Source organism: Miniopterus natalensis, chromosome 3, assembly GCF_054644295.1.
Source record: "Miniopterus natalensis isolate mMinNat1 chromosome 3, mMinNat1.hap1, whole genome shotgun sequence".
NCBI classification, from domain to species: domain Eukaryota; kingdom Metazoa; phylum Chordata; class Mammalia; order Chiroptera; family Miniopteridae; genus Miniopterus; species Miniopterus natalensis.
In genome coordinates, this window is record NC_142083.1 from 29,940,459 (window position 1) to 30,228,816 (window position 288,358).

Consider the following 288,358-nt stretch of genomic DNA (forward strand, 5'->3'; position numbering starts at 1 on the left):
AATTGAAACGTTGCACTCACAATATTGAAGAATTCCACCATCTGTCAATGTATAAACCCAGATAATGCTCTGCCCCATTTTCTTACTTCATGTATCAGGGTAAAAGCTATCTATACAGCCCATGTTTTTTTCCATATTAGCCCAGATTGCCTTTGATTATAAAAGACTTTATCTTATATATGTTTGCCACCTGGGTATGTACAGCCATAAAAGTGTATCCCCTACAAGGACACATTTGAAAAAATTAATGTATCAAAGAACATTCTGTAATCTAATGTTATGGGTATGTTTTACACTAGCAGCTTTTATTCTACAACTTTACAGTCCCTGTGAGTTAGAGACATGACTTTTTATTAAAAGTTCAGAGCCAAGTTACTAGAAGTACTTAAATATATCTATATTGTTTATTTAATAACCATATCTTATTTCCTTTTCTTTTTGTGTGGAGAAAAATGGGTGTTGCTTATTGTTTATTTCACCCTGCTGAGGGGGAGGGAGGCAACAGTGGACTGTTAGTATATGTGTTAAAGGGAGTCAGCTTCCTTCCAAAAATTCGTTTTTTAAAAAACATAACTTGATAATATAAATTGGATTAAATACACCAATGGTTTGAAGAACAAGATGCTTCACAGTAAAAATTATTTCTAGCAATTTAAAAATCTTTGCTTCTGGAGGAATAAATTCTCAAAAGGGGCAAATACTGTGCTTATCAACAAAAATGATTTCTTTCATTTTCTCATTTGGAAATGAGAAAATAAAAATTACACAAGCCAAAACCACAATGAGATATAATCTCACACCTATTAGGGTGGCTGTTATCAAGAAAACAAAAGGTAAGTGTTGGCAAGGCTGTGGAGAGAGGAGAATGCTTGTACAGTGCTGGTGGAAATGTAAATTGGTGTAGCCACTATGGAAAACAGTAAGGTGCTTCCTCAACAAATTAAAAACAGAGCTGCCATATGATCTAGCAATCCTACTTCTGGGTATATATCCAAAGGAAATGAAATCAGTATCTCAACAGTCTGCACTCCCAAGTTCATTGCAGCACTACAACTAAGACATGGAAACAACCTACGTGTCCATCGATGGGTGAACCGATAAAGAAAATGTGCTGCGTTTGTAAAATGAAATATTATTCAGCCTCAAAAAGGAAGGAAACCCTGTCATTAGTGACAACATGAGTAAAGCATGTTGGAAGGCATTATTGTAAGTGAAATAAGCCAGACACAGAAAGACAAATACTGTATGATCTCACTTACATGTGGAAACTAAAATGTCAAATTCATAGAGGCAGAGAGTAGAATGGTGGTTGCCAGAGGCCAGAGGTGGGGAGGGGCGAGAAGATGTGGAGATACTGGTCAAAGGGCACAAAGTTTCAGTTATACAAAATGAATAAATTCTGGAGATCTAATGGTGACTATGGTTAACAATGCTTTATTGTATAGATAAGTTAATTAGATTGATTGTGGTGATAATATCCCAATGTATATAAAACATCAAGTTGCACACTTGAAATAGATACAAGGCCTATTTGTCACTTATACCTCAACAAAGCCTGAAAAAAGGAGAAAAATATGTAAGCATACAACAACGAATTAGGCAAAGATAAACTGCATCACAGATCCACACCCCTGAAATGGTAGAGCCTATTAAGAAATGACAACAAAGACTCCTGTACAAAAATGACTGTGATTGTGAATCATGGATGACAAAAGATCCTAAAAGTAGTAGTTATATTTAGTTCGGAGATTTCTACGTCCCACCCTCGGGGGAAAGACCAAGAAGAGTCTGCATAATCAGTCCATGGTCGTCAGTAGCAGCTCAGAAGGAGGAAACTGGGCCGGCTACCTAAGTGGGGAAGGATATGAAAACCGACCACACATCACACCACCACCACCACCATCACCATCCAGCAGCTACAAATGCTCCCTTCCCTCCTGCCGTCAGGGACAAGAAATTCGATGCCACTCCTTTAAAGTAAGTCTTTGATGTGACTAGGACAAAACATATTGCAGTTTTACTCAAAAGTGCTCTCCAGTTAGAAGTAGTAAATAATGACAGAGGGAATGTGTTTTAAAGGAGGAATTGCCTGCCAGGCTGCTTTGCTTGTAGGTATAAAACTGATTCATATTCTTAAGATCACAGTCTTAAAGCTTCTCTCTTGGCAACTGTGATTACTCTTGTAGTAGGTAGGGGAATTGTGGAAAGCATTTATCTTGATTCACTTTGCAAAATGGTACAAGGAAGAAAGCTGGAAAGTTATACAGCACACAGGTGGGGAAGATATATGGATAGAAAGTATACCGTAATGTAAGCAATCAGTCCACACGACACCACAGGGCTATCAAGGGACAGAAGCCAGACGACACTGCATTGAGCTCTGCAGTAGTCTTAGGGTTGAATTCCAATTCAAAGGCCTCCAAGATGTGCGACCCTGGGCTGCTGATTTCACTACAATGGAGCGACGACCACCTCTCTGTGAGGATGTAATTTTATCTCTATATGTCAGGTAGAAAACTTAGTCCACAGACTCAGGACTCTAAGAAGTAGAACTTCTTCTATTTTTTAATAGTCCAGCTTAATGTCTAACCTTGACATGTATTCTTACTGGTTTGGGACTATTTATTTTTAACAGATAAAAATACACCCTCAGTTCTTTCCACAGTTTTCTCAAGGTATGGGAAGGTGGACAAGCTAGGGCATGCCTTTTGTCACCGGACATTAGAGATGGCCCTTGTGATGTCCACTGACACTCCCTCCTCCCTCCTTCCCCCCAGAATTGCCCGTCAACAGCTCCTTTCTACATTAGGACCAGCCTCAAGGCCCAGAAATCTTTACCAGGCTCTCTCTGGCCTGGTCGGACCAGACAGTATCTCCAGAGATACTATCAGAGAGGAAGTCCCCTGCTTTGGGTACCCCTCTCAGGTACCCAAAGGTATCTCTCAGCCTCTGGAGACCCATTCCCTACCAGTTCCTAGGAAATGAAAACACATCCATTCCCCTGAGAATTAAATGTGATCCACGATATTTCTGAGGGGCATATATTGTACATATATACTACCTAGCATCACAGAAGAGGCTCGGCAGCACCCGTAATCAAACATACTCATATTTCTACATTAGAATGTATGAACACTCGCCCTGCGAGGATGAATACAAAGATAAAGAGCCTTTCGGTGCCCAAGTCAGGTTTGGCTGCCAAAATAATTGTGCTGTAAACTTACGAACTTGGGCTTCCAGGACCCTTCAGGTTGTGTAAGTGCAGGGAAAGGCTGTGGACCTACGGTTGCCTTTGAGCCCGTTACATGTGGGTGTGATGTAACTCCCCTGCGGTGCAACAGAAATTCAAAAGAGGAAGATGCTGCTAAGAGATAGTAAGACCCGTAAAGATTTCATGGAGGAGGAAACACTGAACAAAGACTGGACAATATATGGAAATACGCAAAAATCAGAAAACAAAAGGCATCCCGTGTGAGGAGTAAGAATCAATGACATTAAAGATGGAAGGACCTGGAGAGTATTATGCTAAGTGAAATAAGCCAGGCCGAGAAAGACAAACACATGATTGCACTTATATGTGGAATCTAAAGAACTTAATAAACTGATGAACAGAATAGATCCTGTGACATAGAAGCATGGAACAGACTGATGAATCTCAGAGGGAAGGTGGGGGTGGGGGGTGGGGAGAGATTATCCAAAGAATTTACATGCATATATGCACAACCCAAGGACACAGACAATAGTGTGGGGAAGGCCCGGGGCAGGGAGTGAGGGGGGTGGAAGGGGTTAATGGGGAAAAAGGGGACATCTGTAATATTTTCAACAATAAAGATAAATTTTTTAAAAAATCACTTGTCACGAGGAAAATGCAAACTAAAACAATAATGATATAATATTAGACACCTCGTAGAATGTCTAAAATTCAAAAAAACTAAAAACATCAAATCGTGGTGAGAATGTGGAGCAACTGGAGTCATTGCTGGTGGGAACGCAAAATGGGACAAGCCACTTTGGAAGACATTTAGGCATTTTTCTTATGAAGTTAAACACGTCTTATGATACAATGTGGCAATTGTGCTCCCGTGTATTTACCCACCTGGCTTGAAAACCTGTATCCCCACAAAACCCAGCACGCACACGTTCACAGCAGCTTTCTCCATCATCGCCCCCAAACTGGAAGCAACCAAGATGGCCTTCAATAGGCAAATGGATAAAGAAAAACAAAATATTACTGAGCAGTAAAAAGAAATAAGCTATCAAGGTATTCAAAGACATGGGGGAATCTTAAATACATATTTACAAGTGAAACTATATCTAATCTAGAAAAGGCTACGTACTATGTGATTTCATTTATATGACATGCTGGGAAAGGCAAACCTGCAGAGACGGCAGACAGAACAGTGCATGCCAGGAGTTCAGGGCAGGGAAGGGCTGCGCCAGTGAAGAATGAAGGGTTTTTAGGGCATTGAAACTGTTCCATGTGATACTGTAACGGTGGATATATGACACCATACATTTGTCAAAACTTGAGCTTTTCAGCACAAAGAGTCAACCTTGAAGGATGCAAAACAATTTCAATCATTTAGAAGGTGACAGGGTCCCAGGGTGAAATGTAGAATGTGACAAAGACTCTAACTGTATAACAAATATATATGAAACCACCTCACTGAAGAGGATGAGGGAGAAAGGCACTAACCGAAGTAATTCTGGAAATAAGAGAAGTCTGTATAGGAAAGACAAAAGGAACTCTAGTTGACAAAGTGGAGTGTGGGTTCACAATTCCCAAGCCACTAAACATGCATACTAGGCTTGAACTATTAAGTACATAGACGGCAGATGTTGGGAGCCAGGTTTTTCAATATTGGCATTATAGACAAGAGGCAAAGGCTAGAATAATCCATGTGGTAATGGATACACTTGGAGATATCAATATGAACTCATTTATCTTAATATAGATACAAAGTTACATATAGAAATATTTATAGATATGTGTATATACTCTGGTTAGTATACAGGCATCTTCCCTGCACTGTCAGCTGAGAGGGCCCAGAAGCAATCATACTCCAGTAGAAATGAGCACACCTAGTGCCAGCTCTTGGTTTCTAATACCATTCTCCAACCAAAGGAACCAGGGCCCCTTGGAGAACTGACTGATTCTAGGAATAGGGCAGGAAATACGCAGAACGGGCCTGGAATATCTTGTAGTGCCAGAAAGTAAGGAAGTGGGGATGTCAAAGTGACACAGGAGCCACCTGGAAGACCTCCCAATGGCCAAAGAAGGAAGAATGTGAGCAATGAAATAAGAAAGGTTGTACTGGATTATAACCCGAAGTATAAAATAGATACTCATGAGTCCATACTAATATAAACATATGTGATTAAATAATGGAATAGGCAACTTACCTATGCAGAATTCTAAATAATTCATGCAGATACTTTGCCCTCAAGGGGGGGTATCCTTAAGTGTGTCTATATAGTAACTCCTTTCCAAAGAATAAAGTATAAAAGAGGGAAAAAAGAGTAACATTATCTCAACCAGGTGACCAAGGTTAATATCAACAGTGAAAGGTCGTATTGATAGAATGTACCCTTGATATGACACCCTTGATGAGAATACTTTACCTCTATTGTATTCCTTCTAAAAACTAATCTAATCATGAGAAAAACACCTGACAGATTCCAGTTGCGAGACAGTCCACTGCTGTAATATGCCAGCCATTGTTCTACGTACTGGCAGTGAGCACAACCCACAATGTCTACCCTTGAGGACAAGGGCACCCTCCTTTCTAACAAGGGAGACAGACAATAAACAATATAAAGAACAACTAAATCAACTGTTTGGCATGTTACAAGGTAATAAGTGCCGTATGGAAGAAAGAGAGCAAGGTGCAGGTTGTAATAGTAAACAGGGCCTCACTGTAAAAGTGACACCTGAGGCTAGACTGAAGGAAGGGAGGGGTGTAGCCAAGCAGTTACTGGGAAAGAGTCCCTGAGGCAGAGGCAAAAGCTAAACCAAGGGTCCTAAGATAAGAATGTGCTTAGCATGGTCCAGTGGACACAAGGAGGCCAGTGTGACTGGGCAGTGGGCGCCAAAGGGGGAGTTGTAGGAGATCAGAACAGGTGAGAGACAGATCATGGAGGGCCTTGTAGACCATTGTAAAAATTCTGGCTCTTTCTCTGGGTGAAATCAGATGCCACTGGAGGGTTCTGAGTAAGACTGTCATGATTTAATTTATGTTGTGTGTGACGGAGACTATGTGTTGTAAGGAGGTGAGAGCGTCAGTGAGTCAGATGGGAAGTTATTCCAGAAATTGAGGCATGACTTAAGGAGGGACCAGAAGTGGTCAGATTCTGGTTATACTTTAAGGTGAAGCTTTGGATGTTGAATTAGAGAAAGAGAGAAGAGTTGAGGATGACTCTGAGGGTTTTGGCTTGAACAACTAGAAAGAAGGCACTGCTCTAAAAATTTTCCTCTATTAACTCATCTAATCCCCACACTACCCTGTGATGAGGGGAGTGGTCCCATTGTTCCCATTTTCAGTGAGGATACTAAGACACAGAGAGGTTGTCACACAACTAGTAAGTGACTGAGCCGGGATTTGACCAGCAGACTGGTTCCAGAGTCTGTGTTCTCAACCGCTGCACCCAGCTTCCCTCCATGAGAGCAGCCCAGATGGATAAAAGGTTTTTATATTAGGGGAAAATGTAATAAGACCAAGGACAATTCTATAATCTAGGCAAAACTATCTGGGTCTGAAGTAGGATGTTTGGCACAAGAATAAAAAGGATAGAACAGATTCATGGGTAAGATAACACAAGGCAGGCAGAAGACACACGCAAGGATTCGTGTAGCTTTAAGGTAGAAGATAGCGGCTGTGAGCTCATAGCTTTCGCATCCAGCTAGTCAGATGCTTACATCATTCCTATTGAAGTTGTAAGTACTAGGCACAGAATGCCCCTTTGTGTAGCCTGGGAACTTTAGGCCAATACTATCTTGTAGCAAGCTTTTTCCCGTTAGCAACAAGACTGTCCCCTAAATTAACTGAATACTCCGGGCCCTAGAATATATACAAGGTACAGCAATATTTTCATAATGCTGCAGATTGAATGTAGACATGAAGGGTCTTTCGGATGTTAATAGTGTTGTAGTTTGCAGGAATTTGGGGGCTATGTGTACATGTACAGCCTGACCTGATACCAGCTGTCAATAAAAGCCATGACCATACCCAGATAGCTACATAAAAGTAGAGCCCTCTGGTCCTTTCTCTGGGTAGCCTGGTATCACAGGACATGCTGTGAGCCTGTTCCACTGCGGTTGCTTCTGCTGGAAACATCAATCCCACCCCATCCTCAATCAACACATACCGTATTCTACCTCGAGTGGAGAGAACCACACTGTTTGACCTGTCTTAAGCTAGGGACTCATTTTTATTTCCTCCCCACTCAACTCTGCCGAGTCTGTATTCTTTGTCATATCTTATTTCATATTTTCACCAATTACTACAAAGGGCTTTTACATATATTATCTCTTTTAAGCCATACAACAGTCCGGCAAAAAGAACTTGTATTAATACTCTCATTTTACAGAGGAAGAAACAAAAGCTGAGAGAGATTAACTGGCCTGCCCAAGGTTACCTGGCATCTAACATCCATGCCTCACAGCTTCGGATCCAGCCAAATGTCCACACCACCCACCGCTCCCAGAGATCCTTCCACACACTCCGTCCCTGGCGGGTCAGTCTCCAGATCCCAGGCCTCGGAAGCTCTCACGCATGGGTCCCTTCATCCCCATCACACGAGGTGGCCCTCTTCACCACCCTTACTCAGCTTACCCACCTCTGCCTTTAGTGTCCCAGGCCCCGCCCGGCCCCTCCCACCACAGGACCCTACTTAAGGAGGCGTTTCAGCCACACCTTCCCTCTCACAAGCCAAAGGCGAGGTGGCCCAGAGCTGCAGCAGCGAGTCCCCAGGTCGCCTCCCTTCCTGGTCTCGTTCTCTGGGGCGCCCACAGGAAGCCAAACTCTGATTTGGCCCATTGGCCATTCCCTCAACTTTCCCAATACCTTCCTTCCCCTGGCCCTTGCTTTGCTATTTCCGTTTGCTTGGCACACCTTGCCCATTCACCCACTGCCCATCTAGAAATTCCGTACATCTTAAACACAGAACTCAAATTCCAGTTCCTTCGTGGAGCTTCCCTGCTTGCAAGCGACAGGGTTTTCACTCATGGCAACGATCATATGCGCCCTGTGACATCATTTCCTCCCCTGCCTGCAGGCTCCCCGGGGTCCCAACGACACGCAGGCGTCTGTGTCACTCCAACGCCTAGCATGGCTCTGAACACGGCAAGTATACAACGAATGTGTAAAATGCTGTGGCTTAGTGAGTATTCAGGTCGAAAAGCACCTACCCACGCAAACGTATGCAGTTAGAGTCCAAATGAAAAATACACAGACACACACACACTTTATTATAATACACATACACACACATAATACCATAAATTTATTATAATACACACACACACACACACACACACAAAACTTGGAAAATATCCAGAGTTTTTCACATTCTTTAAAAACAAGACAGAAGTAAGGGATAATATGAGGAAATGTAACCTCATAATTTTATAATTTAGGTAATAACGTAGTCTACTCAATTAAGAATTCTACTAAATTAAGACTGTAAATGGCAATGTCCCTTATGTATTTAAAATTTTGTATTTCTATTTATTTACAATATATAAGTTTTCAAGGATTCATAGGGCCTTATTCATAAATCAGATTTTGTAACTGGGCTCTTTATTTGTTACGTAAGCAAATCCAAAGGCAATCAAGTCCTGAAAAGTGGATGAAATCCCAAAAGAAACTCTCTGTGACCCACAAAGCCCTTTAGTAAAGCATTGCCTGTGCACTCTACACTCCTTGGATGCATTTTGATCTGCTAATGTTTATATGAAGGATGTTTCTGCCAGCTGTGATTTCTTTTCATGTAACATTCTAGCTCTCCACTTCTATTTGTATAATTTAGAATGTGTTTCCATCACATGTTGCTGTTAGCTGACAGGCACGCCAAACATTTCAAAGACTACAGGGCGGTTAGGAGAGGTTGTACAGTGCAGGTCAGAAAGAGTGCAGGGAAAGAAATCAAACTCTCCTGTTTTATCTTCCTACTTTTGCTTGCTTTTGGTCTTTACCCTACTGTGGTCTTTGGCAATGTGAGTATATATAACAGCACCTACCATACCTTCTCATTTAGCACAAGTTGGATTTGAAGAGCCAAAACAAGAAAACACTTAAGGAATCCAGAGACTATCAGAGAAGTAAATTAGATCTGTTGTTTCTTTTATCTCTGCTCTCCTGTTCTTTATTCTTTATTTTTAAAAATATGAATTTCCCCCCATTTTCCAACCCTCATCTTCCCATGCTGTAAGCAAGTGAAGTCACTAAAGGTCACTTAAAGGCACATAACCTTATGAGTCTGGTAAGTGTGAAAGGCCATGGTATAGATCAAGAGATTGGGGGAAGACACGGAACTCTAGGAGTTTACAGTGAGTAAACACTCAGACTGTATAGTACGTATCACTGTGTGTTACACGAGAACTGAGGCCCATAAGTATTCATTGTATGAAGTAATACAAGCATAAGCAGTCCTTCAAAAATTGAGTGTAACAGGAAAAAAACAAGCTATAAGGAATCATTTTAAATGTCCAAATATTTGTGTCTCTTGGACAAAAATTCACTGTTCAAGAACAAGAGAATTTTAGAAAGTAGCAATTTTAAAGAAATGAAACCTATGCAAAATCAATTTTAGTCCTTAATTATGTAATTTATAAGTCTGAAAAAAGAAATCCAGGCTGTTAATTAATAATTCTGGAAAATATTTTTTCATGCATATATCCATAACAGTAACTATTATGTAGTCTCACTCTCTCTATTGAGAGAGACCCTTACAGAAGTAAATCTTCCATGGATAATCTCTGTATCACCCTTTACCTCCAACTGCCCACAAGCCACTCTAACACATCTCTGGAAACTGATGGGTGGTCTAAAATCATTTATGATGTAAGGGTACCTGCAATATGTTAACGACATCAACATTTGCACATCTAACCAATACATATTTAACCAAGATAATCTTTTAAACCGTGACTATATAAGGAAGTGACATTATAATACAACAGACAACAGACTTTTCCCAGTAAACTACACAGCACTTTTTCCATTGACAAATTCACCTCTTCCCAGAAATATACAGAGATAATTGAAAAACAGTAATAGCAAAGGGTTCATTAAGCCATCAGCATAAATCACCTGTTTTCAGCATATTCACTTAACCGTAGTGTTAAGTGCATCAATGTGTTCATGGAAAGGATAGTTACTTCTAAACACTTCATACAACAAAAGGTGGTGACACAGTCTCATCAGCAAAACTGGCGGTCGCTACTCAAGAGATTCATTAACAATTATTGATAGTGATTTTAAATAACAACTTATCCAACATCCACTTAGTGTTCACTTCATTAGTTCTTTAGAATGGGAATTTAACTCTAGAATAAACACAGTGTCTTCTGACTACAGTCAACAAGCTACAATGCCAGAGCCCACAGTTAGAGGTTTGCAGATCTGACAGAAGGAATCCACTGTACAGCATGGATCTCTGTCCGCACTCAAAATATCTAATGATATTTTTCATTTATACCGAACTTCTTTGAAAAGTACTGTACTGTTTCACATGATCCTTTTATTGTAATAAAATGTATTAAACAGAACCTTTAGATGAGGTTTAAAAGCAGCTGAAAAACTGGCTGCTTCAGGCTCTAATTATCAGGGGACTGTTATCTGGGAGTTTGGGCTCTCAAATATCAGAAACCCCAATAACTTATCATAAAAATACAAGCTCTTGCTTTTGAAAAATATACAAAATGCACTGCACATGGAAACATCTCTTGATTGTCAAGGAAGACAAGATATCAGTCTCATTCATGGATCCATGTTGTACTTGGGTTTCAGTGGTCTTTGTTTTTGCAGATTCCATTTCTCACAGTTTTGGGCAGCCTCTGACCTTTGGTGTAAGCACGGTACCAAAAGTGGAGAAAGAGCAGCAGAAAGATGCACCCATAACTCATAATGATGTACAGAAAGACTGGAAACTGGTACTTGCAATCCTCCATGAAAAAGAACTGGCCTATGTGGATGGTGACAATAATGAACTGGACCTAACAGATGAAAGAATGGAAAATATTGTTCAGATATGAAGAGTCACAATGGAGCAATTATTTAATGCATTCTTTGCCTGCTTAGGTTTAAACACTCTCCAACCACCTCCAGGCTACAGCTGGGTAGGGAATTTTATCTTTCAATCTAGCCTCCATAGGAGTGATAGTGGGTGGAAAAATGTCAAAATCCAGATGGGAATTTGGAACCACTATCCAGTCCCACCAAATGGCACAACTCCAGAGGACCTGTGCAAATGTCCCTGTTGCTGTGCAACGTAGCAGCCCTTTCACACTCAGAGAACCAACAGGGCAGGTGTTCTGCAAATCTTTGACGTTAGTCTTTGATTGACAAAATGCACATGGACCACTACCTTATGGCCTAATATTTAGGACAGTTTCAATTTCAAATAGTTTGTTGTTAGACCAGGTATTTCAATTCTGGGGAAATAAATACTTTCTAATTAGAGCTTTGCCAATTTTGTAGGAGCCTAAGCATCTCTGAGTCCTCATATCTGCCATTTGCCTTCCACTGTCATAGATAAAAATATATCCTATTTGCCAACAGCAGCAGAGGCTGCAAGGAGTAAGACAGATTTAGGGACCCTCCTTGTGATGCCCAAGGACTCTGTGTTCCAGAACATTCTACACAGTCTTAAGAGGAACACCGTAATACATTATAATACAACAGACAACAGATTTTTTGGATATATTTTTTCTCCTTATTAAAAGGCAATATGCATTCTGTGGAAATTTTAGAAAAGTAAAAATTAAACATTAAATAAAAAAAGTATACATTAAAATAAATAACAACTACCCACAATCCATCCCTTATCACCACAGTTAAGATTTTCACAGTTTCTTTTATCATCATCATCAACTTTCCTTTCATTATATTAAGGAACTTCTATGACATTTCTGTGCAGTAGCGACAATTCTTCTCAGTTTTCAGATGAAGAAATGAAACCTTAGGAGTCCTGAGCAACATCCTCAACATTCTATGCAGGTGTGATTGTGTATAACTGATATATGTGAAATAATAATGAATAAACGCCTATTCTTCTATGTAAGTATTTCCCCACATTATTAAAAAGTCTTTACAACATTTAAGAGTATGTTAAGTGAAAAAAGACTAATACAAAATATTATATGCAGTATAATACAAATCATGCAAAAACTATACACATGTATGCATAGAGGAGAAAAGCTAGATAAAAGCTAGATGAGAATAAAATAAAGTATCAGCTCTGATATCTTTGAGTGGTGAAATTATATTTAGTTTTCTTTCTCTTTGCTTAACCTGATGTTCTTATTTCTCTGCAGTGAGCATATATTATTTTAAAATCAGAAAGTATACTTAAAAAGAAAGTAGTTGAGAATAATTTTCATGACTTCATAATATTCCAAAATAAGAATTAAAATAATGTATTACACCATTTCCTTAGGGTTGGTTATTTAGGATATTGTCAATTTTAAATACAATAAACAACTCTTCAATGATATACCCTGATATTGACTTAACACCCTTACAGACTAAAATATCAGTCTCTCACCTGGGAGAATACATTATATAAATACACCAATTTTCATTTAACAAGTTGTAGGATTTTAATAGAAATTAAGCTTCAACACGCTAGCTAAGCCTAAATTCCACTTTCTCTTTAGTGTTATTGGCAGAATATAACACTAAGTTCCTATAGACTACAAATCTGAAAAAGTGAGGATCATACAATTTTTCTTTTAATAGAAGACAAAATTTAAAGCAAATCATCATCTCAACACATAGTTACTCTTCAAAAAAGTTATATGCCATATATTTTTGGGATTAATGCTTGGAGAGTATTATTAGGTCTAAATTGAGTACTTCCGCCCTTCGGAGCATTGTTTGCTTGAGGACAGTGCTCTAACTTACGTTCTCAGAAAAAAAAAAAAATCCACTTAAAAAGAAAGCGATTGTGAATAATTTTCATGACTTTTTAATATTCCAAAGTAGAAATTAAAATAAGTTATTTCACCACTTCCTTATGTTTGGTTATTTAGGGTGCTGTGACTTTTGTCATTATATGTATTATGCCACCAATGTACACTTTAACCCTCACAGTACTTTTACTAGTTGGAGGAAAAGAAACTTAGAAATGTGAGGACTATTCAGGCAAACACATAGGAAGGCTCATAATTCCCTCAAAGTTACATTCCCTCAAGGTCATTTAGATCTAGAATATGAAATTTCTAACTTCTAATTTAATATTATGCCTACTGAGGTTCACATAACTTTGAGATTATTTTAATGATAAATTTGTATTTTATATAAATGCATAAAATAGTATAAAGATGGTATAAAGATACAGATTTTGATTTAATGTCTGGGCCTCTTGGCTACCAAATGTGCTTTGTTTTCAATAAAGGTCCTGACAACAGTTTAAATAAGATAGAAATAAGATGTGATGCCACATAGAGGCCGGACACTTCATATCCCTATTGTTTTGTAAACTTCATTCTTTATTCAATTAATATCCTAATTTATTCAATTAATATCCTTATCCACAGAGAAGACAAATGACCCTAGTTTAGTTTCATATATTGTTTTAAAGAAAACTAATTACTCACAAGCTGTAACGACGTCAAATATTTTTTCCACCACAGGTATTTCTGGTAGGCTGGTCCCAACGCACACAGTCCATAGTAGGAATACATGACGACATGCACGGCTGTATTTAGAAAGGCATGGAATGTCCCCAAGCCACCTGCAAAAGATAATTACTGTAAAACGGCGGCATCTTCCTAGAATGAGACCCACGCAGCCATCACCAAATTCAAAATATAAAACATTTATGACACCAGGTAAGGTTCCCATACCCCCTTTCAAAGAATGCATCTCTCATGATGGAACCATTATTCTGATTTCTATAATGAACCATTAGTTTTACCTGCTTTTAAACTTCATATAACTAGAATTATATTGGATATATTCTTTTGTGCCTTTCTTTCAATCAACATGTTTTTAATATTCACCCATGTTGGTGTGCATATTAGTAGTTTGCTTTTTTATTGCTACGCAGTAGTACACTATATAAATACATCAGTATTTATTTATACTCCTATTGAAAGATATTTGGATTGTTTCCATTTTGGGTTGTTATGCACAAAACCACTAGGAATATTTCTGCACATGTCACTGTGTGAAATCAAACTCATTTTTTCCACTCTCAATTTTCAATAAATATTTTTAGTGCCACAAAACTGTGGCGGTCAAACCACTGACATTCATTAGTAAGCTCTGCTAAGTTTGCTTTAATCAGTTATTGTTTTTCCAAAATAAAAATAAATAAACATTTATTGTTAAACCACCTTTGTTTCCTGCTTCCATTTGATTTTTCTGAATTGTGCCGTCCTATCTTGGTTTTCATCTTCTACTTTCCCCACAGCTCCTACTTACCACGTTTAATTTAGAATAGAAGCGAAGAACGCTGGGGGGATGTAAGCAAAGATCTTTAGCTGGCCCAGTAGTACAGTGGGACGGGTGACAGGGTGCTCAGTTGGTAGGGGTCGGGGGGAGTGGGGGACAGAACTCTTTCCTAGTATCTCTTCCCAAAGTGGCACAATCGAGAAGAATCTGCATTCTTTATGTAGAGCCTGATTCAGCTTAGTAATGTTGGCCTGAAATTTAAAATTTTCTCTAAAATATTCTATCCTGTTTATTCCAGTATTCTTTAATTCCAGAAATAAAGCGAAACCTCACAAATTTGGACCGACTGTGTTAGAAGGACCAAATTCATAAACATTATGAATTTCAGAAAGTTTAAAGCAAAATAAAAATTACTGCAGAGCAGAAATGAATTACTTTTTAATAATCATTTATAATTGCAGCAATTCTAGATATTACCACTGCTAAAGTACTCCCTTAAAATAACCTGTCTTAAGTAATTCTTTTTAAGTAGCTTAAATATTCCTCCAATGTCTCGTTTATGATGTATTGTCACCTCATAAACTTTCCCTTCCTGAATAAATAAAATTTTAGCTAACCCTTTAATTATTACACATTTTAAATCAGAAGAAACTGAATTAATGAAGATTTTTAACAACCTCCCAGCTTTTATTATTTACATTTGAATTAGTCTTCTTTCCCAAAAGAAACCTAAATAAATATAGTGGTGTGGAAACACCTTTTCTAGGTGTAATTTAAAAATAGAATGGTTGTCTATTTCTGATAGTTTAGGAATCAAGCTGCTTAGCAGGAATAAGCCAAATACCTCTCAATTCTATTTATGTCTCGCGATTACAAACACACAGGAAATCTACTGTACCCTTGCTAACCAACTACATCAGAACCTGTCTCTCTAAGACACCGCTCTGACTGTTTGGTATGAGTGTCCATGTTGCCAGTCAGCAGCTTTTATCATTTAAATGTCCTAAAACAAGGATCCTATGGACAGGAATTTAACAAAGCACTAGTGTAGCTATGAGTGTTTAGTAAGGATTACTGATCAAAATAAGCTATCAAAATAAACTTGCTTATTTTCTCTAATTTATGATTATTTTCTGATGTTATTTCAATGAGTTTGTTTACAGAACAATCACATTTTACTCAGTAATGATTTTCATATCTTATTGGAAGGCTTCTCCAAAAAGTATTTCCTAAGCTTGCTCTCTCTTTGTGGTAACAGTTCTGAAAAGAAACATCTCAGAATGAATTACAGTTAGCGCCATCACCTTTTACTCCTTTGGTTGGGGAAAAATAAAGGAATCACCTGATAAATTATTATAATTCTCCATATCTCTACAAGGGGGATTGTGCATAATTAATATAAAAACTGTCACAGAAATATTTTCATCATACTCAAAAGAAAAGCTGGACGGCTATTATCCCAGAGAGTTGAACAACAGGCAAACAGGACATTAAACACTAGACAGAGATCAGTTATGCTCAAGGTTTTGAAAGAACAGTTTAAAAGGGGCGGTTTCATTCTAGGAATGGAAGCCTATGCCAAACCACATCTCTGGAAATACCCCAGCTCTCGGTGTTGTGCTTGTCACTGAGTAGACATCAGGTGTACACGTATTTACCAGAGCCTACGTGAAGGCTGAAAGAAATCCAACTCATGGAACAGGAGAGGAAACAAACTGTTATATTCTACTCCTGACGTCTCGGAAAGCAGAAGGGGGCCTAAGGTATGGCCAATGAACCCACAGCAAAGTGCCTGATGTCCACAAACATGGTAACACTGAACACTTGAGGAGTATCATAGGCTTACATTTGCATTACTGAAAGCATTGTTTGTTTTGAAATGGATTCAAAGATAGAAATTAGAAAAGTACTTAACTCTAGTCTTCATATAAAATTTGTTTTTCCTACTACAGAAGGCACAGATATTCAATATAGGAAAATTACAAAATACAGAGCAGGATAAAGACGGAGACAGAAACCACTTTGTGTGTCAATCTCTCTAAATCATTGTATTCTGAGGTATTGCTTTCCGATCTTTTTTCTGTTTTTATATACTTTCCAGTGTTGTGATAATATTCTGGTCTCATGAAAGAAATCTGAGTAAATAAATTATAAGGGTGTAAAAGAACCTTTTCTAGCACACTTTAAAAATAGAAGAGTCACCTATTTCTGATAAGTTAGGAGTCAAGCTGCTTAAAAGATGAGCTAAATGCCTCTCAATATCGTTAGCATTTCACAATTATATACACACAAGAAATAGCCATTCAATTAGTGGATGTTTAGGTATTTTTCAATATTTCACCAAGATTAAAGATGTCAATGATATCACTGTAGAAAGAACTGAGAGGCACAATATACATGTGAGAGGAAAAAAAAAAGAAAGTAAAGATAAGTAAAATAATGGAGATTAAATAATATAGCTATACTTGATTTGTGAAATGGACACAGATGAGATTCCCCTGTAACATGAGTTAAATTTTCACATTAACATACATTATAAGAAAAAAAAGCTACATTTACTTTTAAAAAATGCTCAACAGATAACTGCAAATTTGGGGCAAGGAGATACTTTACATATTGAAAAACCCAATGCCCATGGACATGGCAGGGACCAACCGCCCTCCTGGCTCCTCTAGGATCTGGCATCTCTTTTGTGCCACTGGCTTATCCATGTCTTCTCATGCTCTGAGACATGAGACATGCAGATTTCCCCCCCATGCCTAGAAGTCTAAAACTCAAACAAAAGTTCCTCAATTGTGGTTCCTCTTTATTTTTTAGTGTTGCAGAGTCAGAATGCCTAATAGAGGTGAGCCATTCACAGAAATGTTAAAACACAGTCTAATATGGGCTGCAGGCCTACTTAAAGATTTCGTAAATATAAGAAACTAGCATAAATAAATGCCCCAACCAACTTTTGCTAATAAGATAAGAATATGTCATTGGGAATATCACTTATTCAAAACTTAATGATAAGGTCACATTATTTAACCTCCTGTTTTTTCCAATTCTAGATGTTCAGAAGCATAAAATCCAAACCAAACAAGAGTCTGTCTTCTAAACTTTTGATTTAAAAGTATTTTGATTTAAGTATTCTTGACCTAAAAAACAGTATCAAAATATCCTTTAATATAGTAGGATGCTTAAAGAAGTTGGGACAACTGCAATTTGACACATCTTTAAAAAGCTGTTAGGGTTTAGCGTACATATCAGTTATTAGAAATTAAAGGCAAAGAAGACATGGAACTTGAGATACACATTCTAACTCTCTGAATACATATAAGGATTAGATATCTAACTATATTTCTATAAACCCGAGGCTTTTACCATTGCATTTACTTATTTGTTTATTTACTATTATTTATTTATTTAAAGAAATTTAATAGAACTCCATGGGAAAATCATAAAATCCAAACAAAACAATTGAAAGAATATATGTAGAAGACTGTACCCAAAAGTCAATGCATTTCTAAAGAATGGAGAGTCGGAGAAGGATCTGGCTAAGAGTCCTGCATTTCGGATTCAAGCAATAAAGAAAGTTAAAAGTTTGATCGGAGTGATTCTTTGATGTTTTGAGTTTCTCTTAAATCACATTTAAGGATAGATTTTGTGTTTATAGCATACAAAAATGTTATTATTTATAATAAATGATCCCAACTCTCCCTTGGCTACCTGCAGCAAATTTGACGCCAAACCACCAGGTCCATGGCATGATGGTATGATGGAAGACATGCAGAAAAGTCACTTGGCTATTTTTCTTACGCAGAACAAAAAAGATCTGAAATAATTTAAAGAAAATCAAGTTCATATAAAATCATGCAATAATTTATCTAGAGTTATAAAAATATTGACAAAGTGAAAACTATTTCACATCATAATTTTCTTTGAAAGGACTGACTTATAGAATGCTCACAGAGGCAGCTGTTTCTCCGAGGGGCAGTTCAAAAGCTAATTAGTATGAAGGAACTTCAGTATGATGCCTAGTCATGGGAGAATCGATAAAAAGGTGAAAAAAGAAATTGCATGCAGATTTGAAAATCAAAGATATCAAGTGAAGACTATGGCTAAAAATTATCAAAAGAAATGTTATTGGTAAAAAAAAAAATCTACGTGAATTTTAAAGTATATGGGAAGACAGGAAATCTTAATTCTTAGGCTTGGGATATTCTGCATTGATCTCTAACACATCCTCCCAATTTAGGTAAGGGATTAAGCAAACTGAAAGTAGACTTGCAACAAATCAAAAGTTAGCAAGTTATTATTAAAGAAAAATAAAGAGGGAAAAGCTTAAAGAGTTAACTGGGGACATAGGATGGAAAAGAAAGCAAAGCTGCCTTGGAAAAACAAGAAGGGCAACGAAGGAATGAATGTACTCAGTGGTATGCAGAAACTCTACAAACAAAGACAGAATAGAAACAATTTCGGGGGAAATTTTTTTCAAAAAATATTCAAGAGGAGAATTAAAAGTTTCAAAAAGATACTCAAAATTCAGGAGAGCAGCAATGAGTCAGACTTTGAAATACGGTACTAAACAGAGTAGCAGAAACAAAAGTGCTTGGAGTATTTCAGAAGTGTGGTTTAAGGAAGGACACAGAGGCAGCAACCACTTCCTTATGGAAGCTAAACCCGAGAACATGCAAAGCACAAACAATGAAGCCAAAACGCATTTGCTTGTGCACATGAGAGAAGGCGGCATCGTGCAACAGAAAAGCCATAAAAAAGCAATCTGAGATCCTAGCCCAACAGTAGCAGCATTCCTTTGGGTAAGTCACTTAACTTCTTGGCTTCATTGAATTTTCAGAGCTTTGGACTTTAATAGATCAATAGTTCTCAACCCTGGCTGCATATTACAATGTCCAAGAGGCTTTTTTAAAATAGCCACGTCCACTCTCTACTCTAGACCATCTAGCTCCAAATCTCGGGATGGGGCCCAGGCTTTTCGCTTTCTAATACAATTAAGTCGACTGCACCATGAGGGTTGAGAACCACTGGACTACAGCAAGCGTTCTCAAAGTGTGGACCTTGGACCAACTGTAATAATATCACCTGAGAACTTGCTAGAAATGCAAATTATTGAGCTCCACTCAAGACCTACTGAATCAGAAACTCCAGGGGTTGGGATATGGGCATCTGTGTTTTTAACAAGCCCTCGGGGTGATTCTAATGCCTGCTAAAGTTGAAGAACCACAGGAGTGATTCTATGCTCACTAAAGTCCTTTGCAATTCTAACATTATGCGTAGTCATCTGAAAAGGTAAAGCATGTTGAGATTTGCCACAAGAAATGTAGTGGTATATACTCTGAAGAGAGAACACACTGAGGCCCAGGACTGGTTCCAGATAACCAAGACCCACATGCCACAAAGATACAATAATTGTCCATCTTTCCTATTCTGGACACAAAGGCACATGACCTTCTCCTCTCCTTATGGACTCTAGGCTTGGAATATTCTACATTGTTCTTTGGCACTTTTCTCCCAGGGTCCAGTTGCTCAAATTCAGTTTATCCCCAGGCAGAGAGAGGGCTCACAGGGCAGCTGAAGGTAGTTTTGATATTACCAAAGTTACTGATATGCCAGGGTAACTTAATATTGTTGGATAAGTTTATGAATTTTGAAGCATTTATCCTCTTAAAGGAGTGCGGATGACACAGGGCTTTTGTAAGAAGAACCAAAGGTAAAACATTCTCTGCTCTTTGCTTTCTAAACTTGCTTCCCCAAACAACTGTCATCCATCTATAGAAAGATGCAGTTTTGTAGTGTATGTGACAGTTACCTGCTTACCTTAAACAGGTGGTAGATGCATAAAACCTTTTGGAATTTGAAAGAGACTAAAAACTAAGCTTTTCTTATCTATTCTCTAATATTACTGATAATAAAAGGTAGGTCTGCCTGAAGAGGAGATCTAACCAAAGTTATCAGACAACTGAACTCTAGCAGTTTATTGCTTTCAATGAATCATCAAACATTTACAGAATGAGGTGACTACATACTCACAGTGTCTAATAGCTCGATAAATTTGGAGAAGTAATAAAGCCAGCAGGTGCGTGCCATCTGCAGAAACACACATAAATATGAATTTATTTTATTTTTTTTACATGGAGGAAAAATTGGTGTTTTTTTTTTTAATTTTGGCAAAATACACATAACATAATTTACCATCTTTACTATTTTTACTCTACAGTTAAGTGGCATTAAGTATATTCACACTGCTGTGCAACCATCACGACAATACATCCACAGAACTCTTAATCTTGCAAAATGGAAACCCTGTACCCATTAAACAACTTCCCATCTCTCCTCCCCCCCCCATTCCTGACAAAGGCCATTTTAATTTCTGTCTCTGAATTTGACTCTAGGAACCTCACATAATAGAATCATAAGGTATTTGTCCTTTTGTGCCTGGATTATTTCACTTAGCATAATATTCTCATGGTTCATGACTGTTGGAGCACGTGTCACAACTTTTTTCCTTGTTAAGGCTGAATGCTATTCCATTGTATGTACACATCACATTTGTTTAACCGTTCATTCACCAATGGACACTTGGGTTTCCTTCACTTTTTGGCTATTGTAAATAATGCTGCTATGACTATGGGTGTACAAATATCTTTTTGAGTACCTGACTTTAGTTCTTTTAGGTATATACCCAGAAGTAGGATTTGCTGGATCATATAGTAATTCTGTGTTTAATTGTTCGAGTAACCAGATATGAATTTATTTCTAAATCCGAGAAATTCAAAAAGAAGGGCACCAATTGTCACATTACAGAAAACAACATACCTGACTGATTTTTTCTGGTTGGTACATTTTAGCTTTTTTCTTTCACTATTAATATTCTAATAATTGAGTCATTTACTCATTCTGAGTTCACATTAAGTGTTACAAATAGAGCCCCAAAAGTTTTAACATTAAGTTTGAATTACAAGTTTTTCCAAAAAGAAACTTACCCTCAACGCTGTAGGCGACCGTGAGTAGTCAACTATTTCACATCGAAACGAATAGCCTGTGCCCCAGCCAGACATCACAAACTGCAAGAGACCACATGCGCTTTAAAGAAGGAGGCCTCTGCTCAACAGCTACCGCAGACGCAGTTTTCACTGACCCTTCATCATGTGCTCAGCTGAGTCAGCAGCCGCGCAGGGGGAAAGGAGGGTGAGAACAGTTACAAACCAGGGCCGCGCTGGGCATCAGAGCAGTAAGAATTGTCAAAAGCATAAACTCATATATTATTTAGGTAAACTGCGTTTGGACTAAAATGTCCATCTCTTGGGATAATTATTCTAATGCAGTGGAGAACAAAACACTGGGAGTGTATTGCTTAAAGATCAAACACTGGGAGGTATATGCTAGGTATATCTATACAGGACTGGGCATATGTTTGTGTATTCCAATCAGAATACCTGGGTCCAAATTCAGTCTTTTCTGGTGATTTCCAATTGTCCCAATCAGTCAAAAAATAAATGGGCAAACCAAAATTCCTCAATGTACTCATAATGGCTGCAACAACTGCATTTTTCCTGTCCTTAGCTAGTGGGTGTGATGAGAAGTGGTAAACCATGGCTCTTAAAACTAAGGTTGACCAAACACAAGGCTCAGATACTAGTTTGGCTTTGGGTTCACATGACAAGTAAGAAAGGAAAATCTCAACATTAAAAATGCAATCTAGCGAACCATAATTCCAACACACCCACAAAGTGACCTTATGCTAGTGGTGAGAAGAAAAAGCCTACTGTTGATAAGTCTGAACCGTAATTCAAAGATTATATTGACATTCTTTCAGTCTGATGGTGGGAAGGTCTTGTTTTAAAACAGTATCTGAAAATGAAAAACTGAGGATTATAATTTTAAATTAATACCTATATTAAATGTTTGGCCTAATTTAGAGTTCTGAAAACACGAACACTTTTCTTCTTTGCTCCCCTATTCTCACAATTGCTAACATCTTCCCTAGAATGTCTTCTTTCTCAGTATAATGGTGATATCATTTTCTGAAATTGAAGTACATTTTATTTTTTATTTATTTATTTATTTATTTATTTATTTATTTATTTATTTATTTTAAATATATCTTTATTGATATCAGAGAAAGGAAAGGAGAGGGGGAGAGAGAGAGAAACATCAATGATGAGAGTCATTGACAGGCTGCCTCCTGCACGGTCCCAACTGGGGACCGAGCCCGCAACCCAGGCATGTGCCCTGACCAGGAATCGAACCCCGATCGCCTGGATCCTAGGTCGATGCTCAACCACTGAGCCACACCCGGCCGGGCTGAAGTACATTTTAAATTTCTATTTTTAATTACTATTACAGCTAAAATGACTTTACCATAAATTAACTTCTAAAAAACAAAGGTTTATAAGGCATCATCAGGATGCTATTTCAATGGTGAAAAGATAAGAAATGAAGGAGAAAGAACAACTATTTAGACTGCGGTTTTTAAAAACGCACCATCTTGCCCTAGCCAGTTTGGCTCAGTGGTTAAAGCATCAACCCACAGACTGAAGGGTCCCGGGTTCGATTCCAGCCAAGAGCACATACCTTGGTTGCAGGCTCTGCCCCAATTGGGGTGCGTACAGGAGTCAACCAATCGATGTGTCTCTCTCACATCGATGTTTCTCTCTCTCTCCCCCTTCCACTCTCTGAAAAAATCAATGGAAAAAATATCCTCAGGTGAGGATTAAAAATAATAAAAATTAAAAAAAAATAAAAACACACCATCTTTTTCTAAAACTAGCTTCTAGCTTGTGCTGTGAGATCACTTAATCACAATGTTAACTTGGTAAGTTATGAAATCTTGAAAATTAAGATTTGGAAAAGTATAAGACCTGTTTCATGGGTGACAAAAACTATCTTACAAGTAAATAAACTTTCTCTAAGGAACAAGGGAATGTGGTACAGAAATGACCAATTCTCCTTTATGAAATCTGTCATATAGCATCCTCCACATTCCCCTGAGCTCAGACTTAACTTCTGACTGATGAAAGGAACACTCTAAGCCCATTTACTTAAACCAGGGTGACGGATTCTCCACTTTTCCGTGCCCCAAACAAGCACTGCGCTGAACAGGAGAAGCTGAGTGACGTGGCCTTCTGTGGGGTCTTCACTGGTGTCTCTTTATTTGTGTCTGACTGATGCCAAGTAACTACCACATTCAAATCATCACTAAAAAAAGGCATGTGAGTCTAAAAAATAAGGCACATGGGTTCCTTTAGTCTGATCCAAGTCCCTTTCACCTTGTGCATATTTGCCCTAACATCCCTGGTGGAGGTGTTTACTCTGTGGAACCAATAAACCACATGTTCCGATGTGTCCTGGAGATGACAGGCTGCTCAGCTGCCAAAAGTCTTTGTTTAAACAGAGAGTGGAACTTAATGCTTTCCTGATATTAAGTTTAAGAACATTCTAAAAGTCTATTGACATGTGTGTCTATATTTCAGGCCATGAAGAAGAAAAGGTAGCCTGGCCGGGCGTGGCTCAGCGATTGAGCGTCGACCTAGGATCCAGGTGATCAGGGTTCGATTCCCGGTCAGGGCACATGTCCGGGTTGTGGGCTCGATCCCCCGTCAGGGGTGTGCAGGAGGCAGCCGATCAGTGACTCTCTCATCACTGATGTTTCTATCTCTCTCTCTCCCTCTCCTTTCCTCTCTCTGAAATCGATAAAGATATATTTTTTTTAAAAAAAGAGGAAAAGGTAATAATTTATAGTTAGCAGTTAATAAACCCCAAAATGGACATATAAGTAACTCAGTATTAGTGGTTAAAGGGACATAGAAACTCTCAAATTCAGTTATTTTCAAACCTTTTTTAATGTTGTAACTGCCATAATAGAAATCAGAACTAACGGATTGTAACTGAATTACTTCCTGAGAAATATATTAGAGGACAGCATATTCAATGACACAATCAGACACAGCATAAAGGAACGTGAGAGACAATTTGGTTCAATACTGACTATAAAATGGGATACCTGAGGCCCAGGGAGGTTAAGTGACTTCTTCAAAATCAGGTAGCTAGTTAGTAGCATAATTGGGACTAACTAGCCCCTGGTCTCCTGGCTCCCATATCTGTTCTTAACACTGACCTACAGTAGGCTATATCCTATCTATGGTAACATGTATTTTCTCTGTTACCATTTCTATTACATCTTCCCTTTCATGGTCCAGAAAAGACAGTACGGTGGCCTATGAGTTAATTTTGGAAATAAAGTAGAAGAAATGGAAGACAGCAGAGTAAGTCCAGACTCGAGGGAGGCCTGTGAGAAATGAAGCCGGAACAGATTGAGGGTGACAGGATCAGGTGGATTCACGGTGGGAATCGTGTTGGAAGGACGCATGTACAGACACCACAGTGTGAAGAGAGGCCAGGGGGCCCTGCTGGACTCTTGTGAGTCCCACTATGAGGAAGCACATCTATGCTTCAGAGGAAGCCAGCCAGTATTGGGAGAAAAAGCAAGGAATCTAGAAGAGCAGTGAGGTGGCTGAGGCATGTTAATAGCAGAGAGACAGAAAGTGAACACATGAGTCTGCTTCTGGGTCCTGAAAGAACTGCATCTCTCTTACTGACAATTACAGGACAGGCTCCCTTATCTACTGCTTTGTGTGAGCCTAAGTTCTCTGTTGCCCCAAAGCTCAAAACAGTTCACCCTCATAGCTCATCAGAGCATGCAGAAACTAAAGATTCCTGCCATGAGGACAACTCCTTAGAGTCAGAATGAGCTCTGATGTCAGATCTTGATTCAAATATTAGTCCTTCACTTACCAGCTATGCTACTTTGAGTAAGTTACTTAATTTCCCCAAGTATGTTTCCTTAAAACTAATATTTATGGATTCATCCACTCATTTATTAAGGCTAACTACATGCAAGTCCCTGGACTCAATGTTAATTTTTCTCACTACCTGTGAGTAAATTATATGTAGATCCTTCAGAGTTTAATATCTGGTCTATACATAACAATTTTGGGGCAAATCCCTGCTCTAGTGAGCTATGTTTCTAAAATTTCTTTAATCTCAAGTTTTACAGTCATAACAAAAAACATAATGACAGATAAACAGGAAGACTCAGGCAAAATTCCCCCATTAGGAATACTAAAGAACTTGCCTCATAACACATATACACAGAAAGGAGTACTATGAAAAAATTGTACGTTATCATCGCTTTCTTGAGTTCAAAGGGCTTTCGATTTTCCATGAGCTTTGGTCCCAGAGAAGTGACAAAATAGACGTAGAGTCCCAAGATGATGGTTTGTGGCAGAGGTGAGGACATGAGGAACCAGTCTTCAACCCTTGGATCTAAGAGAAAAACAAGATATGAGTGCACACACACTTAGCCAAGAGACAACTGACAGCAGCACTTCTTCAAGCGAGCACCTAGACCCTAACGTTGACAGTGGACTCTTTGGGCAGTGATCACTACCATCTTCAGGGCAAAGGGAAATCACCAGGGATAGTGACGGGGTTAGAAACAGTGAGGCTGTTAGGCCCATAGGCTTCAAAGGGCAAAGGGAGGTAGTGGTTACCACAAACCAGGAGAGTCATATGGAGAAGCCCTCTGGAGAGAAGTTGTGACATTCAGTTGATATTCCAACACCACCCTCCTCCCTTTCTCCACTTTCCTGGGGTTCTCCATTGGCTGAACCCAACCAGAAACCAGAGGACAGGGGAGCAAGCCCATGGAGATAGCCCATAATGTTCATTCTCCAGGGCCCAGTGCAGCATGTGGAGTGGATCTGGAAGACCGAAGATACCTACCAAGGTCCTACCATCCACCCAAACCACTAGTAACATTTTAGAGTTTCTCCATCCAGACATTCTTTTATACACTAAAATGTTTGTGTTTTCTGTTTCTTAACATTCTTCTTTCCCCTGGAGAACTGGGACATTTCCATATATATTGTATCATAGAATCATAAAATTGAAAGCAACCTTAGCATCTCCTAAGTATCTAAATGTGGGTTTTAACAATCCAAGCCTGATATTTTGAACAAAAGAAATGTAATAGCCTTACAACTGTGTAAAAAGAAAGTCACCTGATTACTGCTAGTTCTAGGCCAGGAGAGTTAGATGCAACTCAAGATGAAATGTGACTAATTCTATACTATTAAGTAGTTTGGGGGTAATTTTACTAAATTGCCTCATGAAACCAGAGCATTATATATATATATATATATATATAAAAGTATGGACAAGTGCATCTGACTCAAAATTGAGTATTGACTAACCTTAGGTTGCTAAAGAGAGATGGGGTAAATATAGCCCTTGCTCATTTAAACAGCTTATGATGTAGCCAATTACCGAAAAACTCTGAATACCCTTTAAGTCTGACTTCCTACTCAAACAGAAACAGAAAAAAGTTTGCTGACATTCATACAAACACAAAGTTCTCAAAATTAAGAATATTTTAAAATTAATATTGTCACAGTTTAAATCAGAAAAAGCTTTGAAATCAGCTATCCAAGAGTTTGTTGCTGATGTCTTCTGTTGCTTCTCTTAGCTTCCTTCCTCCCCTTCACAAGTTTCCCGGGACATCTGTGTACCATGTGCTATTAAAAAGGCCACGAGGACCCCTAGTCTCAGGTCTAAACCTCACCAAGGAAGTCTCAGTATATACAAGTTGTCATACAACTGGGGACCAAGGGATAGAATTAGAATTGATCAAACTTCAACGGATTTCTTCTATCAATGGCTAATCCAAACCTTATTAAATACATGAATATCATAAGCCATATTCATATGTCTAGTTTTTATCCCCAGTGAAATAAGGTCTTAAGATCAGTACCAAAGAACTTCTGCAAGGATGTTAATTAACATTATCACCTTTAGATGGTGACAGTACAAATGATTTTTATTTTTTTCTAAATGTTTCTGTTAACACACACATCACATGCATGATTGAAAATAGGTTGTTTTTTTAAAAAAATGTCAATAAAGGAATTCCTGAATTGGAAGTATGTTATTTTATTTTATTATTTTATATTTTATTTTATTCTTTCATTGACTCAGCAGGGGAAGAAAGTCAAATGATATCATCTTTCTGTTGGTAACAGTATAAACAAAACAAGTCAGGAAAAGCATGCTGGGCTGGCTCAGGAAGCAAAAGAAAATAATTTTAAAATAAATAACTTTTGCTTATAATTAACATTTTAAGCACACACCTTTTTAAAAACTCTGCGTGTGACTTTCCAGTTTTACAAATTAAAAAAAAAAAATCATATCCTTAGAGAAAAGCTAGTTAATTTTATTTCTCATTATTTGAAAGCAAATAATAAAACAAAACACTAAGCTTTTTTATCCTATTTCAACAAGGCTCTGCAGTTTTGATCCTGGCTCTCCCACTGACTCATTATGTGACTTGGGGCCATTGATTTAGTCTCTTTGCTTAGTTTCCTCATTTGTGAATCGAGCATAAAACAGCATGTATTGAGGGGAAGGGATTTGGGGGACTGGGTGAAAAAGGTGAAGGGATTAAGAAGTACAGCTTGGTAGTTACAAAATAGTCACGAGGATGCAAGTACAGCACAGGGAATATAGTCAATAATATTGTAATAACTATGTATGGTGCCAGGTAGGTAGTGGAAATATCGGGGGAACACTTTGTAAAGTACATGATTGTCTAGCCACTGTATACCTGACACTAATACAAAATAATATTGAATATAAACTATAATTGAAAAATACAATACAATAAAATAAAACAGCATATATCTCATAGAAGATTTAGTGAATTGCTGTATATAAAGAGCCCAGCACAGCCTAAATGCTTAGTAAGTGTTGCTACTACATGACAGCTGGTCTCAATTCTGTGAGCATAGCAGAATCACCTCTGGAGTGTTTAAAAGTCAAGTGGCCAAAAAAGACCCTGATGCAATTGAATCAGAATCCTAAGGTCCACATGAGTCTCAGGCATCCATATTTTGAAAACGCTGCCCAGGTGACCACGATGAACTGTCAGAACTGAGAGCCAGAGGTTTGGTGGACGTCTTTCTCCTATATTCAGGGCCTCAGAGTCCCTCACCATTGTCTCCTGCAGTAGTCATTTATGTGGTTTCCCTGCCTCCTGATCCAATCAGCTACATCTGGTCTTCTGTACAACTGCCAAATTCCTAAAAGTACAGCTCTGCTCAGATTATTCCCCTGCACACATTAGCTCTCTCTACTGAGCAGATGAAATTCAAAGTCTTTAATGTGATGTCCACGACTCTGACAACTGTTTATTTTTCATGTGAGGTAATGGGCTCCCATGATGAAAAGTTTACAAGTCAGGTGTGTATGGTGATTTGATAGGGGCGGTAGGGGGGCTGCTCGGTGACGTTTAAAGTTAATCCTGACTCAGTCTATGACTTCACAAACTACAGAAGGTTCAGGGATAAGGTGAGCTCAGCTTCCCCCAGAGACCAAAGGCTGATGATGCATCTTCTATTTGGCATCAGAGTTGGGTTTAAGTGTCATGAGTAGAGCCGAGGAGAAAAGGCAGGCTGGCCGAGAGTCCATACCGCTGTGATCACCAATGTGCTGACTTATTACTAGTCTGATCGTTCCTTTCTAAGAGTGTTCCAGAGAGAAAGCGTACAGGGGAAGTACAAGTGCCTCATATGCAGAATATTAATGAACTTGTCCATCAACTGCTTGGAAGGCAGTGTTCTCTTCTCAAGTAGCATGTACAAACTCAAAGAATACTCCCTTTAAAAGTCCAAGCACCAATAAGATGGAGAAGCTGGAACTAAAGCAAGCATGTACCTCAGTACTTGGTGAAGCACTAACGGTTGAGAATGGCAACACTCTTGCTCAGACTCCATCTTTTTACAAAAAGATCACAACGAAGTCTGAAAAGTTATTATTACCATGCAAATACAAGAAAAGGTGCCTTTTAAACATCAGAAAACATTATAGCATTATTTCAAAATCTGACACTTCATATCTAAGAATCATATTAAATCCTCTTAGAGCTTAAGCATTAAACTATTTTTAAATTCTGCAGCTGTGGAATTTTCCACATGAAATAACAACGCATGATCACAACTTCTCTAGCAATAAGAAAACCAAAGAATACCAGTAAGTTTCCTGAAGGCGACTCAGGATTAGGGCCAAAGCCAAGAATACACTTGAAATTCTTGGCCCTTGATCAGGTGCTCAGAACTTCCCAGGGTAAGCAAAGTAAAGCTGAACTAAGAGGGCCAGAAACGATTCCTAATGGCTTTCAGAGATCAATACCACACTACGCAGAAGCAATAACCCTCTCCTCTTTTACCTGGAAGTGTTCTTTTAAAGATGTAACTCTCAACACAAGACTTTTTAACCCTTCTAGAGTCCAATGACAACAAAAAACGTTATGAAACTTTTAAAAAGGTGATACACTATATTGAAAGGATTTTAAGATGAAAATGCTCTATCAGTCATCTGTAACCACTGCCCCCACTTGCACTGGGAAACTTTCCAAATGACAGAGCACTTCCATGTATATTATCTGGTAGCTAGTAGCTACCGTTCTCATCTCTGTTTTGCTAACAAAGAAACTCAGAGACAATAAATTATTGGTTCCAGATCACCCAGCTACTATACTAGCGTCAGAACTTACATTTAGGTCTTTGCATTACAAATCCCATACCTTCCCTTCTCTCTCAAGACTTCAAATTAAGCCTAACTTCAGATACGTAGCCCTGCCTGCCTCTTCCTCTCATCCTTCTTGCCCTGTTTGTGACACTGTTCCCAGGGCTCTTCTTTTCTCTCCATAACCATCCCCAGCCCTTGGTAATTCCTTTTTCTGACCTAATATTATTCAGCTTTTAAATGTAAGTATTCCTAATAAAAAGTAAAGAGTTGACCCAAGAATAAAAGTAGAAATGGAATTTAGAAGTAGTTCATTTTTAAATATTTTATACTTCTATCTAGCACTATATAGATATTTATCATCATTTAAATCAATTTGGCTCTTAAGTTAGCATATTGATTATCTGAGTCTCTTGGGTTCCTGCATTTGGAATAGTAGACAGCAAGGGCTGAATAGCAAAGGATCTGTTCTTCCAATCAGGTCTATTTCAAAAAAATGTACTCAAACCTACTTGGTTCCCAAGTTCAAATCATGAGAGTTGAGGTAGCAAAGTACACCTCTACTTTGAAAAGCAATTAAAACATTAGTATTTTCAAAATAAACAAATAAAAACAGAAACCATTAGAGAACAAAAAAATAAAATACTGTGTTTAAATACTGAATTTATGAAAACAAACTACTATAAACCTTCAGAGAAGAATGATCTCTAAAAAAACCTATATGTTCTCTGCATCATTACATAAGTTGAAAGAACTATAAAAAAAGAAGAAACTATGGAAATAATCACTCTCCATTTCCCCACCAGAGTGAAACATCTCTATTTATGGGATCTTTTTGAGATCCTTGGCATTCTTCAGGGGTAAAACTGTTGGGACCATTTTTTAGTGAAATAACATTGGTCTTTAGCAGTCTACTGGAAATGATGGCAACCACGAAACAGTGTATCATGGCTAAAATTAATATTAATTGGAATATAATTCCAATTGTGGTAGGTACCAAGAGGTGGAACTTTTTCCACCTGAATTTAGTGAGCATGTGATTTTTGGTTGACAGGTAAGAAATAATCTAAAGTGATGGCGGTGAACACGTGCAAAATAATTCAAGTGTGAAACCAGAATACTTATCAGAAAACATAGGTTCTAGTTTTTCTGCCAACAACTAACCATCTCTGGGCCTCGGTTTTTTTCAACTTGAAAATGAAGAGTTAGCTTCAATAATATCTAGGTCCATCTCAACTCTAAAATGCTCTGATTGTCTATATTTTAAAAAATTTACCTTTATTATATTTTTAGAACATTTTGTAATAGTTATAGAAGCAACACACACATAGTGGTTTAAGAAAATCTAAAAAGACACAGATAAGTAAATAAGAAGTCACTGATAATCCTACCACACAGAGATAACTGCTAATCCTCACAAAAGAAATATATGTGGTGTTTTATAACCTGCTTTTCATTTAATGTATTTTAAAACTTCTTGCTGTGGGATTAAATGTTTTTTCTATAACATTGATTTTTTTTTTTAATGGGCAAGGAGAGAAGGCAGGCATTTCAGAATTATTCAGGGATTACCCTAGGAAACACTCCCGGCCCTTTCTGATACACCCCTGCAGTTCTGGAAGCATCCTGAATAGAGTCATTGTTGGCAGTAGCTGTTATCTCCTTTAGGAGCATTAGGGCAGAATCAAGCCTAAGAGCACTGTGCCTCCAAATCACTTTCAATGGCTATTCAGTCGGAATGTACCATCATTTACTTACCAATTCTCTTCATTGGATATTAAAACTATTTTCACCATTATAAACATCATAAGGAACATCCGTGTAGGTCTATCATTGTACATATCTGTAATGAAACCCTGGACACGTCTTCTTTACTAATTAGTAATAAAAATAATATTTTGAGTGTCCTTGAGGGAGTGTTAAGCTGCAAAGTCTCTCATTCTGTTTCAGTGAAACCCTATTAAATATGGGAATATGACATAAAAAGGAAGGATAAACCTCAATTAGAAAGAAGGGTTACTTACCAGCACCCTTGATCCAATTACCATAAAGACGCACAGTCCTCGATGTAAGATCACTGAAGGCCATTTTCCACGGGATTTACTGGCTCTTATAGTGGGTTCTTCAGTAAAACAAAAAAAGAAATGCATTATGATCTATGAATGCAAATAAAGGCAAGTTTTTCATGATACAATATTAAAAATGCTACAAATTTAATAAAGATAACTGGCAAACCCACAAACTTTTGCTGAAGGTAAATGCATTAGTGAACCACATTAAAACTTGACGTGGCTGCAAACAGTTAAGGCTTTTCATCATTGTAATAACAATGCTTACTTTGGTGAAAAAGACTGACATTCTATGTACAAGACACAAAAGGAATAAATGAGTCAGAACTGTCATGGGAGCATCTCCCCTTTACGCGACAATGCAGATCAGTAATGGATTGCCCCTCCCATGGCGATGCTGAAGTAAAAACCCAGAGAAGAAAGTCGAGAAGATACATAAACTTTCGGAGCAGCTACTCTGATCCAGACTTATGGCTGATCTTCAGGCATCAGCGGGAGGTCTTCTAGGTGCAAGCTTTTACAATTTAAGTGGAACAGAGGTAGAAAGACAGAAGAAAAGAAGATTTACAAGAGTCAAGAGGAAGCTACCTAGTTTATCGGAACAGATAGACAAGGATAGTTGGAAAAAGACCAGTGAGGAAAAGCTAGCTATATTATATATTAAAATATATTCTAAATCTTCAATCATGAAAACAGTGTGATACTGACTCATGAAGAGGAAAACCAATGAAATACAACAGAATGTCCAGAAATACACCAAATAATTTGGGAATTTAGGACGGTATTTCATAAATTCTAAAGATGTATACTTTCCCACATTTTAACATCTCTGAAATCAGCACACACCTTACAAGCGGAAAGTGTATCATGGAATGAATAATATATTTGATTCCAAGTCAAATGGTGGGAAAATGAAAAAATTCTGGGGCTAGATGGTGGTGACAGTTGCACAAGAATGCAAATGTACTTAATGCCACCAAACTTTATACTTAAAAATGGGTACAAGGGTACATTTTACACTATGTATATTTTACCACAATAAAAAAGAAATTCTCTAGATCTACAACAGAAAAATTGAGTCTTTCTTCTAGCTTTCTAAAATAAAACCACACACACACACACACACACACACACACACACACACACACACACACACACACAAAGGTGGAAACTCAAACCAGTAGGCACTAAATTACCAGCAGTTATTTAATAAATGGTATGGTACAACTGGATAGCCATCTGCAAAAAACAAAAGTTGGACCCAAACATTATACTATACACCAAGATAAACACCAAATAGATAAAAAATTTAAATAAGAAAAATAGAGCCACGAAGTACTGGATGACAACCTGGGAGAACGCTTTTTTATAACCTTGGAGTGGAAAAGGCCTTTCTAACTTTGATTTGAGCTCCACTAGACATAAGAGAGGACTAACAAATTGAACCATATAAAAATCAAGAAGAAAAAAAAGCCAAATAACAAATAGGAAAAAATATGTTCAACTGATATCACAGACAATGTGTACTTTCCCTAATATATAAAGAGTTCCTAGAAATTGATAAGATATGTCTATAAGCTAAGATTTTTAAAAAATGAGCAAATATCCACAGAAAAAGAAATACAAATGGCTCTTAAAACATATGAAAAGTTGTTTAACTTTAATCATAGCAAGAAACCTACAATATTTTCTTGCACTGGATGGGTCAAAGTCCAAGCATATTTATCAATCAGATGGGCCAAAATCCAAAAATGTGTTAACTCTGTTGGCAGGACTGTAGGAAATTCATACATTGCTGGTGGGAATGCAAATTAGTACCACCCTTAGTGAGAGTAATTTAGCATTATCAGTAAAAATTACAAATGCATATTTTTAACTCAGCAATCCTACTTCTAGGAACTTATACATGCACATACACAGAATGACATATATTCAAGGTTATTCATTGCATCAGTTAGTAAGAGCAAAAGACTGGAAAAAGCCAAATGGGGACTGGTTAATAAATGATACTACATCTAAAGCCATGACACAGCATGCCATTGTAAAGAAGCAAGAGGAAGCTCTTTGGGTGCTGATATGGAAAGGTAACCAAGATAAATCTCTATGTAATAAAAGCAAAGGAAGGTACAGAATTTTTAAATGACTACCTTTTATATAGAAAAAAGAGGAAAGAAGAATATAAATTTATATTTCTTTATTTTAGCATAGAAGGAACTCTGAAAAGATATCCATGAGAAAGGGTATGGGGTACAAACTGGGCTGAAGGGGTGGAAGGAAGACCTATGTTGTTGGGTTTTTTATTCATGTGACTATGTTATTACCTACCCAAAAATAAAGAATTAAAATATTTTAAAGGAAAAAATAAAAGAACAAAACCAGCTGCCCCTTTGCTGGGACAATTCCTACTTAAATGCCCACACATAAATGTGCATATACACAAAAAAGGGGCTGTTATCTTAATTCCTCAAGGGGCCATCAGCTCCAGAACATCTCCCCAAGTCCAGGAAGGCATCTCAGCATGCCCTATGCTTTGGTGCATCCTGTGTCCTCCAGCTGAGTTCACATTCAAGATAATGGTGATGCCAGGGTCTTGCCAGAGTCGGCTTGGATTTGTTTTCCTAGGATGCTCCTGCAGTGAAGGTGTGAAGTGGGGTTGGGAGCAGGGGCTGTGGGGTCACAAAGACCTTGGTTTGAATCCCACCACTTAATAGTTGTGTGACTCTCGGTGAAACTAAAGCTCAATTTCCTTCTCTGTAAAACAGGAATTCTATACTTACCAAGATAAAATAACTAACTCATAGCATTGTTTTAAGGATCATAGGAATATATATTTGAAAAGTTTAGAGACAAAGAATGAACATTCAAAGTCACACCCTATCATTTGTAGAGACAAGTTGTACCAATTTAATTGGAAAACATCTGGTCAAATTCATTATTATACAGTTGGATGGCAGTTTATGGAACAAATCTAGAGAAAACTCTTTCATTTTAAAAGCTTCTATGTCACAGATTATACTGATTCTTCCCTTGATGTTTTCCAATTGTTTCAATGTGAATGTCCCCCTCACCTTAACCACTGAGATAACAGACCTCAAGCCATTATTTTCATAATTAAACTGGCAAAATAATGCTGTTTCAATTGCTCAGAATCAGACTGAAAGATTCTAATTCTATACGGCAGGTGATGGGGTTACATTTCAAAGTTATTCTGCTTTCTGTACAATTCCTGTCTCCTCTGTTTTTCACTCATTCCACTATTTTCCTCTCCCCAGCCCTCACTGAAGCACAAAGAACACAAAAGCTCAAAGAAACCGCATGTGAGAAATACTCACGGGCAGTAATCACAGTAGTTCATCTAATCCTAAAGACTACACAGGGCTGAGACGGAGGAGGGGAAGGTTGTCAGAGGAGCAACTCACACTGGATGGGGTGGAGGGGCAGAAACGGACGCCCTCCAGGCAGGAGGGAGATGGAGGGCTGGAGGCGTAGGGAAGGGAGCCATTAGGCCCAGCTTTCCGGGGGTGGAGACTCTCTTATTGACCCTTTGCTTGTAATAACCTTCCCTCCAACAGCCCTTAACACTTGCAGGCCCACTAGAAAAGAAGGAATGGCCATAATTGTGCAGGGGTGGGGCATCAAAGGAAAACCTGACCCATTTACCTTGTTGAAACTGAAGACAAACTGCTGAGAATTTCCTTATAAGCTTGGACAGTGATAGACTGAATACCAACAAGTACATTGCAGGGATTGGTCTAAAAAATAAGTAACTGAATTTGAGGCAACCTGGATAGTCCTGCAAATACAGTGCTACCCCCGAAAAGAGCCAGGCACACCACCACCCCGGACCCTCCACCATGGTTAAACATGGACACTTGATTGCTAGGCAATGGTACATAGAGATGGGAAGAGACTTATTCTTTGTGGTCAAGGTATAGAGCTATCTTCTAGCTGACAGCAGAGCTGTGACCTTAACAACCGATTTAAAATATTCAGTGGCATAAAAGTTCAGGCCTGGAGATGCCAGAAATGTCAGGGCTCTTGTTTAAGTGAAGCAGAAACTTAATACTCAAAAACGGTAGACAACACACTTCCATTAAGGGTGGAAGAGACAAGGGAGGTGCTACAAGGGAAGAGAAAATGTTCCCTGTCAGAGTGTCAGAGTTGTTCTGTCTCAAAAATATGTCGCAGGATTAGCGCGAACAGGAGCTTGTTGATGGGAGGCTGTGCTGGTAAGCTGATGCCTAGCCCCTGCAGGTGACCGTGAACTCTGCTCCTTGTTTTTGACAGTACCACATGGTGACTGGGCCATTTGGTAAAGAAGGGACTTAATCTGCCCAGACTAGCTTCTTCAGGTCTACATTAAAGATGTCAAGTTCGAATGTGAGAAATGCGCTTGCTGCCTACAGGGCGGCTTACCTGGAGATTATTCAAAGCTACATGCTGCTTATGTCAGCACAACATAGAGATTAACACCAGAACATAGAGTGTGCTTAAGGTACCTGGCCACTTCGTTTCTTTTGCTCCAGTCTATTTTAACAGTATTCACAGGCAGAACTCATCCGGGGGACCCTCTTGCTGGAATTAACTCAGACGGGACGGGACTTTGGAGGTGTCTGTGGTAGGAAGTGCCTAGCAGGAGCCCAGGAATCTAAAACCACGGCGAACAATTTCTAGGTGGACCCTCAAATGTAGCTTTGTTCAAATCCTGCAAAACATGTTGAGGGCACTCTCTTAAGGGAAAGGAGTGATAGAGTCAGCGAATGACTTTCCTCAGACATGTCTATGGTCCAGAAACAGGGCCATATTTTTTCCCCTTTCTCTCTTGATGTTTGGGAGGTTATGGGCTCCCTCCATTGATCACTGCACTGGAACTGTTTTCTATCTGCTGGTGATTTGAGCAGGTCCTTCATTTGCCCTAAAGGTTCTCTGACTCTTCTTTAAGTTTGCCCTGTCTCTCTAATTATAAACTAACGCACTGGGACCAGAGACTGGGCAAGAGTGCTGACTGCTCTGCTTAGCCTGGGAGGCCCTCTGTTATTAAAACAGTAATAATGACAATAAATAGCATAGATAACATTTCAATAAAGGTTCAACATGAATTGTATTTTCTAGTGGGGTCTGTGGCTAATATTGGTTTCCAGAACTCCATTTGTAACAAGTTGTCATATTAACATGTTGAGATTGTTAAATGAGCATCTAATATAAAGTTTGTACGCCTCTTGGCTCAAACTCATGAGTTACGATTGTGCTGCAGAGCTCAAACCAAACAGGAATGTAATCTGCACTAGTCTGGAGAGTGATGCATATATAGTGTTATATTTTCCAGAGGCATCTGACTTTAATAGGCACCTCTATTAAGTGAAAGCAAAGAATTGAAAATCAAGGTGAAATAACAGAATACTAAGGAATGGAGGGCATGGTAAAGATATCAGGTCTGGCTTGACATGGAAATGACAACTCTTAAAGCTGATTGAAGGGCAAGCCTGAGTCTAATCACATATAGAGAAGGTTCATATGTATGGTGATGTCATTGTTAGTGGGGGTGGGAAATATCCATTTTATTTAAACATGCTGTACACCAGTCAGGACAACGTTAAGTTTGTGGAAGTGGTATAACAATAATTACAAGTGTGAATGCAACCCTATGTGGTCTGTGTGTATGGGTTTATGGTGTATTATCGGTATCATCAAAGAGACTGTGGTACAAGATAATTCTAACTAGCAGATATATAAAAGTCACTAGAAAGTCTTCTGTGCTTCTGCACAGAGTGTTTAACTTATTAATCACATTTTGTTTTAAAAGCATTAAGATTAGTTTATTCTGTGTCCATGTCACCAGGACAAGCAGAGTGCACTTAGACAGGTGGACTCACTGTCTGAGTTTCATTTCATATCTGAAATATCACTGCAGAGTAATCTCTTCAAGTCACAGTGACAGCAGTTTCTCAAAGATCGCTTCCTTTCTTCCTTGTGGAGTGACGACTCTTCTCCCTTATTCCAGGCTCCTCCTCGCCCCGAAGCCCTGTGCTTCCCCACGTGACTGAGGGGTGCGGATAGTAAATACAGAACCTACAGAACTGATTCCCCTAAAGAAGCTGCCGGAGCCCCAACTCTTCCTTGGTGCTTGGTATGGATAGTGACACAGTTCTGGGAAGGGGAATTTGAGGTGCTTCTGAGAAGCACTGGCAAGGGCTTTGAAGCTCCTAAAAAGAGACACAGGCTCCTCTCAGTGCTCTGGCTGAAGATGCATGAGACATTTGGAATGATTGTCATCATCTTATAACAGAAATTAAACCAACTGAGAAGACATTCCCTACCTTTGGGCTGCATTTTCTGAGATAATGCATCCCCTTACTGCTGAGGCCATTTTGAGCTGAGTGTTCTGTTACTTACAGATGAAAGCATTTTCCCTGATATGATAACATTCACATTTGAAAACCAAAATGTTAGGTGTTTAGTAGCTTTATTTGATGATATCTGTGTTGACAATTTTGTTTGCCTAGAACACAAGGCTTATATTCTAATTTTCTGTAATTTACTAAGACCTGAGATGTAGCAATGATTTTCTCCTTTACAGATGCTTGAGAACATCAAGCTTATTTTATCCTCAAAACAGGAAGTTAGTTTCCCTATATCCTGAGCGGATGTGCTGATTCAAAAGTCTGCTCCCAGATTTCACATCTCTTGCCAGTTGTTTTGAATCACCAGAGAAATCTTTTCCAATATCAACTGCACCTCCTGTTCCTGTTCCCGCCCTTCTTGACCCAGATGCCTTATCATATCCAGGTGACGTTCACTAACTGAATTCTTTGTCACAATTTTTATGTTTATTCCTTATACTGTGGTGTTGTCATGTCTGAGAATAGTTTATGCTGTATTAAGAAACGTTTCCCAAACCTGGCCTATCACCAGACTCTCCCCAAACAGATTAAACTATATCCAAATCTCTCTCCAGGTAATTCTGATTATCAACAAGGTCTGGCAAGGCAACCACTGATATAAGGGACAAAGAAGAGAGAAAAATCGTACTGACCTGATCCCATACCTAAAGTAAATGGTTTCAAAGTCAACTGTGTAAGAATAAAATTTATTTCCTGATAGCTTAATATTTAATACAGGTTTCCACCTTCTTTGGGGGTGGTAGGAACTTATTTTAGTTGACTCGACATATGACCACCCCCTCAGCAAGTTAGAGAAAAAAGTTAGTTGGGAGGAGGGATCCTTTTAGTTCTCTATGTCCTCTGTCAACACTGTCATCCCCTGAGGTATTCAGGGTCCCACTTGTCCATACCGGGCATGTTGTTGCTGCATGACTTCATTTTCTACAGCTCTTCTGCGATATCTCCTTGTCAGCGGAGGGTACCCACAGGTCTCTCACTGCTCTTGTGTCACGCTAGAGCAAGAGAAATTCCCTGTGGCTGCCTAAGGCCCCATCAGCCGCCTGCCCCAGCTCTACCCGAGCAGCTGAGCCTGACCCCTTGCGCTCGCTGTTCCCGCAAGCTCCTGGCGCCTCTGCAGGGCTGTCGCCCTTCCCTCTGAGGTCTGCACTGACTGCCTTCCCTCTGCCTCCCCTCTCCCAAGCCCCAAGCACGCTCTTCTGTGCTGGGAGGCACAGAGACCTCAGAGGTTTCTTCCCAAACCTCATCTATGCCCCTGAGTTCTTCTGTATTACTAAGTGCCTAAGTTTATAGCTCAAAAGCTACAATAAAACTTTCTGTTTCCCTGCCTTCTGCTGTCTGTTTCACTCCCAAGGCAACGTGCACAACCTAGCTACTAAATAGAAACGGCCAAAGTGGGGATGTGTGAAAAAGAAAAACCCAAAGAGGAATATATATATATACATATACATGTATATACATATACATGTTCCTCTTTGGGTTTTTCTTTTTATATATATATGAAACATTAAAACAACACACAAAACCCTGTATGGTAGGTAAAACAAACATGTATTTTTGCTTCTACACTGCATGCGCGAGCACACACTCACAGTAATTAACAAAATAAAAAATCTGTCATTTAAAATAAATTTTCACTGAGTCTATTTCGCATTCTAGATTTACTGGCTTTTTTTTTTTTTTAAATAATCCTTGCCAGAAAATATGATTTATTTATTTTTTATTTTTTATTTATTTACTTTTAATCCTTACCCAAGGATATTTTTTCCATTGCTTTTCAGAGAGAGAAACACCAATGGGTAGCCTCCCATAGGCGGCCCTGCCAGGGATCGAACCCACGGCCTCTGGGCGCACGGGATGACAGTCCAGCACACTGAGCCACACGGGCCAGACCGCAGCTCTTAAGTTTTAAACTGCACGCCGTGCTGAGTAGCATCATGAAACCGCAGGCTGTCTCGCTCTGCGCCACCGGGACGTAACTCCCCTCGCCGGTGTGCTCCCCTGGCCTCGGCTCCTCACCCAGGCGCCGCATCATCACAAGCGCAGGGGCGAGTACAGTGCAGTGAGGTGTCCTGAGAGAGCGCCACAGTCACATAACTTCTATGACAGTATATTGCTATGTGCTCTTTTTTATTATTAGTTACTGTTGTTAATCTCTTGCTGCGCCTGATTTCTAAATTAAACTTTGTCACAGGTGTGTACATTTAGGAAGAAACAGTGTCTATAGGGTATGGTGCTCTCGGCAGCGTCAGGCATCCACCGAGGCTCTTAGAACTTATCCCCCGTGGAAAGGGGGGGCTACAGTAATTGTCAAAGTGTTCACTGTGAGGGAAACTACTCTTACTTGGATGAATGAATGTTAGTAATTTACTTTAAGCCAGTGGTTCTCAAGTGGGGATGACTTTGCCCCTCAGGGGACATTTGTCAACTTCTGGAAACCTTTTTGGTTGTCTCAGCCAGGGAGGGTGTGTTCCTGGCATCTAGTGGGTAGGGGCGAGGGTTAGGGCTAAACATCCTACAGTGCTCAGGACAGCTCCTCACAACTATGAACTGCCCGGCTCAAAATGTCCATACAGCTGAGGTCGAGAAACCCTATTTTAAACAAACAAGTTATTACTTTATAGTCACTTCTCACATTTTAATATACTTAGAAGTTGCTGATCCCCTTCCCCCAGCCTCAGTCTCACTAAATCATTGGGACAGAACAAACTCAAGCACCCAAATCTTTCTGTCCAGCACTCGAGCCCACAGCCCCTTCCAGGCTGTTTCTGCTTGACTACAGAGGGTGTGGGTGACGGGGGCAGCCGTTCCAGTAAGAAAACAGGCAGGAAGGGAAACACACAGGGAACACACAGATTAATATCTAGGTGGGAACTTCCCTAGCAATCTTTGAATTCTTACTGAGAAATGTATTCCTTATCTCAGGGGATTTTTCTTCCCCAGGACAGCAGGAGCAGAGACTATCTGAACTCCGGTTTTCTAGAGTCATACCCCAGAGAGAGGCTGGCTGTGACACGTCACCTGGGAAGCCCTTGCACCACCCGCTGGCTCAGCTCCTATCGATCACCTGTTCGGACGCACTGCTGAGCTGCCCTGGCCCTCCGCTGAGCCAGGGTGCGCCGCCTCTCCTCTGCTCTGTGAGGGGGCCCTGCTCTCCTCCCCTTGCCAAATCATCCTCATTTGAAGATAAGTTTCCCTTATCAGTTCTCCGATGAGCAATCATTGTTGTGGACTAGCCTGATTTGCCCTGTCTCCCTCTCCTCCCTTATTTTGAACAGAGATAAAGTTTCAAAACACCACCCAAATGTGAGGCCAGAGTTGGCTTTTCTACAGGAAGTTTCCCCAGCTCCGTCACAGACCTCCATCCCCATGCTGTAGCTCATTTCGGTGTATGTGTCCTGAGCAGCATCTGTGGCTATCCAGGTCTGTTCTTGAAGGTAATGTTCCTGATGTCTGGTTTCCAAACGATAGGGGGGTAAAGAGAGGAATTTGCCCTCAGGCAGCCTCAACATGTGCAGATTCTAGAAAATGGGGTAAATAAGTCCGAGAGGAGAAAAGCATCTGATAACCTGTCCGGATTAGATGCCTCTGAGAAAGATAACATTATATATGGATGACCCACCAGACTGACAGACTAAAGTGAACACTGGAACCAGTGGGACTTGTGTTTCTGTCAGAGGAAGTGTTAAGTACCTCAAGAGTAGTTTAGATCCTATTTGTACTCTGAGTCCTAGCACAATGTCTTGAGTAAAATAGGTGCTCCATAAAAATCTGCTGAGTGAATTTTAAAATGTAAAGTCAGAAAAACAAGGCAGGGCAAGAACATAACGCTCCATCCCTTAGGCCTTCTTTTCTACCTTTTTCCAAATGAATGCAATACTCCTCACATTCATTTTCCCTTCAAACAAAAAGTATTTTTTGTGCATCTGTTATTGTGCAGGACACAATATTATTTTTTAAATATGTCCCCTGAATCCAAACAACTTCCAATTTGTCAGGACAAATAAACACCTACACTGATATCTGAAATGCAAAGCAGGACGCAAGGCCACACAAACCATGCCCACAGAATCCTGCAGCTTCTAGAAATGAAGATTCACATCTGGCTGTGACCTGGAAGAAAGGCACATGGAGGAGAGGATACATGAGCTGAGCCTTGAGGATAAGATTTCAATAGGCAAAAATATGTGCACCTGGAAAAGAGGAGAGGGGTACATCACAAGCAGAGGGACCTCCAAGGGAAAACTCATTCATTTGTTTATTCAATGAATATTCTTGAGCATCTGTTGTGTGCTAACCACTGTTTCAGGTGCCAGTGAAATAGTAGAAAACAAAACAAGAATCCTGCCTTCATGAAATTATAGAAAAGCTCCTGGTGTGTTTCCAGGGTTTGTTAGTCCATTTTGATAATGTACAGAATTAAGGAAGAGAACACCAGAAAGATCAAGACAAAAAACAGAGATCCCAGAGATGGTACTTGACTGTGGAGGAACCAAAAGCCAGGCTAAAAAATTTTCTGGACTTAGTTCTGTTGACAGTGGAGTCATTACAGGTTTCTCAACAAGGGACTGTCTTAATCAAACTGGTGTTTGGAAAAATTAGCTGGGTGGTAGAGTCCAGGGCTGGGTGACTGAGGGTGTGGTTTTGAGGCAGAAAGAATAATTACTCAGCTATTGCATCCTACTGGGAAGGATCTAACATAAGTATCACTTCCTTTCAAATGTCATCCCTGATTCAATCAGATCAGTCAGGATCGAGTGTCCCACTAAGCTGTTCTCACAATGATTTGTCTCATCTACGATAGCACTTAGTTCATGGCATTGCAAATGCCTGTTTATTAATTATCTTTCCACTCACCAAGAGAGAAGAGCCTGAGCCTCACTGTCTTTCTGTTTCCAGTTCCTAGACTAGTGTCTGGCACGTAGCAGAAGATACCTGTGGTGTGAGTGAATAAGCTAATGTTATGGGTTGAATTCTGTCCCCTCAATATTAACATGCTGAACTAACCCCCAGTGCCTCAGAATGTGACATTATTTGAAGACAGGGCCTCTACAGAGGTAATCAAGTTAAAATGGAGTCACTGGAGACAGATGTGCAGATAAGAAGAAAGTGGTAAGAACATGAAGACCACCATCTACAAACCAAGGAGAAAGGCCTGGAACAGATCCTTTTTTCACAGCCATTGGAAGGGCCCAACCCCTTGCTTTTGAATTTCTAGCCTATAGAACTATGAGATGATAACCATGTTATTTAAACCACCCAGTTTGTGGTGCTTTGCTACAGCAGCACTAGCAAACTGATACAACAAGTGAAAATGTTCATCTAAGTTGAAAAAACATCCAGAACTACAGCTCAGGATTAAGGTCATCATTAACTATAAATAACAAGAGGTGATGACATGGGAGCAGCACAAATTTCTGTGATAAATAATATAGGCGGAAACATGGCAAAGGGCAGCGTCTCAGGGAACACCCATGTTTAGGAAACAGAAAGAGAAGCCAAGGACAGATATAAAGAAGCAACAAAGCTGCAGAATAAAGCTGCCTGATAGAACCTACCTCCAAATACTGAAAAAAGTAAAATAAATGGTCAAACAAATGCCCACAAATTTTCACAGAAGCAACCAAATAAGGAAGGGGGGCACAGACAGATGTTCAAAATCTCAAAAAGTTGTGTGGCCTAGGAAAGGCTCTGGAGCAGAGTGGCAACCATAACGTGGCAAAGCTCCTAAACCAATGTGGCTCCTCCACAGCTGTACTCTCGGTGCAAAAGAACCTGAGAATTTGGACTGCGCCTGATGGGTGCCCAAGGATAAGACTATTAAGGAATTCTGCATTCAAAATATATGGGCCACAGCCATTAGGGACATTTCCAAAGCAAGTGTCTTCATCTCCCATGTGCTCCCAAAGCTGTGAGTGAAACCAGTGCGGTGTGAGTTGCACCACTCACAGTGGGATAGTCAGGAATCGTTCTCATGAAGCCCGTAAGGACTGAACACCCCCACCCGGCTTTAGACCTGAGGGTCCTGCCCCACGACCTCCACCAAAGCCCATGTAAGGAGCTAAGTCCTTAAGAACTAAAGACAAGTTCTCTGGAAAACGTAAAATGGAAGTTATACTTAGAAAACAAAAGTTGAAAACATCCTGACTACGCGTATAGGACTAGAAAGAAGTGGTGGGGAGGGAGAGGCTGGAATCGTGCGTGTGCACGTGTCTCGGACAAGAGCCCTGATTCCACAGGAAGCCAGCGCACAGCAGGAAACTGAGGAAACCAGGGCCTCAGGTGAAGGCCCCGGACCAGGCGCGGGAGTGCCCGCCTCAGCACCTGTGACTCAGCCTGGGAGCAGCTGGGGTTCTAAAGTGCAACTACATTTCAGTTGTTTGGAAGTTCAAAGTATTTTATTAAAAAAAAGTATAACGAGCATTTAGTTTTCTAGACAAGCCACAGACACTGACTTAGCCCACGATGTGAGTAAAAACAGTTGTAACTGACGTTCCGGCTCTAAGAAATAGAGAGACGTTGGGCACAGCGGAAGGAAAGAGAACACCTTTCCTAGGATCTCAAGACAAACCTCATGTGGGTGTGTGTTATACCCAGAGATCTCATTTTGCTCTAAATCCCTGCATACAATTTCCTACACCAAGGCCTAACCCCACCAAAAATGTTTCAAGTACACAATTACCTAATCCCTCAAACATATTAAAAAAAAAAAAAAAGATTAAATTATTAAATTTCAACTCATGTGGCTAGACATTAGAAAGAAAACAATTTCAACATTACTTAAAATAAAACAGTAATTCTTAAATTTTAATGTGCATCACACTTTCCTGAGATAGTTGTTGAAAAGCCTTACTTCCAGGGCCTCCCCACAGACAATGTCATTCCAGTAGGTGGTCCTTCAGCCACATTGAGGGAAAACACTGATCTATGATGTTCTGTTTTTGTTTTAAGATAATGCTTGTTAACACAAGTGAATTCTTAAGTGAGTGTTTTTAGGTACTTAAGAAAATAAACCATTTCTCACAGTATGAAGGAAAAACATTTCGGGGCAGGAGAACTACAGAAGCTGCTTGGCCCAGCCTGGGGCAGTGGCTCTGGGATCCTCTCCCAACTGTGTATTAATACTTAACACACACCTTCATTTCACATTTGTGGGTGAAAACACTGACAGCAGAATCACATATTGAAGGGTAAGGGAGAAGGTGAGTTTATTCTTTCATTAGAGGCTTTTTACACATGGGGTTTTTCTAAGCTACTGCCTCGCTATTGTCTACTGCTTATCTAAACCTCTGCTTAAAGAGATTTAATGAAGAATTCATGATGGAGCAATGTTGTTTTGTCCAATAATGATGATAGGTTAGTCCATTACCATATATTATTATTTAGCTGAATCAATTACTAATTATGCAAATTGTATGCATTCCTACAGCACAGTAGGTCACCAATGCAGACAGTCTGCCCTCGTGCATTGGGACAGCCAAGTCAGTTTTCGTGGCTAGCATCCACTCTGATTGGCAGGACATCCATGCTACTCTGGTTGTTAATAATTTTGGTTCTCACTCTAGTTTGTACTTCTGTATTTGATAGTCACCATTCTGCTTTTTATTTTAGTTGTAGACATGTCTTGTGTCACCTAAATTCTTTAAGTTCTTGTGAGGTAGGGTGGGAAGATTGTAATATGCAAATTTATATCTTATACAGAAGTAACCCCAGGGAGGTGGGGCAAGAGATAAATGTCATGGTATCAACAATCGATCAATAAGGGAAATTACCAGAACTGATGATCACATTTTGCTGCACTGCTAGCAGAAAGGCTCAGATTTCTCAGTTTCGAATTTAAGTTAGAGGCATAAGCAAATAAGACATATTTATCTTTCAACAACTCGTGTGACAAGGTCAACTTCTCAACTTTTTGCTCTTTAACTGTATTGTGTTTGTGCTCCTGACTTTTACTGAGAGGCTGTACTTGATCTTCTCAAAAGATTTTCTTTAATGAGATTTGGTTCTGAAAAACTTGAAGAATGTTTTCATTAAGGTCAGTTGCACTTTTTTTTAACTCCAGGGCTAAGATTAGTTGCATTTTAATCATTTGCATTATTACCATTTAACCAAATCTTCATGACTTAAAGGAAGACATAATATATTTACATTAGAGTATATATCTTCTTTCTATATATATAATGAGTAGATATTTAATGAAAATGTATATGCTTAATATTATGAATAGTATAGAAGATAGTATAGTTAAATTAGCATATAATGTATAAGATAGTATGGTTAAATCAAGCATTCTAAGTAAGTTTCTCTTTACTGGCTTAAGTGTTTTTTAGTTCAGTTAAGTTGGTTCCTGGTAAGTAGCAGAACTAATCTGAGTTTTCTCTCTCTTTCCTATTATACTTTGTTAGGCAAATAATAAAATACCAAGAACAAATACCAAAAACTAAGAAACTCGGGCCTGGATAAATTACACAAAGGCAACCTTTGTCTTCATAGGAGCTTTACTTCCCAGTCTAGCTTCAACTTTCAGGTTTACTTGCCCCAGTACAAAAAGTACCAAAATTCAGTACTGCTACGGATGGAATCAACCAGAAACACACTCCGTGCTATTGCTAATATAAAGTCCTTGGAAATTTGGTGTGTTTTTCCTTGCAGACAATAAATAGAAAGATGCAGTATTGCAAAGTCCAATAAATTCATAACTAGTCAAACTGCACATAAAATTGTTTTATTACTATTTCTACTATACTATTAATTTGACCAAATATAAACCCAGTATTTATTTAAATTTTTTAAGTGAAATAAAATCTATGAAAAAAAATTTTTAGCAATTAAAAATTTAGCAATTAAAAAATTTAGCAATTATAAAACAAATAATTTACAAAATCTTCACAGCAATTAAGGCCATATAACAACTTTTCAGAATCGATTTCTACAGAATATTTATCACCTACAAATTCCCAAGTGTTTGATATCCACATAGCTACCATACTACCTTTCTGATATCTGGGACTTCTTTTTGATAGAGGTCAGCATCTCAGATGATCAATGATTATATAAAAATGCAGCCCTACCTCTTAATCACACCATTTAAACTACATAGGATTTCACCGTTACTTTTACTTCTCTTTCTACCTAAGACAGATGCTATATGGGTTGAATTCCTTCCAATCTGTTGTCTAAGTTGTGGAGTTTGTGATTCCTTTAAGTAGAATTTAGGAATATAACCTTGAACCATGTTTCTATTAAGTGTGTTGATCTTATACCTCTCGCTCACATCATTCATGGAGTTCTTAGAAGGCTGACCAATGATTTTAAGGATAGTAACAATGTGAGGTCTCATTCACTCTGCAAAACCCCTTTCCTAAGCAACTACTGCCATCCTACCCTTTTTATGACCCTAGCTCTCCTTCTGCATTCTCTACTGAGAATGCTTCTCTGTTCACCTAATCTCAATCTTAATCTAAGACGAGTCCTTGAAAAAAGCAAAAATAAGAGATACAAACAACAGAAATTTATCTTGGGGGAAAACGGAAGAGCACAACGTAACAAAGGGATCCTTGCCAATAAGTCTGACAATAGAGAGCAAAACTTATTATTTGATATATATTTTGTTTTCATCATAAAACATGTGATAGGAAAAAGTTTAACCAGTTGTGATCTGTGTTCGTGGGTCAACAGAAAAGCCCTTTGCCAGATGGAGCAGACAAGCTGCTAAACCTAACTGGAAAAAATAAGAAATAGGCCTCTGAAAATGAAATAAGGGAGAGGGATTGTTCTAGAGTAGATCTGACATATGGTGATACACATGGTGGGGATTCTGGACCCTAGTGTGACTGTGGTTACCCGTCTCACTTGGTTAAAGATGCTGTCTCTCACTGCAGCTCCACACAAAGGTTAGGAACTCCCCTCTCCCTAAAACCCAAAGGCTTTTTCCAGAGTTTTTATCTACCCTGTTTCCCTGCAGTCACACTTTGCTGACCTCACCTTCCTTCCTGAAGCCCTGGCTTTGACTGTCAGAACATACCACCCTTCTAGCTGGCCTCATGCCATTCCATTGTTCAGCCCTTAATCATTTTGTTCTGTGGGTGCTTTTTTTTCGTACTCCTGTACTGGGGGTTTCTCTCTTGAATCCTTGGCAATTTTTTTTCCTTTTTATCTACTTACTCCTAATGCTATGTTAATGACCCCAAATCTGCACTCTGAAACTTTTCACCCATGCCAGAGGCCACTATTTCCAACTGCCAGTAAACATTATAACTCGGATATTCCACTGTCACAGGAAACCTAACTAATCCCAAAGGAACTAATTTTGCCCATGTTCCACCTCTCACCAATTGGCTTCTTTATCCAACACCTCAAGGTGTTATTTTACTTAAACCTTTCTCCACCATTCTCACTGCTAACAACCATAAAGAAGCCACTGCAATTGGGCCTGACAACTCCTACCTCCACTCTTATTTCCTTTAAATTCATGCTTAGGGTAAATGTTATTACCGGGGGGGGGGGGGGGGATCCTAAAATAACACTTTCATCACCTCTCCCCCTTCTGAAGAATCTTCAATGACTCCCTATCATAAATCACATCAATCCCCAAGTTCTCAGCTTCATTGTCTGACTCTGTTCTCCCCATTCAAGTTCACTTCCCACCTCTCCCTGCTACTCTCTAATGTTAAAATCTCCTTTTATCTTTCCAGTAAGCTATTCCCACCTGTCCCCTTCTCTCCCTCCTAACCCCAAAAGTCATCAATTCTTGGGTTTTGCTCCCATCACATTTTTTCTACTAACAGAAATGAGGACATGGAAACTTCAGAGGGTGCCTGTTACAAGACCATTAGTCCAGTTGTTGGGATTTGTAAAGAGAAGCAGCAGCAACTAAAACTGGACAAGTAGATGGGAGCTGAGTAATGAAGATTCCCTAAGGGCATGTGTGTCACATTTATTTCTCTTAGAGACTTTGCTCTTAGGTAAAAACACTGAAACAGTGATGAAATCATAACAAAGCGCGAGCAAGTAAAACGAACTCCCAAGGCCTCACTTGTGACCACTACATATGAGATTTGTAGGAACACTTCCTGCCTGGGAACTTTGCCACTGTGTCCCGCAGATGAAAGCAGTTCCTCTGCTTTCATAAATTAACCAAGAGGTTCAAAAGCAAGTGGCAACAAGCTCTATGGAGCAACTTCTCTGACAGAGGTCAAAAGAGCTTTCCTCAGTCACCCAAATCAACTTGGGCCAACCTGGAATCTTCATTATTGGGGATTTTTGCAATTAGGAGTCTCATGAACAAAACAGACTGATGAACAAAATAGATCCAGAGACATGGAAGCAGGGAACCAACTGAGGGATCTCAGAGGGAAGAGGGAAGGGGGGAGGGAGGGTGGAAAGAGATTAACCAAAGAATTTATATGCATAGCCTGTGGACACAGACAATGGTGTAGTGGAGGCCTGAGGGGGTATGGGGTGAAGGGGGTCAATGGGGAAAAGGGGGACATCTGTAATACTTTCAACAATAAAGATAAATCAAATAAATAAATCGCTATCTTGATTAAAATTTTAAAAATTGATGCCCCTGAAAAGAATACCATTTTAATAATGAGCTAATAGAAGCAAGCAAATCTGTGAGATAGGTGAGTTGAAGCTTAAGGAGAAATTCATAAGGAAGCAGAACCACAGATAAGAAATCAGCTTTCTGATAAGGCCTCAGCAGTCGTCATAGGGCATTGCTCAAAAACTAGAGAGACGTGTACAGATCTTCTAAAGAAATTCACAGGCAGCTTGCTTGACGAAGGAAAGGGAGCTGACCTGAGATACTCTGGGCAGTGCAACTAGGCACATCTGAAATCAACTGTTGCCTTTTTCTTGAGGCAAGGGAATAGCTCCCCAAGTTCTCCAAGAGAATAACAACAGCGCCCACTTATCAAGGGCTCTGGGCACTGTGCTAGGTATTTCACCCATACTATGTATTTAATTCTTACAGCAACCCCAAAGAGGCATCATTATCGTTATCATTATCTTTATCTACTTATCTACTGACAGACACCTGAACGGACCTGGAGAGCGTTTGCTAGTGAAATAAGCCAGTCAGAGAAACAAGCACCATATGATTTCACTCATATGTGAAATCTAATGAGCAAAATAAACTAACAAACAAAATAGCAATAGACTCACAGATAGAGAACAGATTGACAGCTGTCAGAAGGGAAAGGGGTGCCAACTCATAGACACAGACAATAGCATGGTGATTTTCAGAGGGAAAGGTGGGTGGGTTGAGGTAGAAGGGGGTAAAGCGATGGGAGGAGACTGGACTTGGGGTGGTGAACACCATACAATATACAAATGAAGTATTATAGAAGTGTACACCTGAAACCTATATCATTTTATTAATCAATGTCACCCCAGTAAATTAAATAAAAAAGAAAAAGAAAAGAGAAATACAAAAAACGAGGTATCATTATATTTATGTCACAGATAAGGAAACTAAAACTCAGAGAAGTTAAGTAAGTTGCTTCTGATCATACAGTTATTATGTTGCAGAGCAAGTATTCAAAATTCAACAGGACTCTAGTCTACGCTTACCCACTACAGCACAGAGGCTTCCAATGTGAAGGGTGGTAAGAGGAGCAAGATGGCAGGATAGACTTAGCTTATCAACCAACAAGCATTAACACCATAGCAGGCCCTAAGCTGAGGATTCAAAAGTGGACCAACGCTTTCACACCTACTAGAATGGCCATAATAATAGTGTTGGCAAAAATGTGGGGAAGTTGGAACACTCATAAATTGCTCTTGGGATTGTAAAATGGTGCTGGCACTGTGGAAAATAGTTTGACAGTTCCTCTAAATATTAAACAGAGAGCTACCATATGACCCAGCCATTCTACTCCTAGGTATATGCCCAAGAGAACTGAAAACATGTTCACACAAAATCTTGTGCATAAATGTCCATAGCTGCATTATTTATAACAGCCAAAAAATAGAAAAAACCCCAAATGTCCATCAATTAATGAGCCAATAAATATAATGTGTATATGCATACAATAAAATATTATTGAGCAATAAAAATTAATGAAGTACTGATTCATGCTACAATATGGATGAACGTTGAAAAGATTATGCTAAGTAAATCACAAAAGATCACATATTATATGCTTTCATTTACATAAAATATCCAGAATAGGCAGATCCTTAGAGATAGTCAGTAGACTGGGACTGGGGAATGGGGGAGCTGGGAGTGGGGAGGGAGTGGGGAGTAACTGTTAATGCGTATTGGGATTCTTTGCTCCAAAGTTGCTTGTAGTGCTGGATGTACAATTCTATGAACATATTAAAAACCATTGAATTATACATTTTAAGTAGATAAATTATATGGTATGTGAAGTACATCTCAATAAAGCTGTTTTTAAAATGTGGACTCGAGCCAGGCTGGGCATGGCTCAGCAGTTGAGCATCGACCTATGATTGAGGAGATTGTGGTTCGATTCCCGGTCAGGGCACATGCCTGGGTTGTGGGCTCAATCCCAAGTGGGGGACTTGCAGGGGGCAGCCAATCAATAACTCTCTTGTTATTGATGTTTCTATCTCTCTCTCTCCCCCTCTCGCTTCCTCTCTCTGAAATCAATAAAGATATATTTTTTAAAAATAGAAAAATAAAATGTGGACTAGACAGAGTACTTGCCTTCTTGGAGTTCATATACAAGTAAACAGTTATAATATATAGTATACGCTTTAAAACAGCAATAAGCCTAGGGAGCTTTAGCAGCAAAGAGGAGAGGATACTTACTCTAGCCTGGGAGCCAGAATTATGGGCAGAGATCAATAAAGTCTTCCTGGAGAAAGTGGTATCAGAGCAGACCGGTCTATTCAAAGGGTAAATAGGAGGTAGGCTGATGAAAAAGATAGTATCCTGCAGAATATAACCTTGGAATATCTTATAACAGAAAGTTAATATAATTTATTCCAGCTCTTCCTGATTACTGACTTTTAAAACCTAAGATGGCTTGTGGTTCACGTTATTGTTAATCTCCCTAGTCCACCATGTAGAAAAGTATCAGAAGAGGTAAAGGTAGACTCAGAAATAGAAATTTCAAGTCCCCCAGTGGGATACAACTCCAAATTGAGAGATGAAATCTAAAGGGCCAACCATCCCACCTTCACAGATTGAGATTAATATAGAGTTGAAGGTCTCTGCATGAAGAGCTATGGACTGGGAATCAAAGAGAGCCAACCTACTTATAACAATTAGGTGCCACCCTTCATATGAAAAGAAATAATGTAAAATTCACATGGTGACTAAACTTTAGTTGGTTGTTACAGTTCTGTTGAAATTAAGGAAGGTGATATAAAACTGAATGCCATCTAAAAGAGAAGGGTCCCCTCGAAGTCTCAAAAACATAGTTGGTGAAGTACACACCAGGGTTTTTCAGCACTGCATAGAGAGAGGGGTGTTGTGAAGGAAGGTTTTAAAAGACAGAATAATCTTGAGAGAGGAGAATGGGAATAATCAAGCTCTTTTTGCTGTAATTTGAACAATCTTCTCACCTAGACCTAGATTTCCTGAGTGGAATTATCCACTTATATATTTGTTCAATCTTGACTTTGTCCACATATACAACCAATTTATTTTATTATTTTATTTATTTTAAAGAATATTATTTATTTATTTATTTTAAAGAATAGTTTATTGATTTTTAGAGGGAGAGGGGGAGAGAGAGAGAGAGAGAGAGAAACATTGATGTGAGAGCGCAACATCGATTGGCTGCCTACTCCATGCTCCCTACTGGGGATGGAGCCTGCAACCCCGGCATGTGCCCTTGACTAGGAATTGAACAGGCACCCTACTGGTGTATGGGATGACACCCAACCAAGGAGCCACACAGGCCAGGGATATACAACCAATTATTTTTATTTACTTACTTACTTACTTACTTATTTATGTATTTATTTATTTATTTATTTTTTATTTATTTATTTCTTTTTGTTAATCCTTACCAGAGGTTATTTTTCCATTGATTTTTTAGAGAGAGTGGAAGGGAGGGAGGGCGGAGGGAGGAGGAGAGACAAAGAGAGAGAGAGAAGCATCAATGTGAGAGAGACATATTGACTGGTTGCCTCCCACATGTGCCCCGACTGGGCTAGTATCCAAACTGCAACCCAGGTACATGCCCTTGACTGGGAACCAAACCTGAGGCCCTTTGGTGCGCACGCTGATGGTCTAATCACTTGGCCACACTGGCCAGAGCATATACAACCAATTTTAAATTAATGACCTGGGATTCTAGTTTATGAACCAGTTTCTTGGGCATGGCTGGCCTTGCATTAACTCACTAAGCCCTACAAATATACTCCTTCCCACCAAACAAATACACTAAATGACTTATGTATCTAGGTATCCAAATTGGCTATTTTGAGGGTTATCCATGGAGACCTCACATAAACATGGCTTCCAACAGAAGTGCATAAAATCACCTAGAAGACGTTACTTTGCTCTAGCGATAATTCTTAACAGTAAGTGGGAAATTCAGAGTGGAGACTCACCTGTTTTGCTTCTCCCAAAATCTCTATTCCATGAAAAGCATCACAGGGACTACATCACAGCTAACAGGAAACTGTAAGAGGACCTTATGGGGCATGTGAATTGGTAACCTTAAACTCAAAGCACATACAGAATTTAAGTGGTGGTCTTGAAATATATGCTAGCAAGCTAATGCAATGAATTGCAATTAAGTCTATTATTAACATTATACAATAACCAGCCTATATGACTTCCCCAACAGATGTTATTTTTAATTGTTTTAAAGAATTTCTAACTGTTTTCCCTTCTAAATAACCCACATGAAAATAATTGTCATTCCTTAAATGCTTTTGTTCACTCCCTCCTATACGGGAACATAAAACTATGGAAAATACTAGCAAGATAAATAAAAAAAAGCTGTATCTAGAATCACAGAGCTGGGAAAGAATTTAAGAATTATCTAAATCTAGTGCCTAAATTCAGATAATTAAATAAGTAGGTGAGTCATCTATCTTTGCTTAGTCTTTTCATTGAAAAGCAGAAACTAAAAATGGTGAAAGCCTTTAGGTTGGCTAAAGCAGAGATAGAACAGTGGAGTTACACTGCAGCTGAGACTTTATGGTGGTTTTTATCTCCTCAGATCAAAAGAGTGAAGGAACATCGAGGGCAGATCTGAGGCATGTCCTGAAATATAGGGCAGGATAATACTAATTACAAGGCCAGAGCCTGTCTGAACTCTGCTGTCTTGCTCTATGACCTGAGGTCTGGGCAATTTTAATCTTCGTGAGTATCCACTTCCTATATACAAAATGGGGATAATACAGCATGGTCCTCAGAAATGTTTGGTGAGGATTAATTGCATGGCTAATCTTGAGCACTACATAGTCTAAAGGCTTTACCTTAATAGATTGGGATCGATAAGCTAAGATGAACTTTAGGAGGCCAAGGAATGAATGTTATTCACCTGTACCCCAGCACAACCCGCAACACCACAAAGTCAATTCTAGACAAATGGGCCAAATTATACCAATATAGGACTTTGAAACAAGGCCAGCAACGGTCATCTCAACATGTAGCTCTTGAAAAAATATACACTAACAGGTTGTGATACTTTAACTATTAAAATAACCACTATATGCAGAAATTTAGCACATAATACATCTGCACTTTAAATTGCTGGGAAAAATACAGATTATTCAATAAATAATGTTAGGACAAATGGATAACAGATTGGTAAAAATAATAAATAAATTGGAATCCATATATCATCTTAACCAAAATAAATTTTAGATCCATCAAAACTTAAATGTAAAAAATGAAATTATAAAAATGAAACTGACTTAAAAGGCAGAATCTTTATACAAATTGTCCTGTAAGAACACTCTATGAATTCTTTTTAAAGTACCTACTAACATCTTTGATTACTGGTCAAGTGTAAAGCCTTATCCTGAATGTTATGCATATTCCATTGGGCACCTCTGTTCTCTTAGGGTACAGTCTTCTTTTTGCTCTCTGTAGTCAAAGTGACTTTTAGTACACCCACCTATCCCCTAAGGTGAATACAAGGCAGGGAAAAAAGAATCACTACTTTAATCTTGGCAAATTAAAAAGTACCTCGCTGAATCAATGTTTTGGGATTTGGATTAAGGTTCCAATACCTAAAACTGATAAAAACATTGCTGTTAAGTTAAAAAAAGGAAAATGAGTGAAGGGCACACACTATGTCTCTGCACTAACTTTGCAACTTCCCATGACTCTATAATTATTTCAAAATAAAAAGTTAAAAAATACTTAGTGAAAACTGAGATAATTATTTTACAATACTAAAACGAGGAAGGCCTTTCCAACCATGACACAAAGCACTGAAGTCATAGATTTAAAGATTAATTAAATATGGCCAGCTAAAATTAAAAGTGCATGTCAAAAACCTCGGTATATGAATTCAAAAGACAAATCAAACAGAAAGAAAATTACATGAATCTCATATGCCAAAGGGCTAATTTCCTTAGTATACAGGCTGCCAACAAATTAACAAGAAAAAAGCCAACAACCCAAAAGAGAAATGGCTAAAAGACATGAACAGTTTATAAAAAAGGAAACACAAATAACTCTCAAGTATATACAAAGAAGATACCCAACCTTACTCAGTAATTTGACAATGTAAATTTAAATTAGAATGAAATGTCATTTTTACTTATTGGCAAAGACCATAAAATTTGATAACATACATTGTTGGCCAAGGTGTAGAGAAACATGTAGTCATGGACTGCTGGTGGGAATGTGAGTTGATACAACCTCTGTGGGAGTGATTTGGCAACATGTGCTGCAATGAAAATGTCGTACGTGTCCACTTAACACTTGTGTAAAAGGTGCATGTACAAGATTTTTTACAACAATGTTTTAATAGCAAAAGAAATGAAAACTCTACAAATGTCTACCAATGTGAGGGAACACTGTGTAGCTATTAAGAAAACACAGTAGTTCTACCTATACTGCTACTGAATAATCACTAAAATATATAATTAATGCCAGGTACAGACAAATACTTCCTTGTGTATGCACAGGATGTCTCTGGAAAGATTAATAAGAAATTGGTAATATTTGTTATTTGAACACAGTTAAAAATTAAAACAATTAAAAATATTTATAAATGTTTCCTAAATTTTATGGCTACACATAGAAGCCTGTGAACCAAGTAGTAAGGATCACAATTACACACATTTCCTGAGTCCTTGGTGCAGGCTTTGAAGCCACAGCATGCTGAAAATAGATGCTGTACTAAGCAGGGAAGAAAACAGCATCAACACAAACCAAACTCGTCAGTAGGTAGCATGGATTTAAGAAAATTTGATCTAGACCTCAATATACAGAAGATGAGCTCACAGAAATCAGGTGTTATTTACCTTTGTAGCTCACTCTCTCCCTCTTTTCCCAACCTAGCATAGACTTTTAAAACAAAGAGGGTACTCAAATGCTTATGAATGAATAACTAATAGAATGGATAAATGGATGGGATGGATAAGTGGATGGATGGTTAGAAGAAAGAGTGTAAACAGAAGGGCTTGATCTACCTCTGCCATTTCCTTCTGACACTAGGTAAGCCTTAGTCTCCTTGTGTTTCCCTGCACAAATGGGAGGTGCTGGAATGTGTGTTTAAGACCTATGATCATAATCCTACATGACTTGGTAGATAATTACGATCATGGGTGGCAAAATAATGCCCCCCCACCAAAAAAAATGTCCATGCCTTGATCCCTGGAATCTGTGACCATATTATACATGGCAAAAGGGACTCTAAAGACGTAATTAAGATTACAGACCTTAAAATAGGAAGATTATCCTAGATTATCTAGGTGGGCCCAGTGTAATCACATGAGCCCATATAAGCAGAGAGCTGTCTGGTAGAAGAAGAGGTGTGGCAAAAGCAGAAGGCGGAGCGATTCAAAGTGTGAGGATTCAATGCACTATTGCTGGCTCTGAGAGGGGTTCAGGACTGGAGAGAAGGCCCATAGTAGCTAATGGAAGCCCCTAGCTGACATCCAACAAGGACTCAGGGATTTCAGTCCTTCAACCACAAGGAACTGGATTCTGCCAGCAACCTGAAAGAAGTTGGCAACAGATTCTTTCTAGAGGCTTCCAATAAGAGTCCAGATGGACTGCACCATGTGAAATACAGAGTAGAGCCATCACCCTTGACAACCTGGGTTTTGGCCGTATAGATCTGTGAGATAATTTGTATTGTTTTAATCCACTAAGTGTGTGATGATTATGGCAGCAATAGAAATCTAATACACGATCTTTCTGTTTGGTCTAAGAACCATTTGTTGAGCCTGTGCCACATGTTAGGCCCTGTGCCAAGTATTTAGGGTAGACAAGTGGGTACACATTCTCAAGGAGCACAGAAACCCACCGAACAATTCTGTAATAGAGGTTAGCACAACACACTACAGAAATACAAAAAGAGGAGGTACCTAACCGGTATGAGATCCTCAGATGCTTTACTTATCAATTCTCTAATCCCTCTCCCTTCTACCAACAAATTGGACCACCAACCTTATCATAAATCAGAAATTACAAGCCATCCTAAACACTATTGACCCCTCAAGACATTTAATTTATATCACCCTAATAATATTTCTCCTAAAAAGTCCCTTTCTCTATCCCTCAACCCTACTTCTTCCCCCAACCCTTAGCTCCTGCTTCTTGACCCTAATCATCTCTTACCTGGGTTATTGTAGCAACCTATCAACTAACTTTTCTGACTCAACAGTCATCATTTTCGACAGCCTGTCAGAGACATCTTTCCATTAAAATGATCATGTCATACTCTAGCTCAAAATCCAGTCTAACTCCTTGGCTACCCCTCCTAAACTATACTAGGGCAAAAACTATCTCTGCTTGGCTTCTAATCCCAGTGCCCAGGAAGGATGTGTCACATAGTTGATTCTTGGAAAGTATTTGCTGAGTGAGTAAAATCAACCCCACCTGACGCTCCTCCAGCCTCATCTCTCACCTTACAGCAGCCTCCTTTCTCCATCTTAATCTTAGCCGTCCCAGGCTGCTCCATCTGCCCTCTCTCTCTCTGCTCCAATTTCTCCCATGGCTAAAAATGCATTGTTCACCTGACTAGTAAACTGATCTCGTTTTTTAAGATTTTACCCTCCCCTAGCAGGGTTTCTTCTCCCCTATGGTTCAACAATTCAGGAAAAGTGTCTAGTCTCCTCTGGGCCCCTGATGTAAATTGTCCCCTCTCCTACCACGGCCTCTACAGAAAACCCTCTAGGGTGGTGTTAGTTATTTAAAGGTGGCCTATGGAATGATGCTGATGTTTATTACCAGTCTGGCCCAAGGCAAGTCCAGAAACCAAGTGTAAGTATTTAGAAATGTTTACGGCAATTTGACACTGCTGTGATATCCAAGTATGTGATACTTGTTAAACAAGGTATAGACCAGTTTGGGTGTTGCTGACATTGAGCGGTGAGTCACATATGGCACAAACTGCATTTTATTCATGTGCAACAGGACCACTTACTGTGCATGACAGAGCAAACCAAACAAACAAAAACCCCACTGGTCCACCAGCACAGACGTTCTGAGGAGCACTGCTCTAATGCCCTCAGGCATGTCCTCAGTGCCCACCTTTGGGGATGCTGTTGGCCGCCCGAGAGATGTCCAATAAATACCAGTGGCTAAATTCATAAAGATGTGAATGATAAAAAGCCTTCCTGAAGATGTGAGATCTGAGCTACTTCTGAGTGACTGGTAGAAACTGAGCACTTGGGGGTGACAGGATGGGCAAGTGCACCGAGGAAGGAGTATAAATGAGGTATAGTGAGAAAAGATATTTAAAGATACTACACAGGCAATGGGAAGCTTTCAAAAGGTGAAATATTATTCATGTAAGAGTTTAACCAGACAGTTCTGCTGGAGTCCTACCACTGACAACCCGAGCTTACTCAAAAGCACCCCCTCTGTGCAGTCTGCAAGCCTCAGCTACAAGCAGGGGGGGCCCCTAAAGGGTTTATGCCAGCGTTGTGGCCTAGCTGGATGAAGCATGAATGTGAGGTGGTGAACCTGAGGGAAGGGAGGCCAACGAGGCTTCAACTGCAGGCATCCCAATGAGAAGTGTTTAAAGGCCTCAGCACGAGCAGCCAAAGTTTGGGATGTGCAGTGGTGGTGAGCGCAAAGTCAAGAAGTATTTATGAGGCAATATGGGAAGGGCATGGTGATTCACTAGACGGGACAGAGGCACAGGGTAGTGTGACTGAACTGTCTGGTTTGGTGTGGGTAACTATGTGCATGGCAGTGCCACCAGATGAAATAAGGAACAAAGAAATTGGGACAATTTCTGAGAGAAACGGGAGGAACATCCAAGAAAAGTCAGGAGGAGAAACGGAGGGGAGGGGAGGGGAGGGGGGCAGAGGCTGCCAGGTGGTGCTCTGCTCCCTCTGGAGCTAGGTGACACCTCATCCTCAAGAGGGGAAAAGGGAAAGGAGGGCGGGACACAGGTGAGCTAATAAGGGGGAAGGAAGCCAGGGCCCATGCGTGGATTACACCAAACCCATCACAACATTTTCTAGAACCCAACCACTCTTCATTCTAATGGTGTCCAAGTCACTGTCCTCTCGTATCTAAATCACTGCAGGAGTCTCTCAGCTGGTCTCCCTGATTTCACTTTTGTCCCTCTTCAATGAATTCTTCACATTCAAGAAAAAGCCAAACAAAACAAAAACACCCACGTTGTGTCACTTCTGTTTCAAATGTATCAATCAGTGTCTTCCCACTTCACTCACGCGAAGAGTCAAAGTTTCCATAGTAGGTTCTCTAGGATCTGGGCCCTACCTCTCTGACCTTACCTCTTCCTCACTTACTTAGCTTCAGCCACACTGGGCATCTTGCCCATCCCTGAACACACCAAAAATGCTCTTGCCTCAAAGCATTCGAATCCACTCTTCCCACAACTTGAATTCTCTTCTTGAAGGTATCTGCCAGGGCAATTGCTTCACTTCCTTCAGATTTTTGACAAAATGTCACCTTGCCTTCCATTCCCCCACCAACATGAACTTGCCTGTCTTCATTGCTTTGTTTTTCTCTTCAGCACTTTTAATCATTATATATATTTTATATATTTCAGAAAAAGATTCTCTATTTATATTTTATTGTCAAAACCCCAACTCCCCAATTACACTAGAAATATAAGCTCCTTGGGGGCAGGGATCTTTTTCTGTTTTGTGAATTGCTGTCTCCCTAGCACCTGAGACTGTGCCTGGGACATGGCAGATGCTCAGATATTTGTTAAATGGATGAATGGACAAGCCTTCCCAAAAGCAGTGTGCGGGCACGGGGTGAGAGGTTATGTTTGGAAGGTGATGAGATTGAGGATATAAGAGTTTGAACACAACGAGCATGGGTTTCAAAAGATAAGGGACAGAGCTGAACGTGTGGTTAACAATAGAAAGAAACAACAAAATGGCTGTGATACCGAGTAAGGGGTTTCTGTTTTAGGCAGTAATCAAGAATTACAAGACTGAAAGGAGGGGTGAGAATCAACACACCTCAAAACCTTGCCCCCCAAAAGCCAGGATCTGCAGTGACAGGTTCAGTACAGACAGAAATAGGAATAGGGCATAGAGCCCCATCAGGGGAGGGACCTAGTACCTCAGTACCCAGAGGTGGATGGGTTGGCCATGTGGACGGATGAATTCTAGACAGAACACAAATCATAATGTTCTTTCCTGTTACAAATTTGAACGTGAGGAAAGTGCTATAATACACCTATATATAACAGTACATACACATAAAATATACAGATAAGCCCATAAAAAGAAAAAAAAGTCCCCAAAGAGAAGTGTGGGTAAGAAAAGTAACCAACAGTAAAATTAAATGAATTCATCCTGCTTCTTTCTATTTATGGGTATAATTCATCTATTCAGCCTCATCCAGGAGAACGGTGTTCCACAGAAGTATTTTAGATGACTGAAGTGCTTGTCGTAGGTGCAGTCACTTTAATTTCAGATTTAATTTTCTGATAGAAAAATGTAAAATATTTTTTGAAAGATTTCAATCATCTTATACACAGAACTTTTCTGGATGATTTGGAGATATTACTAAGAGCAGTGGTATCACAGCAGTGTCCTCTGGCACTGTCCATGTCTAGGACTATGGACCCTTGCCCTACAATAAAAAATTCCAAAAATAAAATTCCAAACTAGAAAATAAATAAAAACTAATAACAAGGAAAAAAATTCCGAATTGCCAGGCATTTCAAATACCTGTTTTTTTTAAAAGTAGTAGATTCTATCAGCTTCTATCTGTCTTCTTCTATCAGCTTGTTAGCCACTACACTGTCACCATCATTCCTGTTTCTACAAATCCCACTCATTCTAATTTGCTGTCTCTAATCTGATGTGGGATGGGAAATCAGATAACCAATGATGTTGGGTGTTTAAAATAACACTAAATGGGCTGTGATTAAAAACTAGAGCATATCCCTATGAGTTGAGCACAGATTTACTCAATGGACTTCGGGATACTGTTTTCTCTGTTCAGGGATGATGTTTCTGCTTTCTAAACTGGCCTCTAAGTTAGCACTCTGGTCCTGTGTCTATACCACCTTCTTCAGTTCTACTAAAATGATTGGTATGAAAGTATCTCAATCCTGTTTAACAAATTAAAAATTAACACAGATTTAGAACAGAGGATTTATATTTATTCCATTTCTACATATCCAATTGGGGCCCAAATTTATAATTTGATTATTTTAACCAAAGAAAATATTTTCCCAAGGAAAGTGCAATTACACCTCTAGGCTAGTAAACAAATTAACTTAATGCATAATGTATGTAAAATACATTTATAATGAAGTACAGTACTGCTAAATATCTTAATTTTTAATTTTGATAATTTTGAATGAAAACTTCCAGAAACAACAACATAGACAGACTAACATTTTCCACAACTGTTTCTCTGACCTATTAGTTCAATATGGTCTCAGTGCAGGCCTCTCCAGCCATGGCCCTTTCAAACAATAGTTCATTATCAACACACAGCAATTGCAGGTAATACAAGATTAAAACAACAACTGCCCTATAAAAGTGGTAAGGGCAAATATTTACAAATGGTTATTTTTACTTATCTCAGTCAACAAAGAGGAACATTTTCTTTCTAGTCATATTTTACATAAGCTACTTAAATAACTTCCACCGATTTTCCTCCTGGTGAGGGAGACGAGGCAAGGGGAAATTCTAGTTATTAGGACTTCATCTGCCATTATGAGTTTTAATCATCTGATCTTTGACTATCTCAACAATTTCTAAATCTTTAACTGCCCAACCATGAAGGGATTGCCCAGAAGAGGCCAACTTGGTGAAAAGTCTCAAATTCTGCAAAGGAGCATGTAACTTATTCACTTACCTTGCAATGATTAACCAACAACAAATAAAGCAAGTTTCAGAATCTCAACCAAAACATTCCCCTAACCCAGTTTTCCCAAGACCAACCTTGGCACCACGATCCACCCATGCCTCCAGGCTCGAAACCTCGGCCTCCTGTCCTTCCCTATCCAGGCTCCCTTCTTTACCTTCCCTTCCCTCTCTCAGCCCCTCTCATTCCTTTCCACCCACCCAGGCAGCCAGAACCTCTCCTATCTCACAGCCTAGTTTCCTGTCCACTTGACAGTGTGACAAGCCAGCAACCTGAATCAGCCAGTTCAAAGCACCCCTGACCAGGTCCTTTCTCTTTTCAGAAATCTGTAATGGAGCCAAGCTGGAATTCCTGACCGTAGGCTTCATTAACTGGACTCCTTTTACTCTCTGCCATCCGCTCACTCTCATTCCTGATAAACTAGTCTCTCAGTCAAGTAAACTTTCTTGCTGTTCCCTGAAGCCTCTCTGTTATACTCTCACAATAACTGTAATACAAATAAATTATTCAGATTTTCAGGTTTTGCTTTTTTTTCCTTTAAAAGTTAACATGTGCCTTTAATAGCATAAAAATTATTTCTACTACTGAAATAAACCCTAAGAATAAATGGATTTACTCTGCTTTATTAATTTAACAGAGCATATGCCTACCATGATCTCATTTTATTCTTCTTCAGGTAAAACATTTGTAGTTTTAGGAAAATGTATTAAATGTATCACAGCATGGGATCTATGGGAACTTTTATGTATCCAGATTCATACTTTCACTCAGTACTAGCCCCAAAAATGCATAAAAGAGTTTAAAAATTCATTTGTTATAGGTGAACACTGCATTTTAAATTAAGCACTGGGAATAAAGAAACAATAGTTATTAAATATAAATTGTCAGATTGCTTAATAACATTAATATTTATCTACATGAGACAAGCATTAAGTGAATTTCTATTGTTTTTAACATTTCCTTGTGGCTCTTTATACAATTTGTTAAATAGACGGCATATGATCTTATTAGCCAACAATTTCTATACTACCACCCTGTAGTCAGCATCTGATTTATTTATTTTTTATAATTTTCCTAATGATTGGTTATTCGGTGGCATTAATGGAGTACTTTAAACTTTTTAGGTGTAATAACAGTGTTGTGGTAATTTTTGTTAAGTCCTGATCTTTTGAAGATATCCAAAATATTTACAGATAAATAAGATTAGCCATGAGCCTGGGTCATGTTTACATCGGGTTCATTAGAATATTCGCTCTACTTTTATAAATGTTTGGAAATTTCCACAATATGAGTGTGTAAAAAGAAATAACATTTCCATGTTGAAAATACTTACAAGTTCATTTGGAGTTTGTTTTTTAGGTATACTAGGAGATGTTTTCTGATTCTTCACCTAAATAGTTTCCAACTTTTTCAAAGAAAAGCTTTGACAAACTATCAAAAAAAAAAAAAAAAAATGCCTACAAGAGACTACAAAGCAATTTACCAAAATGTTACAGTGGTAATTTCTGGTTGGTGGCGAGGACAGAAAAGGGGTTCTATGGAAAGTAACCTCACAGGATGATCTGATCATAAAATTCTAACTGGGCAGGTCACGGTGTGTAGTCAGACCCGTTATATTAACTTGCAGTGAGCGGCTTTAAGCCAGCCCTGCCCACTGTTCTCTGGCATCTAGGTTAATGCATCTTTGAAATACCGAAGTTATACCCGCTTCGCTTTCTCCCCTTTCTTATGCCCTCTCTTTAATTTCAAATGCATACAAGCAGCTGAAAAATTGTTATTCTCCAGAACATTTGAGATCAGCCTGGCTCAAAAAACTCATAAAGAATTATCTACAGGTTTGGACTTTCTTATGTCGACATTGGGATTATGGGCGATGTCTGTTTTCTTACTTACTACAGGTTTTTGGTTTTCTGTTATAAGTTTTCCACATTTCTAAAATCAGCATATATTGTTACCTTAGTCAGAAAATAATCAGATTTTCCTGATTATATGGAAGTATGATTTCCCATGTCAAGCACAGAAAATCTGTCTATTATCATAAGTCTCTATATAACTTTTCCTATATTTACCATGAAAAATATTAATAAAAAATATGCACATGAAAGTTCAGTTACCCACAAAACTACCTGCAGTATGACAGCCAGATGGAAAGGGTGAGCTTTGATTGTCATTGGGAAACTCATGCCAGAGAAGATAATTCTGAAATGACAGAGAGTTTGGTAAGATTTTGGTCTCATTTTGGCAACACAGTCTTATTGACTAATACAATTGAGTGCTCATAATGGACCCTCAAAGAGCAAATGGTCTAGAGGAGTCAGGCATTTCTGGGAATGTGATATATGATATCTCACACAATTTTCACTTTAAGCTTGGCTTGGGCAGGGTTCATGCCTGGCTACTGATATGTAGCTATATTTTTGTTTTCTCTTATTTTTCTTTTAGATGGAGAGGGATATAGAATGAGAGGAAACACTTCATGTGTTTTTGACTCTTGCCCCCAACATCATTCTCTCCTCCCCCACGTCATTTTATTTTGGGCAGAACTAGCTGCCCATTCTCTATGTGCGCCTTAGCTGAGAGGCTCTCAGAGACCTTGTTCACAGTCACAACTCAGGGCTCCTGAGACTCAGGATCAGAAACTACAAGGTCCTTCAGGGAAGGGACCATATCTCCATTCACTATTCAATACATATTTGACCACCTACTATGTGCCAAGCACCCCTGTTGCCACTAGGGATACGTACAGCAAGATCCCTGTTCTCATAGAGTTGACTTTCTTGTGGGAAGACACACAAGTAAACAAAGGTACACACAAACATAAGTAAGACAAACAGTGGCAAAAGTTATGAAGAAACGCAACATGAGAGTGAAGTGACAGCGTCACTCAGGAAAGAGGACCACAAGAGAAGAACAGTCAGAAAGACTGAGAACACTTGAGAAGATATGAGGGGCGGGTGATCCTAGAGGACATAACAGCAAGGGTACGGGCCTGGAGGCAACAAACTGTACATGAGAAGAACAGGAAGCAGAGCACAAGGAGAGTTATGCCAGATGACCTGCAGAACCACTTCTCCAAGTGTCTTTCAGATGGGGAGGGACATAGACCCAGGCAGGGTCTTGAGGCCTAAATTAAAGAGCCAGAGTTTTATTGTAGGTGCAACAGGAAGCCATCAGAGACTTTTTATTTTATTTTAGTATGACTATTTTTCTTTTTTAAAAACTACGGTAAAATACACATAACATAAAAGTTACCATCTTAACCATTTTTAAGTGTACTGTTCAGCGGTATTAAGTACATTCTCATTGTGCAATCGTCGCCACCATCCATCTCTAGGACTCTACATCTTGCAAACTGAACCTCTCATCGGAGGCTTTTAAGCAAAGCAATGACATAATCTAACTTATGTTTTTAAAAATTAATTCGGCTGCTCGATAGGGAATTGACTGAAGGAGACAGTAGGATTAGGAGTTAATTGATGCAATTTGCATACATAGCTGACATGATTGCTGTGAATTTGAATGTGGGCATGATATAAAGAAAGAAATGAGGAGAGGAGATGACTTCTAGATTTTTACATCCCCAGTGTCTATAGCCAATGTTTATTTCATAAATGAGTGAACACTGACCTAACATTTAAAAAGTAGAAATCTTTCTTCCGGAGAACAACAACAACAGACATGAACACTACCCAGGATGTGGGAGATACCTCTTTTCTAGGGTCTGGCTATCTATGCAAACTGTGTCCTTACAGCATGGATAAAGTCTACATAGTTCGTTCTTGTCAATATTATTGGCCTAATTCCAACATTAACATTAAAGGCTAATCCTTTTTATACATATAGTAAGTTAATTTTATTAAGTGTTTCACATAAATTATTTCCTGTCTTTCACAAATAAATGACCTTTAACTTTGGAGACTATGGTGCATTGCCCTGAGCTTCAGTTTTCCCACCTGTAGCATGGGGGAAGCATAATCTTTGCCCCGTTCAAATTCTACAGTAGAGTATAAGGAGTAATCAATGTTGTTACTTTTAGACAAAGATGGGAATGGGGCAATTTAGGAACATAAAGAATTCAGTAGTAAAGCACATTCAGAATAAGACTAACAAAGAAAAAATAGTAAGTTAGAAAAGCACTTGAACTCTAATCAGAACTTGCTTCTGGTCCCAGCGTACTAAATAGGCCTGTGACCTTGACCAAATGACTTGGCCTCGCTGGATTTCAGTTTTCTCATCTGTAAAAGTGGAGGTTGGCATAAATGCCCTCTAAGGTCCTTTCCAGCTAGAAACACTTTGACATGTCTTTAACAAAACAAACAAATGCAAGGACACAGATGACAGAGGCCCAAGGGGGTGAGAGGGTAATGAAGAGGAAAAGGGAGGTCAAATACCTGGTGAAGGAGGGAGACCAGGCTTTGAGTGGGGAACACAAAATGCAACATATGGATGATGTATTATAGAATGGTACTCTTGAAACATATGTTATTAACCAGTGGCGCCCAATAAATTTAACTTGAAAATATTGTGAGAAGAATGAAGGAAATTAAATGAGATAATACACAGAATTTTGTAAATTGTGAATTAAATAGGTATTGGTTACTATTAATAAAGATAAGACATACCTTTAGAAAAAATTGTCTACATATTCATAACCCAGCAAAGGTTTTGCCTTTTCGCCCCTTAGGTGGGATACCTCTGAGGCATGCTGCAGTGGGAGGGAAGCCCCTGTTCCCATAGGTGTAGTAGTAGCATCTTCATTAATATGCCCTGTACGAGCTGCCTCCCTTCCCTTTCTCTGCTGGAACTCTCTAGGATCACCTCTCATATAAACGGCTTACAGAAAAACCACCCCAATATCAGAAATTCAGATGGAAAGTACTGCATTGCTGCCTCATACACTGGTAAAAGCATGGGCATATCAGCACTGAAGTTCAGACTAAACTGGGTCTGATTCCCAGCTCCATTACTTACTTACTAACCATATGACTTTGGGCAAGTTACTTGACTTCTATATGAGTTAGTTTCTTTGTTAGTAAAATGGAAACAATACCTGTGAAGAATAAATAAGATAAGGCATATGTAGAAGTTAGCAAAGTGCCTAGCACACAGCAAGTGTCCAATAATGCTAGTATTATAAAATGTACTTTTATTTTTCTCATTTTATCAGTTCAGTCTTTTTTCACTAACTTGTAAAGCTTTAGAAAAACTACTACACTTCTGTAATTAGTTTGAATCTAGAATAAGGTTTATCTTGCCCAATTCAACCTGTCAGCTTAACAGCACTAAGAAATTTATCAAGTTTAATAGATTCTAGCTAATGCTATACTATGTATTTTTGCTTTCAATTTTTATGGAAGTCATTTAAGGGAGGTAGGAACCAGCTCTAGGTTCTACATATTGGTTCACATTATTAAAATAAACTTAAATGTTACATGGAAGTGAAAACCCTAATTTAAAATGAGAAGTATGAGTTCATTAGTATGGTATGCTTAGCAAAGAAAAAGCAATCTTCTGCTTTTTACATTCCCAATGGCAAATTTCAAGTGGTTTTTATTAATGTATGTCCTTAGAATAACTACAGGCAAAGTTTCTGACTACTTAACTATACTAGGGTATAAACTATAATAGTCAGACTAACAGCAGCAATAATTTTGACTGGTTCTGGTCGGTTAATCAAAAATATTGCTTACAGTAAAGAATCAAAAAAGTATGTATACACCATAAACATTGACTTAACCTCAAGACACATAAATATGCATTAAGTCTCCAATTTTCCAAAGCTGTTTCAACTTTTCCTTGAGGAGAAATACCTCCCTGATATTTTTCTTATATAAACCATATTCCAAGTTTATTTTCTACAATTTCCAGTTTTAATTTTCTAAGTGAATTAAAAACTAAAAAAACAACCACAAAACAAACTTGTAAAGCAAGGTTGGGTTATTACCTCCAAGTTTTTATAATTTTTTCTCCAATCTTTTAGTTTTCCTGCCCACATTTTTAGTCACTAACTTTTATGGAATCTTCCTAATTGTACTTTTGTTTCATAGATTTTCATACTTTTTAAATTATCTAATCACAGTAACAAGTGTAACTGGCACCAACAGGCTTGCAATAAATACAATAGACTATTGTTGAGTCAGTAACCTAGCAGTTGGAACAGGGAACAGGCTACTGGCAGCCTGGGCAGCAGGCAGTCTGCTTTATGGGGAAATGAAGCGCACAGGCTCCCTGGTCAACTGGTTAGATGTCAAGAGGATTGTCTTTGTATTAGGATGAACCACATGCAATTGTCAACATCCAACTGTCTTTTAGCTAGAGAAATGGCAAGCACATATATTCAATATAAGATATTTTTTATTAACTACTGTGAAATATTATATCTACTACCCATTTCCCCCCTCTTTGAACAATGAATAGTGATTCTAGCAACTTTATTTTTTAAATTCCAGTCTACGTTTACTCAGAAACTCACCTTAAGCTACTGAATAATCAGTAAGTGGACTCTGGGTTGCTAAGAATGTTATTTCTAGCTCCTTTCTTTCTTCAAGTTAAAGTCACACTTGTTAGAATTTCAGAGAGACTGAAGGGATAAGCCTGTGCCTTCTAGCTAACTGAATGATAAACAGCAGAGGGGTTAGAATGTGAGGTCAGCATTAGTTTGTCTATTGGTTTGCTTCTAAAACAAATTTTTTTGGTCCACAGATCCAACACAGCACTGCTGTCTAGAGAAGGCAGGAAAAAGACAGGTACAAAGAGGGGTGAGCAGAGAAGCCCCTGCACAGACTTAGGATAAGTCATCCTTAAATACAAGCACCTTTTACTTTTTTTCTGTCCTTGTTATGCCATTTAATTATAATAAACACAGAAATCACAAATGTGCTATTAAGACAAAACCCAGGAATGTGGGACAGAAAGGAAGGAGGAGGGTGTGTGTTTAGATAAGGAACTACTATCAAATCCTTAGAAGTTCTCACAGCTCTACTACTCACCCTAAAAGTCTAAGTCAGATTGACTGTGCTCACACAAAGCTATTGAGTGCTATCAGAACCCTGGTGTCTTTTATACCCTCTAAAACATCAACCCACAGAGTTAGTGTGCAGAGCGGGAAAAGCCTAAGCACTAATTATACTCAGATTTCAATATTGGCTGTGGACTTCTAACCATAATCCGCATGGTACACATGTGTGCAGAAAAGTAAAAAAAGTGTTCACTCTTTCTACTTTTCTTGTCTGAGCACCTTTCTTTACTTTCCTGCACCCACGTGTGCTATGAGGATTATGGTGCACACCTTGCTGGCTTCAGAGGATTCATGAGCAAGTGCATGCAGTGCCTTCCTGCAACTATTACTGATACTTAAAATGTGCCAAAACTTTTCACCTCGTGACTGTCAACAAAATGTTTAAATCTTAAATGTAGGCATGAACATTCTATAAACGTGTGACATAAAGGACACCTATGTAGTTTATTTTCTATTCCAAAATTGTTATGCACACTGAGCATAATCAAGATATTGCATGTAAACAAGGAACTTAGATCAGATAGATCAGATAGAGAACTGAGACAGGGCCTCCCGTGGGAGGAGGAACGGCTTCAAAGAGAAGATGCAAATGCCAGTGTTTTAAAATACAAATTTTTTCTTTTAATTTATCTTTATTGTTGAAAGTATTACAGATGTTCCTTTTTTCCCCATTGACCTTTTCCACCCTGCACCCACCCCCTGGCCCCAGGCCTTCACCACCAGGTCCCTCCCCTTCTTATAGGTCTCTAATGGCTCCCAATCTACTTTGGGATAAAATTCAAAATCTTTGGTAGGTCAAACCTGGCTCTCAGTACCCCAGCCCCTGCATACCTAGGCAACCTCATCTCACAGCTTCCTCTGCGGGGATTTTACAGCACTTGCAATTCTCTGATTGCACCTGCATTCTCTCAGCCTGAATTTGATTTTCTACTCTCACCCCATTTCTCTGCCGCCCTAACTTCCAATCTTCCTTCTTCCACCTCAGGAGGGCAACTTTGTCTGCCTTACTTTGCTTGGCTTCCCCAACACCATCTGTGTTAATGACTGTTTATCACACTGTACTGTTACTGTTAACCTCCCTCGAACCCACACAGACCTGAACTGGCTTTAGCATCTTGTCTGATAAAAAGCTGACACTCAATTATTTTTATATACACTTCTGAAACTCCCTAATTTGGGGTAGGTTTGGCTCTATTACCTTGTAGTAAAGGGGACAAAGAAGCTGGGCTGGCTGCTGGTGTATAGGGCCTGTGTGGCTGCTTCTCTAGATGGATAAAGACTTGTCTTTAATATGGCAGACTTGTAAGTTATATGGTAACTTATTTCACCTAGATAATATGATGGTGTGCCTACTTCTATCATTTAAAAATGATAATTTTACTTGACAATGTAATATTATATGCTTTTAACATATCTAAGTCAATTAGAAATAATTGGACATGTCAAGTTTTTTATAAGATCAATCTTATAAAGTGACAAATTTGTATTAGTTTTCAACATTTTTTTACTTTGTGGTCCAGATTAGATGAGTCAACAGAAACACATCTAAGATATATCTTTCTTTAAAAATATGTTTCTAAAAATATGTTTATTACTGAACTTCAAGGTTATCTTCCAATTTATATGCTACCATATTTACAAATGTTCCAAAATAATTTGTTTGGTAAATAGCATTCTTCCACATCCTAAAACTGATGTTTGCATAAGTAGCACCCCAAGGAGAATAGACAATTAAACAAATTAGGGAAAGTCTTATTTCTTTAATGTCAACTAGCAGTTATTTAAGATCAGAGGGCTTTCCAAATTTTTATGGACATAAAGGGAGAAATTGACAGTAATAAAATCACAAGTAGGTGATTTTAATACCCCATTGACATGAATGGATAGATCTTCCAGACAGAAAATCATCAAGAAAACAGTGGCCTTAAATGGCACACTAGATCAGGTGGATTTAATTGATATCTTCACAGCATTTTACCTCAAAGCAGCAGAATACACATTCTTTTCAAGTGCACATGGAACATTTTCTAGGATAGACCATATGTTAGGACACAAAACAAGTCTCAATAAATTGAAGAAGACTGAAATCATATCAATCTGACCATAATGATATGAAACTAGAAATCAATCACAAGAAAAAAACTAATAAACACACAAAGACATGGTGGCTGAATAACATGTTACTAAACAATGAGTTGGTTAATAACAAGATCTAAAAGAAATAAACGATAGCTTGAAACAAATGAAAGTGAGAACACAACAACCCAAAATCAATGGGACACAGTGAAAGCAGTCCTAAGAGGGAAATTCATAGTATTACAGAACTATCTCAAGAAACAAAAATCTCAAATAAACAACCTAATTTTACACTTAACAGAACTTGAAAAAGAACAACAAACAGCCCAATGTGAGTCGAAGAAAGGAAATAATAAAGATCAGAGCAGAAATAAATGAAATAGATTCTAAAACAAAAGATCAATCAAACCAAGAGCTGGTTCTTTAAAACGATTAACAAGATTGACAAACATTTAACCAGATTCCTCAAGAAAAAAAGAGAACCCAAACAAATAAAATCAGAAATGAAAGAATAGAAGTAACAACTGATACAAAGGAATACAAAGGATTGTAAGTAAATACTCCAACCACTATATGCCAACAAACTGGACAACCTGGACGAGATGAAAAAATCCCTAAAAACATATGATCTTCCAAAACTGAATCAGGAAGAATCAGAGAGTCTGAATAGACAGATTACAACTAATAAAACTGAAGCAGCAATCAAAAAACTCCCAACAGATAAACATCCTGGACTGGATGGCTTTACACATGAATTTTGCCAAATATTCAAAGAATAACTAACACCTGTCCTTCTCAAACTACTCCAAAAAATTCAAGAGATGGAAAAATTCCCAAGCTCATTTTATGAGGCCAGCATTATCCTAATTCTAAAACCAGATAAGGACATGACAAAGAAAGAAAATTATAGGTCAATGTTTCTGATGAATGTAGATGCTAAAATCCTCAACAAAATACTAGCAAACAAGATCCTGCAGTACACTGAAAAGATCATACACCATGATCAAGTGGGATTTATTCCGGGGATGCAGGGTTGGTACAATATCTGCAAATCAATAAAAACAATACACTACATAAACAAAATGTAGGATAAAAACCACATGATCATATCAATAGGTGCAGAAAAAGCATTTGATAAAATCCAGCACCTACTTATAAAAACTCTTAGCAAAATGGGAATAGAGGAAACATATCTCAATGAATAGAGGCCATATATGATGAACCTACAGCCAACAGCATACTTAATGAGCAAAAACTAAAAGTGTTTCCCTTAAGATCAGAAACAAGACAGGGAAGTCCATTTTCACCACTCTTATTCAATATAGTTCTAGCCACAGCAATCAGACAAGAAGAAATAAAAGGCATCCAAATTGGAAAGGAAGACATAAAACTGTCATTATTTGCAGATGACATGATACTGTATATAGAGAACCCTAAAGATACCACCAAAAAACTACTAAACAGATAAATGAATTCAGTAAAGTAGCAGGATACAGAATAAATATCCAGAAATCAGCTGCAGTTTTTATACACCAACAATGAACTGTTAGAAACGGAAGCTACGAAAACAATCCCTTTACAATTACATCAAAAATAAATAAATAAAATGCCTAGGAATAAATTTAACCAAGGATGTAAAAAAATCTGTATTCAGAAAGTTATAAGACACTGAAGAAAGACACTGAAGATACAAATAAGTCAAAACATAGACCATGTTCATAGACAGAAAAAATTAACATCATTATAATGTCTGTACCACCCAAAGCAATCTATAGATTCAATAGAATTCCTATCAAGATACCAATGGTGTATATCACAGAACTAGAACAAATGTTCCAAAAACTTACATGAAATCACAAAAGACCCTTAATAGCCACAGCAATCTGAAGAAAGAAGAACAAACTTGGAGGAATCACACTACCTGATATCAAAATATACTACAAGGCCATAGTAATTAAAACAGCATGGTACTAGCATAAAAACAGACATATAGATCAATGGAACAGAATAGAAAGCCCAGAAATAAAATCAAGCCTTTATGGTCAATTAATATTTGACAAAGGAGGCAAAAACATACAATGGGAATGCAGAGTGGTGCAGTCACTGTGGAAAACAGTATGAAGTTACCTCAAAAAATTAAAAATGGAATCCTGATACACCAATGTTGTAGGTTTGATTTCCTGTCAGGGCACATACAAGAAGCAACCATGCCCAGCCGGGCATGGCTCAGCGGTTGAGCATCAACCTAGGATCCAGGCAATCAGGGTTCAATTCCCAGTCAGAGCACATGCCCAGGTTGCGGGCTACAGCCGATCAATGACTCTCTCATCATTGATGTTTCTATCTCTCTCTTTCCCTCTCCCTTCCTCTCTCTGAAATCAATAAAGATATATTAAAAAAAAAAAAGAAGCAACCAATGAATGCATAAGGAGGTAGAACAACAAATTGATGCCTGTCTGTCTCCCCCTTCTTCTCTCTCTCTAAAAATCAATAAATAAAATTTTTTAAAATTAAAAATGGAACTTCCTTATGACCCATTGATTCCACTTCTGGGAATATACCCAAAGAAATCCAAAACACTAATTTGAAAGAACATATGCACCCCTATGTTCACTGCAGCATTTTACAAAAGTCAAGATTTGGAAGCATTCCAAGTGTCCATCATTGGATGAGTGGATTAAAAAAGCTGTGGTATATCTATACAATAGAATACTACATAGCCATGAACAAGAAGGGTGTCTTATCCTTTGGGACAGAATGGATAGACCTAGAGTGTATTATGTTAAGTGAAATAATCCAGTCGGAGAAAGACAAATACCATATGATTTCACTATATATGGAATCTAATGAACAAAATCGACTAATAAAGTGGAGACAGACTCATGGATACAGAGAACAGACTGACAGCTGTCAGAAGGGAGGAGTTTGGGGGGCTGGGTAAAAAAGGTAGAGAGATTAAGGGGGGAAAAACTCATAGACACAGACAATAGTATGGTGATTGCCAGAGAGAAAAGGGGGGGAGGAGGGGGAGGAGAGGGTAAAGGGGCCGTAAATGGTGATGGAAGAAGATCTGATTTGGGGTGGTGAACACACAAAACAATATACAGATGATGTGTTATAGAATTGCGCATCTGAAACCTATATAATTTTATTAACCAATGTCACCCCAATAAATTCAATAATAAAAAGAAAGACCAGAGAGCTTCCTTTTATGTATATCCCAGTGTCTACCTTAGTCCCTGTTATGGGTGAATTGTGACCCCCAGAAAGATATGTTGACATCCCAGCCCTAAGTACCTCAGAATGTGACATAATTTTGGAAGTGGCGTTTGCAGATGTAATTAGTTAAGATGAGGTCATACATTAACCCAATATGACCGATGTCCTTATAAGATAATGGCCATGTGAGGAGAGACACACAGGGAGGATGCTAGGTGAAGACTAAGTCAGATACTGGAATAGAACATCTGCGAGCCAAGGACTGCCACTGTCACCAGGAAGCTCAGAGAGAGGCGTGGAACAGATTCTCCTTCAAAGCCCTCAGAAGTAATCAACACTGTCGACACCCTGATTCAGATGTATATCTTCCAGAGCTTTGAAACAATAAGTTTCTGCTGTTTTAAGCCACCCAGTTTGTGCTGCTTTGTTACAACAGCCCTGGGAAACTGACACAGTAGAAAACATGCAAAAGTGGTTTAATAACACTGTTCATATTAAATTGAATTGCTGCTACTTAAGAGAGAAAAAAGTAGGCACAACACAATGCCTCTCGGGATTAATCCAGGCCCACACTGCCTTATACAGAGGTTTTTGGGGAAAAGATTTCTCTTTGGCCTGTCTGCAGTCTCATCCAATTATCAGAGCTATTGCCAGAATAAGAGAGTCATTCTACAGCCAAACTTGTCTGATGTGGTCATCTCTTCGCTTGTGTTGTATGCACTTCTATGTATATGTTGCATTTTTCAATAAAAATGGGTTGTAGCTTTTTGGCAACTTACTGTGGTTTCATATCTTGTTTTTCTAAGATAAGATTAGGATTCATGATTCTCTGGAGATACGGTCCTACTCCATTACACTTCTAAATTTAATGTTTATTAGCTAAGATAACTGGGTTCGTGTTCTCTTCCGATACGGTCCTCTTCATTACACTTCTGAGTGTAATGTTTAGCCAGGATAGCTGGGTTCCCATCTGTAGCAACGGAGTTGGCAGAGGCTTTTCTCTTCTACAATGCCTGCCAGTGCCCCCACATCTACCAATGCAAACTCCTTAACATCCTGTGAAACCTGGCTTAAAAATTTAAAAGTTTTCCGCCGTCAGGAAACCCACCTGATTTGTGCTACCCTAATTCACTGACGATAATATGCAAACATGTATCAAGCAACTAGTGGTTGTAAGGCCCGAAGATGTACCAAGATGTTCACAATCTTTTTGTGGACACTGAAATTTATGAAAGAAAATAACCCACAGTAGAAATGACTGTCGGAAATGACAGTAGAAAAAGCCTAAAAAGTTATAGGCTTTTGCAGTTGTAGAAACAGAGAAAGAAATGCTCTCACATTCCCTGACCAAATCTCTAGAGTCCCAGTGCCTGTGTCTTGGGGTTGGGACAATTTGCTTTGCTCGGAGAGAGGCCTTTAAATACAGAGAAATGTCAGTCACAGATCTTTTATCTTCCAGGAACGCACACTATCATCGGCAGGCACAGTGTCCTTATGAAATCTTAAAAAGAAGAACCCAAACCGGTACAAAGCGACACAAGGAGGAAAAGAGGAACCGGAGAGGAGTCTGGTGAACGATCCTGCACATGGCACAGCGCTTCAGGAAACAGGGCCCGAGAAAGGGCCAGTGGGCAGAAAGCATGCAGGGGCCCACGGCCCCCGCGCCGGACCGCAGCCGGGCTGCAGTCCCCCGATACTCCTGAGCCCTGGGCAAGCCGCTGTGCCAGTTTCTTCATCCGTAATACGAGGACATTATGATTTACCTCCCTGGATCCTTGAGAAGATTCAGAGTTAACACAAGTTCTTAGAACAGTGCCCTGCACATAAAGCCTTTGATAAATATCTGCCATTGGGGGGGGGGGCAGTCCTCAGTGACCTTGGGAGGAACAATCTCTGGCCAGTAGTAGGAGCAGAAACTACCAAGTAAGGGAATTAATAAGCAAGTGAGCAGAAGACTGAGGCAGCCACAAAGTATCGATGCCTTTCACCGCAGCTGAACAATATAAGCGAGGCATGAAATAAAGGATGACCTGCGAGTATAGGCTTAAGGGCAATGCTTTCCGAGGGGACATCTCGGCGAGAAGGAAAAGGCGTGGCTCGCCAAAACTATTCTTCCGTCAGTGTGGGACTAGCCTCCCCACCCGCACGGCCGCAGGACGCGGCAGGGACCCGACCCTCCCGTCCCCGTCTCCGGCGCGCTCCCCACGGCGCAGCCTCTGCATCCGGTAAGTTTGAATCAGCGCTGACCCACCGCGGGGAGAGGCCCATTTCCTCGCGCAGCGACCTCGGAGCAGGGAGCAGCAGGCTTTCCCGTCTCCCTCCCCAGAACGACCTGTTCCACGGCTATGTGCTCATCACTCCGCTCCTCGGCCACAGCCGCCGGGACAGGATGCAGCTCCGGGAGCTAAAGAGGCAGCGCCCCAAGTTCATTCCGGCCTCAAGGACACCAAAGCGCCCCAGAGGGGAAGGGAGCAGGAAGAAAGGGGCTCGGGGGTCCTGGGGGGAGGGGGGAGCGAGGCCAGATCCCGGAGCTGGGAACGTGACCTCGGCAGTCAAGGTCGAGCAGGTCCTCCCTCTCCCAGTCCTACCAGCGAGCACCTTTGTCTTCCCGCCCGGAACAGAAGGACCCGCGCCGCGTGGGAGCGCTTAGGGGAGGCGCAAAGCCCCGGGGAGAGCCGGTCGCCACGGTCCCTTTGGGTCGCGGGGCCGACGGGGGGCTCGCAGGCAGCGCACAGGTGAGCGCGGCGGCCCCGCCCTCCAGCGGTGAAGGGCCTTTCTCTCTCAGCACCGCAGGCCGAGGTGCGGGAACTCCCTGCCCCCCCACGCCGAGCCCAGGGAGGGCCCTGGCGGCTCCCCGGGTCTCCGGCACCCGGATCCCAATCCCCGCGCGCAGCGCCCAAGTTCCTCCATTCGGCTGCTCCCGAACCCCGGCCCTCGGGGTCTCTCTCTGTCTTCCCCCATCTGTTCTCCTCCACGCCCTGCAAAAGTTTGGCCCCAGCCCGCGGGCCCAGAGCCCCGCACTCACCCTTCGGGGAGCGGAGCCGAAGCGCCCGGCGCGCGAGAGCGGAGGGTGGCGGCGCGAGCACGGAGCTCCTCACAGCGGCCTCGCAGCCCGGGCGGCCGACTCGGCTGAGAAAGGGGAGGAGGCCGCCGCGCTGTCACCTGCCCACTCTCCCACCCCGCTGCGTGACGCCGCGCAGCGCCGCCCCCGCCCGCCTGCCAGGTACCCGCGAGGGGCGGGAGGGTGGAGCCGCCGCGGGCCCGGGGAGCGGCCGGCTGGGCGCGCGCCCCGGGGCCCCGCCCGCGCCCGGCTCGAGCCGCTAGCCCGGGGCTCGGAGCGCGGCCGGACGGCGCTGCTGGCCGCTTTGGGGGGTCCGTTCTGGCCCACGGCCTGTTCACGTTTCTTTCTGAGCGCAGTGTCATCCCCGGAGCTCATCTCGAGACTTAGCATAATCAGAGTGAAAACTGTCGTCAGGCATGATTCAGGGGTGACACTAGAAAAAATCTGAAATGGGGAAAACCTGGCCCAGGGCGAGGCTGGCGGCGGAGAGGGAGAAATACGGGTGTTCCTGCTCCTGCAAAGGCTATTCGGAGGGTTAATTCTTAATCTAAAACGGAGGCCAGATGCAGGCAGGGCGAGAGGCCTGACTTGGGCTGCATCCTCTGCTTATTAAGGGGAGTGGAGGAGCTCTTAGAGAAGGAAGAGCAAATTGTATATAATCTAACTCCTTTCCTGGTTAGTAACAGCAACTGTTGCAGGAAACAAAGTCTAGCCAACTTTCTCCTTAACTGCTACTGTTGGATTGGGTGAGGCTGCACCTTACGCGTGTGCACATGCCCTCCTTTATTTTTTTAACTTACCTGGTCTTGTTTCTGGTTAAGGTCCTCTAAACGCTGTTGTGTTTTGGAATCATGACATCCATAGCTGGAAGGTAAAACAATGGTCCCAAGACTTTAAAAGCAAAACCAAGAACTAGAACTGAGTTACTGTCCAGAACACTGAAAAATAAACTGAGGGGTTGCAGTCCTGACCCAAGCCTCGCACAAACAGGGCCTGAGGCCTGTGGTTTTGTGCCGTGAGTTTAAGCATGGGCTCAGGACATGCTTAAACTCCAATTACTGAAGAGGGTGGGTAGGATGGGCACTGGGTGGACCAGAAGCCTATTTTCCTCACAGTTTGCCTTCCATCGCCTAATCTTACTGTATTGAATATGAGGTTTTAAATGTTTTATGTAAAAGTTTGAGAGCCCACACAGTAGCCATTGAAAGGAAAGCAAACAAACAAAAAACACACACACACACACAAAGGAAAGAAAGTTGAAGTCAAGGATTTCTCCTTCCTTTTAGATAACTTTGCTTTCATAATAAAAACAGGTTGTTTAGTAGATTTGGGAGATCTTTTGGGAATTAGAGACAATTGCTTAATGATATTTGTCTCTGAGGTCTGTCACTACCTACCAATCTATATATACATATACTTATGAAATTTCAAACATGCCGAAGGTCAAATGGATTCATTAGCTTAACAGTTATTGAATGCTACTATGTTCCAGGTCCTGAAGATTCAACAGACAATAAACCACCAAAAAAAATTAAAAATGCTGTTCTCCGGGAGTGCACATTCATTCTATTGGGAACAACAGACTGTGTAGGTGAGTAGGCAATATGCAGTGTTCATGTTATGATCAGGGCTGCAAAGAACAGTGAAGAAGAGATAGGGGCTTTGGAAGTGGGGAGCTGCAGTGTTGAGGTGGTTAGGGAAGACCACAATGGAAGGAAGCATTCAGCCAAAATTTTAAAGCAGTGATGTGGCCAGCCTTTATGCCATCTGGTTTATAGCACTGCTGTCAGTGGAAAAAGCATGGCTAAAGGCCCTGGGGCATGCCTAGATGTCCATGTTCACAGCACAGCAAGGCGGCCAGAGTGGACTGAGGATAGTAATAAGTAAGGTCAAAGGGGTAAGGGAAGTATTTTGAAAAATGACGTCATCCGACTGAAATTTTAAAAAGGAGTACCCTTGCAACGTTTTTGAGAATACACTGGGGGTGGGGGTTGAGATCGCAGAGGCAGAAATGATTAGGAGGGTCTAACAAAATCTGGATGAGAGATAAAAGTGGCTTGACCAGATTAGTAGTTGTGAAGATAACCAGGTTTTTAAAATATATTCTGAGGGTACTATCAACAGGATCTCCCAAGGATCTGATGCGGGGTGTGAGGGAGGAAAAAAGAAATGAAGAATGACTTCAGGGTGTTTGCCATGAGCAGCTGGAAGGAGAGAGTCACCATGTACTAAGAGGAGGACTGAGAGCTTTTCTCCATGAGAGGTGGTGTGTGTACCTCTTGTCGTGGTCGCGAGCTCAGCCCCTGCTGCTCTCAAGGCCTTTTCACTGTGGTGGTTATCCTGTTTGAGAATCCCCCCCCCAAATCAACACATGGCTTTTATTGCATCTTTAAAATATCACAAATAAATGTGGCAAGTCATTTGACAACTTGCTGTTTCTCTAGCTGGACAACTTGGATCTTACCCACCAGCCTGCTGAGTGTTCCTTTTTCAGAAACATAGGGACTGTCCCCAACTTTTATGAAGTTTGGCTGAGTATCTTAACTGCACTGTGAGAATGAATCTTTCATGATGGACCTTGTCTTGGATGTAAACATTCAGATTTACCCTGTAGACTTAGGTGACAAGTTCCAGTTGGTCATAGCCAGTACCTTGTGTGAAGATAGAAGCCTGGATGATGCTAATAGAGGGTGTGAGAGTAGTAAGATAGAAAGTGCCTAGTTTCTTGATGATCTTGGAACCAGCATACCGGCCGAGGAATGCCTCCTTGGACTTTTATCAAAAGAAATGCATTTATGCCCTGGCAGGTGTGGCTCAGTGGTAAAGCATTGGCCCAAAGTTGTCCAGGGTTCGATTCCCAGTCAAGGGCATGTACCTGGGTTGCAGATTCGTTCCCCAGCCTGGGTTCGGGCAAGTGCAAGGCAACTAATCAATTGTGTCTCTCACATCAATGTTTCTCTCCCCCCCCACTCCCTCCCTTCCCCTCTCTCTAATCATCAGTGGAAAAAATATCCTCAGGTGAGGATTAACAAAAAAAAAAAAGGAAAGGTGAAAGAAAATGCATTTATATTTTATTTAAGTGACCTTGGGTAATCAGATAATCCTAATCCTAATTCATAAAAACTGCTCCCATTGGGCAGGTGTTTTTAGGTTTATCATAATTCCCACCACTACCTAATGTTGACTGGGAGTTGCCAGTTATCATCCTATCATAGTTTTTCTTTACATCAAAAATGAAAGACAGACATAGCCATGTGTTTCAGGAGAAGTGGAGGAGCCTATGTCATTGTGGAAGAGGCTATTCCTACATGACTAATACTGCACAGCCACTCTTAGTGCACATCGTACTAAATGTACTTGACTTAAGAAGCTATTATGAAAGTAGCCACAGTAAGAATTATGACTAGAATAGCAAAGACACATAATGATAAATTAACTAAATGAAAAACTTAATGGACTGAAAACAAGGACTGGAATTACAGCAGTGGTAATGTTGTAAAATGTGTTAAGTAAAATTTTTCTTGGCATGAAAACCTTTTGCCAATGATGGGATTACAAAAAGGTTGATTGCAGCAGATATTGTTTCCTGAACAGAGACTAACATTTTCAGATCTGAGTATCAACAGGTATAATATTCCTTAACATGCTGAAGCTAGGCCGAAGGGGCTTACAGCACAAAATTGCATGAAATGGTTAAATCATTTATATTCTCCCCTCCCCCAGCCAATGAGAGTACACATATAAAATATACAAACACCACTCAATTAACTATAGTCATCTGTAGCGTCCAAAAGGTTTTAAGTGTTTGTATAGCTTTTGGAGATCGTGCTGGTAATGGGCATATCAGGAAATTATTTGTGTGCGGAGTAAACAGGACTGCAGGAGGTGATCCAGCAAGTTGGTACTGACGCTGGACTTGTTTTACAAAACTTAAACCCATGGTTGCAGTTTGCACAAGTCACACAACATGTTTACTTCATAATTCAATCGGAATCATATTTAATTTAAAAAAGAGAACGTCATGAATGCAGTAAAATGTGAAATGGATGTACTACCATGGTTTGAACCACAGGAGACATGTCAACAGATGTGGTGCCAGGTCAAAGAGATTTTTTTGGATGGATATAGGAAATTGGTTTGTGCATATATAATATATATAAAAACACTAAAACAGTACAATTTTTGAAAGAGTTAACTCAATTCTCAAAGACCTATTAAGGACTATTATTTCCTCATTCTGGCCCAACTTCAACAGTTGGGCTAAAGTATTTTCTATATTTACATAGAAACTATACAGAGCAACACAATGGATGGGATGATGGAGTGAGGGGAAGCTAGGCAGTGGGAGCCACCTGAGAAGCAGCGCTCCAGTTGTCTGAACAGGAAGGTGTTAACGGGCTAATTTTGTGCTGTGGCCAACTCCAACCACAAACAATGAGATGAACAAAAGAGAAGCCACTTGAGCCAAACATTTTTTGTCTTCAACAGTTGACCACCAGTGAATGCCAAGGAAACAAAGCCACTGGCCAGGCCTAAGGTTGCAGCCCTATTAAATAACCATTGGCAGGATGTCAAGGAATAAAAAAAGAAAGAAAGAAAAAAGAGGAGCTTGAGGAGCTTGGTCTTAAACATTGCCTAACTTGTATTTTTAGTGACAAGTAACAAACCAGGTTAGGATTCTAACATTCATTTCTTTGCAAGCCCTGAGAAAGCACAGACTAGGAGAGCTATACTAACCCATGACCATGAAGTTTCTGAGTACCCCATGGGATAACAGGAGTGGGTTAGACAGGAGAACACAAGGCATCTGTAGATTCCCACACACAGAAAATTAAGAGAGGTCACAACAGGGTTGTTGATAAATATATTTCCTTTAGCTTTTTCTACTTTTACATTGCCCACTTAAAAAAAAATGTAAAAAATAAAAATAGAAAACAACTAGATCACAGTAAAAGAAGTGTACTTCCTGTATTTGAACTGTTTTCTTAATTAATTGTAAAGAAAAAGCTTGGTAGAAAGTATAAAAGCATCTATGATGCTATTTTCAGCCTTACTGTTAAACAGGCTTAGGGCTATGTTAATAAAACATGTGCATTTATTGTTTATATATATGTATGTTTTGTACTTCTCACCTGAGGATATTTTTTCCATTGCTTTTCAGAGTGTGGATCAGAGGGAGAGAGGGGCGAGGAGAGAGAGAATCGATGTGAGAGAGACACATCTCTCACATCAACTGGCTTGCTCCAGCACCTACTCTGACTGGAGAGGGGGAGAGGTGAGGGAGTGGGGGGGGGGCAGGGAGTGAACCCACAACCCAGGTACCTGCCCTTGACTGGGAATTGAACCAGAGACCCTTCAGTGTGCAGGCCGACGCTCTAACCACTTAGCCACTCTGGCCAGGGCTGTTTCTATATATTTTTTAAAACTATGCATTTCATGAGTGTACCATGCATGACTTCAGTTAAAACTGGGATCAACTTGAGGTAAACAACTGGCTAAGTGTCTTTTGAAATATGGCAGGACACAAGTACCCATTAGCAAAGGCACCGTGGAAGGAAAATTGTAAAATGTAAAAGGCATTGCAGAGAAGTTACAGGTGATCACTACCTTTGTAATAGGTTCATTGATATATATTGTCAGTAAGGCTAGATGAATATCAACTGAATGAAAAGGGGTGAGACAGGGTAGGTACATTTAGGGTTGGATAATTTGAATAATTTTGGTAGACTCTGGGCTATAAGGACAGTCCCTAGTTGTCTGATACGTGGCCCTGGGGTGATTTAGAGCAAAGAGGAATACTGGCTTGGAGTGTGAGAGTTTGGAGTGTGGACTCTGGATTGGTTGCTTTGTATGTCAAAGGGGAGTCCTCTAGGAATTAGCTAGTCGTGGGAGGGACAGTGTCCCCAGGATCAAGGTACCAAAGGTCCCAGAGTGTCAAGAATACGGAAAATAGAGCCAATGCACTTAGTTATACAAAAAGATACAGAGGGATTTCTATGAGGTATAACTGAAAGAAAAAAAGACAGAACTGCGTATAGGCCATTTTTGCAAAATAAAATATTTTCCCATCTATGTCTACATAGGTCCATATAGAATTATAATGTGAAAGAACACATACTTGGTTAATAGCTTGGGTTATGGCAGAAGGAGTAAGGGATGGGGAGTGAGGTGCTGATGTGGGAGGAGAGGGGTTCCCATGATAGTAACAGCATGTTGAACATCCCATTATGTATAATTAAGTGTGTCACAAAGAGAGGCTTGGAAGAATGCCACCAAAATGTTAGTAGTGGTTACCTCACGGTAGTATATTTCTACATGACCATTACATGTCTTTTGTAAGTTTCTATGTTGCTTGAATTTTTACAGTGCACATGTATACAGTTGTCCCTTGGTATCCACAGGGGATTGGTTCCAGGACCCCCCATAAATACGAAAATCTAAGGATACTCAAGACCCTTCCATAAAATGGCATAGTACACACATCCTCCCATATACTTTAAATCATCTCTAGATTACTTTTGCTATCTAATACAATGTAAGTGCTATGTAAATAATTGTTATAATGGCCCGGCCGGGCGTGGCTCAGCGGTTGAGCATCGACCTAGGATCCAGGCGATCGGGGTTCGATTCCTGGTCAGGGCACATGCCCAGGTTGCGGGCTCGATCAATGACTTTCTCATCATTGATGTTCCTATCTCTCTCTCTCCCTCTCCTTTCCTCTCTCTGAAATCAATAAAGATATATTTTAAAAAAAATAGTTGTTATAATGTATTATTTAGGGAATAATGACAATAAAAAGACCTCTGTATGTGTTCAGTACAGACACAACCATCATAGGCCTAACTAGGTAGTACATGTTAGCAACAATGTAAAGTTTTTTTGGAATATTTTTTATTCACAGTTGGTTGAATCTGCCAATGTGAAACCCACAGATATGGAGAACAGACTGCATTTATATAACTAGAAAGAAGCAATACACTCTCTTGGGTTCCGACCTAGTTTGCAGGGACATGGCTAAATGCACTAGGAAGGTTGGAATCATCAGTAAATACAGGACCTGTTATGGTGCCTCCCTCAGGAAAATGGTGAAGAAAGTTGAAATCAGCCAGCACACCAAGTACACTTGCTCCTTCTATGGTAAAACTAAGATGAAGAGACGAGCTGTGGGGTCTGGCACTACGGTTCCTACGTGAAAATGGTAGCTGGTGGTACCTGAACCCACAACCCCACTTCCACGGTCACAGTGAAGTCCACCATCAGAAGACTGAAGGAACTGAAAGACCAGTAGAAGCTCCACAATTTGAAACACTGCTAGTGTATAATAAATGGGTTAATTTAAGTTAAAAAAAAAAAAGAAGCAATATAGTTATTTGTAGTTTGGAGGAAGACTTCTTTTTTCTTAAAATTAAAAAAAAATTCCAATTTCAATAGCATTCTCAAAAGTCCTAAGCATCACAAAAGGGAGGCAGATGAGAATAAAATGGTAAGAGCTTAAGAAAATCAACGTAAAGTAAATGTATACAAAACATTTGTCCAGAAGGTGTGATATTAGGCCTAACACTTACACATTTAAAAACTCAACAACCATATACTTGGTACTCAAGCTCACAAAAACTTCTTTTACAAGTCTCCTGCTGATAAGAATCAGGAAGTATAAGATTAGATTCATGATAATAACTTATGGGTTGACACAAGAAGAGTAGACAGTAAAATAGAAATTTTATGACAACATTTCATGTTTAAGTCAGATTCCCTGTCAGGACATTTTTTGCCTTGATGAATGAAGTAGGATTTGGTCACATCTTAACAAGATTCAGAGAAAGGAAGTTCAAGTATGAGTACAAGCTGCCATCTGATGCATTAAAATAAAGTTGTGGATGTGGGGTAGGAGGGGTCAATGGGGGGGGGAAGGGGACATCTGTAATACTTTCAACAATAAAGATAAATTAAAAAATAAAAAATAAAAATAAAATAAAGAAAACAAGGGATTTTCCCCAAGTTAAAAAATTCCTGTGACGTACTTTTTGGATTGTCGGAGGAAATGAATCCAAAAATAGTTAACATAAAGATAGACAAGTCAACTAAATGAAATCACTGCAAAAACTGAATACACAAATAAGAAAGAATAAAACATTTTTTATGCTAACTTTTCAACTATTATTTTTAATATAATCATCCTCAGTAAAATTGTCCTTGAAAGTCAAAATGAACAGGCTGATGGTGTAGCCAGTTGGAGAAGGTCAGTGCTGTTCACCAGCATTACTCATCCTGAGACAGCACCTTATAGCTCACAGGCTGTTCAAAGTTCCACATGGGGCACCATGACTTGTCTGCTTGTACTACAGCAATAGGGGCTGCCCCTGGTAATAGCAACTGGGATCAAGAGGCATGTTTTGATTAAATATAATATAAAAGTCTGTTTTAGGATTTCATGCAAATATGAATCTCATTTTAAAATGTGGGGAGAAAAATCACCTAAATTCAGGGCTAATTTAACTGTTACTGAACAGTTTAAAAAGAAAAGTCTCATTTAAAATATTTCATCAAAAGAGACACAAAGGTACTTAAGCTTGACAATCATCCTTCCTCATCACTGCTGCTCCAGGCATCTTCAAATGCTGGATTTAACTGTGATCTGGTTGTAGTCTAAAAGGGGGGAAAAGAAGATTCGATTAGTCTACCTCACGATTTTAGGTTCAAAATATAGTTATGAAATATATCAGATGAAAAACAATTAGATATTTTGTAAGAAACCATATAATTGTTAATTACAAAACAAAAGTAATATAAGAAATGCCACACACACAATATAATGTAATTTCATTTTAAATAGAGTTTTAAAATTTATCCAAATTATCTGTTTCCCTCGAAGCAGTTACCTCACAACACATACATACATGTGAGCTCATGAGAGCGTGTGCGCACACAAACACACACATGCACACACCATGATGCTATTGCTTAATGCATTTCTGCAACTCTTTGGAATTACCTGGAGAAGGTAATAAATTACATCCATGTAGCTAAGACTGTACTCAGGTCTATAGTATGACTTGACAACTTTTTATTGGTTGGATGGACCTGACTTTTATAAATAAGTAAATATCCATGTATGAGGAATAAGGTATTCATCAAACTGAGTAATACCATTTTTGGTTCAAAAGTAATTTAGGTTATTAAGTCATGAGGTTTATTTATTTATTTTTAAATATGTCTTTATTGATTTCAGAGAGAGGAAGGGAGAGGGAGAGAGAGATAGAAACATCAGTGATGAGTCTGTGATTGGCTGCCTTCTGCATGCCCCCTGCTGGGGATTGAGCCCACAACCAACCCAAGCATGTGCCCTGACTGGGAATCAAACCAAGATCCCCTGGATCATAGATCGATGTGCAACCACTGAGCCATGCCGGCCGGGCTATTTATTTAAAGCAGTTCAGAAGCAATGCAAAATGTGTCAGAAATGGTAACATGTTTGTCATTAGCACACAGGTTTCCCTGGGAGATTTCTTGGAAAGATAACATACATTTGGATGATGTTTATTTAAAACAACAAAACATCACAGTATTCTTACAACTTTAGAGTTGTACCTAATAAAGACAATCAGCAACTAGAGGAATTTTCATTATGTGTGGTATTTTAAATGAATTCACTTTTCTGGGAAACATTTTAAATGGCCACCTTCGTACTCTGGCCCATGATGAAAGGGCTTTGAGGCAGTCTCGCCTGTTTGTGGGTCTAGGCATCATGAGCCAGGTTTGCTGCTCATTCTGCAGCTTTTATATTTACTACAAGACCCCAAATCCAATAACATTTTAGCACCAAGACTACTCTTAAGTTATCTTACAGATGTTGCCTTTTACAACATACAGCAATATTTTATGATAAGGGTAACCCCTACTGCATGTCTGAGAATGTTCATTTCCTTTTTGATGACCATGACAACTTATAATCTTATAATTCAAACAATGATAACGGTAGAAAAAGTAGGTATTCCAGTAAGTACCCTAAGTATTAGCCAGGAGAGCTGTAAAACAATGTATTAACTTAGGTATTCTTTATAGCTGTTAAAGCTACAGATCAGTCTATAACTAACCTAATGTTGGCTATTGTCACTATTAGTAAATCTAATGTTGACTATCATCACTTTATTGTACAAACAAAATTCCAATATACCCCAAATATCCAGATACCAAACTACTACCAAATTTCAGCTAACTATACACTTATTTCTAGCAGCAGTCCCTGGGTTTGCAAGAGTACTGAAGTCTATTCATTTATTTCTTCATTCAAATGTTTACTGAACTTCCTATCTTTCTGGGTTTATAATTTAACTACTAAGTTATTTAGTGAGAGTTTATTCAAAGATGCATTGTCCTTAAGGGCTAGGTGACTCCTCTTCCCCATTCTATCTATGAAAGCCTTTACCTCTGCTTACATATCTACCAAAAATGTCCCTGGGTGGATAAACCATACAAAGCTCATGCCTCCAACCAAATTCCACTATGGAAGCCCACTATATAACCTATTAAACATTTAAATTTCATTTGGAGATTCAGCAGAGAAGTAAAACTATATTTTACTATAAGTTATTTTTGCTATGGTGAGCAAAGAAACAAAAATAATTAAGTGAAAATCAAAATGTAGTTGTATATAAATTTTACTGTTTATAGTAGCAAAGGATAACAATATATATTCATTACAGTATTATAAGAAGTATATTTTATTGTTAAAAATCACAAGTAAAACATCATACTTATCGTTAAAAGCTGCATTAAAAATATGTATGGATGTGATAAACATATTATTGAGACCCACTGATCAAGTGTAACTACCAACAGTTTTCTCTACAACATCTCCTCCTAGTGGACATCCTTTCTATGCTTGAACATTTCTACTTTACTAAGCTGCCTGTTCTACCGACAGGTAGTTGTGAATGTCATGGAGATAGGGAAGCACGAGTTTAGAGGGGATCTAGTCCAGGTTCAAAAAATGGGAAGAAAGGAAAAAACCAAACATCTACCACATATACATCTTGATAAATTCTAAATTTCTTAATGGTAATTACTGGTAAGTCTCCATAGGTAGAATATAGGGTTGTTTATGTCAGCAAGTGATTATACACCTACACAAATGATAAATAAAACAGCTCTGTATTTTGTGACTCAAAGTAAGATTCCTGGTGAGAGGTCAGATTTAAACTGTATGTAGCTGACCTACAGATCGCAGAAAGGAAAAACTGATCAAGAGTTATATAGGCTTGCCCTGACCAAGACTATTTTAGGAAGAGGGGGCAAAAGGAAGGCAGATTCCTCAGATATAATAAAACAGCCTGCCAATTAAATAACAGGATTTATGCTTCAACACCATAAAACCTGTTCCTATTACCTAATACCCATCAGTTTCTTATGGCAGAACTAAATTCCTCCTCTATCTTGGATTTCGGAAGAAACACCCATAAGTGATTATATCTTGTTGATGAATAAGTAAATCTCACCTAAGGGTGGACCTGAAAGGGACCTAAGAACAATTTTGCTATGATGATTCTAATATTTGGAGATATAAACTTGTCCAGGCCACTAATTAATGGAAAAACTGGGATTCAAACCCAGTTACCTACCAGCTTTATTATTACTTAGTTTACCTGAAACTAAAGACTAACTGTGTGTGTGTATGTGTGTTTTGTTCTATGTTATGTCGCCTCTCTGGGAAACTGCAGGAGTCATTTATTTGATAGTTGAGATGAAAAACTTTTAAAAATGAGTTAAACAGTAAATATACATGTAACGAACAGGGTCTTGTGTAGAGGGACTTCTGTACTGGGATCTGCATCACAATCACATTCATGCTCTACCTACATTCACAGACATCTTTCAAACGAAAATTTTGTGAAAATAATGAGAATGATTGCTATCTAAAGTAAAACAGTATATTTTAAAAGATAAGGTTTTATAGCTCCAAATCTAAAACAAAAACAAAGCTAACTTGTGTATCTCTATTTGCTTTTCTACTTGTTCAGGTTAATTTCTCCTATACAAAAACTCCTCTAGATGAGTTCAAACTATCACTAACTATGTAAAAAGGAAACAAACCATCAGAATCACATGCTACCTTTATATAGAAATTAGGAATTTTAATTTTCTTCTAATATCCCTTTTCCAAACATAGTCACAGATTTACTTTTATTTTCACTTGGTAAATAATTGTTATACTTCCTAACAGGACCTATACTAGTATAACTTGGATTTAATGTAGCGATTCCCAAACAGCAGGACACAGTAATTAAATAACAATGCAAAATAAATGGCTGAACCAAACTATTTGACCACATTAATCTTTCTACAGAATATTCAGTCATTTAAAGCTGCTGTGCACTAAAACTAATCAAAGCCATAATAAACCAAATTAGACATGTGAGGAAATCTGGAAGTATTTATACAGTGTTTGGCCGGCTGCTTGAAGATTTGTCATTGTGTGTGTTTTTCTCTCTCTTTCATTTAGATTAAGGCCAAAAGAAAACAATTCACAGACTTTACACTGCAGTAACCATATCAGTTGCAAATTTAGGTATGAAATATATTTTGTCAATAGCTGCTAAATGCTATCAATTACTCCCATAAAAATTCATTTCCATGGAAACAAAGCTCTGTTTCCATAAAGGAACTAAATATATGAAAAATGTTTTTAGAATTCCAAACTTGCTCTCAATGACTTTCTTCCATCTCCATTTAAGATGTTTTACTTTAACTCTGACCTGGGTAAGATTAACTTAAGGTGTTTCTAACTACATCATTTATATTTCCAACTTTAAAAAATTACACATATAAATATTGGTTTTTTGCTGGGCTGGGCGTGGCTCAGTGGTTAAGCATCGACCTAGGATCCAGGCGATCAGGGTTTGATTCCCGGTCAGGGCACATGCCCGGGTTGCGGGCTGCAGCCGATCAATGACTCTCTCATCATTGATGTTTCTATCTCTCTCTCTCCCTCTCCTTTCCTTTCTCTGAAATCAATAAAGATATATTAAAAAATTTAAAAAAATAAATAAATAAAATAAAAATATTGGTTTTTAGACATTAGTCTTTTTATATTGCAGAAATTACAATAAATGGAGATGATTAATAGTGCTTGGTAAAACCACCTTTGGTACGAAAGATATCACCTCCAGATAGCCTGACATAAAAATTAAAAAAAATACAGTCTACTACTTAAGACCAGGGATTCATCTTTGTTTACTTGTCACATTTTTAAGGCTTTATATTCATGCTGTCATATTTATACCAATTTATGCTCTAAGACAGGAACTAGCAGACTGCTTGCTGGCAGCAACGTAAATTGGTAAAAATTTGACAGTGTGAATAAAGAGCCTTAGAAATGTCATCCATTCTATCCAAAGAAGTAATCAAAAATATAAACAACCTATGAACAGATATTTACTTGGATTTGTTAATAATGATCAAAAGAAATGTTTCCAAATTAGTAAATATTTAAGTAAATTATGGTATATAAATGACAGAATGCTATATTATTAAGAACAGTAGTTATTAACAACATGAAAGAAGTTTATTGTACAATATTAAGTGAGAAAAGTAGGATGCCAAGTTGTATCTCCAAGCATGGTATTAAGTGTGTTAAAAAACACACATATGCATAGAAAAAAAGTAGTGAATTAAAATGTAAATAGTAATTAATTCAGCTTTAAGAATTTGTTCTTCTTTTAATGTTTTTCTGGATTTTCTAAACGTCTTATAACAGGCAAATTATTTTTAAAATCAGAAAATAGAAAGAAATGTTTTAAAAGTTTCTTCCACATAAAGTAAATTAATAAACTTTTCTTTACAATTTAGAAGTCACTGTCCAATCTATACAAATAATATTTACCTCAGCATCATCAGGAACTGGTTCATATAAGGATGGTACCCAAGCAAGAATATTGCAGTCTCTGCTACCACTATAAAGTTCCTATAACAAAGAAAGTGAAGATGTGATTGTGGGTTAATTAATTTGAAGTTGGCACCAAACTGAAACAAATTACATTAATTTTTAAATGATTAATTCTGAGGTTATATCAATTAGATTAATTCTAATTCTACTCCAAAGAAACTGGACTTGTGCCCTTTTAAAACTTGTTGATGTAGTAAAGCTTTGTTTTATATTTAAAAACAGTATCATGATACCTCAGAGCTTGCTAACATGAAAAATTTACAAAACACTCAACATCCTAGTGTGTTTTTTTTTTCATTCTTATCAGTCATAGTATTCATTTATTTCAAGTATCAAAGTAGAGAAAGAAAAAAAATGGAAGTTTGTCCTTTGTCAAAAACTGAGTTTAAAAGTTAATGCCAAGGAGAGACTGAAGAACTGTTCCAGACAGAAGGAAAGTAGAGACATGAAAACTAAGGGCAGCACGAGATTTTTTAAAAATATGTTTTTATTGATTTCAGACAGAGAGGAAGGGAGAGGGATAGAGAGACAGAAACACGAATGAGAGAGACATCGATCAGTTGCCTCCTGCACGTCCCCTACTGGGAATTAAGCCCGAAGCCCGGGTGTGAGCCCTGGTCTGGAAACCAACCAGTGACCTCTTGGTTCCTGGGCCAACCCTCAATCACTGAGGAACACGGGCTAGGCAGCACGTGATTTTGAACTGGACCCTTTGACAATTTTGAAGACAGACACCAGTTATTTTGTAGCAAGTTACTTAATTTTTGTCTTACATTTCCTCATAACTAAATTCTGGTGATGTACCTTTGCCAGGAATATCACAGAAGTAATGTCCCACAATTAGGATATTAACTTGATCACTTGATTAAGGTACAGCATGCCAGGCTCTTTCAAGGTAAACTACTCATTTTACCTTTTTAATTAATATTTTGTAGTGTGGTACTTTGAGATATGTAAATATCCTATTCTTCATCAGATTTTCAATCTCTTATTTTTACTTACACCAGAATGGATTTGTGGTTCCTTATTTCAGCCAATGGGTCCATTATTATCATTATTTATTTTGATGTTGGGTATATCTTGTATTTTATACTATGATAATAATTACTCTAAATATCAGTTTTGTTTCAGATAGTGAGTTTTGCATAATATTTAATTTGGAAAAGATTTCTACTGCTAAATGGATGCAAAAGTGCTACCCTCTTTTACTTTTGAGATTTATAATTATTGTCCTTTTCCAGAAATTATAATAGATGGAATGGGATAAGAGTTGGAAGCTTTCTGATATAATTCAGGGATTCAAATTTGAGTACATAGCACATATAGAAATGGCATTTGTCAGGAGGCAATTGGCCCGAGGTTTCTGGCTGTCCCAGGCTTACCCCAACTATTCCAGGGATGGAGGGGAATCAATATCTTGGCACACTTTTAAACATTCTAGGCGCAACTGCTAGGAAGCTCTGATGCATTGGAAAGCAATAATTAATAGTCAGAGTATCTGGGTTAAAATCTTGCTGTGTCTCTAAGTGTCTCTAAACAATAAAAGAGGTGTAGTATTCTAAGAATTTCTTTGAATGAATAATCATTCTGTCAATAACTACTTGCAAATTTGAGACAAGTCATGGCAACTCTCTGGTGGCTTTAGTTTTCTTCTCCCAGAAATAACACTAAAAATATTTAACAATTAGTATACCAGCACACTGACCAATCAGAAGAGATACTGGCCATAAAGTAGAAGCAGGGTCTTGAAGGTCCCTTTTAGTTGTTGGGTTGAGGTGAGGTCTAGGAGGCCCCAGGGGAGAGGGTGAAGCTGGAGGTCACTCAGGGGGCTTGGTGCAACAATTACTTAAAAAACTGTAGGATATGTATTTGAATATTTTAATAATGGATATTGCCATACTGATGCATGCTGGCTGAAAAATCAGCCCTATATATCTTACAGCAGAGTGTCAAGCACAAATTCAGTAATCAGTATTAATAAATGAATACAGAAAAGCTTCATCAAGTGGCACTTAAAGTCACTCTTAGCTTTAATATCCATACTTTCCATTCTATCAGTATTTACCTTTCATGAGCCTCATTTTCCTTTTCTGTAAAAGTCCTGCTATTAGAGACTCATTTAAAGGCGTACATGAAATAATTTGTGCACATATTCTCTAAAAAAACAATCTGCTCCATGGTGAGATGAAATAGAAAGATTAGGATGTTAAACCAATAGCTTTAGGTATGTATTTAAGAAATTACGTAAGTTGCATTAACTCAAATGCAAACTTATTAGCCATTGGCAGAAAACAAGGAAGAGATAAACAAAAATTTACACAGACTTACACATATATAAATCAAGATACACAAAGTATTTTAAGATTATACACATAGATTCTATTTTTCCCAAAAGATTGTTTGCAAGAAATTATTTTAATGTGCCATAGGTTTTCAACAGCTAAATAAATGGAGCCCATATGCAAAAGAAAGAATTTACCTCACTTAAGTTGTTGTTGAGTATTATATATTGATTCATATATTCATCCTATACCATCTAAAAATCTATCCTGTATTATCCTTTATTAAATGAACCCTAACTCAAATGTGGATTAAAAGTATAATTCCTCAGAATGAAATTACAATTTATTCTTTTATATACAACTAGTCTGGCAAATTAGCTACCTGAATATTTTAAATTCCCTTCCATATCATTCTTACCTGGAAATTAGACTGAAATACACAGCAATCAACACTTTTATAATGTCCCTTAAGCATTATTATCTGTTCTCCTGAGTAAATTGTATAAACAGCAATGGTGCTACCATATGGTACAAAAACAAATTCTGAACTGCAGCCACAGGAGACGGTGAATTTCAATCCTTTCCTACTGTCATTATAAATTTTTCCGTAATTCACCTGTGGGAGGTAAAATCACAGTTACTTCTTAAATCGGAATTAGAAAGACAACAAAGACTAGAAGTATTTACTTAAAATATTAGAATATACTATAAAAGAGTTCTTATATATCTAAAGAAAATGACCAATGTCCTAATATAAATAATGGCCAATGACACAAATGTGCATTTCATAGAAGAGGGAAATACAAATAGTAAAAGAACCCCACAGAAGCAAATGTCCACATTTCAACCTTGATAGAAATAAAAATGGAAATTAAGGCATCCTTAAATGGTAATTTTCAACTACTTAGCAAAGATTTTAAGAAACCAGAAAACACTCAATATGGGTACAAGTGAGGTAAACATGTTGGTGGCACTTAATTTGGTCATTCCTCCTATACGGCCAAATGGTTTATTATGCAACAAAATACAAAGATAGTTTTTGGTGAGGGATAATCTTTTAATTTTAATTACAGTAAAGTAGAGATAACATAAAATTTGCCATTGTAATCATATTTAAGTGTACATACAGTTCAGTGACATTAAGTTGTGCAACCATCACCACCATCGATCTCTACAACTCTTTTCATCTTGTAAAACTGAAACTCTGTACCCATTAAACAACAATGATATTCTCATCCCCTGACCTAGTAATTACTCCTGGGAATTTGTCTTAGGGAAATAATTAAACAGCAAAAAGTTATATGTCCAGAGGAATTCAATGCAGCAATAACTCAAATAGCAAAATAACTGAGAATATTGATAAACTTCTAATAATGTTATATTAATTCTATAGTTTATATAGCAATTAAAAATGATAATTATGAAAATTACGCAGAAAATAGGGATGAAAGCTAAGAATAAAAACCATAGAACACAAATGGTGTGTATACTATAATTTCAGCTTCATATAAATAGTTATGCATTTGGTATAAAAATTAAAATTCTGCAACTGTATGCCAAAGGTACAAGCCCAACAATATCAGCATCACCTGAGCAGATAGAAATGCAGAATTCTAGGACCTATCCCAATCCTACTGACTTGGAATCTTCATTTTAACAAGGTGATCCCTAGGTGATCTGTAGGCTCATCAAAGTCTGAGAAGCTTTGGATTAAAGAACTGGACAGTCAAATTTACTTCCTGTTGATAATTTAGATAAGCAGCTTAGGGCAGGTGCCTAATAATTTGAGAACTATGAGCATGCAGATCACTAAAATTTCTCTTTACTATGGCTAATACTAGAGTTTGAAGTGATTTGCCTTTTTTCTAAAGGTTGGGTGGGATCATGTGTGTGTATGTACAAACACCAAGGCCCAAATGGGTATTTGCTAGTAATCAGGGGATACCACACTTGGCTTACCTACCCTTCAAGTTAACATGTGACAGAAATGAGCACATGCATTCAGCTATCCCACTGCCCAGTGGTAGAGTGAAACTTCAAAACATTAAACTTATAGTCAATAGATTTGGGTTTTTTAAACCCACCCTACTCCCCACCCCTTTTTTTCTTTGCCCCTTAAGAGTAATGAATTATTTAACCTCTGAGTTTCATTTTTCTAATCTGTTCAAAGGAAATCACTTACCAGTTACTGTGAAAAATCAACTAAAATAACGCGCATGAGAGCACTGAGGTTATAAAGGTATTCAGTAAGTCCCTAGATTTATTAACCCCTAGATATACTTAAGAGTATCACATTCATTCTCATTTGCATCTTGTGATCCTACCTGTGCAACAGTTTGTTGAATGGCATGGAGGGGTAGTGGTGAAAAACTGCACATCTCCTCATCTAGCGATTCTCTATTCCTCCTGGAAAAATTATGAACTGCTAGACTGTGAGGGTCTTATTCATATTTATCAGAGTACCTAGCTAAAAAACCTATATTCCTTCCAAAATGTGAACTGGAAAGTGCTGAATGAGGTATGAATACTGAACCAGCCCACTAACTTTTATCTTTGTCCTTAGACATTCTCCCTTCAATCCATCTTGTTATTTACTGTCCTATCAATCTTTGTAAATCATTGCTGTGATTAAATCACCTATGGGCTCAAAACTATCAATATATTTTCAATGCCTATTGGAATAAAGTTATAATAACAGATTAATGAAAGGAGGGATTTACCAATTACTAAGTGCTTACTATGTGTCATATACTATGCTAGATGATTATCTAAGGCTCCCATTTTATATCTATAAATGCTTACCAAAAGCAGTATGATAAATGGCATGACCTATATTATTATGAAATTACTGTGGAGGAACAGGCTACTTTTGGCTATGTCTTAAAGGTGTTATGCACAGGCTTTGAAAATATTTTGATAGAACAGGAAAATCATATACTTGGGATATGATGATGGCAAATCCAATTCCCTATCTTATGAATCCCTTTTATTGTCCCAGCAAATATATACATCTAGTCACTAAGTAAACAGCTACCATGATGCAGAGATTCCATCACAAAACATCTCATTTTACTGTCAAACAGCTTAATTAATAGTAATGACAGGTAACATTCACTGAAATGTCAACATTTGCTGTAAGTATAAGACAATGTGCTAAATGTTTTACATGCATTATTTCATGTAATACCCAAACCAATACTATGAGATAGGCAGCATTATCATACAAAAAGAAAACAGAATGGGTATTTCAATCAAGGTCTCTTGGCTAGTAAATGACAATAAGAAACTGAATCTAGACTACTAATAAAAAAGCACTGTGCCACATTGTTCTAAATTATTTTTCTTTCATTCCATAAGGTGATGATCACAGTACATTGTAACACAAGTAAGCACTAGGTACTCTGAAAGCATCTATGCTAGACTAGAGGAGTTAAAGAAAGGTTGTGCTTGAGGAGAATCTTGAAAGCTGAGAAGCAGCTAGGACAGGAAGGAGAGGAGTGGTACCTAAAGCAAAGGTAACAGTCTCTGCAGCAGAATGGAAGGCCAAGAGAGCATGGTATACTTAGAGTAACTCTTAAGTAGTTCCGTGGCTAAGGACAGGGTAAAGGTGGGAAAGTGGCAAGACATAAAGCTGGTAAGTTAGAGGATACAGCTTATAAAGGCCTTGTGCACAAGAGGCAAAGGCATTCAGTTTCAATAACCTGAGAGTATTGAGAAAACAATGAAAAACTTCCACTAGGAGATGTTTGGGAAAAGTTAGAAGGATGTTAGAGTAATTAAATAGAGAGATCATGAGTGAGGTTGGAAGGGAAAAGAGATATGAGGGGGGTAAAAATCAAGATAAGAGAATTAATAGGATTTGTAATTGATTTCATAGCTGCAACAAGGAATAAGAAAGAATAAAGGATAGACTCCCAGTTTCTAGACACTGGTGACCTGTGAAAGATAATGCCAGTAACTAAACAGTAAGAACCAGAATGGCTACTTTGAAATTTTTTCTTTTGTTATGCCAAAAGCTGCCTCTCTGTGAACTGTTCCTGCATGTTCTCACTCTGTACTCTAAGGCAAAGGTCTCTAAAGTGCAGTTCCCATACCTCAGGGAGTCTGCAAAATGATCCATTAAGGCGTGAGAAGAAAATATGAGAATTTCTATTTCTATTTCATTTTAATCTAAAAAATAAGAAATTAAGCTTTTATAAAATATATAGACTCACAATAGTATTTGTATATAATTCATGACTACAGATATATTGGAAGCATGTATTTATAAAAATTTTTTAAACCAATAAGGGACTACTAATAAGACAACACCATATAATAGTTATTATCTAGGCATATGCCTATTATTTAGCTGGTACAGCACTACTAGTTACACACTTCCATCCTACCCTTATAATTCCTGTTTTAGTATATAATAATACTGTCTTACATGATGGAGACACAAACTCTGACTGCTGTTCTTCATGAGGTAAATAAATCGCCTAATGTCCTCAGTTACTAAATGGCAGGAATGGAATTTCTTTCTTATTTTGTCTGACAGCCCTTTAAATATTTGAAGACAGTGTGTTACTCTGAAGACAGAGTTACTTTTACTGAGATCAATGTCCAAATTACTTTAAGTATCCTTTGTAGGTGAGTTTCTGGGATACTCTAGTCACCTTTGCATGAAGGACTTTTACTTTGATCAAGTCCATTTTAAAATTTATTATCCATCCTAAACACAGTATTCAAGATATGAACTTACTAGCAAAAATCCATAGATAGGGTAAGGATAGAAAAATGGAATAAAATCACATTGACAATTTATGTACATATTCAATACCATTTATATTTAGCACATTCACTTTTGATGCACATGCCAATTTTTCCAGAGTGACCCTGTCATCTCTCCACTCAAAAGCCGTTAGTGACTATCCATCTCACCCACAGGAAAAGCCTAAGCCCTAAAAGGCCCACAGGCCTATATGCTCTGGTGTCCTATTGTTTCTGTTCCTCCCCTCCTGTTATTCTCTCCCTTGCTTCCTGGATTCCAGCACAAGAGTATCTTAGAGGTTCCTTGGGTATTTCAAGCATGCTCTTACTTCAGGGTCTTTGTTCTTTCTTCCTTTCTTTGCCTGGAATACTTTCCTCCCAGATATCTGATGGTGCACTCCTTCATTTCCTTCAGGGCAAATGTCATCTTTAAAATTAGACTACCTGACACCTATGGAAAATCAGCAACTCCACTTTCCCAGTATTTTCTATGCTCTTTTCCTTACTTTTCTTCATAGCGCTTACTGTATCTAATGCATATTTTATCTACCCATCCATCTCTTCATTTACTGATTGATAGATAGATGTCTTTCTTCCTCTCCCTGGAATGTGGGCTCCATGAGGATAGGACTTTCCTATGTTTTGTCTACTGCTGAATAATACTGTAAATAGGAAGTGCTCAATAAATATTTATTAAACAAATAAATCAAATGAGAAAAGGAAGGTGTGGCCTACTTAGGAACAGGTACAATATAATGAATGGAAGATTCTAAACTAAAATTCGCAATGCCTAAGTTTCCAGCTTGAAACATAATGGAGAAGTATTTCATAAAGAATATGAAGAATTACAAAGTATAAACGATTTTGACCTTATAGTAAAATTAGTATTTAATAATGAAAGTGATACTAGACTATGTAAAAGAGAATTAGCTACAAAGGATGATTAAAGAAAGGAACATGATTAATATTAATATCTACCTTAAGGTATTAAATAAATGCTTTAACAACAAAAGTGCCCATCAACAGATGAGTGTAAAAAAAAATCTGAGGTAGACATATACAATAGAATATTATTAATCAGCCATAAAAAAAGAAGAAATCTTACCATTTGCCACAGCATGGATGGACATAGAAGGTATTATGCTAAGTAAAATAAGTCAGATAAAGACAAATACCATGTGATTTCATCTAAAGAACAAAATAAATGAACAAACAAAACAGAAACAGACTCATAGATGCAGAGAACAGACTGATAGCTGCCAGAGGGGAGGGTGGTTGGAGGACTCAAAGGCGAAGAGATTAAGAAGTACAAACTGGTAGTTACAAAATTGTCATAGGGAAGTAAGTACAGCATAGGAAATACGGTCAATATTTTAATAGCTATGTATGGTGCCAGGTGGGTACCTGAAATATCAGGGGGATCACTTTGCAAAGTATATGATTATCTAACCACTATGCCAAATACCTGAAACTAATACAAAATAATATTGACTGTAAACTGTAATTAGCATTATGGTGAGAGTGAAATCTAGAGTCAAACTCTGTTGCTTTTCTACCTGTGTAAACTCAGGCAAGTTATCTAACCATTTTATGTCTCATTTCCTCATGTATAAAATGGGTATAAGCTGGGGTAGCAATACTCATATCAGGCAAAATAGACTTAAAAATGAAGACCATAATGAGAGACAAGAAAGATCACTACATAATACTAAGGGGATCGATCCAACAGGAGGATATAACCCTGATAAAATATATGCACCCAGTATAGGAGCACCTAAATTTATAAAAAAAACTTCTAGAGGGCTTGAAGGGAGAGATAGCAATAAAGTCATACCAGGGGACTTTCACACCCCACTGACTTCACTGGACAGGTCTTCCAGACAAAAAATCACCAAGGAAACAGGGATCCTAAATGACATACTACATCAGATGGATTTAACTGACATTTACAGAACATTCCACCTCACAGTTGCAGAATATACATTCTTCTCAAGTGAACACAGTACATCCTCAAAGACAGACCACATGTTAGGACACAAAGCAAGTCTCTAGAAGTTCAAGACGATTGAAATCATATCAAGCATCTTCTTGGGTCACAATGGTATGAAATTAGAAATCAATTACAATAAAAACACTAAAAAACATTCAAATACATGGAGGCCAAATAGCATGTTTTTAAACAATGATGGGTTACCAAAGATATTAAGAAAGAAATAAAAAACTTCCTGGAAACAAATGAAAATGAACTCACAACAACTCCAAATCTATGGGACACAATGAAAGCAGTCCTGAAAGGGAAGTTCATAGCACTAAAAGCCTAACTCAAAAAGCAAGAAACACTTCTAAAAGACTCTCTAACCCTACAGCTTAAAGACTTAGAAAGAGAACAACAATAAAAAACCAGAGTAAGTAGAAGGAAGGAAATAATAAAGATCAGAGCAGAAATAAATGACATAAAGACTGAAAAAACAATACAAAAGATCAATGAAACCAAGAGCTGGTTCTTTGAAAAGATCAACAAGATTGATGAACCTTTAGCCAGACTCATCAAGAAACAAAGAGAGAGGACCCAAATAAACAAAATCAGGAATGAAAGGGATGAAATAACAACTGACCCAACAGAAATACAAAGGATTGTAAGAAAATACTATGAACAACTATACTCCACCAAACTGGGCAACCTGGATGAAATGGACGAATTCCTAGAAAAACATAATCTTCCAAAACTCAATCAGGAAGAATCAGAAACCTGAATAGGCTGATAACTGCTGATAAAGTTGAAGCAGTAATCAAAGGGCTTCCATCACACAAAAGCCCTGGCCCAGATGGCTTCACAGGGGAGTTTTACCAAACACTCAAAGAAGAATTAACACCTACCCTCCTCAAACTATTTCAAAAAATCCAAGAAGAAGGAAGACTTCCAAGCTCTTTTTATAAGGCCAGCATTAGCCTTATTCTAAAACCAGATAAAGACACTACAAAGAAAGAGAATTACAGGCCAATATCCCTGATGAACATAGATGCTAAAATCCTCAACAAAATATTAGCAAATTGGATGCAGCAATATATTAAAAATGTCATACACCATGACCAAGTGGGATTTATTCCAGGGATGCAAGACTGGTACAATATCTGCAAATCAATAAAAGTGATATATCACATAAACAAACTGAAAGACAAAAATCACATGATCATATCAATGCAGAAAAAGCATTTGATAAAATCCAACACTCATTTTTGATAAAAACTCTCAGCAAAGTGGGAATAGAGGGGTCATACCTCAAACATAATAAAGTCCACATATCACAAACCTACAGCCAACATCATACTCAATGGGCAAAAACTAAAACCATTTCCCCTAAGAATAGGAACAACACAGGGGTGACCACTTTCACCACTCTTATTCGACATAGTACTGGAAGTCCTAGCCACAGTAATCAGACAAGATGAAAACATAAAAGACATCCAAATTGGAAAGGAGGAAGTAAAACTGTCATTATTTGCAGACTACATGATATTGAGAAAATCCTAAAGACTCCACCAAAAAACCACTAGATTTAATAAATGAATTCAGCAAGGTAGCAGGATACAAAATTAACACCCAGAAATCAATGGCATTTTTATACACCAATAATGTACTCTCAGAGAGAGAAACTAAAAAAAAAATCCCATTTACTATTGCAACTAAAAAAATAAGGTACCTAGGAATTAACTTAAGCAAAGATGTAAAAGACCTGTACTCGGAAAACTACAGGACACTGAAAAAAGAAATAGAGGAAGATATAAACCAATGGAAAAATATACCATGTTCATGGATTGGAAGAATTAACATAATTAAAATGTCCATACTACCCAAAACAATCTATAAATTCAATGCAATCCCTATTAAAATGCCAACAGCATATTTCCCTGATATAGAACAAACACTTCAAATATTTATATGGAACCAAAAAAGATCCCAAATAACCACGGCAATCTTGATGAAGAACAAAGTTGGAGGGATCACAATACTAGATATCAAGTTATACTACAAAGCCACTGTAATCAAAACAACCTGTTACTGGCACAAGAACAGACATATAGGTCAGTGGAACAGAACAGAGAACCCAGATATTGACCTATGCCATTATGGTCAAAATATATTTGACAAAGGAGGCAAGAATGTACAATGGACAGTCTCTTCAATAAATGCTGCTGGGAAAATTGGACAGGTAGATGCAAAAAAGTGAAACTAGACCACCAACTTACACCATACAAAAAAATAAACTCAAAATGGATGAAAGACTTAAATGTACAACGTGAAACCATAAAAATCCTAGAAGAAAACATAGGCAGCAAAACCTGACATTTCTCGTAGCAATGTGTTTGCTGATACCTCTCCTAGAGCAAGAGAAACAAAGGAGAAAATAAGCAAATGGGACTGCATAAAAATAAAAAGCTTCTGCACAGCAAAAGAAACCATCAACAAAACAAAAAGGGAGCCCACTGTATGGGAGAACATATTTGCCAATGACGCATCTGATAAAGGGTTAATATCCAAAATATATAAGGAACTCATACACCTTAACAAAAGGAAGACAATCCAATTAAAAAATGGGCAAAGGACCTAAATAGATACTTCTCCAAAGAGGACATACAGATGGCCAAGAGACATATGAAAAAATGCTCAAAGTCATTAATCATCACAGAAATGCAAATTAAAACCACAATGAGGTATCACTTCACACCTGTCAGAATGGGTAGCACCAATAAATCAACGAATGACAAGTGCTGTCGAGGGTGTGGAGAGAAGGGCACCCTGGTACACTGCTGGTGGGAATGCAGGCTGGTGCAGCCACTATGGAAAGCAGTATGGAGTTTCCTCAAAAAATTAAAAATTGAACTGCTATTTGACCCAATGATCCCACTTCTAGGAATATATCCTAAGAAATCCGAAACACCAATTTATGCACCTCTATGTTCATAGCAGTGCAATTTACAATAGCTAAGATCTGGAAACAGCCCAAGTGCCCATCAGTAGATGAGGAGATAAAAAAGCTGTGGTACATTTACACCATGGAAATCTGTGCAGCTATAAAAAAGGATCTCTTATCCTTTGGGACAGCATGGAGGGAACTGGAGAATATTATGTTAAGTGAAATAAGCCAGTCAGAGAAAGACAAGTACCACATGATCTCACTTATATGTGGAATGTAATAAACAAAATAAACTGATGAGCAAAATAGATCCAGAGACACAGAAGCATGGAACAGACTGAGGATCTCAGAGGCAAGGTGGGGGTGGGGGAGTGGGTGGGGAGAGATTAATCAAAGAACTTATATGTTTATAAGCATAACCCACGGACACAGACATTGCTATGGAGGAGGCCTGGGAGTGGGGTGGGAAAAAAAACAAAAACTCATTCAAAATATACTTAGAACTCCTAAAACTCAACAATAAGAAAATAAATAACAATTAAAAATGGGAAAACTACTTGAATAGACATTTTATTAAAGAAGATACAGAGATTGAAAATAAACATATGAAAAGATATTTAGCATCTTATGTCATTATTGAATTATAAATAAAAACAATGAGATACCACTACACAACTATTACTATGACCCAAATTCAAAACTCTGACAACACCAAACGCTAGAGAGGATGTGGAAAAACAAATTCTCATTCAGTGAGGGTGGGAATGAAAGGTGGTGCAGCCACTTTGCAAGACAGTTGGAAATTTCTTACAAAACTAAACACTCTTACCATATGACTGAGTAGCCACACTCCTTGGTATATAACCAAAGAAGTTGAGAACTCATATCCATCAAAAAACTTGTACACAATGGTTATAGCAGCTTTATTCTTAATTGCCCAACGTTGGAAACAACCAAGGTGTCCTTCAGTAGGTGAATAAATAAATTGTGGTACATACAGATAATGAAATATCATTCAGCACAAAAAAGAAATGAGCTACCAAGCCATGTAAAAATATGGAGGAAACTTAAATGCATATTACTAAGTGAAAAGAGCCAATTTGAAAAGGCTACATACTGTATGGTTTCAACTACATGACACTTCGGAAAAGGTCAAACTATGGAGACAATAAAATCTCTGTGCTTGCCATGGGTTGGGGAGGGAGGGATGAATATGTAGATCACGGAGGATTTTTAAGCCTGTGAAACTACTCCCTATGATACTACACTGTGGATACATGTTGGTATACATTTATCTAAATCCACTGGAATGTACAACATTAAGCGTGAACTTTAATAAAAATTATGTATTTTGGGTGATAATGATGTGTCGCTGTGTGATCATCAATTGTAACATATGTAACACCGTGGTGTGGATATTGATAGAGGAGGAGGTTTTGTGTGTGTGTATGTGTTAATTGGAGTATATGGGAACTCTCTATACTATCCACCCAATTTTTCTGTGAACCTAAAACTGCTCTAAAGATAAAGTTTATTAATTTAAATAAAAAAGCAAAAGAGAATTCTGGGGAAAGTGGGATTAAAAAAAAAAGGGGTGTTTTAAAAAGTACTGCCTTCATAGTGTTGATGTGGTGATTAAATAAGACCATATATGCTCCAGCACATATATTAAATGTTAATTTTTATTAGCACAGGATTGGCACATAACTCTCAATAAATGTTAGCTATTATTATTACCACCAAATTATAAACTTTTGGTAGCTTACACTGAAAGTTACTAAACTATTGGTACGCCTGGTAAGGACCATAACATAAATTTTTAAAAAGTACTAGAAATCAATTGCCACATAAGAATCTAGCACCTTTAAAACACATTTATTTCAGGATTAAAGTACTACATGTTCTTCGTACTATATCACTCATTTTGGGTTTTGTTTACAAGTCAAATATAGTGTAAAATTTGACATTTTACTTTATAACTTTATGTCAGTTATCCCCAATCTTTATTATTCCCCAACATACCTGAGAGATATGGTACCTGCCATTAGGCACAGTGGCTCACTAGAGCACTGATTCTCCACTAAGTAGGGAGAATGCTGTGGAGGTAAGGTGGGGTCAGTTGTCTTGAGTTGAGAATTACTAGTTCACATAATGGAAAAATATTATAAAAAGAAAGCTGTGATTCAGAGTTAAGAGACAGAGTTAAATCCACAGGAAAAAAAATCAAGTATATCACACAATCCATTTCTTTAATTTATATTCAAAAGGTGGAGGTATTTAAAATTTCTTACTAGTGTGTTTTCTCCATTGGAACTATTCCAGAGCCTCATTCGATTATCTGTACCAACAGTGAGTAGGTGAAGCCCATCACTTGTGAAACATAAGCCATTAACTTTCCCATTATGAGCAGTGTTTGCTGCAATGAAAAATACAGTTTAGTTTATCTGTTCTTGTATTCAGCACACATTTAATGCTTGATGATCTACTAATTTAAACATATTAAATGACAACTATCTGAATTACTTAAAATATATAAGTTGATTATATTTAAAATTAATCATTTTGGATTATTTGAATATGATAAGTGCTATAAATTAGAACCACAAAAAAAAAAAAAAAGAGAGAAAAACTGAAAAACCAAAGGGAAAAAAGTCCTGCCAAATATATTTGTCTTCAAAGAATAAGCTGTGCTATAAAACTCAATTACATGCATAGTTTTACGCTAAAATTTTAAACACCTTTCAGACTTCTTATATACTATTTCCATTTTTAATCTAAAAATCATTCCATGGACTATTAAAAATCATTAATACTAACATTTCCTATTAAAAAAATTTAATGGGAAGACAACTGCTATAGCCTCAATCAAAATTTATATTACTATCAAAATAAACAACTTTGAGAAAGCATAATTCTTACTAGTCTGATTAATTTAAGTTAAAAGATTATTAAAACAATTATAGATTTTATATAGTTCATCCTACTATATTTCTGGTCCAGAATTAATTCTGAATCAGAATTCTAACCTACACAAAAAATAAATTCCATTGTAAAAATACAATTGAGGTACTTTATTACCTGGATTGCAGCTGACATATTTAACACAACTTGCAAATTTTATTCTGACATAATGGTCACTAAATGTTACTATTCCTCTAATTTATTGGAACTTTCTAAGTGGCACTGAATTTGTATTAGTTGGTGTCATTGGAGGAATAAAAAAGGTAACAAGTTAATCCAGAAAAGTTTCTTGACTTGAAAATTCAGGAATAATGAAATGCCATACTTACTTGTATCTTCAAGAAAGACAACAATAACTTATTTAAATTAAGAAATTGACTTATTGTGAATGCCTTTTATAAAAATCACAAAATTTTTCATTTGTCAATATATATTTATTATTTAGTTTCATTCAAAATTTCAATATAAAAATACTATCATTGTTATATTTCCATAGTAGTGCATTCTTCATTACCTGATTCAGCAGCTTGTGACTTTTCCCCATTATGCTGATCAAGAGTAATCAAACATCCTGATGCTTTCCTCACATCCCATAATTTTACTCTACTGTCAGCACTGAGAAGAAACAAATGTTACAATGACATATAACCAGGACAGTGACTGCTCTTCATCTACCTTTCCAGTATAATGGCATATAGAGGTTTGTGAATATTTGTATATTTGGATTATTGTACTTTTGCCTTTTCAGCAAACATTCAATAGGAGGACAGAGAAGTAAAAAATAAGAAAAAAAGGTAAGCTTCTTTGGATACAAGGACAGCATTCTGCTGCTTTTCATTTTATTTTTAATGATATGAACATCTTTCTCCTCAAGGACTAGATAGGCTTAGAGCTTGTTGCTTAAGCAAGTTTCTCCCTACATCCTTACTACTGTTTATTATTCAAGTGTTGTCTAGACAATCAAGCAGTTAACTAATTTCATTTTGCTTAAAAATTCATTTGGCATGAATTTGGTGGGCTTCCCTCCCCCCCCCCATTTTATACGATAAAAATAAGAACAAAGTGAATAATAAGAATAATGTATTTTCATTTGGTTTCCTGTACTCAAATCAATCTTTGCCTGATATATAAGAACTAAATTTAATGTCTTCTAGAAATTAGATATTTATTTTCATTTTATTTCAAGGAAGTGAAAAGAAGAAAGGCAAAACCATGATCACACATTAATTTCAGCTTCTCAACTAAAGACAATATTAATCAATTCAACTGATGCTTTCATATTGTCACAAAGACCTCAACAATATTCCATTGGATTTATCCAGGCCATTTTAATTAGAAAGACCATTGCATTGCCTTTTATAAACCTATTTCTTATTTATAAATCATGTATATGTATGATTTATAAATCATATATATGTACATATGATTTATCTCTTCCTATAACCTTGATTCATTTCACAGATCACCACCAAACCTAGCCAGTTAGAAGAGTCAGCAAAAAACTAGCAGTTTCCCAAGTTGGTTTTATTTCTTCCCAGCTGAGGAAAATGTGTGCAATGGGATGAGTGTAAGGATGTAAGTCTCCTCTGAAACAGATTAGATTTAGAGATATCTGACTCCTAACATCGATTACTAAGACCACTTTGGTACTGATTCAAATTTCAAGGGTACTCTGAGAACTGAACAACTCTTAGCCTCCCTGTGATTTGAGGAAATTCCATTTAGGCAGAAACAATGTAAATTTGCCCTAGTATAAACCCACAACCAGCACCTAGTTCCTCACCTTCACACCTCTTCAGCCAACCTCTTAAGGCTACATTCTACATTCTTGTTCAACTTCAGAAATTTTTAGTTTCAACATCACATTCTGCAAACTATTAACAAATTATCTTTGGGGACTAAACTGTGACAGAGAGGGAGGGCTAGCAGCTTTATAAAAATCCAGACACATATCTTTATAAAACTAATCTGAATAGTTTTGTAATAATACTTCTGCAAAACATTTTATTAAAATATCTGTATCAGCCCTGGCCGGTTTGGCTCAGAGGTTACAGCATCGGCCCGTGGACTGAAGGGTCCCAGGTTTGATTCTGGCCAAGGGCACATACCTCTTTTGCAGGCTCAATCCCCAGCCCCCAATCGGTGCTTGAGCAGGAGGCAACCAATTGATGTGTCTCTCTCCCTCTCCCCGTCCCTCCCCTCTGGCTCTCCACCTTCCTCTCTCTGAAACGCAATGGAAAAAATATCCTTGGGTGAGGATTAAAAAAAAAAAGTCTGTATCAAAATCTCTGACTACTAATTCTATCCCTTTAGTTTAATTTTCTTACTCTGACACACATACATCTATCTCATTAGGTACCTGATCCCCTCCTATAAGCCTTTTTGTGATTGCATTTCCTTCCTTATACTCATGACTTTTAACAATTTTCACACAGTTGTTAAGTCTGTGACACTTAATGTTTTGGCTTCTGTGACTTCGTACAACTGTGGTCGATGCCTTCAACTATGCACACAACACTGTCCAGCATCCTTGTGTGCCCCTAACCAGACCTCTCACCCAATCGTTAAAACCGTTCATCCAAACCTTCACTACTTTCCCTAAGACTGTATTCCCATTCCAGTATTTTCAATAGGTGACATGAAGTTCTACTCCACTAAAAAAACATAGAGGCTACTAGGTTTGCATTTCTTGAGATCTCTGCAAATTTAACTGTATTCTTGTCTACCTTTTCCTCCTTCCATTTGGTCTCACAGTGCCCTTCATGTGTCAAATGAAGTATCCTCCTTCCACCTGGACCCTTGATACTACCCTCTTGCTTCTGTTTAAGGTCCTGAAGCAACAACTATTCCCTTCATTTCTTATCTTCACCAATTCCTCTCTCCTGGTACTTTCCTTTCAGCATTTAAATAGGTAAGACTCTTCCCTTCAACAAACAAAACCCCCCAAACCCTTGGTCCTCTCAGAGTTAAGTGCTCTGCTCTCTTTTCCCATTTTACACCTCTCAGAGACATAACTCTATTAAAGCATTTTTCAAGATGTTCTGTAATCGTGGGTTTTTCTGACTACCCCTTATTGGACTGTAGGAAATATATGCCTTGGTTAACTCTGGGTCCCTAGTACAATGCTTGGCACATGGTAGGCAGTCTTTAAATATTAGTAAATTGAATCAATGAATGGACAGATGTGTTGAAACATTCAAAATAATTCTGGATTAAAGAAAATGAATAAAAATTAACAGTGCTATACTTTTATATGCAAAAATGACACAACACAGTTGTTTTCCTGTTTTTCCGGCAGTACTAGATTTGCACTGCTACACTGATTCTCCTGTTTTCTCTACTTTAAAAGGTGAGTGCCATCAAGATGGATAGTCAGGATTAGAACTTTGATGCAAAGAAAGATTTCTTTTGGTGATATGAATTAAAATCTGCAACTTAATTACTTAATTTTAATGACCTAATAGATAACTAAACATGCATCTTACATAAATATGCTCTTTTAAACATGTTTTTCATTCATTATTAACTTCAAAACCAACTAATTTGCAATTTACCTTGCAGTTGCCAAGATATAGTCATAACGTGGTGACCAGGAGACTGCCAGTACTTCTTGTCTGTGACCTGCAAACACATCTCTATGAAAAGTCTTGCAAAACATTTGAAAATCAAAAGATACAGTGCAATTAATTTTGATTCTGAAGAAAGTGAAGACTAAATATTAAAGGTAAATTGATATAATCTTTTTTTCACTTTTATAAGAATGTTTGAATATTAATGTGAAGTGTATGAGCATTTCTCACATATGGTATTTTATTATAAAAGGCTTGGTTTTACTTTGGAAAGAACAGGCAGAGCAAGTGAATCTTCCTTTTTAAATACAGCTGTTGGCCTAATTACAGGGGTGGGGAACCTCTTTTCTGCCAAGGGACATTTGGATATTTATAACATCATACGAAATTATCAACTTAAAAATTACCTATGAAAAAAGCTCCTAGATTTATTGAATTTTGAGTTCTGCCTGCGGTTGTCTTGGCAGGGCCAGAACAAATGATTACACAGGTGAAATAAGACCCGCAGGCGGGGTGTTCCCCACCCTTGGGCCCTAACAACTCAATCCATCAATAAGCGAAATAGGTTAAGCTCTTACTTATCTCTACAGCAAAAGCCACTGCAACAAACCAAAGAAGATAAACATTCTAAACAATAAAAATATTTTCTAACTTTTCAGAAAGTTATAAAAGAGAAAAAATTATTTTTATTCATGATTATAATAAAACACTTGTATAAAATATTTTTCCTAGAAAGCACAGGTGATAAGTTCACAGGATATGTGTTTTCAGCAGTTTAATTCATTTTAACCTAACTGAACTATTCAAATCAGTTGTTTTGATCTACCTAGCTTATATTAAATAGAAATTCATGATGATATAAAACAAATGTTATCTATCTCACCGAGTTTTCCTTATATATTTATTATGTGTTTCTCAGAGATGAATAAAGGCGTATATTTCTGAATTATACCCCATTTTTTCATTGTTTAGAATGAGATGACCTAATACTGATTTTAAAAAGTAGCAGAACAGCCCAGCCAGGTATGGCCCAGCAGTTGAGCATCGGCCTAGGATCCAGAAGATTGAGGTTCAGTTCCTGGTCAGGGCACATGCTGGGGTTTACCGGCTCGATCCCCAGCAGGGGGCTGCAGGAGGCAGCTGATCAATGATGACTTTCATCATTGATGTTGCTATCTCTCTCTCCCTCTCCCTTCCTCTCTCTGAAATCAATAAAGATATATTAAAAAAAAAAAAAAGTAACAAAAATAATTTAATTTACCTTTACCACAGTATTATTTCAATATCTTTTTCTAAAATATTTTTACTGAGGAAAAAACAATGCACCTAAATTTTAAGAACCTTTATTCAGCCAGAACAGTATTAGACGATGTTCATGGGACAAATGTACTCATGTAAGCTTCATAAGTAGTTTATTTACACGTAGAAATAGCACAAGGAGCCCTAGCTGATTTACCTCAGTGGTTAGAGCATTGGCCCACAGACCAAAGGGTCCCAGGTTCAATTCCAGCCAAGGGTGTGTACCTCAATTGAAGGCTCAATCCCCAGCCCAGGTCAGGGTGCGTGCAGGAGGCAACCACTCGATGTGTCTCTCTTTCATAGATGTTTCTCTCTGTCTCTCTCTCTCTCTTTCCCCTCTACTCTCTTTGAAAAGCAATGGAAAAAATATCCTCAGGTGAGGATTAAAAAAAAAAAGAAAATAACACAAGGTTTTTAGTTAGACCTTTCATAACCTTTGAGCTCTCCCTATGGCCATTGTTCATATAAATATCTCCTCAATAGTTCAGTTTTATAAGAATAATGCACAGAAGGATCTTTATTTCCCTGTTGACTTTTAACAACTAGCACAAAATACATCAGTCATGTCACTTACAAAGAATACATTGTTAGTAATGTTTCTTTTTACTCAATGGTTTACTCAGAGTAGTTGTTGTTACAAATAAAAAATACCCTGTAGAATGTGGCAACAGGATCCAGACTTTAAGTCACAAAGTTGTACTTTGGGAGCTCTAGTGCCAACTGTAAAACAAAAACAGAGATGGTTTAAGATAATTTTATTATAAATCACCATCAAAAGGAAATAAGAAAATACCATTATGAATTATGACATTTCCACTACATCCATGAAGAAATATGAAAATATATGTTAAAAATATACATCAAATGGTTTTTAATGTTTATAACTAGAAAACTTATTTTAATGGTAGTTATATTTTAGTACTAAGACTTTATTATTGCATTATTTTTTAACATTTAATTTAGAAATAATTGTATTTGTTCACAGGAAGTTGCAAAGGTAGTACAGAAAGGCCCTTGTGTACCCTTCAATCAGGTTCCCCCAATAGTGATATATTAGGTAACTTCAGTACAATACCAAACTCAAGAAATGTGTATTGATACAATGTGGTATATAAGTCTATACTATTTTATCATCTCAAATTAGTTGTTTCGTTTTGTTGATAATGAAATATTTATAATCACTAGTAATAGAGTCCAGACACTCTGGACACAGACTGAGTGGATCTCAAAGACAATTTAATGCTCAGCTTTTCTCTTCAGATAAAGTAGCTGACTGATGCCCACAAGTGAGGAGGTCCTGCAGTGCCAGAGAATAACGAAGTCACAGGGACCTGACCCCTGATACCAGAAAAAACTTTTTCCCCCCATATACATGAACATTTTTGTTGCAGGTACTTTCATAAAAATGGATGTTTAATTTGAATCACACAATTTTAGAGAAAAGGAAATAATTTCCTTGTTTTATTGTGTCGAATTGAAAAAGTGGTCAAATTTTGTTCATGTAAAATCTTTGAAACTTTGGTGGTTTAAAAGTAATTCTTTGGGAACAGAAAGGTGCCTTCTTAGTTAAACTTTGAATCCTACCCACTAGCACAATGCCTGACTTGCACAGTATTTGTTAAACTGAATATAAATAGTAGCATATACTTGTCTTTCTGGTTTTTTCTTTAAAGAATTGTGATCTCCATCTGGGTTAAATGTCTAAATCAAAACTAACTAGAAATGAAAAGGGAGAAAGTTTTCAAAATGTTATAAACCAAAAGAAAACATGTACAAACCTGCTACCAAACAGTGCTTGGTGGCAACTGGAGACATATGATGACTATAAACTGTTTCTTCAAAATTAAATACATCTGCAGTCTGATAATCAAAAGACATTTTAAAAGTGTAAGTTCTAATTAGAGTCAGAAAAAATAATAAATTTCCTATTTACTTATTTTCACACTGTTAGCAATTTTTAAATTGACTTAGCAATTTATTTGACCTAAACATAGGAATGTTAATACCCTCAAAACCTGAAATTTTAAACATGAATATAAAATTATAAATAACACTTTTCTCCCTTTTGTGAGAAAAATGGTTTTTCTCTAATAAATCCCAGAAATTAAGACAACCTCCAACTCATCATCTTATTCTCCTCACCTAGAATGGGTTCCTCCTTTAAAACCATACTTTTCAGTTATATAAGACTAAAATCATCTGTCATTTTCAGCTTTCTTTCCCCCAACTACTTCCAAGAAATCCTAATAAAGCCCAGAATGCCTAACAGTTCTTCCTGACTTCACTTTGCCTTCTTGAGCTTGGATTCCAAGGTCCGATACTTCAACAGCCAGCATGTGTTCTTCACCTCTTTTGTCGTTATCCTTGCACTAGTCAATACCTCAAACCTGGGTAATCCCAAATGTCTGCCTTCTGTGCACCTATACTCACATTGATCTATACCAGAGGTCAGAAAACTTTTTCCATAAAGGGCCAGGCTATAAATATTTTAGGCTGTGCAGACCAACTACTCATTTCTGACATTAGTGCATCAAAGTGGACATAGACAACAATGGAGCACGTTTGTGTTGCAATAACACTTTGTTTACAAAAATAGGCCATGAGCCAGACTTGTGGGTTGCAGTTGGCTGACCTCTGCCTGGGAAAATGTGGGAAGAAAAATGCAGGGAAACCATTTAGCAGTTTTTAGTAGTAGTCTAGATATATGGTGATGGTGAGGGAAGAGAAATATGATAATCTGAAGACTGCTAAGAATTGAGGACTAAATGGATGTGAGGAGTGATCAGTTTGTAACATGCTAAGTTTGAGGAGATGACACTACATTCAAGTAAGAGAGGTTCTGTCGACGGGTAGAGAAATATGGAACTAGGGCTCAGGAAAAAGATTAACACTAAAAATATAAATTTGACCAAATATCATTAAAACTATTATCTACTCTTGACCTTAACTAAGCTATAATATTAATATCTTTCTTTTCCTCTAAGTTTCAGGTCAATAGGAGATAAATCCAATTTCCTTCCTTAGACCACGAGATTATAGAACCTCGGAGGGAAGGTGGGGAAAGATTAAGCAAAGAATTTACATGCATATATGCATAACCCATGGACACAGACAATAGTGTGGTGAAGACCTGGGGCAAAGGGTGGGTGCGGGGTGGAGGGGGTCAATAGGGAAAAAAGGGAACATCTGTAATACTTTCAACAATAAAGATAAATTAAAAAACTAAAAAAAAAATAAAGTTAAAAAATATATATATAGTAGCTTTAAATAATAAAGATAATAGCTAATGGTTTTTGAGCACTTACTATATGATAGGCACCGATCTAGTTTCTTTACATATGCTGACCTATTTAATCTTTTTTTTTTTTTTTTAAATATATCTTTATTGATTTCAGAGAGAGGAAAGGAGAGGGAGAGAGAGAGAGACAGAAACATCAATGATGAGAGAGTCATTGATCAAGCCCACAACCAGGCATGTGCCCTGACCGGGAATTGAACCCTGATCGCCTGGATCCCAGGTGAGCCACGCCCAGCCAGGCGACCTATTTAATCTTAATAACCATTCTATAAGGTACAATCATTACCCACATTTACAGATAAGGAAACTGAGAGAGGTTCAGACACTTGCCTCAAGTAATCTAACTCCCCTTAACTACTATAGTGCTTTCACATCTAGTACATGACATCTTAGCAAATAATGACACTAAAATGGTTTAGGAATAAATTCTTTGTCATCCTAGACCCATATGGAAAGGTTTTAATATACTTACTTGTAATGTATTTGTATCCCATACTTTCAGAGTTTTATCAAATGAACTTGATGTGAACATGCCAGTGTCATGAGGATACCACTGTACAGTCTCCACACTATATTTGTGAACATCAGGATGATATCTACAAAATAGTAACTGAAATGTAAAAACTGACTTACGTGAGTTTGAAACTGATACTATATTAACAAACAGTCTCAGGAAGGATGATATGAATGGCTAAATGTAGATCACACGCCTGTGTTCCAACTGTTCAGGGAAAGAGGATGTTCAGGCACCTCTAGTTTCAGGCTTCCCTAGTGTGATGTAGAGGCCTGCTTCCTACTAGGACTCTTAAAATGAGGTTTATTTCAGTACTGTCGCCTGGAGGGATCAGCCAGTTCATGTCTGGACCTGGTCATGGAGGCGGCAGTGATTTTTCCTTACTGGAAGAGGTATCTATTCTGGTTTTGGATTTGCCCTTCCCAGTATCATTTTATCAGCACTATCATTCTTAGAAGTGTCAAATGCCTCACACACTTCCAGGGTACCAAGCACAATACTACTTCTGATCAAGGAACTTACTCTATGGCAAAAAAAAAAAAAAAAAAAGCAACTGCAATGACCGTGGGATTCACCATTCTTATGTAACCCATCACCCATAGAAGCATGGTCTGTTGATGACTCAGTTATGACATCAGCTACAAGACACCACTTTGTGAGAGTGATGTGCAGTCCTAAAGGATGCAGTATGTGCTCTGAACCAGTGCTCAACAGAGTGTGTCACTTTACTGAATCTTAATTCAAACAAACTGGCTGTTCAGAAACACAAGATAATGGAGGGGCATTTAAACACCTAATGAATATTTAATATAAAAAATTATTGTGTATGTGAGATACTGTGGTTATGTTTTATAAAGTCCTTATCTTCTAGAGCCATAAATAACTATGAATAAAATGATATGATTCTGGATTTGCTTCAAAACAACCCTCTGAGTGGGTATATGGGTAGAGATGAAACAAGATTAGTTATGATTGATAGTTGTTAAGCTGAGTGATGTGTACATAGCTCATTATACTTCTCTCTACTTTTGTATATGTTAGAAATTTTATATAAGATAAAAGTTAACAGAAGAGTACTACAAATATGTGAAGATAGGACCCTCATGAGTTCCAATTCCTTAAGGTCAAAGTCTGGATCACAATACAGGGTTAAGGACTTTGAACACTGGGCTGCTACCTGAAGAATGAGCACATGAAGAAGGGAGGTCTTAAGCGCAAGTTCTGGCCTTGAGACAGCTGCGAAAATAAAAGGACTGTAGTGCCTACCCACATTTTCTCCGTTTCTATGTCATATATAGATATACATATATATGCTTTAATTTAATTTCTTTTCTTTCCTTTCTCTTACCTCCATTAGTTTAAATAGGTTAATTATCCAACTGAGTCCAGAGGTTGCATATTATTGATATAAGATCATGTAAAACTAGTGGGAAAATAGATATTATCTTGAACTGGAGCTGGATATGGTAACTAAATACACTTAGGGTCATCACCCTCTGGGGAAGAGGATGATACATTTTGATCATAATGCAGTGAATACCTGCATTAGGTCAGGCTGAAATTTTTTCCCCTCCCCAGAAAAAAGGGTAAGTGTGAGAAGAAAGGTGTGTCTGGATGCTAAACAGCCAAATGGGTGGATTGTAGTGGACATTTGCCCCTTTCTTGGCTGCTGAGTATGCAAACTCCTCCTGTTTGAGGGAAATCCCCCTTGTTTTATTGAAAGGCAGGACCCTGCCTCTTATTACAGAAAGCAAGAGGCTCTAGACATTTTTTCTCTTCTCTTTGGCAGTAAGGGCATGGACATGTGTCCTGGGCTTCATCAATCCTGCCTGGGACTCTAAAACTCTAGTCAGTAATGCAAACCCCAGGGATAGCTAGCAATTACTCATAGCTGTGGAGCTTAGAGTCTGTGTTGGTCACATGTAGCTCACTTATATTTTTAAACTGAAAATATATATTTTATATTTAAAATAGGACATAATATGGTATTATTCCCTTACTATGTATGATCTGTTATTCTCATGGACATTTAATAAGAATTTTGTTAGAGGAAAGGAGTCCTTCTGGTGTTCAAGAACAAATATATTAAGTAAAGCCAAAATAAATATTAGGAAACAGTCTAAGCCACATTAACTCAATAACAATTTTTACTGAAGCTATTTTTTAAAGTTAGTCTATAAAGTCTTTGGATGTAAATACGCTACTTAAACTCATTCTGTAAAGATGCTCACTATATGCCCATTTACAGTCAAAGTCATACTTTTAAAGACAGTGAATCATAGTAAAGCAAAAGACTGAAGCGCTAAGCATTTACTTGCCTTTACACACTAGAAAAGCAGATCATAATCCTTCATGGAATAACATTATACAGCATGTGGTATATATGAAAATATTATTTTGCTATATAGCAAATTAAACAATGTTAAATGTTATCTAAGATAAAATAAGAGAAAAATGAATTTAATGAACATGACTGTTCTACACTTAAGAATTTAAATTTTTTTTTTTTGGTAGTAGTGAAGAGTATAAAATGGTATAAGCCTCTTAGAAACCACATTTCAGAGTATTGGAGATGGCACCTCGCTTTGTACTGTTTCCCTATAATTATATTACTTTCCATTCACACAGTGGCTTTACAGTTTCCAATATGCTTTTTTGAAAGGTAATATTTCATTTAATTCTCACAGAAACCTTGTAAGAATAATCTGAGGCTCAGAGAAATATTTCGTGAATCTATACTTCCAAAGTGAAGCACCAGAGCCAAGAAGCAATCACAAATCTCCTCACAAACATTCCATGGACTCACACACCTATTCTAACACCTTGGGAACAGCTTTAATAGAGTAGTTGTTGATATTAATGCTCATGACTTTTTCCTCTTAAAACATTTTCTCAACACCTATTTATTCTGTGAATTCAAAGGCCTGCTCAACATCAGATCAGGCAGAGGTGACAAATAGTAAATGACCATTATGAACAAATTACAACAAAGTCACAAAACATTTTATTAAAGAATTAGAAATAATTCTCACAAGACTGGAAAGACAGTAGAGTTAGAAAATTCAAGACAAAGAGAGGTATGTTTTTAAGTTAGGAAGCTTTAAATAAGTAGAGAGGTAAGAGGGCTGTGTGTGGATGTGTCTGTTCAGTGAGGGATTGTCAGTATATTCATTGCTTCTAGCCATTAATCTTCTTATTCTATTAATATCAACTGAAAAATCTAATTTGTGTTTGTAATTAACTGAGAGACTCATATATGAATCTTACTCTAAGTGGTACTAAAAACTAATAGGTCACTGAGGTGTGCTATGTAAGTATAGAACAAAGAGCACATAATCAAAAGTTTTTAAATAAAATCCTTTTGAAAACCAATGCCGAAATTGTTTTGGGAAAGTCATATTAAAAACAGCTACCCCTGAATTTGTTATTATTTTTTAAGAAAATGTCAAGGGATATCCACGTAAATATGTCATGTGAACAAGTTGCTTGAGACATTCATTCATATGACTGCTATTTTCATAGTTTGCATTTGATGCAAAAAACACTCAACTCTTTATAAAATAATGAATTACATTTTTAATACACACCTGTCAACAGAACACACTGCTTTACATGTGTAACAAGGTTGTCTGCTGGAGTTCTCAAGATCATAAAGTACAATCACACCATCTGAACCACCTGATAACATGCTAATAATAAAAAAGTTAACATTAATTTATCATTTTATGTAGTTCATTTATTTGATTACATATTTCTGAAAATTATTGACCTTTAAACACCTACATGTATTACGCCCACATATACCAAGTAAAAATTAATATAGACTTCAATAAACTAAATTTTCTTAATCTAATATTTGTAGAATGAATATGAATAGATTCAATATGTGATCATTTAAAATTTATCTTCATAATACCACAAAGGACAGTAGAAACACTATGGCAAAAGATATTTCTTACTAGGAAGTAAAAGTAGTTCTTCAAAGTTCTTTGCTCAAAGAGTTCTAAAGTACAACTGATGATAGGCAATAAGACAGCAAGTGATGCCATACTGAAGGTTTGTTTTTTTACACTTGTTAACTTTAAAATATTACAAAATAAGTTTAAATGTCCTAATTATAACTGTGCTAAATAGAAATGAAATCAGGTAGACCAAGTATTATTACTGATGTTAGCTAGCTATCTAATCCTAGACAAGTTTCTTCACCTGTTTCAGTCTTTAAACATTTTAGAAAAGAGTGACAGTTTCATCTAAACCATAAAGCTGATGTAAATATAAAAGTAATATGCAAAGTGCCTTTTATATTGTCTGGGGAAAAAATAGGGATCAATAAATGTTAGATTTCTTCCATTATGAACATTTTTACTCAATTCATTCAACTTTAGAGACCTGCAACATGCTAGGCACTGTCTCTAATACAACTGTGAACAAGATAGGCATGGTTCCTGTCTTCCCAGAGTTTAAAATCTAGTAGGGAAGAGAGATAGATCTATGAATTTACATATCTATATAGAGTACTGCTATTTGCTATTATTGCTCACTATCAGTCCTCATGTTGCTGTCTATTCATTCTGGTTCTCTGATTTTATTCTCTGGTAGATTACTAAGAAAGGGCTCCTCAGAACAGTAATCCCTGAATTCCTGTATGTTATTGACAATTTGTCCTTTTGTACTTGAAAATTTGACTGGATATAAAACCTTTGACTCACATTTTATTTCTTTGACCATCTTAGATAAGAAACTTCATTTCTTGGCATAAAGCCCCCAAAACGTAAAAGTCTCCTTACAATATGATTTTCTTTCCCTTACATGTAATTTCAGATCTTATTTATTCTAGGAAAGTTTCCTTGGATCATAGTGTTAATATTCACTCTGTTCTTTTCCTTTGGCTCCTTCTCTGGGGTTCTTTTGTATACGGTGGAGCTCCTTTGCCTGGCATCTATATATGTCTCTATCTCTTAAATCCTTTTCTTTTCCATTTTTTAAAAAATTATCTTTATTATTGAAAGTATTACAGATGTGCCCCCCTTTTTCCCCATTGACCCCCTCCACACACACCCCCCCTGGCCTCCATTTCTTTTTTATTTTACATTTTTCCTTCTTTCCAACTTCACTTAAGGCATTATATTTTGTATTTATGTGCTTGTGTTCCCTTGCTTTAGTCTTCATTTCTGAAACATTTTTCTTTCATTTCTTATTTTTTAAGTCTGATCATCTCATTTCTGAGTTTTTCTAATTACAACTTATGTTTTTCTTTCATATACTGTATCTTTTTAAAATGACTTTTAGCTAGTTTTGAAATATTAGGTTAGAGTTCTCACCTACTTTGTTGGCATATCTTTCTGGCACAACTGCATGGTCTGTAGGTGCATTATTTATTCTCTTTGTTCTTACAGTAATATTGTATGTTATTTGACTTTAATTCTATTATTTTGCTAATTTTTACATAAAACTAATTTTCTTAAGCTTTTAGAAGGAAGACTTGGTTTAGAATATTTACATTTTATATCTCTAGAACGTTTTCCTCTTTTTTGTAAGATGTTCAAAATATGGCAGCTTCCTTTCAGAGATTTCCTGGTTCTGTTCATCTCCCCAACATTCATCTGGGCCATCTTTTTCCTTTATTCTAGTGTCCTTGTATTACTTAATTTGGATACTATTCCAAGAAGTTTCCCTCAGGGTCTGTCCTACAGGGGATCTTTAGTTGATTAACTGGAGAGATTATAAGTCCCAGACACTCTAGCCCCACAGGTTTTACTGTGAACCCCTTGAACAATCAGAATATGCCATCCTCTCCCAGTTTCAGCTGCTGTAGTCAAATTGGCTTGCTGAGCTTTCAACTAACTGTTGGTTATTTTAGAGTTATCAGGTCTATCTGATGCCCTATTGCTTTGAATTGCCTTCCCTGGTATAGATGCTAATACCACACAGATCTTGCAGTTAGTGACATGTGTCAGTTTATTCCTACTCACCCACACTTTGTGGTTTGTGAGGATGCTTCATCACTTAAACTTACTATAAGTGTTATACATTGGTTTAGATCTTGCCATCTTTAGTTTCTTTGCTATTTAATGTACTTATCCATGACAAGATAAGGAGCTTGTGGCCAGAAATGCACACACTTCTTTCTTCACTGAGAAAGTCTTGCTACAAAAAAAGAATCTCAGCTCATCTAATCTGTGTGCTTAGTGGCATAGTAGATTTACAGTCTGGTATAAGCTCCTTGTCTTGTGTTGAACCAGTTACAGGGTACATGAAATAGCAACATGTCTAAGTAGCACTGATTTACATACTTGCTTTAAGAAAAAATTAATACCAATTTGTAGAACAATTAGGTTAATTTAAAAGTAGTTCTTCAAAGTTCTTTGCTCAGAGAGTTCTAAAGTCCAACTGATAGACAATAAGAAAGACAGCAAATGATACCATACTGAAGGTTTGTTTTTTATACTCATTAACTTCATTACACTTGTAGTTGTTACTCTAATTAGGTATATAGAGAAATATTTGTAAATTTTAACAAATACAACTTTTATTTTGGTGCATAAAATGTTGTACCTTGTTTGGACAGATGTGTACCAAAATCAATTTCAAAAACATTTATGCTTTATATTTGAACTTTGTGAAATGTATTTTTTTACCATAGCACTACACGTATTATCAAAACAAAAACAAACAAATGTTTTCAAAGTTGAACTCTTAAACTTAATTTAAATGGTATTTACAATAATGCCAAATGTTCTATCTTTGCTAGAATGACTTCCAAAAGCTTTTCACTGATTCCATTACTTGGATGAAAAAACTGAATCATTATCAGAATTAATTGACTGTATGATGGCACTGACATAAGCTGTGAGACTGTTATTCTGTAATAGAGAAAACACGGCATGTTTTTATATGAATAAGATAGCCTGGTACTAAAGATAAATAAAATTAATTAGAAGAATTGAGAAGGTATAAAAGAAAAGTCAAGGTTTACAGAATGGTATGCAAATGTACACTACGCAGTTGCACCTATTAAAATGTTATTTTCATAACATTAGGAGTTATTTTAAAATAACTTCTAACTTTGGAAATAAAGGCTTCTTTACCAGATTTGTGTATACTGATTTCCATTCCAGTTTCCAGTGAATTCACTACAGCTCTCATGGTGGGTGGTAAATACTAATGAGTATTTAGAGCAAGTTTCATGTGCATTGATTTTAAGAAAAAGAACATTAGTATTAAATTTTCCATTAATATACAATTTACTATTTATTTCTCTCTTTGCTGCCAAAAGGGTTTGATGCAAAATACAAGTCTTAGCAAACAATGAAATAAATAGTTGTAGACTTTTACCATGCAATAAAGGGGGAAACCATTGTAGCGAGAATCCTGACTTTCTCTATATGCTCTGCAAAAAGACTCCTCAGCTTATATTTCTCACACATATTTAATGCACATATAATCTATAATTTCCCACATTTCTCAATGACTCTGCCAACTGGCAGCCTACTGGCTTCATGTATTTCACAGATTGAACTGATCATTATCCCAAATGGACGGCTGAAGAATCTGTACTAAATATTCTTTCTACCTCAATCCAGGACCAAAAGAAATTAGCTGTTCATATCTGCAAATGCCCCACAGCTGTCCTTGAATGGGAGGTGTTAGGTTAAGCCTGAAAAAGGTCAGGAAAAGGAAAAGAGTTATCGCTGGTCGTCTTTTAGATTTAACCATGTGTTAAAGTGAGGACTTGTTCAGTCTTCATGTTTCTCATATACTACCAGGTGAGACCATGACAGAAGCTAGAAATAAAAAGTAGAATTCTATCAAACCTTTCTTGGCTTATTTTAATGTTAGTAATAATAGTCATAATACTTCATTATAATAGAAAAATTGTGGGGCAAATGGTAAACATGACACGATAAACTTTTTTTTTAGTTACTTCTACATTTGTTTTAATTAATAGTCTACATGAAGGGTTTTGAACTTTCCTGTAAAGTCATGTGGGGGTAAAGATAAGTTTTAAGTGGGGTGATGACATGTTCCAATTTGCATTTTTCCAAGCACTTTAGCTGTTGTGTGAGAAATGGACTGAATGGTGTAAAAGTATAGGTGATAATAATGCTTTTGATTAACAGGAGTAGTAGCAACCACTAATGATATGCCAGGCCCTATGCTACTCATATTATACATATAATCTCAATGAATCTTCACAATGAACTTGTTGGTATTATTGTTCCCATTGTATAGCTAAGGCAACTAAGAATTAGAAAAGATAGATAAATTGTTCATGGTGACATAGCTGGTAAGTGGTAAAACCAGGAGGAACTCAAATACAAGTCTGGTTTGCTTCAAACTTAATGCTTTAAAATATACTTTTGCTTTTTAATATTTTTTCCCCATTAGTCTCTTTGAGAGTAGCAACTAGTTACACACCCCAGCACTTAAAAGCTTTCTGAGTTAACAATGAATATATTTATAGTAAAGTAGCTTGGAATCTATCTGGCAACATTTTGAAGGCATGAAATTCTGTATTTATTTGAGATTAGTAATACCAGATTAAAAATGCTACAATTTAAAATTTTTACTATTTATGAACCTTTATATAATTAATCTGAAAGCAAGATTTTACTGCTTCTCACTTACAAAGAAAAACGTATAAACTTACTATCTCCCTTCAACAGGTTCAATGTCCAGGCTGTTAACTCCATTGACGTGGATCCTTTCAATGTCTCTGTCTTTGTTTAACTCCAGTCCCAGAACCCTTTAAAAATATAAAAATTAAACAAGGGGAAAAAAAGATAAAACTAAACAATAAGAAAAGAATTCAAACATAAAAAATGTCCTTATCTTATTAAGATTACATGTAGTATAAAAATCACAAGTAGGATCTGGCTGGGTGGCTCAGATGGTTGGAGCATCATCCTTTACACCAAAAAGGTTGCGGGTTCATTCCGGTCAGGGCACATACCTAAGTTGTGGGTTTGATCCCGGCACATACGAGATCCGTGTTCCTCTCTTTCTCGATCTCCCTCCCCCTCTTATCTCTCTAAAGTCAATAAGAACATGTCCTTGAAGGAGGATTAAAAGAAAAATCACAAGCAATGCTTAAGTCTTTCTACCAGACAGAAAAAATTTTTATGGATTTTAAAGACCTTACGCAAATTTTTAAAGTATCAACAGTACTAACAATTACATGTAAAGAATTTCTCCTGAAGTACTACCTTAGACTTAATTTAAAGAGTGCATTTTATTAAGTTTTCATTAAGATATTGAGTCACAAATTTTCATGAAAATTGAAATTGATAAATTAACTGAGGACACCTAGTGGACAAAAGTTTAAATTACAGTATTTTAAATAAATTTCCAGGAGTATTTCTCATGCCTTAGGTGTAAACACAAAATGAGCATGTTTAACTTAACAATTAGGTACACTTAAATAAAGCCAATTAAATATTTATAAATAAAATGATTAACAAGTACTCTCATAAATTAAGATGAATGAAATTTCTGGTATTCCATAACTGTAAACCATCATTATTCTGGTCAGTATATTAAGATTAAATGAGTTAATACATAAAAAAGTGCTCATTCATTACAGTGACTACACATAGTAAGTGCCTAGTGAATGTTAACTATTAAAATCTGTCTCAATTTGTTGGATGTTAAAAATAATTTGCATTAATTTAACCAGAATGATTTTTAAATTCATTATTGATCACTATGATGCTAATTTATATGAAATGTACAGCCCATAAAATTAATCAATGCAGGGCTACAAAAGGATCAAACTGATATTTTTACACACTGACAGTAGCAGTACTGACAAAATCATTTTGGAAATCATTTTAGCAGTAGCAAGCTGATTTAAAGATATACATGGCCCTTTGTCTTCTGGAGGACAGTTTAGCCTTAGGTCCACTTACTACTTTCTCTGATCTTCCTCAGTAACAGTTAATATTAAAAGCCTACTATTTGCTGACATTGTAATTAGTGGTAATAATAAGTTGTAATAAGTGATAATCCTAAGTGGCAGATTTCCTAGACGGTTGTTTATATTATTAAAAGCTTTTCCTGAATATTAAAGTAAGACATATTAAAGTAATTTGGCTAACTTCACTCATCTAATAATTGTCTGAAATGCACCTGAACTCTGACATATTTCCCTCCATACCACCATGCTGTCCTGACATTTCTAAGCTTCAATATTCCACCAGAAAATAGTTTTTCCCATTGAAATTCCATTTCTTCTTAAAATATTTTTCCATTTGATGATTATTCAAATTATAACAGTAATATGTGTTTCTTTTAACAAGTAAAATAATATCAAACAAACATGTGCTAAGGTAATCATCCCTTCCTTGAGTTCTATCAAAGAGAAACGTGGATTTCATTATCATTAATGTTTTTATTTGACCAATCTCCCAGTATATAACTAATCTTCCATCATCACTACTATCCCCTTCCCCCACAAGGATGCTATTTACCAAGCTTGGGCTTTGATTCCTGCCTCCCCCAAACACCCTCATCACCTTGGGCTTGTCAGTCTCCACACTTAGGCTACCTCCTCAACCTGCTCAGGCTCTGAAATGTCACTCTGGGTCAACCTAGGCTACCTCCTCAACCTGCTCAGGCTCTGAAATGTCACTCTGGGTCAACCTAACCCCTATTTGGAAGCTTACCTCTGCCCAACCTTTAACACTGAATTGTTTGGGAACTAGGAGGGGTTAAGATGAAGGGAAAGTGGGAGGGTAATGAGACAGGGAAACGGGTGAGGTGTGCGTGGAAGGAGACGAGGTGTGCAAAAATAGAGTTAACATAGCAGGCCTGAAACTGCTATCCTTAGAAAGGCCTGCTTGCAAGATTGGCCCTTGCCTGGTTTCTGGGATTTCTGGAGAGTTCCCATCACTCCTGGATAAGAATGGTTCACTGTGCCTGAACTATTTGGAGCAAACAGTACGCTTTATGTTGAATACCTGCTTTCCTCCTGGGAGGCTGTAATTTTTATACATCCTAGGTACATGCATATACATACAGGGAATTTTGGTACATGCTCCAAAAGAAAAATCCGAGTTTGTTGAGAGGAACGTGATAATGAGGCGGGAAAGTGTGAGGCAAGGGTAGCACAGCTATTGGTTCAAATTTTAACTGGACTGTTACAGAAAGGAGTAAAGTCTCTATACCTTCGTGTGGACTCCGCTCTTCGTAGGCGAAGAGGGTCGTCCAGTCCAGCTTGTCGGGCCGACAACCACCCTAGCATCCCGCTCCTCTACTCCGTAGGAACACTGGACGCAGCCATGACAGAGCTCGGGGGCGGGGCTCTAACAGCGGAGTCTCCCATTGGGAGAGCCATGAAGCCGTCTGACCAATGGTGAGCGCCGTTACTGGAAGGGCGTGATCACGGAGGTAGCGGCGTTCCCCCGGCTGGTGGGCGCGCTCGGCCGCTGGGGCGTTTTTGTTACTGTCTTGGCGGGTCTTGCTGGCATCCGGGCAGCCGGCATGGGTTGGTCTCAGGATCTGTTCCGCACCCTGTGGAGAGCGCTGTCTAAGGAAGTGAAGGAGCTAGTGGGCACAGACCAGTTCGGGAACAAATACTACTATATCCCGGCGTACAAGAACTGGAGAGGTGAGATGACAGCGAGCGCAGCGGTGGCGCGGTTAGAAAATCGGGGAAAGTAAGATCGTAAACTAATGCAACGGGCGACACATGCGATGTCACCTGAGGGGGCAATCCGACTTCGTTCTCCCCGCCACCCCTTTACGTTGGTGGCTTTCGCCGAGCGGCTTTGTGCCGAGGCCCGGCCGGCTGTGTGCCCGCTGTCCCTGCGCCCGGCGCCTGGGTCCGGTGCGCCCGACCGCGGCCCGCGCGAGCTCGGCGCACACCGGTCTCCTCGCCGCGCGCGAGCCACGCGGGCGCCGGACGCCCCAGCGTTGGTCCTTGCCGTTGGGGACGCAGACGGGGACAAACCCTTGGAGGTCTTTTACCAAAGGTCCTCCGAGGGGCAGGAAAGTGGCCTTTCCTCCCGTGGCCTGCTCGCGACCCGGGCAGAGTGGTGTAACTGAAGAGGAGTGTCGTGAGCGCCTCTGCTTTCGCTTTGTTGGCGTTGATCTTTGTCAGTAGCTCCGGACTGGCCCCGAGCATCACTTTCCTTACAACCAAAACCTATCGGAAGTAGGCGGGTGCACACTAACCACGTGGGAAAGAGATCCCCACAAGGCTCCATGGTACTTTTCCCGCGGCTTTTCACTCCAAGACCCTGTTGAGCTCATCTTACAGTACGTGGCTCTAAGTCGTGATATTTCTGTGTAGAATTCGTGCGAAGTACGTAGTGAAGTTTGAGGAATTAGAGGGCGTTCCTGTCCGTTGAAATCACACCACTTAGCCGGAGTCATAACCTCTGTTGTGCTGGTCCCACACCGCGATGCTAAAGATCTCAGGCTTTGGAAAGGCTTGGTTTAGAATTTCAACTTTGACACCTGATAGTTGAGGGGTCATGGAGTAGTTGTCCTCCCCAAGTCTCAGCCTCCTCACTCGACAGTTAGAGATGATGATAATAATCATTATATTGAGAAGCAGTAAGACCAGAATTGTGTTCCATTCAGTTTCTGTAACTCTTGACAAAGGGCATTACTTTTTCCTTCCTCATAGAGCACACGTAAAGTATATTCTGTGATTTATCACTCAAAATTGTTTGCCTAGCCTTTTTCTGTAACTTATTTTAATATATTTTTTTATTTTTTAAATATATCTTTATTGATTTCAGAGAGAGGAAGGGAGAGGGAGAGAGAGAGATAGAAACATCAATGATGAGTCATTGATCGGCTGCAGCCTGCAACCCCGGCATGTGCCCTCACCGGGAATCGGACCCTGATCGCCTGGATCCTAGGTCAACGCTCAACCGCTGAGCCATGCCCGGCTGGGCTTATTTTAATATTTTAGACGTTTCCCCAATGAGCTCCTAAACTCTGTCAGGGCAAGAATACTTGTTTTTTTTTTGTTTGGTTTTTTTTTAAGTCCACAAAAAACTTAGTATGGTGATGAAGTATTTCTTGGCAGATTTCAAGCAGAGAGAAAGATATTTCTTTTCTATAAGTTATCAGTAACATTTAAAAGTATGCAGAATATCAGATTGACTTTTAGTTGAAGTATAATTTACATTCATAACATTCATACTTTTTGGTGTACCGTTTTATGGCTTTTGAAAAATGCTTAGTCATGTTACTGTCACCACAATGAAGATATAGAACAGTTCTTGACATCGCTCCCCCCAATTCCCTCCTACCCCTTAGTGCTTAATTCCCTCACCCCATACCCCGTTGGCAATCATTGATCTGTTTTATGTCCCTTTAGTTTTGTCTTTTCTAGAATATCATATAAATGGAATTATACGGGTGTAGTCTTTGGAGTCTAGCTCATTTCACATGGCACACTGTAGTACAGTTTCATCCATGTGTCTGCAGTTGTTCCTTTTTATTGCTAAGCAGTGTTCTATTACTTTTCATAATACTGAGCTAAAGTTGATGTTCCAAAATGGAATCGGTTGGCGGAAAGGCAGGGATAGCAGGTAACGGTGATGCCCGCTTTTAGTTACTTATTATTTATTAATTTTTATCCTTACCCTAGGAGATGTTTCCATTGATTTCAGAGAGAGAGACATTGATTTGAGGAAAAAACATTGATTGGCCATCTCCCATGCTCCAACCCGGGATTGAACCTGAAACCTAGATATGTGCCCCAACGAGGAGTGAGCCCCCAACCTTTTGATGTAGGGGAGGACGCTCCAACCGAGCCACTAGGCCAGGGTGATGCCTGCTTTTAGAATGTTCGGTGAATATTTCATCAAACATGGTAGATTTACTTTTGGAATACATTTTTTAAAACTGTATAACCTTCAGGGCTTTTTGCATAGTGAATTGTTTACACTAGACTAGCAGTGATTTTCAAATTGTTCTTTTTTGAAATAATTATGAAATGAATCTCTTTTCAACTTCAACATTTTCTTAGAAAATCTTACATTCTAGCCCGGCCGGGCGTGGCTCAGCGGTTGAGCATCGACCTAGGATCCAGGTGATCGAGGTTCGATTCCCGGTCAGGGCACATGCCCAGATTGTGGGCTAGGCAGCCGATCAGTGATTCTCTCATCATTGACGTTTCTATCTCTCTCTCTCTCTCCTTTCCTTTCTCTGAAATCAATAAAGATATATTTTTAAAAAAGAAAGAAAATCTTACATTCTAAAAGATTTTTTTCATTTTGCTCTCTCAGTTTTTTAATGAAGCATTGTCGTACACTTATAAAAAATTGTGAGCAAACAAAAATTTGTGCTAAGGTTTTCAAGAAAGCACTTACTGCCAAATTACATTTTCTATATTTTTATGAATATATTTAGACTCACAATATTTCAATTATCATTGTGCTGAACACATTACTTATAATATTTCCTGAATTTTACATTTCATGCTTTTGATTTTTTTTTTTTAAAAAAAGATGGCCTTCTAATATGGAATTCTCAAATACTTTTGGGTAGCCAAATCAGAAGAGATATAAACCAAACTTTAAAGGCGTAATTTAAAATTGAGGTTTCTTAATCTAAAATTGAATTTTGTTTAAAATTGAAGGTTATTTTTTGTCATTTCTATGTGCCTCCTTTAAAAAACCCCTCAAATATTAGTTGGATTTTAGCTTTCATTCTAACTTGAGATTTATTTGTGTTTTATCTGTTTATTTATTTCTAATTATTGAATTATGGAATACTTCAAACATATAAAGTAGAGAGAATTATAAAGCAAACCTCCATATATCCATTACTTTCAACAGATACCAACTCATGGCTAAATTTTATTTACTGCCCACTCATCTCCACTTATTTTGTAGCAAATACTAAATATGTCATTTTACCTATAAACATTTCAGTATATATCACTTAAACACAAAGACTCCTGTTTTTAAATATACAACGCCATCATCACATACAGAAATCAACAATGCCTTAATATCACCAAATATCCTGCCCTTCTCATTTCCCTGGTTGTCCCATAATGCTCTTATTGTTTCATTGATTGATTTGTTTACTTATTTTTGAGATTTGTATAAATCAAGCTTCAAACAGTCTTTATGTTTTGATTGCTAATATGTTTTTAAGCCTCTTGTAATTTATGGGTTCTCTCTTTATGTTGATACCCCCTCGCCAATATACAAGCCTCTGCTTTTTTATGAGTGGGTGGGTGTTGGAAAAAAACTACTTCTTTATTTTCAAATTTTATTTATTGATTTTGGAGAGACAAGAAGAGAGAGAGAAACATCAATTTATTGTTTTACTTATTTATGCATTCATTGGTTGATTCTTACTGGGGATCTGCAGTCTTGGCATATCAGGGATGACGCTCTAACTAACTGAGCTCCCTGAACAGGATGCTACTTCTTTTAAAAAAAATAATGACATTATCCCATTCATATTTGATGTAATAAGTGGTGAATTTAGTTTTACTTCAGTCATCTTTTTTTTAATGTTTTCTGTTATTTATGTTTTCTTAATCTTGACTACCCTTCTTGAAGCACAGCCTTCATTTTACTAGAAATTGACTATTTTTATCAAGTGAGACCTGAGTGAATGCTATAGCCTGTGTCTTCCTACCTAGCTCTGATAGAATTTCTCTGAGGGAACTGTACTCAGTACTTAGTATGCCTTCTCTTTCAGCGTCTGCAAGTGGGAATCTTTTAAGTGTCAGTATCAAGTCAGAGTTGTAGTTCCCTATGAGAAAGGGGGAAGGAGCTCATTGAGATACTTAGCACATGCTATTGTTAAGAGGTTTTTGTTTTTGCTATAACTTTATTTTGTGACATCTTACAAGCTGTTCATATTAGTGATAACTAAAACCCCCTGTGGGAGCACTGGTAGCATTTTCAAATTCCTTTGACTTGACCCTTACCATTTATTTGCCTCTTGCTTTCCATCCTTTTGCTCTAAGCTTAGAATTTCCTCAGTACTTCTTTTTGAGAAACCCATATAGATTCTTTCCAGTTTGGCCTGTATGTCTGTGCTGATTCACAGGCCAGTCAGCACTGCTGAGTTTGCCTTCCATCTCATTCTGTATCATTTATGGATTTCTCATGTGACAAATATTTATTCATCACTGCTTTATGCAAAACATATCCATTTTATGTATTTCAGATCTATTGGCTTCATTTTCTGGCCTATTATTACCTTTCTCTGTTTTCCAGTATAACTTCATATCCCCTTATATAGTGTTCTTTAATAAATTCAGTAGGATTTGGGAAGATAAATAAGGTAAACATGAATCAATGGTTATTTTAAACTGAAGTTTACATATTTAATTTGTAACAAATTAGAAATATATTTTCTCCTCCATTTTGTTCTGAACTTAACATAGCCTTGAGTCTTTTTAGAAATGCTTACATTAATGAAAGATAGCATTCATTGAGTGTGAACTCTGATTATTTCATGTTCTTACAACAACCATATAGCTAGAGATTATTACCCTCATCTTAAACATGGGTGATTGTTTAATTTCTAATACTGAGAGTCATGTACACATGCCTGGGTACAGAGTAGGTATTCAAAAAACAGCTGTTAAATGAATTGAGATATTTGTGGACCCAGAATTATAAAAACAAAAACAAAACAAAATATTTTAAAACCATAAGATTTTAGAAAATCTTAAAACAGGTAATTAAGATATATATATGTTTTTTTTATTCTTACCCAAGGAAATGATTTTGTTGATTTCTTTTAGAGAGAGAGGAACATCAATGTGAGAAAGAAACATTGGTCAATTGCCTCCCATACGCACTCTGACTGGGAACGGAGCCCACAACCTAGGTATGTCCTGATCAGAAATTGAACCTACAACCTTTTTGTGTATAGGACAGTGCTCCAACCAACTGAGCCACCCGGCCAGGGCAAGGAATATTTTTATTTATGATAAATAGGCCAAATTATTCTTCAGAGACTAGAATACTCTCATTAGAAATGAATGTCTTTTCCATAACGTTTCTAGTGTGGTTCCTGTTTGGACTTCGCTTGGTCAATGACCATCCAAGTTTAGTTTTATTGCTAGCATCAAACTTCTGTTAAGATACCCAATCTAGTTTTTTTCCTTTCAGGATGAACATATCATCTGATAATTCAAAACCTGCATCATCCACTGTTATATGTACTTAAAGAGCTGCATTGTTTTTGATGATGTCACCTCAACCAATTTGTATTTAGTAGTTAAATATACTAAAACCTCTAATGAATTACTATTCAATTAAGACATATTTATTAAGAATCAGACAAATTAAATGGTCAAATTTATTAAGAAGGTGTGTCTTGTTTCAGTAGGTAATTGGAAGATCATGATATAGCTCTATTGAATGTGATACTCCATTTGAGAAATAATGAAGACACATTTCAGATTTTTCCAGCAGGTGGCAGCATTGTTTAAAAAACTGTAGGTTGTCAGATTAAATATTTTTCTTGGAGCTGATTTGAGGGAGGAATCTTTTCTCTAAAATAATTGGATTTCTACTTTTCCACCCAAATAAACTCTGCACTACTGCTTTATAAACTGCTAATTCTTCAAACAAGAATTTTATTTTTAAAATTTTTTAAAAAATGTGTCTTTATTGTTGAAAGTATTTCAAATGTCCCCCTTTTTCCCCCACTGATCCCCTCTACCCTGTACTCGCCCCCAAGGCCTTCACCACACTGCTATCTGTGTCCATGGGTTATGCATATAAGTTCTTAGGTTAATCTCTCCCTACCCACCCTCCCAACCCTGTCTTCCCTCTGAAATTTGTGATTCTGTTCCATGCTTCTGTAGGACAAGAACTTAAAAATGACACCATGAATTTTTCCTAGTCAGTAATGCACAATGATGTAAGTGGCAATTATTTTTGAAGAATTGACCAGAAAATTTAAAAATCATACATATAATTTTTCCAACAGTAAGTAATATTCTGTCTTAACAATAATTTAACATTATTAAATTGATAGAATATCCTAAAATATCTTATGATCATATCTAAAACATGCTTTCTATTTAGTGGTATCCAAAAAAAGTTGAACTTCCTTTAAAATACTTTGTTGAATATAAAATAATAATTATAAACTTTTTATATAGGTTATGTCAGGGTTGTCCAAAGGTTGCACTTTTTTCTGATCTTCATTTTAAAATTTCATTTCATAACAGTGTTTTCCTCTGAGACTATTTCAGTTGCTTATTGAATTCCCTTAATTTGTGTGTGTATGCATGTACTTAAACAGTTGTATTTTGGTGAAGGATAATACCAACAAAGCCCTGTAGTTCATGATTGCTTTCCTATCTCACACCAGTAGAGCCACATCTGTGTCATGCTTTTATCCAAGAGAAAAACAGGAGGTTGAAATGTGTTCTCAGCCAAGCATGTCAATCCTTTATACTGGCTTTAAAATGAATTCAAGGAACCTTAATCTTGAATTCTGCCTTTCCCTGCCAAGGGAATATAGGAACATTTTGAGAAGAAATGAAAACTAATAATGAATGAGTGATTAAGTTGTGTTATATCTATTTCTAAGTGAGGCTGAAAATATTTCTTGAAAGAGAAAAACGGTGTACTTGTCCTCTTGCTTTGAAGATTTCATAATTGCTTTACATTAAGAATAGTAATATCAATAGCAACAAGAATGATAATTATTAAGTACTGTGAATTAGACACTATTCGTAGAACTTGTCATGTTCACTGTATTGGTGGAAAAATTATAACAAATGAGAAAAATAATACCTAATGTTGATTTATCAAGGGCATCTAGTGATGTACCCATTTGTATTATCTTTGCGTAGAACCCAGGTGAAACCGTTACTTTTATTACTTAGCCTTCTCACTTTTCAAAGTATTGCTCAGTTCAACAGTTCATTTCTGTTGCTATTTCCAGACTTTCTAAGTGTTAGTCACTCTGCAAGAATTACAAAATCCAGTTGACATACTTGCTTTTGAGAGTTGACAATTGAATGGGTTGGGTAGAGAATTATCTCAGAACTGTATTGCAGACTTCACTGTTTGGTTGTTAGAATAAATTTCTATTTTTATAAATTTTTTAATACTACTTAGGTAGTATACAATTTTATAATACTACTTAGGTAGTATACAATTTTAAAAAAATATATAGTTTTGTAATTTTAATACCAAAGAAGCTATTTTTTTCCTTTTGTCTTTATTGCCTTCTAGATCACTGGTGCCTCCACTTTGTGGTTCAAGTGACCACTTGCACCCTCTGCCAGAGATTCTAATTAAACTTTTCTTTCTCAGCTGAATATATCATATAAAGTTATTTATTTTCTATGTTTTGCTTATTAAAAAGCATAACTTTTTTTAATCTTCACCCAAATATATGTTTTTATTGAGGAAGGGAGAGACAGACAGACAGACAGACGTTGATGTGAGAGAGAAACATCTATCAGTTGCCTCCTGTATGCACCCCAACCGGGATTGAACCCACAACCTAGGTATTTGCTCTAATTGGGAATCAAACCCATAATCTTTTGGTGTATAGGACAACACTCCAATCAACTGAGCCACCCAGCCAGGGCTAAAAAGCATAACTCATTAAACAGACATTGATCCAGTCTTCCCAGCAGGGCTTTACTATGAAAATTATCTTCTGTCTTTTCTATATATTTTCCATCTTTCCCTCTTCATTGTCTGCTCATTCTCAAATATAAAAGAAGGTGCACAAAAGAGACCACTTAAACTGACCTGTATGAAGTGTCTAGAAAAAGAGCTATTTTGATGGTGGTGGTGGTAGTAGTTGTGTGTGTGTGTGTGTGTGTGTGTGTGTGTGTGTGTGTATGAGAGAGAGGGAGAAGTTTGATTAGCCCTTTATGTTGAAACCTGAAATCTTCAATAAAATTTACTATGTAATTTCAACTATAAGTTAATTAATAGAATTGAGAATTGAATAATGATTTTTTAACATAGTTTTTCTGACAAAATTATAGCACTATATGACATCCTTTATTTCACATTTATTTCTTTCAATAGGATTAAGAAAAGTATTCTTTTTGCGAAATTTGAGGGCTTAGTCAAATTTCCTAAGGATTTTTATTAATCTTTGCCAAATATTCTGTTCATTATCCTGTGAATCTCCTTTCATGTTCTAATCCTTATTGGTCTATCCTATCCACCTCAATTAGAAATTAATGATTTTCTTGCTTTCTTATAATTTTACATTACTTTCATAGACTTCATGAAACCATATTTTGCAAGATTTGCAATTTCACTTTGTGTTCAACTGATGCTATATTTGTAAACATTGGAAAATTAGAGAAATTGACATATGTCAATTGAAGAGTGGGTAGGGATTAAAATATTGAGTAGATATTTAATGTGGATGCATATTGTAAATTTATAGCAAGTATTTTTATTTATTTTGAAACTGTTGCTTTCCTACATGTACTGGAACTTCACTTGGTTAATGAATGTATAGTTAGTCCTTATTGACTGTACTACTTCTGTATTTAAATACCTCTGACACTTGCCTTCCCCTCACTGGCCAGAGTTTTGAAAATATGGTCAGTGTACTTATTTTGCTCTCCTCTAGAATTCACCATTCTCTAAGTGTTGACTTTTGTACTACACACCCCCATTGTGTTATAGTTGATTGGTTTTGTACTTGTTTCCCCGACTCTGTATGTTCTTCTGGACAATGTATGAATTGTAGCAGGTGTTGAAAAAAGCTTGTTTATCTATTTGACTGATAGCTATTGAATCCCCACTGTGCGCCAGGTATAGTTCTAGGCATGACATATATCAATAAATAGAATACACAGAAACCCATGCCCTTTTTGAGTTTGCATTGTAACTAAGGGAGTCAGGTGATAAAAAAAATATATGCATAAATAGAAAATTACATAACTGTCATAGTATAGCAAGTGCTAAGGGAAAAAGAAAATTAAATCAGAGTAAAGGAATCAGGAGTACTGGAAGTAGGGACCGGGGTGAAATTTTTCATGGGATGGTTAGGGTCGGTTGGTTAGATAGTAGCATTTTGAACAGGCTTAGAAGAGGTGCAGTAGCTAGCCAAGTGGGCATCTGGAGCAAGAGTGCTGTGGTCAGAGGGGATAGCAGTGCAACTGAGCGTTTACTCTGAATGAAATGGGAGTTATCCTTAGCTCTTACGTTGGTGCCTAACATGTAGAGATATTTTGTTAGTGTTTGTTAAATTGGAAGAAATGGACTCCACAGGAGCAGACTTTGGCTTACCTTACCTCATTTCCTTTTTGGCAGTGCTTCTGCTGCTTCTCTGTCTTAAGCAGCAGAGAAATAAAAAGTAGTCCCTGTAGAATATGAAAGCCCTTGAGGTGGTTTCACATTAAACCTGAAAGAATTCCTTGTTCCTTTACCTCTAAAATTTGACTTTCTTTTTCTAAGATGTTCTTTCTGAAGCCTTTGAAATTAACCTATATTTAGGGACTGTTCCTATTAGGGAGGCAGTCCACCAAAACTAAGACCACCTTCTGCCATTTTCATTCATTTCTTTAATAGTTATTGAATATCACATATGTGCCAGGCACACTAGAAGTGTGTGTGTGTATGTTTAAAATTATTTTTTAGAAATGTCATTTCCATAATTACTTTCCTTTAGACGCTGAGATCCAGTTTGTAATGAAATATTTCAAGTACTTTAGTTAATGATCAAAATCATAAAATAAACTTAACAGTATAATTAAATACAGGCATTTTAAAATAGAAAATACTTTTCCTCAAAAATTGGAGATTAGTATATATTGTCATTGAAGGTCAAAAGTAAAGTTATGAGCCACTGAGAAGATGTTAAATGTAGAAGTGGGATATTTTAAAAATAACCAACTTTTATCAAAGCTAGGACACATGCAAAATACTTAAAGTCTTTGGTAAAGCTTTTAAAGGAGATGTGCCTTTATTAAGCAGGCTTTCTCATGTAATTGTATTTTATTAATGACATCAATATAGAACAATAATACATACAATACTTGAAACATTCATCTCACATGTATTTCCTCTATTTTTCAAAGTACTCTTGCCCGCAAGACTTCTTTTGACCACTCAACCATCTGTACCAAAGAAAAGTAGCTGCTGGTAACACAGCACACTTATCTCTAAATTCATTTTTAATAGAGGCACCTTGTATTTTTCCTTCATGATTCTCACAGAGGTATTTTTCCCCTCTGAATCTTAGATTCACTTTCTTGATCTTTAATTTTTCCATATGAGAGCACTGACTTTGCATTTGTAGTTTTCCAATGAACAACTTAAAAATAACCTAGCATAATTTATATTAAAAAACATTTCTAATTAAAATAATTCCTGAGTGTTGTTTTTTTTTTTTTAATCTTTGGTAAACACTGAAAGTTACTCTGCTAGAAAATTAGAGTTAAAGTGTTTTACTTTGATTTTTTTATTATATCAAACCACATGATCAGCTTGAAGAAGATAAAGAAATCTAAATCATTTAAATTTTTAACCTCCTTTGGATCTGTATATGTATGTGTGTATCTTTAAGATACAGTTATTTCCTCCCAGATAGGAATTGTAAATGAAGGGCCATTTCAGTGGGTACTTTTTTCATTTACAGATGAGGCAACTGAGATTGTTACTAGCCCAAAGCTCCTAAGAACTCAGGCTATATTTTCCCAGTACAGGTATAGTTTAAAGTGATTTTGTAGTATGCTACTTTTTATTAGTATGCACTACACAATAAATACCTTACTCTTTTTTTATACCAATTGAACTTTCTTTAGTGCCATTATTACTTTATTTATATATGGATATATCTCATGTCTGCTACATTTACAGCTTTTTACCTGTTTTTCTTTTGAAAATAATCTATTTACCAGAATCAAATCAAGCTTTATAGCTAGTTCACAAAGCTATGAAAGCAGCAGGGTTCATAATGGAAGCATTGCCACATACCAACAATAGTAACCCAATACTGTGTTATAATTGTGGCACATGTTCATCAACATGGAGGTCTGGTGATCTCGGTACAGTTTCCAATCAGTCTCTTTTGAAACTCATAAAATAATAAAATAAAATAAAATAAAATAAAATAAAATAAAATAAAATAAAATAAAATAAAATAAAAAAATAATAAATAAAATAAAATAATAAAATAAAATAAAATAAAAGTTTGTCTGACTGTGTTGTGCAATATTCCTATAACTGTGTATGCTTTCACTAAGATGTTTTTATTTAGGCAGGATGTCCAAATGAGGAAAATAACTGAATCATTGGAAATGCTATAAAAACAATTGGTTAAATTATAAGAAAGGAAAATGAGTCAAAGCTAATGTCAGATTTTAGTCAGCTATATAACCATTTGTGTAGTTCAAATTAGGTATGATGAAAAGAGTGCTAACATTGGAGTTAACTTAGTTGAACTCTATTTGGATGACTTACTTTTGATTTATGAGCTGGAAGATAAATCTTGATAACCTGTTGATGACATCAGAGTGTAATTAGAAAATGAAAGAATTAAGCACATTATTTACAACTAATAAAAATTTCTTTTTTCTTTTTTTTTGAATTACCTAATGACCACCATTTTGCATCCATTAGCAAACAAAATCTTTTCAGGATCTCCCTTTCTAGTGTTACCTTTCTTGTACTTGGATTTCTTCCTCCTTATATTTTTTAATTAAATACTTGAGCAAGAACAAAACTTTTTCAATGTCTAAAATAGGAACCTCTGAATGAGGTATTAGCATCTTGGAGAACAGCTTATTCATGGGCCACCTGCGAAATGCCCTGCTAAGTTATTGGCAACCAAGCTCTTAATGTGATTCTCAGCCAATAAGTGGTACCCACCTATTTCTTTTTTGGGCATAGAAAATAGTTAAATTTTAAACTCTGGGAGTCTCAGAAATGAGTCTGGGTCAGGTTTGGAGCCAGCAGAATTAAATTTGTAGCTTACTGCTTGAAATGTCAAAAAGGTAACAAATTCAAGAACATTTTGGGCAACTATAATTTTGTATGAATGAATAAATAAACAACAAATCTAAAGCTTTAATTTTAATAAGGGCAGTTGTGATCATTAACATTTAACTGTGTCCTTTAAGAAACTAATACTGAAGGGACAAAAATTTTAATGATCGCTTTCTTTTCTTTCTAGTATATATAATTTTGGAGGATTATTCTTTTATATCTATTTCTGAAAATTATGAAATAAGATATGTGAAAACTCCAAGTAAATTGTTTCAGCAATAAGAATTATTGCTGTTTTGGAACTATAATAGCTTGACCTTTAAAAAAAATGTTCCTTTTGTTTAATAAATATGTGGAATAGACTTATAAAATTTTATTTGCTCTCAAGATGCTGAAAACATATTTTTTTCCTATGAATAAGCATGAATGTTGGAATCAGAAACTTCACAAAGGCTGTGGCTATTGAGTAAACTATAAAAATGTTACAGAGGTTTGAGTCATGTGCTCTCTCCAAAGTGAAAGGTACTGTTACTTAATCCTAATCTATGTGATCATTTCTTTCTGCAAAAATCCCATTTTTCTTTCCTCACAGTATTCCACACAGTAGGTGATACCTTTTTCTGGCTTCCTTCCTATAATATAACTTAACTGTGGAAAATTTCTTACCAAACCTTCATAAGCCACTTAATTTTTTTGGCTAGATAATTTATTGTTAAAATGGGATTTTTAAGTATAGGAGACCCATTGTAGTCAGATTTATGATTTAAAATTTTGAATACTTGAGTGCACTGTATCAAGTCATGCTTTTAGTATAAATGAAATATGAAGCCACTTATCCATAGCAGAGAAAGTAAAATTGGAGTCTTTGAATCTATATTTTCTTAATATAGATTCTATATATTCAAAACCCTAGCAGACCAATTCAAGTTTAGTGGAAATAATGGCTTGTTACCCCAGATGGTTAAGGAGCAGAGAGTCTCAGATTTTTTCCACATAGCAGTTACGCCACTAGATATTAATGTAGGTTGATAAGATAATCTTTTAAAATATAAGTGCCCCTTTTGGAGGAGTAAAGCTATCATTAATTCTCACTCTGGATTGTTTTAACTATTAAGGATAACAAAATCAAATTGAATTAAAGGGCAGTTAAGACTGAGAATAGTTTTAGAAGTTTAAGGAGAGAGGATATCTTCCTCTCTCTTACTTGTGAGGCTTTCCTATGAGTGGAAGACTTTTTAGATACAGAAAGAATGAGGAACCAGAAAATGGGGGAGACTTTTCGGGAAGGAAGTAGAGTGGTCAAGGTAACTGCAGTTTTGCTCAGAGTCCCTGAAAAATCACCTTTCTCTTTGACAGATCTAATCTGTGCATCCTTGCAGAATCTCTGTCCCCATCCCAGGCCTACTGAATCAGCATCTTCATTGTTACAAAATCCACAGATGATTCACATGCGTCACTTGAAGTGACTAATTTATCCTAAAGTTGGAGAAGCACTGCTCCAAGTGACTGATTTCTGAGTTAAGCAAGTGTGGTTTAGAAAGCATCCTTTCCACCCTCCAAGCCCCTCCCCACTTCTCCCCCACTCCCTTCCTCTGCCCCTGTTATTTGATCTTTCTAGTCCAGGCTACTCAGCTCACTGTTATGTATCCTTGGTACTTCCCTTGTTGAGACAGAGAGAGAAAGAAGAGCGGAAGACATGCTAAGAAATATACCACCTAAAAGAGGTTAGTGAAATAAGTCAAATTTCCCTCTTATGTGACCCTCATCACCAACCTTATGACTTATCAGATGGTAGAAAATTTTCTTATGTACAACCCTTCAGAAGATATTACCTTACACTCAGAGAGCCTCTCATGTAAGTAGGTGGGATTATTACATCCAGGTGCATTCCGGGGTAGAGCTTTTGCGTGGTAGTGTTCTCACAGTACCTGATACAAGGGCTGGCAGCCTCCTGCCAGGTAACAGATTCTGTTGCTGCTCTTAAGTGTTCTGCTTCTCTGGCTGATACGGGAAAAGAAGCAGATTTCTGATATCTCATGACTAAATTTCAGGCAGCATCTAATTCTAATGGCATATTTGGCACCAACAAGGCTACATCCCTCCTTCATAAAAATAAAAATGATGGATATTTCCATGATCATACCACACTTTTAAAATTTATAACCCTCTGTCTACCTTTTAATGTCATTGTACTGTGAGTTGTACATAAATCCCTTAATGGTATTCATTGTTAAAAACAGTGGACATGGTAGACCAGGACTAGCTAGGTTATGTTTTTAGCTACTAGAAGATTAGTGAGTGTAAACTTAAAAAAAGAAAAATATAATCATTTTCTGTACTGTTTATAATACGGAGATTAAAAGAAAATAATTCCTAAGACTTTTCTTCCTCAAAACTATCTTGAAAATGAGTCTTGCAAGTAGCTTCAAAATGGGAACTAACGTAAGATAGTATTTTACCCCTTCACTTCTTTCATTTGCCCATTTCCATGTACTATTTCCTGAATTAATCAAGAGACTGAGTGTCATTTGCAGCAAACACTAAACGTTCACACATCCCCAATAAAAATTTTCCAGTATTTGTGGCTATGAGGTTACTCGTGATGATGCCTATAGGTATATGGTAAACTGTCTTTTGGGTCACTTGGCCCAAGTTTACTAGCTATTGCTAACAATTGATATAGATCTCCTAAGAGTAGAAGCTTGTGCCTTTTTTTGGTCACATTTTTCTCCTTTTATTACCCTTCTGCTCCCAGAGATGATGAGCTAAACAGAGGAAGGTTGGTAGTGCTATTTAAGTGCCATATAAGTTTATGATGAAGAGTGCCTGAAATTGATTTTTGAGGATCTAAAGAACCCCCATTTTTTCTCATGCCGGCTCCAGGAAGAGGGTACTTAAAATCAGTGCCAGCTCAGGTATCTTCCCGACCAAAAAAATATCTCAAGTTACAGATGTGGTTGCTGTTGAGGAAGCATGTCACCAGTTTAGTGGGAAAGTTTAGACCAAATTAAAGATCTTAGAGTAGTGTTTCTTATCCAAACTCTTTTGTACTTACACTTTGAGCACTTAGAGAAATACACAGTTTAAATGGATAACTACAGACCTATAAAATAGAACTGAGAGTTCAGAAATAAACCTATACATCCACGGCCGATTGATTTGCAGCAAGGACTAAGACCATTCAATGGGAGAAAGAATAGTTTCTTTAACAAATGGTGCTGAAACAATTAGGTATCCACATATGAAAGAATAAAGTTGAACTCCCATCTTACACCATATACAAAATTCAACTCACAGTAGGAGCTAAAACTGTAAAGCCCCTAGGTGTAAGTCTCATGACCTTGGGTTTGGCTATCGATTCTTATATGACACCTGAAGCAAAGTCAACAAAAGAAAAAATAAATTAGAATTCATCAAAATTAAAAACTTTCGTTCATCAAAAGACATTATCAAGAAAGTGAAAAGGCAGCCTACAGAATGGGAGAAAATATTTGCAAATCATATATCTGATATGAGTCTAGTATCTAAAACAAATGACAAAAAGTAACAACTGAATTTGGAAATGGGCCAAGAATTTGAATAGACATTGCACCGAAGAAGATATACAAATGCATGAATGGATGCTTAACATCAGTAGTCATTAGAGAAATGCAAATCAAAACAAGATACCATTTTACATCCACTAGGATGGCTATAATAAAAAAATTAAAATTAAAAGTGATGGCAGAGATGTGCAGAAATTGGAACCCTCATACATTGCTGATAGGAATGTAGCAGCGGCTCTGGAAAATAGCTTTATGGTTCTTCAGAAAGTTAAACAGAATTACATATGACCCAGCAATTCTACTTATAAACATATATCCAAAAAAGAATTAATACAGGTACTCGAACAAATACTTGTACACAAATGTTAATAGAATTATTCACAGTAGCCAAAAGGTGAAAACAACGAAAATGTTCATCAGTGGATGAATGGAAAAACAAATTGTGGTATGTATATGTGGTGGAATATTACTCAGCTTTAAAAAGGAATGAAGTACTGACACATGGTACAACATGGATGAACCTGTGAACATATCATGCTACATAAGTCAAACATGAAAGGTAATATATTGTATGATTCCATTTACATGTAATATCCAGAATAGGTAAATCCATTGGAACAAAGCAGGTTGCCGGGGCTAGGAAGAGGGGAGAACAGGGAGTGACTGCTTAATGGTTATGGGGTTTTCTTTTGCAGCGATGAGAAGGTTTTGGAACCTGATAGAGGAGTGGTACACAACACTAAGAATGTACTAAATGCCACTGAATTGCGTACTTTAAGGTAGTTTTATTTTACATGAATTTCACCTTGATTTTTTTTTTATACTAATGTACAGGGATAATGCAATCAGTATCAGCATCATCAAATACAGTTTATTTTAAAAAATGTTTGCTAAGGAGTCAGAATACTTTATTCTGGAACTATTTAGAAATCTCTTAAAAAAATAGGTGCTCTGTTTTGCTGTGTTATATGGTGTGTTTTTTTGTTTTGTTTTGTTTTTTGCCTTTTTATAAATCAGAAAAGCTAACAATGTTTAGAATTCCAGATTGAGAGAATTTTTTTTCTTTTTTGGATGGAATTTGCATAATGAATTTTTTTTTTTTTTTTTTTTTACCTCACCTAAGGATATTTTTTCCATTGCTTTGCAGAGAGAGAAGTAGAAGGGGGGGGGGGGGGGCGGGGAGAGAGAAAGAGAAAGAGAGGCATTGATGTGAGAGAGACATATCAATTGGTTGCCTCCCACGTGCACCCTGACCGGGGCTGGGATCAAGCCTGCAACTGAGGTATGTGCCCTTGGTCAGAATAGAACCTGGGACCCTTCAGTCCGTGGGCTGATGCTCTAACTACTGAGCCAAACCGGCTAGGGCTGCATAATGATTTTTTATGGGAAAAATAAAAAATGTCAGAAGACAAAATGATAGAAGAGAAAAATAAAGTTGTTATAAATCATTGCTAAAGAATATTATGAAATCTTCATAGTGTTGAAGGATCCAATGCTCAATTAAGAGTATGTAATTTGTCAGCATCAATATGTGCTAATTATTTGCCCCCCCCCCAAAAAGATGAACAGAGATTAAAAGAGCTTTAGTCTCTAGTGCTCCTTTTTAATGAGAAATGAGTAGATTTAATGTTCATTTGCCACATATGGTTTCATTAAGAGCACTTCAGCTTTTCTCTGCCCTGTTTGAGGCTTTACACTTAGAAAAGTAAATGCAGCCTCCCGTCAGACCTGCCAGAATTTTATTATGTACTAGTTTGTTCAAAGGTTATCTTTCAACACTTTCTAAACCATGTTTAGAAATGTTTTATCCATAAATTAGCTTATTTCACATTTAAAGTCAGTAAATGATATGCTGATAATTGTTTGTTAAGAAAACATACAGATATCAAAATAAGAATCTTAAATATCAATTGACACTTAATAATGAAATACAATTAAGAGTAGAGTTAACCTGAGGTGTAAATCTACTGCTTCCTTCAGGTTAGCCCTTTGGCTCTCCTTCTGCCTTCATTTAAGAAGACCTGGACCCTTGCCTGCTGTTTTACCCTGTGGATTAGAGATTTTCACCTTGCTCCTTGGTGATGTTCCATCAGCCTCCTCTGTTAGTCTCATGACCAGTGACCACTGGAGATAAAACACCTGAATACGTGAAATGTTTTGTGAAATCTTTGTTTTAGGCTACCTAGCAAATTAAATCCCTGCTCAGAATAATATAAGAATTACTACAGAATGACAATAAGAGAGATTGCTAGCAGAGAATGGGTAATAGAGTGTCTGCAAACCATAGAGCAACTTATGTTTAAATAAGAGAGAGAGTGTCAGAGTTAGAGGGACAAAATCCGATTTCTGGCCCACATCTTATTCTGTGAATCATTTTCGTATTATGGCATGGCCTTTTTCTAGCAGCACTCTTTGGACGTCCAGCCACACATGATACTATTCCTAAAGGTTCTATTCTTATTCTCTTTCCTTGGCAGAAACACCCCAGGGAGGGAGCCAACTTGAGTTCCCCTTTCCCAATTACCTTCTAACTATTTCTCCTATCCCATATTCCCAGCTATTCCCCTCAAGGCTTTTCTCTGTATAATAAGTCCAGATGGGCCCAACCTCCTTATACTTTTACTTTTAGGTTATATTTGTCTTTCTATTTCTTTTTAATGAGCTCTGTTTCACATTTGCCTTTGTTTAAAAATGATTGGGAGAATGCAAAGAATGACTTCCCTGTGCAACTTTATTTCCAAAGGGAATACCATTATGAAGACTGCACCAATACAGACTCGTAATTCACTGTGCCCATGATATCTGCTCTCCGTTAATATTTTGTAGGGTTGCACTGAACATATTTTTCTCACCTGTGCTGTTCTAATAGTCTTGGTAGACATAATTCATTTGGTCTTCAAGATAGCGAATCCTTATTAAATATAGTTTGATTGGAAGTCATGTCTGATAAAATATTCTATCACTTTAGATATTTAGTAAAATCTTATTACATTGTGATGAATGGCTTAATAAATAAAAAGAATCTTTATTGAAGACATTTTTCCTTTTGACTCTTTTTCTTTTGGGTACTAACCTCAGGATTGATCCTGCTGGATCCTCAGTCATCATCTGCATTCCCTGATCAGACCTTACACGGTCACCTTGTAACATAAGAGTGTTGCTGGCCCAGTGGCAACCAAGATTATACCTTAAAAACAAAACAAAATAACAAGCCCTGCTTAATCAACACATTCTTACCTACCCTCTAAAGCTAGTATACTCATATTTCCTCTGCAGCTAGAATGAGGTTTTAATGGGTTGGGAAGGAGTGGAAAGGATTGATAGGAAGACTGAGGTGAAGTATAGGATGATGTAAGCTGCCTGCTTGGATCAGCTCTAGAATGGGCAAGAGGTGACTAGGGCAGTACCAACTAAGACAGGGTTGTCAGAAAGTGGACTTGGAACTTAGAAAAGGAGTTCATCTTAAAAAGGAGTTCAACTCAGGGTCAGTTATTAATTTAAATTATCAGATAGGTCTCCTTTTCGTTACTTACTCTGTGAGTCCTGACTTACCATAGCATAAGGAATGTAGTTTTAGTTTGATATATCACTCACCTCTCTTTCAGATAAAACAAGAGTATTCAACGCTAACTCCTTTAGAGTCTTAAGTAGTCACATATTTTTTATTCATGTTGATTTAAGGTGGTAAAAAACTTGAAAATGTGGTTTTGTATTTCAAAATCTACATTGAACTTATACCAATGTATAAATTCAAGGGGCACTGGAATCAGTATAATTTATGGTGCTTTTTTCCTCTCAGGATGAATAACTTCAGTAAAGTGTTGTTTGGCTTTTCTTACCCAAATGGTATACTTACCTGGTTCATTTCAATAGTTGTCTATTTTCCCTTTCAGAAATGTCTGTTCTCTCACCAGGAGACTAAAACACTGTGCAGATGTACAGTTGGATACAGTGATACCAATATAATATATGCACTGTTCAATAATTTATTTTATATCTAGAGTGATGCATCTGTTTCCTTCTTGTGGGAGGGGGTTTATGCTTCATTTCAATGTCATTTTAGGTACTGGTCCAATTCTTCCATCCAGTTAACCAAAAATGAAAATTTCCATCTGTTCAATTGCCATTCAGAGGAATGTTTTATCTCTAAAGCACATTATGACAACTAAAATTGACAGGATAATCTGTCTGACTTTTTTATTTCCTTTTCAGATTCTCTTGAGCTTTAACAAGGGAGCATTTTTTTTGTATAGCTGCCTAAGATGGTGGGATTTACTCTTTTCTCTGGTGACTGAACCAGTAGAGCACGAGGGCTGTCCACTCTTCACTGCTGTCACCAGGGCAGTGCAAGCATGGTGGAGGTCTGCCAATACTATTTCACATTCCACTGAATTTAGACTCTTTCTAATCAACTTTTGGAAGGTACAGTTATAGGGTGATTTTTATTGATCATTCTGTACTTCAGAAAACTGGCTGAGAAGGCTTTTGTAATATACTATCTCTAAAGTTTTTTAACTCTTTACTTTAAAAACTAAGAATATTGCCTGGCCGGGCATGGCTCAACGGTTGAGCATCGACCTGGGATCCAGGCAATTGGGGTTTGATTCCCAGTCAGGGCACATGCCCGGGTTGCGGGCTCGATCAATGACTCTCTCATCATTGATATTCCTATCTCTCTCCTTCTCCTTTCCTCTCTCTGAAATCAATAAAGATATATTTTAAAAAAAATAATAAAATAAAAAAATAAAAACTAAGAATATTGCCTCAAATAAGTTGTTGCTGAAATGGCAGAAAGATTTTTACTATTACTATTCCAATATAAATTAACACCCCTCCCCCCAAAAAAACACCTCTTTCTATTTATAGACCAGGTAAGGATTTTAAGTGCAGTGAATTAATCAAGGTCCTGGCTCTCAAAGGATTATATCCTCAGAACAGCACAATCAGGTTGAAATAACTAATTTTTATGACTATGTAAAATAGCAATACACTAACACTTTATGTTGAACCCCAGAAAAAAATTATTCTAGATACCTAGGTTTCTTTGAAATGCCTACACTTTTAATAAACATCTCTCACATACTCTGTATCTTTTCTAGTCTTCTTGAAGAGGTTATATGATTGCATTACAATAATGACCGCCATTTACTTTTCTATCCTGTAAAATGTGTGTACCTTCACAGCCCTTTTGAGGTAATATATTGGGCTGTTTGCATTCATGTTATTTATCCTACATGGCTGTGCTCACTTAGTTTTTGTGACCTTTTTGTTTTTATTTTTTGTCTTTTCCCATGCTGTTGGCTTACAGATATTCCTTTTTCCTTCCTATGTCTTATGTACCTTCCTATAGCAAATATGATTTCCTGTGCATCAAATTAGTAAGTTAGAGTACTATATTCCAATGATATACTATGCTAGCAATTTAAAGGATAATAGTTTTAAACTGAAATTGATGTTTTCTTACAGTGCAAAGTCTTTGATATAATGGATAACCAACTGTAGACAACTCAATATGTGGAGTATTTAAAAAGCTGTGATTGTGAAATCGATTGGAATATCATATAAGGGAGTAAAAGAACACTACTGAGAACATTAAACATCAGAACTGAAAGAGATCTTAGATACTTTTTAGTTGTAGTAATAGGAAATATGTATTTTTGTATACTTTATGGGAAGCTGAGTAAATTTGGATCTAATATTTGAGGTCTCTGGGATTTCATGATCCTAGAAATGCTCTTGTTAAACTGCTATTGGTATCTCAGCTTCATTGGGAATGCTTTAGTTTGTCAGTCTATCCTTGTGGACCATTTTCTTGGGGAAATGTAACTAGATAGCATTTAAAACATAGTCACATCATTTAAGGGATTATAATTTATTATAATTCCAGGACTATAGATATTTATGTTTTAAAAGCATTTTAAACTTCTCTCCTTAATCACCTAAAAAAGCAAAGAAAGGACAGGAGGGAAGAGGAGGAGAGGGAGGGAAAGAGAAAGAGGAAAGGAAAGGAAGGGGAAGGGGAAGGGAGAGGGGAGGGGAGGGAAGGGGAAAGGAAGGGGAAGGGAAGGGGAAGGAAGGGGAGGGAAAGGAAAAAAAATTGGTGCCAGATTCCTGCCTTAGCTCACGATCTTGTGGGAAAAATTAGTCATATAATAAGGGTAAGAAAAAATTGCTATGAGAGTTCAGAAGCTGTATGTGTAACTGTTTCTTTGAGTGCTGGGGAAAGGAAAAAACAGAACAAGCTATTGGTCTTGGAGGCAAAGCAGTTCTTTAAGAGGAAAAGGGGAAGAGGGTTAGGGAAGCAGCCCAGGAGAGAGGAATGGTGTGAATGGGGGAGTACCTGCAGGTACTCACACAGTGTTTTTGTTTGTTGTTCTGGTACCTAAGGACTTGTAGTATGTGACCTAAAATGTTATTTTATTCAGTGAATAGGCACTGATAGCATACCTTCTGCACAGCACTGTGCTAGGGGATATGGAGGACCCAAAAGGAAGTGAGGGCCAACCCTGTCTTCACAAGCTGGAGGACGTAATTGGCAAATTCTAATAGACAGCTAGTCCTACTTGAATTTGAATCCTAGCTTAACCACTCCATGACTCTTTGATTTACTCACAAATGCTTACTGAGCACCTACCATGTGCTAGGTATTCTGAATGCTAAAATACTATGGTAAACAATGTATAAAAGGTACATGTTCTCATGACATTCTCATTTTCTCTAGCTTTATTGAAATTCAATTGAAATATAATGTTGTGTAAGTTTAATGTGTATAAATAATGATTTGATATGTTTATACTGGAAAATGGTTACCACAGTAGGGTTAGTTAACACCTCTATCACCTTACATAATTATTTTACTTTTTTATGGTGGGGACATTTGAGATCTACTCTCTCAGCAATTTCAACTATATAATACAGTACTGTTAACTATACTCACTATGCAGTACATTATATTTCCAGAACTTATTTATATTATAACTTGAAATCTGTACCCTTTGACCAACATTTCCCCATATCCTCCATCCCCCACTCCCTGGCAACCACAATTCTACTCTTACTATGAGTTCAGCCTTTTTTAGAGTCCACATGTGAGATCATGCAGTATTTGTCTTTTTCTGACTATCTCACTTAGCATAGTGCCTTCAGAGTCCATCCATGTTGTTGAAAATGGCAGGATTTCCTTCTTTCTCATGGCTGAGTAATATCCCATTGAATATATTATACCACATGTTCTTTATCCATTTGTTCAACACTTAGGTTGTTTACATATCTTGGCTGATATGGATAACACTCAATGAACATGGGAGTACAGACAGCTCTTGGAAATACTGATTTCATTTCCTTTGGCTATATACCCAGGGATGCGATTGTTGGATCTATTTTTAATTTTTTGAGGAACTTCCATACTGTTTTTCATAGTGGCTGTACCAATTTATCTTCCTACCAACAGTGCACAAAGGTTCCCTTTTCTCCATATCCTTGCTAACACTTATCTCTTGTTTTTTTGTTTGTTTGGTTTTGTTTTTTGTTTTTTTAAAAATATATATCTTTATTGATTTCAGAGAGAGGAAAGGAGAGGGAGAGAGAGAGAGACAGAAACATCACTGATGAGAGAGTCATTGATCGAGCCCGCAACCAGGGCATGTGCCCTGACCGGGAATCGAACCCCGATCGCCTGGATCCTAGGTCGACGCTCAACTGCTGAGCCATGTCCGGCTGGGCTCTTGTTTTTTTTATAATAGCAATTCTAGCAGATGTGAGGTATCATGATATTAATTTTAGAAGAGGGAGACAAATAATAAAACAAATATATAAACAATATTCTGTCAGATAATTAGAAGTGCGATGAAGAAATAAACTGGAATATGTGATAAACAAGTGGGACAGGGACACGTGGATTTTTCTTTTGGTTGAAGGACACTTAGGGTCTGAGTGATCAAGTACCACCAGTCATGAGAGAGACATGCAAAGAGCTGTTTCAGACCAAGGACACATACAAAAGAAGTTAACACTTTTCTGAGATATGGTGGGTTACAGATAGCATTGAACCCTAAGTCATCCAGTCAGATCCATATGTCACCCCCATTCCACTGATCCTCTATGATTATAAAATGTCCATCGCTTCAATATGACTTATACATTGATTCTTTTATTCTTTTAATTAGAAAACTATATTTAACACATAATTGATCATTCCTGGGTATATGTCTAAAGAATGTACTTGAATATGGGTATTACCATTTAGTTAATATTATAATAGCAACATGACCTTTTAAGTTCAGTGATCATTTTGATCAAAGCATTTGACTCATGAGAGCTTCCAAAAATACTGGTAACACTAAGTTTCAGAGTTTGAAACAATGCAGTAGAAAGAAGCTGTCAATCACTGTTTAGTTCCTAAGGAATGAGTGTTCACATTTCTCAAAGCTTGATCACTATATTACTAAGAGCAGCCTTTGTGAGAAGGATTAGCAAGCCCATGTATGCAAATGGCAAAGATAGTATTTATATATTTTTTTATTTAATAACAACCAAAACTTGTTGAGTGCTTGTAGCCTTTAGAACACTTCATTTACATTGTATTCCTCTTGCTGTTCGAAATGATCTCTCAATATCTTAAACAATTGTTTACATTCACTGAGCCTCAGTTTCATGATCTATAAAATGATGGTGATTCCACCTATCTTGAAACATTGTGAGCAGTGAGTACGTCAAGGGCTTGGTATGTAGTAAGCAATCAGTAAATGGTCGCCAATACTATTACCATTACTTTTATCATTATATGCATTAAACATGTGAGGCACGTATTGGCTAGCTGACTTAGCTAGTAAAGTGACAGAACCAGGAGGTGAATGGAGGCCCTTCTCATTTCAGAGCTCATATGCCCCTTTTTCTACTGCTGCTGCATATGAAGCTCTGCAGAGAAAATAGCCTTGAGTAGGGCCTTGAAAATGGGTTGCATTTGTACACCCAAGGCTTTTTATGAACTGCCTTCCTTGTCGCTCATCAGTTTTTCCAATTTTATTATTTATTTCCCTAAATAAATAATAAAATGTGTCTTTTGTTGGAGCTTTTTCATTTCTGCTGTTTATGTCTTTCTACATTATTATTTCTAGGTGTCATGTATATTTTTTACCATGGTCTTTACTACTGATCCATGTTATTATCATTATCGTCATGGTTTATATCAATTCCCTACATTTTGTTATACTTCTCTAGCAGTGTTTTCAGATCATGCAGTATTTCTAGGTGTTACAAGATAGAAGTATTCCGAAGCGAAAAAATTTGGGGAAACAATTTGTTCAACAGAGTTACATAGATTACCTAACAAAACTGAGAACTTCTTGGAGCTTTTTACTTGCTATTATGCACTGGGAATCTCCAAGAGGGAAGGTGGGTGTATGGTGGGCAGGATGTAATATCCCCTAAACCAAGGATTCCTTGGTTAAATTAGTTTGGGGGCGGACAGAACTAGAACATTGAGGCTGGAGGCGCCATCTGTTGTTTAGTGCTAGTGAAATAGGTGGTGCCAATTGTAGCTGCTAGTGTTTGGTGGTGGCACCACATGAAGTTTTCACTGAACTAGTTCTGTGGCATCTTTTTCCGTTGTTTCCTCCTATATCATATAGTTTCTGACCTGTTTCTTCAGCCTCCCAGCAATTTTATAAACTATCTAACATTTCTTTTTGGTTTAAGCTAAGCAAAGGTTTCTGTTGCGTGCAGTTTAAATCCTTTACTGGTATAGTCATGATTAGTCTTCCCTAGCAGATTGTAAATGCTGTGAGGGCCGTCTTCTCATCAGTATATCCTCACAGTGCCTAGCATCTCTATATATGCTATCTCAGTGCTTGACACATTAAATAAGTGCTCAGTTTTTTGGTTTTTTTTTAAGTAAATGAGGAATCCATGCCACTGATCTCAACTTTACCTACTCCAGATTTCACTTTAGCTCCATTAATTTACTGAAAGTGCTCTCGGTAATTATTTATATTAAAATTTATATTGGGGAATTATTGGTAAGATCACTGCTTGGTATTCTGTTTTCCAAATCCAGTGGATACTTTTCACTCTTAACTTGATTAACTTCTTTAAAGCTTTGATTACTGTATTTCTTCCTGGTTCCCATTTTATCATTCTATTTTCTTTCTGAAGCTATTCTTCATTACCTGCCAGCTTTTATCTTAGTGTTCGCCCAGAATTCTTCATTCAGCTCACCCACTCCTATGACATTAGAATCTATATATGATGATGACTCCTAAATGTCATCTTCCACACAGAGCTCTCTCTTGAGCTTCAAACCATTATATCCAACTGTGTATGCAATATTTCCGTAGATATGGATATCCTACAAACCTCTCAAACTCAGTATGTCCTACATGTCCAAAACAAATTTTGCTGTCCATTCCCAAGATAGATATTGTAGATATGGCTATTATGTAAATCATTTGCTTAATCTAATTCTCAGCAGATTAGCTAAAATTGTTAATATGCATGTGTAAATTCAGTTAAAATTTATTCTCAGATTTTTTTTCTTCCTTTAGTACTTTCTATGTTTCTAGTAGTGTACAATTAAGGCTTTTTAATTTCCAAAATTCTGTTTAGCAGCAGGACTTTACTGTTGAATATAGATGTGAATAATAATATATATATATTAGTATTGCATATTGAATAGACTTAAATTGTAGAACATATTGGCATTTATCTACATTTGTCTACTTTAAGAAATCATTTTAATTACTTTTTAAATAATTTTAACTTACCATTGTTATTTAATAGAATTTATAATTTTTTCAAAGTATAATGAGTAGCCTAGCTTTCAGAAAAATGTGATATAAAACAAAGAAATGGGACATAGTAATTGAAAAGATAGAAAAAGTAAGTCACATTTATTTCTTACATAAAAATTTCACATATAATGTCGCTTATTCAGTTTGACATTTTCAATTAAGTGTTTTGAAAATTATAACAATAATTCATTTTAACCAAATTTGTATCTTGCCTGAACTCTCTAGGTAGCAATCATGCAAATAGTGTGACAAGGCAATTTCAGTTAAAAACCTCTTCAAGAGTTTGGTTACATTGTAAGAAAACATCTCCATATTGGAGACTTATTAAACCACATAAACAAATAAAAATTGGTTGTTAATATTACAAACATTCAAACAGAAGTTGAGAAAATTATTGAAATTTTCAGGATAGCGTTTTATATTTAATCACCTCCAGGAAACAACCAATGCATAAAAATATGTTAGTGCAGTTTTGTTCATTTGAAACTCTTAAGTTTAATTAGATTTTTTTCAAACACTTAATTTATGGAAGAACAGTAGTTTCTTTAGGACTTTAATTTTGTTTAATGTCTTTTGTTCAAAGGTACATAAAAAGAAGTTTTCCCTTTATAATAATTTCTTTCAACTCTTAAAATAAGGTATTTTAAAGTTCCCTTTGTTGATATGTTGATATAATGCTCTATGCCTTGTATACTTGGATTATAGTAAAGCTAATGGATTTATTTCTAACTAGTTATTCTTTTCTAATAGACATGTGCTTGAATGTTTGAAGATTCTGAATAAAGCCAGTTTTTAAATTTATTGCTGCGAATCATATGGCATCATCTATGCTTATTTAATCATAAATTCTATGCGCTGTTGCTTGTGTATTACCAGGGCCTAAGCAAGGTATCTTTGGTCCTGATTGTCCCCAGGTTTATCTCTTCTTTTTGTAAAGAATTCCTGAGAGTAAAATTCAGCATTCAAAGGAATAGTTTAGAGAAAACTAAGCTAGAAAATTGAAATGTACTGAGAAGTTCCTGTGACGTTTGTATAATCTATGGCGTGTGTAATATATGTCACGTACAAAGCATCTTTATAGGTACTCTAACTGCTTTATACAACTGACCTTGGGATATTTCCTACTGAAGATTGTTACATTTGATTGTAGGTTATTATAGTTAATATTCCTAGTATTGTTAATTACCCATATAACACACCTTGAGTTTTACAAGTTTTAGGATAATGTTAAACTCTAACCATCTATAGGGAAAAGAGAGCTTCTTTTGCATATGTTTAATATTTCTTGAACACCCATGATACAGACATTTAATAAGAGTGTAGGCTCTTCATTTCTCCTCGAGTTTATTTGTACCTGAGACCAAATTGAAGTAAAAGAACTCTCACAAGCAAGGTTTACTTTTAGAACATTTTCTGACTTTGTTCTGAAATAGAACAAATGCTTAGGTATGAACTATTAGGTGTGAAAGCATGTCATTACTAATGGTAGAATTAAAATTTTTTTCTGAGTGACTGAACCAATATATACATATCTGATATACTATTTTTAATTACTTAAAATCTTAGGAAATCTAACTCCCAATTTCTTGTATTTTCATATTTAATAGATGAGCCATGGAAGCAAGATGATTGTTTAAATATTTCTTGGAATTCTCCAGTACTCAAAAATCTTTCCACATTACTGCACAGAAAATTCTACATGTCAAAAATCAATCAATGCTATAAATTTCAAAGTTCCTATTTAAAGGATGATTTAAAATCTGAAGGAAAGAGGTTAAACAACAATAATTATGGGTTATATTTTAATTAAATATATTACTAACATGCCTAACTGGCACGGTTCAGTGGTTGGGAGTCGGCCTATAAACCAGGTCACAGTTCGATTCCTGGTCAGATCGGCACATGCCTGGGTTGCGGGCTCAATTCCCCAGGAGGAGGAGTGCAGGTGGCAGCCAATCAATGACTCTCATCATTGATGTTTCTATCTCTCCCTTCCTCTCTGAAATCAATAAAAACATATTTTTTAAAAATTTAAATATGTTACTAACAGTTTTTTTCAAAAAATGATTCATACAGAGGTAAAAATGATTTCTCTTTGGGATTCACTAAGGAGCCCTTTTTATAGCAGGTGGGATGCTGTGTAAGTTGGAGAGGCAAAAGGCTGAAATTACATAACTACATGGGGGGGTAGGATTAATTTTAACAAAGTCCTGTTGGATGATAGTTGTGGCTGCATGCATGTCGAAATTTTAATAATGACATTTCTGGTAGGTGGCAGCCAAGTAGCATGAAAGCTGGTAGCAAATAACTATGTGGTGGGAAAACTATGGATTTACTGTCAGGAGGAAATTTGAAGCTTTGTTCTTTTTTGACTCATTTTGCATTATACAACAATAATATATTCTGTTTTAAAGTGGTGTATTTCTTAAGGTGGAGATAAATGCATGAGCAGTTACCATGGTTTCCCCTGCTATCATAGTAGTAATTTCTGAGACAGTTCTCTCCCCAAAGTCAGAGGATCCCAGATCAGATGCTACTTTATTTCATAATCATCTAAATGTCACCTAAAGTGGCAGAAGCTTATAGTTTTAGATATGAACCTTACTTATGAGTCTAGATTATAGTAAAGGAGTTTGAGTTCAGGGGCCAGTGCTACATTGAGAAGCTAAAGAGTGACATTAGGCTCTAAGCTGTATGTTTTTTAAAAGGAGTGGTAGGTTGCTTGTTCATGAGTAGCCTTTGCCTCTCAATACAGCTCTGATGTATCTGGGATGTATAGCCCCTGGGTGCCTGTCCACTCTAGAGAAGAGTCAAGACTATCCTGAAGAACGTACTTATTTTCTCTCTGTCCCTCTTTTGTAGTTTAGGGATTCAGATCATAAGTATCTTTAGTGCCTCAGATCAAAAGTATCTTCTTTTCTCTATTTTCATCTCTTCCTTTTTTATTCCTACTCTAATAAGATTGGGTTAGGCATGGCATAGCTTACAATAGTTTTCATAAGAATTGATTCTATCTTCATAAAATTATTTGGAATAGCACAAATTCATGTTAATGTTATGTTGATGTTAGTGTATATTAGAGCAAAATAAAAACCTCACACCCAGAATGTTTAAGCATGGGAGTCCTTTCTATATAATCTTATAATCTAAATTAAAAATCTTTGTAGAAACTTTGAACTAAAATGTAATCAAATAGGTTATTGATTTGGGTTTTTTTTTTGGCATACATACTGGTAATTTGTTATGGATTGACTTTTGCTAAATCAGATAACTGTACAATTTTTTAGACAAAAATATATATTTTTATGTGCAATTTTAGAAGCAACGATAGTATTTATAGGTTTTTCAGAGGTATATTGGAGCCAGCTTGCACTTGCTTGTGAGAGCTAATTGTTAACTTTTCAGGAATTTTGTATGCTGGTTGTTCAATACAGACATTAAAAATTAAATCATATAAACTTAAAATTAAGTTATATTAAAAACAAAGATAATAAATACTCAAAACTTAGTACTTCCTAATTAGTTGACTATATTTTACATTAGGTAGGCTCTTGAAGTTATGCCTATTGTATATACATGTGGTAGAAATAGTATATAATGGTGGGCTACTGTGCATCTACCTCTTCCTAACTCCATGTTCCATGACATCATGTAGTAGCCTGAACTTGGCCATCAGTAGAGTATTTATACTACAGAAATTGGCAAGTGCTACATATCAGGGCTTGATACATTGTTTTGTTGATTGTCTACACTTAAAGTGATGGAGAAACCTTTAAAATGCATATTGTATCTATAGTCATTATATTGTAAATAACATAAAAATTGAGAAAATATCTTCATAGGATCTTAATTGAGTAACATCTACAAAGTTCCTTTTTCCATGTAAGGTAACATAGGTTCCAGTGATTAGTGCATGGACATCTTTGGGCAGGGGGATATTGTTCTTCCTATCACAGGGACTGTGGTTAGAGTATGTTCATGTCACGTGCACTCTTTGGTATTTGTTGAGACTGTCTTTGTATCCTAGTGTATGGTTAATTTTTATTAAGATTCCATATGTGCTTGAAAAGAATCTAATTATGTGTATCTAATTCTCTGCAAGATTATATTTATAAGATCAGACTTGTTAAATATACTGTTCAAATCTTTACTGATTTTTGTTTCTTCAGTAGATTATGAGAGATGTGTGTTAAGATTTCCAAATTTTATTCAATATTAGTACATTTCTACTTGTAATTCTATCAATTTTGCTTTTACGCATATTATGGCTATATTGTTAGGTATGTTTAGCTTCAGAATTGTTTTTACATTCCAGTAAAATTTCCTTTTAACATTAACTAGTGGCCCTTTCAAAATCTGTTAATGTTTTTTATCTATATTAATGCTGCTATCCCAGCTTTATTTGGTTAATATTTGTCTAATGTATCTTTTCTGTATCCCTTTATTTCCTTTCTTTCTGTGTTATAATGTTTTATAAATCTCTTATAAACAGCATATAAGTGGATATTTTTAAACATTTTAAAACAAAAATCTTTTAATAGGTGAGTGTCATCTTTTTATCACTTAATATTTTATATTTTGTGATATATTTGGACTCATTTCTATCACCGTATCCATGTTTTCTCTTGAGTATCCCTTTACTTTCTTCTATCTTTGCCAGCCCTCTTTGATCAGTCAACTCTTCTGTAACTCTTTCCCTAACCTTTCCTCCTTTATGTTTTTATATTATACACTGTTTTCTCTTTCTCAGTGTTACTATGAGGTGTTTAACATGCATGTTTGACTTAATGAAGTCTGAAGTTAAAATCTCTATTGAGCTACTTCAAAAACAAAATAAAGACCTTGAAACTTCACCTTTGAATACTATCCTGTTTTCTATCCTTGTATTCTCTAGCATTGTTGTTTACCTTCTTTTTTTTTAATCCTCACTCAAGGATATGTTTATTGATTTTAGAGAGGAAGGGGAAGACAGAGACAGAGAGACAGCAACGTTGATCTGTTGCCTCCCTCCCGTATGTGCCCCTACTGGGGATTGAATCCACAACCTAGGTATGTGCCCTTGCCAGAATCAACCCGGTAACCTTTTGATGCATGGGATGATGCTCCAACCAACTGAGCCATGCAGCCAGGGTCCCTTCGTTTTTAAATGTCCTTTTTATTAGTCAGGGTTATCTAGAGAAGCAGAATCAGAAGAGAGGGATTTATTGTAAGGTATTGGTCTGTACAATTGTGAAGGTGTAGTAAATCCAAAATCAGCAGAGTAGGTCAGCAGGCTGGTGATTCAGGGAAGAGTTGCAGTTTGAGTCCAAAGAAAGCATGCTGGCAGAATTCCTTCTTGCTTGGGGGAAGCCAGTCTTTATTCTATTATGGTCTTCAACTGATCGGATGACGCCACATTATGGAAGATAATCTGCTTTGCTCAAAGTCCACCAATTTAAATGTTAATCTCATCCAAAAAAACACCTTCACAGATACATCCAGAATGATGTTTGAACGAATATTTGGGCACCGTGGCCAGCCAAATTGACACATAAAATTAACCATCACACTCCGCAAATTATTCAATTTTTCTATTACTCTTATTAAAATTTTGTGCTTATTTCGTTTTACCAATATGTTTACCAGTATTTTTTCACAGAGTTTATTCTTGTATTTCACTCTCTTTATGTGTTCAGTTTGCTTTCTTTAATAGCTCTTTCCTGAGATTCTTTGGAGGAAATGAATTCTCAGTTTTCATTTGTCTAAAAATGTCCTTATTTTGCCCTCAAAACTTGAATGATGGTTTAGCTAAGTATAGAATTATTGGTTAACACGTCTATTTCCTCATCTCTTTGAAGGTATTATTCTGTTGTTCTCTAGCATTTGTTGTTGCTTATGAAAAATCTACCTTCAAACTAATTTCCTTTTCTTTGTAAACATTCTGCCCCTTTTTTGCTGTTTTTAATATACTTTCTTTGTCTTTGATGGTTCTGCATTTTCATTACAGTTTATTTAGGTATGGATTTCATTTTATTTATCCTGGTTTTTGTCCTTACTGGACCTACGAAGGGATTAATGTGATTCATCAATTTTGGAAAATTATCAGCCATTATCTTTTCAAATATTGCATCTTTTCTATTTCTCTCTATCATTTCCTTCTAGAATGTCTACTGGAGATACAGGTTGTCTTCTACCCTCCATACCTTTTGAGGTTTTCATTTTTCTTTGATGATTATTTATTTATTGAGTTTTTCTTTGGTTCTTTTAAAAATATTTTAGTATGTTTTTCATATGATCGATGTTTCATTGTGGCCTCTCTCCTTTTTGAAATCTATAATCATTCTAAACATTCTTACTTTTTAGTCATTTTCAGATTATTCTATTTGTCTAAAACAGGCTAATTTCCTGTTTATTGCATCAGCTAAAACTCTCCCCTGATGGTGGCATCCTCAAGTTGTAATTTTAAAATTAGGAGTTCATCTTTAGCAGGGATTATTTCTTTTATGGAAGGTCCAGTGTAGTTTGTGAGTATCCCTACCAGGCTACTTGTATTTACATCTTCTAGATCCTTAAAGACTTAAAAGATGTAGCCATATTTTATGTTATTTTTTAAATTTATGATGTTCTCACCATGCAGTTGTGGAAATTTGAAACCCTCACATAATGTGATACTTCCTCTAGAGTTTTTTATTTTTGACTGGTGACTTTTTTCCCCATCTCATTCAAAACTTCAAACTAATGACTAGCTTCTTTGTTCCTCCTCAAAGTTTATGGGGCAAAGTTTGTCTAGTAATTTTTTTTTTTTTAAGAACAGTTTATTGATTTTTTTTTTTAGAGAGAAACATTGATGTATGAGCCCAACATTGATTGGCTGCTCCTGTATGCCTCCCACTGGGGATCAAGCCCAAAACCCGACCATGTGCCCTGACCGGGAATCAAACCAGCAACCTTTTGGTGCACAACCAACTGAGCCACACTGACCAGGGCTCTAGTTACTTTTTCATGAGTAGCACAGCATTTTGATTTTGTGAACTTTATGTAGATGCTCACCAGCTAAAGGTATGTTTCTGTCAGGCAACGGATTTTAAAATTATACTTCCAAGCCCTCAACCCTTAGGGTCTAGAACTGGGTCCGAAACTCTGGGGGTTGCCACTATCTCAACTCAAGATTGGGGCTCTGGTTTTGATGTCTGTTTGTTTTCAGCACTTGAGAAATTTTCCTTTTATATTTTTTTAGCAATGTATTATTTTTCAAGTATTTTATCTATCATTTCTGTATGTTTATAGTAGGAAGTCCCTATATATCAGGTTAGACTAACATGTTATAAGAATTGACTGAATTTTTTAATAGTGATGAAACTTGATTGAATCTTAGTCTATATTTTTAAAACATTGATTGATTGCATTAGCAATCTTTAAAAACATCTGTTTTGAGATTATTTTAACTTTTTCTTTTCCTCCAGTGGATTTTTTAAAAACTTTTTTTTTGCATGTGTCTGTGCATAATGAGTATTCAGTAAATGTTTTCTAAGTGAAAATAAGCTGAATGTGTAGTGTGTGCCAAGCAGTTCTAGCTTATTTTAATTAGATTATTTGCTTTAGGATTCATGTATATTAAAGTTAGACCTAAACTATAAAATGATGATGATGATAATGGTAATAATAATCATAGCTTTGAATATTTAGAAAGCACTTCATTCTCATACTAATTCTGCAGTACGTAGTATTATCATCACTGTTTTACCGATGAGGTAATTGAGACATAGAGAAAGCAACTTGCCCCAAATCACATGGTAGCAAGTGGCAGAGCTGTATTTGAACTGAGTCTGTCTTCTTAATCATTATAAGTTTTCTATTCCATTGAGAGACCTTATCATTACACCTCTTTCAAAGGACCCCACTACCTTCTGCATAATGTCTAAATAAATATTTTAACGTGGCACTCGTAGCTCTTTGTGACCTTCCTGTAGCCCACCCATTCACCGCCTCACTTACCAGCTCTTCATCCCCTCTTACTAACAGTTCCCACAGGCACTATGTTAGTTCACATTTCCATCTTTTTTTATTACATTCTGCCCCCTGGCCGGAATGTGTCCTCTCCTTCTACTTCTCTCCTGGATGAATCCTGTATGTCTTTAGAAACTATGACTTTTTCTGAAAGCTTCTCCTCAGTGCTCTCCTAAATTTGTTCTCTCTTAACATACCAGTTTATAGCTCTTATTTCACTGTTTTAATAAATTATTTTCTTCTCTTTCAACTAGACTGCTTTCTTGGAGTAAAGGACTGTGTTCTGTACACCTCTGTGTTCCCATGGCGTGCTAAAAACTAGCAGGCACGTAGGAGCTGTTCCATAAATGTTTGTTGAATGAATGATTGTCATTTCCTTACTTGTTTATAGATCATTCATAAGGTTTGCGAATTGCAGTGTTGTCTTAAATTTTTAAAAGAGCTATGAATTATATTGTTAGTAACATTAATGAAAAGATGTTTGTAAGAATAAAAAGTTGGTATCTTGGAATGCAAGTCATCTCATGAGTGTCTCAAGATACTTTTTAAAACATAATATTTTTGCATATTTAGTTGCAAAATAGCATAGACCCCATGATAGGGCATTATTTAAAAGCAATTTTATTTAGCTATTCAGTTGAAGATGATTCCTTGGTGAAAAAACAAATAACACAGTTTTAAGTATGTATTAAGAAAAATGACTGATCTAGCTATTATAGTTCTTTGTTTTAATATTTTTACTCTTGACAATATTTAATGAAAATGCATCTCATTAAAATTGAAGTTACTAGTAATTATTCTCATTTATCTACTATCTCGACACTGTATATAGGAATATTAATTTTACCAAAGCTTGTAGCATTTTTTACCACCAAATACAGTAAAAATAAGTAAATAAATAAATACAGACAGATAGATGGACAACTATATAGAACAAGTAAGCCTCTTGGGGGGGGAATCTCTTTTTAAAATGTATCAAATATATTAATGGCTTTTATATCCTCATTGTCTTATCATTGTATAGAAAATTTAATTATTTAGTTTAAGGGGAAATATTTGTTTCAAAGCCTTCAAAAGAATTTAACTCTTTAAATGACATGAGAGAATATGAAGAGAAAATTACTTGTTTCCGCCTGATAGGCAGTGTATCTGGTCTAGCACTATTTTGCTGCAGCTGAAATTCAAACATGAGAAAATTGCAGAAATTTACAATTCAATGTGTGTTTCATCAGGGAGAAATCCACAGATTGTTTTGACACTCAGTTAGAAATTCAGCATGAAGATGGACGTCTCATGAAATTTGCAGCTGCTGATTGAATTTATATTTCCATAAAGGCCATCAACAGTAGCAGCCTGCAGGGGAAGAGGGGGGAGAAATGACAAAAATTGTGAGGCTAGCATTTTTCCTCAGTGTTACAGTGGCAAATTACTGGTAATAAGGGTTTACACTGACCAGGATTAAAGAAAAATATAGACAGCCAGAAGGGAAGGAATTCTCAGTTTAATTGATTTTAACTAAATATGTCTGCATTTGATATCTAAATACGTGTTTAGTCATATGTAGAAAATGTAATATGTACCTAAAAGTCAGTTTATTCGTCTTTACTATTTAAACAGGAAAAATAAGGTAGTTCTTAAAGTTGCAAAAGGTTTTATTGTGTATGTTATTTTCTTAAGAGCATCTCAAGATAGAAGATGAGTATTATAGGAACACAGTGCAAGCTTGTTTTTATAAGATTGAAAAATCATTTAATGTTCTTGCAAGTAACCTACAATTCACTTACAAATTTTTTAAAATTTTTTATTGTTTACAATATTAGAGATGTCCCCCTTTGCTCCCTCCACCCAACCCCTTACAATTCACTTTTTGAGAATACCAGCTCATTATTTTAAATATTAAAAAAAATTTTGAATGGCAGCCAACAGATAACAAACATAACAAGTTGTCTTTTGAAGGACCGTATTTTATTCTCATTTTAAAGTGTGGTGTGTTTTTTTAGCAAAATAGACAAAAAGTTATTTCTTTTGCTTAATGCTTGTCTTGTAGAGATTTCATATTGTACATGATTTTAAAATATTCATGGATTATCGGTGAACTAAAGGAATTAAGAGTGTTTATTGTTCCTGTAGAGTTCTTTGTCTCTGTGGACAATGTGTTTTAACCCTAACAGGACATCCTCAGATGGCATTATTTGAAAATTAGTATTTGTACAACTATATGTAAAAGTAGTATCCTTACTGAGAAAAAAATGACATTTTGTTTAAAATTATATAGTCTAAATATAAAAAGTGAGACTATTACCCAGAAAATATATACATAATTGTTAGCCTTTGTTTTTTAACATACTAGATTATTTAAGAGTATAAGAACATAGAAACTGATTCCATTAGTTTTGTTATATGTAATTATATTTGAGTATACTGTTTTGAGAAGAACAGTATACATTCTCGTATCTGTGCTTAAAATGTATACATGGATAATGTTCAGTGTTTTAGGATTTGCTTTTGGTGTTAAATAAGCTTCTTCAGTTTAGATGACACGAATGTGCTTATTCTGTTTGGATTCTATGAATGCTTGCTTTTTTTCAATATATTTGCTGTTGTTTTACTCTCTGTGTGTTAATACCAGAATCTGCCATTTAAATATATTTTTACTTATTGTGTATTAGTTTACACACCAAAGCAAAACTGTTTTATGAGAGAAGTACCACTGTGTCCATTGTATAAAGTTTAAAGTATTTGGAAAAACTGTTTTCTCATTTGTGCTTTTTCTTCATAGCTTTACTCAGGCATACACATTTAGTGTCATTGATTCAATCTAAGTTTCTCTCCTTTCTTTTTGCCTCTCTCTCCTTGCCTACCCCATTTGAGGATTTACTATTTAGAACATTCCAAAATGTATGAGCTTAACTAATTTAATTTAATGCTTATTAAGACTCACATTTTTCTTTGTTTTAAGTTGCTATCAATTCCATTGCCCAATGAAATTAATGTCTTTATTTGCTATTTTGGCTTCTTATCCTGCCCATGTGTGTTTTTAGTTTTGATACATGAGATATAATTCATTCATTCTTTATTCAACAAATATTTATTGACTAATGTTTATATATCAGAGACATATATCATAGACAATAAATAAGTGAATATGTAATGTAATGTCATGTAGAAATATGAAAAACAAGACAAGGTAAGGGGCTAGAGTGTGACAGAATAGGGATGTGATAACAATGTAGTTTGAAAGTTCCAAAAGGATCTCTTTGGGGATATGTAGTTGAAAAAGAAACCTGAGTAAAGTGAGGGAGTGTGCAGTAGTTCTACGTATTCCCCTTTATTTTATATAGCATGATCATTTCCCCCTGATTTTGCTGTGTTTGCTTTTCCTTATGCCCATCCTTTAGTTACATTTAGTATTAGTAGTCTAGAATTATGCTTCCACAGTCCAATAGCTTTTGCATACTCATATAATTTGTGTATTTACATTCAGATACACACAAATAAGATTTTTTTGGAGGGGATATTGTTTTTGTTTGTTTGTTTAAACAAAAATGGAATCATATTTACCTTTCCCTGGCACTTGTGCTTCTTACTCAACAGTAAACCATGACCATCACTATGTGAGAAGATACAGACCTAAAGCAGTTCTTTTAATAGCTACATATATTTTCATAATGTGGATATACCACAGTTTATTTAACCTTTGATTAATACATTGATGGACATTTGAGTTGCTTGCAGTTTTTTTACTACTAAAAATTCCCCAGTAAATGTCCTGAACAAATAACTTTTCTGACTTATGCTTGTACATCTGTAAGATAAATTCCCAGAAATGGCATTGCCGTGGCAAAGGATATATGCACATTTTATTAATAAGTGTTACCAGAGTATTTTCCCAAAAGACCTTAGCAGTTCACATTCTTGCCAGAAATGTAGGCAAGTTTCCTTTTCTCCACTGCCTCACTAGCACTAGGTAACTATTTATTATGTTTTGTTTATTACCTCTGACTCTTTTTAACCCACCTGTCATCTCTCTACCAGGTGCTCAGTTTGTATGTACTCTAGGCACGCACTTCAGAACAATGGAACAAAGTGCCCTTAAAAAACTGTAGAGCCCACTTTTTAGCAATCTTACCCGTGTTGTGTTTTAATACATGTTTCAGTATATGTCTTCACCCACTCTGACCCCTGCCACTTTAACACATGGCCTGGTGCACTGTAGAAGAGTGGTCTGGGTCAATGCTTGCTTTCAAAACCAAATGTATACAGTTTTTTGATTGACAAGTCTGTTGGATTATCTGTGCCATTGATTTCTCTTTGTCAGTGTAGGAGTTCACTACATTTAAAAGTTGTTACTACTTGAAAGGTCAAACATTTTTTTTTTTTTTTTTTTTACACTTTTTTTGAGGTTTAGTCAAGCATTTTTCTTATATTGCGCATTGCTATGATCAGGACACAATTATTGTATTTGTCAGATTGTTGCTGGCTACTTTGCAATTTTTTTCTGGCTCTGAAATCGCATATGTATTCTAGGTCAGTTTTCTGAAATTTTTTGAAGTAATATTGTTGACAGTTTATTGGGCAGGTGCCTTCACCCCAGTATGTGATGTACACCAGTGAACAGAGGTCAGGCAAGGGGAAAAGCTGTTTATCATTTCTAAGCTGTTTGTTACACCAGATAAAAGTGTATTCCCATTTTCAGATTTAAAGTGTAAAGTTCATCCCTAGTCCCAAACAGCCTCTTCATTTTAGAATCTTTATGTTGAAATGTCCCTTTGCTGTTAGTTAGCCCAATCTCCTTTTCATAGGCACTCGTTCCAGAAGGTTATGTTTCTAGTATATTTTTATTTCTGCCTTTATTTATTCTTCATGAGAACTGAGAGCTATATAGTTTGGACCACTTTGTTTCTGAGGTAGCAACTTCTTAATTTAGATTTTTTTTTCCATGTGTAAAATCATTGATTATGTTTTCACATTTGTTTTTTTGCCTTAACTGTTTTCTTCCTTAGCATTTTTTAAACTATGAAATGTTTTCAATCTATTTTATTAAAAGTCCAGTAAATCTAAATTCAGAAGTAAGAGATAATGGTATCTAGAGAGTTTAACAATTATTTCCTCCCTTCCTCTTTTCCTTTTTTTCTTTAATATTTATAAGCATATTTGAAGATTACTTCTAATTCCCTGCATAATTAATGAGGTCTCTTGTAGCAAAAGACCAAGCAGTTTACATAATATAACCTTTTAATTTTAAACTAGGACATTAAAATTTTCCCTGAACCTACTTCTATCAGACACCCATTTCTTCTTTAGCTGTCGTTATCCTTTGTCTTAGGTGTACCATTTCTCTGTCTCCTTAGTGCCTTTCCTTGACGGTCCTACCATAGCACCATCATCTGTTCTGGTTAATTCATTTGGTTATTCTTTTAAACTTAGTTTTGTAGAGACCCCTTTATAGTATCCATCAGGCTTATCAACCACTTTTACTCATATTAGAGGCATGGATGTGGGTGGCAAGTTCTTTACCTTTCAGCAACCATCAAATAGCCAGTATGATTTCACATAGTAAGAAATTGAGTTTATGTAGGGGTTTTTTGAACCTTAATTATTACACACTATAAATACAATGATATATATTTTTTTATGCTATCTATGTCAATGCATAATTATTATTATAATATAAAAGATAATAAATGCATCGTTTCATGTAGGGGCTTTATTGCATATGATCCCTCATGATATAAATCTATTTTATATAATTCCACATGATACCCATATTGTGGTAAGGTTTAATTTTTTTCATAGAATTTTTACATTCATTTCATCTGACCTGTAATTAGTAAACCTAGAACTACTTAGGGCACGTCTTGTATAAGTACTGAAAATTCTCTTATGTATACGAATATGTTTATTTCAATATTTGTTCAACAGAATGATAATCTTAAACCCTCCTTAGATAGAATTACTTTTTCTTGGAAAATGTTTTGGTTCATATGTATTTTTAAAAATCAAAGCAGGGATAAACTAAGGGATAAAGCTAAACTAAGAAGACTGCTTAGTAGGAGTCATAACTTCTTGCAAAAAAGGAACAGGAGAGATTAGACAAATAAAAGGAGTGCTTTTATATTTAGCTCTATAGGGAAAAACGACAAATAAATACAGGCACCTATACACACCTATTTTATATGATAAACCAGTGTCTGAGGTTCTCATCTGTTATGCCGGAAGGAGGATAATACATCTACTTGTGGCATAATTTGGATCATAAAGAGAAAATTGATCAGTAAATTAGAAGCTTGAGAGAAATCAGGATACCATTTTAGAGTTTATGATAGCTAAGAAAGGCAGTGCTTTAGGGATTTAGATGTATATTCTAACTTATACATTAGAAAGACTTCAGAAAGCTCTGCAGGGAAAATAGGTGTTTCTGTTTCAAGAAAGATCTGAAAAAAGGGGGTTGATAGTATATCTGTTAATGATCCTGGTGTGGAGGAGAGGGAAAGACAGCTAAAGGGAGTGCTCTAAACTAGTGTTTTAAAAGGGGAAGTACACAAAAATGTCTAACCACAAGAAATGTGATGGCAGGAAGATGGGGACCTCATGTGTTCACACGTAATTGTTAAACACGTGTCATATATTTTTGACACATTATAAAAGTAATAATTGTGTAAGTATTTAAGGAAAAAAATTAACAAAATGGCATATTCAGACTCTGAAAGGAATACAAAGCCAAAGACACTTGTTCAAATCAGTAGAACATAATACAAGGAAGACTAAATCTCAAAAACAGATGAGATTTTTTTAACCTCTCAACGACACAAAATGGTTATCTAGCTTTGTGTATGAATTTATGTGTGTATATATTTGTTTTTCTTAGATAGTTAAATATATGTAGGAAACAAATATGTTCTTTGATAATATTTCGTCTAAATATGAGTATTAAAGATCCACGAAAGGCTGAAAAACATTTGGAGCATAAAAGTTTCAAAAGCTTTACCACTGCTTACGAAGATAGTATATATATATATATTTTTAATATATCTTTATTTTCAGAGAGAGGAAAGGAGAGGGAGAGAGAGAGATAGAAACATCAATGATGAGAGAGTCATTGATTGAGCCCGCAACCCGGGCATGTGCCCCTACTGGGAATCAAACCCCGATCGCCTGGATCCTAGGTCGACGCTCAACCGCTGAGCCACGCCCGGCTGGGCGAAGATAGTATATTTTTAATGGATGGCAGCTAGCAGGGTAACTCTGTCCCTTTTTTTCTTTTTGAGAAGAAATGCTTTTAACCTGAAAATGTAAAGCAAACAGAGGCAAGAGGGGACATAAAGAAAATGCTCACCAAATCTAAAAATGGTCCAGACTTATGGAAACACCATTCTTTATACCTTGTTTTTTCCCCACTGAACAGCCCCTTTCTTCCTCTTTGCTGCTACTCCAAGAAGAACAAGACATGGGCTTGCTCCTGGGGTCTCAGTCTGGTGTAGAAATTCTCAGATCATCACCCATCACTGCATTTTATAGTTGTCTAATTCTTAGGCTTAATGCTAAACAAAAATATATTTGTCAATAATAAATTATTAAAGCATGTAGTTTCATTGTATAATCTAGAACATATGATTAGTCTTTATCTTAAAATAATGAAAATTTTCATAAGAAAGCTATAATATCTAAATAGCAGTTGAAATCAATTGTATTATTTAAAATCTAAATTGTTATAAATAGGGGGCAATTGGACTGTGTATTAGGTAAATTATAAGTAAGCTGCAAAAATGAGTGACTTAATACGAATGTTTATTTCTTGAATCGGGCAGCTCTCACTTATCTAATGTTTTAATCACTTGGAAAAAATCTTCAAGGTTGACAAGGGGAGAAGAGAGCTGAAGGATCACGTGGGATATTTTAAGGGGCAGTCCCATCTTCCAGTGATCAGAACCAGTCCCCCCATCTAACTGCATGGGAAGCTGGAAAATGTGGAGGAGCGTGCGCATGCTTGGTGAGCACTGTCTCTGCCACAGATGATTAAATTCAGTTAGGTGAATGTTGAGTGCCAACAGTGTGCATGGGACTTTTCTGGCACTGAAGTGGATACAAAGATGAATGTTATGGTTTCTTCCCTCAAGTAGATCATAATCTAAAACTCATTGTAGACTATAGATTGTATTTAATTTTAGATTCTCAGAACAAATCCATTGCCTATTCCTAGTATTAGAAGCCTAATAACTATCTTTTAAAATAGCCAAACAATTTGTATCCACCATCTGTATCAGTCTGAATTTAGGCAAGTGGCAGATGGCATATTCAAATTAGGTAATAAAGGGACTACTTAAAGGTGTGGGCAGGGTCTTAGGAGGGAAACCGGTGTTGAGGAAACCACCCTGCTGTTAACTGTACTGGAGGGCTAACTGCAGAATATTGTTACCATTTCCAAGCCTGGAAGTGTAAGGGGAGGAAGTGGTTTCTGGGCCCTGGAGGTGTGATCTTGGCCTGAGAGAAACAGGCAGACCATTTGACCTTGCAGGGAGTGAGCTAGCAAAATAAATTCTCTGACCTCATTCTCTTCCTTCCCACTAGCCCCCCTCCCTACCATCTGAATCCCAGGGGAAGCTAGAGCACGAGGGGACCTGTTGATGTACACATTCCATATAGGTCAGCTTTCTGGAGCAGAGGGCAGGAAGATGGGGACTGGATATGGAGGGGCAAACAGCATATTATCCTAAAAAAGTTTTTTCATTTATTTGGCAAATATTTTCGAGGCCCTGTTCACTGCAAAGCTGTAAGTACTATGGGTAATATACAAAAGGTATATCTTTTCTTTCAGGGACCTTCCTCTCTCGTAAGGGAGAAGAAACCACAAACAAAAACTAAATTCAAAGGCAAGACTAGAAGATTTGTGTTCAAGCAGTGATTGAGTGCCACATGGGGCATTAAATGAAGTGTATTTGGTGTAGTTTAGAAAAGGAAGAGATTATTGCATTCTTAAATTGTTAGGGGAGGCTTTGTGAAGGAACTGAAACTTGAACTTGGCTATGAAGGGTTGACAGCATTTTTATAGACTAGACCAAGGACAAAGTCTTATATATAACTTGTTCAGAATTCAGTGAGTGTGGAGTCTAGCTGGAGGTAGAAATTTGTACAAAGCTTAGTGAGAGGTAAGTTTAGAAATAGCTTGAGGTCAGAGTTTAGGAAGTCATAAGGAGCAAACAAAGGAGTTTGTACTTTTTAAAACTGTCATCATGTTCTGGGAGAATTTATAAGGTGTTGTATGGTAAGACTTCTGTAATGTAATAAATTTGGGAAATGTATACTTTTCCACCCTTGAATATATGTAATGTGTCCTTAGTATATTAAAAGCTCTGAAAAATCTTTCTGTACAGAAACCACTTTATCTGTTAAGCTACACCTGACAAGAAAATCTGCCCTCTACCTTTTTTTAAAAAAACTAAAATCTTGTGAAACTCGTATTCTGAAGGGGTATTTTAGGGAGATTCTTCTGGCAGTGTTATGCAAGATGGATTAGAGCACAGATGATCATTTAGGAGCTATTGCTTTTGCTTCTGCAGTAATACAGGCACAGTGCTAGTCTGAAGTGAAGGATGGTAGTGGGCTGTAAAATATGCACATGTGAGGGGCATTAGGAAAGAAATAACATTGCTTTGTGACTGTTTGAATATGGGTAACAAGAGGGAAGGGAGGGAAAGTCCGAAGGGGGAGAAGAGGGAGAGGGAGAGAAATAGAGTTGAGTAATGACACAAACTATAACTTTCAGGCCCAAATCTTTTAGTTCTGTGTGAATTTGTTAAACTGCAGTCTATAATGTGCACAGACTATCAGGAATAAAGAATAAAAAAAAGATGAGAAGAATGAATGGCAGTACACACTTGGCAACATAGTGCCTATTCTGAAAATGAGTTTAAAAGAACATTCTGGAAATAATTGTGAAACATACATGGTGTCAAAATGGAGTGTGATTCACAGACTTAGAACAGTGCTCTGACTAAACTAGCTTGATGGACCATACCATTGGGAATTAATGTGTCTTGTTTATTTGGGGTTCTATTAACAGTAATAACCTAAGGACATTGTGAATTTTCATAGCATGTTTCTTAACACTTTTCAAACCAAAATCATGTTAGCAAACAGCTGCTGGCCTAATTTTTGTAGAGCCACATACTAAAGAAACTGATGTTGGACAAAGCGAGAAATATTATATAAATCTTTTAAAAATTATTTGGTAGTAAGTCATAATTAATCATTCGAAAAGGGGGAAAAACCAGCAACAACTCTGTAATGTCAGTTTTGGGAGTCAGAGTTCTTAATTGATGCTCTCTTTGAAGCTGTAACTTTTTTCCCCCATTTCATTTCATATGCTTGCTGTCATTTGCCTATTTCTCTTCTGTGCATGAATACTTTTTTCTTTATCTTCTTATATTGTGCTGTTATTTATAGAAGACAAAGTACAATGTGATGCTTCTTCCTTATTACTTGCTAAATTCCTTGTTTATATGCTAAATCCCTATTTTAACGTAGTTTTGGGATGAATTTACTGAAAATATTCAGTGCTTATATTTTCAGTTTTGAATTTATTCATATTGTGACAGTAATTGGTAGAAAACTGTTTCTCACAGCTGACAGGCTACGAAAAAAAAAAAAAAAAGAGTCTTGGGGACAAAGCTACCACATGCCAGAGTGCTGAGGACCCATCAGATATTTAAAGAAGTGGCACTTGTACTTGCATTATTTAAGCTACTGTTGAAAAAGAGATGGGAACAGACTATATTTGTAGCAGGCACTTTATAGAATTTATTTTCTAAAGAATCATGTTTTTTGAAGAAGGTATAACATCTATCAGACATTTTATAAAGCACACAAAACCAACAGATAATAGTTGTTCTAAAAAAAGAACTGGAAAACATGAATAGTATGACATAAATCTTTTTTAAAAATCCAAAAATGCAAATATTTTTACCTCCTGGAAAATAGTAATTAAGAGCAGATTGCAAACTGAATGTTAGTGGATAATTTTATGATTTTCTACCACAGAAATACTACTTGGTAAACAGTATAGCTAAAGATAATGTGTTTTTAACCTCTTTTACCAATTAACTTAGATAATTAATTTTCAAACTGTGATTTAGGGGACCTCTGGTATCTTTAAGAATCCTTCAGGTAATGGGATAGCTAGCTGATCTTTTGTTTTATTGATTATGGCTAATCTTGCCCTTAATAAGATATGCTGCTGTAAGTAGGAATAGATGGAACAGTAATGCTGTTTTTTTTATTAGTAGTACATAAGTGAAATTTTGAAGAGCCATTCATATACATTGAGACAGAATAACTCTTTCAGACTTTTAGGATATTCTATTAAATCATCTCAGATCCAGTGTTGAAATGAAGATTTGTACAATCCCTAACTGAATACATTAAGAACTTTTAAGAAATTGCTAAGTTGTCCTCTTTCTTTGACTTTAACCATTATACACAAATTATACAGCACTTCAACCTCAAGTTTCCATAGTCTGACAAGTTTGTATATTTTGCTTTTTCCTACATGCATGGTCAGTATAGTGCGTTGAATAGTGTCCCACAAAAGTTTGTGTCTGTACGAAACCTCAGAATGTGGCCTTTTGGAAGTAGGGTTTTGCATATGTAATTCATTACGATGGAGTACTACTGGACTAGAGTGGGCCCTATATCCAATGACTAGTGTCTTTATAAGAAGAGGAGAGGACACATAGACACACACAGAGAAGAAGGCCAGGTGAAGATGGAAGCAGAGAGTGGAGTGATGCACTATAAGCCAAGGAATGCTAATACCATGAGAATAGGTAATGATAGAGAGTCTCCCATAGAGTCTTCAGAGGGAGCCATGGCCCCACCTGCACCTTGATTTCAGACTTCTAGCCTCCAGTGAGAGAATAAATTTCCGTTGTTTTAAGCTACCCAGTTTGTGGTGTTTGTTATGGCAACCCTAGGAAACCAAGGCAGTCATTATTCCTAAGCATTCTCCCATAAACTTAATATTTTACTGCTCATTTTTACATATTAGTTTTATCTACTAAATGGTCAAGTCCTCGAGGGCAGAACAATGCGGACTCATTCATAGTAGGCACATAATTCAGTTCCCCCCAAATATTTATTATTATGTAACTGTGTGTACACTTGTATTTTTTAAGGTTCCCAAATGCATTCTTCATGAATAAACATGTTAATTTTTATTACATTTGCATGTTTGGGGAAGACTAGCATATAAATAACCATAAAGAAACAGTTGTAGATGATTACCAGGCTTAGATTCCTATAGTTAGCAAAGGTATGCTAGCTATTATTAGCACTTTTATATCCCATTTATATAGAAGATAAGATTTGAAGTGAGTTTTAAAGTAAATGAAATTTTAAAGGGCTTTCAATCTAAATTCTCCAAAGAATATTGGGTTTGTTACGATTTTGCTCTAACATGATAGAGCACAACTGAAAATAAACAATTGCTTAACTATCAAAATTCTATCCAAAGCACAGATCATTTATAAAGATTAACATTTTAGTCAAAACAAAACAAAACAAAAGTAATTGAAAGCAACATGGCATTTTATGGAGAACTGATATTTAAAAATAAAAATAACATCTAAATAGAAATATAAATTTTTAATTTTTTTAATTTAAGGGATTGGCTTATAGCCTGAATTTCTCGATGTGAAAAATGGTCATTAAATAATAGTATTATGTCTCAATTTAGATACACTCTACATTTACTAGTATCATTTTTATCTCTCTTTAATTAGAAGTAGTTTTAAATTGTCCCTTTGAATATTTTTACCCAAGATTTGAAATATTGCCAGTAGAAGCACTAATGACTATTTGAGGTGGTTGCAGATTGTTTTCACCTGTCCCAATTTTTTAATGAATTTTAATATACAAAGATTCTCAGTCTTTGTATATTAAATTCTCACCCTTCTTAGAGAGCCTATAAGTAAGAAATATTGCTTAACTCATTACAGGAAATGTACCAGTACTGGAATAAGAGACTACCAGATTTAAAGTGTGGCAAAGACTTAAATGTATGTCTCCTTTAGTTACATAAATTAATGAATTATAAACAGAATTTAGTTTATCCAACTAGGTGAGTAAACATCACCTGTAATGGTTAAATCTTTATATATCCATCGGCAGATGCAAATTATCTTCTACTAATAAGGAGAAAAGAGGCATTGTTTTTAGTTAGTAGAAGAAATTCTTTGCAGGCATTTGTTCACCAGGTTTCCTAGAGGAAAGTGAAGATTTTTAAGGGTCACTTGATAATAATTTTCCTTCTGGTTTTCATCGATGCTTTCACATGCCATGAGTCAAGATAAAAATCCCTGTGGCAGCCATGGGCAAACCAGATATGCTTCTTGAAGCCTGACAATTTCCCTGACATATCATATGAATGAATCATATGGATAAAATTATCCATAATAAACTCAAATTAAAAATCCAGGTATGAGCAAGTATATTTGTCACTGGAGTATTTTATAGAAATATATTTGTACTTTTGGACTTAAAACTATCATTCTATATACCAAGGTGAGCCGAGTAACCTTGATAGCACTATTTTAGCCATAGGGGATTTTTTACCTTTTGTTTCAAATTTGTTGGTTCTTTATAAACAAATAATTCTATGATTGTAATTTAAATTTCTCTTAAACCCAAGTGCTCATTATTAGAGGACCAGTTGCATAAATTATGGTTCACGTACACAATAGATTGCAGCTGTAAAAAATAATGAGGTTATGTTTTATGTATTAATATGGAAAAAAATCTCCACTCTATATTACTAAGTAAAAAGGGAAAGCACAGAAAAGTATGTAGAGTAAACCATTTGTGCAAAAACAAAAGGGAGGAAATTACATATGTGTGTATGTGTATTTTATATATATATGTACACACATACACACATACATATATATACATTTATATTGACTTCTGTGTGCATAAAAATAATTTGGGGAAGGATATACTAATAAAGAGGGATTGCCAGTTGTGTGTGTTTCAGGATAGGAACTCAGCAGACAGGACATAGGCATGGGAGGGGTTTTTACACTGTATGCCATTTTGTGCTTTATATTTGAACCATGTGAATATATCAGATAGATAAATAATAGAGGAAGGGAGAGAGGAGAGAGGGAGGGAGGGGGGATAGAATTCTGTTTTTTAAAGTATACTGGTGAGTTCTGCTTTAAGAAAAACCCAGTAAGCCAAATGAACTTTAAAAACAGTTGCATTTGGAGACTGATATGAATTAATCAAGAAAATATATAGATTGGTGTTACTAGCACTGGTTACAATTTTTTCAATTTTATTAGTTTTTGGATAACTCCGTCAGACTACTAACAACATCAACTATTGGACCTGCTGCTCTGCCATTGGGCAGGATATGTCCTAAGTAGGTCCCTCCCCTATGGGGCAGCATGACAAGCATGCAGTTTTATTCCACAAGATTTTCTCTTCTATTCTGTGAGACTGTATTTCCACAAAGGGACCTGCCTATTATTGTGATACTTGATGAAATACACCTCCTTTGTATTTCCTGTCAGGAACATAAGACCTTCTAGCAATCTCATCAGTTACCCAACTCTATCTTCCAGTGTCCTTGAGTTCAACTTTGGCTGACTTCACCAGTAAACTTTTCTCTCTACCCTCATTACAGGTGAACTGGGCCATAAAACTTACAGACTTTCCTATTATGAAGACCTAGTTCCAAAGGCTCTTAGATTAGATGAGCTCAGCTCTCAGGTGCACCATTCCCTTGAGAACAGAAGCTTGAACATAATTGTATCTCATGTAGTATGCTTATATTTGTTTGATCTTTTGCAAAGATATATACCTGCAGTGGTTAGAGCCCTTTCTTAGATATTGATCACTTAGTATTCAAAGGGCAAGCACCCTAATGTGGTCATTTCTTTCATGGGGTTTAATATTTTGTCTGTGTTATCTTCCTACAATCACAATTTCAGATGAAGGATTTGTATCAGTCATTTCTTCAGACAGAATCTCATGTGGCATACCAGCCAAGAAAACCTAAAAAGGGAGCTCTTTTAGTTGAAACTGAGGGTTTGATGGAAAATGAAGGGGTTTCCCTGGAACCTTGTTCCTCCCAAGGCAGCCCTTGAAATATTTTCATAGAAATTTTTAGGTTTAATTTGACTTCCATTTTTGTGTCCAGAAAAATGAGATTGATGGAAGTGAAGTTAGATTGGCCTTATTTTTAACGGTCTCAGGAGGAAGGTTGTTAAGCTTTTCACTTCATAGGAGAGTAATTTTGATTACCAGCAATTTGGATATTTTTTTATGTGAACTCATTTACCTTATCAAAGTAGTTAATTTCTCTAGTGAAACATAGGACCTGTTTTGGGTTTTGTGGGTTTTTTTGATCTTTTAACATTATTTGGTGGATTGCATCCCCATTCTGTGTATTTTATGGAAATAATTGTCTTTGGGGCATGAATATTGGTAATAAGTCCAATATGGCCCTACCAAAAGCCATTTATGAATAGGAAGATGCCTTCCCTGTAGGCAGTCCTTTAGAGACAGATGTATTACCCTAATTAAATATTCCTCCAAAGTAGTGAAAATTTGGGGAATTGTTACTAATGTTTGTACTTTGGACGTCAGCATTTTAGTCTTATATTTTTACCTTTTTATTTTTTTCTAGTTACAAAATATATAGCCACTTGGCAATCTGAGGTATATTTATATTAGTCAGGATAGGTAGTTATGCCGTGATAATAGAATAACCATGAAATTCCCGTGGAGTAGCATGACAGGTTTCTTTGTCACTTGCCTACTCCAGGTTAGGGGTGGGGGTTTAAGTTCCACTCTGAGAATCAGGCTGATGGGGAGATTCCATGTTGTAGCTGCAATATCTAGAACATGTGGTCTCTTCAGATACTTTGGTAGGGAAATAGAGCTCTGGAGCTTCTTTTTACCAGCAATTAAATATTTTAGAATAGCACTGAGATGTGCTACTTGGATTCACAACTCATTGTCTGAGGTCCATCTTCAAGGGCGTAAGGAAGTGGAGAGGAGCCCTTGATATGGATGAGCAATAGGAATCTCTACCACAGTCTTATTGCCTGTTTTTCTCTGTTTGTGCTACTATCTATATTTTTGTCTAACAAATGAGAATATCTTTTTAATCTAAATTCTTTAGTTGTTAGTGAGGTTGTGCATCTTTATTTGCCAATTTATGTTTCTCTCCTATATGAAAACTATTATTGTCCTCTATCCCTAGTTTTATTAGTTTGTTTTCCTTTTTTGTTCAACCTATTTGTATATTAGGAAATTTTATCCCTTTGACTTATATTTGGTTAAACTATTTTTTTCCACTTTTTTGCTTTGTCTTTTGATTTTATTTAATGTTAATTTTTTTTGTTTCCCAGAAGTTTATAAAGAAAATTATGTAACACATTTCTTTAAAGTTTCTGGGTTTCTTGTCATGTATGGGAAGGCTTTTCTTAATCCAAGATTTTTTTAAAATCTACTCTTGTCACTTTATGTCTGAAATATTAAATTTCAAAATTGGCATGCCAAAAATATAAGGACTTGCCCTAGGTCCCAGAGACCCTTTTGTGGGTTTCTTTGTACATTTTGACTTTTTTTTTAAAAAATGTATTGAGATAAGCTTGGTTAATAACATTATATAAATTTCAGGCATACAGCTTTGTAATGTGGTATCTGCATACTCTATGGTGTGCTTCCCGCCGGAAGCCTAGTTTCTCCCCATGACCTTGTACTTGAACCCCTTTATCCTCTTTGTCCTGCCCCCACCCTCCCTTCTCTGGTTGTCACCATTCTGCTGTCTGTACTTTTGAGTCTGTTTTTTGGTTTGTCTTATTTGTTCATTTGTTGCTTTTTATTTTATATTCCATATAAGTAAAATCATTAATATAATCCTCTTAAGCTTCATCCATGTTATCACCAATGGCAATATTTCATCTTTTTTATGACTGAGTAGTATTCCATTATATATATACAGGGTGGGGCAAAAGTAGGTTTACAGTTGTGAGTACATGAAACACATAGTTTATTATTAATATTTACTAATTATTGTATTATAATTTTTCTACCAACTTTTCTAAGATGCCCTTTTGATCCTGAAGTCACTAGAGCTTTCCAAGCATAAGTATGACTGCCCTACATGATGCCAAGCTAGCCTGAACTTCAAGAGTATCAGGACTTCCGCTTGCCCACTCCTCCCCTTCAGGTGCAAAACTGCCAGTTTAAGCAAAATCTTACACTCCACAGTCAAAACCTGATTTATGATGGCCCTTCTACTCCTACCAGTCTCACAGCACTTTAGGGAGAGCACTATTACAAACATTTGGGTTGCTTTTGTTTCGATGCCTCATGTGATATGATTGTTATCTCTTTAAGTTCAATATTTAAAGAAACATGTTATTTGGTTTATAGTATGACTTTTAAACTATAATCAACCAATGGAATAATTGATAGTAATAGTATATATAATACTAGTTCCAGGCATTATTCTTACCATTTTACATAGAACAACTAATTTTTTCCTATGATCATATTTTATCTTATTATTCCTATTTTATAGATAGGGAAACTGAGTCACAAGGAAGTTAAATAATACTAAAGAATATAAATTGGTGAATTTCAAAACCAGATGGTCTGGCTCCAGAGCCAGTGTTCTTAGCCAGTTGCCTATGCATTAGAAAAAAAAAATCTCAGTTTATTCAACTTTTGTTTTTTAGCTTAGCTGGTGTCAAGGCATTCATCTTGGCTATTTGTAGAGACCTGTGAAGTAAACACTTCCATAACTGCAATGAGGTTTGACATCAGCAATTTCTGAACCAACTCATGGTTTGTACTAGCTATTGTGGACTTCAGCGTTGTAACAGTCATGCTCCTCTCTTCTCTCTGATGTATCATGTTATTTAAACCGTGGTGAGAATCTTATGGTCAGATAGGATTATAACCCAGCACAGAGCCCACAACCGAAAAAAAGAATCAACCCAGCTATTCCCAGAATAATATCTCACCCCAGCAAGGTTTCCTACCAAGGTATTAAGGTCAGGGAAAGTAAGAGGAGTAAAATGGAGTGTTTGTTGATGCTGTGATGCCTAGAGTTAACTTAAATGGCATTTATGTAAGTGTATGTACTGGCACTGTGGTGAAAGGAAAGCCTTTCTAGTCATTTATCAATGATTTTATAGTCCTTATTTCATGGCAGATGGAATGAAAGAGCAAAGAAAGTTTATTTCCAAAGCAATTTATTAAACATGAAGTGAAAAAAAATCAAGATGAACTTGTTTCTTTTCATATTTTCTCCTTCAAAATTGCTTTATTATTGACAAATGAATTCATTTCTTTTTTCATATCACAAATTGAAGTATGTCTCTGAATAAGGGCCAGTGTCTAATATTTTTTTAAAGTTCTAATATGTACTAGAACTAAGTTTAAAAATTCATTCCCTTGGTTGTTTCTTCCCTTTACAATTAGAAGAGTTTTGAAATTACGTTTGGATGGCTTTTACTCAGGAGCTATGCTTGCTTGTTTATCCATTTTAAATCAAGAAAAAACATAAATATTCATATTATTTCTCGGCAAATAACTCAGTTGTCAAATTATTTTTGTATCCTGGGGTTACTGCTTACTCAGTTAAGCTTTTTGAAGAGGAGGTTAAGTTTAGAATGTGGATGTTTTTAATCAGATAGGCCACCTGCACTGTTTCTATAGTGTGGGGAGTTTTGTTTCTATCTGAAGTGAAGAATGAGGCATGAGAGTTAGAAGATTAAGGTTCTCTTTGGATAGCAAATTTGCCTAAGGATAGGGGTAATGGGAATACTTAATAGTTGACATTAAGAGGTTAGTGTTGTCAAAAGCTATCTCCCAGGCAACTCTTCAAGCCATTATACCTGGGCTAGTTCATTATTTCCCAACCTCAGCAAAGTTGATGTTAATCCTAACACTTGAATAAGAATTCTTCCTTTAACCTTTGTGTTTTTTCCTGGACGACATTATAGTGGAGAAGTGTTATTCCCCATTTTTCTTTACTATTTAGACGTTCCTCATCCTTTTTCTAGAAGCAATCAGGCAGTGGAAAATACCATCTTTGAGACTGTAAGAACAGCAAAGTTCTGACCGGAGTGGATTAAGATGAGTGATTTGAGAGAAGGGTGGCTGGAGCACATTCACAATCAGGTTCCCCTTTCCAGGATTTGTGGTTGTGTCTTGAGTTCCTTTTGCACAACATACAAGGTAAAACTACCCATCCCTATTATCTCTCTGTGGGAGCCAAGGTATATTAAAAAACCAACATATATTAATCTCTAAAATTAAGTACTTTGGATTTACAGCAGAGTTTTGTATTTTTTTTGTAACATATATAGAAAGGATTTTAATTTGGCAATTTTAAAGATCAGATATATCACTTCAGATTACTGCCTCTAATTATATACAATTTGAATCAATATATTCTGTAACCTTTTATTAAAAATGGTATAAATAGGTCACAAGAAGACATAGTAATTTTTCGTAAGTTCAGTGTTACTTGGTGCAGAGTCTCCTTTATGAAGATTTTTTCTAAAAAAATCACTGCTAGGTAGAAGTTGTTTTTAGTTCATGTAATTTAGGGTCTCATCAAGTGCTGGAAAGCTATTTAAAGAGGGAGACCTGGATGTTTACCCTTCCTCGGGGCAACTGCTGTTGGCAAGAAGTGTTCAGTATCCCCAAACATACATTTTTGTTATATAAAGCAGTTTAACTATTTTGGTTGACACCACAGGGTAGCAGAAATGGACACTCACATTTTCTCTAGCAACTGATTGTGTGACCTTGACCCAAGTTTATCTTCATCTATAAAATGGGAATAATATTAAGCATAAAAGTGAAGATGAAAAGGAATAACTTAAGAAAAGCACCTAATACCATGCCTTCAACCCTACATCCAATTGATCCTCAAGTTTAACCTATTCCACCTTGTAAACTTCTCTCTGGAATATTGTGGTAGCCTAGTATTCCAATCCTGTCTCTTCTAGTTATCCCCATTGTGGTCACCCAGCCGATTTTTTAAAAACACATCTTTAAACCCGTTACTCTCCTGTGTTATTAATCTTGCCAGAGATTCCCTGTTCCCTCAAGGAAAAAGTTCAAGCTCTTTTTCTTGGCATACTTGGGCTTTCCATGACCTGAGTCCACTCTCTCTTTGACACCTTTGATTCTACAGCCCTGATACATGGGTTTGCCAAGTGAGAGGAGCCCCCAAGTCAAGGCGCGTTGCCTTTATATATAATTTTTGTCTGTAGTGGTGGTGGTAGAAAGGTATATCAGCTCACAATCTCATGTCACCCTGTTACCATATAATACCGTTCACGCAGCATCACGTTTAGAAATTACTTACTTTAGTATTTTATTCCTTCCTCTCTTGTCAGGCTTACGTGAGGTTTTGGTGCAATGTCCTGGCCATGACCAGCCACAATGCTTCATGCTTTAGCCCTTGTCCTTGGGAATCTTTAAATGTCAAATGTATATGAGGATTTTTTTAAATTGAAGTAAAATTCACGTAACATAAAATTAACCATTTAAAAATGTATAATACAGGCATACTTTGTTTATTGCGCTCCCCTTTATTGGGCTTCACAGATATGTTTTTTAGAAATTGAGGGTAAGACTCTCCAACAGCAAAAAGATTATGACTTGCTGAAGGCTCAGATGATGGTTAGCATTTTTAGCAAACTATTTTTTAATTCAGGTATGTATATTGCTTTTTAGATATAATGCTATTACATACTTAATAGACTATAGTACAGTGTAAACAGAACTTTTATATGCACTGGGAAACAAAAAAATGTGTGTAACTAGCTTTATTGTGATATTTGCTTTGTTGTAGTGGTCTGGAACTGAATCTGCAGTGTCTTTGAGATATGCCCATATAGTGGCATCTAGTACATTCACATCGTTGTGCAACCATCATCTTAGTCTAGTTCAACAACTTTTATATATATATATATATATATATATATATATATTGATTTTAGAGAGAGGAAAGGAGAGGAAGAGAGATATAGAAACATCAATGATGAGAGAGTCATTGACTGGCTGCCTCCTGCACGCCTCCGACTGGGGATCGAGCCCACAACCCGGGCATGTGCCTTGACCGGGAATCGAGCCCCGATTGTCTGGATCCTAGGTCGATGCTCAATCACTGAGCCACGCCCAGCCGGGCCCACAACTTTTTATGAGGCCATTTCTTAAACTAATATATAGTGTCTTTGAATGAGTGATAAAGCAATGAGTTTCCATCCCTTGGTTTTTAAGAGCCTTAAGAAATGGCTGGATTAAAAAAAAAAAAAAATGGCTTGATGACTGACTATTCTACCAGGATCTCCCAAGTTTCCTTTCAGTTCTAATTGTGTTATTTTAACTTTTCATGTGACAATTTGGGGATATAGTAACATGTTACCTAAACATTCTCATGTCATCAAGCATTAATCAGTCCAGAAAAAGCAGCAGTTGGGTTTACAATTTATACTGGCTAATTTACATTCCCGACAGCATAACAGCCTGTTATTTTTCCTGCACCATCAGTAACACTGTGTCAGTGTTGTTCATCTTTCCTAGTCCTATAATAGAAAAATAGTACTGATAGCTGATGTAGCTTTCTCCCACTTGTTTGTATTAGCAGACATTATACAATCTAATGAACAAGTGTCTTTGACAAAATCTTTTAATAGATTTGATGTGTTTTTGTTTTTTTCCTGGAGTATTACTTATAACAACACTGAAATATGGGTAACTGTATTTCACTAGATTTTTAATTCAATAAAATGTTTTTCTGGAGGGTGGGCAATGTGATATGGTCTGGTATTCAGGTTCTTTGTTGATTTGGATTTGTCCAAGAGTATATTTGTAGACCAGTAGCTTTCCACCAAAATCCATGTTCTGCGTCTTTTGGATACATAGCTAGACCACATTTACCAGCTTCCTTTGAAATTAGGTGTGGTTATATGACTAAGTTTTCTCTAGTGCATTATAAGTGGAAGTGATGTGAGTCACTTCCTGGCCTGGCCAATAAAAATGTCCGTATGTGTTTTTACTGCTTTTTCTTTTTCCTGGCTGAATGAAATGGCAGTGTTCAAGGAAACCTTGGAAGGTTTGAAGGTGGCTGAATAGCCATCATCCTGGATCCTTAAATGACTGTGTGGAAAGAGCTGGCCTACCTGAACATCCATCCAGGACTGTTATATAAGAAAGAAATATACTTATCATTTAAACTGCTTAGTTTTTAGAGTCTTTACTACTGCAGCTTAGCCTACATACACTACTACAATATTTTACAAAATATAACTGAACAGAAATTGAACTAGATTCAAGTACTTAATGTCATCAGGATATGTTCTTTCCACCACCTTCTTCCAAACTGATTTCATTCATAGGCAGGTTTTCTCCACAGTGTAGGATTGATGGCCCCAGCAGTTCTAGGTTTATATGGTTTTTATAGCTCATGATCATAGCAGTTAAGAGTCTTTCTTGGAAGCTCCAGCAAAAATTCTAGAAAGATGCTGATTGTTCAGCTGGGGTCATGTGTCCATCCCTGAAATAATTTTTGTGGTTAAAGGGATGTAAGACTACGCCCAAGCCTAGTTTATAGACCTCTCTCTAGACCAGTGGGGTGATAGCACCATCCTAACTCAAAGGACAGGCAGGATCAAAAGGAATTGGAATAGTGAATGTTCACTAAAGAAAGGATTTTTGAACAATGAAGAATAGACATCAAAACATGGTATGGTTAGAGAGGTTTTTCTGTTAATACAGGCGTGAAACAAGAAGGGCTAGGTGAGGGTTGTGATGTAAATATGAAGTAAAAGAAACAAATCAGAGGAACATTAATATATTGTGTTGTTGTTGAAAGTTTGCCTGGTTGGGGAGTAGTAAATTGAATTGATGTTTTTTAAAAATAATTTTTAAAAATTCTAATTATGGTAAAAACAGATAACAGTATTTACTAAACCACATAAATGTAGTGTTACATGTATTCATATTGTAAAAACAACTGAATTTTTAAAATTAGGGAGTAAAATAATAGTGCTGTCAAAAGACTTGAAAGGAAAAGCACTTGGGGCTTAGGAAAGGTGAATGTCATAACTACTGGTTAAACAGGCCATTCCATAGATTTCCAAGTGTTGGGAAGCTAAAAAATAGTCCTGAGCAGGTGATTTGCAAACAGGGAGGAGAAGATCATATACCTGGGCAACTGACATCAGCTTTTGGTCAGACAGGTCTCAGTAGACCATGGAATCAGTATCAGGGAGTAGGGTCCATCTTTCCACCAAGAATAGACTCTGTCTAGGCAGGTAAGAGCAGTTCTGGTTACTATATATGGGGCAGTGGCAATCTTTTCCTGCCTATAAGAAATTGGACTCAAGTCAGTATTTAAGGAATAATTTCTAGAACTGAGATATAAGACAAAGGCCAAGGGTCAAAAACCCCTTGCTTACTTGATTGGTACTAACAACAAAAGTGACTTCATATTGACCAGTTAGTTTGGGGTATCTTACATATTTCCCTGCTTTAACACAAAATTCTCACTGATGGAAACTTATAGGGCTTACCATAAAGATAGGATGACTTCAGGGATTAGCTCCTAAGAGCACATTATAGGAAGATGTAGAATTCTGTGCAACAGAAGTGTAAGGACCTGCAAGCAGAGCATGGCTTTAAACAAAAGTCCATGATTGGAGCTCATTGAGTGGTTGCAGTTATAGATCTAATCCTGGAAGTTTTCTTCATAGAGATGAAAATTAATGGGATCTGTCACTTCTGTATCATTGGTGTAACTTTAATGAATCACTGCAAAATAGCAATGGATCTCACCATTGTTATCAATAAATATTTGAGTGCTCCATTATGTGTATTGCAAGATTCAAATTACAGAGGAAAAGGCAGATGTTCATCGTCTCTGAAGAGGGGGGTAATACATGCAGTATTGCTTTGTGTCAGCATTTCATTTCTTTATTTGCCCTGGATACTACAGTGAAAGACTTAAAGCTTTTATATGTTTTAGTAATATAGCAAGTTCCCAAACCTAAAAATTATTTGGATCCCAGAAATTCTAAGTAAGCACTTTGTTTAAAGTAAGCACATTTTTTTCATAAAAACTGTTATAAATGGTAGTTCAGTTTCCAGAATAATTCACAGATCCATTTCAACCCATAATTCTGAATTGCTGCACATTAGGAAAAACACATACTGTTTAGCAGTGGAATCAAGAGAGATGCAATAACTCTACAGACTATTGTAGGAGAGTTGAAGGAAGAAAAAAAAAGATATATGAAAAAAAATTTTTTCAAATGGCTTTAACCCAGATGAAAAATTTTCAGGTGGGTTTAATAAAAGGCAGAAGAAAAGGAGTGTCCAAATGATGTATTATTAATCTTCCTGCCTGGAAAGGAAGCAGGTGCTGTATTGTATTATTTCAATCCCTGTGCCAGCCAATAGGTGGTGCCATTGCCACACAATAGGTAGCTTGCTTATTGATGCTAAGTGAGGGAGGATGTGGAAAATGTATGCAAAGGGGTTTTAAAGTGGGTTGTTAAAGGAGGCAGAAAAAAGGACATGTGGAGCCAGTGCAAACTTGATTATATGTGCATGATGACACATCAGGTTTTCTAGCATAGGAGGCAACTGCTAGTACATTTTCTTAAATTTCTATGTGAAAATACAATATACAAATAATGTATTGTTGAATTGTATACCTGAATCCTGTATAATTTTATTAACCAGTGTCACCTCAATAAATTCAATTTAAAAGTAAATAAATAAATAACTTATTTTGAGGGAGAAAATCCCTTTGCTTAAAAATAATTAATGTTAATCATACTTGTGCAAAATTAACAGTTACATTGTACAGTAGCTGTGTAGAAAATCCAGTTACAAAATAATAAACTACTTTTTCAGAAAGCAAAGAATAAGGAAAATGAGATATAATTCAAAGTACACCTTTCCATGTCCATAACATTTTATTGAGCTTTAGTTTACTCAATTATAAAAATGAAGGTTGTTGTGAGAATTAAACAAGAAAATAAAACATCATTAATATGTTGCTAAATTAGGCTAAATTATATGATCTTTGGACCCTGAAAGCTTATAAAAAAATAGCAAGAAGTAGGAAAAAAATGTTAACCTATACCATTTATTACTAAGAATAAAAATCTTTTAAGTCCATTTACTTGATTCTTTTATAGACAAATATCCTGATATGCATTACCAGTACACCTTTGAAGACAAGCAGTCTTCACTTTTATGTGTGGGGTATTTCTGAAGACACCCATTTTAAAGTAGTATTACCATTTACAGATCTTTTCTATTTGTGACTGTAGTCTTTACCTTTTACAACATCAGTGAAAAGTAAGGAACAAGTAGGTACAAATAGCAGAAAGAATGGTCTTTATTGCAACTTTTGACAAGCAAAATGGGACCAATCTTCCTCTTTCATGCCCCTATAGCCTTCCTTTAGGTGAAATCAGCATGTCTTTCTGCTAATAAACTGGAGTAGAGAAGGAAGGTAAAATTTATGTCATCCAGTTTTATTAGCTATTAGCCAAGGTAAAGTTTTGTCATAAGGTAAGTTTAAATTAATGACTGAAATAATGTGATGCTATCAGTAAATTGCTGTTGCTGGAATTTTCTTTCCTCTTTCCTTTCTCTGTTTGTGGTTGGCCTCAGGGTATCTTAGTCCCTTCGCCTTGTGGGAGCCTCCAGGTCTAGGGATGCTTCCATGAAGACCTGTGAACCGAAGAGTTGTTTTCCTTCTTTGCTATTCAGGCTTCTTTGTCTCTTGCTAAGGACTTCTTGCTCCATAGTGAGAGAATGATTTCCAACTGAACTCATCCTGTCTAAACCCTAGAAGCAAAACCTTAAGTCAGGTTCCAGCCTTAAATCATAGCTCCACAATTAAAGTAGGCCTTATATCTCCTTGGGGTACAGAACAGCAGGAAAAATCCTACATTAGTTTACACCTGATTACTTAGAAGTTTGTGACAATTGCTTGATTAAGTGAAAGATAAGAGAGGGAGAAGTACAATATAAGATGGTCTTTCTGCTATTCACAAGATCTCAATTTTCTTTGAGAAGCAGTATATGTTCATGGGTGGATTTTTTTAAATCTCAAAAGTATAGTACCTGGTCTGAATTAATAATTTTCATAGGGCTCCTTAGAGCTTTAGGAGTGTGAAGAGGTTGCCTCCAGGGAAGGGGAGGGGAGAAAAGGTGAATGGTACTCTAGACCTCCCTGCCTCAACCAGAGAATCTCTACCTTGAACGGTTTCATAAATTCAACCTCTGTTGAAGATATTTTGAAAGAAAAGAGTTTGAAAATTATTGACGCCTCAGCTTCTTACCAACTGAGCCTAATTTTTATATTCAGGAATCTAGTCCACAAATGCTAGTTCCTGTTAAGTTGATGAATATCACATTTCATTAGATGATTATGTGGTCTCTTTCTATATCAGAATAGATTTCTATTCATTAATGATAAGTAGTGCCTGATGTAAGGAAATTAGGTAGATTAATGAATGGTTATTAGTAATTTCATGGATTAATAAATAAATATATATTGTTTAAATTAAGGCTAATACACCACAAAATGTACTCTATTTATTTTCATTATTCATATTTAAAACTGTCATATATTCTGTGAATTAGTAACTATAACAGTGCAGTCCTTGACTCTTTTATGATCTTTGATAAATGACCAACTATTACTTGATTTCTGTGAAACTATTTGGATCTAGAATTCAATCAAATAATTAGCCATATCTTCCTTATTTCAAGTCTGAAGATAAAGTTTGGGCTAGTTTTATAGGCGGCATAATTTTATCATTCCCTAAATTCTAGTAATATTTGCCACTGTTTTTTAAATTAATTTCTTCAGTTTCTCTTTTTACCTCTCTATTGACAGCCCCAGTGTTCAAGTTAAAATCTCAAAGTGAAAATCAAATAATTACATTGGTTTATACCACTCTGAGAGTATAAATATTTTCTCTTGCTAATTTTCACAGGAGAAAATATTATTCCTTTTTATATTAAGGGTACACCAGGTTGGAATTTGCTTGCTTTAGTTAGCAACTGTGACTATAGAATGAAGGTTTTTCAATCAGTCATAAATATCCTCATTGTAAAACAATCTTTTAAAACCTAAAATTTCCATATGATATATCTTAATGCCTATTTAATTTGGCTAAAAAGAATTTTATCCCCCTTTTATGTCTTTCAATTTTTATGTGTATTTAAGACATTTTAACTCATCTGTCACAATTCAGACATAGTCATACAGGGATCACTTAATGTTAGTTTCTTGTGTTATTTTGTCAAATGCTCATATTCTCAATTATAAATATGCTTTATACATTGGAGATGCTTTATAAAGAATTGTAGAATGTATCTGATTTTAAAATTGGAGTAAAAGTCTGTTTGTTATTTTAAAAGTATATTTGTAGAATGTATTAGATGAGTAAACTATTTTAACATACTGATTTTCCTACACATCAATCAAAACTCTAAATGCTGCTTCTCTTTTAGTTTGTCAGAGTGAACACATTATTACATGAATTTATCACTTGAATTTGTCCTTTTAATGGTTACCTCCTTTTAGGGGTAGAGGTCAAGTGTAATTACCACTACACATATTCCAAGGATCAAAAATTCCTTGTAGTCTGGAAAATAAATGATTTTTTTGGTATAACATTCAAGTGGTGTTTTTTAAATTTAAAAATATGTAACTATTTTCAGTGTTTTATTTCCACAGTAACGGAAAGGAAGTAAATAAAGTAAATACTAGACATTTCTAAGAATTATGTGTTCGGTTTGGAAATACAATCAGAAAACCTATTTAACTTTTGATTATAAATCTTCCTAGGTTAACGCAAAAGACTATTCGATATATATTTGTTGGTTGAATAACATTTTTAGAACTTAAAATTTTTTGTTTGCGTATAATATTACTATGGAAGTTTAAAAAATAAACAGTAAATAAGAGTTGATTATGCACATGGAAAGCACAGACACAAGTTTGCAACAGGTTCATCTATTTCTCTTAAATTTTGATATTCATATGTACTTTCAGGCTTAAATTTTACAAGTTTTACTTATGTCTCAAGGAATTAATGAAGTCAGTTTAAAAAATATATATGTATGTTTGTATGTATGTATATACATATATAATAAACTTGCCACAAAACATTTACACTAATATAGGAAATAAGTCCCTTGGAATTTTTCTGCTGTCTTTCTGGGTATAGTTTAAGACCTCTGTGATTTTGGGTCCTGAAAAGTGAAACCATATCATTTAAGGCATTTCAGAATAACCAAGCATTTTATGTAATTTCGGATTCTCTAAGGTAGAAGAAGCTGAGATTCCTTATGGGAAACCTGTAAGGATGGGGAAGCTAATAATATTTTAGGTAAGACATTGAACTAGTTGGCAGTCTTAAAAAAATTCTGAAAGCTTATCTAGAAGGCTGCTTTAATTGCTTTTTTTAAAAAAAAAGTATTACCTGCTGAGACCTGCTGAGAGTCTTCTATGCTCACATAAATGTATGTAGAACACATCGAATTATAGAATCACCACATTTTCAAGCAGGAATGCCTCATTTGGTCACTATGGGAAAAATAATAGCTTATGATAGTTATGGATAAAATGTTAGTTTTTAATTGGATGTGGTATGCAAACTTGGTTAATGCTAATTTTAAAATCTTAAATGGAAGGCAGTATTCATAGGTACCAAATTAGAAATTTTATAATTCCTAACCCAGCCATCCTTTTAATATGTAAGTCTTGGTTAACTTTTGAATGTGTAAGAACACTCTGTATGCAGAGGAAAGGGAAATTATTATGTAAAAGACCAACAACCAATAGAAAAATGGTCAAAGGGCATGAACAGATAATTCATAGAAAAAGGAGTGCAAAAATTCTTGAAATGATGCCAACCTCATTTACAAAAATTAAAATTACAGCAAGGTACCATTTTTAACCTACATATGGCAGAGATAAAAGGGTAAGGACATGGGGAATATGTGCTTGTACTCACTCTTTGTGATAGTTAAATTGGTGTAACCTTTATCAGGGTAATTTGGAAATAGCTATCAAAGGCACGAATGCGCATTCCATCTGACCTAACATTTCTACTTCTGGGAATTTAGCTCATGGATATATTTGCACTTACATGAAAAGACATACATATAAGGTTATTCATTACAGTATTGTTTGTAATAGCAAAAGATTGGGAGCAACCTAATTATTCATCAATAAGGAATTGGTTTTGAAAATTATGATACACCCATTCTATACTATTCAATGTTTATTAAAAATTATGACACAGATCTTTTTATACTCATGTATAAACATCTCTAAGGTAGGTTGTGAAGGGAGAAAAAAGCAAGATACATGACAATATGATTGGTATCTTAGTCTGCTTGGGCTGCTATAACAAATTTCTATAGATTGGGTGGCTTAAACAACAAATATTTATTCCTTACAGTTCTAGAGGCTGGGAAGTCCATTATCAAGGCACTGGCAGATATGATGTCTGGTGAAGGCCTGCTTCTTGGCTTGTAGGTGGCTCTGTTCTTGTGTCCTCACATGATGGAGAGCTGGAAGCTCTGTGGGGTCTCTTTTATAAGAGCACTCATCCCTCTTAGGGGCTCCACCCTTATGACCTAATCACCTTTTAAAGGCCCTATTCCTAATACCATCACACTGGAGTTAGGATTTCAATATATGAATTTGGTAGGGGGTAGGCTCAGGGGACACAAACATTTAGTCCATAACAATTAGTATGCTAACATTTGTGTCCCCAAAGAATTCCTACAGACACATTTGCTTGTATATCTATAAGCTATCCCTAGGAGATTATTTAAAAAATTGGCCATCATGGTTGCTACCAGGGAAGATAACTGGATGGCTAAGAGACAGAAATGGGAAGGAGACTTTTATACTTGAGCTTATATAGCTTATTCAAAAAGTAAATGAATTTTAAATTCTTGAAGGAAATGTTACAAGACTGACCATAAAAATCTACATCCTAAAAATGGTGCTTAACATATCAAAAAGTCTTAGCTCTTTGGTCAGTTCTTTGCTTCGCAAAAAGACACACTCTGATTATTCCCTTGCAGAAACTTGATCTGAGAGTAGAGAATATCTGGGCTCCCTCCTTCCACCAGTGGAGCTTGGGGTCTTTAAGGAACCCCCTTTCTCTGAAAAGTAACTGCCTATTTACTTAAAGGGATTCCTCAAAGCATTTTCCTCTCCCCAGTGTTCATCTTTCTTCCAGAAAAGAGGAAAAAAGAAAAAGGGCAGTAAGACTTTTTTTCCCATGATGGATTTTTCTCTCTCTCAGAAGAGAGACCTTTGGTGACCAAGATATGAAATAGATCACTGTACTTGACCTCTTCCTCTCGCCCTCTCCTGATCAGGAAGTACTGCTTTTTTTTTCTTTTTACATTTAAAACACAATTAAAAGAAATATTATACACGCTTATACAAGAGTTCCTTCTTCCTAAGAATATCAGAACATGCTAGGAAGCTGAATATTAATTTTTTAAGATATGGAATTACAAAACGAGAAACTTCATATTTTCTATGTGGTGGAAAGGAACAAATGTTTAACTTTATTCTTATTAAATATGTGTATGTAAGTGTGTATTTATAACCTGCATATTGATAAAAAACTGAAAGGAAATACAATTAAGTGCTAACGTGATTTTTTGGGTGGTAATAATATGGAGACTTTTCTTCTTTTACTTTTCTGCATGTATTTTCCAAGTTTTTTTCAGTGAATGTTAATTGAAAGTTAAATGATGTCAGGATTGTTACAATACATGATACAAGATGTGTTTTCTACATTCTGAAAATATCCTGATGAAAGGCTGAAACTCAATGTTTTTGCTTTTTTGAAAAGAAATAATTGATTTTTTAATCTTCTGGGAAATGGCAGTTCCTTTTCCTTTTAGCTTGGCCCTTTTATTTTACTAACTGAAACATGGTATGTTTACAGATGTAACATTTGTAGATATCTTAAAGTCTGGCAGGATAGTTTGATGGCTAAGGGTCTAGGGTCAGGAGTCAGAAGACCTGTGCTCAAATCCTGATTTCCTGTTGTCTTGTGTGACCTGAGGTAAATATCTTAAGTTATCTTAAGTCTCAGCTTCCTTATTTATAAAGTAAAGTAATAATAGTACCTCATAGAATTGTCAAGTTTAAATAAAATTATCCATACAAAGTTAAAACTTAGTTCATTGTTTGGCATATGGTAAACATGCCATAAATTTTAGCTCCCCCCCCCCCCCCACTCACCCTGGAATTCTAGGACTTCTGCCCTCTTCTTTCAAGCCTAATGTAAAATTGTTGTACATAACATAGGATTTTATAAAAATTAAGTGTAAACATAATCCAAGCAAGACTTTGATATTCATTTCTGATTACAAAGAGTTTATTCAGCCATTTCCCATCCACAGGAATTTCTTACTGCTGTGTTGGTTTCTATGCCCTGTTTCATCATGTGTGTGGCTGGGCCTGTCACTATAGGACCAGTGTGGTTTCCAAAGTGTGGTCTGCATGATGACTTCATGGGCTATAAAGACAACCTCTTAAATCTTTAAGATACATCTATTTTGTGTGTGTGAGCGCAAAATACAACTAGTATATTCAGTGGATTTCATGGGTAATTTTTGGGTAATTGACTATTGAAGAAAAAAGCCAAATTAAAGAAAAATGCTAAGGATAGAATGCTAAAGAAAGTGATAAAAATTGCAAATCCAGGACTTGAGTGACTGAAGTTTAGGACTCTCTGCTTTAGGTCCCCCTCCTTTCTTCCCCTCCCCCTTGAGAGTGTCATTGTGGAGGTGGTTGAGTGGTTCTTCAACGTGGTCTGAAGCTGTCCACCAGGTGCACTGGCTCTGAGGCCTCCCAGGCGGTGCAGGTCAAGGTCAGCTACCGCCTGTGTTCTGCCTGAGGCCACCCAGCATGAACTACAAAGTGATCTGCAGATGGCTGCTACTTATGCTGGGCTTGGAGGTGCCCAAGAGAAGCCAAGCTATGAACCAAAGCCAGCTGCTGCTAGTGCTGGGCCTGGGGCCACTTAGCAAGAGGTACAGGGCATGCTGCTTGTTCCAGAGATTTTTAGGAAAGTCTGAAGCATGATCCAAGATAGACCATTCGTATGGAAAAACCACTGGAAACAGCTTGGGTGGGCCCACAAGTTGGTGGGGTGGAGTCTCAGGGAATGACCAGAGTTGGGTGTACAGTGACTCTGGGGGAGGGGGTCAGAAAAGGAACAATGGCCTCTGCCAGCACATCTGTCTTAGGGAAAACTGCCCCTCCAGCCCTCACCCTGATGCCAGATATTGCAATTCCTCCTTGTATGTCCCTGGTACCTTCTCTTCCCAATACTAGAACCCTGGGCTGGGGGGCCTAGTGTGGGACTGGGACCCCTCACTCTTCAGCGAGGAGCTCCTCAGGAGGGACCTCCACAGCTGAGATAGCCCTCCCAATTTTTGTCCACCACACATGGGTGTGGGACCAGCCCATTCCACCATCTCCTCCCCTCCTACCAGTCTCGATGTGGCTTCTTCTTTATATTCTTAGTTGTAGGACTTCCGTTCAGCTAGATTTCAGGTGGTTCTGAATAATGGTTGTTCTGTAGGATGGTTGCATTTTTGATGTGGTTGTGGGAAGATGCTAGTACTGCATTTATCTGAGGCGCCATCTTGACCAGAAGCCTTAAGTTAATTTTTATTTTTATTTTTTATTTATTTATTTTTAAATATATCTTTATTGATTTCAGAGAGAGGAAAGGAGAGGGAGAGACAGACAGACAGAAACATCAATGATGAGAGAGTCATTGATCGGCTGCAGCCTGCAACCCGGGCATGTGCCCTGACTGGGAATCGAACCCCGAGCGCCTGGATCCTAGGTTGACGCTCAACCGCTGAGCCACGCCCGACCGGGCTTAAGTTAATTTTTAAATGTAAATTAGATCCTAAAATTTTGACGCTTGAGCAGGTACTTAAATTTGCTCTGTTTATTAGATGGAATTTTTTTTGCTGTGATAAGTAGAATTGTCTTTACAACTATTGAATGAGAGCATATTAATATGAGTAAGTATACAGTTTGTGCATAATTCCTTACTCAGTGGGAAGCATAAATTTCATTCCCAGTTAATAAAAATTGTACAAGTAGGATTCATCCAAAGAATGGAGTCATTTTAAAATAATTTGGTGTTTTTTTGGGGGGGAATCTTATCTGATTATAAGAGTTTATTTAATAAAGGCTTTATTTTATATTTCTAAAGATGTGTACATCGTTTTTTATACATCTTTGATGTCATCTTTTTGTGAACAAAGGTTTTTTTCCAGCAATTACCAAAGAATTGGTTAAACAAACTTATGAATTAGTCTATTTGTCTTTCTACATACACGCAAATAGGTATGGCTTCTGATTTTTAAAAAGGAAACCTTAAATGAAGTATACAGACCCCTGGACAGGAATAAAAAGTTAATTTTTATGTCACAGACATATAGATATACTTGTAACATATATGCATTTAGTAGTGCTACTGGGAATGGTAGACCCTTCTATCCTTTCCCCATGTGCTAAATATTATTGATGTACATTCAAAAGCATATAGAACACACATAAACTTTCAGAAGCCCATTTGTTAGCATTTTGTATTTTATACAATAGTTTTTCTTTATACACTTGCTATTGATAAAATGACATACATCCTGGTATTTAGATAAACACTTTATGAAGAAACAGGTATTTTGACTCTTTCAAACATTTGGAAAATTGTCATGTAAACATACTTTAGTATATTCTAACTTCATGGTAACTCTGGTTACTACAATATGTTTATGTATGTGGATGTAAATAGCATTTTAGTAAAAATATGTATGCATATATTAAGCCTCTGCTATGAGCATAATACAGCTCCTTTTGCCCTGATCTTTGTCCCTACAACCTAGGAACTTGACTACTAATCCCTTGTCCTACTGTAAATTTATTGGTCAGATAAGCGAAAGGCAATGCCTCTTTATAAAACTTGGGGAACCTCTGTGTAAGGATTAAATGACTCCATAATGAAATGCAGAGATTTCCTGACCCCATACTTCAGAGTAATCAGCCATTGATGGTTTGTCTATGAAATCCTAGCCCTTCATTTACTATTTCTAAGCAGAGAGAGAAAAAAAACAACCTAGTCACTCAGTATTCTTAGGCTACTCTTGTATGGCTTCCTGCATAGTTACTTGCAGGAGTTTCCTTGTCTGCAATTGAAGGAATTTTTAGTTAGTAGAATTTCAGGTAGTGTGAGAGAGGGATTTGCAGCTATCAAGGTCAATTTACTTAATTATGTACACCCATAGTGTAAGTTTGGCCCAGGAAGGGGAAGAGAAAGTAGTATTTTGTAGATTTCTCTCCTTTACTGCTCTGATCATTGTTAAGCTATGCTCCTTCCCTCATCATTACTAATCAATGTCTTCTCTGTTTCAGCTTGCATGCCCTGGAGTAGCCAGGCACAATTATTAATTATTGGGAAGTAGAAAGGTTACCTGGTGTTTCCAGCCTCAAAGGTTTAATGAAAAAAAGAACATATTTTGAAGCCACCATTTTGACAAACTTACTTTGAAGGAAACAGAAGAAAATACTAAATAGTTGTATGCCTTCCCTATGAACCTAAACACTAATCAATGTTTTATTATTGAGAAATGTAAGCAACAGGCATTCTCATTCCTATCCCTGACCCCCTCCACCTTTCTCTTTACTGTCTCTCTCCTCTTTGATCTTTTCTGCATTGCTGCCATCCTGCTCCAGATGTTGATCTCACCTGAAGCACCATATCCAAAACACACTAGTTTTTTCCTTGTTTATTTAGATTCTCTTAAAAGATATTTACTCAGATGGACCACAGAATCCAACCCATGACTCAGTTCCATAGTTTGCCAGTGTACTGTGAGGACAGGGTGGCAGCAGTCTTGTGGTTGATTAAGACTTCCTAGGGGCGCTGAATATCAATTCACTTGGGCAGTAGTGCCTCTAATTTATATTCTTGCAGAGTTTGAGGAAGTGGAACACTGTCAATTATTAAAATGTTTTTTATTGGCTATTAGTGCCCTACAGATTAACTGCTTGCTCTTTTTCTGTACACAGTATCTATATGTATTTCACCAAAATTAATTTTGCATGTTATGGTAGGAAATTAAATTTTTTGCAGTCATATAGAAATTGACTAATTTTAAATGGAATCTATTCTTTCTCTTGTTAATTCTTTTACCATATGAGAAGGTGTACTATATCCAAAGAGAAAATATTTCTTGTTGTAACTATTGTCATGAGTTCATTTAAAAATGTAATAATCACTTTTGTCTTATAGGACAAACTATTCGAGAGAAAAGAATTATAGAAGCAGCAAATAAAAGAGAAGTAGGCTATGAATTAGGGAATATCCCAACAGAATGGGAAGGTAAGTTTCTGTTTTTAATAATATCTTCTGGAAGGTAAATTGTTTAACTATATACAAATTCAGTAAGAGCACATATAATTGCAATTTTATTCTTTTTGTAGAAAATTTTACAATCTAAGTCCATGAAACCTTTTTGAAACATTACATTTCTTTGAAAATTGTGGAGGTGCCACATTTTACTAAAGGAACACATGATAGTGAAATACTGAGGGAACACACGTAATATGAAAAGAACTGTTAAACATTAGCAGAGCTGGGACTAGGGCGAGTGAAGCTCTAAAGATAAAGATGGAAGGAGGCACTCACTTTCATGTGCTGACAGTGCACTTGCACAACCCCAGGGGTTGAATCCTGTTTCTGGTACTCACCACCCACATGGGCCTGGGAAGGTAATTCATGCTTCCCAGTCTTGCCTTTTTCTATAATTGTGTATAACTTGCTGTAAATAGCATTTGAAGTATTTGTTCAACTTACCATGACCCTGTTAGCTGATCCCCTGTTTAGATAAGGATGGACACTTGATCCCTATCAAACACTGGAATTAAGGTAAAAGATCAAAGAGATAGAACAGGAGCAGTCTCTCAGTGTGGCTGGAACAGTAACATTTGAACTTGGTAGCTTGTGGGTGGCTATCTTCAATCCACTATCTAAGCTTTGTTGCAGAAAAAGCTGATCTACTTAGAAGAAAACGGAAACCAGTCTGCCAGAAGTGTATAGGGAGACACAGACTGTTTCCTAGGTTTCCAGCAGCTTTCCAGTTCCCAGTTTCATTTCTTTCTGAATGAAGTTCAGCTGCAAGTCTGCCTTTGACTTGTTATACTCTTGTTATAAATTTTCACTTTTTCCTTACCAGTTCTTAGCCTAGTGCGTGGCACACAGGGAGTCATGTAGTAAGTGCTCAGTAAATATATATTGACTACATGAAATCTAGCCTGAGTAATAGGTAGGGAATCTAAGATCTGGAACGATTAGATAAATTGCCTAGGTTCTACAGCTATACACACTCTAAGCAGTAGACCCATTGCTTCCTGGTGGGTGTAGCATGATACCTTACATATGGTAGCTGTAGGCATTAAGTTACTTTTATGCCAGCATGTGAATGTAAATATTTCCCTGGAAATATATTTTTCCATTTCTTTTATTAGCTATGAAAATACTAGAACTATGAGAAAAGAACATTAAAATGGGCAGATACCAGAGACTTTTTGAAGAAATACAGAATATAAACTGGCAACTTCTAGAAGGAGTAAATTGAGCTTTCTTATTTTAACAGACTTTCCAATGTTGTAAGCTACATTTGCAATTCTCGAATAATGCTTGTTCCTTCTTATAATGAGCCTATTTTATCATTTTCCCCAATAATAGTATAGAATTAAAATGTGTATAGAAATAAATTAAGTTATAAATAAACAAATAGGTAATGACTCATTTTTTTAGCCTTTGCAACTTTCAGAGAATTAGAATGAAGTTCTAATGCTTTTTATGGCTCTGTCCTAATCTAGTAATTCAGCATAACTATCCCGTAGGGCATACCCTAAAAACAAATGGATCAACCAAATACTGAAACTAAAATTATTTCTGTAGTGTTACACATCCATTAAATGTAAAAAATAGGAATTTCATACCATGAAAATGTAAATTAAAATACAAGTAAACACACAGAACACTATATACAAGAAAGGAAAGAGAAAAAATCTTTTAAAGTAAATAGTGTCAACACCAAATGAATCTAAACTACTTTAAGGTCCAGATGTATATTATATTTGTCAATTATTAGTAGCAAAGTACAGGTACCCACAAGCTGCATATACTGCCACAGTATGTATTAGTGTGCCCTTTTCATTTATTTATTTAGTAAACATCTATTGTGGACCTCTGCATTCATGGACTTTTAGTTCTGGAGTGGGAGAGGGAGAGGGAGAAAGACAATAAACCAGACAAATAATTATATAGTATGTTAAAGAAAATAAAGCAGGGAAAGAAATTAGAGAGTGTCAGAGACAGTTTTGCAGTTTTAAGAAGTGTAAGGAAACGGCCTTGCTGAGAAGATGACTTGAATATAGGCAGAGAAAAGAGACAGCCATACAGATAAGCAGCAGAGGAGCATTCCTGAAGAGCAAGTGCAAAAGCCCTGAGGCAGGAGCATGCTCATGCGGTTAAGGAACAGCAAGGAAGCTGAGTGACTGGAATAGAGCCAGAAGGAAGATAATAGATAAGGATAGGGAAGTAACAGGCTGCCCAATCATATAGGGCCTTGTAAGCTAGTTTGAAAAGAGTGGTCAGATGCTCTGAGTGATATTTAACAGGATCACTCTGGCTGCTGCATTGCGAAGAGACTTCGGAGGATTTAGGAGACATGGGGACATGGAGACAGGAGGCTCTTGTAATAATTTGGGCAAGGAATAATTGTGATTTGCACCAGAGTAGCAGTGGGTATGGAAAGAAGTAATCGCATTCTCAATCTGTTGTAAAAGTAGAGCCAATGGGATTTGCTCACAGATTGGATGTGGACTGTGAAAGAAAGAAAGGAATCAGTGATGACTCAAGCTTTTGGGCCTCACCTGGGAAAATGGAGTTGCTGTTGACTGAGAGACTGGACTGTGGGAGGAGCAAATTTGGGGGGGAAATGGGATCAATTTTGGAAACATTAAGTTCGAGATGCATATTATACATCTAAGTAGAGATAGTAAGTTGTATATAAGCCAAGAATTTAGTGGAAAAATTTGGGTTGCAGATAAAATTTGGAAGTTGATAGCAAATAAATGGTAATTAAAACCAGGAGACTGGATGAGATCACAAAGGGAATAAGTTTAAATGGAAAATGAGAAGGTTTACTACAAGATTTAGAGACAGAAAAGGAACAGCCAGAAAAGTAGGAGAAAAAAAGAATAGTGTAATGTTCTAGAAGACAAATGTCAAGGAGGAGGAAGTGATCAACCATGTCAAATAAGGAATGAGAATTAACTGTTTGCTTTAAAAACAGGGAAGTCAGTGATTCTGACAAAAATGGTTCTATAGAGTGTTAGGAACAAAAGCCTATAGGAAAAAGAATGGCAAGAGAGAATTTGGAGAGAATGAATGTAGACAGTGCTTATGAGGAGTTAGTTTATCTGCAAAAGAAAGGAGAGTATTGAGACAGTACCTGGAGAGGGAAGTGGAGTCAAGAGAGTAATTTTATGTTTTGTTTTGTTTTGTTTTGTTTTGTTTTGTTTTGTTTTAAAGATGGGAGAAGTAACTGAATTTTGTAATGGTAATGGAAAATATCAAGTCAGAAAGGAAGCATTAATGATGCAGGAGAGACAAAATTGTTGAGAAAGCAAGGTGAGAGAGGATCTAGTACACCTGTGAAAGAGCATGGAAAGTTCATCTGTAGTAATAGCAGAAAAGTAAAGTATATGGATGTAGGTGCAGGTAGACAGGTAGATGTGGTGGTGAGAACTTATATAAATTCCCTTTTGATTACTCCAAATGAAGCACAGAGAAGTTAAATAGTTTCCAAGTTACAAACAGCAGCTACAGACAAGATTTGAACCCAAAAATGTTTGTCTCCAAAGTCTTTATTCTTAATATTATATTATATTGCCTACCTCACTAACAAGCTGGCTAATTCCTACTTATCCTTCAAGTTTTAGAATAGACATTGATTCCTTTGGAAATCTTTTCTGACCCCACCTCTTACCCCCTAGTGCTAATGGGGATATTCCTTTTTCTTTGTTTTTTATTTCACTTTATGCCTCCCTCAAATATAACACTTAATACATTGTAAAGTATTCTCTGTTTACTTAACTACCTCCTGTCCCTGGACTTAAAGATTCTTAAGGATAGGATCTTCACGATATTCATCATTGTAGTCTCAGGGCCTACCTCAACAATTACCATAAAATAAGTGCAAGCTCAATCAATATTTATTGAATGAATGCATTCTAAACTTAAAGCAGATAAGGAAGAGACATTTGGGGGACTTTGCTGACCTTCAGCAAATAGTCCATGTTAAAAAGAAATACATGGAGTTGTATGGCTTCAGGCCTTACATTAAGTCTTTAATCCATTTTGAGTTTATTTTTGTATATGGTGTAAGAGAGGTGCCATTTCATTTTTTAGCATGTATCTGTCCAGTTTTCCCAGTACCACTGTTGAAGAGACAGTCGTTACTCCATTGTATATTTTTACCTCCTTGTCATGTATTAGTTGACCATATAAGTGAGGGTTTATTTCTGGCCTCTGTATTTTGCTCCATTGATCTATGTGTCTTTTTTTGTGCCAGTACCTTACTGTTTTGATTATTATAACTTTGTAGTATAGTTTGAGATGATAGAGTGTGATACTTCCAATTTTGTTCTTTTTTTTTCAAGATTGCTTTGGCTTTTCAGGGTCTTCTGTGATTCCATATAAATTTTAGGATTACTTGTTCTAGTTCTGAGAAGAATGACATTGGTATTTTGATAGGAATTACATTGAATCTCTAAATTGCTTTGGGTAGTATGGTAATTTTAACAATATTAATCCTTCCTACCCACGAGCATGGTATATCCTTTCATTTATTTCTGTCCTCAATTTATTTCTTCAATGTCTTATAGTTTTCAGAATAGAGGTCTTTCACTTCCGTGGTTAAGTTTATTTCCAGGTATTTTATTCTTTTTGATGCAATTGTGAATAGGATTATTTTCTTCATTTCTTCTTCTGATTGCTCATTATTACTATATTAATTTTCTGACTATCCTGCTATCTTACTGAATAATTTATTCTACTAACTTTTGGTGGATTCTGTAGTATTTTCTATATATAGCATCATGTCATCTGCAAAGAGCGACAGTTTTACATCTCCCTTTCCTGTTTGTGTACCTTTTATTTCTTTTTCTTGTCTGCTTGCTATGCTTGGTCTATGTTCATTGCAGCATTATTTACAATAGCCAAGATATGGAAGCAACCTAGGCGTCTATCGATAGATGAATGGATAAAGATGTGTTACACACTCACACATACACAATGAAATATTACACAGCAATAAAAAAGAATGAAATCTTGCCATTTGCGACAACATGAATGAATCTAAAGTGTATTATGCTAAGTGATTTCAAGTAGAGAAAGACAAATATCATATGGTTTTACTTATACGTGGAAACTAAAAACAAAATCAAATTCATAAAAACAGAGACCAAAGAGGCGGTAACCAGAGGGAGGGGGTGGGGGATGGGTGAAAAGGGGAAGGGAAATATAGTCAATAATATTGTGATAAATTTACATGTGACAGATGATTACTAGAATTAGTGGGATGATTACCTTGTAAGGTATAAAAATGTAAATCACTATATTGTACACCTGAAACTAATATAACTAATATAAGCTTATATACTAGCTACACTTAAATAAAAAATAATTTGAAAAATTTTTTAAATAAAAAATTTAAAAAACAAAAAGGACATTGAATTACATTTTTTTATAAAGGGAATACATGAGCCCTGGCCAGTATTGCTTAGTGGTTAGAGCATTGGCTCACGCACCAGAGGGTTGAGGATTCAATCCTCAGTCAGGTGCATGTAACTGGGTTGCAGGTTCAATCCCCAGCCTCGGCTGGCACATCCAGGAGGCAACAGGTCAATGTGTCTCTCTCACATTGATCTTTCTCTCTCTCCCTCTCCCTCCCTCCCACTCTCTCTGAAAATCAATGGAAAAATATCCTCTGGTGAAGATTAACCAAAAAAAAAAGAAATACATGGAAGAGCACACCTGAGCAATTGGTTCCAAACATATAGACCACTCAGATAAAGGTTCAGCTGTAGGAGATAGTATAGCACTAGCTACTGAACAACCTTATAAGGTTTCAGGGCCCTTTGGAATTTAATCCATGGCATGATGTGTTGTTCTTATATAGAACCTCTCAAAAGCTGCATCTGTAATTCAGATGACATTTAATCTTCCAATTTTGTTCCTTTTTTGTTGTTTTTGTTAAGTTTAAGCTTGTTTGCTGTTAATAGGAATAAACATTATTGATGCAAACTCTAAAATACATGCAAAGTAGAATATAATAGGAAAGAACAGAAAGGCCCTGATCCAATATTTCTTTTTAATGGAAAGTTAAGCTTTATTTATTATATGTACTTATTAAAATGTGAGAATAAAATTTTAGAATGAAGTCAGGTAAAAATTACTACCTATCATTATTAACACAATCGTGAACATCTCAACATAAAATGTCATATGCATTTATAATTGGTGACCATGTTTTTCTGAGCCAATTTTCAAAGTAAGCTTCATAAAATAATGGGCAGAGCATGATGTTATGCATGATGTTATCCTTGTCCCAGTATCCAAAGACATAGCTTATGTTCACGTCCTTCTGTGGCCATTTATTATCTTGGTTATTTGGAGCAAATTAATTTACCTCTATGTTTTTCATCTGTAAAATTAAAAGGCTGGGTTCAAAATCCTTAAGGTTCCATATGTCTCTAATGTTCTATGATTATCTGACTCTAGAAGTGTCTCTAATCAACTTATGCCCCACCCAGAGAGTCTGGACCTAATCTTCAACCAAATTTCTTGACTAGGAATTACTGAGAGTTGATGGTGATATTCTTCATCACACTATAGGATTGTAACATGTATTCGTTATCTATTGCTGCATAACAAATTACCCCAAAAGTTAGAGGGAGGCCTAAAACAGCAAATATATATTACCTCACAGTTTCTGTGGATCAGGAATCTAGGATGGCTTAGGTGAATATTCTGGTTCAGGGTCTCTCACAGGCTGCAGTCAGGGTATTGGCCTGGGCTGCAGTCATCTCAAGGCTTCTCTTAGGAATCATTCCCTTTCAAGCTCATTCATGGAGCTATTGTCAGGCTATAGAAGATCTACTTCCAACCTCACTTACATTTCTTTTGCCTGGCTTCAGATCCTTCCTGGCTGTTTGACTGAAAATCTTAGTTCCTTGATATCTGTAAACTTTGGAAGTCTTTATATCAAGTACTGTTAGTCCTCCAACTTTATTATTCTTTTTTAAAGTTGTTTTGGCTTCCTTAGGTCCTTTGAATTTTCATATGGATTTTAGAATCATCTGGTTAATTTCTACAAAAGTGGTTTCTGGGATTTTGGTTGGTATTATATTGAATTTATAGGTCACTTTGCAAAGCAGTGACATTTTAACAATAAGGATCTTCTGTCCTCTGGACATTGTATATCTCTTTATTTAATTTATGCCCTCTTTAATTTCTCTCCTCAAAGTTTGTAGTTTTAATTGTACAGATATTGCACATCTTTTGTCAGATTTATCACTAAGTATTTCATATTTTTTATGCTATTGTAAATAACTTTTTTCAATTTCTGAGTGTTTGTTATATATTATATAAATATGCAGTAGTTTTTATATATTGATCTTATATCCTGTGACTTTGCTAAACTCAGTTATTAATTATAGTAGCTTCTTGTCAATTCCATCAGATTTTCTACATAGAAGATCCTGTTTGTCTGTGAATAGAGACACTTTGCTTCTTTCTTTCCAGCCTGGGTGCCTTTAATGTTTTAAAATCTTGCCTGTTTGCACTGGCTAGAATCTCTAGTACATTGTTGAATAGGAAAAAGTAAGAATGGACATTCTTGCCCTTTTTCCTGATATATTGCTCTTTTTATATATTGTTATTGGGTTATCTAAAGTTTTGTGTAGAATTTTCACATCTATGTCCTTGAGAGATATTGGTAATGTCTTTGCTTGGTTTCAGTATCAGGGTACTGCTGATCTCATGAAATGAGTTTGGACATATTTCTTCTTCAATATTCTGTAAGAGTTTATATAGAGTTAATATTACTTTTTTAAATATTTTATAAACTTCATCAGTGAAGCCATCTGAGCCTGAAGATTTTAACTACAAATTAAATTTCTTTATTAGATTTAGGACACTCAGGTTATCTGTTTCTTCTTAAGAGACCTTTGGTAGGTTGTACTTCCCAAAAAATCTGTTCATTTCATCTAAGTTTCTGAATTTTTTGGCATAAAACTGACCATAATAGCCCCTTATTATTCTTTTAATATATTTAGAATCTGTAGTGATGTTACTTCTCTCATTTCTCATTATGGTTGAATTGTACCGCTTCAAATTCTATATTGAAGTCTTAACCCATAGTACCCCAGACAGTATTTGGAGACTGTTTTTGGAGATAGGATCTTTTAAGAGGTAATTAAGTTAAAATTAGGTCCTTAGGATGGGACTTAACCTATATGACTGGTGTCCTTATTAAAAGAGGTGATTAGGACATATATGTACAGAGGAAGAGCGTAGGAAAACATAGAGAAAAGGCAGCCATCTAAAAGGTAAAGAGGGAATCCCCAGAAGAAACCAGCTTGCCACCAAGATGATCTCAGACTTGTAGCTTCCAGATTGCAAAAGAATAATAATTTCTGTCAATTGAGCCACCCAGTCTGCGGTACTTTGTTATGGCAGCCCAAGCAAACGAATACATTATTGAGTATTGTTTATGATTCGGTTTTATTTCCCTTTGTAGGTTGTTAGCTATATCTGTTTTGTTATTTTAGTCGTTGCTTTGGATTTTATAGACTACATCTTCAACATATCAGAGTCCTTATGTGATTATTCCACTTCATATAGAGTATAAGAGCCTTACAATAGTATACCACCACTTCCCTTCTCATATTTCTTTTGTTATTGTCATATATTTTAGTTCTACATATGTTACAGACTACACACTACATTGTTGCATTTTTGTTGTTGCTAACCCCCACCAGAGAGTATTTTTTCCATTGATTTTTAGCTTTATTATGATGTCTTTCTTTAAGTGAAGTAAACAGCACATATTTCTCTAATATCTTTTGGATGCAGACTGTTGATAACCTTTCTATAATTTTAGTTCTGAATGGTCACCTTACTGAATCTGGTGATAAATGTCTCATTTCCCTTAACCCCTGTTGGCAATGCTTCTAAAAGTATATTAGCTATTTTCAGTGTCTGTGGAGATTTGTAGAATGTATGCTTCATGAAGTATTTTCCTGTCTGCTTCTTTTAGTCTCTCTTAGTTATTAATGGGAGCTTTAATTCTCATGCTCACTTTTATGCTCATTATAGTGAGTTATGTTCCAATAAGAGTATTAAAGTTCAATGAAAATCTTATGCATACTGATGAGAATGAAAAGGAACATTGATGAAGGAATGCAAGGATCTTTAGGCATAAACTGTCCAGTTATCTTGCTAAATTCCATTCAAACAATGGTTACATTATAATGAAGACTGATACAGAACCCACCATACAGATATAATTAGCAATGGCAAAATCATTATATAATTTATAATTGGATAGAGAGATTCAGTTCCAGATTATTCTGAGGTGAAAAAAAAAAAGTAATGATTTGCTATTAATGCTTATTTTTATTCCTTCCTCCTCCTAAATTTTGTCAGCCTTCAGCAGGACATTTCCTTTGTTGTATATAGTGAGTGGGAAAGTAGGGTTGATTATGTAAGTGAGTAGTCACATTGAAAATTTCCAGTTTTAAACCATTATTGGATGCATAACAAAGATTGGGCATCAACCATCATCTCAAGAATTATAAATATACAAATTTATTTTAGCAATTGCCTTTATGTAGATTAAAGATCTTTTTTTCCTTCAGCAATTTAAAACAAAGCTAAAGGAAGCCCTTTTATCTTTTCATAGAAACTAGTGTCCCATGAGAGTGAATGGTCTAGGTTGTAGTTAATACATTATCTGAGTTATATTACATTCTTACATCTATGAATGAATTTTATAAACTTATCCAAGGCCCGTAAGCTTTAGAAAACACGTATCAGAGTTTCCTCAACCTGTAAATGTACCTTGGGATTTTAAAAAATTATTTGGATTCTATTGAAGTATTTTTGTTTTTCCAACCTTTCAGAAAAACTGAAAATGCTGAGTATAAATTTATCAATAAGACAAATTGTTGTTTTTAGTTGTTTTCCTCATGGTGATAGTAAGTGTGCATTGTGCCACACACTTCAGCGTGATCTAATGCCAACAGTGTGTGTTCATAGACTCTAGAATACATGATAATCATTAGTAAAACGTATAGTAGTTCATAATAATTTTTATTTTAGGTAATATAAAAGTGTTTTGAATCAATATATACAGTTGTTGCTAAAAGGATTATACTTAATGGTAGCCCTAGCACAGGGGCTGGCAAATGTTTTCTTTAAAGGGCCAGAGAGTAGTTATTTTAGACTTTGTGGGCCATGTGGTTTGTTACAACTACTGAACTCTGCATTTGTTTTCATAGACAATATGTAAACAAATAAGTGTGGCTGTGTTCCAATAAAATCTTTTTTATGGACACGGAATTTGAATTCTATATAATTTTCATGTGTCATGAAATACTGTTGTTCATTAGTGGAATTTGGCTTGCAGGCTGTAGTTTGCCAACCCCTGCCCTACCAGTTGAGTTTTCTGAATTAAGTTTTTAATGTAGATTAATATCGAAGATTTATTGCTTAAACGTTTTAGAATTATATGGCTCATGTTGAATTATTTTAGAAGTCTCTTTTATAGAAAAAATACCTATAAATATAGATAAGTAAATTTTATTTTGATCAAAAAAGGCAGTTGAAAAATTTCATAAATTAAACCACTTCTTTCCTTGATTACAGAGGAATCTTGCTGTTACTAACCTGGATTTTCCAATACAGGTCAAAATCCCATTAAAACAAATATTTTTATAGTGGAATTATAGTGAAAGTATTCATTCAACAGCTGTATTAAATGCCAACTCTTTCAAGGTATTTAGGTGGTAGAAAAATAAATCTCCTGTGGATATGCATCCTGCCCTTGACAACCTTACAACCTAACGAGGAGTATAAAACCTGTGCAAGTCGTGGCTAGAAATGGAAGCTAATAAGAAAACGCAGAAAAGAATAACGGGGTAGAAGTTCAGAAATAGGAGTAGAGAAGGCAAAACACTGGAGTGATATTAAAAACAGACGCATGCACCCTGGCCAGTATTGCTCACATGGATAAGTCGTGGGTTCAATTCCCGGTCAAGGGCATATACCTAGATTGCAGGTTGGATCCCCGGCCCTGCTCAGGGCATGTGCAGGAGGCAACCAATCCATGTGTCTCTCTCACATTGATGTTTCTCTCTCTCCCCCTCCCTCCCTCTCTCTAAAAATTAATGGAAAAAATATCCTCGGGTGAGAATAAAAAATAAAAAAATAGATGCACTGGATCAATGCAAGAGAGAACAGAGCAGGGAGAAATAACTAATCCCAGGCCCACAGTCGAATGTTGCTATTTCCTCCCCTACAACCATTCAGCAATTCAGCACTGGGCTTGTCATGAGGGCAAGTCCTGGTGCTGTTCCTTGGATGAGGAAGGCAGGCTGGTGGAGCTGGTCAGAAGAGAAGGTGAACTGTCAGAGCTCAGATTTTAGAATCAGTTCAACCAGAGTTTGATCCCCAGTCTGTTACTCACTAGTTATGTGAGTTTAGGGAAGTTACTTAATCTTTCTGAACCTCAGTTCCCAGTCTGTAAAATGGGGTCAGTAATTCTTATTTTCTTACATGTAGTTAGAACGTACTTCTCTTCCTAGTTTAGTATTCTTTGCTTGTTTACTAAAGTTCAAGAGATGGATTAGTCAGTAGAGCACTGGTGGTTTGGAGCCAGAGACAGGGTCAGACCTGGATTCCAATCCCACCATTACTACTTAATAGATAAATTCAGGGAAGTTATTTAATTTCCCTATAAACTAAGGATACCTCACAATTTTGTAATGAAGATTGAGTATATAAAGTGATAAAATAGCGGTTTTCTACTTTTTAAAGACCATATCCCCTACAGTATGTTTTCTCAGTCTCCTATGTTTCCTATACATCCTCATAGGCCAAACAGGAATTGTATGCTTATGGTATGCCAGACTCAGAGCTAAGAATTTATATATTCTTATATATACATAATCCCTCCCTCTCACCTACTATTCTCTCAAAATTGAATCCACCACAATCTCCTCTGGAAGAAGTTAATATTTGTAAGACTCTCAAAGTTTGCTTTCAGTTGCCATCTAATGCACTACTAATTACATTGTTCTTTATGCTCTTCTCAGGCCCTTCTACTATCAGTGATTTTGATACACTTCCATAGAGGCAGCCCTACTCCCTCCCTATTGCTGTAAAGCATCCCACTCAGTGTTAAGTGCCCACTAGACACTTAACATCTATGGGCTCATCTCCCAAGTGATAGATTTAAGACCTGATGATACCAACCATAGGAGTTAGGATGCTTGCTAGAGCAGATCAGAAGAGAAATCTCTGTAAATTAAAATAATTTTGATATTGCCTTGAAGTTTACTGTGTTGCAATTTGGCATGTATGCCGTATATACACTAACATGAATTCAGATGATTACATGAAGTATGATTTTAGACGTGAAAATGTTCCCTCTTATCCTCCAAAGCTGTTGCATTTTTTAATGACACAAATCACCTTCTGACATAAGATGTTTGTGTGTTTCTTTTCTGTATTCCCTTTGCTGGTGCATATGCTATAGGAGAGAGGGAATTCATGTTTGGTTCCCTGTTGTATCTCCAGTGCCTAAAGCAATATATAACAGTTGCTTAGTTAATATTTGTCTTATGCAAGAATGAATAAAATGTTTGTACAATTTATAGAAAACTTACATTTAAACGGTGTGGTTTTTTTTCTAGCTTGGATTAGAAGAACAAGAAAAACTCCACCTACCATGGAGGTAAGAATACATAAGAAAAATACTCAAATAGCATGTGTGTACGATACTGTGTTTCTCAGCTGAGAATATGTACTTTCAGGCGTACATGAAGCCTCAGAATAAATATGATGCATCTTGCCTAAGTGTTCATTTTACTCCACAGAATTCCTTGGCATACATTCGAGGCTCCTGCTTTGGGCCCAGCCCAATTTTCTAACTTTCCTCCTTTTACCTGTTATACCCACCCTGCTCATCAAGGAGCTCCTTGCTGTTTCTCAAGTTTAATGTCTCCTCCCACTCCCATTAGCTGGCACACTTCTGCTCCTGTTCATTCCTAATTCCATTTAAAAGACCCTTTAAAATCCTTGATGCTTTCTTCAACTTTTTTAAAACGTCTCAACTCAAAGAATGACACCCCTTTCTTGATATAACTACATTGCCTTGTGCACCTGTATAACAAATTATAATTATTTGTTTTATTTGTCCGTCTTTTTGACTATATTGTGAGCCATATGGCATAGGGCTTATGCCTTATTCATTTGTATGTCATAAGCACCTAACACAGAGCCTGATTCACTATTAGATAGGCTTTTATTGCCAGACTTGAAAATCTCAATGCCATATAAATATATTACATGGTTTCTTTGACAGGGCTTGAATTTCCAACAACTAACTATAAAATTACCCTGTAAAACTGAACATATTTCGAAGTTGAGCATTACCTATACTTTTTTCATAGAAATTTATATTTTACTGAAGGTTGCCAATACAGTTCAGCACCTGTTCACCAGTGCAGTACAAGCTGAATTAACATTTCACAGAAAGAATGAGGTAGACTTTTCCTAGTCCTCACTATCCCACTAGAAGTCACATATAGCAAGTATTTTGAAATATTATTTCTCCTTTTTTACTGACAAAACAGTAGGAAACATAATAAAGTTTTCTGTTTGAAAGAGAGTGAATAAATGTATTGCCACAACAAAATACAAGACTCAGCAATCGGTTTATAGACAGTAGGAGAAAATTAAATTAGAGTTCCCTCACTTCATTTTTCATTTTTAATATATATTTGCCATGAAAGAGGAAGAGGAAATTCTAGAAACGAGTAGAGAATGGAGTTGGAGATGGTGATGGTATAGACTAAGGAAAGACTGGAGCAGAACCACAGTCCACAGCACCCACTTATGTTCTCGGATCTGGGTTTGAGGCTCCAAAGATCCATTCTTGTCCATGTCCAAGGCGATTGGGCTCTAAAAGATATCACAGTGACTAAAACACTTTTGACTTTGAAATAGTTGCCAGAATTCCAGTATATTAATTTATAGGAAGAAATTAAATTGGCACAGGAAAAAAACACACACACAATAGGTTACCTAGTGAGTATGGCATTAGGATAAGGGGAGTTAAATAAAATAAATGTTTAATTACACCAGGCCTAAAATTGCCTATTGTATTCATCTCAAAATAGGGATAGTCTTGCCTGGCTGGCGTGGCTCAGCAGTTGAGCATCTACCTAGGATCCAGGAGGTCGCAGTTTGACTCCCAGTCAGGGCACATGCCCAGTTTCCGGCTCGATCCCCAGTAGGGGGTGTGCAGGAGGCAGCTGATCAGTGACTCTCTCATCATTGATGTTTCTATCTCTCTCCCTCTCCCTTCCTCTCTCTGAAATCAATAGACATTTTTTTAAAAAAAATTATAGGGATAGTCTGACTCATAGGAATAGAAATATTTAAATAAATTTGGCCACAATTCCCAATATCTGTCTTTATCCTATGAATAGCCCTATGATTTGGAATAGAAAATATTGCCACCTGCTAGGTAAGGCTTTCACATCCATGGACAGTTTTTATGGTTTGCTTGCACTTGTCTTTATGATTCTTTTTTCTTTGCTTCCTTATTCTAATTGAAATATTATTTATTTTGCTATTATGATAGTTATATTATAGTACAATATTGCTGGCCCTGCAGCCATTCTTTTGTTTTACTCATTTTATACTTGAAATGTCTTAACATCGACATTTCGCATATATAATCCTACTTTGCTGTGCACTTAAATTGTGAAGCTGGAGTGTATATGCTTGTGGAAAAATAGATCCCTACCACAAACCTTGCAATATCACTTTGGGGAATAGAGCGGAAGTAGATAAGAAATTGTGGCATGTTCACACACTGGGTTATAACATGAATGAACTAGAGCCGCATGTATCAACATGGATAAATCTCAGAAACATGATATTGAGCAAAAAAAACCAAGTTGCATAAGATTTCATACAATATGATGTCATGTATATAAAGTTTGAAAGCAGGGAAAGAGTAATGGGCTTTCAAGGAAAGTTAGTGAGTTAAACACTTGAGTTTACTTTCTCTTCAAGCCTAATGAAAATAACAGTAAAGGGATTTATATTAAAAAGCATAAACCTATAAGGTCAAGGAAAATTGAAGAGGCAAAACAGCAACAGTGTTTTGGAAACTGGAAAGCAGATGAACAACTGGTAACAAATTTAGCAAAACTGAGAATGACTCCTGATTTGGCAGAGGAGAACTCCCAGAAGTAACCCAGTTTAAACTGCAAAACCCCAGACTGCTTAGTAATTGGCAGTGCCAGGAAAATCTGAAAGTGGAGTTGAAGCTTGTTCTAAAAACAATAACCTGGGTGAAAATCTGTTTAAGAAGCAATTAGATGCTAACAAGTGTAGAAAAAATAATAGAGTTGAGAAGTCACCATTTTTTAACTGTCATTGATTCAGGGAAAAATCATTAATGGATATTAAAACCATTGGTCAAATTTTGTTTGGGAATGGATGTTTACATGGTATCAAGGTAGCGTCAAAGCAATTATAGATAATATGGAAACATGTGCCCAATGGAACTTTATTTACAAAACAGGTGGCAGGTAGATCCTAGTTTGCTAAACCCTGCTAGTGATCAGTGGTTTTCAAATTGGGATACCTGTACCACTGGGTACATAAATACTTTCTTTGGGATATACAGGTATGCATAGACTTTAAAAAATTAATTTCCATATACTCACTTTCCATATGTAGTCTTTCCTAAAAATGATCTGAGTAAGAACTACCTTCTGGTCTGCCAGTTTCCCTTTCTAACTTATTTCATAATCATCTGTCTCCCACTTTTCAAAAGAAAACTTTACCCCTGTCCATATTAAATCTTACTACAGTGTGTTTCCTTGGGGTTTAAAAATCTCCAGGGCACCAATACAAAGAGACTATTGGAGAGTGAATCTCTCACTTAGAAGAGTCCCTTGAGAGCAAAGCAGAGAAAACTTCAATAAAAATTATTGAAGGGGCAACACTTTATTTCATCTAGGTGACAAATTCATACAAGGCTCCATACCTAATAGTCTACCTTTCTAGCTAGCTACCTAGCTGTCTATTTATCTGTGTTAAAATTAAAATTCACAACTGAGAAAGTTGTCATGGGGACACATTAACATATTTATTTGAATTTAAAAATTAGGTTAGACTTCTTCTGACAAAGTAAGTCAGATTTGGCTTATTGGGTTTGACAATGAGGACTGGCTTTGCCAATTAAGTTATATGGTTTTATTTTCCGTAAATTGGATAAGCTAAACTGAAGCTCCAAGTCTTTGACAAAACATATGTAAAGCATGCATTCAGTATGCAATAAACTGGAAAATACATCCTTTGCCATTATTTAAATGCCAACTTAAATGTGCAAGGTGGTACATCGTTTTCAAAAGTTTTAGGAGATAAATGTGCAAAAATTTTTAGAAAACCACTGCTACTATTTATGGATATAAAAAGTCGTAGTGAAAGTGTAAAAGCATGCATGAAAATGATAGACAGAAATTTAGAGTGTTTGTTACCTCGGGGGAAGGACAAAGTTAAGGGAGGGGTCACAGAGTTTTATTGGTCATATCTGTAGTGTTTTATTTCTTAAGTTGGATGGTGTGTCATATCTTTAGTGTTTTGGTCATATCTATAGTGTTTTATTTCTTTTTCTAATTTATTAATTTGAGAGAGAGAGGAGGGAAGAGGGAGAGAAAGGGAGACAGAGAGAGAAAAACAACAATTTGTTGTTCCACTTATTTATGCATTCACTTGCATTCATTGGTTGTTTCTCATATTCGCCGTGACTGGGAATCAAACCCGCAACCGTGGCATATCGGGAGATGCTCTAATCAGCTGAGCTACCCAGCTAGGGTATAGTGTTTTATTTCTTTAGTTAGATGGTGGACAGATGGGTATATATTATATTAGCTGTATTTATTTATATACATAAAATATTTTATTTTAAAAGAATACAATGAAATCTTATATATTTTAAGAGAACATGTTGGGTCTCTGATAGAAAAATAAGATATTCACAGTAAACTGAAAAATGAAACACTTGAAATTCTAAATTATCAAAGACACTTAAGGAATTACAGTAATTTGCATAAGAAACAATCATTGTAGTTTGCCATTCCTCTTTAAAGCCTTGATACTTATATAGTTTTATTATTCATTTAGTTAATTCTTTGGCACCTGGTATGTGCTTAATAATCAACATAACTTCTCTGTAGACTTCTGTTGTACATACCACCCTTCCTAGATATCATAACTGTTAAATTATGTTTAAATTCTATTTTTAGTATCATTTTTTTCCTCTGTGAAACTGAATTAGTTTGTTTCCTTAAGGCTTCAAGGAAAACACATTCACATACTGCCTTCAGAAATTGGATCTTAATGCAAGTTTACACAGGAGCATTATGTGTTCAGTGGTACAGTCATTCTGGGACCTTTGGCTTCCAAGACTGGAAAGGATATATCCTGAGCTTGATCGAAGTCCCATTCTTTATTTACCTACTAGCACATTTACCTTCCCAAGTCAAAGAGGTCGTTGAATGGGTTTATCGCCATTCACAATGAAAGGTCCCTGTTGGCCAGATTTTTATGCCAACCATTTGACCTCATGCCTAACCCATTTGTGCCTGCCTTTGTCCAGGCAAAGAAGCGGGCTTGTCCGCACTTAGGAGTGCCTGAGACTCTGCAGTTTATACCTGCCTGCCAGTGTAATTGTGGGGCACTTTTGTGACTCTTTGGCTTGGCCTGTACTATGAGTTAACTTGATTTTTTTCCTTTGTTTTATTAAAACATTAATATAACAATAATTTTTTTCTTTTTCTTTTTTTAAATTTACCTTTATTGCTGAAAATATTACAGGTGTCTCATTTTTTCTCCCAATTGACCCCCTCCACCTCGCTCCCACTCCCTCCCCAGGCCTTCACCACGTTATTGTCTGTGTCCATGGGTTATGCATATATGCATATAACTTTGGTTACTCTCTTCCCACTCTCCACCCCCCTTCTCTCTTCTCTCTGAAATATGATTGTTGCATGCATCAGTATCTCTGGATCTATTTAGTTTGTCAGGTTCTTTTGTTCATTAGCTTCTTCTTAAAGAAGACCCTTCACCTTTTCCTGTAGTGCTGGTCTGGTGGTGATGAACTCCTTTAGCTTTTCCTTGTCTGAGAAGCTCTTTATCTGACTTTCAATTCTAAATGATAGCTTTGCTGGGTAGAGTAATCTTGATTGTAGGTTCTTGTTTTTCATCACTTTGAATATTTCTTGCCACCCCCTTCTGGCCTGCAAGGTTTCTGTTCAGAAATCAGCTGACAGTTGTATGGGTGCTCTCTTGTAGGTAACTGACTGCTTTTCTCTTGCTGCTTTTAAGATTCTCTCTTTGTCTTTTGCATTTGGCATTTTAATTATGTGTCTTGCTATGGGCCTCTTTGGGTTCATTTTGTTTGGGACTCCCTGTACTTCCTGGACTTGTAAGTCTGTTTCTTTTCCCAAGTAGGGGAAGTTTTCTGTCATTATTTTTTCAAATAGGTTTTCAATTTCTTGCTCTCTTTCTTTCCCTTCTGGCACCTCAATAACACTAATGTTGGGCCGCTTGAAGTTGTCCCAGAGACTCCTTACATTGTCTTCATATTTCTGGATTCTTTTTTCTTTTTGCTTTTCTGGTTGGGTGTTTTTTGTTTCCTCATATTCCAAATTGCTAATTTGATTCTCAGTGTCCTCTACTCTACTGTCCATTCCCTGTAAATTATTCTTATTTTCAGTTCATGTAGCCTTCATTTCTGATTGGTACTTTATTATGTCATCGATGGTCTCACTTGTTTTCTTAATAGTCTTACTAATATCCTTGAGCATCCTAATAACCATAATTCTGAACTCTGTATCTAGTAGCTTGCTTGGTTCTATTTCATTTAGTTCCTTTTCTGGAGATTTCTTCTGTTCTTTCCTTTGTGATGTTTCTTTGCCTCCGCATTTTGATGCTTCCAGGTGTTTGTTTCTATGTATTACGTAGAGCTGCTATGTCTCCTGGAATTTGTAGAGTGGCTTTGTGTAGTAGATGTCCTGTAGGGTCCAGTGGCACAGCCTCCCCAGTCACCTGAGCTGGGCCTTCTAGGTGCTCCCCTGTGTGGGCTGTGTGCACTGTCCTGTTATAGTTGAGCCTTGGTTGCTGTTGGTGTCACTGGGAGGAATTGACCCCCAGGCCAATCAGATGTGAGGACCAGCTGCAACTACAGCCAAAGAGATGCTGTACTGGAGACACCCCTATGGAGCAGGATTTACTTCAGTGGAGCTTTGGTGTTCACCAAGTTCACCCCTGGAGTATATCACTCGTGGATGTGGTAGGGTTGTAATCCAGCGTGATTGAGTCTGACCACCAGGTGCACTGTCTCTGGGGCCTCCTGGGAGGTTCAAAGTCAACCTGTTCCAGTGCCTTGCCCAGGGCCACCCAGCATGAGCTACACAGCAAACCGTAGTTGGCTGCTACTTGTGCTGGGCTTGGAGGTGTCCAGGAGAGGCCAAGCCATGAACCAATGCAGGCTCCCACTAGTGCCAGGCCTGGGGCCACTTATCAAGCCATATGGGGCACGCTGCTGCTTGTTTGACAGATTTTAGGAAAGTCCTAAGCAGAAGGCTCGAGAGCAACTTGCATAGAAAAGCCACTGGAAATGGCCTGGATGAGCTTGTAGGTGGGGATGAGCTTGCTCTGAGAATCATAGGGTGGAGCCAAAGGTGTGAGTCAGGTGCTGGCGATTCAAATATGGCACCTGCCTGCCGGCTCTGTGCAGGGAAGACTCGCCAAAGGAGCAATGGCTTCTGCCAGCCCTTCTGTCCGGGAGAAAGCTGCCCCTCCACCTCTCACCCCAATTTCAAGCAGGTTAGTTCCTCCTCAAGTGTCCCAGGTCCTTTCGGGCTGCTGCCCGGCGCTGGGCTCAGAGGGAGTGCGCTGGAGTGAGTTCGTGCGCGGGCTCTTTAAGAGGAAAGCCTGGGACTCCTGCACCCTCCGCAACCCTCAGCTACAGTCCCCACTGGTTTTGACATCCCAAAGTTGTGGCGACATTTCTTCCTAGCCCTGGGACCCTGGGCTCAGGGCCTGCTGTGGGGCTGGAACCCCTCCCTCCTCTGGGAAACCCCCACCACAGAGATGTCCCTCCTGGGTTTAAACCCCGGCACCGGGTGTGGGCCTGCGGCTGCGTTGCCAGGATCCAGCCCCGATCCACCCACGTCTCCGCCCCTCCTGCCGGTCTCGATGCTCCTTCAGTTTCCTGGTTGTGGGGCTTCTGTTGAGCCAGATTTTAGGAGGCTCTGAGTGATGATGGTTCTGTACTTTAGTTGTGATTTTGATGTGGTTGAGGGAGGCGGCGGGTGCAGCTGTTAGTTACACCGCCATCTTGTTCCTGAGCCTGTAACAATAATTTTTAATACAAATAATAAATTACCCCAATTCCTATAGCTGGCTACATAACTTAACACTGACAAGTTGGTTTACCCATGCATACATTGGTACATAACTGTAATTTTGGTACACTTATTTTGTGTTCAGATTCTGTAATCAACTATCATAATGAGTAAAAACAGACACTTGAAATAATAGCATAACATTTAGAGATGCTTTTTATGTGCTTTCTTTGATATCGCCCTCTAGCTTTGTAAAAATGAAAATATAAAATTTGTCATGCTTCTCTAGAAAAATGTGGTAAGAAATGAAAGTGCATCATTTGAGTGTTTTGAGCTCCTCATGCACTTTTAACCATAAGCTAGTGTACGTCTCTATCTGTAGGTATTTATTTATTAATTGTGCAGGAAAATTTTATGCTAGTTTGTGTTGTAATTTTTTTGGTTTTCAAAACATTGATTTTTTGGTGGGTTTTACTAAAAAGTAGTATCTCAAATTTCAAGCATCCATGTATCTCAGTCCAAAAGAATTGCTTCCTATATACAAAGCTGAGGTCTAAGTTTGAGCTTAGTTTATTTTTAGCACATTTTTTCTTCTATTTTGACCTTTATCTGACTTTTAAGGAGCAGAATAGAAAAGATGTTTTTAAAGTTGTATATAAATAAAGTGCTGTTATTCATTATTTTTAGATGTACTTGTACTCAGGTTCTTCTGAGACTCATTATAACTTACTAGGTGTGTCTTGAACAGTATACAGAATCGTTCTGAATAGTTAGCCTTCCGAGTCATACCATCAGTCACTGGGACAAATCCCATTTAGGTTTTAGAACTGGGCTTGCATCCAGAGTGAAAAAGGTTAAGGGAGTTAGAATGAGGGTAGTTTTTTGTTTTTTTTTTAAATCCGCACTTTGTTTTCAGTTCTCTCACCAAAACAATGTCTTGTGATTTTCTTCTTCTTCTTTCCATGCTAGAGAAGTAATGATTTTCTTTATAATTTTAAATAAAAATAAATGAATTACTGCTGACCGCTTCTATCACATATACTGTAATTTGATTTCTTGAAATGGGAGGAGGATAATGGTGTTTAGGAAAATTGTATTGATTTTATTGGTGATGTACCGTCTAGGACACCAAGCTATAGTTGATGGCCTCTGATTTTATTACGTCTTTAGGCATGCCAAATTTTATTCTGAAATATATATGACTGTTATAAAATACTATACTCATTTGCTAAGTGTATGATGTTGCTATGGTAATAAGGAATTAGGCATTTTTATATATTTTTTCAGATATATATGTGTTCATTATGTTCAAATATACTTAATTTCCTTCTCCGATATCACATTCTTATGTCACTGTGATGCATTTCTTTACCAGTATTCCAAAACATGAGTAAATGGACGTGTCATCCAGAGCAGGGTTTTTCAATTTATGGGATACATTAGTGGATTGTGAAATCAATTTAGTGGGTTATAAGTATTTTTTCTTTTTAATGAAGTAGGAAAAATATGGAAGAGAAAATACCAGCATATAAAAACCTTACTAAGAGTAAGTATTGTTTTCTGAAATTCTTGTTTCAGATACACACTTATACGTATATTTGTGTACCAAGTTGTGTATTTCTTACTATGATGGTTAATTTTTATGTGTCAGCTTGGCTAGGCCACAGTACTCAGGTATTTGGTAAAAAACACTAGTCTAGATTTTGCTGTGAAGATGTTTTGTTTTCAGATGAGAGTAACATATAAATCAGTAGACTTTGAGCAAACCAGATTGTCCTCATCCAATTAGTTGAAGACATTAAGAGAGAAAAAAATGACATCCTCTGAGGAAGAGGTGATTCTGCCTACCTGTAGACTGCTTTTGGGCTTTAGCTATATCACCACCTCTTCCCTGGGTCTCCAGCCTGCCAGCCTATCATGAAGATTTGGACATAGCAGCCTCCACAATTATGTCATCCAATTCCTTAACATCAATCAACCCCCCCCTCACCCTATACATATTCATATACATATATACATAGACACATATAATATACATACACATACCTGCATGTATATATGGTGCTGAACACCTGTTATGTGCTAGGCATTGTTCTAGGCATCAAGTGAAAACATGCATTTGGCATAATTCGCAGGGCTCTTTGTAATAGGAATAGTAAATACGGCATAGTGAAAGACTGGAAACAACCCAGATGTCTATCTGTTGATAAGCCATGATACGGCTGTGCATTGGAAGCTGTCTGTGTACCACACTCTCCACAGCTGGGAAGCAAGTGAGAGACTGATCAGAGTATTCGATTGTCTGCTGTGGCCATTTTGGTTTTTGTTCTAAGGACCCATTAAAGGATTTTTAATGGGAAGTGGCATGAAAGATTAGTGTAAACATTAGATGGTAGAGGACCAAGGAAACCTATTAGGAGGCCATTGTAATCTAGGCAAGAAATGGAAATAGTTGGCAATGGAGATGGAAAGAACTGCATGATTCAAGATAAATTTTGGAGGAAGAATTGGTAAAATTTAGTGCTAAGTGGATATAGGAGGTAAGGGGAAATTAGGAATAGTTATAGTAAATGTACACAGCTGTGTAACGGAGCCTGATCTAGCTTGCTGATGGCTGAGTGCTGCATCCCACCATGAGGACATTCCAGTAGCTTCTTCCTCCTTCCTAGATCCAAGCCAGTGGTGTTCATTTGATGTGACAGAGAGGCTACTTTGAGAGTATGATAGTTAACTTTCAGGACTTCCAGTTAGTTGGATGGCCTCTCTATGTATGTGCAGTAGGTGTCACCTTGAAGCTTGTCTGTATCTTAGCATGTGAAGAAAGGTAATAGAGCAAGAGCCAACTGAAACAAAGCAAAGCTTCCAGGGGTCAGGGAAATATGGTAGTCAGGCAACACTATAGTGAGCTCAGCTGTATGCTGAGCCCACTGTGGGGCTTCCTGAAAACTGTGCAAGGTATAATGAGTAGTGGAAAGAACACAGTGGAGGCAGAAACTTCCATTTCAAGTGTCACCCTGAGCTAGTCCTCTAAGCCTTAGTGATCTTGGATATATTTAATTTAAAATGTCCATGAGACATCCAAGTGGACACATCAATTAGATAGTTGGATATATGGTTCTGGAACTTGGAGAGTGGTCGGGCCTGAAATTTGAGATTCTTTGGCACATATAGATAGTATTTAAACTTATAAAATTGGAAACGATTACTTAGGGGGAAAGTGTAGAAAAAGAATAGGACCTCAAATTGAGTCCTGAAGCACTTTGGCTGAGAAGAAGGGACTAAGAGTTTGAAACAAGATATTAGGATATTTTACAGTATCTCAAGTATAGTATGTCTAAAATGAAACTCTTCTTTTTCTTTGTTTCCCACCATGGTCAATGACATTATCCTTCATCACTCATCAGAAATTTGGGGCTGTTCTGATCTTGTTCACTCCCACGTGCTTGGTGACCAAGACTTCCTTCTGAATATCTTAACAATCTGTTTTTTCTTCTTCATCTCACTACCATTGCCTTGAGTCTTACCCTAAGGATTTCTCACTTGCATTTCTGCAGTAACGTCCTCACTGATTTCTCTATTCCAGTCTTGCCTTCCTCCAACCCAATTTCTGCAGTTGCCAGAGTCATTTTTTTTAATGTGGTATAAACATGTAAGTCTTCTGCTATGGTTGCCAGATTTCTCAATAAAAAACCCCAAAACAGCACACTTAGTTAAATTTAACATTTAAACAAACAATGAATAATTATAAATGTAAGCATGTCCCATGCAATATTTAAGACATACTTATACTAAAAAATTATTTGTTGTTTATCTGAAATTCAAATTAAGTATTCTACTCTTTTATCTGGAAACCTACTCTTGCTTCAGAGACAAAATATTTTGCCATGGCTTTCAGGATAAAATCTAAACGTCCTAACATTGCATGCCGTATGAACCACTGACAATGTTCTGAATCTGTTGTGCTGCTTTACTCCTCTGTACCTGTGAACATGTACTTTGCCTCTTCCCAGAATGCCCCTGCTCTTCTCGGTTCTCTGGTTAATTCATAAGACTCAGTCATCACCTTCTCTAGGAAGTCATTTCTAACCCCTAGTCCCTACCCTGTGGACAATAATAGGAACACCAGCTTTTCTTCTGCTTTGCATATCATTCTCTGCTTACTATCACAGAATTTATCATATTGTAATTTTTACCTATCTCTCTTCCCTAGATTGTGAGTTCCTTAAGGACAAGGTAAAAAGTGTGTCTTTTAACTCTGTATCCTTGGTACATAGTGGGCTCTCAATATATGAAGGAACCAATGAATGAGAAAGTAGGCAAGAACCCATACGCATTAGCCAGGTAATGGCCATTGCTGCTTACCCAGCTCTTCCCTGCCTTGGCTCCCAGATAAGCCTGTGTTGCAGCAAGCCACCTCCTTTTGCCTTTCCTCCTTTCTACTCCCAAGAGAGCTCCATAAGAGCATGAGCCAGGTTTTGTTCTCTGTATCCCCAGTGTTTTGAATTGTAGGTGCTCAGGATATATTTATTTAGTAAAAGAAAAAATGAAAATGCATGAATGAATGAGTGTGTGTTGGAGGGCAACCTTCAGCCACAACATTTTTTTATTCTCTGGGGCAGACTCTCTACAGCTGGAGCTGCAGCTTCTCTAAGTCTGTCTCACCTCTTCTTGTCCAACTCCTCTACTCCCCTTCCTTCACCTAGGGGAGAGGAACTGTTTTCTCCCTACAGCAGCTGGCGCATAGCAGCTCAATAAATGTTAGCAATCATTCGCAGATGGAACCCCTCTTTCCTCCAGGGCTCCAGCCGCTCTGCCACTTATTTCCCACTCAGGAGCCCAAGCCTGGAAAACCACGGGGACTTGACATTGCTTCCTCTGCCAGGATTATGGTCTTTTCCCCTCTCACACAAGGGAGCAGGTTTTCTTTGTCTCCCACCAGGGCAATTCAATTAAGTAGAACTAAAGTTAAGTGACTAATTATTTTTTTATTAATGTTTAATGGTTAAATTTCTTTTTCAATTAAATAATTGTATCTTTATGCTCAAAGGTCTTCTTTCATATATATCAAAGTTCATGTATATTATTAAAGGAAATACCACCTACAAAACTATTAATGACTTAAGCTCTGTGATTAGTTCATTTTAGTGACATTTTGAGATTTAATAATTAATCTGGCTCAAGTTCAAAGAAAGAAAACTCAGTGCCAGAAATTCCTAGCCAGCAAGGAATATAAACAAACCTTGCAATTGTCCCCTCAAAATAACAAGAATAATTGAGATCAACTTCTTGCAATTAGAAGTGTTTTGAAAAAAATGCAGGGGAAAAGTTCAAGAAAGCATGTCAAAGCAGCAAAACCCAGCGTAATTTTCATTATTGCAACTGATCAAAGCCTGTTTGCAGTATATTTGAATGTGAATAAATGAAATGTGACACTGATTTGGCAGAGGCACACTAGTAATTGGCAAGAACACATAGCAGGGGCAGCTTCTGCTAAAGCAGAACTCGCTTGGTGGTTGTTTCACTCTAATAGATTTCTTAGCAACCCAGTGCTATCATACTAACCTAACTGTCATTTATTTACCTTCTGGTTTCTACTCCCATCCAGGCAAGATAAAATTCATTTTTGATTACTAATCTAGCAGGTGTTGCCTTGGGTCTGAACACAGAGTACATTTTGGTGACCTGTGTACCTCTCCCTGTTTTTTCTCTTCTCTCTTTCATATATTGAAAAGGGGTGATCTAATAAGTTATTATTATACTTTAGCAGTTCAACTTGTAGGACTAAAACCTGTAGTTTAATTGAACAGTTTGGCAGTATTTACATGCTTAGGCATTCTATTGCACTTGCTAGGCCTGAAGTGTTTCTTGGTGTGTTACAAAATTGACACTGTGAAAAGAATATTCAGCTTAGAACATTTTGAAACAGTTGTTCCCCAAATTCCCATTGTAATTATATTGATTGTAGGATGGGGGTGTACGCGGCATATTCTGGGAGGCTACTTTCTATATGAGACCATTTTACAGTAACCCACATCTATGGTTTGGGGACCGGGAACATACTTTGTGCCAAACTTTCACTTAAAATCTATTTACTAAATCTTTTTGTTTTCTTCAAAACTGGTTTTTCTTAAATTTACTCAAAGTCAATGTACTCATATTTTAAAAATTGTAATGTTCATTAAAACAAAATTATTTATTAGTATGTATAGTTTAAGTTATAGAAATAAATAATGGATCTATCAAAGTCAAATATATTTATATTACATATTATAGCACATACCTCACAAGAGTTGGAAAATATATGGATTAGGAAGAATATATTTAGTAATTTAAATATTTTAGAAAGTTGATAAATTTATTAAACCAAAACTTTCATTGTATCTTGATCTTATGTACACTTTGAAAAGTATATATCTAGATCCAGTAGTTTATTAAAGATATATTTACATTAAGCTTTTGCTTCAAATTATTGCTAATTTAGAATTTTAAATTAAAACTTTTTAAAAACTCAGGTTCCTGTTTTTCTATGTGATATAATTTGATCATTAGGAAATGGCCATGATTTTGTCCCCACAGAAGACTAAAGAAATTCAGTGTCATGGACAATGTTATCATCATCCTTAAGACTGACTCCTAAGTCTTTGCTTGCTCTTGAATATAGTAAACTTTCTAACAATGAAGGACTGTTGAATTTACTTTTAACTGTATTTAGATTTTATCTTGGGATGTGTTTTATACTTAAGTTTGAACATAGTTATATATGGCATTCTTTAATTAACAAGTACTTGAAGCCAACTGGAGACCATTTATAAATACTAAAGATGAATGTGGAGCTAGAACATCAAAGAAGAAATGGGTTAAAATATATATATATATATTCTGACTGCCTTTTTTCCTTGTTGGATTCATAGCATTTTTATTTATTTATTTATTTATTTATTTATTTATTTATTTATTTATTTTTAATTGTATTTTTATTATTATTATTTTTTAATATATCTTTATTGACTTCAGGGAGAGGAAAGGAGAGGGAGAGAGAGAGATAGAAGAAACATCAATGATGAGAGAGTCATTGATCGGCTGCAGCCCACAACTGGGCATATGCCCTGACCGGGAATCGAACCTTGATCGCCTGGATCCTAGGTCGACGCTCAACCGCTGAGCCACGCCCGGCTGGGCTCTTAGCATTTTTAAAACAAATTTTATTAGTCCCTAAAAAAGGACTGACCACTTATGAGCTCTTTTTCATTTCTAGGTATATTCATATAAAAATTGTCAAATAATTTTGAAGCCTGTTATGGAATTTTATATTTAACATGAATATAACATTATCAGCATCATATATATGTACATAGAGAATATTACTGAAATACTCCTTGGTAAAAGAATTCTCAGTTGACTAGATTGATACTTCAAAGAGAGATACAAGGTTAGGGGACTGAGGTCTTGAATTATATTATGAAAACTTTTTTATTCTTATTTCTACATACATATGGCACAAATGTATAAGCACACTAAATTATGACATTTTGCATATCAAATTAGTAATAATGGATAATTTATTATTTGCACTTACTGTCCATTATTCACTAGGTATATATGTGATTACAGGTAATATTTCTAAAATGTTTTGTGTGTATGTTTAGAGCTGCATCTAAATATTCAATTCCACTTAATAGTATAGACTCGGAGCTGTTTACTATCACACCTCTGGTCTGAATATGGCCCCAGAAATGCAGAATGACTTGGATACCTGACAGAAAAATCTTTGGGTAACCTTTTAGCTCACTAAGAAATATTTCTCAGCCTTTCTCTTTCCCCAATACTCTCTCTTTCCCCAATACTCATCAAGTAAACTAAACTTTCTTCCAGTCAGTAGTACTTCATCAGAGAGCACTTGTGGTCAACTCTCTCTCATCTCAGATACTAGAGTACAGTTCAAGGTTCAGGCTTACATTGCCTCAGTTTCCTTTATCTCTCACAAGGCATCATCACAAAGACCTTAGTCCTAGTCTGCCATTTATTTTACCTGTTTTTTCTAGTTCTAGTATTCAATTCTGTTATCTGATACCTTCCATAGCTGTAACTATTGGGTGTCCCCCAAAAATGTATAAACACACTTTGAATAATTATAAAGGCAGTGTTTATTAAAATACATTTCATTTTCAAAATTGAGCTATCAGCTGTTACACTGTGTATACATTTTTTGGGACACCCTGTATATATTAGAGCTGATTATTTTTTTACCATCTTGGAAAATTTGTGTATACTAGAATTTCACATAAGGGACTGTATATTAGAGTGGGATTATATTGTGCCTAAGGTCTATGCATGAACTGTAAGTCAGCATGTTAGTAGATTGCATTTTCGAGCTTTGTTTTTGTCTGTATTTTATTAATTAAAACAAACAAACCTGTAAAATCCTTTTATCATTACCACACTTAACAGTTTACAGCATTGGCTGCAACAATAGTACAGCTGGCAGTAGGGCTCTTAAGCAGGGCTCTTAGCAAAGAATTGGCATTGGAAAGGACTGGAGCTACAACCTTTTGTATGCTTGAGTTCACATCACTGAATTAATGAATAGTACACAATAAATAACCAACCTTAAGTATTCTACAAAAGCAGGGTAAGCTTGTTAAAGGCATCCAGAGCTTTTTTTTTAAATCTTTTTTTCATTGTAATCCTTCACAAACAATGGTAATTTATAATCTGACATAAAAAACTATGCAAATTCAAATACTTAGTACATAATATTTTTACAACTGAATGTCTGTTTCCCCAATATCAAGGCTCCATAAACAACTCAAGCATAAGCAAATTTGCTCCAACTGAACATTCCTACTATCTGTTGAAAGGAGAGAAGTTGTTACAGAACAATAGTTATTCATAGAGGATGTATTTAAGGAAAAGTTTGAAAGAACAGATTTGATACAGCTCATGCTTTCTCTATTGTCATTATGGTTTCTTTCTCTTCTTCCCTGATATTGGTATCCTTCAATACTTCATTCCAGGGGACTCTTTGATGTGACCTTCTTAGAATGGGGTTGACCTCATTCATGACTTTCTAATTGTAAACTCCACTGCACTCAGCTTCAGATGGAGAAGCTCCATTGTTGATATACTGCTTCAAGTCCCAGGCCAGAGAAGCCAGGACAATGGTGTAAGACATGGAAGGCTTGGTGGACAGAAGCTCTTTGTCAGATGGGAATAGGAAGGGAATGAGGCATTGTCTTGCCTCCTAGATAGTTGCTATTAATTTGAGCGCTGTATATGATCACTGTAGTTCTCTTGCCTTTCAGGCTGCACTTCTCAACTTAGTGGTAACTAATATCTTTGTAAAGCTTAAAAAGTCCTGTTTGTGGGGGTATAGTCATGATAAGCCTCAAAATCCATAGAAGTAGTTTCAGTGGACATTATGATGATGTTCCTCACATACTGAAGGATTTTGGAGTAGGTGGACGTAAAGTTACATGATATTGAGTACCTAGCAGAATGTTCGAAAACCTAGCATTTTTCTCTGCAATGAAGTTTTTCATTCTGACCATTTCTGGAGCTATTCATTCTTTTATGTAGATTTGAATTTGTGTCATATCATTTTCCTTCAACTTCCTTTAATGTTTCTTGTAGTAGAGGCTAGCTTGTGACAAATTCAGCCTTCATTTGCCTGAAAATGTTATGATGCCTTTATTTTTGAGGGATATTTTCACTGGATATAGAATTGTAAGTTGGCAGCTTTTCTTTTCTTTCAGCACATTAAAGTCATTCTATTGTTTTATAGCTTGCATTGTTTCTGATGAGAACTCTAGTATTTCTTATCTTTTTTTTTCTAATACTCACCTGAGAATATGTTTCCATTTATTTTAGAGAGAGAGGAAGAGAGAGAGAGAGACAAAGAGAGAAACATCAATGTGAGAGAAACATCTCTTGGTTGCCTCCTGTACTCACCTGACCAGGGATGGTGACCAGGAATTGAACCCGCAACCTTTTGGCATACAGGATGATACTCCAACCTACTGAACCTCCAGCCAGGGCAGTAGTTTTTATCTTTGTCTCTTGTATAAATATGTCTTTTTTCTGTAGCTGATTTGAAGATTTTTTATTTATGATTAATTTTTAGCAATTGATTTTTATGTGCTTTGGTTTTGTATTTATTTGCTTGGAGTTTTTTTAGTTAGTTGGCTATGTAGATTTACATATTTATCTATTTGGAATATCTTTAGTCATGATTTCCCCTCCTCTTTTCTCTTTCTGTGACTCCAATTACATGTATGTTGGACTACATGATATTTTCCTACAACTCACTGAGGCTCTGGTTCACTTTTTCAACTTAGTCTCTCTCTTCCTTCAGTTTGGATAGTTTCCATTGCCTTGTTGTCAGATCCATTGTTTTTCTATAGTGTCAAATCTCCTGTTAAACATATGCATTACATTTTTTTCATTTCACATGTTGTATTTTTCATCTCTAGAAATTCCATTTGTTTTTTTTAAAAAAATAGTTTCTATTTCTTTTTCTTTATGTTCATTTTCCTTTTAGGCCTTTGAACATATTTCTGGTAGTTGTGATAAAGTCCTTATCTGTTAATTTCATCATTTCTGTCATGTTTGGTTCTATTTCTATTGACTGGTTTTGAATCACACTTTTCTTCATCACTTCTTGATTGAATGATAGACAATGAAATAGTGTATGTTTAGTGTCTGGATTTTGTTGTTTTCCTTTCAAAAATGTTGGGTTTTGTTTGGGAGTACATTATTTTAGATGTGAGTCAGTGCAAACTTTTGGAGACTTATTTTTAAGTTTAGTTACAGTGGATCTAGAGCAGTGCTGTCCAAAAGGAGCTTTTGCAGTGATGGAAATGTTTTCTGTCTGCACTTTCCAATATGGTAGCCACTAGTCACATTTGGTTACTAAACACTTGAAATGTGTCTGGTGCAATTGAGGGACTAAATTATTTTATTTTATTAATTTAGATAACATGTCACTAGTAGCTACTGTATTAGACAGTGCAGCTCTTCACATGCCAATTTATCCTTACTCGTAAGGAGGGATCTTTTCGAAGTCTTTATATGAATGCCCTACCTGTTCAGTGAGGAATCTCTAGCTAATTAAAACTTGAATGTCTCCTAGTCTCATGAAAACTCCAGCAGTTGTTCAGTTTACAGCTTTGCAGTCGTTATTCAGCCAGGAATTGACCTTCCTGGCCCTCTAGAGACTCACCCTACCCACATACTGCTTAATGTTCAGCTCAACACTCAAATGGACCCCTATCAGATTTCTAGCACTTTTTCTCTTTGTATTCAGCTTCCTCAGTCTCCCCAACCAGCTCTATCTCTTCAGCTCAATAAGACCTGACCCTGTGCGGCAGCCCATAACATGCTGCTACACAAAAGCTGAGGTGATACAGGGCTTATCTCACTTGTATCCCTTCTCTTGAGGATAATAGTATTGCAGTGCCTGTTGTTTACTATCTGAAAAGTTTACTATTTTTTGTTCAGTTTTCTACTTATTTACGGCAGGAGGACTAGTCTGGCAATGATTACTCCACCTTGTTCTTGAACTTGTAGATTATATCTAACACTTGATCTCAGTCCAGTGGTAATGGTTGCTGCCTTGGTTGGAGGCTGTAGCACATTAAAATGTTGGAGATTTTCATCCCAGCAAATTATGAATATTGATGTGGGGAGTCTGCTATTTACAAAATCTTCACAATAAATAGTTACTCAATGTATATAAAAAAATAGTGGGTTAAAAATTTTTCTTAAAATATAAGTATTGAGACTATATTTGTACCTTGAGATGAGAAAGAGGAATGGATACAAGTTTTGATATGTTTATTTTTTAATGGAATGAACAGTCACTATTAAAAATCTACCTGTATCCTTTTTCATTGTGTACCCTGATCAGCAGCCAGTTCTTTCCCAGTCCCTACAGTAGCCCATCGAAGAAGACAGTATTGTTATCTCCGTTTTACAAATGAGGAAACTGAGACACAGAAAGGTTAAGCAACATTGACAGGGTCACCCAGCTAGTAAATGGCAAAACTGGGATTTGTATGCAGGTAGTAGTCTTACTTCAGACCCCATATTCTTAACTTCTATTAAGAAATTTCCAGAAGATCTAACAATGTGAACAGTATATACATAAGTATTTAAGATGTAAATATTTATACATGCACTATCACTTTATTCTCATTTTCAGATAAAGAAACTGAGACTGAAAAAAGTTAAGTAACTTTCTTGGTGTCCCAGCTAGTAAGAGGTAGATTTGGAATTGAAACTCTGTTTGTGTCAAGGAACTCTGTGGATGATCATCACAGTGCAGTTTTTTAAAATGAAAAGTGAAATACTGGAAACAATAGTGAGGTATTCATTAGATAAACCATGGTACAATGCAACAGATAAAATACCACACAACCATCTTTTTTAAAATAAAATGTTAAAAAATATTTATTGATGGAGAAAAGCAGTATATAAAAGGATAAATACTTATTTTAAATCTATAAACATTTATGTGAAGGAAGATTCACTTACTCTTGGTTTATCCCTATACAAACACTGAAAGAAACATACTGTTTTTACTGATAAACGTATTGAGACTTAAGGTGATATTGTTCCAAGGAAATATAAGGAAAATTTATGCTTTATGGCAATTTCTACTGTAAAATAGATTTTCTTACAAAGTGACTTGTTTATCTGTAAGTCTACAAATTCCTGTTTTTCTACCTACTTTCATTTTATCTATTCCAAATATTTACATAACTAGATTTCCATTCATACATGATTTATGCTCTGTTTAATTTTTGTAGAAGCTGTTAGTGAGGGTCTGATAACAATTAGTTTTGTTTAAAAAGACAAAAAGTAAACTCCTAGGAAAAATTATTGTCTCACTTTTTTCAACTCTGAAATCTTTACTCCATCTTGCTGTTACATCGATTAACATTTTCCGATTGACTTTCCATCGCCTAAATAGTTGCTATAAGAAAGAAACTGGGAAGAGGAGTGGTGAGTAAAGAGAAATTATGGGAAGGCAGGAAAAAAGAACAGCTCTCTGCCGGCCGTTGCCTTTTATGCAGAAGGCAGAGGCTTGCACCAGCTGTAAGACTGCAGCAGTAGAACTGATGCAAAGAAAGTAAGCACAGGCAGCTTCAGGCCAGTGACTGATCCTCAAACAAAAACCAAGCAAGCTGCAAACCGACATCTCAGTAGCCTCTTGCTACCGGTGTTGGGTTCCTCGTACAAGTTCAGCTCAGTCCCTTTCATTCTGCTCAAGAGAAAGAGCTTCTGTAAAGACACAGCAGTTCATAGAGGATCTTGAAGAGTACGGAGGCATGGAAAAGTATTTTCTTCTACTTATGCTATTTCCAGTTCATATTGAGGGGTTTCCTTTGTGATATATGGTCACCTCACCTGAGAATTCTACAGGGTCTTTGAGAGGCAAAGACTACTCTCACCCTCACTCATAGCAACTGTCCCTTACCTCACAGTTAGTGTGATTATTAAAGCTACTTGTGGGAATTGGTCTATTTTGTGGAGATTGCAAAATACTTATATTCTCTCCTCAGGTTTGTTTTGAGGGGGAAGTTTTATTAGATGCATCCTTCTTTGTCTAAAACTAAGTCTTTAACACTATAACCCCCCCAAAATTTTTTTCCCTTTAAGTATAAACCAATATTTTATTTTTTTTAAATATATCTTTATTGATTTCAGAGAGAGGAAAGGAGAGGGAGAGAGAGAGATAGAAACATCAATGATGAGAGAGTCATTGATCGAGCCCACAATCTGGGCATGTGCCCTGACCGGGAATCGAACCCTGATTGGCTGGATCCTAGGTCGACACTCAACTGCTGAGCCACGCCTGGCCGGGCTAAACCAATATTTTAAATGGATTTCAAATATTGGTGCTTATGTTTTAAGGGAATATTACTTAAAATTCACTTTAGAAACCAAGATTGCATCATACATTTAGATACCCAGATGTTGCCATTAAGCACCATATTTTAAAGTGTTGAAATTAAAAATTAACTTGAGTGCCTGGCAGAGCGTGGCTCAGCGGTTGAGCATCAGCCTAGCATCCAGGAGATCATGGTTCTGTTCATGGTCAGGGCACATGCCCAGGTTGCGGGCTCGATCCCCAGTCGGCGACCTGCAGGAGGCAGCCAATCAATGACAACTCTCTCATCATTGATGTTTCTATACCTCTCTGTCCTTCTCCCTTCCTGTCCAAAATCAATATATTTTTTAAATTAACTTGAGTACTTGGTTTTGTCAGTATTTTCAGATACTAGTTACATTAACAAGGTTTTTTCATATTATAAATATGTTCTTTTAAACAAATCAGAAAAATTCTATAGCAAAAAGAACATTAAAATTTTCACCCATTTAGAAATAATCATTAAGATAGAAGAGGAAGAAGTAATCAACAAAAATATGTAATGACTGTATTTCATCTGTCTTTAAGATGCACATCTTTTCAGATTTTACCATGTCTGAAACCAGGTGTGATGGACTATAATTGCCTTTTTTAGTGGTACAAATAACAATGGTGCTTCTTAAATTTTGTGGCCTTTTATTCAATGAAATACGGTAATAGATTCCTTGTAATTTGGTGTATAGATCTATACAGATAGAAGAGCAAATCTGAGAAATAGATTGCATTACAAAAATTGCTTGCACTGGTTTGAGGAAGCATTTCCAGTTGCAGAGCTCCTTTCTGGAACTGATGTGAAGAGCATGCTGAACTCTGATTCCATTCCTCCTCTTCACTGCCATACCACTTCAGAGGAGAAAGGAACTCAGTAGGGCTTGGCTCTGGCAGGACCAAGGGTGGCCTTAGCATCCATGCTTTAACTCCCACAGAGGAGACTGGTAGGGGCATCACTCTGAGGCCATCTTACCTTCACTTCATCTACAGTAAAAAATATGATCACTAATGATTAGTTTTGAGGCAGAGCTGTTAAGCTGAGAAAATCTTTGATAGAGTGACTGTTACGCTACTTTGTAATATTTCATCTTAAGTAGTTTGTTTCACTTATGGGTAGTAAATATTTCTATGTTGTGGTCCTTCACGTCTTTTTATTATAGTATATGAGGACAGAACTGTTTTAATTCACATAACACTGGTATATAACCAGATAGCTTTTCAAACTTATCTTGTACATGTCTATGTATTACTTGAATGTAAAGCATTATGTATATATGTACTTTATTTTTTTATTAGCTATTTTTTCATAAAACCTGTAGGTTGGGTTTTCTTCTAACTAGAAATTTACGTTTCTTCCATTTATATATTCATACAGGAAATACTAAGGAATGAAAAATATAGAGAAGAAATTAAAATAAAAAGCAAAGACTTTTATGAAAAAGAAAAACTCCCTAGTAAAGAAAGCAGTGAACTCTTGGCTCCACCAGTTGAAACTCAGATTAAAGGACATGCATCTGCTCCATACTTTGGAAAGGATGAACCCTCAGTGGATCCCACCAGCACTGGTAAAACCTTTCAACCAGGATCCTGGATGCCACAAGATAGCAAAAGGCACAATCAGTGAATGCACTGTGGTAAAAAATTGTTTCATTTATATGTATATGACTATTTTAACAAATAAAAGTAAATAGTTTGTGACTTTATGACTGTACAATAGTTGTCTATTCCATTAAGCTTAAAGATTTGTTTTCATTATGCATAAGTACTGTGAGGTTACAAACTATAGAAACCTAGCTTTTTAGACTAAATACTTCATTTGACTTAGTCATCATTCTGTTTATAAATATGCTTAGTTTTTCCCTCCTTGGGTTGCTCCCATAAGAAGTATCATGAAGCTGTAAATGCTCAGGATTTTGGATCCTTATCATTTAAGAACCCTCAAAATTATGTCTTGATAGAAATAAGGATAGTGAGCTCTCCTAAATGACCAAATATAAAAGAAAAAAATGAGAAGACTGCTATTTCTGGAGAGGCATTCTATAAGATCCTAAGAACTAATCAAGGACATAAAGTTGGATAAAACATTTTTAGGCCAAGAAAATCTAGTTAATAAATGGGGGGAAAAAACCCACAAACCAACCATAATGCTCTTGATGAGATGAGACAAAAGCTAGCTTATGGATTGAGGCTGGAGTTGAAGACAGGAATTAGGCCAACAGAATCAGGCAATCCATCACAAAAGTCTGAAAGAACAGTAAACAGAAATAGTACAGTAACTAGAATTCCATGAGATTAAAAAAATTACTTTGAAAAAATGGAAAATAGGAGAGGGTTCCAAGAGAGCGATTCCACTGATAGTGGGGATTCCTGTGACTTGTATATTGAAGAAAAATGTAAAATGACATTAAAACACTGATGTTATACAAAAGTATTTTTGAAAGGTCATACATTTTATTGGTGTACAACCAAGTTTTGTTGCTAATTAGACTTCTAATTTTAATAGAGTTCTTTTCAGTGTTTGGCATTATAATAGGCACTCAATAAATATGTACTGAATAAATGACCCAAATTTTAATGCTCTGAATAATATAAGGAAATCCTTGGTCGAGTGTTAATTATGAACTCCTAAAAACATAGGTTAAGATTTTTACTGAGTAGGTGGTAAAAATTGTTATTGCTTAATAAGCTACAGGAAAATACTTTATAAAATATATACTAAAACAGGTACTCAAGTGTAATTACTATAACATACTTATTGAATGACAAAGCTGCTAGGTGATAATACTTAGTCCAGCAGCCCTGTTACTATCAGGTTAACCATTCTGTCTCTTTATATCATTACAAAGCATTAGTACATTTTACAATAGAGGCAAAAAAGGAACTAGCCACTAGGCAACATAAAAATAGGTAAAATTTGTGGTATAATTGATTGTAAATTAAGATGTTCTTGAATACTAGATTACAGGAAAAACTGTAAGTGTTCTAACATGCTAGAATATTTCTTCTGACAAGTTTGTATTAGCTTATTGTATTCTGTATACATCTCTTGTAAATGTTTGCCATATATACAGCCCATTTATAGACATCTTAACATATGACAGAATTTATATTGATTTTAATTTTTACAGCTTTTTTTAAAAATGTAACATATTAGCTTGTCCATAGTATCTCATAGTTTAAAGTTATATTTTGGGCATTTATAATTTTTTTAAATGAAAATGTTTTTCATCTCAAGATGGGCGTCAAACCTATGGATTTTTTTTAAATATCAAAAAATGTTCATTTTAAAACAGTATCATATATACATTAAGTACTTTCTCAGAGGTAAATCCTTCCTGATTTCTTATGCCTCTATAATATATGCATATAGTATACTTTTTAATCAATCATGGGCTTCTCACATTATACAAACTGCTCCAGTATAGAAAACGTGTTGTCTGTTGGTTTGTTTTTAAATATATTTTTATTGATTTTTATTTAGAGAGAGAGGAAATGAGAGAAATAGAAACATCAATGAGAGAGAAATGTCAATTCGGCTGCCTCCTGCATGCCCCCTACTGGAAATCAAGCCTGCAACCGGGCATGTGCCCTGACCAGGAATAGAACCAGCGACCTCTTGGTGCATGGGTCAATGCTCAACCACTGAGCCATACAGGCCGGGCAGCTGTTGGGTTTAATCATATAAATCTAGCCTAAAAGCTATGCCTTGGATATATAAAGTTAAAAATCAATAAAAATGGAATATTTTCCTCATTATCTGCTACCCGCTTCCATTCCTACTTTTACTAACAGATTTCTGGGTGCCATTTATTTCTATTTTTTAAATATTTCTTAATTTAATCAGCCTTGAACCAGTACTATTATATTTCCTTAATGCCATCTCATTAACCACACTATTTAAAATGAAAACTGTATTTAGCCAAGGCTTTCCCAAAATGTGTGTGTGTTCTTCGGAGAAAAAGCAGAGGTGATGAGTCAATGATAATCAAATTAAGTTAAAAGATTCCCAAGATATCATGCAGGAATGAATCCTGAGTTTTACCTTGCATTTTTAAAACTTTTGGTATTTGAATATGGAATCCCTTTTAATATTTGCAAAATACAGAATTTATCCTTATGTATTTATTCCAAATATGAAATCAATCAGAATGATCCTACAACCAACTGCAAATATAAAAGTAATCATTCCTAAATATGAATCAAACCTTCTCTAAGTTAAAAGAGGTATAAAGTGCCCCTTGCCACTTTCCCTTACTTCATCTATAAACAAAGGAGTGGGTGAGGAGCTGGTAATTATCATTTATTTCAACACTGGGTTTCCAGCTCATAGCTTCCTAAGCTTATTTCCAGTTTGCTTACTGTTAATTTCAAGAAATAAAAAGTTAAAAATGCCCTTGCACATCTGATACAGTATTAATACCATGCTGATGTTTATTACATGGACACTATGGATCAAATTCTGAAACACAACTTTGGGGGTGGGAAGCATTAAGCAGCCTGTTTTTCTCCCCCAAAAAAGGTAATTGATTGTATTACTTCTCAGAAGTTCAAACAATATAAATAACTAGGCAATTTTTAAAAGAAGTATTCTGGCCCTGCTGGGCGTGGCTCAGCAGCTGAGCACCGACCTATTATCCAAGAGAAAATGGTTTGATTCCCAGTCAGGGCACATGCCTGGGTTGCGGGCTCAATCCCTGGTGGAGGCTGTGCAGGAGGCAGCCAATCAATGACACTCTCATCATTGATGTTTCTATCTCTCTCTCCCTTCCTCTCTATGAAATCAAAGATATATTTAAAAAAAAAAAAGTATTCTGGATAATAGTAAATGTGGTCCTTTCAACAACAGTATGATTTGTTTCAATGAGAGAAGACTGATTTTTCTGAAGAATCCCCAGTTTCACAGTAGTCTCTTTTTGCGCACACACACACATACACAGATACAGACACAAATACTGTAAAACCTATTGCCCTCACATGTATAAAAAGTCTCCATAAATGTTAGGAAAAGCTGAAAAAACAACAAATGGCATATGCCAAACAAATACAAAACTGGCATGCATTAAGACTTTAAAAATATATATTTCAGCCCAGCTGGCGTGGCTCAGTGATTGAGCATTGACCTATGATCCAGGAGATCAAGGTTAGATTCCCCGTCAGGGCACATGCCAGGGTTGTGGGCTCAATCCCCAGTAGGGGGCATACAGGAGGCAGCCGATCAATGACTCTCTCATCATTGATGTTTCTTATCTCTCTCTCCTTCACCCTTCCTCTGAAATCAATAGAGACATATTTTATATATATATATGTATGTGTATATATATATTAGTTAAATAAATACCTTTAAATTGTCACAATGAAACCACAGCTTTAGTAGATAACTGAGGATTAAGTGGAATAAATCTTTTGCTGTAGTACTTTTACTCTAGACATGTATATCAATTCCTTTGTGGACAGCTTGATGGCAGAAACCCAAAAGCTAAATTTTAGATATATCTTAACCTAAGCATTTTTTTAAAGTTCTGTTTTAATTTCAGTAATACAAAAAGCATATCCTAGATTACCTGAATTACTAGCTCATAACTAAATGCTGAATTATTTCAGTGTCTAAGGTTGCAATGTGTTGATTACAGTGGCATCAAGTAGGAACTGACAACCTAAAATAGTAGTAGTTTATACCAATCCATAAACATCCTCAGGGTCCTTAGGTTCTCATTTGAGAAACGTTACCCTCAACTTTTACAAGTATGTTTAGCTATAATGAAATTCATAACCCTTTGAAAAGTCTAACTTCCACAACACATCTAACTTGAATTATATAACCCCAAAAAAAGCCCCAAAACCCAGGACTTTATAAAAAAGTATCAAATTTATTTCAATATCTACTTTCATTTTTAAATTAAAGCTGTTGGAAAATTTCTGTAATTTAAAATTCATTACCAAAGATGAGGAAAATATTAATAAGCTATTAAATACTGACAGTGAGTAAAATTACTGGACCAGGCATTTATAAAAGCCATGTTTCATAGTAAAAAGTTCCAGTTATACTTAACGGAAGAAAATATCCTTTAGCTTTTTATTTCTAATTACAACACATTCTCATTTTGACATAATTTATCTTTTTTCAACCAATTACTACGATGCCAAACAAAAATTTTCCAAATGTTAAGCCTTTCTTTACCACTTATGAAATATGACTTACTCTTTATGAGTTCCTTAAAAGAAATTTGAAATTTTAATTTTCACTGTGAACTTGTTTGATCAAAAATTATAGTACATCACTACATGAGTTCAAATAAAGAATGGAATAAAAATTAAAAGTGGTATCTCTATAATCAGCAAATTATCAGATAAGACATTGTAACTACTTCAGATTTCTTCTTAGCACAAGTAAGACTAAACTGGTTCCAAAGTACTACAAGGTTTGGAATTTTTACTCCAAGTTTGAAATCATAGTGTTACTCTATTCAATAAGTCATCTCTAAGTAAATGGCAGTGTTCATAAGTACAGAAATTGTTAGTAGGTGGTACTCTATACAGTCAAGATAATTAAGAGAATTTTTTATAAAATTAGATTTTAAAAAAGGCAGAATGTCTGAATTACCAGTATCTGAAAGACTAAAATGAGAAAAATGTAGAAAATTGAAGTACTCATTGATTAATAATATTTTGCTTTGAGAAAGCCAGAAATGACTAAGAAATAAGCAATAATGATAAAAGATGTAATTAATACACTGTATCTCTTTTTAAGCCAAAGCACACTTTTCACCTCAGGACAGTTCTCATTTTTACATTCTTAGTTTCCTTTGTCCAAAACAGGACCCTTTTTTGAGCCAGTATTTGAATAGAGTTTCTAATCTAAAGTCATTTTTTTTCTCTCTACAGGATGTTTTAAGCTGCAAAATGGCAATGACTAAATCAGTTATAAAGAATTTGTAGAATAAATGCTGATTTACAATAACTGTCAATAGACTTCTATACCGAAGCCTAAAAGTTACTACAGTAGAGGTCAGAACTAGATCGATTCTTCCATATGCTCAGGCTCAGTTTACTAAATACTGTCATAATCCAGAAAAGAAACCTTAGAGAGTCCTTCCAAAGCTGCATAATTTCCCAAATGAATTTCCTCTGGTTGCAGAGCCTGTTCATTCCTTCAGTCCTTTTTCAGTCGTTTAGCTTTTGCAATATTTTCTTGACGTTTTTGTTTTTTCTTTTGCTCCTTTTCCCTGGCCTCAATCATCTTGGCCAATTTCCAGGACAGTACAGCACTTGCTAGAAACAATGGAGTAAGAGCCAAAATAACTGTTGTAAGGAAACCATATGGGTCCTTTGCAGCCCATTCCACAACATACTCAGCCCAAGCTTTTATGTCAAACATCTTTGCAGCCCTGTTAGGAAAGACGGAGTGGAGGAGAAGAGAACAAGAGAAAAAAATATGTGGTTAATCAAATTTTGAAAAAGTTACGATATAATCAGTTAACTCAGAATTCCATTATCACTCATTAGTTGTTTTTTAAAAGTACTAACTAGTATTATTTTAATAGACTAATATCTCCAGTTAAGAATGATTCAATTAGGACAACCAGAAGAGTGACACTTAAGCTGTGAAGGCGTAGGAGATAAAAGTAAAAACCATGTGGAATCTGTCATAAAGGCTATTTATTCTCACATGCTGCCTATATTCAAGATCAATTTTAGCCGCAAACTTTTATAAGAATCTTGAGTTTTATACACTCATTCTAGGAAACAGCTGAGTCCCATTTATCGTGTTTTTGGTTGTTTTTTTTACATAGTCTTACTACTATTAAGTACTAATTACCAAAAATACAAATCATCAAATTTGGTGTTAGAAAAAGACAAGCCACAGAATACAAGAAATGCTTGGAGAAGGGGAGGTAATGGATAGCCCTGGCCATTTCCAGGAATAAAAAGAAGCCACAATAATATCCATTCATATGCAACGAGATGTAAACAAAATGTGACATGCTATTTTATGCCCTCTTTCAGCTTTGAAGACTCCTACTTGAAGACATAATTTAATAAATGAGAATATATTTAAACAATGAGAAAATTAACCATGACAGGTGCCATGCATTTTGTTCATTTTGTTCCCTTTTGAGTTGATAAGGGAGGGTCATCTAGCAAATGAGGATAGTGTGGATTTGAGTGTCATTTTTTATTTTGCCCTAGAAGCTTTTCTACCTTTCACATTTGTATCAACCACTATTCAAAGTGGAGAATTAGAATACCTTGGTAGGAATGGTTGTATACACAGTCACAATTTCAGCTGGGATTTACAAAATTATCTACCTTTGCTTGAGTTGTGATCTCTAACTCTGTCCTGGGCTTATTAGTGAGACAATTGCAACTTCAGATGGATGACCCTTGGTTGGTTGTCTTCTTCTTTAGCTCTACTATACACTTCTGAGAGATGGTTTAAATTCTGTATGCTGGATGGGTTGAAAAGAATACATAACAGAATAAAAAGTTTAAGTCACAACTTTCAGGACAAACACAATTTTAAATGAAAAATTTCTAATACTAGATATGCAACCTAGAAGTGATACCTAAAGTTGCCTGGCACAATATTGACATCTAATACCTAGTTCTTTCTTCCTTATTGGAAGAAAGAAATTACTACAACTGCAAATGCCTTATAAGAAAATCGTAATTACTGGAAATCATTTATTTTACAAAGTAACATTTCAACAATACAATTATGAATTTTATAATTCAGTGACATAAAAAGACGTTAGCTCACTGACGTTATAACATATCCATTCCTAGATCTTGAACTTTTTATACTATGTTAACTACTTATTTATAGGATTAAGCACATAATTACAAAGTCAAACACCTCACCTTATTCTTAAAAGTTTTTTTCTCTCCCCATTACACGATTTGTGTTGTCCATAGAAGAATCTGAAGAGATAACCTAAACAAAATATAAATCACCCACCATCACTTCAGAAAACCTAATTCCACTAGTTATAATTATATCTACGGTTTCCTCATTATTTTCAACTGAACACACATTAAAGTGCCTAAGACATTGTTAAGTATCCCAGCTCATCTTCCCACCGCCTACCCTCAAATTCGTACGCCCCACCCACAGTCGGAACCAGGCTGTACAGAAATCCATCCGTTTCAACGTCAGCCCAGCAATGAATCAACTAACGCAAAATTCAGAGACAAGCAAACGAACTCTGCAATAAGAGCACAGCGGGAGTGAAGGGCCCGGTTTACCGCAAGGGTTAGCCACGGACACGAAGAAAGGCGCCTCCCCAGTGCCTCCCGCACCTTCACGATACCACTTTCCCTTCCGTAAGAGGTCTGCCGGGCTCGATCTCCGGGCCGGACCCGCGCCTCAAGCTGCAGCTGAAGGCACTTCCCGGCCTCACGCACCTCCGCCGCTTCCTCGGGTTTCCCCCTCGCTCACGCCTCGCTACCCCCCGGGCCGCCAGTCCCCGGGGGCCCCGTTCCCCGGCCCTCTCGGCCCGGCCGAGTGCGGGCCCTGCGGGACTCGCAGAACGGCCGTCGCGGGGAATCCTGGGCAGGCCCCGCCACACCTCGCGTCCCCGGGGCTGCGGCCGCCGCCGCTGGGCGCGAGGGCAGAACCCGCCCGGCAGCCCACCAGCCTCCCGCGCATCGTGCCCAGGACCTTGGGCTCGGACCCCGACTCCCAACTCACCGCCAGGCCGGAAGCAGGAAGGCGGAAGCCCGGGCCTCCCCGCCCCGCCCACGGTCGGCCCCAGCCTGGATCCGGCCTGAGGAAGTCCAGGGGCCAGTTTCCGGCTGCGCAGTCGCTGCGTGGTCCGGGGACCTGGACTCCGGGACGCGGGACCCGGGACCTGGGACGCGGGACCTGGGACCCGGGACGCGGGACCCGGGACCTGGGACGCGGGGCGGGGCGGCGCCGGGGTTTCCGGGGAGCGGCAGGCGAGGCCGCGCGGGGCCGCGGCCGGCGCCGGCGGGGAGGCGCAGGTGGGCTCAGGCCCCGGAGCGGGCCCGGGACGCCGAGGGCCTCTGCCTTCGCCCCCGAGGCCGGCCGGGAAGCAGCCGCTTCCCCTGCCGGAGCCGGTCGGTGGCGGGCCCCGGCGGGTGCGCGCGGCCTGTGGCCCTGGAAACTCAGAGTAAAGAGCGGCGGGGAAGGAGTTGCCCCCCACAAACCGCCCAAAGTCAAGGTGAGGGTCACACAACGACTCTTGAAGGACCCTGGCGAGTTCCTTCTGGCTCTCCACCCTTTGCCCCTCATCTTCTGGTTGGACAGCAGTTCAAACCTCACGCAGTTGAACCCTGGTGGATGCCCTGAATTTCGTTACTAAGGGACAATGAAGCCATGCTGTGTGAGGACTTTTTGTTGTTTGTTTTTAATTTAAGAACCTAACTCATTTCACAGAAGAATGATCGATATTTGCCCAAGGTAAACGATAAATAATTAAGCTGCGTAGAGTTCCCACAGAGGCACTTGTTCTTTCGGTACACAAATAAAGGGATGCAAAAGTCAACAAGCAGAAGGAGTGAGTTAATATTGTCTTCTAATCTACGGGAACTGAGAGCTCAGCTCTGGTTTGGTTGGTGACCAAAATTTCGTGATTGCTTGCACTGAATTGCTCTGTTTGACGATTTCAGCAAATGTTGCAAGACCTCTTCACTGTTGTATGACAAATAAAGCAGGTTTTTATTCTTGAAAGGCTATAGAATGTTCTCTTTGAGGAGCAAGCTGTAACACGTATAACTAGTTTAGGTATAACAACAGTAACTATTATTTACCAGGGAACAGGCTTTTGACAAATGATCTAATGATCTAAAACTGCGTTGGGCATATGTTAATATCTGTAGGTTGCATTAGCAGCAGTTGTTTTCTTACTCATTCTTGTTTGAAAACTTGGATGACGGTTTCAGAGCTTGTGCTGCTTGGACCTAGCCTGTACCTGTTGTATCCAGAAAAAGCACACTCAGTCCCTGGATTGTGTTTACTAAAAACTACTTGCTGGAGGTAACTATTCAAATTTTTAAAACTTGGCCAGGTAGTAATTCCGGGGGGGGAAGGGAGGGGTCTCAGAATTTACTTTAACATTCTTCATTCCAGAGGCCAAGGTGGAGAGACAATGTTCCCATTTACTACCTCCCCAATAGTTTGCCCTGCTGCATTCCTTGTTAGACATATAGGAGTCCTGGGCCAGAAGAAAAAGCACATAAGGAGGAAGTCTCTAGCTCTTTGGCTCTAGTGTTAGACCATGCCTTCACAATTTAATATTACTGAGCTAGCTTCCAGTTCTAGGGCAGGCCGCAAGCCCAGGAATGACAGGGTTGCCACTGCTGAGCTCCTTATGGCAACCCTGCATTGCCTTAATGAGAGGTGGTGTCAAGATTGGTTCTTTCTGTAGTGAGAGTCTACTTTCTTTAGTGAGAGTCTTAGTTTGTGAGTTGAGATTCGCTTGTCTTTGCTGATCCATATATTCTTAAGCCACTCTGAGCCTGTTTCCTGAGTATTTGTGGAAAGTGTACGAGGTAATCTCTGGTGTTCTTTCAGCTTTAAAAATCTGCCAGCTGGACTGGATTTGGCCATTTTTCTGACTTATGCTTCATAAGCAGCAACAGAATAAGGAATTTAGTGGGAACATCATAGCCAGTTTTCTTAAGGTCTTATTCTTTATTCAAAAAAGCCTTTAATTGGATTTTAATTCTCTCTCAAATGTCTTTCAGAATACCAACTTAGAATAACAAGGAAGTAAGTATTTATTTTTTAAATATATCTTTATTGACTTCGTGGAGAGGAAAAGAGAGTGATAGTGAGATAGAAACATTAATGATGAGAAAGTCATTGATCTGCTGCCTTCTGCACGCCCCCGACTGGGGATCGAGCCTGCAACCCGGACATGCTCCCCGACCGGGAATCGAACCCCAATCGCCTGGATCCTGGGTCGATGCTCAACCACTGAGCCATGCCCGGCCGGGCAAGTTTTTATTTTTAAGAAATAAAATCTTATCCATGTAACTAACCAAATTAACTAAACCTTACACTATTAATTAAGGAAGGTTTGTCTTTGCATAGGAATTGATTTTAGAGAGAGAGAGACATCGAGTTTTTTGTTCCACTTATTGATGCATTCTTTAGTTAATTCTTGTATGTGCCCTGACCTCAGATCAAACCCACAACCTTGGCATATCGGGACAATGTTTTAACCAACTGAGCTACCCAGCAATTTTCAACCTGTGTGCCACAAGAATTTTTAAAACATGCAACACCTGACTATTTAGTCAGGGCCACTGACCTCTTTTCCCTTAGATTGTCAAATAAAAAAATGACAACAGCCAACACAATAGCTGTACGGTGTGCATGAATCACAATTATAACCCCCACCCCTTTTTTTTTCAGATGGGCAAAAAATATTTTTGGTGTGCTGCAGAATTTTAGTAATTTATGTGTGCAATGAAATGAAAAAGATTGAAAATCAATGCTCTATTGCAGTTATATTTTGAAAATGGAGTCTTACAAGGTTGTAAGTTTTTTCTCTTAAAAAGCTAATTCCTACTCTTTGTTATGTGTTTGTTTAAAAGTATTTTCTTTGGATGATACAAAGTTACATTTTCACCCTGACTGGTATCAAAACTGTGAATGAGTGAAACCTGAATAAGATTCACTTGTAATAATCTAGACCTGACTAAATACTTTGAGAGCTTTCTTACCTGTTCAACATTTTGTGCTTATTTTCCTGCAGTAACACTTTATATATTTGACTTATTTTGATGGAATTGGTTACTTCCCTAAGTTTTACTTTGTGAGTTTTTCATGTATATAACGTAAGTACATTTCTTAATACTCATATTTATTTATGTGATTAAAAAAGTAATGATCAAATTTTAGTGATATTTGGAAGATCATACTGAAGAAGAATTTTAAAGCTATATATTGAGTTCTTACTATGTAGCAGGTACTGAGCTAGATGCTTCACATCTGTTATCACTAATCCTGAGACTAAACAACCCCACGGGACAATATTCTTATACCCATTTTACAGATAAAGAACCAGAGACTTAAAAAGTACTGCAGGATTCTAAGCACATCTGCCAAAATCCCTGCTCTTTTTTAATGTCCAAAGACTTGGCAAAAAATGCTGATTTCATAAATGAAAATATGTTTTTTTATAATTGTTAGTTAACTGATAATCCCAACTGAAACCTTCCTGTACTTCAAAATTGCCTATTGCCCAGGTGGTGGCAGCATGTGTCAGAGAGCTGTTGAGGTGCAGAAGGCTCTCTCCCAACCTCCACAGTTGATTTGCTGCTGCATCTTACATACGTGGCCTGTCTACCAACCTCTCACTTCTCTATGGGATCCTTTCACTATTAGACCAAGTGATCCCATCCTCTCCTCAGTCTTGTCTTCGGAATGGGTCATACTCTGTCAATTTGCTTTCAGCCTGTTTTGCCTGCAAAAGCATCACCAAATTATTATTTTCTAGAAAGTTCATTTATTTCTATTCAGTAACATATAATTTTTTTTTCAAATTTTGGTATTTTTCACCCATTGTTAAATGTAATTTAAATAATTAGCTAATATTATGAAATACTTGTTCAAATTAGAAAGCATACATCTTAAAAACTTATAGGATATACCAATTAAGGAGGTAATGAAATACTTTTAAAAGATAGAATTAGTCTTCAAAATAAGAAGATTCAGTTGGGAGCAGTGCAAGGTTATCTAATTCAGAAGGAATGCATATAAATATATAGCAGGATAACTAGTTATACCTACTTTAGCCAAAAATTGCTTATAACATTAGTGTCATACTTTTGCAGGGCTACTGCCTTCCTTCCTGCTCACAAAAGCCCTATCTACCCCATCACTTATTTTTTTCACAATACCTCAATTTGATGTTTGTTTACTGGTTTATGTCTGTTTTTCCCACTAGATTGTAAGTTATATGAGATCAGTTACCCGAGAACCAAGAATATTGTTTTGAATAATTGAGTCCAAGTTATAACACTGCTACTTACGAATAAAACTGTTAGTGTGTGACAAATCATGAAATAATCTAAATCCTGGGATGTTGTGAAGCTCACATTAAAGTACCAAACTGTTGCCCTAGCTGGTTCTGCTCAGTGGTTAGAGCATCGGCCTGAGGACTGAAGGGTCCCAGGTTCAATTTTAGTTAGGTATCACTTACCTCAGTTGCAAGCTCAGTCCCCGCCCCCTGCTGTGTTTGGGGTGTGTTCTGGAGACAACCAATTGATGTGTGTCTCTCACATCGATGCTTCTCTCTCCCTCCCCTTTCCCCTCCCCACTCCACTCTCTCTGAAAAGCAATGGGAAAAATGTTTTCCGATGAGGGAAATAAATAAATACCAAACTGTTGCAACAGATTTGGAAAGTAATAGGAATGCCCCAGTAATAAGAGGTCAAAAGATTAGCAAATAAGATGTTTGGGGAAAGGTAAAAATAATTGTGGTTATCCTGTTAATGAAAGAAGACTAGTTGCTTGAAGATTTCCAAGTATGTAAAAGTGTGTACTAGAAATGAGTGAGTCATCATCTTCATTGATAGGATAAAGGGAATTAAGTCCTAGACTGTAGGTGCTGAGAAATAAAATTCGAACAAACTATAATAGAGATCTAGACAGAGATCTTTGAAAATGGGCTGTGGTGTATATGCAGGCTAGATGCCTTATCTAGATATTTCCAGCTTTATGATTCCCAATGCAGATTGCAAGAGAAATACTGAAACTAGACAGCAGATGCTTCTCTCAATTATTCCCTGGCTTTTTCCATGCACTTCAGAAACATTTCAGTGCGTTTGAGCACAGTCAATACAGGTGGTTATATGTTGCAGCTTTGAGTAGTTTATAGCATTTTTTTCACATAATACTGAAAATTGGGTGTTTCTGCTTTTTAACACTGAAACTGTTTACCTTTACAATTCTGTATCTCCAGAATGTACTATACATGCACTTGCAGCAAACTAATTTTCTGTAGTTAGAAGGGCACCCTTTTAAGGGGGTAAACTTTTAGCAAATTCTTCTGAAGCCTTGGTTTGCAGTCCTGTTGAAGTTGTAAGAAACACTAAGCTTTCCTGCTGAATCTAGAGTTTCAATTATTAGGCCTGACTCTAAATGATGTAATTATATTAGCCATGTCAGGTCACCTTTTATTTCTGTCCTGGGGTCTCCTAACAATTGAATAAGAATTGCTTTCCAACTGGAAAAACTAATCCATATACAGGGTTTGGCAAAAGTAGGTTTACAGTTGTTCATATGGCAAATAATATACTAATTAATAAATAATTATACAGGAATAAACTCTGTGTTTTGCATACTCACAACTGTAAACCTACTTTTGCCCTAGCCTGTATAAGAATTCTTCAGTGTAAAAGCAATATGTATTGCAAAAGCAGCCCCGAGCAGCATCACCTTCACTAAGGAGCATTTTAATTTGGCACCAGTGTCCTTCACCTAAGCAAGCTATTGGAAGTAACCATATAAAACATGTTAACCATATTTACTGTATTACCAAGAACATTTTCCTTTGTATTATACAGTGCTCTTTATATAAAATCCCAGTTAAGATAGACTAGCGTGTGATTCTAAAAAAGTTTTGGAAGCTACTTAAAATTTTTTAAATTTAATTTTTAAATTTATATTTCAATTAGTGTTGACATAAAATATTGTATTCGTTTTCGGTGTACAATATAGTGATTAGACATTTATATACTTTGCAAAGTGATCACCCTGATTAAATCTAGTACCCATCTCACACCATACATAGTTATTACAGTGTTATTAACTTTATTTCCTATGCTGTACTTTATATTCCTGTGACTATTTTTATAACTGGCAATTTGTACTTCTTAATCCCTTTTACCTTTTTCACTCATCCCTCCAACCTTTCTCCATCTGACAGCCATCACTTTGTTCTCTGTATCTATGAGTTTGTTTCTGTTTTTTTGGTTATGTGAAATCATATGGTATTTGCCTTTTTTGTCTGATATACTTTACTCAGCATAATACCCTCTGTGTCCATCCATGTTGCTGCAAATGGTAAGATTTCACTCTTTTATGACCAAGTAGTATTGCATTGTGTAAATGTACCACTGCTTTTTTATTCACTTGTCTATTGATGGGCCCTTGGGATTGCTTCCTTATCTTGGCTATTTTAAATAATGCTGCAGTGAACATAGTGTTTTAGGTTTTCAAATTAGTACTTTAGATTTCTTCAGATAAATACCTAGATTGCTGGATTATATATGGTAGTTCTATTTTTAATTTTTTGAGGAACTTTCATATTCCACTCCATACTGGCTGCACCGACTTGCAATCCTGCCAACAGTGCCCAAGGGTTCCCTTTTCTCCATATCTTTGCCAACATTTGTTTTTTGTTGACTTACTGATGATACCCATTCTGATGACAGGTGTGAGGTGATCTCATTGAGGTTTTAATTTTGCATTTCTCTGATGATTAGTGGTCTTGAACATCTTTTTCATATGTCTATTAGCCATCTGTATGTCTTCTTTGGAAAAATGTCTATTCAAGTCATCTGCTTATGTTTTTAACCAGGTTGGTTGGTTGTTTTGGTGTTAAGTTGTATGAGTTTTCTGTGTATTTTGGATATTAACCCCTTATCAGATGTATTATTGGTGACTTCTTCCATTTGGTATGTTGTCTTTTCATACTGTTGATGATTTCCTTTGCTGTGCAAAAACATTTTAGTTTGATGTAGTCCCATTTGTTTAATTTTTTCTTTTGTTTCCCTTACCCAAGGAGATAGATCCAAAAAATAAGAGCAGTGTCAGGGAGTTTTCTTCTAGGACATTTATGGTTTCGGGTATGGAAGCCACTTTTTGTTTGATAGAATTTTGCCTGCCTTTGATTTGACTGTCGGGAAGCTCAGGAGCCAAACTTGAAGTCACGTTTAACACCCATCCTGACCTGCCTGCTGGCATCTCCTTTCAAGTGTGTTTCCCAGGATAGTATCCCATAGCTGTCACTATCATATATCTTCATGTGGTAAGACCGCAAGTTCTTGGTGAAGTAGTCATAGTACAGTTTCTCTGTAGATTGTTTGAAACTCAGAACTTTGCAAAGACTTTTGATATATAACAAATAGTTATTTGCTAGTAAAATTCTTTCACTATATTATCCAGAATTTAGGGAATATAGGAGATCGCTGTTTGGAATTGCATCCTAAAATCTACCCTAAAAGCTAGCTTGTGCCTTTAATGGCCCTCAGAGTATAATGTGTATATCTGGAATCTGGTTTGAAAAGTGAACAAAAATTCACTGGTGCCAGGCTATAAATTTAGTTCCCTAAACCATCACTTAGAGAGATATCCTAGTCCCAAATTCATAAATTGCTTTTGCTGAGTTTACAGTTTATGTTTTTAGGCTTTAAATCAGGAAGTGAAACCATCTGAAATCCAAAAACTCCATTCTGATGTACATATGTCCTCTTGAAATATAATAAGTAATAGTGATGCATATAGTGAGTTTCTGGAGGCTTAGAATTTGGAGTTTTTCTTAATATTTAAATTTGACCTTGATCAACTAATTTTCTGTTCTCTGAAATAAGCAGATAATAATACTGCCTTCATACAGAAAGTTGGCCCAATATTCTCTTGAGATTCTTTTCATCTCATTTTAATATTCTATTGTAGGACTGTACTGTAGTTGTCAACTTATATTAATGAATATAGGTGTATGAGAATGTGGTTTAATCTCTAGTTCTAGGTTTATATTTGATCTTGTTATGTAGAGCCAAAGAAATCATTATATTTCTGTGCCTAGGTTCCTGTGTCCATAAAATAGAGTTAATAATACCTGTTTTTTGCAACACTGACTAGTTAATGAATAAACATATAGCCTCCTTTTTATAAAAGGCTGTATTCTATCAAATTCATTTGTAAGCTGATTGTTGGGAGCTTACTCAGATTCCCAGGGAATTACGTTATTAATAGTAGTTAAGTTCCTCATTTAGCCTCTAAAAGCATATTTGACACACAGCATAAGTGGAAAGAATGCCTCTGTATAAAAATAGTAGAAGATACAGAATTTCCTTTTCTTTTTTAAATTAAATTTATTGAAGTGACATTGGTTAATAGGATCATATGGGTTTCAAGTGTACAATTCTATGTGAAAAGATCTGTATATTGCACTGTGTGCCCACCACTCAAAGTCAAACCATCTTCTGTCATCATATATTAGGCTCCCTCCACCCACCACTCCCTCCCCTCTGGTAGCCACCACACTGTTGTCTGTGTCCATGAGTTTCAGTTTTGTATTCCACTTATGAGTGAAATCATATGCTTCTTAGCTTTTTCTGACTGACTTATTCACTTAGCATAATATTGTCAAGGTCCATCCATGTTGTTGCAAGTGGCAGTATCTCCTCTTTTCTTATGGCTGAGTAAGATTCCATAGTATACATATACCATATCTCCTGTATCCAGTCCTCTGCAAAGGACATTTTGGTGTCTCCATGCCTTGGCCACCGTGAATAGCGCTGCCGTGAACATTGGGGTGCAGATAGCTTTGCAAATACATGTTTTTGAGTCTCAGGCAGATACCCAAGAAGGATTTTCAATATTGATAATAAAATAGTAAAAATTAAGTGACTTTTCGGTCACCTTATACCATAGTAAGATTTTATAAAGGGTGATGGAGCCCAACTGACGTGGCTCAGCAGTTGAGCATTGAACTAGGATCCAGGAGATCGAGGTTCAATTCCCAGTCAGGGTACATGCGCAGGTTGCAGGCTCGATCCCCAGACGGGGGTGTGCAGGAGGCAGCCAATCAATGACGACTCTCTCATCATTGATGTTTCTATCTCTCTCTTTCCCTCTCCTTTCCTCTCTCTGAAATCAATAAAGATATATTTTTTTAAAAAAATTTATAAAGGGTTATGGAAAATTAACTTGTCTGAGTCTATTTGCCCCCCCAAAATTTTTATATCCTAAAAAGTATGAATGCTTTGTTAGTGCCTTTTGACCGTCTTACCATATGTGCAGAGGGATACATCTTACCATACATGCAGTCCTGGAATCACTGTTTGTTGCAGCTGTTTTCAAGTCTGCTAAACTCTTTTATTTATTTTTTAAAATCCTCACCCAAGGATATTTTTTTCCATTGCTTTCAGAGAGAGTGGAAGGGAGATGGAGAGAGAAACATCAATGTGAGAGAGACACATCAATTGGTTGCCTCTTGCATGAGCCCCATCCGGGGCCGGAGATCAAGCTTGCAACCGAGGTACATGCCCTTGGCTAGAATCGAACCCGGGACCCCTCAGTGCATGGGCCAATGCTCTAACCACTGAGCCAAACCAACTAGGGCTGCTAAACCCTTTTATACCACAGGAAACTAAAATTACATATGGGTCTATAAATTATTCATGTGTATATATGGCACATATGGAATATACTCATACATTAATCTGATGTGCCCCTTTCCCCCACTTTATTGTCTACAGAATGAAGAACAAACTCATTAGAGGAGCCTAATGATTCTTACTTGTCTGGCCAACCTGCCATGTGAATCTTCACATGATAGAGGACCATTTATTTCAGACCTCTGTAGCTCTAAGAGATGCCTTCTTGGTGCGGTGGTTGTAGTATAGTCTCTGGAACCAAAGTACCTGGTTTGATTTCCAGCTCCGCCTCTTGGTAGATGTTGAGGTGGCTATGAAAATGCACCTCACAGCAAGGAGCTTAATTGACCAAGGACCCCAGCTGCTGTGATCTGAAATCCATGACTACATTTGTGCCAAGGCCTTGCTTCTTTCACAAGTCGTGACTAAACGTGACAAAGATACCATGATAGGCCTGGTTTGGGGAGACACAAGACTCCTAAGATGGCCAACTGGGGCTTCCCTCCATTGCCTTGCAAAGCCTTCCTTAGACTACATGGTGGTTTGGGCACTTCCACCCAATCCCCTTCCCCTCTCTCTCTCGGGGTCAGATGTGACAGTCCACCTAGTCTTGCCCAGCACCCTCCCCATTTTCTCTCACAAATATTTCCTGTAATAAAAATCTTACACATTTAATCCCATCTTTGCTTTTGGGATTGTAAAATTGAGATTTGGTACAGGCTCATCCATTACCCAGTCTGAAGATGCCATCCTGGTTGGCAGGTGGGACACTCATTGCCCACAGGCATAAGGCTGCAGATTAATTGGTAAAGATTTCACCAGTGTTGACCTGGGACAATGTACCAGTGGAGGGAGTTGTGGTAGGTGTGAGGATACAGGTATTTGAAAAATATGAGAGGAGAAATACCTACAAAGACAACTACGGACTGCTACTGAGTTGTACTGAAGCACTGAAGTAGGAAAAGGAGAAACAGAGCTGTTAACGAGCAGTTACTAGCTAAGTGTGAGAGCTGGAGAGCCTCTGTGGCAGCTTCTAATGACGTCTTTATCACCTGTAGTGGAAGGACAGACTCAATTGAACTGTAGGCTGAAGAGCTCGCTAATTGGAGTCACGGTGCTCCAGGGACATCTGAGCACTGAGTGTGTAGCCAAGGCAGGTCTGTTAATGTGAAGGTGGGGAAACCCAGGATCCTAAACGTGGGATGAAGTAATCTGGATGGATGTCCCTCTGGACCCTTAGGGCTTCTAGAGGTAGCCCGTCTGTAGTGGAAACTAGCTTGTTTGCTGTGCTGGAAGACGCTGCAGAAGTTCCTTTCCCACAAGGCAATAGCCCTCCTTCCTCATTCTGCCCCTTTCCGCCTTTCCTGGCTACCAAGCCAATAACTGGGTTAAATCCCAGCAAAGAAGGCTGTCCCCTAAATATAATTTTTATGGTTTAACTGGCTATGTTAACTCCCCCATCCTCAGTCATAATATAATATGAAGACATAAAGACCACCTAAGTGTCCCTTAGAACACCACACTGGTCCATTTTATTCACACCATCATGCCGATTGGATGGGTGAGGAAGAGTTGCTAGTATGCTGAGGACCTTGGTAAGATATATGCACTCCAGAGGATGGGAGATAAGCACTGTGAAGATTCAGGGACCGGCCACTGCAGTAAAGCTTCTAGCGACGCACTGGTCAGGGGAGAGCCAGAATATCCCCTTCAAAGTGAAAGACAAATTGCTGCCTCTTGCAGCACCTACCACAAAGAAGGAAGTAGAGCACTTTATAGGCCTCTTTTGCTTTTGGTGGCAACACATTTTACAACTAGGAATAATGCTCTCACATACCAAGTGACATGGAAGGCTGCCAGTTTTAATGGGGCCCAGAGCAGGAAAGGGCTCTGCAGCAGTTCAGGGCAAGCATCCCTGACTGACACTTGGACTCTGATCCAGCAGACCATAGTGGTGTCCATGGTGGGAAAAGATGCAATGTGGAGTTTATGGCAAGTCTAGAGGGAGAATCACACCACAGGCGCCTGGGGGTCTAGAGCCGGGTCATGCATCTGCAGCAGGTAGTTGTATGCCCTACTGAGAAAGAGCTCTTGGAATATAACGGCCCTGTAGGGACTGAATGCTTCACCATGAAACACTTAAACCTGCCCCTCCTCCCTGTCCCCATCCAAGTGAGTGGCTAATTTTGTAACTCCATTCTACCTATATTTTTCAGTTGACATTCTAATAAGAGTGTTTTCCCTTCTCCCCCATTAATTTATTTATAACAAGTGGACTTACGGATTCTTAGCCTTGAAGTCTATTACTATCATTGTTTATGTAGATAAAAAATTGTCCCAGATTTGACAATGGGAGCCCCAGAATGTGTCCTTTGCGTGTCAGGAACCCCACTGTGTCATGTCATCATTCTTTGAGCCCTTGCTTACTTTTTGGTGCAACCACATGTTCCAAGTTCATCCTTTACTTTCCTTTCCCAGCCCTGGAATCAGCCATTTTTTCAAAGAGCCCTGCTTTCTCTTTGTGGAGAATGGTATTCGGGAACGAAGAGCTGAGTGCTAGGTTTCCTCATTGCTACAGGTGTGTTGTTGCTTACAGTCCCTCTCAGCAGACAGGTACAGGTACATATCTATATTGATTTCTATACCTGTTGAAAACCACGAGTTTATACCTTCAATTCCAGTCTATCACTGCTTCCTAGTTTTCCCTTTTTCATCCTGGTAACACCCTCAGCAGCAAGCAACCTGCTTGCCATTATCCTCAGTGTGCTCACTCATTTGCTCAAGGCTAAAATACATGGAAGGTTGTTTTAGAATAGCTAGCTCATATTACTGTGAAAGGAAAACTTACCAGATTTTTAGGTGTCCTGTCTGTTTTCAACCTGTCTCTCAATTTCGCAGCCATCTGAGCCATCTTTTAAGTTAGGTTAATAAATTCAAACTTAAGCCCCAAATAAGCATGTCTAGACTTTCGAAACTGGGTGGTTCAGGGAATAAATGTTTAAAGGGCTGTAGAACTTCAACAGTCCAGATCATTAGCTTCATTCCTCATGTTTGCTGTAACTCATAGTGGCTGACACAGAATTGTTTATGTTGGGTGAGAATAGCTGATCATGGCTCTATCTTCCAGGCCTTTGTGAGTATAATCACGTCACTAAGAATTGCCACCTCAGCTGAAGGAAAGGGCAGATTTCCCCTCAAAGGTGCTGTTTAAATTATTTTAAAAGCAAATTACAATAGGCTGTTCCCACTTCTGCCCATGCATAAAGCACTTAAAGCACAGTTTCTCAGCTTTATCTTTTATAACCTTGCATTAGGATCAGATTCTTTTAAAAATCACATTAGGCTTTACAGGCTACTAATATTTTTGAACAAATATTTAGAAAATTATTCAAGGAAAACGTGCCATCAGCGCAGTGCTCTGCCTGGAAGGCTGGCACTTTCTCTGTACCACAGACTAAATGGAGAGATGGCATTTTGTAGCTAAAATATAAACGTTCAGGATTTCGTGTAAATATGCTATCAACATCACGTTCAAGGATGCAAATCATTTGTGCCTTAACAAAGATTTCTTTTTGCTTTTATACTTTGTGTAGTTTGCTAAATATTTTTTTGCAATTTGAACTTGCCATCTTAGCATTAAAGAGTAAGCTGTCCAAAGATGAATGAATCCTTTTATATTGATAGGCTCTTTGAGGAAGGCTTAAATTTTGGTTAGTGAGATCAGTATTCAGTGTTGTTCAATACACTGGCTTCTCCAAAATGAGAGGTAAACTTAAAATGGTTTCATCAACATAAAGTCAGTACATTAACTTGCCTTTTTTTTTTTTTTTTTTTTGGTATTGTAGTTTTATATTTACTGTTAACCTGCCCTTCACTAAAAACAAATTTTATATTAAAGCCTTAAACTGGCCTGTTTTCTGTGAAGTTGTATAACTGGGAAAATGTTTGGGAAAAGAAAGGAGCACTTTTAATCTGAAAAGCACATTGACCTAATTCATAAGGCCATGTGGAGGCCAGAATTATGCAATCTGACCTGCTTTGATATTATCTTGTCCAAATGGCCTTAAGTGAATGCAACTATAGTTAGATGAAACAACTAAATAAAACAAAATATAAATTTATTATTAGAAGGTACACCTGTCAGTTTACTTCTAGTTCATCTCTGTCAAAGCAGGTTGCATCAGTTTTACAAGGAAACCAATGCCAGGACAGCCTGGTTGGGATTCTTAGCTTTAAGGCAGGTTAATGTTTTAGCTAAGTATCATTAAGTGTCTGTGGCAGGCACCTTCTCAGGTGGTTCCCAGTGAGACCCACTTCCCAGATCCATGCCCTTGTGTTGTGTCCTCCCATGGAATTTGGGCTAGACCTCATAACATGCTCTTGATGAGTACAATATGGCAGAAGTGATGGATGTCACTTCCAAGGTGAGGCTGTGGAAAGTCTGGCTTCCATGTTGCTCACCTTCTCTTTCTCACTTTACTGGAAGCCAGTTGCCATGCTGTGAGCTGCCCTGTGGGCAGGCAGGGGAACTGAGGAGGGCTTCTGGCCAACAGTCAGTGAGGAACTGACTCTTCCCATAACCATGTGGGTGAGCTTGGTGCAAGCTCTTCTTCCCTGTCCAGCCTTGAAATGAAGCAGCCTCTGCTAACACCATGAATACAGGCTTGTGAGAAACCCTGAGCCCTGCTGTGCCCAGACTCCCGACCAAGATTAACAGTGAGATAATAAGCACTGGTTGTTTTAAGCCGCTAAATTTAGGGGTCATTTGTTACTCAGCCATAGATAACTGATACAGTGTTCATTCTAAAAAATAACAAAGACCCTCAAACTTTTTTTTTTTTTTGTACAGCTTTAACTAGCATTTCTAGATAAATGATTTAGCATGGTGGTTTTTGACCACTAACTGTTCAAATCAATAGAGAGTTTTCAAGAAGTGCAAGTGCCTGAGCTTTGCCCTCAGAAATTCAGTTTGAATTGACCTGGGATGAGGTTCAGGTCTCAGTATTTTTAAAAGTTCCTCAGTATTTTTTCAATTCCAAAATGTAGATGAAGAATTACTGATTTATTAATAAATTTATTAAGTCCCTTCTGAGCTCCAGGTATAGAGAACTCACCCTTTATCCCTAGATCAGGAGAGAAGACAAACATGTCAACACACTGATAACAATGTGGCAACCACTCTGAGAGTTACACACATGATATAAGAAGCACAGAAGAGGAGACACCTAACTCAGCCTGATAAAGTAAGAAAAGGTTTGACAGGAAATGTTAGGCCAAATCTGAAACTCAGTGTAAAAGCTAGTCAGCAAGAACATGGGGAGATAAACACTGCAGGCAAAGGAATTCCAAGAGTAAAGGTACAAACGTTAGAGAACAAGCAGGGAGATGTGTTCATATTTGAGTAATAAGGAATAAACTCCTGAAGGGTAGGGTGAGTATTGAGAGAACGCAGAATGAGGGTCCAGAGACAACTTAGGATGAGGCCATGCCCTGTGGTGGTGGCAAAAGGGCAGGAAAGAGGGGAGGGGAGGGGAGGGGAGGGGAGGGGAGGGGAGGGGAGGGGAGGGGAGGGGAGGGGAGGGGAGGGGAGGGGAGGGGAGGGGAGGGGAGGGGAGGGGAGGGGAGGGGAGGGGAGGGGAGGGGAGGGGAGGGGAGGGGAGGATTCATTTGCTATTGAGGAATGTAGGGCTAGGACTGTGAGGTAGGCACTGAAATGCAAAGAGAGGATCCCACATTGCCTCCCAGGTTCAGGCTTGGCAATTATATGGGTGTTAAACTAACTTTGGCAGCAGCGGTGGGAGCAGCAAAAGCAGGAGACAGAGGGAAATGAACAGTTCAGTTTCAGATCTAAGTTTAAAGCCTCAGAAGAAACAACTGGTCGCTTTGGCACGAGAAACAAAAACAAATTACCATGTCACTTGCCAAAAGAGCGCATCTTTGTGGATGATTTCGTATATTTGGAAATAATTGCAAACATAGCTTCTGTTTTGTCTCCATGTGTTTTGGTGATTTTGCAGTCAGCCTTCAAGAAGACTGGGGAGATCTTGAGAATTAGCTATATTGGCTTTTAGAAAGCATTCTATTTCACTAAACCAAAGAAACCTTCAAATTGAACCACATCGGCTGCTTTCCACTATTTTTTCCACTCACACCACGCGCTTCTCCTTAGATACCTTTGCCCCACTTCACATTTAGGTGAGTAATGCCTTGGTTTGCCCAGCTATTAGTAGAATTTTGAACTGACATCAGATTACATTGTGTCATGAGGTGGGGAGGGTTCAGATGGTGACATCCACATATCCTCCGTATGATCTGGTCATTGTATTAATTTCAAAGGAGCAATGCACTTAACTCAGTACTTCAGTCTATTCAAAGCATGTTAACTGGTGTATCAGAGCAAAGCCACACATTCCTATTGTGACTCCCTGACACTTGTATGTGCTTTCCAGTTTCAATAATAGATTGAAATACATGTGTTGTGGGTGCTTTTTTATTTTAAAGTACAAATATATCTAGTATTCCCATTATTTGCTATTGATAAATTGACACGTTTGAACCTTTAAAACTATTTCTTGCTTCCCACCCCAGGGAAATACAGCTGACTCTTACTGTGAAAGGAAGGATTGCACTGTCTCATCAACAAGCCCACCTTGAGGCTGGTGTAAAAAAATGCTGATGTCTGCATAACATGTATCTCTTAAATAAATCAAACCTGTAATTCAGCTTGGCTGCCTCTAAGCCATTTTGATTCCTGCCAACAAGAACATTAACGAATCTGGTATCTCTACAGCTTTATTCACGTGTAAGACTCTATTCCTTATGCCTCATTCCAGCAGCTGCTCCTGCTCCATCTGATAAAGGGGAAAGCTGGAACAGGTCACACAAATCCAGAGCATTGCTTAAACCCAGATTATGGTAGGCAGCGTTCTCTAATTCTTTCACGGGCTTTTAGGATGGCAAACAATAAAGTTTCTGGGGCATGGATTTGAAAAATCATTCATACACTGGTAATTCTTGTCATGAAACATTTTATGAAATTCAGATTATTCATGCCCTTGTTCTCCCTACTTTTATTGTTTTGACAATAATTATGTTGTACTTTTTGCTTTTGGGTATTGGTTTACCTCTGGATTTACAATTGTGGGAATATTTCAGAACAAGCAGTACTTCCATAGATTTCCCAAAATGGCATGAGACTGGTATAGGAAGTATGCTAAAATGGGCATGAACCTAGTTTGTAAAAAAAAAAATCAGATGAAAATGTAAAATAGTATAGACTAGTTGTTTCTAAATTTCTCTACACATTAGAAACACCTGGAGATCTCTTTAAAATTCCAAAGCCCAAACCACCCCCCAGATAAATTAAATCACTTTCTGGGGGGTAGGACATGAGTGTTTTGATTCCTCAGCTGATTCCAGCGTGCAGACAAGCTTGGGAGCCACGGGTTTAGACAACTGTCACTTCGTAACAGCAGGAGAGCAGAGCTCTGGCTTCTCTTCAACTCCTGCCCTGCCCTTGGTGGGAGGCTCTGTGCCATCCAGATTCTCCATCAATTTTGCCAACTTTGAGCCTAAGTAGGGGCACAGAATGAGAAGGAATTTAATCACTGACAGGTAACAATTAACTATCAAAGACTATAGGTGGTTACAAAATAGTTGATTTGCAAATTTTTTTTAAGTAATTTTTATTTGTAATTTTTCCTGACAGCGAAAACTTAGCATCTCAGATTTTTTTCTATTCCATTTCAGACACTGAGAGTTTATGCAGTTAGTTTTATGAAACTGGTCCACCAGGCTGACATTTTTGTCATGCTTTGGATGATTGTTTTAGAATTCCTTCTTTGACTTAGTCATCTTTAAAATATCCAACTCAGAGTGAGAAATGTCCATTCGCTTTGTTTAAAAAAACAGTTTGACACACTTTGACACAAAGATAAGCATTTAAAATTTTATTTTCCTTATATACACAACACATTGCTTATTTACATAAGCAATCACTAGCTGTCCACAAACTGAGGGAAGCTTGATTTTAAATATAACAATTGTTTACTCATAGGGGCTGAATATACATAGTTGATATCTTTTATCATAATTTTAGCATTTTTACAAATAACCACCATGCTGACCTATAAAAATTTAAAGCTAATAATGTAACCCAATAAAATAATGATTTTGTTATATACCTATATATATCGTGAGAGATTAAAGGAAATAAAATTGCAAGTGAAGCTGCTGGATAGTTGAAGGTATCTGAATAAGTGCGATCTTGACTTTAATGAATTAACAAGTAAGCTTCTTGCTATAAGTAATTAATTCTAAGCCATATTTGATTTAGAAACCATTTACACTGAATTTCTGATCTAGTGTTCACTTAAAATGGCCTATACTATTATGTGCGGCCTCCGGATCCTAACCTTGCTTTGGTTAGCTCGCTCCTTGGTCCCTGGCTGCTGCTGAAGCATGGGGAAAGAAGGCATGTGGCTGCAGTCTAATTCCTCATATTTGTCAGAGGAAAACCTTCAGGGAAGAGTTTACTTAGAAAATGCCTGTGGTGATTGTGGGGGAATAGAAGTGGGGGGAGGTGGAAGATGGTATGGGGGGATAAAAGGAGATACAATAAAATAAAATGCCTGTTTTTCCACTCAGATTTTATTCTATACATATTCATTCGAGAAGAGTGGTAGAAGTAAATGAGAGTGCATGTTTGTCTTATTAAAACCAAAAGACTGAGATATTGCAGTTAGTTACTAAAATTACTTTTTTTTTCATATGAAGATTTAAGGAAACCAAGGACAGCTGTGGTGTTGAAAGCACACGAGCCATGCAATCAGAAGGCCTGGGATTAAACTCAAGTTACTTGAAGATGTAAGGTGGTAGTATCTTTATCCCTCCTCTGTTAGAATGCTTTTTAAATATATGACGTTTACATTTTGTCCTAGAACACATTTGCTTCTGCTCCATAAAAAAAGAAAAAGTTACGTACTGAATGTCACTCTTTTATTTCCTTATAAATGAGGACAACCGTGGTACACATAAGCCGAGTGGTAACTAATCCCAGCACAATGGGATTTGACTTTGAAATAAGTCTTAGAATTTTTATTTGAATGTGAGTGATATTTTGGGAAATTCTAATTCAGTGTCAGCCCATTTATAACAGTGTTGTTGGGGAACAGGGTTACCAGTTATGATCTATAATTCTGTTATATCATGTTCTCACAGAATGTGGTGATAGTATTTGGGGAATACCCTTTGACCCATAGTATTTTTGGGCCAAGTGATGGGCTGTAATGTGGATACTACTGAAGTAGAAGAATGCAACCGCATTATAAGATTGTTCTATATCTCTGTATTTTTCCTTTCCTCGCAGAATTTATCCCTAGTCACCTTTTTTTAGAAACAACAATTAGAGGAAGTATTAACTCAGGATGAAATAAAGCCCCAGCCTCAAAAGAGATGCTCATTTTCTTTCAGTGTTTATCTTCACCAGGATAGAGAGAGGCAAATAATTATTTTGCCTTTAAGGCCTTGATTCTGGATGTTAGATTAAATAAACAGAATGTTGACCACATATGAGTTAGGAAGTATCAATGGTTATTTTACCAAGCTTTGGATCAAGGTTTGCTTGAAGTAAGCGGTGCCTTGGATAAACCTGTGGAAGATGCAAGAGTGAACTGTATTGCCCTGTACATTCTTTCCACCAGAACACTACTTTGTGGTATTGATTTTGAAAAATGAAATTTAACTTCTAAGAGCACAGATCAGATTCAGGTGTTCTTAAAAGTAAAATTACTTTTGACCTACCCAGGAGCTTTAGAATAATGATGCTCACAGAGGGAGGAATAAAGGTGTGGCAACAGATTCTTCTGTGTTCCTTTTAGAAAATCTGTTCTGGAGTGTAGAGGTGGGCAGGTGGTAAACCCAGTTTCTTTCTTGTGTGGTGCATCAGAGTTTGCTATCGTCAGTCTGTTACCAAGATTTGTACTGGGATTATTGCTGAAAGAGGCTCCTCAGATATCATATCACCAGTATTGAGATATTGTTGTAGGTTTAATCCAGAGCAGATGGAAGGGTAGCACAGTAACCTAGTACCCAATTCAGGAGCAGGGAGAGAAACGGACTGATGAAGGCTTAACTCAAGTCAGATCATTTATACTCTAGGCGGACACAGCTAGGTTAGTTCAGGGTGGTTGTGTGTTTTTCAAAGAAGCCAACTTTTTCAAAGATTAGAATCATCATTACTGGTGGAAGCAGGAAACTTAGGGGCAGGCCATTAGGTGTAAGATGGAAGTACAGCTGCCGCAGCTGTAAGGAGAGGAGATCCCTGTGTTTCTCAAGTATGGTGTCTGCATAGTTATATCAACAACTTGATGACAAAGGAGAGACTGAGAATATGTAACTGCAATTCCACCATCAGCCAAAAGTCACATAAGTTTCTTAAACTCTCACTCAAGCCAGTTTGGCTCAGTGGTTAGAGCATCAGCCCAAGGCCCCGGAGGGTCTCAGGTTTGATTCCGGTCAAGGGCGAGTACCTGGCTTGCGGACTCCGTCCCTGGCCCGGGTCAGGGCACATTCGGTCTCTCTCTCTCCCCCTTCCACTCTCTCTGAAAACAATGGAGAAATATCCTCAGGTAAGGATTAAAAAGAAAAGCCTCTCAAACTCTCAAATGACATTCATCACAGGGAATCGTACATTTTGATGTACTCTTAAACCCTTATTTCATTTTTCAAAATACTTTTGAACTCTTAATATGTGCTCAACAGAAGAACAGAAACGAGAGAAGTCTAATATAGACCACTCTTCTTTTTTTTCCTCCTTGCAGCCAATATGGTTTAGTGTGAATGTTACACACACATGTATGTATGAATTTAACATATAGCATACTAACCTATGGGTTTTTAAGACATGTCTTACTGTGACTTATAATGTACTTATTTTTAAAAGTGGTAACATGTACATTTTACAAATAGTTGTAAGTAACTTGTGACTGCCACCCATGGTAAAAAAAAAAAAAAATTGAAAGAATTTGGGCAGCATGTGAGAAGCCTAGTGACTCTCTTCTCAAATACAGCCCTTTCCACGCTTGGCGCTCTTCCCCGGGAAGCTCGGGCCTCGCTGTTTAGGTCATTGCTTCATGCTTGTTGTACCGCTTGAGCGTGCACCATGTGCACCAGAAGCACGCGTGTAGCTCAGGGCGGGCTGTCTGGGAACTTTATATGAGTGGAATCATGCTTGCTGTGCTCTCTAGTCTTGCTGCTTCCATTTGTTACCCACGATGCGGAACGTAGCTGCAGTTGCCCATTTTCATTGCTCTGTAGCATTCTGTCTCATAAATGCACCACCATTTATCCACGCTGCTGTGCAGGACGTCTGGGTGGTTTATAGTTTGCACCTACTACGGATACTGTTGCTGTGACTATTCTTACGCTGTCTCTTGGCGCGCATGATGTGACAGTGGGCAATGAGACTGTCTTTTCCTTACGCACATTTAGTGAGCCAGCCGTCTGATGAAGGGGGACAGCCGTTGTGGTGGCTGTTCTAAGGCAGTGGGCGCTGTCTAGACACAGAGATGGCCATTTCCATCCAGGGGAGTAAAAAGTGGATTGTCCAGGATTGTAACTTTGCTTAAGATTCATGTCTGCAAATATTTTCATCAGGAAAGCAAAATATTTTAGTTTTTAAACTATCTCTGACATTATTTCTAGAATTCTAAAATTACCAGGATGAAATGTCCTTAGAGGGTGGAAAGTATGTCTTACATTTCTTCTGTGTTCTTCACAAGACCATGGCAATGCTGGAAAGACGTTAAGTCCCCACTAAATGTGCCTTCCCTCAATAAGTATCCTCTGGAGTGAAATTACTCGTATCAAAAGGGTATAATTTTCAAGGAGCAGGTCCCTTACAAGGGGGCAGGAGCAGATTAGCTTAACTTACATTTTCTGTTTTGAAAGCCTCTTTCCTAAAAGATAGAAAGTACTAGTTTGGATGAGCCAATGTAATAATCTGTTTTCTCCGAAATTTTTTTTTTACCATAGTCTTACATGTCCTAAGCACAGCTAATATTTGTGTATTTCTGAAGTCTCTTTAGGTTACAATTTGGGCCTTTTGTTTGCCTTTTGAAATGGAAGACATAATAGGAAATACACTAAGATGCAAGTTTACCTCTTCAGATGGTCCTGTGCTTCAAAGCACCTGTATTTTAAGCTTGGCCTGATTTTCCCAGGTAGGGCCAGGTCATGGTGAATTGATTTTAGTATCTTCCTGTTTAATTGGGCTTCATTCTGAATCTTCAGCGAAGACTCAAAATGCTTGTCATATTCTAGGTTAGCTGAAGTCTTGTTCCTGTTTACACAAAACGACCATTGGCCTAATGCAGTTAACACGAACACTTTACAGCTCATTCAAGAACTATTTCAAGTGTTGAGGAAAAGGCAATTTAATTGAAAAATTACTTATCCAGAATCAGGCTGGCCGAGAACGCTGCTTCTTGTGAATTCAGCATACTATCCATACCACAGTTGATTCTGCTCCTTTGCTCTAACGAATGTGTTTGAAGTCTTTTTTGCAATGAAAAGATTCTTATGGTTTTTCTTCCTTGGGGATTGTAACTTTCAAAAGATGCTCTTAAATATGTTACTACCTTATTTAAACTATTTGCTTCCAAGATGTGCAGTATTTTGTACAAAGAATAAGTCACTAATCCCCTGGACACACAAAAGCAAAGTGCTCTGCTGGGTTTCCCACTTTGTTTTTCTGTGGTAGGTTTATGACTTGATGCCCAGCTTCTTTATAGACTCACCTCTCACAAGACAATTCCCTTTAATGTGTTTTCCGTGCTTATAGAAAGAAACACTGTGTTAGTGTCGTAGTCTGTTCGGGCTACTATAACAAAATACCATAAGCTGGGTGGTTGAAAACAGAAGAAATTTATTTCTTACAGTTCTGGAGGCTGAAAAGTCCAAGATCAAAGGCTCTGGCAGATTTGTCTAGTGAGGACCTGCTTCCTGGTTCATAGATTCATTTCTTTTTGCTTAATCTCACATGGTGGAAAGGTGGGTCTCTTTCATATGGGCAGTAATCCCATTCATGAGTTTCCACCCACATGACCTAATCACCTCCCAAAAGCTTCACCTCCTAATACCTTAGGGGTTAAGATTTCAAAATATGAATTGGGGGGGGAGGGGGACACAAAAACATTCAGACTATAGCAGTTAGCAAACACCAGTAGAAACTTCACTTTTTCTGCATGGATTTTTCTTGCTATTTGGAGAGAATCCCCCTGAAAGTGCTTCTACAAGTCCAGTGAAAGTATCTTTTTAACTGATATCTTTGAGATTTTGAAATATTTTCTTGACAACTTACTGTTTTTATATGTCTGGGACAAAAACATTTTAGATTCTTTTATGAAATTAAAAGATATTCAAATCAAAGCAGTGGAATAGTGACTAAGAAAATGTGCCAATTTCCATGTTGGTATAGAGCTGGCATGTGTGGAAAGGTATTCAAGCAGAGGAGTGGCATAATAAAAGTAGTGTTTAATGAGGCTCTCCCAGCAGGCAGCAGGCCAGAGTAAAGAACATCTACCCTTCCATGAGGTTGTCCCAGACTGCACTAGTCATGCTATTTGCTGAACCCCTATAAATATTATTCAAGAGATAAGCAATAATAGATGGGTGGTTCAAAATAAAATGCTTTAGTAGCAAACATAGAATAATTTGCCCTGATAGGACAGCAATGATTGAGATTCACATGAAAGAAAAAATCTTGGAGATAGTTTCGTCCCTGGAGTTAGAACTTTTAATATGTTAATGTGCATCTTGAGGGTACAAGAAGAACCTTATGTTTTAAAGGACTCTAGTGTTTTAAAGAACAGAGTTTGTGAAACACTGAGTTAAACTATAGCATAATGTATTTAGGTAAGAGGCCTTGAAAGTGAGAATGTAGGCTAGCAGCCTGCAACTGGAATAGCTGTGGAGTCCCACTTCTGTGTATCTTCAAGAACAGAATGAACAGCTGTGTGTATGTTACCCCCTCTAAAACTGCGATTCTAAGAGGCCTCCCTTGACACGGTGGTAGCAGAATCTCGGTTGGATTTTGTCAAATGTCTTTTCTGCATCTGTTGAGATGATCATATGTTTTCTTTTTTAGTTTGTTAACATGATGAATTTCATTGATTTTCTAATGTTAAGCCAACCAACCATTTATTACTGGGATAACCCCTCTTGTTTATGATGTACTATCCTTTTAGTATATTGTTTGGTCTGATTTGCTAAAATCTTGTTTAGAACTTTTGCTTCTATGTTTATGAAGGATAGTAGTTTGTAATTTTTTCTTATTGTAATATCTTTGGTTTTTGTTATTGTTGTAATGCTGGACTTGTACAATGTGTTGGGAAGTATTCTATTTTTGGAAGAGTTTGAATAGAATTGTTATTATTCATTAAGTGTTTGGAAAAATTTACTCTGAAGCCATATGGGCTTAGAATTTTTCTTATGGGAAAGTTATACACTACTATTTCTTGAACAGATGTACAATTTGTACCAATACCATCAATTCCAGTCCAACACCACAAAGTCAACTTCAGTTTTCTTCTTTTGCCTCTCTGTAATTCCCTTCTCTGACAATAAGAAATCTGTCTCCCATTATCTTTAATATATTTACTTATTTGATTAATTCCCCTGTATGTAATAACCAACCCCCTTTGCCGGTGCTTCCCTGTTCCCCATGCAAATGCCCTCTTCAACCCACTTGGGCTCTGACATCCTGCCCAGGGCTGCAGCTGCCCCCTGTCTTCCAGCCCCCAACCCACATGGATGCCCTCCTCACCCACCCAGGCTTTGACGCCTGTGCCAGGCCACTCCATTGCATGGACACCTCCCACGTTCTCTTCTCATCCTCTGTGAAATTGTTCCCGCCAACTGGGTCTATTTTATTCCATTTAAACTCTGTGTTGTCTAGCACATAATTGGCAATTAAATACCTAATAAGACTAAAAGGAACTACATTTTTAAGTGGACATATGCTATATTGACACTCTAAAAAAAGGTGTTAGTATTATCAGAATTGCCAGTGTTTGTATTCCAGCCCTGTTGTTAACTAATTCTGCAGCCATGGACAAATTAAATGAACTTCTTTGAACTTTTATTTCTGAATCTGTTAAATAAGATGAGGATAGAAATAATTATAATATTATAAGAATGATAATATATAGCACATGGTGCCTACTATGCACCTGGTGTTATGCTAAGTCATCTATTTAATCTTCAGAATGATATTTTGGAGTAGATACTATTATTATGTTCTTTTTGCAGAAGAAAAAACTGTCATTTGAAGGAGGTGCCAATATTTTCCTGATTTTACAGGTGAGGAAATGAAGCGCACAAAAAAGTAATTCATCCAAAGTCATATAGCTAATAACTGGTGGAGTTGAAATTCAGATACTTTGCCCCCAGAAAGCAATACTGCTCAGCACATGAAAATTCCTAGTATGTGGTGAGCTGTAGTAAATAATAACCTTTTAATGTATTAAGTGATTAACTGTAATAGCTCTGAGTCACTATTACCAGGCCTATGTCACAGGAAGAGTCATGGCACTGCCCAGTAGCGGGGAAGATGATCCATTTTTAGCTAGAATACAAATTGTAGGTAATTTTTCTTACTAGACAGAATTTAAAATCTTCTCTATTTATTCCAGATTGGCAAAGGAGACATTTTTATGTAGAGAGAACACACAGACTCAGAAGTAGGTTATGTTACTTGAATCTAAAAGGAAATTTAAGATGAAAAAAGATGCTTTCAGTCAGTAGAAGATGAAGAAAAGAATTAATGGTCCCCTAGAGAGAAAAGAATAAACCAGGTCCCTCAGAGCTGGAGAAGGTAGCCCAGTGGTTACCAGAACAATAAAGACTTGAGAAGCGCCTGTCATTCCAGTTCAGCAATTAGTAATAGCCCAGAGCCCACAAACCCATTCGTGCTGTGATGGATCTGTGAACTTGGCACAGGAAAGGTGCTTGGCACATGCTTGTTGAATTGATCTGACGATCCTTTGCAAAGCTGAAGTGGGATTTCCAGTTAAAGGCACACACTTAAAACAAGAGGGGGAATAAGAGGGAAGTCAATAGTCTCAAAATTTTGGAGGCTGAAAAGCATATAGGAACTGATTGGGCAGCCTAGAGGAAGCAACCCCAAATGGTCAGTGAGGAGAACCACAAAAACCCAATTTACATGGCAAAATCCCGCAGACCCAGGTGTCTCTGGAAGATGCAAGGAAAGATGGGGCTAAGGCTGCACTGACAGTGTGTTGATGAAGCAATTACTCTTTATTCCTTCCCACTTTGCACAGCAGCAGCCCCTGCCCTTCTCAGCTGCCAGACTGTTGGCTGTCAACACACATTCACCTGGAAGAAAAACAGAGATCTTCTCTGGGAGAGAGAAAAGAACTGAGATTTTGACACTGGGACTCTCCCAAGGAACAGGTCCAGCTAAATGGCCCTACAATGAAGACTACAGTGAACAAGCCACATGTACAAGCACAGTTTCTAATCACCTTTGTGGTGGATAACTTGTGGTTTGAGCAAACAGCCAGGGAACACCAGAAGGGCAAGGAAAGCCTCTGCTATGACCGAGATGTTCAGAAAATAAGAGAAGCTGTTACATTCACAAAAGAAGAACATGGTGCTCTGTTAAAGATAAAACATTCAGAGAACAGACAAGCAAACTTTTGGAAATGAGAATTATGGTAACAAATCTGAAGGGGGTTTAAATGAGGTAGAAGATAGATACAGAAGGTAGAATTTAGGAATTATCCCAGAACGTTTATGAAATAAAAAGACAGAGAAAGAAAGTAGGAGAAAAAAGATAAAATTAGAAGACCAGACGATTAGATACCTAAGTGATAGATGGATAAAATGTATGGATGAATTTTAGCAATTTTATCATAAGGAGAAATAGTGAATCTCAAACATATACAGCATGATGTACTTTATATTAAGTTTTTTAAAGATGCGTCTGCTTGCCATTCACTTTTCAGTCAGATATTCTCTTACTTTTCTTGTCCTGGTAGCCTAGAGATTATAGCGTATCTTTGATATACAAAGTTCAAAAGTATTATAAATTAGTAATTTTATCTCTTCCTGGATAATTCAAAGACTTTAAAACACTTAAATTCCAGCCCTGACCCAGTGCCCAGTAGGTCAGAACATCATCCCATACACCGCAGACTGCAGGTTTGATGCCTGGTCGGGACACATACGGGAGGCAAACAATCTCAGTGTTTTCCTCTCTCCCTTCCTCCCTCTAAAATCAATAAAAACCCATATCCTTGGATGAGAATAAAAAAATAAAGCACAAATTCCACTTATTACTCTCCCCACTTATTTACCATTATTGTCAGGTATTTTAACTTTTTTCTATGTTTTTAACCCCACAACCCATTATTACTATTGTTTTCTGTAATCAATATTGACTTGGTTTACCCACAAGTTTATGTTTTTTGCTCTTCATTCCTCTCTACATCTTCGAATTTCCCTGAAATAATCCTTCTGCTTGATGAACATCCTTTAATTAATCTTAGTTTTTGTCTGGAAATATATTTATTTTACTTCCTTTTTGAGCACTACTTTTTCTGGGAATAGAATTCTAGGTTGGAATTTATTTTCTTTTTTCACTTTAAAAATATTATTTCATTGTCTTTCAGCTTCAGCTGCTCCTGTTATACTGGATGTTTCTTTGAAGGCTGTCTGCCATTTTTCTTTCTATTTCTCTGCCTCTTTGTCCTTGATGTTTTGTAGTTGTACTGTGATGTGTCTAAGGGTGTGTGTGTGTGGGGGGGGGGGGTGTCTCTGCACACACATGTGTGTGTTTATCCTGCTTGTGATTTAGGATATGACTTGAACCTGCAGTTTGGCATATTTTATCATTTTTAGAAAAACTTAAATCATTATTTCTTCAAATATTACTTTTGCCCAGTTTTCCTTCTCCCTTTCTGTGTTCTCTATATTTCTTACAGAAAGAATACTACAAGAAAGAACAGGACAAAAATTCCTCTTTTTTCTTTTCTCTGTCTCATTTCATTTAGGATGTTTTTATCTGATCTATCTTCCAGCCAACTGATTCTCTTTTCAATCGTGTTTAATCTCTTTGTCAGAGCTATTCATTGGGGCCTTAATATAAGTTATTGTTTTTAAATTTTAGGTTTTTTTCTATTCTTTCTTATACCTTCCAAAACTTTAACAAAAGTCTTCATCTTTTATTTCTTTGAATATATTAAGCATAATTATTTTAAAGTCTGTGTTTGATGACTTCATTATCTTCACCCTATATTGTCAGTTTTCTGTTATTTCTCTTGGTTTTCATCATGTTGTTTTATATTTGCTTTTCTTTGATTGAATGCCAGTCATTTTATATGAAAGCTTGTATAGATACTTTGAGTTTTAAGATGAGGTCTTCTTACTCCAGCAGAAACTTGAGTTTGTTTCCAGAAGACAGCTAAAGGCATTGGCAATATTGGATCACCTTAATCCCTTAGAAGACAGAAAATTCTAGCTGGGCTTCAGTCTCTCTGAGAATTAGTCTAGTTCCAGTTTACTCTTTACTCCTAGGATTTAACTTTTAGTTATTTCAATCTCAAACCTAGGAGACGTCCTAGACACCCTTTCACTTGGTGGGCACTGAACTCCAATTTTGTCCTGTTGGCCAATGAGTCTCTCAGAAGCTTTGCTCAGTTGTTCAGTCACCTCTCACAAATCAGCAGATGACGAGGGGAATGCAGCCCAAATTCCTGGCTTACCTCCCTGGGTTTATTCTCTGTGATCATGACCTTACAGTTCTTTATTGTTTTGTTATCTCTCTGATAAATTTCAAGCAGATTTTAAAAACTATTTTCTCTACCATTTCAATTTATTCTTAGTGAAAGGGTTGGTCCTAATTACAAAGTTTGTCATTCAAGTGAACTCCCAAAAGGTGCCTTTTATCTACTATCTCTGTTTATCCTTATATGTAAGAATACACATGATGCAATGAAGTTACATAAAAATGAGAGTGAAGGAATGACAAACACAAGATTCAGGGCTATGGTTAAATCAGGTAAATGATGGCAGAAAGGTGGATTGATTGTGGGTGGGGAGAAGATGGTTAGATGTAGGTTATTTTCAAGGCTCTAGCTTTCATTTCAGGCATCAGTTGAAGGGAGCTAATTACATTGTTAAAAACAGCTAATTAAATAACTAAATAAAAGAGAGCCATGCATAGACCAATGATAAGTATCTGTTGTGAATTATAATTAATCCATATCTGTACCTCAGGTTCAATTTTTTAAAAGACTTTATGTAGGAAAGGAAATATAATCATGTATATTATATGGCACAGATGGGATAGCATTTAAACAATAAGTACTGAATAGCAATCCAACCAAAATTGTGATAGGGACAGATTTGGGGAAGAAAAGTATGTATTTGTGCAAAGGAACAGAAAGTAAAAGATAACTAAATCCTTCTATATTGGGAAATTTATAGATAATGCCCAAAATGAAAAAGCCACAAAATAATCATATTATTTAGAACTAACAAAGTAAACAGAGTCTGCTACAAGAGTTCAAAATGGTTGCTTGGAAGTATGGCGGTGGGGTTGGGAGTGAGAAGTGAAGTTGATATTTATTATAAGTTTTTAAAGCTGTTTGATTCTTTAAGCTGTTTATAAAATTTGCAACTGATAAAAAATGAAAATTTTAAATAATTAGAAGAAGTTATCAGGACTAACTAAAATGAAAAGAAATATAAGAGCAAATAATGGAAACTCGTGCGTGAAGATATTTTGCCTGGAAATTATCCTATCAGTTGATCTATTATTTCAATCAATTGATTTTCAGCCAATTTCTTTGCCATTTTCCACATACTGTGCCTGCTTTTAATTTTTTTTAAAAAGAGAAGGCTAAATAAAAGTCTGTGCTGTTCGTCTGCATGGCCTCTTATTACATTGATGGCTATAGTGCTCAGCCCAAAATTCTGAAAAGAGATTAGACTTTTATTTGGGAATGAGGAGCTAAAAAAACAGCCAAGATACTGTTCTGATTAAAAGAAAAACCTCCATAAAAATAATTGAAAACTTATTTGATAAAAAGAACGCTAGAAAAATTATTGTCCAAATGATGTGACTTTGTTAAACACTGAAAAATGAGGATTTCTGCAAAACTGCAAAAAATAAAAATAAAAAAAAAAGGTTCTGTTCTACACTTCTGATGGAAACTATGCTTTTGTTCAGGCATGTTTAGTAGTTACCTAGGCTGAATTTTTGGCAGTGTGTCTTAGCCACAGACAGTGTGTTTTATCTTCTAGTTACTGTATATCAGACTTGGCACTCAAATACAACTGTCTAGATTCTAGATGTGAGGATAAGGCACCATTTAGAAGCTGTCTTCTTTAGCCATGAAACAAAAAGTATTTGCAACAACAGTAAAAGCTGAGTTTTCAGAACTTTTCATTATTCTGTACTTCAGTTTTGCCAACCTAAATTGGGAAGAATCATTCTAACATACTCATTAGAGTTACTCTGAAAAGCAATTCAGATGACTGTCAAAGACAGTCACCTTGAAAAAGGACTATTTGATTGTTACATTTTATGATAGTACAAAGAAAAAGTGAAGTTGAGTTTCATATCAAGGTAGGAAAAGGATTGTTCCAGCTTTTCAGAATAGAGTCTGAAAAAAAGGTGCCATTTAACTGAAAGGAATGGACCATGTGTATTATATAATAAGCACATATATACTTTTAAACCTTGTGATATTTACTAAGTACTTGTTATCTGCTAACTCTGTGTAAAGTACTAAATATGAGTATGTTTTCTTGTTGACATATCCACAAAGCCCTAATTCAGGATTTTAGGTATAGCCAATGGACCAGCTATATTTAGTATCTACCAAGTGAATATAGAAAGAACATACTTTGCCAGTGTCATAAGCAATAAGTTGACAGGCCCCATGACATTTTTTGGTTACATGTTTTGAGTGACCACATTTTGAGTTACAAGGCTTACCGACCTCATGGCCATAAAAAGTTCTCACACTCCCACCCTATTAGATATTGCATTTATATCTAGCTTATTCATTTTTGCCTCTACATTGGGTAACTAGGGAAACAATGATGTCACTGCTCAGCGTGTTACTTATTAACTTCTCTATTTAGGCTCATGGTCTTGGAAGCCTGCAGCTATTTAATAAGTCTCACCTCCACCTCTGTAATACATTCATAAAACTTTTATTTTCTTAAGGGGAAAATCAGGGAAACAGTATCATTCTGTTTAATGCATTGTTTGGAGGAAAATGTAAATTCTTAAGTGTTCTGTTTCTGAAAAATCATCTGTGCATTTGCAGTAGGAGTTCCTTGATGGACAATGACCCCTTGGACCATGTTCTCCTTTGAGCATTTGGCCTTCTACTGGCCTTCACTGCCCCCTTGCTTTTTATTTGAGAAGCTAGATATCTATCTTATGCTTTGTCCTTGTAGTCTTCTTTCCAACTCCATCATGTTGGTAACAAATAGTTTTTAGAAGTAAACTGTAGCCGAGTATAACCCTGGACCTTAAAAAGCCATCTGTCCAGAAAATAGGATAGAAATGAGTTAGCAATCTTTCCAGTGAAATAAATAAGTGGACATTCAGTACAACTCAGCAGTCATTTGTCTAATATGTTTGTGTTCTTAGTTTCTAAAATTATTTTACTCTTTTTTTCAAACTTGTTACACCCCCATTGTTCTCCTAGGCTTTTGACCTTACAGTATAATTCACTGAGAAAATAGAAACAACCAGATATGAATTCCACTATTTCTCTACCATAAACCATCAAACCTACCACCTCCATACCTGTCTGTACTCTGCTTTCTGCTTCTAGCAACAAAAGGCCAACCCTGACACTGGCGCTCAAGGTCCTGCCCCCTCTCTGATGAGCATTCTCTTCATCCCCACGGGCTGCTGTCTCCTTGTTTTAAAAAAACCTTTCCTTGACCTTATGTACCACTCTAGCTACTGGCCCATTTCTGTTCTCCCCAGTCACTGGCAAAAAGGGTCCACAGGATTTGGACCCTTGAGAGGACTCCTTCAATTCACAGTCCCCATTTCCACATCTACTATTCTCTCCAGCCTCCTCGGTCGATCTGCCCCATCACTCCACTGAAACTGCTCTTCTCAGGGTCCCCAGGAATCCCATGTGCCACAAACCTGTGGACCCCTTAACCTCTAAGCAGCATTCAACACAGTTGAATCCTTTCTCCTTCTAGAAATACCAGTTCTCCCAAAAGCAGAGCCTGAGACAAAGACTTGTACGAAGATGGCTTATTTAGGGGAAGGTTGAAGGGAGCTAAGGTGAGAGATCACAGAGAAGGAGAGAAAGCCAACACACTGTTGTGTTATGGAGTTGGCCATGGCTATAGGCAACTCGCAGACAGTGCTAGATTCACGAGACCCTGATCTATAAGACCCTGGAGAATCTTATAAAATGTGCCTCAGAACTGTCCTTTATCCTGGGGGACAAAGCGGGAATCAGGCATTCATTAATCTCATCTCCCTCAGCTCAGGGGTGGCGCCCCAGAAGTGTTCCCTTCCCAGTCCCAGCTCATGCAGATGTGCTGAGTAGGTTCCGAAGGTAAAACCCTGCTGGTTTGTCTCCTCATTGGCCTGCTATGCTTTCAGTGAATTCTGGGAAGCGGTTTTGAGGTCTCCTGTTCTCATCTGGCAGATACCCTGTAGCTCTGTGCTTCCCAGAGCCGATCTGAAGGTGGTTGTTGGTTTGTTCCCACCCACTTATATTTTGGGGCCTATAGAGATACCCTGCCACCAAGTTTGGATGTAAATGTAGTTCACGGATTTGGGTTTTTTCTGTGTACTTGCTCTGTTTTTGTGGAGGGGTTTAGTTTTTACCACTGGTCCACCCTCCTATAGCATTCTCAAGGAACTAGTAATTTTAGTCAATAAATCAGCCAGATCTCTCAGTCAAGTGTCAGGTTATTTTATTTGAAATGATAAAACTACTTTGGGTATACCAACATTATCAAATTTTACAAGAGTAAAACAAAATGCATGGCTGCTTTCTGCTACACCAAACTTCTATGTCTCTTTTCTTGGAGCCCTATCAAAAATGACATCACAGAGTGGAGTATATTGCTCCTAATTTAACACTTTTTGGATGATTAGATCATAAAATGTTAGAGAAGTGATTCAGATCTTTGTAAATCATTGTGTTAAAATATATGGTTTCATTTAGTGCATTAATACTGTAAGTGAAGTTCCGTTTCTGACTTCATACACAGTGTAAATGAATAGGCACATTTACGTACTGATTAAATAAAAATAGCGTTCCACATTGATGATTGAACAAACCAGGGCTTTAGAGAATTATTACTGAAACCTTTACCTGGCATTCTGCTCAACTTTCCATGCAATTTATTTCATGACTGAATTACCCGTGGCTTTAAAGCAATATTTACCCAGAACCTGTGGTTTTAAGATAATTTAAGATTCCTTTGCCAGGCCACTCTGTCAAGTACAGCTTCTTCAGACCATAACAAGTTATGCTTCTAATAGTTTTATTGTTGAGTAGATAATATGTGGTAGAGTTTATTTTCATTTAGACTTTTTTGTTCTAAATCAAAGTATAAAATGTCTTCTAAAAGTAATTAAAATGCCATCACAGCTTGAAGATAGATTGACGGGAATGGATAGGTGTATCGATCAATGGTGAAGCAAGTGTAGAAAAATGTTAATTGTAAAATCTGGAGTATAGCTATGGAGATGTCTACTACACAATTCTTTCAACTTTGCTGTATGCTTGGAAATGTTTATAATGAAATATTAGAGAAAATAACATTATAAACATTAAAACTCTAGGAAAGAGAAATAGAAAACACTTCGGATTTTATTCCAGAATTTCCTCATTTAAAACTGAACAAATTTGTAAAAGTTAGAAGAATTGTACTTTGAAAGTTTCTTCTATGTATTTAAGCACATTTTAATAACTTTTATCGATGAAATTCTTTTTTTTCAATTTCTAAGACTATTTTTATCTCTACTTTCTTTCCTGATAACAAAATAATTTTTTATATTCAATATAATTTTATATTATTTTCAGGTGTACAGCATAGTGGTTAGACATTTATATAATTTACACAGTGATCCCCCCAGTAATTCAAGTACCCACCTGACACATACATCGTTTTTACAATATTGTTGACTATATTTCCTATGCTGTACTTCACATACCTGGGACTACTCTATAACTACCAATTTGTACTTAATCCCTTCACCTTTTTCATCCAGTCCCCCAACCCCTTCCTGTCTGGCAACCATTAGTTTGTTCTCTGTGTCTATGAGTCTGTTTCTGGTTGGTTCGTTGGTTGGTTGGTTTATAGTGTTCTTTAGATTCCACATGTAAGTGAAATCATATGGTAATTATATTTCTCTGTCTAACTTCACTTAGCCTAATACCCTCTAGGTTCACCCAAATGGTAAGATTTCATTGAAAAAAGAATTTCTTAAAAAGTTTGTATCTCTCCTTCTTTATGGAAGTTCTCTATCCAAAATAGTTTCAGGAAGAAGGTTTCCTTGGTACAGGCTTAAAATAAAAGCCAAATTAAAAAAAAAAAAAGTTTGAACTGGGTGCCAGAGATGCTTGTGTAAACAACACTCCCTCCCCACAAACTCATGCACACAACGGGGCCTCCTTGCCTTTAAGCCAGGACAGTAGGGATAGGTTTGGTTAGGGCCATAGGCTGCAAGATTTTAAAGGGACGATGTGAGCTTTGCCACCTGCCCTGAAAAATGAGCTCAGTCCCTCAGAATTTGAAAAATAAAGGCCAGAAACCAGACCTCCTGAATCTTTGGGCACAAGCAGACCTGCTATGGACCCTACATGTCCCCGGGCCCAGAAAGTGAAGGTAGAGGCCATTTTACCAGCTTCCCAAACATCAGGTCAGCTGTGGCATCTTGAGGACTAGCAGTTTGAGGAACAGCCAAAAGCAGCGTCCTTGGCATAAGCGTTGTTGACTCTCAGAGTGAGAGCCTTCAGCAGTGGGGTTCATTCAACCAGTTTCCTGGCCAGTGGTGAGGACATCTGACTGGGAGAGGAAAAGGTGAGGCTGCAGACAGATGGGCTGGCAGACACAGGAGGCTCCCTTTGGTGGCTCACAGAAACACAGGAGAAATGCATTGAGTTTATTGTTTGGAAATAAATTCCCCAAAAGCAGTGTGAGGTGGGAATTTTTAGTCAAGTGATTGATTTGAGGACTGTTCTCAGGAGAAGGGCAAGAGGGAAGCAAGATAGGGCAGGTGAAGATAGGGCAGCCACCCAAGAACGCGCTCTCAGCCCCCGTCAGTTGGCTCAGTGGTTAGAGCGTCGGCCCAGGGACTGAAGGGTCTTTGGTTTGATCCCTGTCAAGGATACATACCTCTGTTGCAGGCTTGACCCTGGTCAGGGCGCAACCAAGGGGGGGCAACCAATCAATGTGTCTCTCTCACATCGATGTTTCTCTCTCTCCCACTCTCTCTGAAAAGCAACAGAAAAAATATCCTCCAGTGAGGATCTAAAAAAAAAAAAAAGAATAAGTTCTCAGCTGGCAGTTGGCTTCAATCAGACCTCACACAAAAGCTCTGGAGGGTGGTTAGCACCTCACACTTGGTCCCACCTTGAGGCAGGGGGACTGCTTTTTAAGAGTCTGTGTATCAGCCAGTCATCGCTGAAGTTCAGCCCAAGTGTGGAGGGTTCTCAATGAAGAGGCTCCTGGGGCAGTTCTTTGGAGAAAAGGGAAGCTGTGTCTTGTTAAAACCCAAACCACAGTATTGGAGCCCAGTGTAAAAGGAAGCTGGGCAGAGTACCAGGTACATCAATACTGATGCTGTATTCCTCTTTGGCAGCTGGTGGTCTCAGAGATACTGTAATCTAGGCATAAATGTAAGTGGGACCCTCACTGTCCCATATAGGCTGTGACACCAGCGGTATTAACCAGATATTGATCATAGATTAACTTTAAACATGTAGGCTAATCAAAATGTTCCTGAGATAAGGGCCACAGATGGATTAACTGCTTTTCCTCTGAGGACCTGATTATTATATAACATTTGCAAACTTTATACTCATGATAAAATAATTTTTATATCAAGTAAGTTCCAATAGTGTAAAAAGAAAAACTGATTCAATTAGCTTCCAGGGAATTCAACCCTGTTTCTACCACTTCTGTGGCTTTAGCCAAGCCTTTAAACCTCTCTGGGCCTTTGTCAGATAAGGGACAATTGACATTTGCTACACCCTTCTTACTATTTTGCTTATTATATTTATGGGGTAAGAGGGAGCCATTGAAAGTCCTCAGAGGCCAATAGGTTTAAGACATCTTTGAGAAAGGTGAACCCCAGTAACTCCGTGTGTACTGCCTGGAGGAGTGAGAATCAGGGAGAGACTAGAAAGCTGGCACAGTAACTCAGGCTTAAGGTAGTAAGGCCTTCCCTGCCTCCTCCCCCAACCGGACTAGATTAGAGTCCCCTGCAAAACTCTCCCCAAGTATCTTGTAATTACATATCCAATGTTCATTTTATCCACTATGCTTTGCATAAGGCAGGATATGCATTCATCATTGCATATCCAGACCTGGACACTGTCCCACAAATATTTGCTAAATAAAGGAGGGGTGTGAATAAAATAAAGTATAATTCAGTTGCTAATGGTCAAGAAAAAAAGACAAGTCTTACTATCTGATTAAGGGAAGGAGTCGCAGGTCACTTTAAAGCTCTGAGCCTGAGGACAATAGTAGAAGGTTGGGAGGGTTAGAATATTAGTTTTCTATTGCTGCAAAACAAATTACCACAACATATTGGACTAAAACAATACAGTCTCTGCAGGTGAGGCATCTGGGCACAGCTTAGCTGAGTCCCCTGCTCAGGCTCCCACAGGCTGCAAATAAGGTGTCATGAGGGCTGATGTTATCTGGAGCTTGAGTCCCCTTCCAGTCTCATTCAGATTGTTGGCAGAATTCAGTCCGTGGTGACTGTAGGATTGAGGCCCTCAGCTATCTTCTCCCTGCACAGTTCACAATAGAATCATTTGCTGTTTGAAAGTCAAGAAGAGAGTGTCTTTCCAGCTTAGAGCCTTTCTTTCAGGTGAGGCGTGTACCCTCTTTGGAAGGGCTCACCTGATTAGGTCAGGCCCAACTAGGATGTCTTCCCTGTTGGTGAACTCAGTCAACTAATTAGGAACCTTAATAACATCTGCTCAGTTCCTTCACCTTTGCCAAATTCTGTTGGCTGGAAGCAAGTCACGGTTCTCCGCACACAGAAGGGGAGAGGATGCACAAAGGTATGGGCACTAGGGGCAAGAATCACAGGGAGCCTCTTGGCACCTGCAGGCACAGCTCAGTCCTTGTCAGGCTGGGGTGATGGTGGGAGACAAGAAGCCGCGATGGGTGAGAAGCCACAGTTGGACTTGCAGGTTCGATACAGTTGATGCTACGAGAGAGGGGAGCAAAGTGCCGAAGACACTCTTGGTTTGGGGAAGATGTTACTATTTGGGGAAGTAAAGGTGCGTAGCACAGAGAGAAGGATCGGCAGAATGTGGGAGAGGAACGAATGGGGAGCTGTCGCGTACGCAGGGAGGACTTTCAAGAGCTGGGTGATTAACGGAGTGGAAGGTAGCAGCCCTCAGGGAAGGCGCTGGTGAAGCCCTCCAGCGGACCTTAGAGGAAACGTGCGGGGAAGTGGCGGGGTCAGGGTGGAGGCTGCAGGGAATTCATGGGGCAGGGGACGGAAAGGGGTGTTCCCCCCAGGCCTGGGAGAGCACCCACGCAGTCAGGGCAGGGCCGGGCTGAGTCACTGCCCCAGAAGAGCGTGAGCCTTCCCGGGCCTTCTTCTGTCTAGCTCTGCTTACACGGCCTGCAAGGAACTTTTCTTCTGGGGTTTACCGGGTAGGACCACAGTTTGCCCTGAAGTTGTTTTGGGACAAATGAGACTTTTAGTAGAAAACACGAGTAGTCTACCAACTCAGGGAAATCTGAGGTAGGGAGCCCTTCTGCTCTCTGAATAATGAAAAGTGGACTCTTCCATATTGGTTCTGGAAGTTGAATTTTTAATGATGAGTAAAAAATCTTTGCTTGGTTTCTTTTTGGCCAGGCCTCATTTCCTTCAGCCAGGAGCCCAGCTGCCCTAGCTGTTTTGCAGAAGTCAAGTAGAATTCTAAGGAAATGAAATGTGGGAAGGATTAAGCAATTTTTGGACCCAAGACAGATATTCTGAGGCTCTTGAAATAACCAGCATTGAAAAGGGGTATTCATTAATCAAATGCAGGGTTGCCATATAGAAGCTAAATTTAATTCTAATATAACAAATCCATAAATGAAACTTTTTTTCTTTATGGTGTCCCAGGATTGTGCCCCACTTTCTCTCCTTTCATTCAAAAGATCAACCTGGAGTAATTTTGTCTTATGATGAGACCTATATAGATAAAAAGATTAACTCAATGGGTATCATCTGATTCTATCCATATGGCAATAATATTGTTCGACTTTCTTGTATCTTACTTTCATTATTAGTTACAAGTATTCACTTCCATCACAAAGCAATTTGCATATGCATTTTCACCATCTATTTTTTCTTTATCATTTATCCCATGTTAAAAATTCCTGGATATAAATACTATGCATAGAAAAATAGGATTAAAATATACAGCTCTAAGAGTTTATAATCATCTTTACAGCCCGAGGTATGTTCATCTAACATCTTAAGTAGATTTTCCCATCATTTTAAACCAATGGGGTAAGTGCTGTGCATGCTGATGTAAAGTGTATTTCATGGCTCACTGGGCTTTTCTGTCTCTAACTTTCCAATATATATAATTTGATTAAAAATCTGGCTGGTCAGGATAAGGAGAAATGGAGGAAAATTGCTCTTAACGGAATCTCCAGTGCGCCTGGAATTATAATTGAAGCAGAAATGAACATCTTTCTCTGTAGGAAGTTAAAGAAAGGCTTTGTTCCATTTTTACATTGGAGAGATCATCTGTTATTGTAACCTAGACACCTAAACCCACTCCAGATTCAAAATGTGCCATTTATAAACATGCATGCCAAGTTTCAAATGCCCTTTTTGAATATTTGCATATAATTTGGAGCTTGCAATGCCAAAGTAAAATACAGTTTCCATTGTATTGCATTACCCACACCACATGGGAGCTGCCTCTTTTCTCTGACATTGCTTGAATAGACGAAGCATACTTTGACTTTGTTCAAAAAGAGGAATGTTTCTCGGCTCAACTGAAATGATTGCTAGGTATAAGCTGCCAACTTCATTTTCCCCTGCAGAAATGTACATTTTCCCCTATTATAAAATGTACTCATAATAGAAATGAGACAGTTCCCAAGAGTGTGGTTATCCAAAGGTAATCTCAACCCAATCTGATTAGAGGCAAGTGGCTCATGCCTCAAAATGCTCCAGGGTATGATTATTTTATGATAACCATACTCTGTATCATGTCTTATTGATTAACTAATAAAGCATCAGCATTGCTATTTTGAAGAAATGCTGAGACACCAAGGGGGATAACTGGTTCAAGAAAGGAAATGATTCCTTCAAAAGGCCCAAACTACCTCTTGTGCCACCTTTTTACAATTTTGGGTGTTCCATGAAAGGTCATCAGTTGCCATTTTTTAGTATCTCTTTGGTGTTAAGATCATTCATTTGCTAAGTCCGATGCATTTATTTACATTTGAATGTACCCTAAATTGTTAACTGTGTTGTGGGAGCAGAATGACATTGCTTTAAAGAATGCTGTATTTTGTTCCCAGCATCCAGATGACTTCATTGCCCAGGTCCAGGGAAATATAGATAGAACCTGAAGAATATAGCAGCCAGCTTGCCTGTGGAAGCCATATGCTGGTAACATCACCTAGCATTGGAGTGAGAAGAGCATATGACTAGCAGGCAAGTATTTTGCACCTAGAATAGCTTTTGGACTGTCACTAGGAGTGTGTCCCTTAGCACATAAGTCCAACATTCAGGCACCCATAATATCCTTCTCTCTCCCAAAGGCTATAACTACACATCTATAAAAAAGGTGGAGCAGGGAGATTGAAGCAATTACAGTAGGTGATTCAATTTAACAACCTATTTTGTCACAATTACTTTATGTTTTCATTGTAAATATAAGCTTATAGCCTAAATGACCAAATCATTGCTTGGTATTCCATTTCCTCTTACTATAAAGACCCAGCTGATACATTCAAAATGAAAATGTTCCACAAGAAATAATGTCCAGCTTCAGTTCTTGGTGATCCAATTAACTCTCTGATAAGTATAATCTAGTCACTTCTATAATAATTGGTCAAGAGTCACCGGGTGCTAGGGTCAGGAGATCTCTTTTCCGCCTCAGTCCATTTCCTGAGCTCTACATTATTGATAGGATCTGAACAGAATAACACTTAAAAAAGATATACATAAGGTTAATTCAGTTTATACATGTCTGTTTTAAGTATCCCACTATTCACAGATCCTGTGGTATTTTTATCTTCAAAACCCAAATCTTCTAGAATGGAATTTCTGTTAATTTCCCAAAGAACATTTTATCAGAACCTCTATCTGTAAGATCTAAGTTTAGAATTTACCACAGAAACCTCTAACTCTTTTCAGAAGGACCTTAAAATGCATCAAACTAATCATTTAACACACAACTTCCTATAAACTTGATTCTGTTTCTCTCCCTTTTAAAAGCAGGGTTTTAATGCTTATCTCTTTTTTTCTCCTATGATAGTACATTTTTTAATCAGACCTTTTGTTTGTGTTGTTTGTGCTGGATAGATACACTCCTTCTAAATTATCTATGACAGTATTGCTCAACCAGATATGAAGACTGCCCTCTATGCTCTCAAAATTAAGGGAACTTGCAAAAGAGTGATGATGACATTTGTCATAAGGATAGTTATATGAGAAGAGCTCCCTCACTACCCCCCCCCCCCCCCCCCCCGAGAGTAAAGAGCCAGCCACTTTACTGGTTCTGCCTTCTGGGACATTAGTGGATCCTGAGATCCTCATGCTTTTCAACATAGATGAGGGATGGTTGATGTTCTTATGTTCTTTATTTTCTGCTTGTACTTACTTAAGGCCTTTATTGTTTCACTCATTTGTTTTCTTATTTACAATGAGGAGTGGAGATAATTTAAGTATACAAAACCATGTAAGAGGTTATGTGTCTTCCTATCTTCTTGTCTTCTCATGTCTCTGTCTCTGGTTGTTCCCTTTGGCCGTGTAATTCCCTATTTAAGTCAGCATGGGCTAAGTTATGTTGCTGTAACAAACAACTGTAAAGTTCTAGTTTCTTCAAATAACAAGATTTATTTTTCACTCTACAATGAAATCATGGGTCAGCAGGATAGACTCTGCCCCACATTCCCTCATTCTAGGACCCAGGCTACCAGGAACATTGCTGGGCACTAGAGCAGAGGGAAAGGGATCTCTGGGGAGTCTTGCATTGATCAAGTGCCCAGAAGTGACACACGTTACCAACACGATGCACATGGTCTAGTCAACAAGGACTTCACCAGGGGCATAGACAGTACAGAGCTGTCATGGGTCTAGAGTGAGGGAGAGATGGAAACACTTGGGGAACTGCAGGAATGACTATCACATGCCTCAACTAAGACAATAGAGACACACACGAAGAAGCTCATTAGTTTCTTCTCCCATGTAACCAAATAAATCCTTACCACACCTCAAAGCCTCAGATTAGGAATATTGTCATTGAACTTAAAGCTCAAGGATTGAATTAATTAGTTTTCTATTGCTACACAAACTTAGTGACTTAAAACAACATATACTATTATCTCATAATTTCCCTGGATTGGAAATCTGATATGGGCTAGCTGGGTGTTCTGCTGAGGATCTCATCGGGCTGAATTCAAGCTGTGAGCAAGGGCTCGTTCCCATCTGAGGCCTAGGCTCTTCCAGTCAGTCTGACTGGTTGTTGGCAGCATTGAGTTCCTTGCAGTTGTTAAAGTGAAGTCCCAGCTTCTTGCTGGCTGTTAGCCAGGGACACTTTAGTCACCCTCAGGTCCTTGCCACACGGCCTCCTCTACAAGCAGTTCACAACATGGTTGTTGGCTTCTCCAAGGCCAGCAGGAGAATCTCTCACCCTTCAGATCTCTCTGATCTCTTGTATGAACTCTTCTGATTAGGTCGGGCCTGTCCAGGATCATCTCTCTTTTGATTAAAGTCAGCTAATTAGGGATCTTGATTATATCTGTCAGTCCCTCTGTCTTATAGAATAATATTTGCGGAAGTAATATCCCATTATGTTTACAGGTTCCTCTCACACTCAAGGGGAGGGTAGTGTGCAGGGTGTACACACCTGGGGCAGGAATCATGTTGGCCGTCTTAGAATTCTGCTGACACAGGCCCAGGGGGGCCACATCTGCAAGCTGGGAGCATTTAGGGTCATCCTAATTGGCCTCACGGAACGACTTGTTGAGCTGTTCAGTGAGTCAGCATTTAAAACATAAACAGCAGAGGGAGGGGGAAGGGGGGAGCAATAAAGAGGGGGGAGGAAGGAAGGAAGGAAGGAAGGAAGGAAGGAAGGAAGGAGGGAGGGAGGGAGGGAGGGAGGGAGGGAGGGAGGGGGGGGGAGGGAGGGAGGAAGGAAGGAAGGAAGGAAGGAAGGAAGGAAGGAAGGAAGGAAGGAAGGAAGGAAGGAAGGAAGGAAGGAAGGAAGGAAGGAAAGAAACGGCTGTGCAGTGACTCCAGGTAGAGAGGCCCCGAGGCAGGGGCAGAGCCCCACGTGGATCAGATCAGCCTCCCAATCACTAGGCTTCCCGCCTGCTCCTAGTGCTGCCCTGTCTCCAGGAGAGAGAAGGGTGGCATCCTTAGGTGGCCCTGGACGGTGCCTCACACTGCATCTCCTTTTTGAGACCACATTTCTTACGATTTCCTTTAAAGAAAATTCCTGCCTTACTCTTTTCTAGAGATGAGAACGTTGGTTGCTCTACTTCTTACTCAACTGCCTAGGATGGCTCACTATTTTACAATATGTGTAGTATTGCCCAGAAGTAATTTTCCTTTTATTTTTGCCCACAAGGTGGAAAATTCAGGTTGAAATACAACTTTATTTTTGCTTTTCCCAGAAGAGGTGACAGTGTAGTTTTTCCTACCTGTTTTCGACAAGCAATGAAATATTATTTTGGCTGCAACTATTGACTCCTCCATCCTATCTTGGCAAAAGTTTTATGTAGAGAGTCTCCTGCCCTTGTTTGTGCCCCAGAGGCCATCCTACGGTCTTGCGGGATAGAGAGGGATTTCCTCCCAGACCCTCTGTAACCATAATTTTGCTTTAACAAAATCCCTCTTCTCAACTAGTTATACAGATGAATTTATATCCTTTGCAATGATTCGAATTTATGATTAAAAAATTTTAGATGTCACCTTAAAATGTATGAAGAGACATCATTTTCAAAATTACTTAGGAGGTATGCAAGCAAAACAAATTTTGATGATTACTAAGTTAGTTGACTACTTGATTTTTTTTCCTCTCTTTGCAAAATGCCAACTTCTCCCAGGTTCTCTCAGCTGATGACCCTGATTTTTGCTGCGCTGAGCAAACTGAAGCAATCAGAAGGCATCCTCCACAAACTCCCCCCATCTGCACACCTGCTAGCACCTGCCCTCAGGCCATACCCCCTCCTGCTTCTAAATAAACCTGAGGCCTCATGCCCCAGGCCCCGTCCCTTTGTCTGTTCCCAGCACTGTTTCAGCAGCTCACCTCTCTCTCCTGTCACCCACTGTGCCCCTTATCCTGGATCATTCCTCGTAGTATACAAATAGGCCATTATTTCCTCTCATCTTAAAAACAAAAACCTACCGTGATCCACTTTCGCCTTCCAGCAACCACCCATTTCCCGCTACCCCTCTATGTATAATTTTATAATTGACAGCAAAATTCCTGAAAAGAATTCTCAATTCTTTGATTTCTCTCTTGCCATTTTCTCTTAGACCCAGTTCACTGGGGGCTCCCTCCCACTGCCATTGCTCTTGTCAGGGCCACCAGTGGCCTCCGCTTTGCTATGTGCAGTGGTCAGCTCTCGGGCCTCATCTTACTGGGCCTAGAGGCGGCAGGTGACACTTCTCCTTGAAATGGTTTCTTCACCTGGCTTCTGAGACCCCACACTTTCCTAGAGTTCCTTCTGGTTGCGCCTTCTCAGCCCCTTTGGTCGAGTCCTCCTATCTATCCGACTTTTAAGGACTGAAATGTGCCAGAGCGCAGCCCTTGGACCTCTTTTCTGTCTGCAGGCATTCCCTAGTCATCTCAACCAGTCTCGTGGCTTTAAATTCCATCTTAATCTGCTTGCTCCGGGAATCTTTTCCCCTCCAGGTCTGTTCTCCATCTTTCCCCATCCTGGCTTGTATGTAATTTATCAACAGGCCTCTCTGTGCCTTCCGGCTCCTTGTTGGTTGTGAACCATGTGAATGTGGCAGGATGTCAGGGGAGGGCGAGAAGGGTGACACTGAGGTAGTTATTCCCTCAGCTCCTGTGAGAGGACAACCAAAGGTGACTCCGCCCAAGACTACCTTCTCCCAACTCCCTCTTTCCTAGTTCTTGTAGCAGCTCTCTCCCTTGTTCTGTTGGTATTTGGGACACCCAAGAGGTCCCGGTATTCTTTGTGTTTCCCTACACACCCACCTCTAAACGTCGTCCCTTTCTCCAGAAACCCTCCTTAAATATTCCTAACTTGGCGATGCCGCTGCTTTCTGTTGGGATCCTGACTGAAGCAGTGAAGACGGCTTCCAAATGTACAACTTCATTCGGGGTCCCTCTTCTGAACTCCAGTCGTCTCTGTGTCGCAGGCCACCGAGCAGCTGCTAGAAATCTCAGGCCTGCCGTGTCCAGTGCTGAGCTCCGACACCGCCCTCCGCCTGCTCTTCCCCGTCTCGGCAAATGGCAAGGGCGTCCTTCCTGTCGCTCAGGCCTGCGGCTCTGGACTGATCAGCCCGTGATTCTCTCCCGCCTCCCGTCGGGTCCATCAGCAAATCCTCTTGGCTCTGCCTCTCACTGGCCACTTCTCTCCGCCTGTCCACACTAGTCTGGTCCAGGCCGCCATCGCCTCCCGTCTTGATTACTGTAGGAACCTCATCTGTGGCCCCCTCTTGCTACTTCCTGCGTCCCGGGTTCTCGGCGCAGCGCCGGGGCGGCCGTCTGCGCAGTCAGGTCACCGCCCCTGTTGGTCAGCCTGGCCTCGCTCGGACCGTGGGAATGGGCCCGTCTCCTTTCTCATCTCATCTCCCACAGCACCTGCCTCTGCTCCCTGCTCCGCCCCCCCAGACTCCTCGGGTGAAATGGCCTAAACTTGACCACCCTCTGCCTTCAGAGAGACACGTGGCTGGTTTCCTCGCTTCCTTCTGACCTTGCTTTCACTTATTTTTTCCTTATTTGTTTTACTTATTATTTTACTTTTTTTTACCAGGACGTATGTTCCATGAGGGCAAGGGTACTTGCCCCTTGGAGTAGTGTCTGGCACAGAGCAGTTTACTTTTGAGTGAATGAAAACATTTTTAAAAGACCTAAATAAATGAAGACACAGTGTTTTAATGGATAGAAAAACTCAATATTATGAAGATATCAATTTTTCTCAAATTGATCTATAAACTCAGTGCAATTCCAATAAAAATCCCAACAGAGATTTTCAAAGAACATGACGAATCGATTCTAAGTGTGTATCGATGAGCACAGTCTAAGAATAGCTCGGCCCTGTTAGAGAGGACGCAGGTGGGAGAACTGGCCCTTCTGGACATCAACACTTTTTCATAAAGTCATGGTAACTAATACAAGGTGGTATTGGCTCAGGGCTGAACAAACTGACCACAGGACAAAATGCAAGACCCGGCAACAGGCCCGTGCGTATGGAAACTTAATGTGTGACAGTTAGCGTTGCAATCATTGGAGAAAGGGAGGGTGACTCGGTAAGTGTCCTGGGACACCTGGTTATCCACACAGAAAAGAAGTGAAACTGGATCCCTGTCTCATACCATACACAGAATTAATCCCAGGTGAATTAAACTTAAAGGTATATGGCAAAACTTTAACATTTTTAGCAGGAAACAGAAGGTCCTATCTTTATGACCGGAGCAGAGAAGGACTTACTAAAAAGACCAAAAAAGTACTAGCCATGAAGAAAATATTGATAAATCTGCATTCATCAAAATGAGAAACATTCGTTCATTAAGTGACATTATAAATAAGTAGAAACATGCATTACAGAGTGGAAGAGGACATTTGGAACAAACAACTGACAAATTATTATTATTCAGAATATAGAAATAACTCCTACAACAACTAGAGAAATACAGGTACCTCAAAGTGAAAATGGGCAAACAAAATGAAGCTGGAACAAGCTTTCACAGAACCAGAAACACGAGTGACCGATATTCATGATAATATGCTTTAATCTCATCAGCAATCACAAAAATTCAAAATTAAATTTGCATTGGATTGGAAATCACTAGATTTTTTTTTTAATTGAAAACTGTTGTAAAACCAAGTGTGAGGAGGTTACGGAGCGTGTGGAACACTTACACGCTGCTGGGGGGATGCCGGTTGGTACCACAGTGGGGAAAACGGCTCCGTATAACCCTCTACATATGAGCATTCGCCTGCGTGACCAGGAGACCTGTTTAGGAACGTTCATAACAGCATTGTTTATAATAACAAAAATCAAATAACTTCCCTCAAAGAAACACCACTTTAAGACACTAAAAACCACCCAATGTCCATTTATTGTGGGAATAAATAGATTGTAGTACATTTGTACAACGTGATATTTTAGAACAGTGAGGATGGCTGACCCACAACTGCACACTGGCTTTGTTTCGGGCTCACTGGCCTGTGTTGCTCCTGTCCCAGCAGACCACGCCGCTTGGC

At 37.3% G+C, this 288,358-nt stretch overlaps 4 protein-coding genes and 1 pseudogene across 7 annotated transcripts; 2 read left to right on the top strand and 3 right to left on the bottom strand.

Moving 5' to 3' along the window:
* Nucleotides 1-9,671: 9,671 nt before the first annotated feature.
* On the bottom strand, nucleotides 9,672-65,420 carry ELOVL7 (ELOVL fatty acid elongase 7). Its single transcript, XM_016198738.2, has 8 exons — nucleotides 65,224-65,420; nucleotides 32,222-32,319; nucleotides 25,753-25,943; nucleotides 21,602-21,682; nucleotides 20,649-20,705; nucleotides 18,327-18,432; nucleotides 13,820-13,956; nucleotides 9,672-11,215 (listed from the first exon to the last, which is right to left on the bottom strand). The coding sequence occupies exons 2-8, from the start codon at nucleotides 32,283-32,285 to the stop codon at nucleotides 11,006-11,008; spliced, it is 846 nt and encodes a 281-aa protein (XP_016054224.1). The 5' UTR covers nucleotides 32,286-32,319; nucleotides 65,224-65,420; the 3' UTR covers nucleotides 9,672-11,005.
* Nucleotides 65,421-85,481: 20,061 nt separating this feature from the next.
* On the top strand, nucleotides 85,482-85,759 carry LOC107526322 (large ribosomal subunit protein eL43 pseudogene; annotated as a pseudogene).
* Nucleotides 85,760-86,171: 412 nt separating this feature from the next.
* ERCC8 (ERCC excision repair 8, CSA ubiquitin ligase complex subunit) lies at nucleotides 86,172-127,307 on the bottom strand. 2 transcript variants are annotated; one of them, XM_016198739.2, is made up of 12 exons: nucleotides 127,170-127,307; nucleotides 124,655-124,750; nucleotides 119,592-119,693; nucleotides 115,963-116,086; nucleotides 113,971-114,052; nucleotides 112,844-112,912; nucleotides 110,879-110,945; nucleotides 107,839-107,939; nucleotides 106,655-106,779; nucleotides 95,114-95,311; nucleotides 92,351-92,431; nucleotides 86,172-87,117 (listed from the first exon to the last, which is right to left on the bottom strand). In XM_016198739.2, the coding sequence occupies exons 1-12, from the start codon at nucleotides 127,244-127,246 to the stop codon at nucleotides 87,049-87,051; spliced, it is 1,191 nt and encodes a 396-aa protein (XP_016054225.1). In that variant the 5' UTR covers nucleotides 127,247-127,307; the 3' UTR covers nucleotides 86,172-87,048. The 2 variants fall into 2 exon arrangements, with proteins under 2 accessions (XP_016054225.1, XP_016054226.1); XM_016198740.2 differs by lacking the exons at nucleotides 119,592-119,693; nucleotides 127,170-127,307 and having other exon boundaries at nucleotides 124,655-124,742.
* A 115-nt stretch (nucleotides 127,308-127,422) lies between these two features.
* NDUFAF2 (NADH:ubiquinone oxidoreductase complex assembly factor 2) lies at nucleotides 127,423-233,786 on the top strand. The gene is made up of 4 exons (XM_016198741.2): nucleotides 127,423-127,612; nucleotides 197,667-197,756; nucleotides 210,428-210,468; nucleotides 233,464-233,786. The coding sequence occupies exons 1-4, from the start codon at nucleotides 127,486-127,488 to the stop codon at nucleotides 233,710-233,712; spliced, it is 507 nt and encodes a 168-aa protein (XP_016054227.2). The 5' UTR covers nucleotides 127,423-127,485; the 3' UTR covers nucleotides 233,713-233,786.
* A 4,149-nt stretch (nucleotides 233,787-237,935) lies between these two features.
* On the bottom strand, nucleotides 237,936-241,400 carry SMIM15 (small integral membrane protein 15). 3 transcript variants are annotated; one of them, XM_087815374.1, is made up of 4 exons: nucleotides 241,386-241,400; nucleotides 240,948-241,020; nucleotides 240,396-240,535; nucleotides 237,936-239,473 (listed from the first exon to the last, which is right to left on the bottom strand). In XM_087815374.1, the coding sequence occupies exon 4, from the start codon at nucleotides 239,461-239,463 to the stop codon at nucleotides 239,239-239,241; it is 225 nt and encodes a 74-aa protein (XP_087671500.1). In that variant the 5' UTR covers nucleotides 239,464-239,473; nucleotides 240,396-240,535; nucleotides 240,948-241,020; nucleotides 241,386-241,400; the 3' UTR covers nucleotides 237,936-239,238. The 3 variants fall into 3 exon arrangements, with proteins under 3 accessions (XP_087671500.1, XP_016054228.1, XP_087671499.1); XM_016198742.2 differs by lacking the exon at nucleotides 241,386-241,400 and having other exon boundaries at nucleotides 240,396-240,528; nucleotides 240,948-241,118; XM_087815373.1 differs by lacking the exon at nucleotides 241,386-241,400 and having other exon boundaries at nucleotides 240,948-241,118.
* Between the last annotated feature and the right edge of the window lie 46,958 nt (nucleotides 241,401-288,358).

Excerpts from the sequence above, each read along its gene's own strand:
- ELOVL7 (XM_016198738.2), bottom strand. The coding sequence starts at position 32,285 with ATGGCCTTCAGTGATCTTACATCGAGGACTGTGCGTCTTTATGGTAAT. Across the intron at positions 20,706-21,601 it reads GGTCGCCTACAGCGTTGAGG|ATGGCACGCACCTGCTGGCT; the intron begins GTAAGTTTCTTT and ends GTGTTTCTGCAG. Across the intron at positions 13,957-18,326 it reads TGGCGTCAAATTTGCTGCAG|GTGGCTTGGGGACATTCCAT; the intron begins GTAGCCAAGGGA and ends TATCTTTTGCAG.
- ERCC8 (XM_016198739.2), bottom strand. The coding sequence starts at position 127,246 with ATGCTAGGGTGGTTGTCGGCCCGACAAGCTGGACTGGACGACCCTCTT. Across the intron at positions 107,940-110,878 it reads TATATCTTGGCAACTGCAAG|TGCTGACAGTAGAGTAAAAT; the intron begins GTAAATTGCAAA and ends GTTTCTTCTCAG. Across the intron at positions 95,312-106,654 it reads CCAATGGAGAAAACACACTA|GTGAATTACGGAAAAATTTA; the intron begins GTAAGAAATTTT and ends TACCTCCCACAG.
- NDUFAF2 (XM_016198741.2), top strand. The coding sequence starts at position 127,486 with ATGGGTTGGTCTCAGGATCTGTTCCGCACCCTGTGGAGAGCGCTGTCT. Across the intron at positions 127,613-197,666 it reads GGCGTACAAGAACTGGAGAG|GACAAACTATTCGAGAGAAA; the intron begins GTGAGATGACAG and ends TTTGTCTTATAG. Across the intron at positions 197,757-210,427 it reads TATCCCAACAGAATGGGAAG|CTTGGATTAGAAGAACAAGA; the intron begins GTAAGTTTCTGT and ends TTTTTTTTCTAG.
- SMIM15 (XM_087815374.1), bottom strand. The coding sequence starts at position 239,463 with ATGTTTGACATAAAAGCTTGGGCTGAGTATGTTGTGGAATGGGCTGCA.